Source organism: Spermophilus citellus (genome assembly GCF_964194105.1).
Source record: "Spermophilus citellus genome assembly, contig: SCAFFOLD_122, whole genome shotgun sequence".
NCBI lineage: Eukaryota > Metazoa > Chordata > Mammalia > Rodentia > Sciuridae > Spermophilus > Spermophilus citellus.
The window spans coordinates 346382-626247 of record NW_027673113.1 but is presented as its reverse complement, the minus strand read 5'-3'; the positions used below and the strand labels follow the sequence as shown (position 1 = coordinate 626247).

General features: G+C 46.7%; 5 protein-coding genes and 1 long non-coding RNA gene across 6 annotated transcripts; 1 reads left to right on the top strand and 5 right to left on the bottom strand.

Annotated features, from left to right (window-relative positions):
* Positions 1-21203: 21203 nt before the first annotated feature.
* Positions 21204-24123, bottom strand: LOC308640101 (xaa-Arg dipeptidase). The gene has a single exon (XM_081312136.1). It carries the CDS (start codon positions 23915-23917, stop codon positions 22712-22714), a length of 1206 nt encoding a protein of 401 aa, XP_081168262.1. The 5' UTR covers positions 23918-24123; the 3' UTR covers positions 21204-22711.
* Positions 24124-28954: 4831 nt separating this feature from the next.
* On the top strand, positions 28955-38369 carry LOC308640098. The gene is made up of 3 exons (XR_014020171.1): positions 28955-29021; positions 29440-29566; positions 37858-38369. It is a non-coding gene; the product is annotated as an uncharacterized lncRNA (long non-coding RNA).
* Positions 38370-76120: 37751 nt separating this feature from the next.
* LOC308640092 (A-kinase anchor protein 9-like) lies at positions 76121-81404 on the bottom strand (the record flags this gene model as incomplete). Its single annotated transcript, XM_081312130.1, has 5 exons — positions 81368-81404; positions 81115-81236; positions 80107-80298; positions 79697-79885; positions 76121-76252 (listed from the first exon to the last, which is right to left on the bottom strand). Exons 3-5 carry the CDS (start codon positions 80266-80268, stop codon positions 76121-76123), a joined length of 483 nt encoding a protein of 160 aa, XP_081168256.1. The 5' UTR covers positions 80269-80298; positions 81115-81236; positions 81368-81404.
* Positions 81405-85413: 4009 nt separating this feature from the next.
* Positions 85414-92756, bottom strand: LOC308640091 (A-kinase anchor protein 9-like; the record flags this gene model as incomplete). Its single annotated transcript, XM_081312129.1, has 5 exons — positions 85414-85440; positions 85490-85747; positions 86144-86323; positions 86656-86808; positions 92586-92756. The coding sequence occupies 5 exons, from the start codon at positions 92754-92756 to the stop codon at positions 85414-85416; spliced, it is 789 nt and encodes a 262-aa protein (XP_081168255.1).
* Positions 92757-108283: 15527 nt separating this feature from the next.
* Positions 108284-121058, bottom strand: LOC308640090 (A-kinase anchor protein 9-like; the record flags this gene model as incomplete). Its single annotated transcript, XM_081312128.1, has 8 exons — positions 120974-121058; positions 120408-120452; positions 117975-118052; positions 114167-114412; positions 113597-113641; positions 109718-109891; positions 108610-108765; positions 108284-108301 (listed from the first exon to the last, which is right to left on the bottom strand). The coding sequence occupies exons 1-8, from the start codon at positions 121046-121048 to the stop codon at positions 108284-108286; spliced, it is 837 nt and encodes a 278-aa protein (XP_081168254.1). The 5' UTR covers positions 121049-121058.
* An 8-nt stretch (positions 121059-121066) lies between these two features.
* On the bottom strand, positions 121067-266354 carry LOC308640089 (uncharacterized protein; the record flags this gene model as incomplete). Its single annotated transcript, XM_081312127.1, has 21 exons — positions 121067-121219; positions 124783-124860; positions 127221-127265; positions 127791-128036; positions 131591-131668; positions 134027-134071; positions 134593-134838; positions 138394-138471; positions 140832-140876; positions 141402-141647; positions 145204-145281; positions 147640-147684; positions 148207-148452; positions 152012-152089; positions 154448-154492; positions 155020-155265; positions 158824-158901; positions 161259-161303; positions 161829-162074; positions 162761-162817; positions 266268-266354. 21 exons carry the CDS (start codon positions 266352-266354, stop codon positions 121067-121069), a joined length of 2511 nt encoding a protein of 836 aa, XP_081168253.1.
* Between the last annotated feature and the right edge of the window lie 13512 nt (positions 266355-279866).

Sequence of the window (279866 nt, the reverse complement as noted above, 5' to 3'; positions counted from 1 at the left end):
AGGTTTTGAGAATCCCATGACCAGAAATCCCTGGACAACCTTTAGATCTCCTGTTGCTCATCATGACTGAACCAGCCAGTGCTGTTTTTGACTGAGTGGAATTCAGGACCATGGTGAAGAACAGAGATGCCAGTGAGTAGGAGCCAACAGGGAACTGGGCCTGGAGCAATGGAGTGCAGGTGTGTGACCAACATGTGTGGTGGGCCCCTGTGGTTCTGTCATTGGCTTCCAAATGACATGTGACTGACAAGGTGCAGCCAGCAGACCCTAAAATATAAAGGCATGTTGTTGTGGGCAGAGGATCTGGTGTGATGCTCAGAATCAAGTTGCTATGCTCAAGTGGGAAAGTTATATGGGGTAGCAGCCCAGTTTGTGTTTTTTCCTTCAGACCCTGACTCACCCCACGTGACAGAGCTCCCTCCAGCACTGTGTCCCAGTTGACCTTTATGTATCTCAAAAGCAAAGACCAATTTTCCAGGGAAGCTGCAAGAAATGCCATTAAAACTGGAGGGTGAGCCAAAGGCTTCACAATCCACCCAGGGAGACACTCATACCCCAATGGCCACAGTTACCTACAAAGAGAGGATTCAGCTCTGCTGCCTCCTGTTCGTATTGGAAAATAGGTAACCATGTCCTCCTGTTCACATAGACTGAGACCAAGCTTTCATGGTCTCACTGCAAAGGAAGCTAAAGCACAAAGCTATATTTCTAGTGCACAAATGTCAGAGGCAGATAGTCAAGAAGTCATTAGGCCAGCAAAGTTGCATGTTTGTGGAATGTTTACCCTGTCCCCTACTTTTGGGATCTCTTCTGCCAACCCAAGTTTGTGAGCTCCTCAGAATTTCCAATTCCAGATATGTCTTCACAGATTTTTTTTCCTCTTCTCCTCTCATTGTGTCTTATTTGGGGTGATAGTAATGTCAAGGCATTGTGGTGGATGACAGTGGAAGATTTTTCTGTGGCACATGTTCACATATATATTAGACTCATTATCCGTTTTGCCATTTGAATAATTGAATCTCTGACACTATCCCATAACCTGCTAGACTCTTGACTACTTATCGTAACATCGATGAAAATAATCCTAAAGGAATAGAAGTAGAGGCATTTGATAGGAGGCTTGGTGTATACTTGGACTTGCCTTTTGCTTCATCACAGATACATATTATCAAACCAGTCACACATTTTTCTCCTTTTATTTCTCCATGAATTTTCAAAATTAACAAATATTTAACTTCCTGACTCCCTGTCTCTGTCACCTGGGTCACAATGTATATTTTTATATACACATAGATAATCCTACTGCCATCACAGGTATATTCTTGAGAGTACTCTGATTTTGGAAACTACAAATTTCATGAAGAGATCACTGCCCCCCAAGACACTGAGGTAACTGAAAATTCAAGCTGTGGTGAGCTTATACTTCAACAAGTTTATACATGAAACAATGTAGAGGAAAATGAATAATTTGGGTACATATCTGAAGGATATATATCCCCTTATGAATTTCGATTGGCATACGTACTATTACATTTTAATATATTAAATATATAGTATGGATTTCCAAATATGAAATATATGTGTCATATACTTATACTACCTTGATTCTTTCATGTCCATCTGTGTGGATTCATAATCAACTTTTCACAAGATATTTCTCAGAAATATTCATTTTCTTGACATACATATTCATTTCTGAATACTCAAAATGAACTTCAGTGAATATTGAGTACTAACCCTAATATTTCTACAGTAAGTGACCCAGTTTAACATCAATGAAAGTATATTCATATGGGACATGATGTGTATTTTGAAGTAAATTTTCATTCAAAATTGTTAAATTCCTATTTCTTCAGAAATGATACAACATAGGATGTATCATTTCATCCAATATTCACAAATTGATATGCATATGATTCACTTACATTCACTCCCTGTATCAGAACCCATGTATTTCTCCATGTTGCTTTACTTGCTTTTTCGTGAGATTTCTTTTATAACCCATTACTTTTGAATTCCATCATCATTTTCAAAGCAAAACTTAAACACAGTTTGTTATGAATAGTAAGCCTAAGTGGCCAAGAAACTCCTGCAGGTAGATGGGCTGGAGAACAGCGCCCTGCACAATGAGAAGTTAAGGAGGGCTGGACAGCCTGAGCCCAGCCAGAAGTCGCCTGGAATGGCCCTGTGGATGGGAAGGATTGGTCAGCTACCTTCTGCATACCTCTGTGTGCCTAGATCCTGGCCTGGAGTAAAGCACACCTGGTGTTCTCTGGGTGCCTCCGTCCATGAGGCCCTTGGTAGTGCATCCTAGCCTGTAGCTTACAACCCCTTTGGCTCCTGGACTCCTCCCTCTGCTATGATTAGTCTTCCATCTCCACCTCTGTGCTGCTACCACACTCACATAGGTTACTGTAGATTTTGTTCTCCAGTCACCCCCATGCCATCCCAGCTGCCTGTCCCCCTTGCGGGCTCACCTAGCTCAGCCTCCAGACCCTGCTGATGGTGCTGCCTATGCTTTGGACCGCTGCTCCTGACTGTGACTACATACACACTCTTTCTCACTTCTCCATCTCCCTCCTCTGGCCCTGCAAACTGAACTCGGAAGGTGACATTAACCCTTTGGCTCTTCCATTGGACAGCAAATTCCAAGAGCTGAGACCCCATCTGTCCTTTCCTCCAGCTCAGGAGCCTTTGTGGAGCACTCACTTCATCAACATCAGTGGAGGGTGCAGAGGTCCAGACTCTACCCAGGCCAATGTGATACACTCTGGGCTCACCTTTTCCCTTCCAAAGGAGAGTATGGAGGTGACCCACACATGCCCGATCTCCTGGTAGGAGAGGAAGTAGAAGGAAGGTAAAAGCTCAGTCCTGGCCATAGTCTGCTGCCAGGGTGGCCCCGTGTGCCATAGACCACTCTTCTACTTACCAGTGCTGTGTTCCCAGATGAGCTGCTGCCCATCTCAAATCCTGTTTTAAGGTCAGGCCTTAGACACACTCAAGGCTGTCTCAGCAGATGGCTTTGCTTGGGTACAGTATCCATCCAAGATAGAGCCCTTCCCTTTTCTGGCTTTTAACTAGGTTTTTAAGAGAAAGAGGCTCACATCAGCACTTCACCAAGGAGAGAAGTTCTTTTAAAGTTTTCTACCCATTTTCTAGATTCAGCTTCTGTGGACTGAAGGAGATGCTTTCCTTCTCTCAGGAGGCTCCAGCACTATCTTGGGAATGGTGACTGGCCTGGACCTTCACCCTACTCTGCGAGGTCAGAGGCAGCATGCACTCACACACATGCACTTCAGACCCTCTGCTGTCAGCACTTGCCCACTGTGCCTGGGGACAGGCACTGGGAAGGAGCCTAAGGGACAGGAGTTCAAGAGTTTCCTGCTTACACTCAGGACCTCATCAGAGCCTTTAGCCCCTGTGGCTGGCCTGGACCCAAGGGCATGTGTCCCATATTTCTCTGACCTACATTTCGTGCTATAGGCCCTGAAGAGACACAGCCTTAGCACCAAGCTTCTTTACATCTCAGTGGGCCACAAGATGAGCCTGGAGACATCCGTGCACTTAACCTGATGCTGCTGCAGGTGCCAGATTCCAGAACCCTTGTACCAGGTGGGGTCCAGCACTTTCTCCTAAACTTCTCACCATTTGTCAGCTCAGTTGGGGTCACAGAGCAGTGGTTTGAGGACAAAAAGGCCCTGGGCTGAGGATAAGCCCATGAGCCCCTTGCTGAGGAACCTGGTGTGTACATATTGGTCCCTAGAGACAGGAGGGTAGACAGGAGGATGCAGAGTTCTCAGGAATTCTATACTGAGAATTCCCTGCCTGTACTTCAGAAGCCACTGTGCCCGACACTCAGCTTCTCCTTTACTTCAACCTCCTGCACCCAGGTACCAGGTTTTCTGGAGGATCATTTGATGTTATCTCTGATGGCAGGGTGTTCCACCAGTCCCCAATCAGGAGCTCAGAAGGAGCATTTCTTAGCTGAGGACACATGCAGGAACACTGGGGGAGAGCTCTGAGGAAGACTTATGGCATCAGGAACTCCAGGGTGTGGCTATACCAGGTACTCAGCACCTAAACTGGTGCTCAGAGGTCAGGGGATCAGCACTCTAATGAGCCAGTTGGCTCAGCTGAGAGGAACTCAGCCTGCAGCTGAGCACATGATGCCCACAGCTGTCTTTCACATTCAGTTATGATGAGGGCATGCCAGTCACATGCCAGTAAGTGTTCCACAGAAGCCATAAGGTGAAAATCTAAGGGAAGCCACGATCAAGAAGATGTCTGGCTCAGGAACAGCATTTGCAAAGGCCCTGGCTGGGGTAGGAGTTTGATTAGGCAGCTCAGCCAGATGACGGTGGGTGGGGGAGTGTATAAACAAAGAGGAGCCAGTTTGTATCTTAAGCTTTCAAATTGCAGACCTCACTGCAGGGATTCAGAAGCCAGTGTTCAGGGCTTTCAGATCTGTCTTTTGGGGCAGCAGCTCCCTGTGTACTACCAGGCCCTTGGGCCTTTGGCAGGAGTTGGGGATATTGTCTGTACCTGCCTTCCTCAGCACAGCCTTGGAGACTGCTGAGAGGTGGGGCAGAGGGACCAGAAGCCTCCCCTCTCTTTCCGCTAATTCTGATCTCCCAACTTCTGGGCCTGTTGCCTGTACTGAGTGGATGGAGGCAACCACCAAACACATTCTTTTGAAAGTGGGCTTCAGCCCTGCCTGGGCCTGATTGCAGGTGTGCAGAATGACCTCTAGGTGGCAACAGCAGCCTGCATACCACCATGGCTGTGTTCCTGGGGCAGCTTTGCAAAGAGGTGGTGGGTGAGTGGGCTTGTGGATGTCCACCAGCAAAAGCCTCACTCTCTCCCATCCAGGATGTTGCTGAAGTCTTGGGCTGAGCTGTCTAACCTGAGTGCATCCCCATCCCCAAGAGGCCTTTTCTCTTCCATTCTTTTGCAGTGGCCTAATAAGAAAAAATCCAGAAGATTCTCTCAGAGGCCCTCAGCCCCAGAACTCTGGATTTTGCTATCCCAGACCTGCTGGGCAGGTCTCTGTCCTCTTCTCAGCTTACCAATGAATGACCCCTGTTCTTGCAGCTGAGGTGTCAGCCACATGAAAAGTACTTTGTCCACCTAGAAATAGACAGGCTCATGTGCCTTGAGCTGAAGAAGAGCCCACCAATTCCTAAACTCACAAATCAGAGAAAAGCCCCTTGCATCCAGAAGCCCATGTCCCTGTACCTGCTGGGATGTGTATGGATCCTGCAGGCCTTGCATTTTCTTTCTGGGCCTATTGGCCTTTCAGCCCTCCTACATAATGTGAGAGATGGTCTTGGAGTTGAGTCTCCCTCCTACTGCTTGGTGGACACCTGGTCATAGATACTGCTGCATTGCCAGTGCCAGGTGCAAGTATTCCTGCCATGCTGGGCTGCTGCCTTCAGACATTCACTGCCCACCTCACCTACTTCCCCAGTGAAGCAGGAGCCATTTGAGGATTAGCTGCTGCTGTCCATGAGTCATGTGACCCCAAAGCTAAGCTAAACCCATCTGAGCTAGGATCATGGGGGCTTCTTGAGGCCAGGGTCCCAGTTGGGACTGTGCCCTGTTCCATATCCCTTCTCACCAGGGTCTTTCCCAGTCTCCACCTGTGACACACAAGCCCTCTTTCACTCTGATATCCTTGCTGAACATTCTATAAATGGCAGGAGTCACAGTTGGAATGACAGACTAGCTCTACTGGGAGTCCTCAAAAGAGAGTTGAGTGAAGTCTTCAGACTTCGCTCATGTGGGGAGCTGCTCATATAGAGAGGACCATAGGACCCTCTTCATCTGTTTCAGAGCCTCAACACTGAGGTTCTTGGAATCCCTGTCACCCACACACCAGTGGCTGTTGTTCCTAATATCTGGAAAGCTGGGCCTGAGGTGTGAAGGTATTGCAGACTGTTGGTCAGGAAAGGTGTGTCCAGAGTCTGGCTCAGAATCACCATCACATCTTACCAAGCTCTGTCTCCTTCAGGGTGACATCTGCTCTTGAGAACACATTTGCAGAACTCTGGGTCACTTCAGGCCATCTGCACAAGTGCAGAAGAGGTGAGCACTAGGGGAGGCTCAGGCTGCTCACAGGTGATTGCTTTCAGTGGCCAGCCTCTTTCTGCTGCAGTGTTGTGGCTATGAATTGGCCAGGAACACAGGAGAGGTCTCTAAAGGGGGAGGAGAGTGAGACAGACTCCTGGCTTTTTGGGAACTCTCTGGAAATAACTGACCCAAAACTTGTCTCCTTGCAGGGTTATCCCAGCTTCTCATGGTCCACTTTACATTCAAGGGACCCTGCCTTGGGTTTCACAGAAATGGCATGGCCTCTGGTAGCTCTTCACAACTAGCTATATCGCATGCAGCCTGGCCCTCTTTTCCTCATCTGTGAGGCAGCACAGTAGTTCTGATCCCAGGTGTCACAACACAGTCCTGTTGTGAGGACTGTAGATGGGCCAGCAAAGTCCTATGGCAGCCTCACCACGAGGCAGGTACTGGATTGGATAGTTGAAGAAATTCAGGCCCAGTATGTAAGTAAGCGGTAGCACAGGCTGCAGCAGCACAGGCTGCAGTGACAGCCTGGCTTGCAGGCCCTATTTCTGGCACTTCTTACTCCCTGAAAGAAACTGTGTGAACACCAGAGCTCTTCTGCTCATTCCATTCTATTGAATATAAACCTGCATCCACCTGCTCTGTCTTTTCTTTCAGAATTCATTTTTAACTTGTGCCCCACCAGCCATAGTGGGCCACAGTGGGGTTCCATGCTGGTGTGGTACTTAGGCCTGGACAGCACAAGTCATTCAAGAGCTGTGCATCCTCTGTGATTATTTCCCTTCTGTTCTCATTTCCTTGTGACTGTCCCTAAGCCTTATTAAGCTGAGAGACAGGCCACTGGGATTGCCCAGCTTCACAGTTGGAGCTGCCAATCTAAGTACAGGGTGGGCCTGTCAACCTCTGGGCAGACACATCCTCAGGCCTTCCAAGGACCACACAGTGTCTTCTGGGCTGGCTCTGGCATTTTATGGTAGCCCTTTCTCCATGTCATTACCAGGAACCAGAATGCACAGAGTCCTAAGTCATGACCCAAAAGAGGCCTGGGAGAGCCTGTAGACCACTAAGGACCACAGCAGAGGCCCCAGGACAGGCTTGGAGGCTCACAGGAAAAGCAGGGCCAAGCAGAGTGGAGAGAATTGAGTGCTGTGAGCACTTGGACTGCTGACTTCCCACTCTACCCTCAGGAAAGTAGCTATGAGGACCTCACCCACCAAACCACAGGTAGAGGCCCATCAGAACATGGAGGAGGATCCTGGACATGCCCATTGGAACACCTAGTATGGCCAGTGGCAGTCTATCCTATCCAGCACTGACTGGTGGATGTTGCCACAGTGCCCCAATAGGACAGACCTTCCCAGTGCCAGTTCCAGACCATAAAGTGTCTACAATTGCCCTCCTAGAGTATGTGAAGAGGATTTATGTTCATGTGCACAAGGGACCCAAAGCTGTGTGAATATCACAGCTCTCCTGCTCAGTCCATTCTTTGAATATAAACCTGCCTCCACCTGCTCTGTCTTTTCTTTGAAGGTTCATTTTTAACTGGTGCCGAACCAGCCATAGTGAGCCACAGAGGGAGTTCACATTGGTGTGGCCATGCTTCAGTACTCACAAGTCTGTCCTCAGCCTGGAATGAGGCCAAGGCATGGGCTGCCAGGGGTTCAGAGGATGCCAAACAGGAAGCCAAGTGAGACCCTGTGCCCACTGCCAGAGAGCTAGGGACACTCCTGCCACCCTCACCCAGAGGAACAGCCTCAAGCCCCATCTCCAATGTGGGAAGGCAACTTGTTCCCTGCCTAGCTGGCCACTTCCTCTCTTTGCCTGAGCTTGAAGTGGAAACTGAGAGGAAGGGCACAATGGATGGCCCACCTGTGACCTGCCTCATTCCCAGTCCTTCATGTACCAGTTTGCCCCCCAGACTCTAGGCTCCCAGAGTGGAGTTGGCAGAGAGTAGGTGGCTGCAGATCCTCTGGGACCCATTTCCCCAGTTCCAGATCAAGATGGAAGAAGGTAGTCAACAATGGAGAAGAGGAGGGAGGTGTGTCATCTTTAAAGAAATGGAGGACAGTGAAAAACCATGTCCCTGAAGTGCCCCAGTCTATTCCCAAGTCACATTAAGCCCAGACAAGAATTTCCAGGTAAATGCCATCCTGGGGGACACTGACTCTCACACAGGGTATATAAGGCAGACCAGAATTATCAGAATGAGCTGTTTTTTTATTTGTTTGTTTGTTTGTTTTTGCACACAACCTAGGACAGAAGCTTTTTTGGATGCTTGTCATGAAAGAATAAAAGCAGATGAAGGACTCTAATGATGTCACTGCTGTGGCCTGACAAGTAAACCCCTCTCCCTGGATGACTGGCCTGTGTTGGGGGCACCATGGAGATGAAAATTTCCTCTTGTTTTCCAGCTGCCATTGAACAAGTTATAAAAAAGAAAGATTTGCAGGAGGTATACCGGGGCAGGGGGAGGGGGCACTGCCTGTCCAACTTGCTACCCTGGGCTTTCTCCATGAACAGCTTTCAATACACCAATGTCACTGGGCATGGTGGCACACACCTGTGATCCCAGCAGCTCAAGAGGCTGAAGCAGGAGGATTGTGAGTTCAAAGCCAGCCTCAGCAACTTAGTGAGGCCCTATCTCTAAATAAAATATATAAAATATCTGGGGATGTGGTTCAGTGGTGAAAAACCCCTGTGTCCAATTCTTGGTACCAAAAAAAAGTACACCAATATCTTACATGCCATATGTGCATAATTCCTTGGGTCTCTCAGCAACCTGTCACATTACCCTAGTGCAGCTGGGCTGTGGACCAAACAAAAAGGCAGCAGGGAAAGAGACTCGGCTACATGCTGTGCATGATGGCTTCCTGCTGAGCCCAAGGGACAGCCCAACATATCCTGACTAGATATAGCCCAGATGCCAGGCCCCTCATGCAAGGAAGTGTGCATTGAGTGTTTAGGACCCCCTTGGGGTGGGTCTACAGTAGCCTCTGAGAAAGCTGACCACCAGCTCTCACTTAGAACCTGTTTTCCTCATAAGGTTTGGCAGACATTAGATGTGCAACTACAAATGAAGTCTCTTGAACATGCAGAAAATCCCCAGTAAGTGAAGTGGGGGTGAGCAGGAGTTTAGTCCCAGGCTGGGCCCAGGAAAAAGATGGTGGGCAGAGGGCTTGCACCTGTGCACTGAGCACCTGTTCATGGGTCAGCCTCTTAGCCAAGCCACCCAGTGGAATTCTGTCAAGGGTGCTAAGGAAACAGGACCATAGTGGAAGCACCCAGAACTGTCCTTCTAAAATGTCACTTCCCCAGGCAGACCTGAGCAAGGCTCTCCAGGAGACACATGACTGCCACAGGCTTGGGCAGGCATTGCACACACAGAGAGCCAGGAAAAAGGTGGAACTCTCACCCAAGTCCAGGGGTAGACACAACTTTGAGGACCCCTTCCCACTGAGGATTGGAGACATTTGCCTGTCCCTTAAGGAAAGAGGGCACCTAAGTTGACAGCAGAGGGCGCAGAGCCAGGTGGGGAGATATAGGGGCTCCATGGGACCTGAACAGAGAGCAACTAGTTGCAAAAGACACTAGCAGTGTCCAGATTCCTGCCTGTCTCCCCCCAGGTACTCATGGGAAAGCTGGCAGCTTCAGTCCAACCCCCTACCCCCAGACTCTGGGCTGCTTGAGGGGGTCAAGCTGGGGCCCCTTGGCCTCTTCCTCAACATCTCACTAGAGCCATGGGCCTCCTGGAGCTGACCCTTCAGGGCCTCAGAGCCAGCTCAGGCTGCAGGAGAGACAATCTACCTCTTAGATCCCTAGCACAGGTCCCCAGGGTGTTGCTCTCCTGCCTCCTCAGAAGAGGGTCTGAAGGGCTTTGCCTGGCGCTCTGTCCTGATGGGAACATCTGTGTGCAGGTTCTAATTCAGATTTTTGCTCTGTGTGCTGGGATAAGTTACTTCACCTCTGTGTGTCTCTTTCCCCATCAGTGGGATGCTAGGATCAGTGTCTCCAGAATAAGCTGTGTGTTTGGGGGGCCAGAGGGGGTGTCTGCACTTTTCCCTCCAGGCACAGTGTCCCAGCTGTAGACACACCTCTCTTTCCCAAGAAAGCTGTCTCTAATCCCTCATGAAGGTCTTGGGACACCACCAGGGGCCTGTGTGGGATGGAGGCTCACCGACCTGGCCCACCTACCCCAGCAGCAACCCAAGCAGCCCAGCAGTTCTGCACTCCCCTGACCAGGCACTTGGTGGAGTTTTGTCAATTACTAATGACAGCAGAGGTGGCTGCACTCACATGTTGGTGAGTGGCAGGTGGGTGGTGGGTGAGAAGTGTGGAAAAATGGCACAGCCTGGTCCTTGCCTCCCAGCCAGGGGACCAAGCCCCTCAGCTTCTGAAACCAGAGGTCAGTGTGGGCTGGTGGTGAGGTTCTGCTTGCCTAGCTGGCTCCCTGGCTTTCTTAGGCTCCTCCCCACCTTGCAGAGGGAAGCCTTGTTAGTGGCAGGCCAGGGGAGCAAGCTGAGGGCCAGAAAAGAACATAAAGACCAAGGGCACCTGCAGGAAGGGAAAGACAACATTGGGGGGCCTAGACCCAGGAAGAGACCTGGCTCTCTAGGCTACCACCCAGGCTGCAGGGATCTGGGCATGGAAGGCAGCTTGGGTGCTTTGGATTTTGTTTTTGGTGATTAAAATTTCATTTGTGTTTTGTTCTAAACAAAGTCATAAATGTGCACAGTTTGGATGATCAGATAGTTCTGTAGTGCTTGGGATGGAACCCATCTCCTCTTCTGTAGCTCCCTATATTCACCATCCTTCTTCTGGTATTTAGACTGGTTCCTTTAATATTTACTTCTCAATAGCAATGCTGCTTCTGCTTTTCCCTTTTCTTTTCAGATTTAGAAATTACCCATCAACATCCCACTGTGAAGAGCCAAAATTTGTTCTCTCACAGAAGCCAAATGCACACACATGTGTGCACACACACAGCACAGTCTTCTTGATTCCTCCCCTCCTCATGAATCAAAATTCAGTGTGTAGGGAATGTTTCCTTGCATACATTGCTCACTGCTGAGTAATGTGTAGTAATTAATCTCTGTACAACTTCTTGGGTTTTTTTTTACTTAATAATTGCCTCATTTGGGGGGGGGATATTCTCTGTTTTCTTTACTTATTTATCCCCAAACCCTGCCATGGATTATGAATCTTCTCGTATTGAAAATATCAGGCCATCTATGCACTAATATTTTTCCTGGAGCTTCCAAGTTGTCCCAATGATCTGCCCTCCAGGAACTTCTGCCCCTGTCCTGCTGCATGGCACAGGGTGGATCTGTACGACCAACAGAGGATGGCAGAAGCCATGGCTCTCTCCCTGGTGCCAGGTTTAGGTTACAAAGCACACTGTATCTCTTGTCTTGGTAGTGGTCATATTCTCTCTCTCTCTCTCTCTCTCTCTCTCTCTCTCTCTCTCTCTCTCTTCCTATCTCTCCATCTTTTTCTCTCCTTGTCTCTCTCCTCTTTATCTCTCTCCCATTCTCTCTCTGTCTCCATTTCTCCCTCTCTCTTTCTCTCTCTCTCCACCTTTCCTCTTCCTCTCTGCTTTGCTCTCCCTCTCTTCTTTTACTTTCTTCCTTTCTTTCTCTCCCTCTTTCTCTCTCTTTCTCCCTGTCTTTAGCTACCTCTCCCTTTTTCTGTCTCTCCTCTCTTCCTCTCTGACTTCTTCTTTCCCTCTTGTCATTTGCTTTGAGGGAGATCACCTGCCCCATCATGAGCCACTCTGTGAATGGGTTCACTTGGCTAGGATTGTAAGCATCTTGCCATTAGCCATGCTAGGGTACAGTTTTGGAAATGGTATTTCAGCCCCCCTCAAGACTTGGGAGGACAGTGCCCTGGCCATCCTCTTAGCTGCAAGAATCCCCATGACACACAGAGAAAGAGTCTTCCACCATTCTGCTTCCAAATTTCTGTCCCCCCAAAACTGTTTGTTAGTAAACCTTTGTTCTGGGATAACTCATTACACAGCAAAAGATTAGTAACACAGAGCCATTTGTCTTTAAGCACTCACATGTCTTTGTCACATTCACACTTGCTGCACCAGCAGAAACTTCCTTCTGCGCCATCCTGGTAAGTTCTCCCATCAGCTTCTGGGTGGATTCCCTCCTTCCTACATCCCACACAGCCCTATATTTTGGACAGCTCTCTGGTTTTATCCTGAGTGGCAAGAGTACCAGCCCACCCTTCCCTGCCTCAACCAGCATCCCAGCCCTGATCTTCCAGAAGAAAGGCCTGAAAGTGGAGCTGTTTTTGTTGATTTCATGAGTTCCTAAAGCACATGGACACATTACTTCAGATGTCTGTCAACAGCCTTGATATGAACAGCATGGTTGCATGTTGAAAACCCAGCTGCCTAGAGGGCCTGTTGGCTCCTCCTCTGGGCACACAGTTTTAGGTGGTTTGAGCCCACATGAGCTACCCAGATTTCTGTTACTGTGGTAAAATAAGTGAGACAATTACCTTAAAAAGAGGGCATTCATGTTTTCCAGAGGTTTTAGTTCATGGTCACTTGGTCCTGTGGCATGGTGTTCATGGTCACCACAGGTCCATGATGGGCCTGTGGCAAGGCAGCACATCATGGAAGGAATGAAGCTGCTCACCTCATGGCATCCAGGAAGAAAACAGGAAGAGACCAGGGGCCCACTCTTCCCTAAAGAGCACACTCCTATCAACCTAGGACTCCTATTAGGCCCACTCTCTACAGGTTCCACTACCTCTGGATAGAACCATGGGCTGGGGACCAAGCCTAACACATGGGCCTCTCAGTGACACTCAAAGTCCAAACAATGGCACCACTGGGCTGGGCTGTCTGCCTAGACTGCAAGATGCTGGTCAACCTCCTCCACCTTCACTGCTTTTCAGCTTCTGTTATCTTCCCCTGTCCATGGCTCCCAGCATGAGCAGCAGACCCCTGAGCACAGAGTGGAGCCATCCTCAAGCACACTTGGTCCAGGCCTATCTTTTGACCAGGTTGTCATCCTCCCTGGGGATTCCTCACAGTCTCTCATGGGGGTGAATCCTGGAGCAAGAATGTTCAGGTGTACAAGCCAAGTCATCCTGTGTATGATCAGAACTCTAAGTCACATGTGACAGAAACTACCTGAAGCAAAAGTGAGTCCTGTGTGTTGACTCCAGGGTGAGTCTCTCCAGGGCTTACTGGCCTCCTGGCTCTTCACCATCCCTGACCCATGGGGGTTCAGCAGAAACTCCAGATTTCCTCCTTCCTGCATCTAGTGACCTCATGCATGTGGATGCTGTAGCTGAATGGCTCCAGCTAAAGCCAAAGGTGGTGTGCCTTGACTGGCCCAGCCTGTCACAGGCCTTTCCCTGAGCATGTCACTGTGGCTTGGGGTGGCCAGAGCCAGGGTCAGAGCCAGCCTTCACCCACCCATGGAGATGGGGTTTCTCAGTGTAAAATCAAAGCTCTGTTGCAAGAGAAAAAACAACAGGTGGGGAAACTGAGGCTGGGGCTTTTTACAGAAGTATAGAAGCTCCAGGGACTCATGAAGCTTTATTCTGAAGGCCTAGTAAGGCACCGTCTCCTCCCACTAGCACCCTGTCCCATCTCCTGGTAATTCTCTTCCAATGCCAGCAGGGAAAAGTGTGTTTAGGGCCACATTATTAACTTGCCAATCTCATTTCTGGGACACAAATGCTAAAGGCTTAGACGATCCACTTGGCATATAATGAGATCTCCAGGACAAGTTACTTGGGAAAATGTCAGGCAGGATCCATCATGCTCATAGGGAGAGAGATCCAATCAACTAGAGCAACAATTGGATTCAGCCTCCAGCAGGGCCAAGAAGGAGGGCAGGGCCTCACTGTTCCCTTTACTGGAGCTAGGAATGCTGGGTATGCACTCTGGTGTCTGCTACCTCATTCATTTCTTTGTCACCTGCCCAAATGAGTCGTGGCTGAAAGAGGGGAATAACAGAGGACAGAGCAGTGCTGAGGAGGGACAGATGTTCAAGCAGGTGGGCAGAGATCAAGTGCCAGACTCAGCTCTTGCCTCTCTGGCCAGAAAAACTCATGTGTTCTGGGTGCCTGGGATGTGTCTCCCAGATGAGGACCAGGGACCACCCTCACATACCCTACCCATGGCTTTGCCCATGGTAGAGCCCCAGCACCCCCTCTAGTGCAGTAGATAACCCCACCCTGGTCTACTGAACAAGTGATTGAGAGCTACCAATTCCCAGCTCCCCAGCCTTATGTCTATTCGTGATACTGACATATGGTACCTCCACATGGATCCACTGGTCCAAGGATGCTGCTAATTGAGAGAGTGAATCATGTCCTCATTAGATCCCTGCTGAAGCAGAACAAATGTAAGATGCTAGGGAGCAGAGGGCAGCCTAAGGGTACTGTGTGTGTCTGCATGCAGCGTTGCAGGGGTAAGGGAGGAAGGAAGGGAGAACATGGGCAGGCTGCAGGCTTGGCAGTGGGTTCTGGGTCTCAGAAGACTCCTGGGCCTCAGTTGATGAAGTCCTAAGGAACTGGGTTGGCCATCCTGGCCCAGGAAGGCTGGTTGTAGCAAGAGCTCAGCTGACAGCAGGCCCCATCATCTCCCTTCATTTCACACCAAAGAAATGTTGAGCCAGTGACCATAGATGCACCAGAGGCTCAGCAGCCCAGCAAATAAGGCCCTAATATGTTCTAGTTCTTTCTCCAACAAAGACGTTCTATCTCATATTGAACCAAAGTCCTGAGAGCTCTAGACCAGAGTCTTCTGTATTTATTGGGGGTGGCCTGGAACCGTATCAGTGATTATGGTATTGCTACTCACCAGTGCTTTCCCCACCAGGCCCCCATTCCATTCTGTGGTCCCTCCCCAGTGCCCAGCTGAGGATTAACCACCAAAAAGCCCTACTCCTGGGACTGGAGAGGGCAAAGCTGAGACAAAAGTTAGGGTCTCAGGGTCCTAAGCAGCCTTTCCTCCCCACACAGGTCTGGAGCTTGCTGCCTGGAAAGAGGCTTCTTCACCAACTGTCCACGTGCATCCTAGATGACCAGTGGGTTTGAGATTCATGGCCACCACCTCCCAGGAGGTGTAGGATCATGGTCCCCTGACCTAGTATGACCATCTGCCCCTGCAGTGATAGGAAGTTAGAGGAGATGGAGATGGGATCCAGGACATGAAAGGCTAGGATGCTCAGGCTGTCTAGGGGAAGTGCTGGGGGTGGGGCTTGCCCTTGTCTCCAACTGAGCTTCTGAACCTCTGGGACACTAGAAAGCTCAGGATGCCCTTCCATTGGCCTGTGCTTGCTCTCTGTGAAGTGGCAGTCTCATGGGGTATGACTGAGGGTTTCACCTACTCCTTCTTGGCAGGGGTAGATCTGGGGCCTGGAACTAGCACCCCAACACTGTGGGCTTTTCCCAGGGAGTCAAGCAGGGGCAGAGTCTTATCCCTCAAGGGTGTAGCCTGCTAGAGAGGTGCCCTCATCAACTCCCTCCAGGCAGCTGGAGTGAAGGGCTACTGCCAAGACAGCTCTGACTCCAGGTCCACCAGCACCATTATTCTAGCCCTGTTGGGCCATCTGGGTGTTCTGACTTTTCCAGCCTCACCCTGGACAAGGTGCTTCTGTCCCAACAGAATGTTTGTGGGGTCTCTGCCCCTGGCCCTGGCCCTGGCTGACAGTGTTCACATCTGTTGCAGGTGCTGGGCCAACCACATGTCAGGCACTGCTGTGCAATGAGGCATCTGCTGCTACCATCTTGGGGCAGATGACTGCCAGTGAGCTAAGTGTGTAAAAGGGAAGGGATGCCATAGGAACCATTTCTTGCAGGGAGAATGGGGTGGAAGAGGCAGACACCTGCTATCTGGGGAAGCAGGGACCACATCTAAGGGAGAGTTCTGGGATCACATGGGCTCCAAGGTTGGGGTGGCCCAGAAGCCAGATCCTAGACACAGGTAGCTTGGGCCCAGCCTCAGAGAGGGTGCAGGACCCTGCAGGAAAGGATTGGCATGCCCTTGTCATGCCTGGTCTGGTGGTCTTAGGCATGTCCCTTCTCTCTCAGTTCTTCAGGGCCTGAAAGAAAGTGTTGGTGTCTTCAGGTGCTTTCATTTCCTGATCCCTGAGCTTGGAAAGATAGGGGCTTCATCAGCACACACATGCTTGCCGTCTGCAGGGTCCTCTGGCCAGGAAGTGACAGGACCCCAGCAACCCTACTAGACTCCCCTCAGGGTGTGCAGGAAGGGCCTCCACCCTGCATCCAGAGGCTGAGGCTCCTACAGAGCTTTAAGTGGTGGTCATTGAGGTCCCCATGCAGAGCAAGACCCTTTGTCAGCTTTCCTCAGCCTCCTAGGTTGCATCAAGAACCACATGGTAAAGGGTATGGCCAGGATGCTGGGCAGGAAGCTGACTGAAATATGAGATCCTGCCTGCTTTGTTTGCCTGCAAAGCCAGTCCACTGGACCCAGAAACCCTCAGTGATATTGGGCCCCAAGGAAAGAGAGGTGTGAAATTTCATCAAGGAAACAGCCCAGTCACCAAAGCCTTGTTTTGGTTGGGAAGGTCTGAGGCTGGAAATAAGGCCCCATGGGCACCCCCAGAGTCCCTGCTGTAGAGTAATGCCCACTCAGGCCATGAGGGCTTCTCCTTGGTGACAGAGAACATGGCAGGATAGCCTGTACTCAGTCCTAATGTGCTGGACTTGGAGTCCTGGGCTCTCAGCCTTCTGTAAACAGCACACCACAGTAAGACCAGCCCCTGATGCCTTAAACAGACAGGAAACTGGGGCTAAGAAAGCCTGAGTCACTTGCCCAGGTCACTCAGGGCTACTTATTCTCAAGCTGCACTATGAATCTAGGTTCTGATCAGCTTCCATGCAGCCCAAGGTACGTAGACCTGTAACACCAGATCAGAAGAGCCTACATTCTCTGGATGGTCTGCCAGCTGCATCCAGAAGTCCAAGGGAGCATGGCAGGTAGACCCATTTCCCCTCTTCCCACCTTTCAGTAACCTACACCCAGCCACTGACCATGTGCCAGAGGTCTCTGCCTGCCGTGACTCAGCCCAGCTGTTACTCAGCCTCCTGTTTGCTGGTTCCTGCCTTTTTTTAACTTTTCAAAGTATGACTTCACCACTGAGTCCTGGCAGGGTGACTTCTGCAGCACTGGCAGGTCCTCCTCTCAAGCCTCAGTCCATGCATGCCCAGGAGTGTCCTTGGCTTCCTCTCACCAAGTGGCTGAGAATTAGATGCTGGGATGAGGCATCCTTGGACTCTGGTCCTGGACAGACTGTCACCCCCAGGGCCAGCAGTCTGTTCATAGTCACCCTCCCTAGGTGCCTCCAAATCCAAGGACCCAATCAATGTCTGTGACATTGTAGATTGGAGACCAAAGGCCAGAAACCCTCCAAGGGAGGAGCACCCCAGAATCCCCTTCCAAAGAAAGAGGCAAGAAATGGGGTTTGTCCTGGGAAGTTTCAAGAGGTGGGTCAGTGCCATGAGAGGCTGGGGCGTCATGTGGATAAGGGCTGTCTCTGGGGGAAGGCAGCTTCCCTGAAACTCAGCATGGGCATTAAAGGCTGCTGTTTTGTTAGGCACTGAGCCTCCTGTCCTTAGGAACAAAGCATGGAAGGACAGCCCTGATGCAGATGGGATCCTTCTCAGGACTGAGCCCAGCATGGTACAATTGGTGGAGTGTTAAAACTGGAGGTTTGCCATGTTGAAGTTGAGGCCTGGGTTTAGTCTATGTGGACTTATTTAGGATTCGTGTCTCTCCTCATTCCGAAATGGACTTATTGTCCCCCTTGAGGGCAGTGCTCTGGTGCCAATGAGACAATGTGGGAGCCATCAAGTGTAGAACCCAGTTCTGATACCTGTATCTTGAAGGTTCTCCACCTCTGAGAAGATTTGCTGCCCACAGGGGCCTGCTGAAAAGCAGTTGCCCTACACTCCACAGGAGATCTGGGAGGAGAAAAAGAACTGCTTTGGTGACAGGTAGTGAAGGATTCACTATGTTTTAAATGCAAAATCACAATAAAATGCAAGCAATTCATAGGAAATAAAATTTTACATGACCAAAAAATGAGACATTTGTTTTACAAATATCTACTCCCAGTCTGTGGTTTGTTTCTTCATTATCTTTTCTCTTTTTCAGACCATAAGTTATTGATTCATTGATTGATTCATGCATTATTTATGATGAGATCTCATTTTGTTGCCAGGCTTTTCTTAAACTCCTGGACTCATGCATTCCTACTACTTGAGTCTCACGGGTTCTTAAAAGTTTTAAATTTTATCAAAGTCCCAATTTACCAGTATTTTCTTCCATGGATTACATGTTGATATTGAATTAAAAAGCTACTGTAAAATGCAAGGCTACCTAGATATTTTCTCATGTTATTTTATAAATGCCTTGGAGTTTCATTTTTAAATTTAGATTTACAAATTTAACTCATAGAAGTAAAGAGCAAAATGATTGGTATCAGATACTGAGCTCAAAACAGACACATCCACCAGTGGAATATCATAGAAGACACTGAGATAAATCCACACATGTAGAATCATCTAATCCTTGACAGGATGTCAAAAACATACATTGGAGAAAAGACAGCCATTTTTAACAAATGGTGTTGAGAAAATGGATAGCATATGCAGAAGAATAAAATGAGACCCTTGTTATATATTTAAAAATAACTAAAAGTAAGTTTAAAATGTTTCACCACAAAAATATAATAGATGAGCAATGAACTAGATAGATAATATTAATAAGCTTGACTTTTGAATCATTCTATATTTTGTGTGTGTGTATACATTCACTGCCATATTATCTCACACCCATGCATAAAATATGCCTCATGACAGTTGCCATCACTGCCTTGTATGAGCAGCAATCTTTATTTTTAATGATCATCACCATTACACAGAGGACCCAAGGTCAGAGCAGGTTCATGGGTTAATGTGGGTCAGGATTTGGAGTTGGCTGTCTTGCTCCATATGTTGGTTCCTACTCTAGACATTTCATCTTAAAACATGGGTCTGATTGTTCATGGCACAGTGGATAACTGAAGCCCACTACAACCATGGAAGAGGCCGTGTGGAAGAGTTTGGAAGAATGGCAGCACACAAGCAACTTTGATCAGATGATCTTCTACAAGACTGCAGAAGTGGGTCAGGTTTCAGGGCCAAGACCCAAGTGTTGGAGGAGCATGGTTTGCACAGCAGGGTTTGGTACAGTCTATCACACACCTATGTGTTGGCTTCAAGGCATCTAGCTCTCTAAATAGCGGTTCCCTCTAGCTGGTTGACAGGGCATTCTCTTTGCAACAATCCCAGCACTACAGCCTCTATACTCCAGATTCCAACTCTGCCTTGAGGTTCAGGGTCAGGATAGAGAGGAGTAACTGGCCCAGTAACAAGGTCTCCCTCTGCTTTCTTGGCTCTGCAGAAAGGAAAAGTTGCATTATCCTCATTCAGGCCACCTGCCTGGGAACTGGCACCTGTGTACAGAAATGAGTTGGTCATAACTCATGAAAATAGCCACTACTTCAACATGATATTCCAGAAGAGGGTGGCAGTGGGGAGTGCTTGGTCAGGGGAATCTAGCTCCTCAGATGCCCCAAGGACATGTATCTGGTCTTTACTGTATTTACTGTATTTACTCTATGTAATCTCTGCCATTCTAACAAGAAGAGAAAGAACCGGCCCTCATTGGAAGCAACCCAATGTTCTCAGATTAGCTTATTCTTTCACATGACCCCTCTTGTGCCTTCCTTCCAAAGCTCATGGTCCTAGCCTCAGTATCCTTGAATTGGGTCAGGACCCCTGGTGTTCCCTGATATAAATAACATCTCTAACCAGTTTAACATCTTATTAAGAAATACTAGAGTGTAGAAAAACTTTGCTAATATACAAAAGTTGATTAGATAAAGGTCCCCAACTGAGGTTCAAATCATCATCAGTTGATTTTTTGGCTAAACTAGACATTTGATGTCTAATTTCCTCTTAACTCTAAAATTAAATAACATATCAACATTCTAGGATAACTATAAGAATAAATACACAAACCATCACCAACATCTGCCTGGTACAATGCTCATGAACACATACTGTATTTTATCACAATATAATCATTGCAGATTATATATATATATATATATATATATATATATATATATATATATATATATACACACACACACACACATATATAAATTTTTTGGCAAAAACTGCTATGTTACCTCATGTAAAGCTTTAAAAATATTGTACTGGTATTACCTAAAAATCATTTATTACTGAACTGTATTTGGTGCAAGATTAGGATGTACAGATACTTCTGAATATATGTTAATGTGGTGGTGACACTTATATGGTGAGATATGGTACTTTGGCACTTAATGGTGAACCAGCTACTAATCACTACTTCTCTTTTTATATAAAGTCAGAATAGTGGTAATGCCCACCCTTTCAGATTGATTGTTGTTTAGTAATATTTATAAGTATTATTGTCATCTTTATTGTCATACTTCTCTATAGAATGGCTAAATGAATTGGAACAAGAATCAAATCTGTACTTACCTTATTCTCTTTGTAAAATGATAATGAAGCTTATTAACTCATATAATAATATATTTTAGGAGTTGTGAGCAGAAAAAAACTTTTAATAAAATAGGATGGAAGAATAAATATATCATCAGGGCAAGTACTATGAGAAATTTTAACTTTGTTGACATTTTTGCATTGTCTATATTGGGTATAATAATTTTTCTATTCATATATAACAAGCTGTTTTCCAAAATAACAAGTTAAAACACTAAAAATTATTAACTTACATTGGGTCATTCTGTCAGAAATTTGAGAATGAATAAAGTGGATGCTTTGCCTCAAAGTCTCTCACAAGATTACTGTCAAGATGTTAGCAAGGACTATACTCAACTCATGTTTAATAGGATGGAAGACCTGCTTGAGATGGCTCACTCAAATGGAGGAGGACTTCATTCCTTACCACATGACAACTGGTTTCTTTGACAGTAAATGATACAGAGAGCAAGATGGAACATTCATTATCTTTTACGAGTCAGCTTTGGATGGCACACTCCTATTCATTTTTTTTTAAGTCAAAGAGACACAGATTTTATTTTACTGTTATATTCAGCCAGGGCTGGCAACCTTTTTTGTAAAAGGCAAGACAGCAAAGATGTTAGGTTTTGCAGGTCATATTATTTAGTCTCTGTTTTGTTTTGTTTAGCAACCCTTTAAAAAATATAAACCCATTCTTGGCAGGCTTTAAAAGAAGGCAGCTATATGCCAAAATCAGGCACATAATCCACAGACCCTTATACAGAAGAAAGGCAGTTCTCAACTACTAACTCTCCCAAACACAACCACCTCTCTTGCAATTTTAAATAATTTCAGATACAGCAGGAATTAGGGGTTCAAAAGACTGTAAGTAGAAGATCTAACTTTTCAAAAAGTGAGTTGATAGCTCAGAGGGCCCAAGTGACTTGCTTATTATACCATAAAAGCCAAATGGACACTTTCTCTCCTTCCCTTTCCATTTCTGGAATGCTTGTTCAAAGCTGAGGACTTCCTTTAAAATAAAGTACATTGGAGCTTTACTGCATTCGCAGCTTAAAATATCTGTATAACCAAATATTTTTTTCACACATTCTTTTTAGCATGTTCAAGAAATTCACACTAAAATAAGAATCATGGAAAATCTGTAATAATTTTTTTTAAAAATATTGGGCTAGTAGGAAGCTTAAGGAGGCTCAGAATTCAGTGCAGCCAGGTGGGGCAAGCTGGCTTCTGAGTGGGAGCCTGAGCAGGCTGCTGGCTGGAGGGGCAGTGCAGGATTCTGAACATTCCAGAGGGCAGAGTAGGTGTCAGCCAATGCTCCTCCCCGAGTTCTCCTAGAACACACAGGGCTACCGTGCAAATGCCTTAAAGGAAGAGTCCGATCCTGACCATCCAACATTTACCCTCTTACTGTAACATTGAATTACCAATTACTTTAATGCCACTTCCCAGAGTTGATCATGTGTAAAAACCAGAACATTCTCATTTTTCTTCAAATGGTAAAACTAAAGTTATTCTTTGTATCTGAGTTTCTAGTTGTTACCCATAAGCATTTCTAATTAAAAGCTACTTTTATTATAAATGAAGAGATTTTTTGAAGCAAAAACAGAAATATTTGAAACAAACTTTACCTAAATTTAGACCATGAACTTTAAAACTACATTAAATAAGTTTACCACTCTGTACCACAAAACCATTTCATGGGTGTCAATTCTGTATATAAGGTTTGAAACCTCTTGGACCTTTTAAAATATATAATATATAAATCTGTAAATTATTATACAGATTTTATCAATATTATTTTGACACATCATGTACCATCCATCTTAAGCAGCAGTATCACCTACCAACCCCTGAAATACCACAATTCCATCAAGTACAGATTCACCCAAAAATTTCATTTTAGATATGAGTGAATATGTTTTCACCATACCCTGTTCTTACATATCAGGTAAGAAGAATTTGATTTCTTTAAGATTCAAAACAAGCATGTTCTCTTCATTAAAAAAGATTAAAGAAAAAAATCATCACTTCTTAATGATTCATAAACCACTCCTAAGTCTCCTTTTTATTCTACTGTATTTAAAAATTGTTCTTCCTGAAGTTTCAATTTAAAGTCCTCTCTGATTCTTTCCAGCAATTCTGGTTTAAAAATAACATCCAATGCAGTCATTGCTAGAGCCTTGGCTGTTCGCAAAGTGTAGAACTGAGCTTCTTGTGATCCTGCAGCTTTAGTGTACTCTTCAGTATGATTCAAGGCGTTGGATCCAATGTAAAAATATGGATGAATTCCAGGGACCACAAAAGAAACATTTCCCAAATCGGTAGATCCTGAAGTTTCATTCAGCATTGTATCTTCTGAAATGAACTCCATTCCCAGCTTTTCTCCATTCTCCATGTAAGCTTTCCATAGGCTCTTGTTGGGTAGAACATTGTAATAATCATGTGCTCCACCTTTAATTTCTACTGTGCACCCTGTAGCCAAAGCTGCAGATCTGAAGCAATCTTCTGCCTTTTTGGTCAAAACTTGAAGTTCTTTCAATGAGGGTGCACGGAAGTAATAAATTAATTCAGAGTAAGAGGGAATGATATTTGGTTTTACACCACCATTTTTTATTATACCATGAACTCTCCAGGTTGGTTTCATTTGCTGTCTTAACACAGACAAATTGTTGTAGGCAAGAACAGCAGCATCTAAGGCATTGACTCCTTCCCAGGGGTAAGCAGCAGCATGAGATGCTTTTCCATAGTATTTCACAGTCACATCATGTTCGGCCACATCGGGTAGATAAGCAGCATTCTCTTGGGATGGATGGGCCATGAAAACAACATCGAGGTTTTTAAAAGCTCCTGCTTCAATTAGATCAATTTTGCCACCACCATCTTCTTCTGCAGGGGTTCCCAGGACACTTATCTTCACCGACGGAGGAGGCCCAGGGAGGCTCTCTAGGGCCCCCCTCAATCCCAGAGCGGCCGCCGCCCCAACCTCGGCTCTGAGGTTGTGAACGCAGGTGTGGCCGATGCCGGGCAGCGCGTCGTACTCGCAGAGGAAGCCCAAGTGCAGCGCGCACCGCGTGGCGCTCCGTGTCTCCCATTCCGCGCGAAAGGCGGTCGGCAGCTGATAGTGCGGCTGCACCACCCAGGAGGCGGCCGGCTGCTCCTGCTCGAAGAAGCCCGTCAGCACACGGTGGGCACGGTGTTCCTCGTAGGCCAGCTCAGGCTCGCTCCAGATGGCTTGGCTCAGGGCCCCCAGCCGCTCAGCCGCCTCGTCCATACGCTCCTCCGCGCACAGTTTCAGCAGCTCCAGCTCTGAGAAGCCCCGACCGTCGGCCGCTCCCCTTCGGGTTTCATCGTGCCCAGGTCCCGAAACCCTTCAGGACTCGGCCCGGACGCTCAACTGCACCGAGCGCCCCGCCGCACTTGCTCCTCCTATTCATTTCTTACTGATTACACAAGCCATCACTATTTGTTTTTGAAAAAGACAATGGGAGGGCTGGAATGGGAGATGGTGACCAGGAGTGCCTTCTTGGAGGTTGACAATAAGGTAAGCTTACAAGATAAAATATTTTCCTTGCTATAGTCTTAGTCAAAATCACTTTGAAAAACAAAATGTAGTACTTTTATTCAAATCAGATGACTTAACTTGGATAAGTAAACTTTCCATGTTGAGTAAATAATCTTTAAGTCTAATTTTAATATGTGAAAAATAGGAATGAAAATACTTGCCTTTTTCTGAGTGGATAATAATACTGTCAACCAAGATTGGGAAGGTCTTGTCATAGAATAAATGTTTGTTCTCTTAAGCCCTATAGAACACTACTAGTGCAGTCAATGCTAAATAAAACTTTAAAGAAAGTCATCCTGGAGGACACGTGTTTGTTTCATAACTGCATTGAGTATTCAATACAAAACAAAATTTTTAATGTTAAGGAACAAAAACACATAAAAACATAACCGTTTTTCAATTTACTCCTCATCCTACTTCACTTCTCATATTTTTAGTATATCTCATAATATATTCCCCTCGAAATCTATTTACTGAATTTGCACTTAAGCTTTATATAAAATCTGATTAATATATTAGCATCCATATGTAAAAATGTTACTTACTTTTGCCTAGGCCAGCGGGAAAATTATATAATTATGTAACTTACTAAAACTCATTTATATTGTGACAAGAAAAAATACAGAAGTATAAAACTAGAGACAACAATAAAATATTTTATCGGGTAGATAATTATGCCTATTATTCCCATCAATGACTCTCCACCCAAGTTAGCATCTATTATGTGTAATTTAACTTAAAATATCTCACTGTAAACAGAATTAAAAGTTAACTTTAATTTGTATTCCAGGAAAAGGTATTTAACATTTAATATTCCTGAAGAAATTGGTCCACACTAAAGAAATAACAACAGCAAGCAGGAGCATCAACGGAAATATTATCACCAAATATTTTTTTTTCTTTGTCAAAACTTTGTGGCATTCAAGAAAATGTGATTGGAAAGAATGTATAATAAGGACTATGAACAGATTATTTCCTTTACTTAGAATGATCACTATAACTAACTTACTCATCTCATTCAAATCTTGGTTCAAAACTTATTTTCTCAACATGGAGGCTCTGAGCACGCTATCTCAAGTTCTTCTATTTCTTCCCATCAATCTTAGTCTTCCTAACATAGTTCTAATTTCTCTCTTTTTCATATTATTTGCTGTCTTTTATCACACTTTCAAGCTCAATATACTTATTGTCTGATTTTTTTCCTGCTCCTTTCACAAAGGCATACATTTTTGCCACTCTTTTTAATGCTTGCTTCCACTTCTAGGAGTACCTCTCAAAGAATAGTTAATAAATATTTTCTTGGATAAATAAATAAATACATACTTAAGTGCTGCATTACTCTCTGAACTATTACATAGTTTTATACCAAAATCCATGTGTGCTGGGTATCTGTGGTTTGTGGAATTTTTACCTTACACTTTAAAATTGTCTTTTTTTTTTTCTTCCTGGTGTTGGGGATAAAACCCAGGGCCTTGTGCATGTGAGGCAAGCAGTCTACCAACTGAGCTATATCCCCAGCCCTAAAATTGTCTTTTATTATCACTTTTTGATGAATTTTCCTGGCTTACAAATATGCCTGAGGTAGTAGACAGTGATTAAGCATACAAGTCTTCTATTAAATAAGATATATCAAACTTCAGTGTATTTTTTTAAAGGCAGAGAAGTCTGCTTATATTGCAGAATGTCACATCAGTAAGCCTCAGAAGGAGCCCAGTAGTCAAAATAATAATCAAACATTACAGATCATTTCCATACAAGGGTCATATGTTACAGTTTGAGAAATATTCTGAGCTGATGGAACAGTGGTTACGATGAGCCCTGACTCAGAGATGAACATTTTCACAAATCTTTAACTAGTCAAAGTATAATAAATTTGTTTGTTTTACATGGATAGAGTAAAATAATAAAGACAAGTAATTATTTCTGGTACATTTACTTATCCCTCATACAGATTTGGTGGTAAATAGCTATATAATAACTAACCAAATTATTTGTTAGATAGAAATTTTTCTTGGTTTTGACTGCTTTTTGTCAATAAGTGAACTTCACATTCTACTTCAAGAGTAAACTTTGTAATTACCCATAAATGTGAAATTTAGACATAGTAATTAAAACCTAGTCATTCATTTTCCAGACCTAAACATTATGTAAACATAATTCTATCACACTGCTTCAGCTATATTATCAATTCAGACTTTCATCTCAATATATGTAACTATTTACAAAGTTGTTATGTTCTTTTTTTTTCAGTCTAAATTCCCTTTTATTTGCACCAGTGATTATTGTGACCAAACTCCACTGGAAGTTGTCAATTAATCTTTCTGTTGCAAAAGACAATTTGTAATTTTTGATATACACAAAATCTATATATCTGTCCTAAAGTAATTTACCTACATAGAAAATTTGAACTACCAAGAAAGTTAAAGTAAAATAAAACAAAACATAAAATAAAAATAAAGCCATTGGGTTTGACACAATTCAACTATGGGCCAGATTGTTCTCTGTTATCATATCAAACTACATATTTTTAATCTCTTGACCATTAATACAATCAATCTTCTTAAGACATGAACACGATTGAATTAAAGAAACATAAAAGTAAGAAGTGAAGGAGTTATTCTTGCAAAATATATTAAAAATAAGTATGAATTTACCTTCTTCTGGTTATAAACATGAAGATGTTTTTTGACAAAGAAAAAGGAATAACTGAAGTAATTCTCTCTAAAACTAAAGCCAGGGAAAAAAAATTGGCTTCAACTTAGATGTTACAAATATATTTGAACTTACAAATTTATATCAATCATGTTCCATTTCTAGGAAAGCTTAAGGGGTAAATTTGAAAGCTGAGTGGTGCTTTCTTGGAATTTTGGTTCCTGCATTTCTTATAATACTTTGTAAGTATTTAAATTACTTTTCTTCACATATCCAGGAAGATTTTTGTTTTCCAAATCTTACCATCACACTGGTTCTTATAAACAATGTTTTGTTCCCAGAGTATAGACTTACTTATCCTATATTCAGACTCAGTCATACATACTTTCCACAACATCAGGGTTTTCTCTAACCCTGAGATAATTTAATAAATATATTCTTAAGTTTTGGAAGATTGATAAGAAATAATTAACATGAAGTGGCCATTTTCCACAGACAAAAGGTACCTCAAAAATTACATAAGTTGATATAAAGAATAATATTCAAATTGACATCTTCATATTTAGGCAGCCATATAGACATATTTGCTTTTATTTGAAATTTATTTAAATTTATATAAAATTCTAAGAAATGCTTGTAAGAAAATATTTCACTGATAATAAAAGAATGCTTTGATGATATTAGATTAATTTATGCCTAAATAAAGATGCTACAAGTTAATCATAGAATGTTACAAAGGCATATATTCATAAACAGAATTTGTTATTTTTCTATAGAGATACAAGTTAAACTTCAATGTACCTACAATGTTCTGTGGATGTTTTTGTTTTTGTTTATTTTAACATAAGTGTATACAACAGGCAATTTCATTTATACCCTTGAGGATCTCAAAGATTATTTTCAAACTCCTCATTTCTCATTCTATGGCACGATTCACCAGCTCAAAAAAGCACATTATAGTACACATTGTAATGCTTGTGATACAAATTATTTGACATCTTGGTCATATCGCTGTAGCAATGTGGATATGCTTTGTTTTAGCACATATCCTGGATGTATGGTTCCATCAAACTAACAAATGGCAGTAATATAAGAACATGTGTTGTAAATGGGGCAGTTGAGCAAATCATTTGACAATAATTTTGCTGGAAATTGCAGTAAACGGAACAAGAAGTTCACACATGCTCTTTCTTGTAAACATTTACAATGAGGTGAATAAGGATCATTTAATTTTTATGTCTGCCATTTCATCATTTGAGGAATTGTACACTAACTTTTAGCAGCAAATGATTATGGTGCAGAAGGTAATTTTTCTAAGTTAAAATGATAGCTTATTTTGGGGGGGTTGAAAATTAGATTACAGCCACTAATCTGAGGTATGTATAACAAATCAAACTTTATGTGATTTTTGTGAAAGAGCTAAATGTGCTAGAAACTGTGTAGCTTTGTTTAATATACTACGAAACAACTTTGATTACTGAGTTAAAATATGGTTCTGATAATTTTTTCCCAAACAGCAAAAACTTTAAATATGAAACACAGAAGTAAATATTAAAAAGTACATTTTTGTAACTAGTAAATTATTCACTATTTATATAAACTGTTGGGATACAAATTACAAAAGGTTGCTAACTATCAGATTTTAAAGCTTAATACGATTTTTATGTGTAGTAAGTTCTTTCCTCTTTTTGGAAACAGCAAAACTCAAAGTTAAATCCCTATGTGTATATGCTCAAAGATTAGAATGTAAGTCCTTACTAAAGTTGAAGACCAAAGTGAGTTCTCTTAAAGATTATGCTCAGTTAGAATCAGAGGTGGAAGAAGAGATCACCCAGAACAGAAGAGATGGTCCAAATCAATCAGATGGGAATTCTCATGGAAAATTTATGATGGGTATATTTGGCAAAAGTCTCAGGTTTAGGCATTAGTAATAATACACACCATTTTTGCAGAGTAAAAATCATAGGTAAATCAGGTTCCAAATCATAGTACTCAACTACAGTCAGTGGGAGTCAGTTTTTAGACATAACCCACGTATTTTTTTTAAGACAGAGAGAGAGAATTTTTTAATATTTCTTTTTTTCAGATTTCAGTGACATAACATCTTTATTTTATTTTTATGTGGTGCTGAGGATCGAACCCAGCACCCCGAGCATGCCAGGTGAGTGGGCTACCGCTTGAGCCACATTCCCAGCCCCAACCCCACTATTTCACTAAGAACAGAGAAAAATTTTGCCAGGGGTAAAGCACATCATTGATGGTGGAAAAATAAGTGAAATGCCTTTACCTTAGAGCTACTTCTCTGACAAGATTTGATAAACACAACCTAGGACTGGCCTATGAAGAAGATCATATCTTTGTTTACTAATATTGGTATATATAATCCAGTTTGGCTGTTGATATCTCTCTTCCAAGAGTTCTCTCTGAAGTTAGCGAACTAATGAAGTACCCATGGACTATTTTTCCAAATGACAATGGTTGTATGAAGTTTTAATTATTCTTTGAAACCTTTAATCCAGTTCTTGAAACTTGTACTAGCATATTTTAACTTCCACTGATATTTTCTGCTCTTTCTTCAGATTCAATTCTGGAATCTGATTCTCTAGAAGAGCTGTGACCTTCTGCAGGTAGTAGTGGCTTACTACTTGACTTGCATCATTGAATAGGTTACAGACTTGACCTATTCTGTCCTTGGGTTAGCATCAGGTAGGACCATTCTCTGAGTATTTTTGTTTGTTTGTTGTTTGGGGTACTAGGGATTGAAACCAGGGGTACATTACCACTGAGATACAGGCCCCAATTTTTTTTGAGATGAGGTGGTTTCATTAAATTGATTAGGGCCTCAATAAATTGCTGAGGGTGGCCTTCAACTTCTAATCCTCATGTTTTAGTCTCCCTGGACCTGGAGTTACAGGCAGACACCACCATGCCCAACCCTCCAAGTGTTTTAACAGTTTCATCTAGAGAACTTGTAATATTTCCTCTATAGTTTTGCTTTCAATTATTTTCATACTTTGTTCTCAAATTGAATTGAAAGTTTTATATTGTAAATTTTTGTCATGGCTCATTAGTATTTGCTTCTACCACTTCATACCCTCAATTTGAGAATTTTTGATGTGTTTCTCCAAAACCTGTCCTTACTCTTTGATTCCGTACATACAGTCAAGAATTATACAACAGAGTCCCTTCTTTTATTTTTTTTAATTGTTATGCATGCTTTCAAGAAAAAAAAAATAACAAATGTAGGATGGTAGAAAATTGAAGAACATTTAGCCTTTTTGGTGCTAAATGTATTTTTGATAAAAGTAATTTATTTAGATATATTATGAAGATTTGATTTCACATGATCTCAAACAGCATATTTCTACCAATATATTTATTTCCCTTTCAGATATTTTCATTCTAAAATTGTTACTCAATTCACATGAATTTTATAATTCATAAAATTATTACTCAATTCCCTCTACTGAGTACTAGTTTTAGGAATCAATATTAGCAAATAAAGTACTTCCTTCCAAGGAAATTCCACACTGACTTTTGAGACTTTACAGAAGCATGAAAATACTGCATTTTTCCAGTTCCCTGGTGGATTCCAACTCTGTATCCACAGGTGGATTTCTAGTCCTCATAGCCCCATATGAAATTAGATCCCCAATTGTGAATAAAGTAGAAATATGATCAGGATGAAAATCAGTGTGTGGAGATACTTGACACCCCAGAAATCCCAGAATAGAAGCACAGAAACCAGTATGGCAATAGTCTGGCCTGAAGTCTGAGCCCTAATTTTCTTAAACTCATTGATTAGTGATCAAAGAGGAACAACTAAAGAAATAATAGATAAATCAATATGGAGTGTTGGTGTTGCAATAATCCAAAAGAAATCTGGAAATGAAAGTAACAGACAAATTTTAAAAATGTAGGGGAACAAGCAGAAAACAAAGAATAATGTGGGGGACCTAAAGTTAGATGCATTAGTAATTACTTTAAGTGAAAATTGTCCAAACACAGTGGCATGATAGCAGACACTGTCAAATTAGATAAAAAGAAAGAACAAACAATAATATGGTATAGAAAAACTCACTTCATATATAATGCAACAAGTAGACTATAAGAAAGGGGAAAATGGGCTATTAATACAATAATCAAAAAGTAGGAGTGTTATTAATAACAGACAAATTAGATTCTAGAACAAAGAAAATGACTAGGAATAAAAATATCTACTACATAATAATGAAAGGATCAGTTTACCAAGAAGACATAGCCATCTGAAGTGAATATATGCATATACATATAGCCACAGAATGCATTAAAACATTGACAGAAATAAATGCAGCAATATTATCATCCATAATTTTAGTTTAATATTTACCCATTCCTGTCTTGGAGATAGAACATTAGCAAGACAAGAAGTACTCAAACTACCATCACCTATTTGGACCTGACATCTATATAAGACTATACATGCTAAGGCAGAAAATTCCCTTCAAGTGTACAGGGAATATTCACCAAAGTAGACAATATCCTATATTGGAAAATAATCTGTGACTAATTTATAATAATTAAAATCATAGAATGTTCTCTAACCTTTATGGAAATAAATAACAAAATATCTATAGTTATTTGACAATTTAACACCACACTTCTATCAATACATGGACAATAAATGAAATCTCAAGAACTGAGAATATAACTCAGTGATAAAGTGCTCTTCAGTACAAAAAAAAAGTCTGCAGGTAAACTAAAAATATTTTGAACTGCACAGAAACTGGCAAGGTGGCATTTTTTTTTGTCAATTAAAAATTAAATTAAAAAATCCACAGAATAAACATATGCACACCTTTAAAAATATGCAATAATTAAGTACAGTCAATTGCACAAATTCCCAATGTGTCAATTTATACAAAGTATCAAATGAAATATGAAATAAAAAATATTATTGTGAAAAAACATTGTTCAGTGTTAAAAATATACCAAGGGTCCATACTTGTATAACCAGAGATAGAAAAATAAAACAGAGATAGAAGATAAATTGTGCACTAATATGGTGAGTCTCTGGTTTTGATCATATAAAACATTTTTTCATAATTTTTTTTGGTTTGGTGAGGAGTCAAGGTTTCAATATAGAACTAAACATTGTGGACAAGAAGACTCACGGAGTTGTATAACTAAACTGCTACATCTCCTTCTATGCTTTTGCCCCAGGCAGAACTTGTCTTCTCTAAATATGTGCTGAATGTGTTTATTACTAACTGGTTTTACAAATTGCAGAGTTACTAACATACCAATGTTTTTCCTTTTAATAGATTACTAAATCTTTTGTCTTCCTTGACCATTCTGAAGCCTTGATAGATTAACAAAATAAAATGTGAAAGAGATGTGATTGTTTAAGATAAAGTGTGAATATCAAGAGAGATTTCTTCCACAGTCGTTTCAGGCTCTGTTCTTAGGGACCTAAGATACTTCTTCTCCCTTGCCCTTAGAAACAGTCTATAGATGTGTTGTTGAAACTAAATTCCCTTCTATCTGGATAGTTACTAAATCACTTTGTGAGTTTACAGAATCACAACATGCCAAATTTGTAGGATAAAACTTGAATGCTAAGTTTAAGGAAAAATATCACTTTATCATGGCAGTAAACATAGACTTCATTTCCCAAATGTAGGAATAAACATAACATAGACATATATCTCAACAATTTTAGTTTTGAATATCCAAATGAATGATGATTATTAAAAACCTATTAATAATTCATAAATTTGAAGTATTTGTTGTCATTATACTATCACCATGCAACATCATATTTCTCATAGTCAGAAGAAAAATTCTGAGAAACATAAAAGTGTGGTCTTCTAGGGAGTTTAGAAAAAAAACACCTAAATATAGAACAACTTCTCTTGGCAGTGGCTTTAGTGTGTGTGAATCAGGGTATAAGACAGCTGCCAGTGTAGTGGTTTATCTGCTGCTGGATTTAGCTGGTGAATTATAATTGTAGTGAGCACACTTTTTCTAAGCATGCAGACCCAATTTTGACTTTACATTAAAATATTCTTTTAAATTTAGTACCAGCATTATTTTCATTATAGATTTTATAGTCAGGTGGTAAAAATATAACCTGCTTTGGAGTTTTATCCATGCTGTTTCCCATAGACTCATAGTATAGAGCTAAGGTATTCGGTTCTATGATTAAAGTTCAAAATTTCCACTGGTTGAAGAATGTTCTCATCTTTCCAAATAACAGTCTATGCTCATTGTAGGACACAAATTGAGGACACAAGTCCATTAATGCTCAGAAATTTTAAGCAAAATAACATGAGAATGACCATATTTATAGAATCCAGAATTGTGAATAATTTTTAATAAATTAATAAAAAAACATGTTATAGTTCTCAACAGTCCAGTTTTTTAAAAAAGTATTTCTGATTTTGGGAAACCCTGACAAAGGTTTAGAAATATAAATTAAATTGCTTGAGCGTCTCTACATGAACAATAGCTCACCACAATATAGCAGTATCTTGTTGTAATGATGAAGCATTTCAGTGACAGGCTGTTCTGTTAAAGTCACCTATAGGTAATGTTAAAAACCTACTAGTTACTAATTCATACATTTTAACTGTTTATTGAATGTGTTAGTTCATTAAATAATCAGATATTGTTTTACATTACTTCAATAGATTCTAATTATTTTATGGGATTAATAGTAACATTCCTAATAATTCTTTGGCGGATTCATTTTTTTAGGAAAACATTTGCTGAACAAGGCATAATTCTTGGCCCCAGGTATACAACATGGAACAAGGTAGACAATAGATTCCCTTCCCTTTCTTACCATATATGGTTAAAGAGAGAAGGAAATACTGGATCATGTAATTAGGAGATTTTCCTGAAATCAGCTAACTGTTTAGGAATGAAAAAGACTACATGAAGGAAAAATAATGTCATATAGATCCAAAAAGTGCTGGACCCATGGGTAGGGCCAGAAGAGGAAAAGTATGTTCTGGGAAACACGATAAGCTAAGTTTTCATAAAAAATTTCACTGACGATCCACCCATACCAGCCTGCCAGGGACCCAGGCTCACAGAAGGCCGAGGGCCATCCCTTCACCCACAGGCACCCTCAAGAGCACAGCCTCTGGCACAGGACTGCCCCTTCAGTGCAGCAGTCTACAGAGGGAGGTCAAGCTCAGCAGCTCAAGTCCACTCACACAAACCCGTCCAGGACTAAGGCTCACAGTAGGCCCAGGTCCATCCCCTCCACCAGCAGGGTAGACACGGAGCCCAGCCTCCAGCACAGGACCACCTCTTCCCACCAGCAAACTACAGCCAGAGCCCAGGCCTGGCCCAGATCTGCCCACACGGACTTGTGCAGGACCCAGGACCAGGGTAGGTCCAAGTTTACACCTCCTCCCCTACCTGGGAGCCTAAGCCTAACCCACTTCCATCTTGGGACACTGCAGTCATCGCCATAGCCTTCCTTACCCAGTAGCCCCTAACTTTTTGACAACAGACAGGGCCTAGAAGCAGCTGCATCTCAGAGCAGGCATCCCAAAGAGATTGTGAGGCCCACCCTTTCAGCCCCATAAGACATTGCTTCCATCTTAGGGCCCCTCTACTATCATCTCGAGTTACCTTGGCGATTGCTGCCACCAACTTTAGATGCAGTAGCATACATTGAGGGACTCCAGCAGGGTGTTTAAGCCCAACATCAGAGTGAGGTACAGGTACTACAAAAATATAGAGCGAAACTGTAATATCTTAAATCCATGCTGCAAGAAAGGAAGACACATCGACAACATGAAAAAACAAAGGAAGGAAACTGCCCCAAACAAACCAGGACACTACAATAACAGAACCAATAGACAGCAAGGTTGATGAAATGTCAGAGAAGGAGTGCAGAAGGTTCATAATTAAAGTGATCTAAAGGAGCAAATACAGGCAAAAATTGATCACTGCAACAAAGAGATAAGGCAGCTAATACAGGTAGCAAAAGATTACTTCAAGAAAGAGAGAGAGACTCGGGGGGAAAAAAGTCAGAAATTCTTGAAATGAAGGATAAAATAACTTTTCCCTGGACAAGTCTACACCACCACCCCCCAAAAAAGAAAAGGTTAATTGAAGAAGAATATTCTAGTTGAGTATGTCTTCCAGCAATTTCTGGAGCATGGGCTGTGAGAGAGGTGCTGAATAACTAGAAGTAGTGTATTAATGTGTATCAATACTATATGAGAGAGAGAAAGGGCAAGCATGTTGAGCCTTTAGGTATTTACTAATTTATCACCAGTGAACATAATTCTAACTTAAGGGTGAAAAGCGTCATGCTGGGAAGCATCAATTATGGAAGATACAATAGAAAACAACAAAGTAAAAGAAAAGAAATTAGATCTCTTAGGCATCAATTTGCATTAGGTGAATCAGAGCTTCTATAGATTTTGAGCTGGGAACTTTGAAAAATAAAAGACTTGGAAAAGAAGGAAAAAAAGACTGTTTTGTAAAAGACCATATAGGGTAGTTGTTGAGCTTTTTGATTAACTTATTATTATCTTCTTTCCTTAATAATTTAAACAAAGAACTAATGAGAACTAATAAAAAGACATATCAAAATAACACTTGAAATATGACAATGTTGTTCATGTAATTTATAATATAAAGTAACCACAGAGCATTGGAATGTATTTTGCATCTTGGTGTAGAATAGGAAATCAGAATATTACACTTTGCTTAAAGTTTTCCCATACTTTATTTATACAGTTTCTCTGATTCTTTTTCTTCTTTCTGATTAAGGAATAAAAGGCTAAATATTAAATATTTCTGTTCCTTTTTAAATATTTTAAACCAAATTTATCACTGATTTATTTAATGTGAAGTTTTTGCCAAAGATAGTATGAACAACTTTGTCTTTACTCTGCCATTTTTGGGTTGACTAGAAGAAACTGTTGAAATCAAAATGATTGGGATATATTTTTATTGTAGGAAACAAGACTGCTTAAATTTTCTTAACATATTCATTGCTTTTTTAAAAAAAACCCTCTGGAAACAACATTCAAAACATAGTGATCTCAAAGTAATTCACTTTTCAATCATTTTCTTCTCATGCCCAAGTCTTTTAGTCATATTTGTTATTTTCAGTATTATAACAGATTGGCACTCTTGAATAATTTCAAGAGTACAGCATATGTACAATGGCCTCGCCCATACATTTTCTTGAATCTCAGCTCTATAGTCTGAGTCATTTTTCATTCTGGATGACAAAATACAGAGAAACAGAAAGTAATTATGAAGTGTTGGTATGATTTGATAGTAAGGAGTCAAAGAATCCAAGCACAAAAAGAGCTCTTTGACTCTTCATAGGCCAGCTTCCTACCACTGTTCAGGCCAATTCCTAAACAACTACAGGAGACATAGTGTGGAGCTATAACAAGAGGTGCATGTTCTCACAACTTTTGGGAATGTGAAGTCATATTACATATTCTAAATTCTTTTAGAATTCTATCACTGAAGATTACTCCAATCTTGTGGCAGCATCCTTGCATAACATTAAATATATTTTGACAGCTAAACTTTATCTGTTAACTATTTGAACCCTTATTGCTTGACATATAATAAGTATATAATAATTATTTTATTTATGGTAACAGGATGCCTCCGTGTAAATAACAACTGATGATCTCAGATATGTGAGGACTATGAAGGAGTAACCCCTGCTTCTTTCTGTGGCTTAAAGATTAAATTAAATAGTTATCCAAGTAACAGATTTTTCTTTGAATTAAAAAGGAACAATAGATCCTCATTGCATTAATTGCTTCATGAATTACTTCAGATTCTTGTTTTGTTTTCACTCTAATGACTATGTTTAAAGGATAAGAAACAAACTAAGAAAAACAAGGATGCTAGGAAACACAGGCTGGGGCTGCCTGCCTTTGGCCACTGATCATTTAAAATGACACCTTTTGTGACTTTTTCTCCTGCATCATTTGGTTGCTGAGCTACATTACAAAGGAAAGAGTCCAACAATGAGTTAGTGAAACAATAGGGCATGAAAATGGTAAAAGTTATGCAGTTTAGTCTTACCTTTTGGGGGACAGATTAGGACATAAAATACTAAAACCTAATTCCTGTGACAGCGCTTGTATAAATAAAAGAAAATATTGCATCATAAATCCAGACCACTGCCACTGACTAGAGCAGAAAGGATGGTTGACAATTTAAGTTGGTTTAGTTACAAGGTTAAGAATGTAATCTTGTGACAAACAGTTTTATAATCAGGATTAAGCTTCAGTGCCCTTCAAATAAGGAGATTTGTGATAGAAAATTATACAGGCACTTTCTCAAGTAACCTTAATGTCTACAGTATTTATTTCTTTTAACAATTTGGCTGGAGAGGGGTTTAAAAGAATCTCTGAGATACAATGGATACATTTGAAAACTTACAATTTCTCATTTGCCAGAGGCTAGCATTTAAAAATATAAAGACAAAAATAATTTTTCCTGATTAAGTTTATATTTTTAGTCTTGGAACTTAACATTTTGAGAAATTATGTATCAATTTCTGCAGACTTAAGTGGGTTTATCCTAATAGTTAAGTCAGGATCGCCTAAATTAATTTGCTGCCATGTATTTTTATATATCACCATTTTTTTAACCTCACAACTGAAGAGATTCCAAGTCAAAATATATCTTGTTCTCATATAGATTATCAACATAGACTCTAATTAGTTCTCTTGTCTTATATGTTTTCATTTTTTCCTAGAATCAGAGAGTTAGGCAAAACAAACTATATTTAAAAAATAAACCAGTAACCCCAAAATACTAATGAAGGACATAGTTAGATTGTTGGATTCATTTTGTTTTCATTTTAATGAACATGTTTAAAGGATAAAAAACCAACTATGGAAACGAAGATGTTGATTGCTAGATATTGCCAGTTGATGTGTTTGAAATTCCTTAACTAGTTTAGTAACGTAACACCAATAAGATTATATTATATGTATTTTCTTTTTCAGACTGTGTTTTTCAAAAATGATCACACCAATATTCTGCTTCCATTTCAAATGAAATATCAAAAGAATTCAGATTTCCAGGTATCCTCAATTTCAAAAAAATGTCTCTGACAATTTACTTCAGTCACATGTTCTATGGCCACCTGGTTGGACTTCTATCATCTAAAACAGACCCATTTATGAACTACTTTGTGCAAATATCCACAACAGTTTTATTTTTCCTGTTTTGTACTCATTTCCCACTCCTTTGTCTCTTTTTTAAAAATTTTAAAGTAACAGTTTTCTACCCACTTTCCTTTGTGTCAGTCTTCCATTTTTATTTACTTCATGACCTTTGAATTCTATGACCTATCAACTCAATGACTCTCTTATAAATATTCTCAGTTGTCTAGCTCCATTATCTTTCCAGTCTAGAAAACCTCCAACACCATTTCAACTTAACTGCCAACATTCTCCAAGCCTCTATTTAATTGTTGAGTGATGCACAAATATCCCACTTTTAAGTAACAACATACTCAAATATTGTGACTTTATTTGGCCCCTCAATAATGCCAAATAATCTCTTTTGTTATGATTATTATTCTTAATCTGCTGTCTCCTGGCCCATGGACAATCTCTTAAAATTTTTTCAGTTGTGAAGTCTGTCTTATCAGTTTAACTTTATTATCAGGCAATGACTTGACTTTGTAGCTTTAGAGAGGAAAAATAAAAGTTAATTTATAAGAGAAGTCTCAAATTCCTGCCAAAGAGCCTTCAAATTTACCTGAATCCCCAAATATCTGCATTACTATATATACTGTTACAATGGGAGACAAGGCCCTTTCCTTTTTTCTAAAGCTTCTCCTTCAAACTTGTTCTGATTTATCCACATTTATCTCATCATTGCTAATTCTTCATTCCCCTTTACATAATACTCTTCTTATTTCTTTTAACTATCTTCAATTCACATTATGACATCTTCAAATCTCCCTGATTTCTATCATTCTCAGTCCCTATTTTTTCTCTTTTGCTTCACAGCTAAAAGTCTTCAAAAAACATTCATTTCTACATACTCATATTTGTCTAATAAACTACAATTGGCTTTCCTATGGTCACTAAGAACCCTAAAGATGTTTGCATCCTAACTCTTAGTCTTCACAATCATAAAAAATATTACCTAAATGACAATATGGAAATTTCTTATGTAATTTTAGTAACAGATCTTGAAATGGAGGTATTATCCTATGTTATACAGGAGGCTTAATGAAATCACAAGGCTGAGTCAGAGGAAGAAAAAGGAAGAGATCAGAGTGGTGTGGTCATGAGCCTCTAGAAGCTAAAAAAAAGGAAGAATTCTGGTTGCTTCCAGAAGGAGCACAGCAGTGCCCACATGTTAGGTTTAGCTCCATAAAGCCTTTTTCAGACATCTATAATGTAAGATTGAAAAATAATATTTTTTCATGGTTTAAGCCACTAAACCTGTGGTAATGTATAATAACAGCAATAGGAAACTAATACTACTTCCTGGCTGGTAAAGGCAATAGTTGAAAACTTTTAATTTCACCATATTTCACACTCCTTCCTTCCTGAAACACCATCTCCCATTACCTTTTAGTCCATTGTGTTAAGAATTTTTCTGTTTTGTTTAGGATGAGCTTTTTTAGTTTCCTTTGATTACTCTTCTTCCTCTTCCTGTTTCAGACATTTCAGATTCTTTGGCTGTATCTTTTCAATTTTAGACCACTTGTTTTGTCTCTAAAGAAGATGTCATCATAATCAATTTCCATTACTTTATTTACCATTCTTTAATTTCAAGATGCATACCTTAAAATTGTACTTTTATTTATTCCCAGATTTACATAAAAAATTCAAAGTTGAAGTGAAATATATTTCATGTAATGGAATACAAAATGTTTCTTGATATGTTTTAGATATATATTCTAATATTTAAGGAACAACTATTTGTTGAATTTTGGTAAACTATAAAAGAAGCATATCCATAATAATTTTAAAACATTATGAAAATTATTCTGTATTTTCCAACTACACAGCTCCATGGGGTTAGATTCTTATTAGACATTCTTTATTTTTTAAGAGAGAGAGAGAATTTTAATATTTATTTTTTAGTTTTCGGTGGACACAACATCTTTGTTTGGGTGGTGCTGAGGATTGAACCAGGCCACACACATGCCAGGCAAATGCGCTACTGCTTGAGCCACATCCCCACAGCCTTAGACATTCTTATTACACATTCCTCATGTACCTTTTAGGTTACGGCTATTCTTACTACTTAAAGTTACCAAAATATGCCAAGGTTTCCCCTGCCTTTGAGCTTTTTTATCCAGTTCATCCTTCTTCAACTCCCCTTCTTCGCTGTCTAGATTAAACTATTCAGTATTGAGTGAAGCAGCACATCCATCTGAAATGTTATCCAACCCTTTAATTTCATGTCGGCCTGAATTGATGCCTTTTTAAGAAATCCATTAAAATCTTCTAAATTTCTCTTTTATCACTGAATATTCCTTTTTTTTTTAGAGAGAGAGAGAGAGAGAATTTCAATATTTATTTTTCGGTTTTTCGGTGGACACACATCTTTGTATGTGGTGCTGAGGATCGAACCTGGGCCCCACGCATGCCAGGTGAGCGCGCTACCGCTTGAGCCATATCCCTAGCCCCTCCTTTTTTTTTTTAATCTTAGGTCATATGTGATTCTAGCAGTAGAGTCTTGATTTTGAGAACAGAGGCTGAGTCTTCTTCATCTTTGTGGCTCATATTTTTTTAAACACATTCCTTCTGGCACACAATAGGTACCTAATTAATATTTATTTAACACATGATATTAAGAATTTTAAAAATAAATTTTATAAAGTAAAAACTACAAGTATTGACTGATTATAAAAATTGATTTATTGTTACTCAGTTAAAATTGATTCATATTTTATATACTACATTGTAATCAAGTATCTCACAATTTATTTTGCATAATGAAATATAGACTTTAATATAATGATTAAAAGAATATGTCATTTGCTAAGTACATGTAATTATATTAGATGAATTAATTGCTCTGTATTTGATTCAATAGTTCTGAAGTGCTTGTTGACCTTTCAAATAAAATTTGTGGTATCAATTACAGTTTTATAAGAAATCATATTTTTTCTTACATATTTATTTAATTAGCTACTTTATTCATTTAAAATGTTTTTATAAAATTAAAGACACACATCTAACTAGATTGTACAAAGGTCTTTCAATAGCAGTTCACTGTGAAGTAGAAGCTAAAAGAAACTATAAATTTATAATAAAAAAATAAATTATAAATATGTAAAATATACCATATAAAATCAAGTTCTTCCATAATTCCATATCTACAGTTCTCGTGATCTTGCTGTCATTGGAAGTGAATCGAATTAAAGTTATCTATCATAAGAATTTTTACAAACTGATAAAATATATCAAATGACTTGCAAAGAAAAGAATATTTTCATAATACTTTAAAATAAATAAAACTTATTTTCAGCTTTAACTACTTGAGAAAAAATCATAATTATCTGTGACTACCTGGGGAATTCAGTCACTTCAGTCTTATACTTTCATTATATTTAAGATTTCTATAGATCAAAAATACTTCTAAGGTTTTGGGGATATGTTTAACCACTCATTTCATATATAAAAATGGGAACTCTGATTATTTGCAAGAACTACTTGTCTTCAAACATAATCTTTCCCATGTCATGTCCTAATCTAGGATCCCATCTAACCATAAGCTTTTTTAAAATTAATAAAGTAATTAATTTGTTTATTCATTGTGGTACTGGGGATGGAACCCAGGGTCTTGTGGCATGCTAGACAAGTGCTCTATCCCTGAACAATATCTCCAGTCCTAGCCATGTTCTGTATGAAAAAAAAATTGTTTTGGAAAATTAATCTATTTTTTTTCTTGCACATATTATATAAGTGTTAGACCCTTGGAACTACTTCGGTCCCTCTTCACCCACATTAGACCAAATGGCATCCCAATTATCCTAGTTTCTTCCAAGGGAAGAATGTGAAAACTAAATAAAGAGGGCAAAAATAAAAGAGTATATTCTCCAGTCCTTTATATTTCCATAGTGAGGACCTTTACATTTCCAAAGTGAGGGAGCATATAAGGATTTAGAAGAAAGGCAATACTCTTAGAAGCAGGAAAGACATGCTGGAAGATGAACCATGTTTCTCATCCCTGAGGCTCGAAACCAGAAGATTCTCTGAGGTGCAGAGAAGTTGAGGGAGAATTATGCAATTGGAAATCCACATGATGACTTAAATTTTCTCACCTGAATTCCAGAGGAATGGCCAAATCAATTAAAGAAAGTTCCACACCAATTAAAAAAAATTAGAGAAAAGGGAAGCAAGACCCATATATTATGCTGCTGACAGCCAGGGAAAGCAAAAAGATGTAAGAGGACTTGGTCTTAAAAAGAACTGCCCAACTTATGTCCAATATAAAACCAGGATGACTCATGTGCTCCTAGGGTTAACAAGCAAGTAGGAAGCCACCCACAGATCTAAAAAGTAATGTAGATGGGAACTAGTTATCAATCTATGTGGACAAATGCTTGAGGCCTAGATTAGACAATGTGCATCAAGATGACACTGTGGACATATGTCTCTGCAGATCCTTCAGCAACTCTTAGTCCCTTATGGTATGATATTTGGAAGTTCCTTTCTTGAATCTTAGTCATACATAAGTGGCAACAAGTCAAAAAAGACTGAGTTTATTTGCTTTACTCTGATAAAATACAGCTGTTTCAAAAATGTAAAATACTTAATACAAGAAAAAAAACTGAATGAAATGATAATATATAGAAAGTTACTTTCTAAATGCATCAACCACTGGATGGAATTCTTACACATTACTTGGCAAGATGTTGTTCTTGACATTTTGGTATTATGCCATGTTCTGTTTCTTCTTTCTCCCTGTCCTCATATAGACTGCAGCCTGACTATCTTACTCCATGCTATAATTTCCTCCCTTTTAACTTTACTCTCCCTGTCTACAATGCTCTGTAACCAATTAATTGGCCATGTTCTTAATATTTTATATGGAGCACCAATGCAGAGAAATAAAACCTATGAATAAGTCAATGAAAAGATGTAAGAAAGTGAACTAAGTACATTCTTTTTCATTCATATATTTAAGTGGTTATGTCTAGAAGTACAAACATATAAATATCTTTAATTCATACATATCGAGCACATATCACAGGTACAGATTTTGGAGTTGAATATATTATGAAATCATAATCTAAAAGTGCACCTTTTATACATGACTTCCTCACCCAGACTTGCAAAACCTAGCACCATCTGACCTGTGCCTCCCTTTTAGACCTAAGTGTATAGGAGTCAGTATTTTCTAAGTTCCAGGTATGTTGACCTTTATTTTTCTATCATTTCAGACATGCAAGTTAGGTATGGGCTCTGCGCAAATATTCTTCACGCCTCCCTGTGTTCTTCAAATAGATGCTTTCACACTGTCATTCAAATGTGAGTTATTGCACCATTTATTAGTCATCTCACTATGACTTATGAACCTCATAGTGATTCTCTGAATGGCATTTATAATATTTCCCCATTTGACACCTAATCTTTTTGTTTTTATCAATTGGCTTTCATAGCATTTAAGCACATAAAATTTACTTTTATGGTTATTACTAGAATACTAATTTTTGTCTGTTTTGTTCAATGTTTTATTCCCCTAAAAAGATATACTCAATTAATGTTTCTTAAATGTTCATAAATAATATTGTTTTTGGTTATTATTAAACAGTTAGTTTATTAGAAACATCCTAACATTAGAACTTAAAATCTGTAGGAAGAGCTATACCTTCCACCATTCATTTCTGGCCTAGAGGATTTCATTTGACTTCCTCATCATTTAGACCCAGAGTTTATTTTACACACAGCAAACATAAAAAATACTTAATGATAATTTTTAAATAATATCATATGACAATTTGATTGCAGTAAACAGCCTTTTTTTTAAAAAAATTCAGAATTGATGCTTTCCTTACCATACTCCAAAACAAAAATATATCATAAATAGCCTGGATATATATGAGACATATAAGGTTATTTTTCTAGGTGCTTTTAAAATGCATATATAAATAACTATCAAAGATAAAATAAATGATCACATTCAGAGTTGGAAAGACATGTGGAAATGGGTACTTATGTGTATCATTAAGAAAATATAACATCACAATTTTATTGAAGGAAAATTTAAATTGTGTATTGAATTAACAATGGCATTTTCCATGGCATGGTGGATATTTCAGATACCAAAATAATTTTACATCTTTTGATAGTAGAGACAGTTTCAATCAATGGCTCCACAAAAAAAATTGATAAGTGCTTGAGAACATAAATGTGTTTAGCTTGATTTAAACATCATGTAATGAACATACATATCAAACATCACATTGTACTACATTAATGTATATAACATTTAGGTTTTTGTGTATCAGTTAAAAATAAAATTGGCTCTTAGAACTGTAAACTCACATCTCCCACTGGATATTCACTTATTTAAATTCATGAGGCAATGAAGAATTAGAAGTGATACAATTGTTCAGATTTGAATGGTAGTATGGAGACATCTATTTGAAAATTACAGAGAGACAATAAACAACATTTGTACAAAGTCTATAACTAACTAACTTGTACATCTGAAGTGATAGAAAAATGAAGTCCAAAGTACTTGGAACACAGAAAACACTCTTGTGTATAAAAACAATTCTCAGCATTGAAAATATTATCACATGAATTGCCCTTCCTTGAAACCTGTAAAATGCTTTCTGATGTTTAAAAATATTTCCTAATTTCCTACTTTTTTTATCCACAAAATTAAACAGCAAACAACACACTTGATATCATATGTTTAGGGGTAGTAAGTAGTCTTAAGTATTTCAATAGAATATATTTCTTAATAAAACTCAGCTCTGGTAATGTAATCATATTGAATTAGCTAAATAAAAACTAAAATAGGATCTATGGATTTTAATTATATATTTCAAAACAACTTAGATTCTAGAATAAGGCTTGGCACTTAGATTATGAGACTCGGTTATCTATATAATTTAACCACATGGAAAGACTAATTTACTGATGGACCCTACTTAATTATTATATAAGAGTAAATAATCACTCAATCACAATCACACTAAACTCTGTTTTTTTTTTTTTTTAGGAAGGAATGGCAATAATCAACCTTTGCTTATAGTCTTGTGGCATTTTAAAAATTGACTTAAGTCACACATCACCTATTCTTTGAAGTAATATTGACAAAAAAGTAAACCTACTTCATATGGGCTATTAGTTTTCTTTTTGTAGTGCTTTAAGAAGTACATTTTTATAATGCATCATTAAAAATTATTCCTGTTGTGGCTTTAATCTATAGGTTGAGCCAGGAAATAGAAACTGAAACATGCTTCATGTTGAGAGAAGATGCTGTGCTCCCTAGGAAGAGTCAAGTAAACCCCATTCTGAAGGCAACAGCCATAAAGATTTAATCATACAGAATTAAGACTGATCTCTCTCTTGCCTCAAGGCAATCCGTCATCTATTTCTTTACATTCTAAACTCTCAAAGTCTTCTAAAACTGAGAAACTATCCAATTGAAGTAATTGTCATTATACTCCTTGTGCATCTTTGATCCTAGTAATCATTATATTATAGCTACAATAAATAATTTGAGGAAAATTGTGTTATTAAAGAGATCAAACTTAGGTAAGCATTATCTTATGGGAGAATATGAGCAGTATATTTGGTTTTTCTAAATCTACTTCTAAAAGTAGATAAAGATTTCAGCTTTCATTCTTTCTTTCTGCCATGTGAACTTTATGTGTATCATACATGTATCAGCTAGACAAGTAGATAAGTACATAGGTGGATAGGTAGATGATAGATGGATAGATCCAGTTAAATGTTACTACACTTAGTTAACGCTATTTTAACTCATGGTGTCTAAGCTCCAGTGAGAAAACAGCCCCTGCCAACCACACTTCTCCTCTAGGTTTTCTAAATGATATGTTTTCTAGGTAAAGGAAGGAGCAGGAGGCAGGAGCACAGATCAGGATTATGTCTCACATACAAGAAATGCTAATTTCTGTGGCTTTTCCAGGTCTCATTATGCCCTTAGGAGACTGCAAATATTGACATAAGTTATTGTCTTCACCTTCAGGTACTAGATGGAGTTCATTTCATAACAAAAGATCCTTTCTCAGAAAGGTCTTCCTGAAGTGGACTGTTCATTTCATCTCACAGTCTCTCTTTCCCTGAATATGTACAAAACAGCCTCAGAGGAGAGTGAGTTCATGAAATCACTTCAAATAGGACTTAAAACAGTGAAGGCCTCTGGATATCTAGGTTCTTTGGCTGAGTTTGACTTAGTTTCAATTGCCACTGCTGGATTTGCTCCTCTAGTTTATTTGTTTGTTTGTTTTTGTTTTTCTCCCAGGCACACTGGAGCCCATACATAGGTGTGTTAGCTATAACCTGATGCTTAAAGTGTGTGTCCCAATGTAATATATACTAACATGGAAAAGTTGTATTATTTTTAAAAGTATCTAATATCCATGTTAGTTGTACTACAAATATTATTTTGTTCTAAGAAGACTTTATTGATTAATTATTCTACATTCAAAACCTCTTTTGTTGTGAATTTTAAGAGTGTCTTTCAAATTTGGAGGGATTATGTGTGAGAAACCAACTCTTTAAAGTTGTAATCTAGTATTGTGATTATTTTTATTGTCACTTTGTTCAGTTTTCACTCTTGATCTTAAACATCTAAATGTCTTCTGTTTTCATTGATTATCATAAGTGAAATCTTGTCAGATTGGCACCATCTATCTTCAGAGAAAATACATCCAAATCTTTTCTCTGTGCTCTCATAACCAGAATAGCTTCCCCGATCATAGGAAACCTTCATTGGTGTCAAGATGAGTTTCCAGAGGTGTGCTGTTTCTCTAGACCACAGTTCCCAATAGAGACAAAAATTCAGACTTCTTAATATTTCAAGAAAACTAACACTTACAGAGAGCTGTTTGCCAGTGTATTAAAAGAACAGAGAGTGTTAGCATATATAATGCCCACAATGTAACTATTCCTTCTAAAGTACACACAGGTGGACCAAATTCACAGTTTATGACTGAGCCTGGATTACATCCAGGCAGTCTTATCCTATAGAACCTTTGCCCACTCTACTATTCTGCATGGACTATTATGTACTTCCAATAGTAATACTTAATACACAGATGTATATAAAATGGATTTTATTTTTTAATCAGGTTTTAGGGAAATATAATAGCTTTAAAAGTGTAAACAAGGATTTTCAGCATAAAATTAGAGATTAGGATAAAACAAGAGATTAGGATACTCAAATTTTCCAGATAGGAAAACTACCTTTTTAAAGTTTTATTTTTAATTGACATATAACAATGGCACGTGTTTATGAGGTACAGTGTGATAATCTGGTACATGCAAATGATATATAATGATCAAATCAGGGTAATTAGAATTACAGCTCTTCAAATATTTATTATTTTATTGTGTTTGAAGCCTATTAACTGCATTTTTCTAGTGCCTCATAAAACACATGATAGACTATTATGAACTATAATTGCCCTACTGTGCTATAGTATACCAGGACTTACTTCTCTTATCAAATTGTATCTGGGTACCTATTATCCAACTTCCCTATCATTACCTATCACCTGTCTCCTTCTTACAATTCTTAGTCTCTAATAATAACTGTTTACTCCCTTCTTCTTGCTAAATAATATATTATTATGTCTGTGTGTGTGTATTTATATATATATATATATGTGTGTGTGTGTGTGTGTGTACATTTGCAATTATGTAGTTGAGTATGTATAGTCATATATGTATATGTTATATACACATATACATGCATATAAATACATATACCACATATATATATAACATATTCTTTATATGTATTTAACATTTATTTATATATATATAACACTTTTTTATTGATTCATATACTGATGAACACCTCAATTGATTCCAGATTTTAACCCCTATGAATAGTGATGCAATGAATACGGAAGTGCATGTAACTCTTTGATATGCTGATTTCTAAAAAACTTTCTTAATCTTTACACTGTAGAGTACTTTTTACCCAAACCTGTCAAGGGACATCATAATCAACATGGTCATTTTATGCATCATTTTAGTCAGCAAGCATTCAGGCAACTTAAGTTCATCCATGTTAATATTCTTTACCAAAAGTTTCTAACATGAAAACTATGTTTTTAATAAAGGTCAAGACAATTTTAATAAAGACCAAGACAATTACTTGTGTTAGAAAATACGTAGGTTTGCAGAAGCGGCTCCTCTACCCTGTGCCACCGTGGCCTGGAATTCCAGCCTTGAGCCACCCTGTGCTGGGTTCCTTGTTCACCAAAGCGTGGCTCCACAGCCCAACATTAGGAAACACAGAGGCTTGAGGCTGCCATCACCACAAAACTGGGATATCAACACTTGTATCAAGAAACAACAATAAGGACCTGGTAAGACGTCACCAAGGTCCTTCTGGCCTGACTGCAACAGAGGTTTTCCTACTAGGGGTTCCTAACTGTTTTCTTGTTTCTGAGGTAACAGGGAGTCTTGCATGGGGTTGCCTATCTCCTCCTACTAAAACCAACTTCCTATGATTACCTTCTCACTAGTCATATAATCTAATATGACCATATTCTCACCTCCTACCTCATAAACATCTGAGCCAACCCCCCAGACTACCTTCCACCATCAGAAACTGTAAACCATCACACAAACCTTTTGACTATATAGTTGAAGATAACCAAACTAATCATTTCTGTATATAGTGACAAAACTGTAAATGTAAACATAGAAGCTAATTGCCATATGGCTGCATTTTGGGTGCATTGTGCGCTATAATATTGATCTGTCCCTTAAAAGTGAGGTATTGGTAACCTGTAGGTACACCATAAGACAATAGGGCAGAAGCTGTAATACTTCAAGTCTACACTGCAAGATAGGAAGACACATAGACATCATGAAAAACCAAGGGAGGAAAGTACCCCAAACAAACCAAGACACTACAATAGAATCCATAGATAGTGAAGCACGTGAAATGTCAAAGAAGGAGTTCAGAATATAATAACTAAAATGATTTGGGAATTAAAGAACAACCTAAGTGAGTAGATACTGGCAAAAATTAATGACTCCAACAAAGAGATAAGAGAACAAATTTAGGTGACCATCAATCACCCCAACAAAAAGATAAAAGAGCAAAGAAAGTTTGTAAGATATTACTTCAAGAAAGAGATAGAGACACTGAAAACAAACAAACAAACAGAAATCCTGGAAATCAAAGAAACAATAAGCTAATTAACAAACTCAATAGATAGCATCAACAACAGACTAGACCACTTGGAAGACAGAACTCAGACAATGAAGACAAAATATACAATCTTGAATATAAAGTTGACCTCATAGGGAAGGTGGTAAGAAACCATGAACAGAACATCCAAGAATTATAGGATATCATCAAAAGACCAAATTAAAATTTATTGGGATACAGGAAGGTTCAGAGATTCAAACAAAAAGATGCACAATCTCTTCAATGAAATAATATCAGAAAATTTCCCAAACATGAAAAATGAATTGAAAAAGCAAATACAAGATTTTTCAAATGTACAAAATTACAACAGATCAACATCAAGACACATTATAATAAAAATGCCTAGCATACAGAATAAGGATAGAATTGTAAAGGCCATAAGAGAGAAAAATCAAAATACCTATACGGGAAGACCAATGTCGATCTTGTCAGATTTTTCAATCCAGGCTCTCAAATCTTGGAGACCCTGGAACAACATTTACTAAGCTCTAAAAGATAATGGATGCCAACCAAGAATCTCATATCCAACAAAATTAAGCTTCAAATTTAAAGATGAAATAAAACCTTCCATGATGAACAGAAGCTAAAAGAATTTACAGCAAGAAAGCATGCACTATAGAACATTCTTGGCAAAATAGTCCATGAGGAGGAAATGAAAACTAACAATGAAAATCTGTATAGGGAAGAACTACAGTAAAAGAAAAGCCAACCAAAGGAGAAACCAAAACAAACTAAACACCAAAAATAAACAAAAATGACTGGTAATACAAATCATATTTCACTTTTAGCCCTAAATGTTAATGGCCTAAAGTCACCGGTCAAAAGACATAGGCTGGTAGATTGGATTTAAAAAAAGATCCAACAATATGCTGCTTTCAAGAGACTCATCTCATAGAAAAAAACACCCACAGACTGAAGATAAAAGTTTGGGATAAAATATACCATTCACATGACCTACATAAGTAAAGAGAGGGTTTCCATTCTCAGATCAAATAAAGTAGACATCAAGCCAAAGTTAATCAAAAGGGATAAAGATGGACATTTCATACTGCTTAATGGAACCATATATCAATAAGACATAACAGTTATAAATATATATGCCCCAAACAATGGAGCATCTATGTTCATCAATCAGACTCTTCTTATTTCAAGAGTCAAACAGATCCCAACACAATAATTCTGGGTGAGTTTAACACATCTCTTTCACCACTAGATAGATCCACCAAACAAAAGCTAAAAAAAGAAACTATAGAACTCAATAATATAGTCAATAACTTAGACTTAATTGACATATATAGAGTATATTATCCATCAACGAGGGAATACACTTTCTTCTCAGAAGCACATGGATCTTTCTTTAAAATAGACCATATGATATGCCACAGAGCAAATCTTTGTAAATATGGAAAAGTAGAGATACTACCCTGCATTCTATCAGACCACAATGAAATGAAAGTAAATATCAATGCTAAAATAAAAAATAAAAGCTACTCCAACACCTGGAGACTAAATAATATACTATTGAATGAACAATAGGTTGCAAAAGATATCAAGAAGGAGATTAAAACCTTCTTAGGTGTAAATGAGAACACTGATATAACATATTGAAATCTCTGGGCAACTAGGAAGGCAGTGCTGAGAGGAAAGTTCATTGCATGGAGTTAATTCCTTAAAAGAATTAACAAATCAACAAATCAATGACCTAAAATTACATCTAAAAGCCATAGAAAAAGAAGAACAAACAACACCAAAAGCATTAGAAGACAGGAAATAATTAATATCAGAGCTGAAATCAATGAATTTGAAACAAAAGAAACAATTGAAAAAATTCACAAAACAGAAAGTTGGTTTTCTGAAAAAATAAAAATTGACAAACCCTTAGTCATGCTAATGAAGGGAAGGAGAGACAAAACTCAAATTACTAACACCTGTGATTAAAAAGGAAATATCACAACAGACACTATAGAAATACAGAAGATAATTAGAAATTATTTTAAAAACTAGTCTTCAATAAAATAAAAATATTGAAGGCATTGACAAATTTCTAGAGGCATATGATATGCCTAAATGAAATCAGGATGATGTACACAATTTAAACAGACAAATTTCAATCAAGGAAATAGAGGACACCATCAGAAGCCTACTAACCATGAAAAGCCCAGGATTGGATGAATACAAAGCTGAGTTATACAAGACTGTTAAAGAAGAACTAACATTAATATTTCTCAAACTATTTTATGAAATAGAAAAACAGGGAACACTTCCAAACACATTCTATGAGGCCAATATCACCCTGAATCCAAAACCAGACAAAGACACATCAAAGAAAGAAAACTTCAGACAAATATCTCTAATGAATATAGATGCAAAATTTCTCAATAACATTCTGGCAAATCAAATACAAAGATAGTGCATAATGATCAAGTAGGGTTCATCCCAGGAATGAAAGGTTGGTTCAACAATACAAAATCAAAAATCAATAAATGTAATTAATCACATCAATACACTCAAAGATAAAAAATTCTATGATCATCTTAATAGAAGCCAAGCCTTTGATAAAATACAGAATCTCTTAGTGTTCAAAATGCTAGAAAAACTAGGGATAACAGGAACATACCTCAACATTTTAAGAGCTATCTATGCTAAGCCCCAGGCCAGAATCATTCTAAATGGAGAAAAATAAAAAGCATTCCCTTTAAAAACTGGACCAAGACAGGGATGCCCTCTGTCACAACTTCTATTTAACATAGCCAGAGCAATAAGACAGATGAAAGAAATTTAAGAAATACAGATAGGAAAAGAAAAATTCAAATTATCATTATTTGCAGATGATTTGATTCTATACCTAGAAGACCCAAAACATTCCACCAGAAATCTCTTAGAACTAGTAAATGAATTCAGCAAATTAGCAGGATATAATATCAACATCCATAAATCAAAGGCATTTCTGTATATAAGTGACAAATCCACTGAATGTAAAACTAGGATAACCACCCCATTTATAATAGCATCAAAAAATCACATGGGAATAAATTAAATGAAAGACCTCTACAATGAAAAGTACAACACATTAAAGAAAGAAATTAAAGAAGACCTTAGAATATGAAAAGATCTACCTTGTTCTTGGATAGGAAGAATTAATATTATCAAAATAACCATAGTACCAAAAACAGTTTACAGATTCAATGCAATACCCAATCAATGTCTTGAAAAATTATGTTCTTTTTGTGTAATATGAAATGAATTGCATTCTGCCATCATGTATAACAAGTTAGAATAAATAAATTAATTAATTTAAAAAAAGAAAATATGTAGCTTTGAAGCACACATACCCTGTGACTCAATAGTACATTAATTATGCTATTTCAATGAAATTATTCTTTTTGACTTGAGGAAGCATTTTGGAAAATAAATGGGAAATTCAAAGATACATCTACCTCAGGGCTTCTCAATGTTGATACAAGACTTTTGGTGCTGAACAATTCATTGTTGCAGAGTGCTGTCCTGTCTGCTCATTGTAAAATATTTGGCAGAATTCTTGTCCTCCATTCTCCAGATGCCAGTAGGATTTTTCTCTAAATACAGTGATTGCCAAATATTTCCTGGGGCACAAAATTAAACCAGGTAAAGAACCTCTAATCTAAATATTTACATCACTGCAAACATTCAAGTAAACATTAACTAAAATTGTCCTGTGATCTAATGAAAAATAAAAGATTCAGGGAGAAAATTCCCTTACAAATATTAGCCCTGAAGGGATGGTTAATAATAGGTGGGCATTATATGTGGTAAAATATTAATAAAATATATATATAAACATGCAAAATATTTAAAACATAAAAGCAATAAAAGGATACCCTTTATTTGTCTGTATTGGTGGAATTTTCTGTCAAACACATCAATGGCTTTATTTTTTTCCCCCACATAACTCAGATTTCAATTTTGCTTTGATTTTCAAATCAAGATTATATTCAGTATTTAGGCCACATACTTATAGGTAAAAATGTACCTATTTTCAAATGAACTATTAATTTAATATCAGAAAGATAAATTGTCCTATGAATATTTACACCTAATTGCATGGATTTAAATGTAAACTACCACACATAAGATGACCTTCCATCTGAAATAAGTGACTTGATAAAGATTCACTGAAAATTTGGCCATGAATATTTCAATATCCTTTTTATCTACTAATTTTCTCTCCCTTGTGTTTGATATAAATGGTACATTAGCAGCTCCCTAGTCTCTTGGACTCTCTGGTGAAAGACATTTCATTTATCTTGGTTCTTTTTATAATTCAGTTGCCCTTGACAAGAGCTTGTCCTGACCCCCACTTCAAACAATTAAGTCAATTTTTCCAAGTCATTTCATGTACTTCCTTCACTATTTACCATCCTAGCCACGTAATCTTGTCCTTTATAAGGTTGGTATTTCAAATAATGAATATACTAAATTATATCTCAGTATTTTAAGCAGATTTAACAAAACATTTTTGGAATTTGCCAAAATGAAATTCCCTCTATTAACTGCTACAAGTCATCAATAACTATGTTGTTAATTCTTTAGTGATATTATTGTCTGCCCAAAGTTTGACAATAGATCCTTACTAAATAATTTCTAAGAAGACCAGTGGATAATGGCACAGCATTTATGTTTACATACATAAACAGTGGGCACATTCTTGTCATTTATCAACTATTCAACAGATTTTTGTCAACTTGTCTTTCTTCTACTACATCATTAACTGCTTAATGCATTCAGTGATCAATAACATTCCCAGAATAACCCATATAGTATATACTACAATGCTTAATGTAGTATGTGAAAAAATCAGCAACCGATAGACACTACTTGATTGAAACAGAGTTTGAAAGCAAATAGAAGCATTTAAGAAATGACACATTTGCTTGGCATGGTAGTACACACCTGTAATCCCAGTGAGTTTGGAGGCTGAGACAGGAGGATTGCAAATTCAAAGCCAGTCTCAGCAATTTAGTAAGGCCCTAAGCAACTTAATGAGACCCTTTCTCAAAGGAAAACAAGTAAAAAGGCTGGGCATGTAGTTCAGTGGTAAACTGCCTTTGGCTTAAATCCCCAGTATTTGCCCTTCCTGCCAAAAAAAAAAAAAAAAAACAAGCAATGCATTTATACATACACAGATTTTTAAAGCTATACTAGTTTATCAATCCTAGAACAAATGCTTCTATATGAAAACATGAGGTCAGGTTTCCAGAGCTCACTGCTATCTATCTAAGTAATTCTCAGCATTTAAATTATTGCCACTTACACTGAACTATTTCTTGAAATCTGTAAAATGCTTTCTGCTGCTCGAAAATATGATCATAATTCTGTTTTGAATTATTGTTATATATAATTGATGAATTATTTCCAAATTTGGGTCCTCTGACATAAGATAGCATATATTTTGTTTCAATTTTGATGGAATGGTGCCTACAGATAAAGTGATCAAACTTATAGGTAATATTTTATATAGGTTATAGGGACTACTTTGTTAATTATATTTATTTTTCAACAGCAAACATATTTCTATGATGGTGCGTTTCATCATTCATCCAGGAAATCATCTAAAAACTTTAAATTATTTAATTAGTCTATTGGGTAATAAGCTGATCCTTGTTGATGAAAAAGTATGAAGGGCAACCAATATTTAAAGCTCTGGCAGACATTTATCAGCCTAAGTGTGTGAAGTGCCTCTGTATGCATATTATTATTAGAGTTGATAAGGAAATTAGGATAATTAAAAAGGAAAATGATACACTTTTAATGTAGGCTTCTGTAGAGCACAGGCAGCAGCAAAAACTAAATTCTTTGCAATGCTGCTGCCACATTAAATGAAAAGGTTGACATGTGCAGAGCATAAGTAAAAGTCAATTCATGCCTTGAGTACTCATTTCATCAGACTTTAGCAACAAGAAGCATAAAATTAAGCTGAATTACTTCATGTTAGAGAGAAAAGAGACAAAAGCATTTCTATCACTTTTTATATTTGAAGTTGATGAGTCTTAAAGCGAGGTTAAACACACAATGTCACATTGCATCCAGCAGCCCCTGAGATAGATTCCAATGCTTGCAACTCTTGGTCAACTGATCTCTTACACGACAACATGAAAATCCTGATTAATAATGCTGACCTTCTTTATATGAACCCTAGGATGTAAGACAAAGAGTTCAAATTTTAATATATAAATCATCACTGCTTTCTAAAAAAACTTTATTTTAAACAAATCTCTTATTTTTTCCATTATAAAGAGTTTATACTGGAATCACAGTGACATTTGGTTTTATAGCCTACTTGATGTAATATTATGGGAGCTGCAAAAAATTTCTCTAATATAAGAGGAAATTATTTCCCATTTGCTAATAAACTCAATTAGAAAAGTTTTTCTTAGTGTGATTTAGGTGTGTGATATACTGGTTACCCTTTCATGCTTTGAAAGAGAATATATTTTCCACTTTATAAGTCATTTTGCCATGATATCAATATGAAGTATTATGTTCAGAATATGGGAACGGGAGTCAGGCAGATACAGGTACACTCTTGGTAGTACTTGTATTTAATGTAACACTTTGAGGAAATTTCTTAATCCTTTTCAGCTTCAATTTCTTCATTATAATGTGAATCATTAGTAATTTTTCCTGACTTGTTATAACAATTAAATGTTTCTGAGAATATTAATTCAATTAATGGTAATGATCAATGGTAAATTATACTGCCATTATCATCATTAATGTAATTTCTAATTATTTTGGGGGAAATTATTTTTAAACACAAGGTAGAGGAATATAATCTTTAAAATCTGATAAAAGCTTTTGATTTTATTGTTTCTACCTCAAATACACGTTTTTTTAATCAACTTTAAGTAATATTTAGATACTTATCAAGACATTTAGTATTTGAAACTGGGTCTTGGACATTAGGCTAGGAGTCTCAGTCCAAGAGTAAGTTCTGACTGGGATTAGAATAAGAAAAACATGGAAACTTCATATAGATATTGCTAGAAGATAGAGAATGGAGTTGAAAAGTTGCCTGTAACTCTGAGGATGGGGCATACATTCATGTGTGTATGAATGAACCTGAATTTAAGATCAGATAGGTGTGGGTTCTAATGTGAATTATGTAGCAGAATGCTAACATGAACATACATTAGATGCGATTTAGTAGTCACATTCCTGGCAGCCAACCCAGAATAACCAAATCCTGTTCCTAACCCATCACTTCTTCTCATGCAGCCTCTGGGGAGGGGGTGTGCAGATGGAAACAGAGAAAGTCTGGCCTGTTTTATTATCCAAGACTTTGCCTCAAAAGCCAGCAGTGCAATCCAGTGGGCCAGATTGGATTGGATTCCTCATGCTCCTTTATTTGTGCATGCCTGCTGCCTAGTCTTATCTTCCTAACACACAGGAAGTGGTGAGTGTTTGTCTAAATATGCTGGGGCTGGCTCTCTTTTATGATGGAGACTCAGGACTTCTTAAGTCAGGAAAAGCAACTGGACAGCATTACTTTTGTATATGGGATAGTTTTTGATTTTCATTTTTGTTGAAGTTATTAAAATTTTTACTTGCTTTGAGGAGAGAAAATTTGAGATAGATTGATTTTTGGATTTGTGTGAAAGAGGGAAGAAGTGGGATAAATATTAAATTTTGCAACATTTTTATTGTCTGTAGAATGGGCTGTACTCATTAGTTACATGAGTATTATTGCTAAAAGAATATATATAATGCATGCTGATCTTTGTAATCTTGTTTATATTCTCAATTTAAGAAGCCTAAAAATATCACTATCTTCAAATTTTACAATGTATCTTGTCCTCAGAAGGACTGTACTTTGCTTTGTATTCTGGCTCATTTCTTTGAAGAAGCAGAAAATTTGGAGGAAGAGGAGAAAGGAGGTTTGAATTCCTATTAATAGGTAAGTCTGTCAACTACTTAGTAGCTGGTTGAGATTAAGAAAACATTTTAAATTCATGCATGAAATACTGAACACACTACCTCATACAAGACGAAATGTATTACAGCATAACTTTACTAAAGGTTAATTACAAATATTGAAAAATCAATTACAAGTTTTATGCACGATATTCAGCATGTAACTAGATCTAGCATTTGATACGAACTAACATAAACTACATCTTATTTTACTTTACATTTCACTCTTATGTTGATTGACTTTTTCTACATTTTTCTCCCTCTCTCCTCTTTCTCCTCCTCCTCCTCCTCCCTCTCCTCCTCCTTCTCCCTCTCCTCCTCCTCCTCCCTCTCCTCCTCCTTCTCCCTCTCCTCCTCCTCCTCCCTCTCCTCCTCCTCCTCCTCCTCCTCCTCCTCCTCCTCCTCCTCCTCCTCCTCCTCTCTCTCCTCCTCCTACTGTGGTGCTGGGGCTTAAATACATGGCCTATAACATGCTAGGCAAATGTACCACCACTGATATAAACTACCAGGCATACATTTTTATTTATATATTTATTAATCTATTTATTTTCATTGTGGGTGATACGGATTCAACCCAGGGCTTTTCACATGCTAAGCATGTACTCTACTACTAACTTATACCACCAGACCTTTTTTACATGTTTTAAGTATGTGAACCAATTGAGAAATGGTGATGCATATATAACACTGCATACATTTCCAAATATATATATATATATATATATATATATATATATATATATACACACACACACAAATACACACACACACATATATATATATATGTATGTATAAAGTCATGCTAAAAGTTCATAAAGAAGAACCCTATTTGGCAAGTGCCTCAAATTACTGACCAGAGGTTCCATTGCACAGTCCTTTAGCGACATTATTTGTGATGGTCTTTTTCTACATGAGAGTTGAACTGAATGTGTCAATTCATTTGAGTCAAATTTTTCAGATAGTAGGAATTATAAAACTTCACAGTGCCATTCATGCTTAACAGGCAAAAATATTATGTTTAGATAGTCTCAGCTGTTCTGGAGAGCCATTTTCCCCATTAAGTAAGGTTAATGTATAATACAATTTCATTCCCAGAAGTTAATTATTGAAAATCTGTCCATGAAACTATTATAAAAATGCTTAGACATGGGTCATATAAAGGTGCTCAAAGGCCAGAGCATGTTGTATTATTGATCTTGATTATAATGTCATCAAGGAGGTCATCTCAGATATTAGAAAAGAACATCATTTTTTAAAGAAAGTGTTAACCACATCAGATGTCTTTTTTCTTAAATTCTCTGCACCAAAAAAAGAGTTCATTTCTGCTTGTATAACACAAGATCTTAACAATAATGGCCTACATAAGATATGTTTTTCTCTACGTAGAAGTCTATTAGCCATTCATATAAACATATCAGTTCCACAATTTCACCAGAAGTTCTACCTGCAGTTTGTCAGTCTGTTATCCTCAGGATTACTAGAAATAAGTGGAAGGAGAAAGTTAAGTGCAAAAGGATGTACAGCTGTGGTCCTGGGCACTGTCTCTTTAGCTTCCACACAAGCCCTGACCAACAATTTACTGTAACATCGTGTGTGGTGAGTTTTGCCAATCAATCACAACTAAGTAATGTGTAATCTTGGAAACGGTCTGGCAGTGGTGATGCATGCCTAGAAACCCAGTGGCTCAGGAGGCTGAGGCAGGAGGATTGTGAGTTTAATGCCAGCCTCAGCAACAATGACATGCTAAGCAACTCAGTGAGACCCTGTCTCTAAATAAAAAATACAAAAATAGGGCTGGGGATGTGGCTCAGAGGCCGGGTGCCCTTGAGTTTAATCCCTGGTACCCCTCCCCCAAAAATATTACTGAAGTATTATATATTCTTATGGGTTCACTTGTGCTCCCTAAAATTTACACATTGAAGCCCTGACTCCCAGGACCTTAGAAGAAGACTTTATTTGGAAAAATAATCCTTAGAGTAGTAATTTAATTAAAGTGAAGTAATTGGTGGGAGTTCTAAATTCAGTGACCCCAGGCACACATGGAGAAGCGACCACCTGCGAGGGAGAAAAAATGGCCATCTACAAGCCAGGAAGAGAAGTATGGGGAGAAATCAGTTCTAGCAATACTTTGATCTCAAACTTCTAACCTCCAGATGAGAAAACACATATTTGTCGTTACTTTATTATGGGTCTAATCAAAGTAATATATGTACTAAAATAAAAATCCACATCTAATTATTGAAAAAGTTAAAAAATTACAGTATTCCTATCATCCTGTGCCCAGTACAAAATTCAGTAACTGTGCTATATATGTTCCCATCGGGCTCCATTGCCAAAAAATGGACAGGGGCACCCAATGCTCCAGGGCCCAAAACCACAAATATATCAGTAATTTCACCAGGAGATAGAATAGCACAGTTACTAATAATACCCAGCCTACATGATAAATTTTCCAGTCGTACTGTAGAAAGAGGTTCCAAGGGATTAGGCTCCACAGGTGTAGATTGGGCTATGCTGTCTTTAAATTCAGATTCTCACCCCATGCTAAAACTAAATATTCAAGGACATGAATTTAATGGGCTACTGGATACAGGTGCAGACCTTAGCATCATCTCTCATCAAGGATGGCCAAAACATTGGCCATTACAACAAGCCACTCAAACGCTTTGAGGCCTAGGAGTGGTGACTAATCCCCATAGAAGTGCAATGGTATTAGATTGGAAGGATCCTCAAGGATGTGAAGGAAATATACAGCCATATGTATTGGATCATCTTCCCATAAATTTATGGGGACGAGATGTCCTAGATCAATTAGGTTTGACATTAACAAATAACATCAACCAAAATGCACCCACTATTATGACTAGACAAGGTTTTAGGAAAGGAAAAAGATTAGAAAAACAAGAACAAGGTATAGCAGCACCAATACAAATAGATCAAGTAATGGACAGACATGGGTTGGATTTTCAGAAAGGGCCACTGAGACAATCAAAATTACTTGGAAATCAGAAAGACCAGTATGGGTTCCTCAGTGGCCCCTGTCTAAAGAAAAGATACAAGCAGCACATGACCTGGTCAAACAACAATTAGCGGAAGGACATATACAACCTTCTGTATCTCCCCATAATACTCCCATTTTTGTCATCAAAAAGAAATCTGGTAAATGGAGATTATTGCAAGATTTAAGAGCCATTAATAATGAGATGGTTATTATGGGACCTGCTCAATCGGGGATTCCTCAATTGTCTGCTTTGCCAAAAACCTGATATGTTTTAGTTATAGATATTAAAGATTGTTTTTTTCAATTCCAATTCATCCTGAGGATAGTCCACGTTTTGCATTTACTATCCCTGCACTGAATCATGAAGGTCCTGATCAGAGATATGAATGGAAAATACTCCCTCAAGGGATGGCTAACAGCCCAACTATGTGTCAAATTTATGTTAACAAAGTAATCCAGCCACTTAGAAATCAAAATCCTGAACTACAAATATTTCACTATGTGGATGATGTATCATTAGCACACAAAGATAAAAACACATTGCTAGAATGTTATGCCACACTTACAAACATATTAAAAAATTATAATCTAGAGATAGCAATAGATAAAGTACAATTAAATTTTCCAATTAATTATTTAGGAGTTCTATTATCCTCAACCATGGTCCATCCACCAAAACTTCAAATACGAGTAGATCAACTCAAATCACTTAATGACTTTCAAAAGTTATTAGGATTCATAAATTGGATAAGGCCTTATCTAGGTATACCAACAGGAGAGTTGGGACCTTTATTTGATATCCTAAAAGGTCCATTAGATCCAAATTCACCCCGAATGTTAACGCCTGAAGCAAGAAAGGCATTAAAAATCATTGAAACATATATGGAAAATATGCATTTGGATAGAATTGATATAAGTTTGCCTTTATTATTTATTGTACTACCAACAAAAAGTATTCCTACAGGAGTATTTTGGCAAGAAGGTCCATTATTATGGATACATTTATCTTATTCTCCTAACACTATTCTTACTAGGTATCCTGAGGCTGTAGGACAATTAATACTCAAAGGAATAAAAGCAGCAAAGGGAGTGTTTGGAATTTCTCCCAATAAAATTATTACTCCATATACTATGAATCAAATTGATGAGTTAGCTAATGAGTTAAATACTTGGGCAATAATCATGTGCAAATCTAATGTTTCATTTGATAACCACTTACCATCTAATCCTTTATTGTCTTTTTGGTCATTGCATCCTATATTTTTTCCAAAAATGACAAGAAAAACACCTATCATGAATGCTCCAAATATATTCACTGATGGATCAAATAATGGTACAGCAGCAATAGTTACACCTGATCAAACTTTTACACTTTTAGTACCCAAACAATCAGCTCAAAAGGTAGAGCTTAATGCAGTATTACAAGCTTTTGTGATGTTTAAAGATTCTGTATGTAATTTATTTTCCAATAGTCAGTATATAGTTAATGCTATAGTATCCCTTCAAGATGCTGGTAAGATTTCCCCTTCCTCTACTGTTTTCTCTTTGTTTTCCGCTATACAAAGTCTAATCTGGGACAGAAAAGATCCATTCTTTATAGGACATATCAGGGCACATACAGGATTGCCTGGAGCCCTTAGTTTGGGCAATGATTTAGCAGATAAAACTACACATGACATACATATTTTCTCTACACTAGAAGAAGCTACAAATTTTCATAAAATGTTCCATGTCAATGCTAATACTTTACAAAAGTGTTTTAAAATAACTAAAGAACAAGCTAGACAAATAAAACAGTGTCAAAATTGTGTGACCTTTTTACCACAAGTTAATCTTGGAGTCAATCCTAGAGGACTGATACCTAACCATATTTGGCAGATGGATGTCACACATTTTCCAGAATTTGGAAAATTAAAATATTTGCATGTTACAGTTGATACATCTTCCGGATTTTTGATGGGCTCCCTTCATGCAGGAGAAAAAACTAAAGATATTATAGCTCATTACTTACAAAATTTTGCCACTGTGGGCGTTCCAAAACAGTTAAAAACAGATAATGCCCCTGGTTATACTTCTACCTCTTTTAAACAATTTTGGTCATCATTTGGCATTACTCATAACAGGAATCCCATACAATCCACAGGGACAAGGCATAGTTGAAAGAACTCATCAAACTATTAAAATGTACTTATTAAAGCAAAGAGAGGGAATTGGGAAGGGGTATATATTCCCCAAAGATAAACTTAAAATAACCCTTTTTACTCTAAACTTTTTAAATTTGGATTCATCAGGGCTTAGAGCTGTGGAAAGGCATATGTGTCCAAAAAATGTACATAAGCCCAAGGTACTTTGGAAGGATATTCTAATAGGACAATGGAAAGGTCCTGACCCAGTAATTGTCTGGAGTTGGGGGTCTGTTTGTGTGTTTCCACAGGGAGAACAGCAGCCGATTTGGATTCCAGAGAGACTAACCAAAGCGATTTCTACAGACCAAAAAGAAGATGATTTGGCTCAAATCCTTAACAGCTGATATCCAAAACTCCAGTTTGGCTATCCTTACATCTGCGACAGAACCAGGATGCTTTTTTTCAATATCTCTTTTATTATTACCCTTTCCCACATCATGAAGTTCTATTTTGTTTTTTGAGCTCATACAGACCTAGGTTAATGTTTTGCTGAAAAGTTCTATTTTTTGACTATAGAGTTTTTTAAACATTGCAATGGAGATTTCAACTGTAAAAAGTTATAAGGCCTTTACTATTATGTGTTGTATGTATTATATTATGTGTGCACACTTGTGTTTTATGTTGTATGTTTGCATGTACAAATATCCATATATCATATATGATGAGCGCTCATGAAAAAAATGGATCCAAATAATTTTTTTTATTCACGTGATTTAAATGGTTTAATTTAAATTGGGTAAACAGCTGTTGAAGATTGTTTTAAAATGTGAACAAAAAAGGTTAACAGATGTGTTTGTTTACTTTCACCTTTCCTTTTCATTATATTTAATAATTCAGTTGAAGATATTGTAAATTGTTAAGAAAATTGTTCTCTTTTAGTGCCTTCTGGAATGTTACATAATTTTTTCTTTAGCCATTATTGCCAGAATTCCTATCTTCATCCCAGTGCCAGTGAAGACAAAGATAAAACCAATCTACAGCTTTTTCAATAGCCATCACTGAACTGCTTGCAGAACTTCCCTGGACTATGTATCACTTGTATGCATTGTGAACTCACCTGTATGCATTGTGAACTATCTGTTGGTGCAGCGACTTGTGGTAGTGTTGGGGTATTTTTGCTGATGGTGTCATCAGTGGTACAATTTTTCCAAAAGGAAAATTAGCTTGGTGTATCTTCCTCCCTTCTGCTTGTCATGGTCATTCAGCTAAAATTTGGGGGCCAACAGAGGTGAGGCAAAGAACCTCACCACCACCACCCCCCCCCCCGCTGGTACAAAGACCTATCCACAGGTGTGGCTGTATGCTGAACTAATAGTCAATAACGGGTAAGATCCAATTGCAATGGTACCAACCTAAGACAGGAGGCTGACGCCTTGAGGTCAGCTCATCCGATTACGGGTAAAGACCATTTGTACTATTGGACAACCTAAGGCAGGCACGGTCCCTAAGCCACATGCTTGCTGTTTAAACAGAGAGGGGGAGATGTTGAGAGCCACAGCTAAGGGGCCCAGCAAACTTCCAGCTGCCAGCAAACTTCCAGCTGCCAGCTAATGATTGGCTCACAGCGGCCCCAGCAACTTCTAGCTGATTGGCTCCTCTGCGGTGATGTTCATTGGGCTGTTTCCCCGCCCTTTCAGACTACGGAGCTGCTCATTGGGGGACTTTTTTGGCTCCGCCCACACGACCCAGCCAATCGGCCTCAAGAGCAGGAGGAGTGTGGGAGGGAGAGGCTTGTGGGAAGCCAGTGGTGGCAGTTGGGCTCTGAGGGTTTTTCCTGAGGAGCTGTGTGGTGTGGTGTGTGGTTCTAAAAATAAAGTTCATTTCTTTTGACAAGTGGCTCCTGAATTGTGCCCAGCCAGACTGCGGCAAGAGTTCTTCTATTCCTCCCATGCTCCCTCTCCCTATCCCACTATGAATCAGCCTCCTTATAATAAAGAAAACATTCGACATTTGGTTTTTGGGGATTAGCTAACTTCAATTAACATTATCTTCTCTAACTCTATCCATTTACCTGCAAATGCCATGATTTTATTCTCTTATTGCTGAGTAATATTCCATTGTGATATATGCCACACTTTTTTTTTATCCATTCATCTATTGAAGGGCATCTAGGTTGGTTCCACAGTTTAGCTATTGTGAATTGTGCTGCTATAAATATTAATGTGGCTGTGCCTCTGTAGTATGCTGTTTTTAAGGCCTTTGGGTATAGACCAAAGGAGAGGGATAGCTAGGTCAAATGTTGGTTTCATTCCCAATTTCCCAAGAAATCTCCATACTGCTTTCCATTTTGGCTGCACCAATTTGCAGTCCCACTAGCAATATATGAGTGTGCCTTTTCCCCACATCCTTGCCAACACTTATTGTTATTTGTCTTAATAATACCTGCCATTCTGACTGTAGTGAGATGAAATCTTAGAGTAGTTTTGATTTGCATTTCTCTAATTGCTAGTGATGATGAACATTTTTTCATGTATTTGTTGATTGATTGTACATCATCTTCTGAGAAGTGAATCTTCAGGTCCTTGGCCCACTTATCAATTGGGTTATTATTATTATTATTATTATTTTGGTATTTAGTTTTTTTGAATTCTTTATATACCCTAGAGATTAGTGCTCTATCTGATGTGTGAGGGGTAAAGATTTGCTCCCAAGATGTAGGCTCTCTATTCACCTCACAGACTGTTTCTTTTGCTGAGAAGAAACTTTTGTTTGAGTCCATCCCATTTATTGATTCTTGGTTTTAATTCTTGCACCACAGGAGTCTTATTAAGGAAGTTGGGGCCTAATCCCACATGATGGAGATTAGGGCCTACTTTTCTTTTCTATTAGACACAGGGTTATGGTTGCATTCCTAAGTCTTTGATACATTTTGAGTTGAGTTTTGTGCATGGTGAGAGATAGGATTTTAATTTCATTTTGTTGCATATGGATTTCCAGCACCATTTGTTGAAGAGGCTATCTTTTCTCTAATGCATCTTCTTAGCACTTTTGTGTAGCATAAGATAATTGTAGTTTTGTGGGTGAGTCTCTGTGTCCTCTATTCTTTACCATTGGTCTACCAGTCTGTTTTAGTGCCAATACTATGCTGTTTTTGTTACTATTGCTCTGTAGTATAGTTTAAGGTCTGGTATAGTGATGCCACCTGCTTCATTCTTCCTGCTAAGGATTGCTTTAGCTATTCTGGGTCTCTTAGTTTTCCAGGTGAATTTCATGATTGCTTTTTCTATTTCTATGGGGAATGTCTTTGGAATTTTGATCAGAATTGCATTAAATCTGTATAGTGCTTTTGGAAGTATGGTCATTTTGATAATATTAATTCTGCCTATCCAAGAGCAAGATAGATCTTTCAATTTTCTAAGGTCTTCTTTGATTTCTTTCTTTAGGGTTTTGTAATTTTCATTATATTTATTTCATTATAAAATACTTGGAAATCACCTCTTAAGTTGATTTCCAAGTATTTTATTTTGAGGCTATTGAAAATGGGGTAGTTTTCCTCGTTTCCCTTTCTGAGGATTTTCACTGATATACAGAAATGCTTTTGATTTATGGATGTTGATTTTATATCCTGCTACTTTGCTGAATTCATTTATTAGTTCTAGAAGTTTTCTGGTAGAACTTTTAGAGTCTCCCAGGTATAGAATCATATCATCAGCAAATAGTGCAAATTTGAGTTCTTTTTTTCCTATGTGTATTCCTGTAATTTCTTTCATCTAATTGCTCTGGCCAGTGTTTCAAGAACTATGTTAAATAGAAGTGGTGAAAAAGGGCATCCCTTTCTTGTCCCAGTTTTTAGAGGGAATGCCTTCAATTTTTCTCCATTCAAAATGATGTTGGCCTGAAGCTTAGCATAGATAACCTTTATGATGTTGAGATATGTTCCTGTTATCCCTAGTTTTTCTAGTGTTTTAAACATAAAGGGGTGCTGTATTTTGTCAAATGCTTTTTCTGCATCTATTGAGATGGTCATATGTTTCTTATCTTTAAGTGTATTGATGAGATGAATTACATTTATTTATTTCTGTATGTTGAACCAACCTCGTATCCCTGGGTGAATCCCACTTGAGTATGACGCAGGATCTTTTTGATAGGTTTTTGTATTAGAATTGCCAGAATTTTATTGAGAATTTTTGCATTTATGTTCATTAGAGATATTAGTCTGTAGTTTTCTTTCTTTGATGTGTCTTTGCCTGGTTTTGGAATCAGAGTGATATTGGCCTCATAGAATGAGTTTGGAAGTGCTGCTTCTTTTTCTATTTCTTGAAATAAATTGAAGAGTATTGGTATTAGTTCTTCTTTAAAGGTCTTGTAGAACTCGGTTTTGAATCCATCCGGTTCTGGGCTTTTCTTCGTTGGTAGACTTTTGATGGTGTCTGCTATTTCGTCACTTGAAGTTGATCTGTTTAAATTGTGTATATCATCCTGATTCAATTTGGGCAAATTTTATCACTCTAGAAATTTGTAGATGCCTCCGATGTTTTCTATTGTATGGGAGTACAACTTTTCAAAATAATTTCTAATTATCCTCTGTATGTTTGTAGTGTCTGTTGTGATATTTCCTTTTTCATCATGTATGTTAGTGATTTGAGTTTTCTCTCTCTTGGTTAGCATGTTGTTTTGTTCAATTGTTTTTTGTTTCAGTTTCATTGATTTCATCTCTGCTTTTAATTATTTCCTGTCTTCTGCTGCTTTTGGTGTTGATTTGTTCTTTTTCTAGGGCTTTGAGATGTAGTGTTAAGTAATTTATCTGTTGACTTTTTCTTCTTTTAATGAACTCCATGCAATGAACTTTCCCATTAGAACTGGTTTCTTAGTGTCGCAGAGATTTTGATATGTTGTATTTGTGTTCTCATTAACCTCTAAAATTTGTTTAATGCCCTCCTTGATGTCTTCTGTAACCCATTGTTCATTCAGTAGCATATTATTTAGTCTCCAAGTGTTGGAGTGGATTTCATTTCTTATTTTATCATTGATTTCTAATTTCATTCCATTATGATCTGATATAATGCAGAGTAGTATCTCTATTTTTTATATTTGCTAAGAGTTGCTTTATGGCATAGTATATGGTCTATTTTAGAGAAGGAATCCATCTGCTGCTGAGAAGAAAGTATATTCTCTCATTGAAGGTTGGAATATTCTATATATGTGAGTTAAGTCTAAATTATTGATTGTATTATTGAGTTCTGTAGTTTCTTTGTTCAGCTTTTGTTTTTTTTTCTATCTAGTGATGAAAGAGGTATGTTAAAGTCACCCAAAATTATCATTGTGGTCTATTTGACTCTTGAACTTGAGAAGAGTTTGTTTGATGAATGTAGAGTCTTCATTGTTTGAGGCATATATATTTATAATTGTTAAGTCTTGTTGGTGTATGGTTTTAACAGTATGTAGTGTCCTTCTTTATTCCTTTTGATTGACTTTAGCTTGAAGTCTACTTTATTTGATATAAGGATGGAAACCCCTTCTTGTTTCTGCAGTCCATGTGAGTGGTATGATTTTCCCAACCCTTCACCTTTTTTCTGAGACAAGGCTCTTGGACACAAGAGTATATTGTTGGGTCTTTTTTTTTTTAATCCAGTCTGCCAGTCTATGTCTTTTGATTGTTGAGTTTAGGCCAGTAACATTCAGGGTTATTACTGAGACATGATTTGTATTCTCAGCCATTTTTGTTTATTTTTAGTATTTAATGTGACTTGTGGTTTCTCCTCTGATTAGATTTTCCTTTACTGTAATCCCTCCCTCTGCTAATTTTCATCATTGTTTTTAATTTCCTGTTCTTGGAATATTTTGCTGAGGATGTTCTGTAGTGCAGGTTTTCTAGTTGTAAATTCTTTTAACTTTTGTGTATCAGGGAAGGTTTTTATTTTATCATCAAATCTAAAGCTTAGGTTTGCCTGGATATAAGATTCTTGGTTGGCATCCATTTTCTTTCAGAGCTTGGTGTATGTTGTACAATCTCCTGGCTTTGAGGTCTGGGTTGAAAAATCTGCTGATATGGGTTGGTCTCCCCCTATATGTGATCTGATTCCCCTCTCTTGCAGCTTTTAAGATTCTATCCTTATTCTGTATGCTAGGCATTTTTATTATAGTATGCCTTGGTGTAGAACTGTTGTAATTTTGTACATTTGGTGTCCTGTAACCTCTTGTATTTGGTTTTCCAATTTGTTTTTCATGATTGGGAAATTTTCTGATATTATCTCATTGTAGAGATTGTGCATTCCTTTGGCTTGAAACTCTGTCCCTTCCTTTATTCCAATGACTCTTAGATTTGATCTTTTGATGCTGTCCCATAATTCTTAGATATTCTATTCATGGTTTCTTTCTTCACTGTGTGATCAATTTTATTTTCTAGATTGTATACTTTGTCTTCATTATCTGATGTTTCTTCCAAGTGATCTAGTCTGTTGGTTATGCTTTCTATTGAGTTTTTTGATTTATTGTATCCTTCATTTGAAGGATTTCTGTTCCCCCCCCCCAGAGTGTCTCTCTCTCGGAGTAATATTTTGCTACTTGTATTTGCTCTTATTGTTGGAAGGATCAATTTTTGCTTGTATTTGCTCATTTAGGTCATTCTTTAATTCAAAGATTATTTAATTTATTTATTTATTTTTTGAGAGAGAGAGAGAGAGAGAGAGAGAGAGAGAGAGAGAGAGAGAATATCTTAATATTTATTTTTTAGTTTTCGGCAGACACAACATCTTTGTTTGTATGTGGTGCTGAGGATCAAACCTGGGCCGCACGCATGCCAGGTGAGCGTGCTACTGCTTGAGCCACATCCCCAACCCAAGATTATTTTAATTATGAATCTCTGAACTGCTTCTCTGACATTTCATCAACTTCATTGATATTATGGGTTCTGATATTATAGCATCCTGGTTTGTTTGGGGGCACTTTCTTCCCTTGTTTTTTTATGTTGTCTATATGTGTCTGCCTTTCTTGCAGTGTGGATCTGAGATGTTACAGTTTCTTTTCTATATTTTTGTCATACCTGTGCAGAATGTCTTCACCTCACCTTGATGTTGGGCTTCCAGACCCTTCTGGTGTCCTCAATAAATGCTACTACATCCTGGATCTGGGTCCTGCTTAAGTTGAAATGGGTGGGTCTGGGCCGCTGGGCTTGACCTCCTGTGGTAGTCTGCTGGTTGGAAGGGTAAGTCCTGCACCAAAGGCTAGACTCTGGTGGTGTCTGCCCTGCTTGTGGAGGAGTAAATCAGGACCACTGAGAGCAGGGATTCTGGGTAGGTTGGTGTGGGTGGATCTGGGCAGCTGGGATTATAGGTGGCTTATAGTACACTTTAATGTTTTAATATGTACTATATCACAACTTGAAAAGTTTAGTAATTATTTGTGTATAATTGGTTTTCTTTGGAATCATATGTATGTATGTGTGTATATATATATATATATATATATATATATATATATATATATATAGTCTTTAAAAGCATTCTGAAAATCAGGATTGATAGCTTTGGCAGACGGCTAAAGAGATCCATGTCAGTGCTCCTGTCAGTGGTCAGGAGCTGGGATTAACTATGTAATAAGCATGAGTTGGTGGGTCAGGGTAGAGCTCAGTGGTAGAGCACTTTGCCTACCATGTGCGAGGCACTGGGTTTGATTCTTAGCACCTCATATAAATATGTAAAATAAAGGTCCATTGACAACTTAAAAAAGAAAAAAGTTAAGAACCCTAGGCAAAGCTGCTCTGTTAGTGAAGTTTGATTTCAGTTTTGCTTTATGGTGTTATGGCTTGAAACTAGCGCCTTGTGTATGCTAGGGGAGCACTGCAGATTTAGTTTTTAAACTACAGACTATTGAGAACTGCTGTTGCTAAGTACTTGTCCATCTGCTCTTTTTTAAATTTTTTAAAATTTATTCTGATTTGTTATACATGATGGCAGAATGCAATTCATTTTATATTACGCATGTAGAACACATTTTTTCAAGACACTGGTTATACACAAAGTATTTTCATACCATTCATGTCTTATACATATACTTAGGGTAATGATGTCTAACTCATTCCACCATCATTCCTATCCCTCTTGCTCCCTCCTCTCTTTTTCCCTCCCTCCCCTTATGTCCATCTGCTTTTGTCATGTGTCTACAACAAAATAGTCCTGAATGGCAATCATTTTAGCTTCTGGTTCTTACCCACAACTCTCCTCCACTTCCACTAGCTGTTTTAGGATACTTTTGCTATGTTTAGAAATCCTCATACTGAAGCCCAGCTGCTAATATTGAAACTTCCAAGAATGTACAACTCGTTACTATGCTTATTTGTGTTGATCTAAATCATAGGACATCAAAATCCTCCAGACATCAGCAACAAATACAATTCCTGTTTTAGTGAGTTGCCATGTTATTGGAACACTCTAGATAAAGAAACAACATCTGTGACAGCTTCCCACTCTGAATTGTGTTGGACAGCAGGAATTCTGTTTCATTCTGCTGAAATCTAATTAATAAATTTAGATTATTTGAGCTAAATGATTTTTGTGTCATAGTGGGCCACAGATTGTAAAGACATACCGTTAGATACATGTAACACCAAATGTAATTGAATAAATATGGCTTTTAAGAAATATTATCCTTAGATATAAGTTGATAGAAAGGCAGAGGGAAAACCTTCATAGAAAACCCTAATATACAATTATATGAGGACAACTTTCTGTTTGAATCCTAAGGTCTTGCGTATTTAAGATAAGTAATTTATGAGGATATGCACCAGGAACTATATGGCTCAGTTAAAAATGAAGAAGTTTCAAATACAGTGTGGTGAAAATGGTGAAGTCATTTTTATTTTCAGTGCTTTGACAAAATACCCCATAAAATTCAAAACTTCTACCATTATACAAAAACATCACCAGTAGCAAATATATTAGGCCGAAACATGTAATTTCAGTAGCCTTAAATGAAAAGTGCAGGACACCGCAAGCTACACATTCAGCAGTATCATATCGGCAAAAGTTTAATCTTTTCACCCATTTGATAAATACACAAGGTTTATAATTTAATCATTTAAATTAACATTCTGCAAATATACATGTAATTTAGTGATTATTGTGCATGAATACATACACAATGCTTGTATGTACAAATTCCAGTTTGTTTTCATGTGCAAGAGATCTGATACAATCATAAGCTGTGTTTGTTTTGGTCCCATTAAATATTCACAATATAAAAGCACAAAAGAATCTTCGATTTACAAAAGAGAATTTGTTTAAAATCACTTCAACTTTTGATGTTTTTAAAGTATTATCTTCTCATACCACTATGAAATGTAGTAGTTGAACCTGTAAGAGAAAAACAAGACATTTTGCATGATTTTAAATTAGATTGTTCTATATAAATTAGCTGATATAGATAACAAAAAGATTACTCTTAACTCTCCATCAGAAAAAATGCCCTTTGTTCCTTAAACGTCTTATTTATAGTTCAACTGATTTTTAAAGAGATTTTGACTATACTTATAAGTCATCAAGAGTGGTTCTAAAGCAAGGAATCAAGACTCATGCTAATATAAAGTGTTCTAAAGGTTGAAGTTCTATATATTTTTAGTATATCCTAAAAAATATTTTGGTCTTCAGATTCTGGGTCTTGTGAAATTTGGACGCTTAAAACAAAACAAACCTTTAACCAACAAACAGACTTCAACTATAATAATGAGAGTTTCCTAGTACTACAATTTACTTGTGTTAAACACATGAATTTTTTGAATGAATGAATGAAGAGATAACTACTAACTCAATCTGATATTAGTCCACAGTTTGTGGGACTAGTAGGAAAAGAGAATCATTAATAAAAGTTAAAAAAAACCTGTAAAAGTAGGCTGAATACAATTCAAACTAAAATGATTCAAAATCTCTGGATCAGAAGTGAACTAAAGGAAGACAGGGTAAAGAAGTTTTCTCATAATGAATAGAAAATCCACTTCTGTTATCAAGTATGACACTTCAGGTATGTTTTTGAGGAAAGAAAAGTAAAAGATCATTGTTAGGATTTTTTTTTTTGGATCACTCTTAAAAGCACCAGGCAGTAGTAGGGATAATGGTTGTACTAAGTGATCAATCCTCTTCCTCACCAGTATCTGTATGCCTCACCACTTTCTACCATGCATTACCTCAGAGCACCTTCCCACATTAGTCTTCAATCATGAAAGATATTGTGTCCACCTAAAACTAAAATATATAAAAAAATAAAAAAAACAATTTATTTATTTATTAATTTTAGTTGTAGATGGACACAATACTTTTATTTATTTATTTTTATGTGGTACTGGGGATTTAACCCAGTGCCTCACACAGTTAGCCACAACCCCAGCCCTCCAAGAACTTTTGAAAATCGCACATAGTACTTGTAGGAGTCATTCATGTATCTATGACTATAATGGTTGCTTCTTTTGTTCAGCCTCTCTTTGCAGACAGTCCTTAGGAACTTTACTTTTATAATTGTTCCAGAAATGGAAGTCCAAACTCCAGTTGAGATCTTGTTTGTTTCAATAAAAACGAACCAAAACCTCCATAATACACATTTGTTACAATGAAAACAAACTCAAGAATTTAAATCTCGGCCAGGTGTGTGGTGAAAGCCTGTAATCCTAGTGGCGCAGGAGGATCATGAGTTCAAAGCCAGCCTCAGGAATGGTGAGGTGATAAGCAACTCAGTGAGACTCTGTCTTTACATAAAATATAAAAGAGGGCTCAGTGGTTGAGTTCAATCCCCGAACTAAAATCTTATACATGTTAAATAAGAACAGGTTACAAAATATGCATCAGGATCCTGTTTTTATGACAAAAAATATACTTATGTACATATGGACATTGAAAAGGTCTGTAGACATATTTACTTGGGTGTTAAATAGTCATTATTTTAGGATTTATGTGACTCAAGATGTGATTTTTACTCTCTTGTTTTTCTATCCCACCATAAATATGTAACACTACATATTTAATAAGAAAAGTTTTTACTTAATATTCTAGCAAAGTTCATCAATAGACATTACAATTAGTAAGAATGATATCACAAGAAGGACATAACATTGACTTTAGATGATAATCATGTTAATTTAGCTTTTAAAACTATTTCTTAGGGGTAGAGGTTAATAATTTACACATATAAACATGAATCTACAGAGATAAGACTTCAATAGCATTCTATATAAACAATATTAATTACCTTTAAAACTTTTCAATTAAGCCTTTGTCTACAGGGATATGTTTAATTTAACTTATTATACCTGTTTTCTCTGAAGAATTTTAACATGATTCAGCTTTTCAATGACAAATTTTGAGCTTGTGTTGTGATTTTAAAGTCTGCGAAAGCACAGGTGTTTCTATCATCACTACATGAAACAGTTACTAAAGATGCATGTGTCCTCAATAGATACGATAAGAATTTAATAACGATTTCCATTTATAGTTAAATTAAATAGACTTTTATCAGAAAGTGGGGAAAAGATCCAAGCAAGCGTATCACAAAAACAATAATCCAAATAGTTGATAATCATATGAAAAAGCACTAAGCCACTTGAATAATTAAAATCAATTAAAACTACAATTATGTACTGCACACCAAACAGATTGGAAAGTTGGCAAAGTTGTATATAACATAACTCTCACATACTGCTAGTGCATGCACAAATTGACAAAACTACTTTTTAAAAAAATATTTATTTTTTAGTTGTAGTTGGGCACAATATCTTTATTTTATTTATTTTTATGTGGTGCTGAGGATCAAACCCAGGGCCTCCAATGTGCTAGGTGAGCACTCTACCTGTGAGCCACAACCGCAGCCCCTAACAAAACTACTCTTTAAAATAGTTTGGTGTTCTCTAATAAATTTAAAGATATGAATCCTATGACCCAGCAATTTCACTCCTAGAAAGACATAAGCACAACTGCATTAGAAACACTTTGCAACAGTGTCCACAACAGCATTGACTCTAATAGCTAAAAAGCAGAAACAATCCAAATCTAATCAACCACAGAATGAAATATTGTGTAAGTTGTAGAATATCCAAACAAGAGAATTCTATATGGTAACAAAAATGAACTATAGATAAATGCAGTAAGTTGGGATAATTCAGGAAGGTGACAGAAGCAAGACATAAAATATACAGATAAAGTTCAAAAATAGAAAAACTAACATATATGATTTTGGAATATATAAATTAGTAATAAAACTAAAGAAAAATCAGGATAACCTCTAAGTTACTAAAGAGGGGGCGGCTTTAGGACGTGGGCAATGTTCTACTTCTTAACACAAGCAATGTCTCCTCCACAGACATTCATATAATAATGTTATACTGGGGCTGGAGTTGTGGCTCAGCAGTAGAGTGCTCGCCTAGCATGTGCGAGGCCCTGGGTTCAATCCTCAGCACCACATAAAAATAAATAAATTTAAAAAAAGGTATTAAGTCCAACTACAACTAAAAAATAAATATTAAAAAAATTTTAAAAAATAATGTCATACTGAAGAGTTGAATTGTTCACTTTTCTGTATGTTGTTATAGTTAAATTTTTAAAAAGAGGGATTAAAAAAGAAATGGCTACTTTCATTATGGATTTCCTTTTCCTTTAGGTAGTTATCCTCTAGTATGTAAAACACCTTTCTTAATGTACAGCTTTAAGAGAGTTCAACATCTCTAGCAATTAGAGAAATGCAAATCAAAACTACTCTAAGATTTCATCTTACTCCTGTCAGAATGGCAATCAATCATCAAGAATACAGGCAACAACAAATGTTGGCGAGGATGTGGTGGAAAAGGCATACACTCATACATTGCTGGAGGGACTGCAAATTGGTGCAACCACTATGGAAAGCAGTATGGAGATTCCTCAGAAAACTGGGAATGGAACCACCCTTTGACCCAGCTACCCCATTCCTTGGTTTATATACCCAAAGGACTTAAAATCAGCACATTATAGTGGTGCAGCTGTATCAATGTTTATAGCAGCTCAATTCACAATAGCTTATCTATGGAACCAACCTAGGTGTCAATCAACAGATGAATGGATAAAGAAAATGTGGTATATATACTCAATGGAATATTACTCAGAGCTTTAAAGAAGAGCGAAATTATGGCATTTGCCAGAAAATGGTTGGAGTAGGAGAATATCATGGTAAGCAAAATAAGCCAATCCCATAAAACTAAAGGCCAAATGTTTTCTCTAATTTGTGAATGCTAATTCACAATAAGGTGGGGGTTAGTAGGAAAGAATAGGGTTACCTTAGATTAGGTAGAGGGAAGTGATGGGAGAAGAGGGGAGGAAATTTGGGGATAGGAAAGATAGTAGAATGAAACAGATATTATTACTGTATGTATATATGTGACTACATGACCAATATGATTCTTCAACATGTATACTCAGAAAAATGAGAAATTATATCCCATCTATGCATGATATATCAAAGTGCATAAATGAATTCTACTGTCATGTATAACTAATTAAAACAAACAAACAAACAAAAAGAGACCATGAAATTAATTTGTTTAACTTGGTCAAGGTAAGGCTACTGTATTTAAAATTAGATACAGTTGTTCAAAACCAATTTGACAGTCCTCTAGCCACTACAGTAATCAATATAATTAATGTTATGAAAATGAGAAATCAATACCACTAAAAGGAAATGTTTTAACTGAGTAATAATAATGTAAAGTGAAATATTTTCACCCATTTGTGTAATTATATGAGTCTGTTTTGTAACATACCTAGGTTTGGTTTATCATTTTTCTTGTTCTCTTTTCAAGGTCATTTTCTTGTCATTAATTTGAGCATGTAGTACTTCAATTTCAGATAATAAGCTTCTTCTGTCTATTTTTTGGAGATATTCCATAGCTGCTTGATATTCAATACCCTTTTTGTAACAAAGGAAAAGAAAAAATCAAGTGAAGAGAGTTGTAAAGATAATAAAATTAACAACCAGAAGTCTGAAGAATAAATGAACCACACATGCTAAAGTTTTTTTCTTTTAAAAATTTCATTATTTTTCTTGTCTAAAATGTGGGAAGATTTCTTGCAGATAGATGCTTCTTTACCTCTAAATACTGTAGTGTATTTCCTAAAAATAAGAGCATTCTTTTACATAACTGCAGTATAATGATCAAAAGAGTAATTAACTTATCATAATATTATCTGGTATAGAGAGTTTATTCAAATTTTGCCAAAAGTTCTTTAAGAAAAAAAAAGTGATTCATTCCTTTGTCTTTTGTGATCTTAAATTTTTTAAAGAGTACAGACAGGTTATTTTGTTACATGTCCATTAATTTAAAAAAAAAACTTTTTTGGACTAATGTAAGTCAAAGTACTTGAGGGGTTCAGCCAGCTTTCCCCAATAATAGCTTATATAATCAGAGCACATTATCAAAACTAAGAAACTGACATGGATAAAATTCTATTTAAACTATAGGTTTTAATAAAATTTCATTTGTTTACATGTACTCATTTTTTCTCTTGGCATACAGTACTATGAAATTTCATCACTTGAACAGGTTCATATATATGTACCACAATAAGGGTACAAATTATTTCAATCACCACGGAGACTACTCTGTAGTCCTACCCTCTCTCCCTAATCCTAACCTCTGGCAACTACTGATATGTTCTCTATCACTATAATTTTGTCATTTTTAGAAGTTACATAACACACAGGAAGTTTAGGGTATTGATTGTTCCTTTTTTAATTGGTGAATAGTATTTCATTGTATGAATATATCACAGTTTCTCCATCCATTCACTTACTGGAAAACATCTGGGTTGTTTCAAGTATTTGATTATTACAAAGAAAATTACTGTGAACATTCATAAATAGGTTCATAAATAGACACAAGTTTTCATTTCTGTTGATTAAATATCTACAAGTGTGACTGCTAGGCTGTGTAACAGATGTACGTTTACCTTTACAAGACACTGCCAGATTTAGTTTCCAGAGTAGCAGTCCTACTTTACACTGCTTACCAGCAATGTATGTGACATGCAGTTTCTCTCCCTCTTTACCAGCACTTGGTGGAGTCACTATTTTTTATTGTGCCCAGTCTAATAGATGCATGGTGGCCTCAGTTGGTTGTGGTCTCATATTTCCCCAAGTGGATTCTGATTATGCATTTCATAGAAGTACAACAAATTAATTCCTTCGTATTAGGAAGTACTCGATGTCTTTCTTTCCTCATTACTGGTAATATTGATTCTGATCATTTGGGTGGGGTTTGCAAGGTTTCTCCAGTGTAAAGTTACTGTTTTTCCTTTTGTAGTTAAAAATGCTCTTTTAGGAATTTTACTTTTCTTATCAACTTTTTCACATTAGTTTTAGCATCCACTGTTGATTATTGCTGAATCGATCGTTACTATATTGTTGAATAAAGTATGATCTTATAATTCCTTTGTTCCTTCTACATTTAATAGCTGGCATTCAACTGTGATAATATATATCCATCTATATGAGCTCATGAATTCTTATTTTACTCTTAACTTTAAAATCTGTTACTTTCATTTTGTTTGATCTTTTAATTTTCTAACTTTGGCCAGTGAGGGAACCTTCAACAGGCTTCTGTGACCTTCTGTCATATTCCCTTATTTCTTTGAATAATTCTTTACATGCTGGCAAAATGAGGGATTCCAGGTTTACCTTATTGTCTTCCTACTCTATTCTTGGAATCACCAAATTCAAAAGGATTCCTAATTCTTTTTAATGGATAATATATTTAAAAAAAACAAGTCCTGGGTACTAAGTATTGTGAGAAGATTTAAAAAATTTTTGTTTTAGTTGTAGATGGACACAAAACCTTTAACTTTTTTTTAAAGAGAGAGTGAGAGAGGGGGGAGAGAGAGAGAGAGAGAAAGAATTTTTAATATTTATTTTTTAGTTCTTGGCGGACACAACATCTTTGTTTGTATGTGGTGCTGAGGATCGAACCCGGGCCGCACACATGCCAGGCGAGCGCGCTACCGCTTGAGCCACATCCCCAGCCCAAAAACCTTTAATTAATTAATTTATTTATATGTGGTGCTAAGGATCTAATCCATCAATGTACACTGAGTTGCAACCCCAGCCCTGTGAGAAGATTTTTAACTACTGATTTGATTCTGTTGTAGGTCTTTTCAGGTATTTTATTTCTTCCTGCATGAATTTTGATAAGTGATTTTTTAAAAATTTCACCTCAATTTTTTTATTTTTATAAATAAAATAATTTATAATATTTTGTTATTTTATTTGTTGCATGTTTAATTATGATCTCATCTTCATTTATAACATTTAAAAATCATAATGAATTCTCCAGAAAAGATTTTCTTATTAGCATTTTCAAGGAACCAATTTTTAATGTTTTATCCTCTATATTGTACTGGTTATACTTTATTATAGTTAATCCTCATTATTAATGGATCCTGTGTTTTCAGATTTGTCTACTTGATAAAAAGTTTTTGTAACCCTCAAATCAATACTTGTATTGCTTTGTCAGACATAGTTAGAGTAGTAAAAAATTTAAATTTCCTCATGCACATGTTCCTGGCTGAGTTAAACAAGGGCATACTCTACCTTTGTATTTTAGCTCTCATATTGTACACAAATGTCCTGTTTAGTAACTTGTTTTTCCATATTGTGCTTTTTATTTGTGATTTCATGGTTTTAAATGGCCCACAAGTGAAGGGCTTGGTGTTCCTAAGTGCAAGAAATCTGTGACGTGCTTTAAGGAGAAAATTGTGTTAGATAATCTTCTGTATGATTGCTCTTTGCCGTGTTAAACATTAATGAACAATATACAACACAGAAAGTATTTTTTTTTCTTTTTTTAATGGCACTGAGTACTGAGCCCAGGGCCAAGAGTATGCTAGGCAAGCATTCTACCACTGAGATACATCTCTTCTCCCCTCCCCATATAAGATTTCTTTAAACACAGCCACACAGAAAATAAGATCATGTATTGACTGGTTGATGAAAATATTGTGATTGAGGCTTGCAGTAATCTATTCCTGTATTTCCCACAGGAGCAATGACTCCTTGTAGGTTTATAAAATATAACTACTACAAATAATGAGAAGTGACTGTATCTTATTCCTTCTCTTTTCTTTAGGTTTTACTGCTCTTTTTAACTTTCCACGTTTGAGGACTATCTCATTAATTTTAAGTTTTTCTTACTTTCTAATATAAGACAAAAGGTAATGTTCTTCTCCTTAATACTCCTAGTGGCCCCTGTTAAAAATGCTAATCTTCATACTTAAATTAAGACTCTAAAACAAATCAGCAACTGATTTTCTTATTACTATTAAAAATAGTATTCTTTAAAATAAAATTTTGTTTTGATACCTGTTCTTGTATTCGCTGTTCCAAACACTTTAATAATCCAACTGCATCTTTAGTACCTAGAGCTGTCAGTTCAGTCTGAAATGCAGCTAGCAAAACATTGCACTCCTTTAAGAAAACATGTTGGAGAGCAAGTAGAAATTCCCCTCGCCAGTCCGGGAGGCTCTCATGAGATTGAGAATTATCATAAACCTAGCAGAGTACAAATAACAAAAGTTAGGTTTCAAATAAGCATGTTTTTAAAACATTCCACTAACCAAAATAGGTATTTAAAAGAACGTATGTATTTTCAGACTCAAAAATACATACAATAATTTATGTGAAAATTCATATAAAAAAGAATTTAATTTACAAAGTTCATTATTGTCATTAAAAATAACAATGCTACATAGAATATAATATTCTTTGGGTACCTCAGATTCCCTTTGCACTTGTATTTTGGTAATTAAATCCTTAAGAGATGAGATGATCTTAAGGTAAGCTCTTCTCTCTTCTAGCCAAAATTCTGAAACCTGTTGAATAGAATGATCTTCTCCATCACCACATGGTGACTCAGTAAGAGAAAGCACCTGCATGCCCTCATTATGAACAGCTCTCAGTAATCCCTAGAAACCAAAATCCAAAAGCCAAAGTTATGACAACTCCTCCAAATACTGAAAAAATGAGAGCTACAAAGAAAAATAAATATTAAGCAATATAGCATTATGAAGCAAAATAGATTTAGAAAAGCAACTGCAGAAAAGAAACTCCAGGCACCTTTACTAAATGCCTTCTTCCTGTGGAGAGCTAAGTCAATTGCAATAGATGGTCTATGATTTCCATAGCTTTCCTTCAGTTTAGCTAATGTACTCTTCCCAGATTTAATGATTAGCCACTGATCTGACCAAAAGAAATACTGTGAGAAAAACTTCCATTCCTTGAGACTGCTTTTATAATTTTGGCAAACAAAAACACCAATAATAAAAATTATTTTTTAAATCTTCATAACATAATTATTTAATATATTATATTTTATTATCTGTGGAATATGGGAATAAAATGAAATAGATTCTCATGGATTTTTTTTTCTTTTAAGTCATTTATTTTAGCCTGTTTTCATTTGAAGCATGAGGTGAGTGCTACTCTTTGCTTCTATTTGATGGGTAGACTGTACTAGACTTTGTTTGAGCAACCAGGGATGCTACTTCCAACATCCTTTTTCCTCAATATCTAGTTAACAGAGAATTGACAAAAAGATCTGGTCACTCACTAATCCTGGAAGAAAGGAGGGTGTGGAGGGCAGCATATTTTCTCCCTCTCTCTCTCCCTTCCTTCAATCTTTCTTGCTATACAAGTTTTTTCAGAGATCCAGTATATAACTTTAAATAAACTACAATGTTCAACATAGAAATTATACAGGCTAAGTTTATTAAAATATATACCTTTATTTTCTTTGGAAATGATTCTGTTAAATTTTCACCTTCTTCTCCTCGTCCTTCTGATGCTGTGTCAAATCCCTGATTTTGTGTAAGATAAACTCCCTGACTCCAGTCTGATCCAGAATCTAAAATAAAGAAAACAATCATTTGTTGTTAAACAAACAAACAAACAAAAATTAAAAAAATACCCTCTCCAAACAAAAATAACACGTTTTAATCAAATACTATAAACATTCCAGAATTTTATATAACTTACCACTGGAATATATTTCTCTAGTTTGGTAAGCATTAGAATATGTTAATTCAGGTATCAAGGATCCCTAATTAGAAAAAAAGAAACAACATACATAAATATTTTTGTTTTAATAAAAACAGAACCCAAGGAACTATTTTGCTGTTATAATGCTGTAAAAAGAAAAAAAAGGAAAGAAAAAGAAAAAAACTCAATCTAAGCATACTTGAAATGAAACTATCTATGATTTATAACAAGTCTATAATTTTTTCCTTATGGATTTTACCATAGTAAGAAGAGATAGTTATTATTTAAGGAACCATAACAAGTTGCAAATTTACATAAGAACTCTATTATCTAATACAATGGGGAAATTTAAATTCTAATAGTATAAAGAAGAGATATTTCCCAAATTTCTTTTAAAATTTTTGCTTAAAAACAGATTGTTGACAACAGTGGAAACTCCCCCCACATGACAACAACAAAATAAATACCTCTTTAGGTCTCAGACACTGTATCACTGCCTTCAATGTACCACACTCCTCTGTCAGTAACTCAACAGCAACATAATGTTCCCTCTTTAAAGTTTCAGTTTCTGAAATATGTCTGGATTCCATATCCAAAATTTCAGAGGCATGAAGTTCTTGTATGTTTTCAATTCTTTTAGTAAATTGCCTAATTATTTCAGAGACTTTTTCTGAGGAACAGCTAGTCTGTATATCAATTTGAATTCCTGCATTTTTAACAAGAATTTGTGGAGTCTGGTTGCTCATGTTGACCTTGAGTATTTGGTCCGTTTGGGATGCAGTGTTTTTACCTACTTCAATAGGAAGTGGCTCTAAGCAGATGTTTCTGTTTGTTGGTACTTCAGACTTATGCTCTTTTATTAAGAAGTGGGATAATTTCTTTTTTTCCTCATCAAGTTGATTCTTAACTTGGCTTAAATCTCTCTGAAGAGATGCCATATTTGTCTCTTTTACCTGAAACACAGATAAATTAAGTTGAAAATCTTGCACATCAAATGAAGAACTTACAGTGGAGAGGGAAAGAGTATAATTTCATTTATATGTTCACTTGCCTCAGAATAATAGGAAAAACACTTTGGAAACTGTAATACATATATACTTTCGCATGTATGTATGGTCACAGGTTACTACAAAATTGAAATAATTTTATTAGCCTTTACTTTTGTTTCTCAAGGGATTTAAGTTCTCTTTAACAGCAGTTTTTCGCTTCCTTTACTAAAAGACTAGAGATTAAAAGCATTCTTCTAATATAAAGATTCCTAGCAAAACAAGCAAGGAGATGGTGAATAGATTTATAACAATGGAATTTTTCAAAAAGACTTGTAAATTTAGTTTAAGTTATGGCTCTGGACTTGTTTCTATAGGACATTTTGAAAGGGAATTAAGATGGGTAGAAATGAATGAATTAGGAGTTATGTTACTTGTCTTACCAAAAGCTCTTTTTGAAGTTTTTCTGTCCTTTCTTTGAAAGTGGCAAGTTCTTCTTTGGTAGCCACCAACTCGATTCTAAGAGCCTCAAGTTCTTCAAAAAACCCACTTTCTCCACTGGCATTTATTAACTCAGTAGTTGTCTGGATAACAGTAGAAAACATAAGAAATACACCATTTAAAAAAAAAAAGCTAAGTTCAAAGCATTTACACATTCTAATGAAGCTTTTCCAATACTGACTGCCTAGGGGTTTTAGTGATAAATGCTCTTTCAACAAATAGTGAAACATTTTAAGAACTATCGTTTTGTATTCTTAAGGAAATAAGAAAGATTTTCTGGGAATGAAAGACAAATCATGCCATTAATATATATATATATATATAACATTTATAAATTATTGATAAAAGTATTCTTTGTGCCACTCAAAAGTTTCATATTTATATTACTTTCCTCAAAAGATATGAGCTCAAAGATAATTATTATAAGTTATACCTAAAAAGTTATATTAATATTTTAATAATTATTTTAATAATTATTTTAATAATTATTACCTAATATGCAATTCCAATGAGCTAGGAAGAAGAAGTATAGTGAATGAAATTATTATCCTTTGCCAATATAAATTAAGTAGACATAAAATCCCAATGTATCAATTAATCTTCTGGGGCAGGTAAGACTGAACTTCTGGTACTTGAAATTGTAAGTTTATTAAGTGAGGGAACTTGAAGGAAAAAAGTCTTTGTCATGTCTGTCATACACTAAGAAATAACTGCAATTTCTGATCTTGTAAGTAGACTTAGGTCAGTTACAAATTTTTCCTAAGAAGAATAAAATCTATTATGAGGCATAAAATTTGCCAAGCTAATAACTTGTTACTCATATTAATTCAATATGAATATATTTTGATATTTTTATAATTGTATCTCACCTACGTAACTTTCACAGATTTTATGCCAAAATTGTTTTTGCAAAATTGTGGTATGACCATTTTATGAAGCTCTCCCCCAACCAAAAAAAAAAAATTGTGCTGGTATTAATTAAAAATCATCTATTAATAAACTGTCTTCGGTGCAAGATTAGAATGTATAGAATACTCATGAATATACATTATTGTGGTGGTGATGATTATGGGGTGCACTATGGTACTTAAAAGAGATGATGACATAACATACTTAGTAGAGGTACATTAAGGGGGAAAATATCCACAGAAATTCTAGAGGACATTTGCTAAATTTAATGTTTCCATATTTATTTGAACTATTCTAATTAATGACAACCCTGATTGAATAAAGATGTTTGAAGATCACAAAATATAATTTGGGCCCATTATTCTAGTGATAATAAAATGACCCTATATTGTTAAATTTAATCTGGTCTCTATACCTTGAGTTTCTGTGTAAGAAATGTTACTTGTCTGCAATGTAACTTGGTAGGAAATCAAATGAACAGAGTATAATCAACTACTAAGTCTCAGCCAATGATAGTAGGCAACTATGTTTCAGCCAATCATAGGCAATCAACCAATCAAATCACATCCAAACAAGGTCTAGCCATGACCAATCAAGCAATTTCTGAATTTTATTTGTGAGTTCTGCCTCTAAATACCACCCACTGTTGCACAGTGAAACTGTTTGAATCTCTTCTGGTTCTGAGTGTTGCACAATGCATGTAGCACTTTTTGCTCAAACAAATTCTTTAGTTTGTCTAAAGTTCTTTAAGAACAGTATGATTTTTTTAAATAAAATCCCATTATGTATAAATTGGTAGGTGTCAGCAGAACTGTTTGACTTAGTAAATTACCAATCAGCTTAATAAGCAAAGGAAAAAAAAAGAGTTTCTTAGGGTATTTTATGTGAAAAACTCAAATATAAAACTAACCTTGAGAACAAAATCTCCGTGAGGGCTTCTTTTCCTTTCTTTTCCTTCAAGTTTTTTCTTACTGTCCTCCAGTAACTTCTGCAGTTCTATCTGCTTCTTTTCTTTTTCCAAAGCATTTTTCTCTGCAGTTTCTACTTGTTCTTTTTTTGAAATCAAAGTAGTATGCATTTCAATCACTTGTCTTTCTAAGTCTGATATTCTCAAGGTTAATGCAGACATATCTGACTCCATCTTGTTTTCTGTTATTTGATTTAAATTCTGCATATTTTCCTTTTCAAATTCTGATGAAGCTACTCCTTTATCTTGATAGAATTTCACATATTCCTGAACTGCCTCAAGTTGGACTTGACTTACAAGAGCAGCAGCTACTTTCTCCTCAAGTACTTTCTGTAGGTTTACGATCTTCTTCTGAAGCATTTCTGTTTCAGATTGGCCTTGTTCTTTTATGTCTTCTATTTGTTTATAACACTGGATAAGTTCTAAGTCCTTTGCGCTAACAGAGCTCTCAAGCTGTAGCAGTTTCGTTTCCAAATTTCTGGAAACTTTGGTGCTTTCTTCAAAAGATCTGAGATACATCTTGTTCTCAGGGGGTTTAAGAACATCTTCAATATGGATTACTTCCAGTTCGGGTTGGTCTTTGCTGATATCATCTATAGTCATGCTAACACTTTCATCTGGTATACTTTGGATTTTTTCCTTAGGGTCATGTTCTCTCTTCAAGTTGACTAATTCTTGTGTTAGCGGATCCATTTTAAAATTGGTTTCTTTAAGTACATTTTTTGTGAAGGCCATTTCTTCATTAGTGATTTCTACTTGCTGTTCCAAAGCCAGCTTTTCAGCTATAACCTTTTCTAACTGATGTTTCAAGCTGTCCTCTTGTTCTGAGGGGGTACTGGTATCCACCAACATATTCTGTTCAATATATGACAATTCCTCCTGAAGTTTTTCAATCACTTCATTGAGCTTGTCTGTTTCTTCTTCTCTATTTTTCTTCAAACGTTCTTGATCACTCTTCAGACATTCTATTTGGGCTTCAAGATCCCTTATCAGTTCATTTTTTTCTTCAAAATCCTATTAGTTAATGAAAAAGGGAAACACAGAAAAGTATGTATTCATATTTTAAAATTTTGTTTTATTTTAGGGTAAAAACTTAAAGATGATCAGGCACAAAAGCTGTATGCTTGTCAGACACATTATGTTACAATAATAGACCAACAATATAGACCAACACCTCCCTTATCACATCAAACAAAGACCTTATTTAGAACATCATTCTGGAAGTTCTATTAAACATAAGTGGCTTATGCTTTTAGTATTTGATTCTCTATTAGGAAAATGTCAACATTAGTACATTTTATTGGAAAGGATAAAATACTGAATTAAGTCTATAACAGATGGCATCCAAAGCTAATTACTCTATTTAACTATATTAGATTTCAAATAATAACCAATTTTAAATGAGTATACCTTGTTATCTGTTGTAAGTCTAATTTGTTGATGAAAGTCTCTAATTTGCTCATTTAATCGATCAATTTCTACCTCTTTTTCCTGTATTATTTGAGCAAATTTCCCAAATAGCATATGCTGGTCATGAGTAGAGATAGCCTCAGGATCCTTCATGGCAAATCTCAATTTCTCCATTTCATCCTAGTGACAAAAATAACCATCATAGTTGGATGTATTAATGACATGGCATTTTTCACAACATTGTTTCAATTAAGTCTTATAAAAAATACATTTCCTACAATGTACAAGTAAAAAAAAATTAGACACAATGTAGATCAATAATTCTTGAAATATTTTCATAAAAGATCTCAAAAATTTAATTATGAACAGAAAATAAGTTCCATGCAAATCTATTTGCTTGCTAGTGTTCTTTGAGTATTATTTAGATCTGGACTTAGTAAATGTTTATTATAACTACATAGGAGCAAAACTTATTATCTCTTTATAGAAAAAAAATTTTCTAAAATAGTTACCTTGAATAATTTATTTTCTTGTTCAAGTTCCTGTAGACGGGTAGTGGATTCCTTTTTCTGTATTTCCAATTGCATATGTAGTTGCTGAACTTCTTCATTTTTATTTTCAAGCTCATCTCTAAATTGCTCTAGTTGTTCTTCTAAGTTTGTTATCTTTAATATCAAAATTATGAAAAGTAAAGAAAAAAAAAACTTTACACAGATGTTTGTCAAGATAGAATTAAGAATGTTGGGGCTGGGGCTGTAGCTCAGTGGTAGAGCGCCTGCTGTGCACATGTGAGGCACTGGGTTCGATCCTCAGTACCACATAAAAATAAAGATATTGTGTCCAACTACAACTAAAAAAATTTTAAAAAAAAGAATGTTGTATTTGCTTTACAAAGTACATATGCTTAATTCATAAGAATAAAGGAAAGTGGTTTTCTAAGCCAGCCATACCTGTATGGTTCCTAGACATGCTCACACTGCACATTCTTTTTTTTGTTTTTTGGTTTGTTTATTTTGTTTTTGTTTTGGCACTGGGGACTGAACCCAAGGGAGCTTTATCATGGAACCACATCCCCAGCCCTTTTTTTCATTTTATAGTTTTTAGATAGAGTCATGCTAAGTAAGTTGCTTAGGGTTTTGCTAAGTTGCTGAGGCTGGCCTCAAACTTGCAATCTTCCTGCCTCAGACTTCTGAGTTGTGGGATTATAGGTGTGTGCCACCGTGCCTGTCACACTGCACATTCTTAAACCATCTTGCCCAATTAGAAGACACCTTAAAGAAGGACACCAGGAAACATTTTCTACCATAAGCAGAAAGAGTCACAGAAAGGAGCAGTCCACATGCTAACTCTTATGTTAAATTCAGTTAAAATTAAGTTAGTTGCTATTGAAAAGCTTAGAAAAATTGTAGAATTAATTCAGTTATTCTAGTATCAAATAAAACTAACTTAATATAGTCCCACAAATATCTAATTATAATCCATTGAATGCCCTGGCTGCTTTGTGGTTTGATTAAGCAGATGGAAGCAGAGATACACAATAAGGTCAAGAGATCTTTAGGTCTGAATTGCAGAGTAAGTTAACAAAATAATTTTAGTAGAAAATCAGAGAGCTCTTACTTATAGGAAAACAGAAATTTAATTTTTGAAGATAGATTATTAGTAATAAAAGTAAAACAATCCTCTTTGATGGTTATACAAAAAAAATGAACCTGATGACGAATATTAAGAGCTAATTATTGCTCTATTTAAAAAAAATGGGTTTGAGGACATTAGCAGTCACTTTAGCTCACTGCTTCACAGCTACTTAATATTTAATAAATGAATTTATAAACATATATTTACTTGATGATCAAAAATGTTGCATTAACAGCAACCTAAGATGCAGAAGCAGTGTTTAGTAGTAACTGGCCCAGAGCCAACTTTAAATCATTTAGTGCCTTAAAGTTGAAAAGGGGCATATATTGCTTATATACTGATACATCACATAATTAGAATCATTCTAGCACAGGCAAGGCAAGGCCTTAAAAATCAGCCTAAAAAAAGAAATCAGCAAGGAAAAAAAATCAGCCTAATATTTCTTAAACAGAAATGGTATCAATACTAAATAATGGCTATTATTTATAGAGAATTACTGCTAGGCATAGGTACAAAGTACTTTATATATTGTTATTTTTTAAAAAGCCTGTAACAACCTTAGGAGCTCTATTCTATGATTAACTCCATTTCAGAACTGAGGAAGGGAGTTACAGCAAGGAGTAACTTGTCCTGAGGTCACATGTCTACTATGTGGTGAAACCACCTTTTGAACCTGGGGAGTTCCAGTCCTAAACTATAATTTATCCTGTTTCTAATAACTAATGTCTAAGACCTCTACTTAAATTTTTTTTGTAACACTGATATTGAACTCTGTAGACACTAAAATACATTTAGTGGTTGTACATATATAATTTCCAGGTTAGTTTATTGAAAATTGTGATGACTGTATCTTCTTCAAAGTTATCTGACAGTATGTACACCTATTCTCTTCTATAACAAATTTTAATGACAAGGTATTATAAAATCAACATACACATAGTTATTTAAGTAAAATTGCTGCCCCACCTCACATGACCTTTTTTTTTCCTTGTAATATCACTTAATAGTCAAATTCTTAGCTCTATGTCTTAAAAGCCCTGCTACTCAAAGTGTAGTCTCTGGAGCAGCAGAATAGGCATCATGTGAGAGCACGTTTGATGCACAGAATCTTGTGCTGCACTCAAGATCTGCATTTTGGAAGCTGAGGTTGTGGCTCAGTGGTAGAGCGCTTGCCTAGCATGCGTGAGGCACAGGGTTTGATCTTCAGCTATCAGCACCACATTTTAAAAAAAAAAGGTATTTAGTTTCTCTACAACTAAAAATTAAAAAAAAAAAAAGATTAAAAAAAAGACCTGCACTTTAACAAGATCCCCAGCTGATTCATATGCAGAGAAGGACTGGTTTAAAGTACTAACATTTTTTTATTTTAAGTAGCTGAACTTTAGACATCACATCAGACTTTAGTTTCTCCAAATGACACTATGGAACATTCTTGTTATTCAAGCAGACTCTAGTTTCAGGCTGTCTTATAACAACACCCAAACCAGAACATTAGAAAGGTTTAAACTTGTTTTACTTATCTACCAATTGATATCTAGACTATTTGGATGACACTGATTTGTACCTATTTGAGTCTTATTTTATTTTTTAAGTGTTTTTTTCTCTTAAAAAAAAAAGTATAGGGGCTGGGGTTGTGGCTCAGTGGTAGAGCATTTGCCTGGCATGTGTGAGCCACTGTGTTCGATTCTCAGCACCACATATAATCAAAAAATAAAATAAAGGTCCATCAACAACTTAAAAAAATGTTAAAAAACTTATATATGTTCCACTAATTAGATAGCATATTCCTTGAAGTCTGGTGTTGATTTCACAACTGAACAAAAGTGCTCTACATTCAGAAACAGCTTAATAATAAATGTTGAATGACAGTCTTTAACATTTTTCACTAACAAGCAAAATATATTCAGTGTTCTGGCATCATAGCATCATAGGGTTCCAGAATCAGTTCTTTCTGTCTGTACTAAGTACTAACCTCTCTTAAGGATCAGGTCACACACTGGCAAATTAGGAGATTTTAGAACAGAATCTATTCCCAGGGAGAGTGTTAAGGGTTAATGGGACAAGGCATCTAATATACTTTCTAGCCCTCAGCCCTCAGCAAAGTTAACTATTATTTACTATTGCTATCTGTAAACTAGAGCTCATTAGTTCTACAGAGAGCTAAAACTTACTGATCCTTTTCCCAAAATAACTATTTTCTCCACAATATTTCCTTCTCCTATAAGAAGCTGTTTTCTTCTTTTTATTCATCCCACATTTCTAAATAGTCTAATGAACTTTCAAAAAATGTTTTATACAAATCTAGGTTTTAGGAGTATTTGAACGTCTCAACTATAATGATACATAAAGATATCTTTATGTTTATACTCAATAGGATATCTGAAAACATTTGCCTAGTTTTCAGGATAGAATGCTTAAGTTATTTTCATTAAAAGACATATGCTTTAATTCTACATTCATACCTCTCATTATTCAGTTATAGGTAAGGGAGTGAGTTCTGATATAATACTCATTATAGTTATTTAAAGCAAGTAAATGAAGGTCAGCTGTTATTTTAATTTGTATATATTCACTCAACATCTTTGGCTCTGGGTCTCTATCTGCAAAAACTGAAAGTCAGTTAACAGATGCTCTCTATGGTTTCTTATAGTTCTGTACTACTAGTACTATGATCCTGAGTAAAAGGTAGATGTTTATTAGAAACTTAATTCAGGAAATTAAGGTGTTAGTAGATATATATTACATTCAAATGATAATAAAAATAATAGGGCATGGTGGCACATGAATGTAGTTACAGCTACTCAGGAAGCTGATGTGAGAGGATTGCTTGAACCCTGTAATTTGGAGTTTATAGTCAGCCTGGCACTATACTTAATGGCTTCCATCTCAAAATACAAAAACAAAAACAAAAAAACCTATGTGTGTGTGTGTGTGTGTGTGTGTGTGTGTGTGTGTGTATGTATAGAATTAGGGCTAAGGAAATAACTCAGTGATGGAATGCTTGTGTGAGGCCCTTTGAGCCCCAGAACACACACACAAATGAAGAGAAACAACTAGTAAGCTACATCAAGTATCCTTAATCAACTACCACTACTTTTAGATCCAGTTGTGAAGGTTCATTTTTTGGGGGAGGAGATTATTCAGTATTTAAGATAAATCATTAAGTATTAATTCCTTTCAAATATACAGAAATAGTTACACACACAAAAAGTGTGCTCACTGCTTCCATGAAAACTCCAAACTTAATAAACAAGAACTTCTCAGATGTTACATAAAAATGGGAAAACGATCCTTCTCATGGATCATTTCAACTATAGTAATTTCTATGGATTCCTTTTTTCTTCTTTGAACTACAAATTCACTGAACCGTCATTTTAGCTGATGTCTAAATTAGTTTTGTAAACAGATTTCCAAGTACTTATTACCAAATACTTCTATGATATTTAAGCAAAATAAGTAATTATTAAAATAAATTTAAATGTTCTGAGAAAAATTCTATGGAAAGAGACAAAAACATAATTAAAAACATTTTAAACATTTAAAATTATTTATTACTATACAATGTTGAGTATTATATGTTTTAGGAAAACTACTAGTAGACAAAGAAAGTTAAAATTACTATAGCTCTAAAGGTAAATTTTCTTTTCTTGTTCTCACAGGGGTATTATTATGTTGCCTAGGCTGACCTTAACCTCCTTGGCTCAAGTGATTCATTCTCCTGCCTCAGAGTCCTGAGAAGCAGGGACTACAGGCATGCACCACCATGCCTAATTGGATCCTTCTCTTTAAGAAGGAGGGAGAAGGGCAACACAGGATAACTTTATAGTTACTTTCTTGTTATTATTATTTTGTGGTGCTGCAGATTCAAACCCACATTGAGCTAAATTCCCATTCCTAGTTCATTATTAATCTTTTAAGCACAAGCTTCATATGTTGTAAAACAATACTATCAATTCTCAGGGAAAAGTTTAAAAAGAAAAAGGAAAGCAAGCAAACCCAAATTCACAGTAGAGAGGAGCAAAAACTCAATGCCCATAGCACGAACAGGAGAAAATAGATGCTGCCTTTTGTCCTAACTACTACATTTCTCCACTGTCCTCTTCATTCAGCCCGTACCTGCTAAATTATCCTTTCTCCCTCTCTAAATTTCTTCTTGCTTCAAAGTGCTCACACTAGGTATCCTCTCAACCTGGAATAAACTTCCTTCATAAGCTTATCAGTTCACATGTTTATTGTCTTGAAGATCAATTTAGGCACTGAATTGAGAAAGTCTATACTTTGGTTTTAGACCACAAACTTCATTTTGTTCAAATGATATTTTCAAGGTAAGTGATTTTAAAATAACTCAAAACATATTTTGTCATTTAAAAATAAAGTGGTAGAGCGCTTGCCTAGTATGTGTGAGGCACTGGGTTCAATCCTCAGAACCATGTAAGTAAATAAAACAAAAGATATTTGCCCATCTACATCTAACACACACACACACACACACACACACACACACACACACACACGAAAGAAAAAAAAAGTCCTTACCTCTTTCTCTTTTCTGTCAGGTATAATTTACAATGAGAACTTAACATGTACTATGTCCATAAGACAACCAAGAATACTATGATCTGACTTATTTTATACTTCACACCAATATTGTTTCACTTAATCAAATACCTTATAATTAATAAAACACATTAAAGTCAAGACTGGACTTCATACTTTCATTCTCTATTAATCAGCATTATTGCTACTGTTTTAAACTGAAGATATTTTTATAAGTTTTTCTTTTTTATATTCAAAGAAGCATACTTACAGATTCGCCAACTATAAATGTTTTGTCTTTGGAAAACATTTCTTCTGAAATAGTTAGTTGGTGGACCTCTGATTCTACTATATCATCAAGATGATCACTGTTTGGTAACAGAACTTCTCCATCTTCTCCTAACTCTTTACTAAGTGGCTTAAATTCCTCTTTAAATTTCATGTCCAATGCATCAGAGGTCTGAAGATCAATTTGATCCTGAGATAATTTCATTTCATTAAAATAATGTTTTTCATTTTGCTGACAGAAAGTATGTGCTTGTTTTGATGACATAGTATTTTCTTTTCCCTTTGATAGTCTAGATAGTTCAGTTTGGTGAGCAAATGCAACGCTCATTGACACAATGACCTAAAGAAATCAATCAATCAAACAAAAAGGATTAGATTTATAAATACCAGCTGGATTTAAAAAGTGGGTCATTATTCAAAATTATATGAATTAGAAAAAAGCCTGGCCTCATAGTTTTAAAAACAAAAATAAATCCTCTGATAAAGTGATACAGAGATAGGCTATTTTTCAATAAATTTAACATCAAAGTGTTTTACTGCCTGACTTTTAAAATAAAACAAGCAAAATTTTTCTAACTATAACATCAATAAATGCTCAGTACAAAAATAAAAAGAATAAAAGTCTTTATATTTCCCCTTACAAAAAAATTCACTTGGCCATGAGTGATAATGTTCCGTGACAATCCTCCATCAGTATCTGTAGTTATTATCTAACATTGCAATAATTTATCAGGGTAATACAACCACTTTTTCTCTTCATAACTTTTCCCTCATTTTTAGAATGCCAAACTCCTTCACAAGGTAACTATTTACAATGTAACACATATATAAAAACTTGTGGCATTCTGAAAAATTGTAATTACTATTCTATATCAAGAAAAAAATGTTCTTCTCAATGAAAAGCACCGCAAAACATTCTATGAAGCAGCAATTATAGTTGATGCTGTTATACAACTGTTTGGTGGACTATATATGAAACTTACAAATAAAAAGAAAGTACATACCATCAATAAAATCTATGCTTTTTTTTTTGACAGTTCAAAGATCAAGAAAATCTATAAACCAAGAAAATCTTCCAGATAAACTATAAACTTACCTTAGCTATTTCTTCTTCTAATCTTTCTTGGTATTGTTTTTCCAACAATTTAACCATATTTGTTTGTTTCATTCCACATTCATTAGAAAACTAAATTAAAGGGTGAAATATGACAATTTACACTGATTTTATACCATTAATTTTAAGGATGTACTCATTATTCCAAAAATATCACTATTTTTGGACACTTTCAAATAAAAATAAATTTCAGTTATCTTTAACTAAAAATATTAATCTAATAATCCTACGAAATAATTACACTTATTATAAACTTAAAGATGCAAAGAGAGAAATATATTTACATATCTGTAATTATTAGCATAAATTCTAGGGTGGGTTAAGGATACTTAAATATAATTAATAAGACATATATATATATATATATATATATATATATATATATATATATATATATAAATGTATATTTATTTTAAGTAAAATGTTAACAAGTGGCTATGTTTGATAATGAAATTATGAGCAAATTTTCTTCTTGGTATTTATTAAAAGAACACAATTTTCCACATACAAATTATTTTTATCAATTAAAAAAATAAATCTTCTTTTAGAAATGTAGATATACTGTCAACATGAAAGTATTTGTTTATTTACAAATTATTTGAATTTCATCCAACAGACATTTAATAAGGGATGAGTGTGGCTCATATCTCTTCTTAATATCCAGAATGAGAAAGGGCAATAGGCAGTGATTTTAATTTTTACTAGAATTTAGAATTATTGAGTGAAGATGAAGATGCAGTTGGGGGTTTGAAAAAAGTTTTGAATAATACAATGTTGAGGAGAGGCAGAGAGTGGTTCAGTGGCAAGCACAGTAAAAAAAAAAGGGCTTTTCTATCATTACTTCTGTTGGAAGATGGCCTGATCCATTATTCCAGCCCTAGCACCTTGGATTTTAGGGAATCCTATACACCATTCTGAAGATACCCTCTGCTTCCATAAGAGGAAGAAAAGACTATGTTGGCCATGGTACTGAAGCTGATTTATTACACAGTTCATAAAGAAATGTTACAAAGAAAAAATTTAAACTGTAACAAGGAAGGAAAATTCTCAAATTTAACTTTCTCTGTGTTTTTCCTATGCTATGAAAATATTTCTATAGACATTCTGAATCTTTTACATAAGGTATTATCCTTATGCTTTATGCTTAATCTTAGCCAAATATTTACTACATAATTACAAAACTGAGACATAAAACTGATAGTAAGAAAAAAAGTATCAGTGTACATAACTGTTTAAAAATGAAGATTAAAAATAACATACCTCTATTGCATGATCAATATTCTTTTTTAGACAACTTCCAGGATGTACTACTGATTTCTGTACATCAGATTCTTTAATTACCACTGAATCAACAGAGAAGCTAAATATAAATGAAAAAGTATACAAAAAATAGTGTTATGTGTTTTATCCAAAGTTTCTACCATGCATAATGTGTACTGAGGCAGTGGGGAGACAAAAATGATAGTTCCCCCAGGGTTACAAGTATTGTAACTTAAAACATTTTTGACTAAGTTTTCCATTTAAAAGTAACAATGAATATTATGTCATTTAATGAATTTCAGTATAAATGTATGATAAAAATTTATTATGTAAAAAAACATTTTTAATAAGTCTTTTAAAAATAACATCTTAGATATGCTTATATAGCAACAGTGTACATAATATAATATACTATATACACTGATACTACACACTACTTATATACCTAAGATATATGATACATATTATTCATATTACATGGATATCTAAATTACACAGACACAAAACATATAATAATATAGAATAGATTATATTGGATTAAATATATTAAAAGAGCCAGGTACAGTGGTGCGTGCTTGCAACTCCAGAAATTTGGGAGGTTGAGGCAGGAGGATCAAAAATTCAGGACGAGCCTTAGCAATTTAGTGAGACTCTCTTTCAAAATAAAAAAAAAGGTTGGAAATGCAGGAAGATGGCTGAATAAAGTATTTGCTTCCCTGACAGATCTGTGGAGTGAACCAAGAAAAGCAGAAAGGCCACTTTTCAACAAGATGGGTGGGTGAATAGTCCAGAACTAGGAAGGACTTAACTGGAATTTAATACTGGATACTCAAAACAGATCATGGACTCAAGAGATCTTGTATAATAAATCTGTAAAATAGCTGGAAGTACAAACCAGAATAATCCCTATGTGAATGTAGTAAAGCAATAAAGGAACTAAAGGAACCCCCATTCCTAGGAAAACGGAAGTGTTTTGCGGTATGGAGAGCTTAAGAGCTCAGAGATACTGCTCAAAAAACAAAAAACAAACAAACAAACAAACAAACAAAAAACCTCAGTAAGCTGTGCTGCACAGCATCTGTGTACAGGAGGGAAGCCACCAGCTTTCTTGGTGTCATGCATGGAGGACAGCAGAAAGAACCATTGCGAAGCAGTGGCTGGGGGGCCTGCAGCTAGGTGAGTCAATTATTGGCAGACCAAAGTCTGGCCCCCAAAATGTGCAAGGCAAACCTATGCTGTGTGATACAGAGTGTTCCAAAGTGAGAAAATCAAGCATGGAGGGATATTTACACAGGAGAATACTGATCAAGGAAACCCACCTGGCTTTCCCCTCCCCATCTAATCAGCTGCTTGCAGTACTGGATGGAAGAGAAGTGCCTGACTGTGAATTTGAAAGGACAGGCAAAGGAGAGATCAAGTTTGGAGACCAAATGACGACCAGGGTTCATGGGGTCTGCAGGCAAAGTAGTGGGCTAAGAAAAGATTCCTACATCACATGTGTAGAACCTAAAGGAGGTTCCCAAGGTGCGGTCTTCCAATGTGAACAGACAATTGCTGAGCCTTGGAGGTGTGATGACTTAAAATCTTCAGACCAATAGGCACGCAGTGAAGAGATTGGAACGTACCTAAGCCTACACCTTAGCTCTAGTAGTTCCGCTTCCAGGACTAACCCTCTCACCCTAGCAACCCTAACTACCCTGAGGGTAGAGCTAGCATCAAACTCCAGACAACATACCTAACTGCTCAGAAGAGAAGCTGAGAAACTTTTGAACTGCCATGGAAAAAAGTGTTCAATTTTTCATCCAGATTCCTTTTTTTTCTTCTCTCACATGTCTACCATTTTTAAAACCAAGTATTTTTCATGGATCAGTTTACTGAGGACTGGGATATCTGAATACTACATTACAGTTTTGTTGTTTATTATTTTCTTTTAAAATTTTTTTTACTATATTTATTTATTTATTTTTCCCTCTCATTTATCTGTCTCCTTGAATTCTCTTTCTCACTTTTCTCTTGCTAACACCCAACCTCTATTAAGTCCTCCCTTCATTCTTCCTATAATTTTTTTTTAAAGAGAGAGAGAGAGAGGAGAGAGAGTGAGAGAGAGAGAGAGAATTTTTTTAATATTTATTTTTTAGTTCTCGGCGGACACAACATCTTTGTTGGTATGTGGTGCTGAGGATCGAACCCGGGCCGCACGCATGCCAGGCGAGCGCGCTACCGCTTGAGCCACATCCCCAGCCCATTCCTATAATTTTTTAACTTCTATCTTTTCTGATCCTTCCTCATAAACATCACACCCTACATGACTTTTGTTCTCTCTTTGTCCACCAATGGAAACTGTAAACTTTTTTGCAAACTTACTGTTTATGTTGCAGACAATAATTGAACACATCATTTCAGTTTAATGGAACAAAACTGTGGATGCCTTAATAGGAGCTATTTGGTTTAAGGCTGTATATTGTTTGTATTGGGTGCAGTTATTATTTGTCTCTTCCTTAAAGGCAAGGTACTAGAAATCTTCAGGGACACTATGAATCTACAGGGTAGAAACTGTACTGCCTGAAATCCACACTGCTAGAAGGGCAGACATAAGAACAACATGAGAAAACAATGGAACAAAGTGGCCCAAACAAACCAAGATGATCCAATAATTAAACCCATAGACAACACAGTAAAAGAAATGTAGAAAAGGAGTTTAGAAAGTACATATTAGACTGACCTGGTACATAAAGAACGATATAGGGAATAAAATCAGAGATAAATTTGAGGAGGTAAAAGATCATTGCAGAGGCAGAGATTCTCAGAAAATGACAACAACAACAACAACAACCCCAGAAATCTTCAAAATGAAAAATCAATAAACCAATTAAAAATTCAATGGAAAGTATTATCAATAGACTACACCATTTGGAAGATAGAACCTCGGGCAATGAAGACAAAATATATAATTTTGAAAATACAGTTGACTACACAGGGAAGACGGTAAGAAACCATGAACAGACCTTCCAAGAATGATGAAATAACAAGAAAAGACCAAATTAAGATTTATCGGGATAGGTGAAGGCATAGAGATACAAACCAAAGGAATGCCCAATTTTTCAATGAAATAATATGAATAAATTTCCAAAATCTGAAGAATGAAATGGAAAATCAAATACAAGAGGACCTCAAATGTACAGATCACAACAGACCCACATCAAGACACATCATAAAGAAAAAGGTCAATTATAGAAAATAAGGATTGAATTTTAATGGCTATGAGAGAAAAAATATCAGATTATATATAGAGGGAAACTAATTAGGATCTCAGGTGATTTTTCAACCCAGACCCTCAAAGCCAGGAGGTCCTAGAATAATATATACCTAGTTCTGCAAGAAGATGGATGCCAACTAAGAATTCTATATCTAACAAAATAAAACTTCAGATTTAAAGATGAAATAAAAACCTTCCATAATAAACAAAAGTTAAAAGAATTCACAACTAGAAAATCTGTGCTATAAAACATTATCAACAAAGTATTCCATGAAGATGGAAAAAAAAGTCAAAATCAGCAAAGGAAGGAGCCATACAAAAGGAATAATCAATCAAAGGAGAAATTAATTCAAAGTAAAAAGTAGAAATAAACTAAAATGACTGGGAACACAAATCATATCTCAAAAATAACCTTGAATGTTAATGGTCTAAACTAATAAACCCAAAAGACATAGATTGGCAGAATGGATTAAAAAAACAAAACCCCAAAATCTGTTGTCTCCCAGAGACTCACCTCATAAGCAAAGACATCCACAGAGTGAAAATGAAAGGATGGGAAAAAACGTATCACTCACATGGATTGAGTAAACAAGCAGGGGTTTCTATCCCCATGTCAGATAAAGTGTACTTCAAGCCAAAAGTTAATCAGAAGGGACAAAGAAGACATTTCATACTGCTTAAGGGAATTATACATCAACAAGACATAATACATTAAATATTTATGCCCCAAACAATGGAGCATCTACATATATCAAACAAACCCTGCCTCAATTTCAAGAATTAAATAGACCATAATACAATAATACTGAGTGACTTTAACAAACCTTTCTCACTACTGGATAGATAGTCAAACAAAAACTAAACAAAAAAACTATAGAACTTAATAATATAATCAATAATTTATACTTAATAGACATATAAAGAGTATTACATCCATCAACGAATACATGTTCTTCTCAGCAGCACACAGACCCTTCTCTAAAATAGATGATATATCTTATGCCACAAAGCAACAATTATGAAATAAAAAAAAGAGATAATACCCTGCATTCTATCAGATCATAATGGAATGAAATTAGAAATCATTGATACAATAAAAAATAAAAACTACTCCAACACCTAGAGACTAAATAATACGCTATTGACTAACCAATGGATAGAAGAAGAAATCAGGGATGAAATTTTTAAAATACTTACCAGAGATAAATGAGAACTGATACAACTTATCAAAATCTCTGGGACACTATTTAAGCTAAATTCATTAAAAGAATGGAAACTCAATGAGCAAATGACCTAACATAAGATCTCAAAGCCCTAGAAAAGAAAAACAAATCAACACCAAAAGCAGTAGAAGACAGGAAATAATTAAAATCAGAGCTGAAATAAATGAAATTGAAATAAATGGAACAATTAAAAAATTAACAAAACAAAAAGTTGGCTCTTTGAAAAAATAAATAAAATTGATAAACTCAATTGTGCTAATGAAGACAGAAAACTCAAATCACTAAAATTCATAGTCACCAAAAATATTACAACAGATACTGTTGAAATACAGTAGAGAATCAGAAGCTATTTTGAAAATTTATACTCCAATAAAAATGAAAATTTTAAAGACATCAACAAATTTCTAGAGACAAATGAGCTACCCAAATGGAATTAGGAGGACATACACAATTTAAACAGATCAATATCAAGCAATAAAATAGAAGAAACCATCAAAAGCCAACCATTTAAGTAATGCCCAGGACGAAACAGATTCTTAACCAGTTCTACAAGACCTTTGATGAATTAACACCAATAAGCCTCAAACTATTTCATGAAACAGAAAAGGAGGGAACTCTTCCAAACTCATTCTATGAAGCTAGTATCACCTGATATCAAAATCAGACAAAAACACATTAAGGAAAGATAACTTCAGACCAATATCCCTAATGAACATAGATGCAAAAATTCTGTATACAATTCTGGCAACTCGCATATAAAAACATTAAAAATATAGTTGTTATGGTTTGGTTGTGAGGTATCCCCCAAAAGTTCACATAAGACAATGCAAGAAGATTCAGAGGAGAAATGACTAACCCAATCAGTGAATTAATCCCCTGATAGGAATTAAATGAAGTGGTAGGGTATGGCTGGAGGAGATGGGAATTGAGGGGATGGCTATGGAGTATACATTTTTTATCTGGAGAGTGGAGTCGTCTCTGTCTCTGTTTCCTGATCACTATGTGAGCTCCTTCCCTCTGCCACACTCTTCTTCCAGATGTTCTGCCTTACCTCAAAGCCCAAGGGATGGAGCTGGCTTTCTATGGACTAAGGTGTCTAAACACCATGAGCCCTCAAATAACACCATGAGCCCTTTTCCTCTCCTAAAATTGTTCTGGTCAGATCCTTTAGTAACAGAAATAAAAAAGCTGACTAAAACAATAGTGCACCATATTCAAGTGGGATTCAAGGTTGGTTCAACATACAGAAATAAATAAATGTAATTCACCACATTAATAGACTTCAAGAAGAATCATATGATCATTTCAATAGGAGCACAAAAAGCATTTGACAAAATAAAGCACCCTTTCATGTTTAAAACACTAGAAAAACTAGGGATAATAGAAACATATCTCAACACTGTAAAAGCTACACATGCTAAACCCAAGACCAAAATCATTCTAAATGGAGAAAAACTGAAGGCATTCCATCTAAGAACTGTAGTAAGACAAGAAAACCCTCTTTTTACCACTTTTATTCAATATAATCCTGGAAACTAGCCAGGGCAAGTAGACAGAAGAAAGAAATTAAAGGGATACGAATAGAAAAAGAACTCAAATTATTACTATTTGCCGACAATATGATTCTATATTTAGAAGACCTAAAAAATCCACCAGAAAACTTCTAGAATTAATGAATGAAATTCAGCAAAGCAGCAGGACATAAAATTAACAACCATACATCAAATGCATGATACATCAAATCAGTGATAAAGCCACTGAAAAAGAAATTAGGAAAACTACCCCATTCACACTATAGTCAAAAAATAAAACAGAATATTTGGAATCAATCTAACAAAAGAGGTGAAAGACCTCTACAGTGAAAACCACAGAACACTAAAGAAAAAAATTGAAGACCTTAGAAGATGAAAATATCTCCCATGTTCTTGGATAGGCAGAATTAACATTGTCAAAATGGCCATACTACCAAAAGCAAATTATATAGATTTAATGAAATTCCTATTAAAATTCCAATGACATTCTTTGTAGAACTAGAAAAAGCAATCATGAAATTCATTTGGAAAAAAGAGACCCAGAATAGCCAAAGCAATCCTTAGCAAGAAAAGTGAAGCAAGAGGCATCATGATACCAGAACTTAAATTATACTACAGAGCCATAACAACAATAACAACAACAACAACAAAAATGGGATGACACTGGCACCAAAACTGACACATAAACCAATGATACAGAATAGAAGACACAGAGACAAACCCATATAAATACAGTTATCTCATACTAGACAAAGGTGCCAAAAATACTCACTGGAGAAAAGATAGCCTAAAAAATGGTGCTGGGAAAACTGAAAATCCACATGAAGCAAAATGAAATTAAACCTCTATCTCTAATCTTGCACAAAACTCAATTCAAAGTGGATCAAGGATTTAGGCACTAGAACAGAGACCATGCACTTAACAGAAGAAAAAGTAGGTCCAAACTCTACCATCTCAGCTTAGGAACTGACTTCCTTAACAAGACTTCTAGAGCACAGGAACTATAAGCAAGAATCAATAAAAAGATTCAAACTAAAATGGTTCTTCACATCAAACAATCAAGAACATGAAGAGAGAGCCTACAGAATGGGAGAAAACCTTTACCACATACACCCCAGAGCATTAATCTCCAGGATATATAAAAAACTCAAGAAACTTAACACCAGGGGCTAGGGTTGTGGTTCAGTGGTACAGCGCTTGCCTGGCATGTGCGAGGGACCTAGGGTTTGATTCTCAGCACCACATATAAATAAATTTAAAAAATAAAGGTTCGACAACTAAAAAAAAAAATTAAAAAACAATAAAAACACCAGAAAAACAAACCAATCAATAAATGGGCTAAGGAACTGAACAGACACTTCACAGAAGACATACAATCGATCAACAAATATGTGAAAATACGTTCAACATCTCTAGCAATTAGAGAAATGCAAATCAAAACTACGAGATTCCATCTCACTCCAGTTAGAATGGCAACTATCAAGAATATGAGCAACAGGCCTAGGGACATAGCTCAGTTGGTAGAGTGCTTGCCTCAAATGCACAAGGCCCTAGTTCAATACTCAGCACCACAAAAAAAAAAAAGAAAGAAAAAATATGCAACAATAAATGTTGGCAAGCATGTGGGGGTAAAGATACACTCATACATTGCTGGTGGGACTGCAAATTGGTGCAACTACTATAGAAAGCAGCATGGAGATTCCTAAGAAAACTTGGGATGGAACCACCATTTGACCCAGTTATCCCACTCCTAGGTTTATACTCAAAGGACTTTAAATCAGCATAATACAGTGATGCAGCCACATCATGTTTATAGCAGCTAAATTAACAATAGCTAAACTAGGGAACCAACCCAGGTGTCCTTCAACAGATGAATGGATAAAGAAAGTGTGATATATATCTCCCCAATGGAGTATTACTCAGCCTTAAAGAAGAATGAAATTATGGCATTTGGTGGCAAATGGATGGACCTGGAGAATATCATGCTAAGCTAAATAAGCCAATCCCAAAGAACCAAAGGCTGAATATTTTGTCTGATATGTGGATATTAATTCACAATGGGGTGGGGGGGATAGGGAAGAATAAACATACTTTGGATTAGACAACAGGCAATGAGGGGAGGGGAAGGGTTATGAGGGAAGAAAGGATAGTAGAATGAATCAGATATTATTACCCTAGGTGCATATATGATTACATCACATATTCTACATCATGTACAACCAAAGAATGAGAAGTTATACTTCATTTATGTCTGATGTCAAAATGCATCCTACTGTCTTAGATAACTAGTTAGAAGAAAAACAATTGCTAGAACTAAAAAAAAATAATTAGTTATTGAAACTACATATATAGAAATAATAGTTCATTAAATTTGATTTCTCTAACATTACCCAACTGGTATGTGGTAGATCTGAACATGAGTTATTTTAAATAAAAACAGTAGTTCTGAAAAAAAAGAAGAGGGGTGAGGATGTGGCTTGGTGATTAAGAGCCCCTGAATTCAATCCCTGATACTATATATATATATATATATATATATATATATATATATATATATATATATACACACACACACACACACACAAACACACACACGTGTGTGTGCGCGCGCACATGTATGTATATAAAGATATATCTAAGATATATTACTGAGTTTAAAAAAAGTTTGTAAATTCTCACTTGCATTAAAAACCTGTTTTAACATATATGTCTATATAAATAGGAAAATGTCTGAAAGAATACATATCAAAAGTAACAGTGATTGTTTATATTGGAAATGAAGTGTGGCAACAGTAAAGAGAAGATTCTTAACTTACAGTTAGTTTAATTTTAACTTACAATTAGTTTAATTTTAATTTTATCTACCCACATATCTTTTGGTATGTATGTCTGAATTCTGTATTGTTATATAAGCATTCAATACTTTGTAAAAATGTTTTCTTAAAATGTCTAATCTTATACAATAAGGTAAGATTAGTATTTAGGAATCATGTGGATTTAGAATATATCAGTGACTTAAATAGACAAAGATAAGCTTAAATTCCTAGGCTGGGGTTGTGGCTCAGTGGTAAAGTACTTGCCTAGCGTGTATGAGGCACTGGGTTCAATTCTTAGCACTGCATGTAAATAAATAAATAAAATGACAACTAATAAAAATATTTTTTAAAAAGGCTTAAATTCCTTAATTGAAGACAAACAAAATGAAACAATACTTCCTCTAAATTTATATACATTTGGATATATAAAGTGCATACATACATTATTTATATATACACATACATGCACACACACAGTGATTATAATGTATGTGTACATATAAAACAAATAATTTTTAAAAAAAATGAAGTAGAAAAGTAAGACACAGACTCTTTGGGGACAATTTCAATTAATGTAAGAACATGACATCTAAGTAAAGATCCAAAAGGAGATGAGGGTGTGGGCATACAAATACCTGGAGAATAATCATTCTAGGTAGAAGAAAAAGACAATGAATCCCTAAAGCAGAAGCGTACTGATATGTGATATATTTGAGGATCACAGTGGGGTTGTATGAGGTTTTTTTTTAATCTTTTAAAATTGTTTTTAGTTGTCAATGGACCTTTACTTTGTTTATTTATATGTGGTGCTGAGAATCAAACCCAGGGCCTCACACAAGCCAGGCAAGGGCTTTACCGCTGAGCTCCAACCCCAACCCCATGGGATTATATGGTTTGAGAATAGTAAGTGATAAGAAAGACAGTAGGAAATGAAAGTCAAAGATGTCATGGTCCTCAGGACCTAGTGAGACTGTAAAGAGCAGAAGAGGATTAGAGTAACATGATGTAACTGAAATTATAAAAGCAAAGGTTCTGGCACTTGTGTTGACTATATAGAGAACAGACTGTAAACAGAAGTTGAGTAATCCAGGTGAAACACACAACAATGGCAGGGACCAGTGGAGCAGTAAGGAGTGGCACAGTTTTGATGTACGTTGAAGGTTAAAAAAAAAACCAAGATTTTTTCATAGAATGGCAGAGAGTTATGACAGAAAGGAGTCATGATGGATGAAGATGGCTACAGAAGGAGCAAATTTTAGAAGATCCTGATCCAAGAAAACATAAATAGTGGTAATTCAAGATCATTTCTTCTCTCCTCATAGATCAGGGTTCTATTTGGGACATGATGAATTTGAGCAATTAGACAATCAAATGGAGTATGTTCAAGTCATAGTGGAATGATCATACTTAGACTATTTAAGTATTCACCACATCAACATATCAAAGCCTAGGCATAGAATAAACAAGTAAATGTCTACTACCTGACTTATTTTAATTCAGAAAATAGATTAATAATAACATCTTTATAAGAGTGTAAGTAAAATTCCTATAACAAAATGTCTTTGGTTTATACCAACATTTATTTCACACATTTCAATGTTACAGAATTATCTCCTGCTCTTATTTCTCAAAAATGTTACATCCTATCTCTTTGTTAAAGTTATATTTTATTCTTAAAATAACCATTCCAGATGATACTATCATTGTTACTAAGCTACAAATACCGCTGAATGAAGTTTTAAGTAAATAGATACCTTGGGTCCACCATAGCCTCACTAATGGCTTGAAGCTTCTCCTGTAGAGAATAAATTTCTGCCCTATGATTTTCTTCAGTTTCTTTCAATTGTTGGTGCAAAAAGCATATGAAGTTTTCTAATTCTTGAATTTGTTCTTCAAGTTGTTTAATTTTTTTGGTATCTTACAGAGAAGATAACAGGAAGAGAAGACAATACACATTTCAATACAAACTTCTCAGTGAAATAACAATCATTTTATTTCAATGTATAAAAATATTTATTCTTTGAAAAATGTTTTGAGTGAAACTCAGGTTTTAATTTGACTCATTCTGACTGATGAAAACAAGAAAACAGTGTGATTCAATATCATTTCTCCTATCCTTATGGTATAGTATCTCTAAATTCAACAATTTTATATCATTAAAACAATTCAGAAACATGAAACAAAAGAGGTGTTGAAAAGGGACCAGAGGAGAGTAGTTCATACCTTTCACTTTCCTCTTTTATTTTTATTTCTAAAAAATGCTGATAGTTAATCACTAAACTAACTTTTTTGCCAATTAAATGAACCATTAGTTAACATGAAATTTGGGAAATAGTGGACAGACTACCTCAAGAAGATATCAATTTAAAAAAATACAAACTTAAAATATTACTATATTCAAAGAACCCCTGAAGTGAAAAAGCATGGTATTATCTGATATGCTTGAAATTCTATTCTGTTCACCAAAGCAATTCCAATAATAAAACTCATTCCTAAAAGCAAAAGTAAAGGCCTAGAGATACCTTGAACACAAGAAGTCTAGTTAACTGGCCAAATATTCATGAAAGAAAAACATTAACTGTGACTAATTGTTTATGGTTCATTGTATGGTCCCTTAACATTGTTGCTTTCCATTATGCCATCTTGGTCTTTTAACTCACTCTCTAGTTTCCCAGGATAACTCATTCTTGTCCTTGACCTCTTGTCCTTGACATTCATGCTGATTATAAATCTTTGCCTCATACTTAAAATTTTTCTCCCAGGTTTCAGACTTCTATTTTCAACTAACTCCTATATATTTTTCAAAGTCAGTAAGTATTCTATTCTTAACTCAATATATTTAAAACTGAATTTATTATTTTTTTCACATATTGGTTCCTTTTTATGACTAGAACCATACTCTAGTTTCTTAAGCTAGAAACTTGGGTATCATCCTTAATTTCTGCTAACATTAACGACAAACTAAAACCTAACTCTAAGTGTTGAACTTAACTTTCTATCATACTCAATTCAATCTGGCTGGTCTTCCCATCAATAATTTCATCCTTTCCAACTGATCCTAATGGTATCACCTTAAAATAAAAATCTTATTGTTACTCCCACTATTTAAAATCCTGCTGTAGGTCTTATCACCAATAGCATAAAACATAAACATGTTTCATCAGGGTACATAAAACCTTTCCTGATCAAGCTCCTTCCAATCTCTCCAGTTTTTTCTAGCTAACACGACCTGAATTCCCAGTTCTCCCAAATGGATGCAATCTTAGATAGAGCTCAATGCTTAAGACTCCATAGCCTTCCCCAAATTTCCAACCTAATTACTCTTGTCCATACCCTCATCCTAGTCATCTCCCCAGGAAAGACAAGACTCTTTTTTCTCCCTCCATTCATTATATTTCAGAAATTTTCAGTTTATTTTATATATGCTTTCCCAATAGATTATGATTTCCTATGGGAAAATGACTCAGTAATTTTAGTTTTCTCTAGCACTTGAATGAATATCCAATGATTATATGAACAAATAAGACTAGGGCTTAGATACACAAGTCACCTTCCCCTGTGAGTTCTAAGGACAGAATTATGAAATGGTGGACTCTAAGTGATGCTTCATGGTAATTATAAGTCAGAAACTATTTACCTGTTTCTTGTGTTTTTACATTCTGTAGTTCTAACTGGTATATTTTCTGAAGTTCGTTGATCTTTTCCTCTTGAGTAGAAATAAGCTCCTCTTTAAGACTGCAAAGAGCTTTATCTTTTTCATTTTCCATATATTCATGAACCTGATCCACATGAGCTGAATAAACCACTGAAAGGCATATGCGCTGAGCTTCCATCTGTAGCCTTAAATCATTCTGAAAGTGAATATATATTAGAAAAATTTAAAATAATTTACTATAAAATAATTTACTTTTTGCATATACTAAAACAAGAGGAGAAATAAATTATAGTTTAAAACTTCATAAGAGAACCAATGACATTTTTTTCTTCATTCTTCATTCAGTTATACTGAGCTACTTCTTTTTTCAAGGAGAGTAGTATCATTACCTCAATTTTATAGCAAATTTTGATATTTGGTATAGCTTATAATTTGTCCATATTGGAGAGTCTTTATTCTGACTGTCTGGGACTGCTCCCTACAGGAACAAGTTGTCTCTGCAGGAAACAGCCTAGAGCCTCAACATTTTAGGATATTTAAAGGCGAAAACCACATCCAGATTGACTTGGCAACCAGCAAGCAAGCAAGCAAGAAGTAGTACAGAAGCTGAATAAAGCCATTAACGAAACAATGCAATGTCTTAATCAAATTTTCATCTCATTCATTTCTCCTGGGATTTTTTCATAATCATAATCAAAAGAGAAATGGATCAAAGTGACTCTAGTTGAATACAAATTAAAGAATGGCTACTAACATCTAATCAATTATTCCCCAATTAGATTATAGTTCCAACTAAAGATTAATGGAATATATCCAGTTGTCAGTCTAGTTATAATTGAGAACCTAATTAACATAAAACCATACCAGGGTTGGAAAAAGTAGGGTGTAACTGCAGGTTAATTTCTGCAAAAATACACCTGATAAGACTTTTTAGAATTTTTAAATAGAGACAGGGAAAAGTACAAAGAAAATAACAGCAAGAAACTACCCAAGAAGTATAAATTAAATTCTTGATTAACATAACACTTATTCACTAGTTTTTCCAGTACGAATAAACAAATGGCTTTATAACAGATTTGTTCTAGAAAGTGAAAAAATTTAAAAATTCATTATAAAAATCGAGTAAGTCTTGTTCTACTTGTAATACTTACTTGTTGGAATTGAATCTGCAATTTTTGACTTTGCTCCGTCAACGCTAAAAATTCTCTCACTGTTTCATCCCTTTCCCTTCTTGCCTGTTGTATATTGGCGGTGAGCTGTGTGATAATAGCATCTCTTTGTTTAAATGCTGCTTCAAATTCTTGTAACTAAAGGAAATCAGAGAAAAGTATTACATTCTAGGCTTATATTTTACATAAAACTGATTATCACTATTACAAGCAACTTTTTAAAAAATATGAGATTCAAAGCACATTAGTGGAATTCTTACAATTTATATGCTATCTCCCACATTTGAAAGCTATGAGCTTTAAGAAATTTGTTTTACTTCCAAATCAATCTCAAAGAAATTAATGTGCACATGCAAAAAATTTTCACTTGTTCTGGCTTTTCTATATATCTAATTCTAGAAGCAAATGCCTTTATATTGGGGAGCTCCCCCAATCTGTTACCAGGCAACACCACAAACTTGTTTTTGGAGAGGATGAAACTGAAATCTATTCTGTCATCCTCATTAATGTCCCATTTTCATCTTGAGTTCATAACTGATTACTTAATACAAGAGATGTCACTCTAACTGCAGAGAATATTTACAGGGACTTGCTGATATTCTTAATGGATTTAAGTCATCATTTTTTTTAAAAAAATGTGATTTATACCACAATTTTCTTTAAGGCTCATTAGAAAAACATCTATCCTGAAATCACTAAAGTTATTTTAATCTATCTTATTAAGTTAAATAAACAAAGTAACATACATGTTACCCCTATTAGTTGAATTCTAGTTGTAAAATGGGATTCTTAATACTATGCGCAAGAACCCCATTTTTCTCATGAATGAGATAATCTTAAGTTAACACCTGTAATTCTCATTAAATACATAAACTATCATTAAAATTTCCTGGAGGGCTGGGAATGTGGCTCAAGTGGTAGTGCCTCGCCTAGCATGCGTGAGGCACTGGGTTCGATTCTCAGCACCACATAAATGTAAAATAAAGATATTGTGTCTACCTAAAAAAAAACTAAAAAATAAATATTTTTAAAAAAATTTCCTTTTTTGTTTTTGTGAGTAGCAAACAAAGGCCACAGAAGGTAAATGTACCTGATGCAATCCTTCAGTCCCATAGGTGGCCCTCATTTCTTCCAGTTCTCTGTTCAGTTCTTCGGGCTCATGTTCAGGTTTCCCAACTAATTCGTTTTCTATCAACTCTAGGCGAGTCTCACTATAGTGTGTGCCTTGTTCAGAATAAGAATCAACGACACCAAATTCTTCTTCCTAAATCAAACCAATATTTTTAATGATTCAGTACTAGCAACATTCCTGAGATAGGAATTCGAATATTGAATTCCATAGCAAAATCCACTTTAAAACATCACTCTTCACTTTGAAGTTCACTTCTATAGCAATCTGGTTTGCTATTAATGTGATATTACCTTAAAAGCACCTAAACAGCATATCTGCAAATTTTGTTCCAATTCAATGTTATAATGAAAATGAGGTAACTTTGTTTTGTTAAGCAGTAAAGAAGATCTAGTAACTTTTAGAAATCACATACAGAAATAATTACATACAGGAGAAAGCTTGGTTAGTAAGTCAACTGGTTTTAAATAATAAAAAACATTAGTATCATGAGTAGTTTTATATACTGGACCATTAATAAATTGGTAGGCTTTTCTGTTTCACCACATTACAGCAATCATTTACCTGTATAAAAAAATTTCCTGATATATTATGATAGACCAAATTTTATTTACCTAACAATAATATTTCTACTAACTGTATCTTTTACATCTAGGGAAAATGCCTTAATAGCAAAACAAATATGGTGATTATATTTAACTGAAGTATCTAAGAGGCATATCAAATGTCAATCATTCCTCAAACATCTAAGTTCTTACAATGCAAAAGACACTTTCATTTAAGTAACTGAAGTTCTAAGTGCAGTTCCTATTTAGTCTTCAGAAAGATAACTAAAAGCTTCAAGTTACTAGATCTTCTTTTACAAAATGCTTCCTTAAAATTAGCTAAATATATTTTTAAAATTAAGCCCTATTTATTTTCAAATAAAACCATTTACTGGTATAAATTTAATTAAAGGCTAGTAAGCAAACCAAGGGAAATAAAGAGGTAAAGAACACTCCCCTAAGAACTTTCCTCTGGGGATAGTACTACTGCTAGTCACGCCATCCAGACAGATGAGGGGGTTTTCTTTAACATATCACCACTTGTCTGTAGCACAGATATGTTGTAGTAAGAGAAAGGAGGATGATAGAGTACAAAAACCACCTTCATTCCTGCACACATTCCTGCCCATATCTTAAGCCTTCACAATTCTATGTTAATAGAACCCACGAGAATGAAATTGTTAACACTGAAATATGTAGGACAGACTTGTCAGAATGTCTAGAGTTAGGATTAAGACTATATGAGCCATGACACTTTAAAAAGTACAAATCCTAGTACTGAAGATGTAGCCCAGTAGTAGAGCATCTGCCTAGTATGTGCAAGGCCCAATACCCACAACAGCCAAATAAAAGGGGGAGAGGGTCCTAACTAAGAGACTTTTTAAAAATCAGTTTGATTGCTCTACTTTTATTCTAAGAATAATCTCTGAGAAATTAAGCTAAAGGGAAGGCAAAAAACCAACTTTTGTTAACACATTATTGCAATTGGTGAAAAACCACAAGAATGTAGGAATACTAATTCTAGATATAAAGTCACTTGTGATAATTTTCAAATTATAATACTTCTAAATTTCAATTAGTTTTTCATGACTCAGAAATGACACATTCTGATTTTAGTACACACTAAAATTTCTATTTTGAAGTAACAGTGTAATAAAATGAATATTTGTAAATATCCATCAAAGATCATGTCAAATATCATGTTATCAGTATTACATAAATTATTTATCCAGTATAATAATTATATCTAATACCTCTATAGCAAATATTCAGTTAGTTCTCCTCTAATTCAGTTTAAACATATTTATAATGCCCCACAATGAGTTGGTTAGGATCTATCTCCAAGTACTTTCTGGTCATCATGTTGCCCACTGTAGAGTTGTCTTGAAGTGCCTGGACTGTTATGATCTGCTCTGAGTTCGCTGTTCAGCCCTGAGTACTAGTCACAATGCAGCAGGTTGAAGACAGCCTACTGGAGGATTGTCACAACCTTCATAACTAAGATTCTCAACTTCTTATCTAAGATTTCTTTCATAAGTTTGCAGAAGAGTTCTCAAACTTCACCTCACTCCCCTCCATTTCATTCTTCTCATCCTCATCTTTAGTTAGTTGCAGGCCTTCCCACCAAATCCCCCAAGCTACAGCATGCAATACTCACCAATACACAACCTGAAAGCCCTGTTTCTCCACTCCACAAAAGCAGAGTTGCTATCTGATCTTTGCTCTCTTCAGTGATGAGACCTGAGTCTCCTTCAGGCAACAGACATTTTTGACAGAAAAGTGATCTCACCTCCAGACTGGGAGGTATGATAGTCAAGCAGCTCAGAAAGGCATCAGTAGTTATTGGGAGTCCTCAGAGCTTCCAGGTTTTAGAGAGTTTTAGAGAATGCCTCTGACATTTTTTTTTTCCTGTAGTTTTCTTTATTTTGTGCCAGCTCAGAAAAAAGCTCAAGGCAAATTTTAACAATGTCTTTGTGAATGACTTTCAAGATTTTGCTCTGCTGGAGCATTTTCTTGGGAGATGTTCAAAGGCAGGTCCTCAGAGTCAACCACACCATGGATAAAGTTGAGATAATTCTGGTTTGCAAGTACAAGGCTAGCCTGAGCAACTTAGCAAGTCAGTTTCAGATAAAAACAGCTGGGAATGTAGCTCAGTGGTAGAGCATCCCTGGGTTTAATCCCCAGTAACAAACATACACCCACACCCAAACAACAAAAATAAAAACTGTAATATGTTAATTTAAGAACATAGTTTATCGAGCTGGGATTGTGGCTCAGTGGTAGAGCGCTCGCCTAGCATGGGCAGGACCTGGGTTTGATTCTCAGCACCACATTAAAAAAAAAATAAATAAAATAAAGGCATCGTGTTGTGTCCATCTACAAAAAAGGTTCATATTCATTCTCTCTCTCTCTCTTAAAAAAAAGAACCTAGTTTTTCTATTAGAAGCCTACAATAAATTCAGACTTATGAAATATACTAAGTTGCTTAAACATTCAGAGTAAATAATAATTTTCCATGTACTCTAAATTTGGGAGCAAAGAAATGACAATCATATCTAAAAAGAATAAGATAACAAAGTGATACTTATTGCAAACATGTAAAGAAGGCAGGTATTTCTTAAGAGACCAATGCCTATTTTACAGTTTATCACCTAAAATAAAAATCATCATTGTCAGGCATGGTGATGCACACCGTGCATCAGGAGGATCACAAGTTCAAAGATAGCCTGGGCAACTTAGTGAGAATCTATCTTAAAATAAAACTGAAAAGGGGCTGGGAATGTAGCTTGGTGACAAAGTGCTTTCCTAGCATGTACAAGGCCCCGAGTTCAATGCCCAGTAACACACACGTACACACATGCACACATACACAACACTACAGCAACATTAATTCCAATAAACACATTTTATTAAACTAGTATTCAAACATTTGTAAAAAGCATTACTATAAAATCATACTAAATTATAAAATTTTTACTGTGCTAAATGGCTATCTTAAAATGGTCATGGGTCCTAGAAATGCAGACTCACTTTCCTAAAAACCAAAATAGGGCTGCTATATAATTAAGGATTAAGCAATTCAAACAGTTAAGACTTTAGCTAACCACTGGAAAAAGATACAGCAGTAAAATATAATTTTCACTTTTTCAATCCATTTATATTATATTATGTTAAGTTATATTAAATATATACAGAAGCATATAAATTTATAAGAAATAAAGTACCAACAATCAATAATTTCAAAAAAATATCAATTTTATCTATGACATTTTTAATTGGGATATGTTAGTCTTACCTCCGAAGTGTAATCATCTGCTGTGGTTGAAATCTCACTTTCCAGCTAAAACAAAAGTAAAACATGATTACAATTATGACATTTTTCCCCTGCTAAATATCATACTTTACAAAAAAAAAAAAAAATCCTGCTTTACTAAGACATTGCTGTTAGTAACAATGATAGAAAATTCACAAAAATACTATTAAAAAACTAGTAAAAATTATCCAAATCTTTAAAAATTTCATTTCATTATGAATTACAATGACTTATAATAATGCATATAAAATTTATCACAAGGCATTGTTATAAATACAAAAGTACCAAGAACTTTTACATATATAGTAGATGTCATCTGTAAGCCAAAAGCATCAAAGACACCATTCCTCTAATTTATGTAACTCTTTTAAATAAAACTAAATCCTTAACATGCCATCAGAAAAATTCAAGTTCTTTAAAAGAATTATCAGTTCTTGATGCTAAAAAGTCAATGACTTTGTCAAGCTTCCCTCAGGTGGATGCTAATGACTTTTCACTGCCACTACTTTCTAGTTAGGGGTAGAATGTTTTAAAATCTGGATGAATACTTACATCACCAGAAAAGACTTGTTCATGTTTAAGCGTTTCTTCATTGTTTAGAGTTCTCATTATTGTGGATTCAGGCATCACGGCCGATCCAACACCCTGAGAACTATTTATGAACATCTCCTCACTCTTTGATTGATCAATATTCAAGCCATGAACATCATTTTTATTGCTTGAGGTTTTCTTCTTTTTTGGCTTCTTATGAGGGTTTTGTCCATCCAATCGAGCTCTTCTTTCTCGAAACTCGGCAAGCTACAGGAAAAAGTATCATTAACATCAATGATAATTTTTCTTTGGGATCACTTTCTTTAAAAGATCAAACTATCACCAAATTAAAATGATGATAATAATATAGATGACTTCACAGTTTCAGAATAACTATTGGATTGAATATTCGGGTTGTAAAGTTTGTAACACTAGGTACTTGTGAATGAACTTATTAAATATTGAGGGGTAAGAAATGAACATGTCAAGTCTAAAGAAGAGGAAATTAGAAATTAAAAAGATAATGTTCTAGGCCTATATTACTCATTATATGAGTTATATTATTTTTTCAGAAAAATTAACCAGAAGGTAAACCCCATGAGGGCAAGGACTTTTTTTCCTCCCTACTTCTATATATTAAAAGCCTAGAGCAATATTAAATAAATGTATTTGGAATTTTTTATCTATTTTTTTAAAAGAGAGAGAGAGAGAGAGAGAGAGAGAGAGAGAGAGAGAGAGAGAATATTTTAATATTTATTGTTTAGTTATCGGCAGACACAACATCTTTGTTTGTATGTGGTGTTGAGGATCGAACCCGGGCCGCACGCATGCCAGGCAAGCACGCTACGGCTTGAGCGCACCCGGCTGCCGCAAACTCGTTCCCCAGGCCTCCTCCCACCCTTTCCCGGCCACCGCCTCCCACCTCTGGCCCGGCGGTCCCCTGCTCTCCTACCTTCTTTCTACCAGCTTCTATCATTCTCCTTCTTTCTTCGTCCTCCATGGCTTCTGCCTAAAGAAGAGGAAATTAGCTGAGTTAGGGGAATAACTATTCTATAACTAGAACAGGGGAATAGAGGGACTCTCATTCACAGTATAATCTCTGGATTTAAGATTATATGAAAATACACACAAAAACAAGGAGCTCCAAACACACTTGTTCTGTTCTACTACTTTATACAAAAGATATCGTCTATAATTATCTTTTATACAAAAAAGATAATTAGCCTATTAGCTATACAAATGCTCACTGCAGCCATATTTATAGTGGGAAAAACTTACAAGTAACTTAAAATGTTAAACAGCAGTGTTTTATCATTTGTCTGTCATCATCAGAATTTGTACCAAACCCTAGTCATCGGTAACGTTATCATTTACTTAATATATTTTAAACAGTGTATTTTCTTTAAATTGAAAGTTAATATCACTTGTTATTTCTTTTAAGAGATAAATTGAAAATAAAAGAAATGATAAATCTATTATTGAAATTTTAGTTAGAGGTTGCTGAAGGCTATGAAAAAAATGGACAAAATAAAAGACTGTTAAAGACAGACAAGCATCAAACAGATTTTCGTTATCATAAGCAGAAAGAAAACTGAAAACGGTAAAAACTTTCTTACAATACTATCCAAAGTTTTTTAAGACCTAAAATATTTTCTTACCACCTAAAATCAGAAGTACACATTATATACCAGGTAACACTAGACTAATTATGGTGAACTTATATTAAAAATACCAATGCAAGCAATTGCTATTAAAGACTTTGTGATATAATAGCAGGTATAAAGTAGTATTGTAGCATATCTATTTCTTTTCATGAAAGGAAAATTATACTTCATTTTTAAAAAGATAAGGCAAGTCTCAGGCTCATAGCTTTCAATGATTATATCCAGTATGAATTTAAATATCATTATATTCATAGGCATAGATAAATTCTGGAAAACTACAACCTTAACAACTTTTGTTTACATTTGGAGTTCAGATTACAGGTATTTTTCCTATTGCTCACTTACATTTTATTTATTTATTCTTATGAATTTTTTTTGATGGACACAATACCTTTATTTTATTTATTTTTATGTAGTACTGAGGATCAAACCCACAGCCTTGTACGTGCTAGGCAAAGGATCTATTGCTGAGCTATTACTGTATTTTTTTAAATAGAGTTAAGTTTTCTGATTTTTATATAAAGCAACTACTGACAAAGACTTCTTAAATTTAATTTGAGCTCCTGAATCACTCTTAAGAGGAGAAAAAAGAAGACCACATGTAAGTTCCTTTCTGCCTTAAAAAGAGGAAATATATGCTTAGAATTACCATAACTATTAACCAGACCAATTACAAAGACAGCAAATAAATTTCTTATTATCTAAAGTATTAAAGCAATCTTGCTAATGTTACTATCAAAATATGTGGCAAATATATTATTTATAAATAACATTTTATACTTAAATTATCTGCTGTAGATGAAGAAAAGCATATAAACATGTCCTATTCCCTTAATGAAGATATTTAATTCATAAGTCAAAATAGCTCATGATTATACTTACAAAGTATAAAAATATTTCACATTTAACATTTTTCCCAGTTATTTAGTAACTACCCAGTGTGTTGAGGAACAGGTGCAAGACCAGTTGCCTCTATTTGCACATTATTAAGCTGCTGGAATGTACTTGAACTACTTGAAGCATAGCAGATCATTCTTAAAAATAAACTAACTAGAATATTGGCAAATACTTTATCTATAAATAGAATCAAAAATCCAGGAGCATTATTTTAAAACATCCCTTAGAGAGAATGCAATGCCAAAAAATAAATACTAATAATGAGATTTCTAATATACTCAATTTCAGAAACTTCTTGAAATATCATGTTTCTGCGTTAGAATATATTTAGTCAGCAAAATTTATCAAGGCAAAGATGAAGATTTTGCTTAAAATTCCAAGTGTCAGATTATATCAATAATTTATATCTAATATGTATTCAAATGTCAAATATATAACAAAGGAAAAAATTATTAACTTTGCATTATAGAAAGAATGACTTAGGTCTGGGGATGTGGCTCAGTGGTAGAGTGCTTGCCTAGCATGCACACAGGGCCCAGGTTAAACCGTCAGCACAAAATGAAAGATAAATAAATAAAGAATGGAAAGTTTGATTTAAACAACAACAACAACAACAACAAAAACCCTCCAAAATAAGAATATCTGTTACTAAATGCAAAAAGTAGCACACAGATATGGAATAAAAAGTAGAAGTAGTTCCATTATAGTATTTAGAATGAATCACTACTACAGACATAATTAAAAAGATAATGTTCTAGGCCTATATTACTCATTATATGAGTTATATTATTTTTTCAGAAAAATTAACCAGAAGGTAAACCCCATGAGGGCAAGGACTTTTTTCCTCCCTACTTCTATATATTAAAAGCCTAGAGCAATATTAAATAAATGTATGTTGAATTTTTTATCTATTTTTTTAAAAGAGAGAGAGACAGAGAGAGAGAGAGAGAGAGAGAGAGAATATTTTAATATTTATTTTTTAGTTATCGGCAGACACAACATCTTTGTTTGTATGTGGTGTTGAGGATCGAACCCGGGCCGCACGCATGCCAGGCAAGCACGCTACGGCTTGAGCCACATCCCCAGCCCCTATGTTGAATTTTTTAAAAGGAAAAGGGACAGGAGGGAGGGGAGGAAACCCAGACCCTGCAGCACCTCCCTCCGAGCGCAGCGCACCCGGCTGCCGCAAACTCGTTCCCCAGGCCTCCTCCCACCCTTTCCAGGCCACCGCCTCCCACCTCTGGCCCGGCGGTCCCCTGCTCTCCTACCTTCTTTCTACCAGCTTCTATCTTTCTCCTTCTTTCTTCGTCCTCTATGGCTTCTGCGGGGTAGGCAGGTAAATAAAGCTAAAGGGAAGGCAAAAAAACAACTTCTGTTAACACATTATTGCAATTGGTGAAAAACCACAAGAATGTAGGAATACTAATTCTAGATATAAAGTCACTTGTGATAATTTTCAAATTATAATACTTCTAAATTTCAATTAGTTTTTCATGACTCAGAAATGACACATTCTGATTTTAGTACACACTAAAATTTCTATTTTGAAGTAACAGTGTAATAAAATGAATATTTGTAAATATCCATCAAAGATCATGTCAAATATCATGTTATCAGTATTACATAAATTATTTATCCAGTATAATAATTATATCTAATACCTCTATAGCAAATATTCAGTTAGTTCTCCTCTAATTCAGTTTAAACATATTTATAATGCCCCACAATGAGTTGGTTAGGATCTATCTCCAAGTACTTTCTGGTCATCATGTTGCCCACTGTAGAGTTGTCTTGAAGTGCCTGGACTGTTATGATCTGCTCTGAGTTCGCTGTTCAGCCCTGAGTACTAGTCACAATGCAGCAGGTTGAAGACAGCCTACTGGAGGATTGTCACAACCTTCATAACTAAGATTCTCAACTTCTTATCTAAGATTTCTTTCATAAGTTTGCAGAAGAGTTCTCAAACTTCACCTCACTCCCCTCCATTTCATTCTTCTCATCCTCATCTTTAGTTAGTTGCAGGCCTTCCCACCAAATCCCCCAAGCTACAGCATGCAATACTCACCAATACACAACCTGAAAGCCCTGTTTCTCCACTCCACAAAAGCAGAGTTGCTATCTGATCTTTGCTCTCTTCAGTGATGAGACCTGAGTCTCCTTCAGGCAACAGACATTTTTGACAGAAAAGTGATCTCACCTCCAGACTGGGAGGTATGATAGTCAAGCAGCTCAGAAAGGCATCAGTAGTTATTGGGAGTCCTCAGAGCTTCCAGGTTTTAGAGAGTTTTAGAGAATGCCTCTGACATTTTTTTTCCTGTAGTTTTCTTTATTTTGTGCCAGCTCAGAAAAAAGCTCAAGGCAAATTTTAACAATGTCTTTGTGAATGACTTTCAAGATTTTGCTGTGCTGGAGCATTTTCTTGGGAGATGTTCAAAGGAAGGTCCTCAGAGTCAACCACACCATGGATAAAGTTGAGATAATTCTGGTTTGCAAGTTCAAGGCTAGCCTGAGCAACTTAGCAAGTCAGTTTCAGATAAAAACAGCTGGGAATGTAGCTCAGTGGTAGAGCATCCCTGGGTTTAATCCCCAGTAACAAACATACACCCACACCCAAACAACAAAAATAAAAACTGTAATATGTTAATTTAAGAACATAGTTTTTCGAGCTGGGATTGTGGCTCAGTGGTAGAGCGCTCGCCTAGCATGGGCAGGACCTGGGTTTGATTCTCAGCACCACATTAAAAAAAATAAAATAAAATAAAGGCATCGTGTTGTGTCCATCTACAAAAAAGGTTCATATTCATTCTCTCTCTCTCTCTTAAAAAAAAGAACCTAGTTTTTCTATTAGAAGCCTACAATAAATTCAGACTTATGAAATATACTAAGTTGCTTAAACATTCAGAGTAAATAATAATTTTCCATGTACTCTAAATTTGGGAGCAAAGAAATGACAATCATATCTAAAAAGAATAAGATAACAAAGTGATACTTATTGCAAACATGTAAAGAAGGCAGGTATTTCTTAAGAGACCAATGCCTATTTTACAGTTTATCACCTAAAATAAAAATCATCATTGTCAGGCATGGTGATGCACACCGTGCATCAGGAGGATCACAAGTTCAAAGATAGCCTGGGCAACTTAGTGAGAATCTATCTTAAAATAAAACTGAAAGGGGGCTGGGAATGTAGCTTGGTGACAAAGTGCTTTCCTAGCATGTACAAGGCCCCGAGTTCAATGCCCAGTAACACACACGTACACACATGCACACATACACAACACTACAGCAACATTAATTCCAATAAACACATTTTATTAAACTAGTATTCAAACATTTGTAAAAAGCATTACTATAAAAATCATACTAAATTATAAAATTTTTACTGTGCTAAATGGCTATCTTAAAATGGTCATGGGTCCTAGAAATGCAGACTCACTTTCCTAAAAACCAAAATAGGGCTGCTATATAATTAAGGATTAAGCAATTCAAACAGTTAAGACTTTAGCTAACCACTGGAAAAAGATACAGCAGTAAAATATAATTTTCAGTTTTTCAATCCATTTATATTATATTATGTTAAGTTATATTAAATATATACAGAAGCATATAAATTTATAAGAAATAAAGTACCAACAATCAATAATTTCAAAAAAATATCAATTTTATCTATGACATTTTTAATTGGGATATGTTAGTCTTACCTCCGAAGTGTAATCATCTGCTGTGGTTGAAATCTCACTTTCCAGCTAAAACAAAAGTAAAACATGATTACAATTATGACATTTTTCCCCTGCTAAATATCATACTTTACAAAAAAAAAAATCCTGCTTTACTAAGACATTGCTGTTAGTAACAATGATAGAAAATTCACAAAAATACTATTAAAAAACTAGTAAAAATTATCCAAATCTTTAAAAATTTCATTTCATTATGAATTACAATGACTTATAATAATGCATATAAAATTTATCACAAGGCATTGTTATAAATACAAAAGTACCAAGAACTTTTACATATATAGTAGATGTCATCTGTAAGCCAAAAGCATCAAAGACACCATTCCTCTAATTTATGTAACTCTTTTAAATAAAACTAAATCCTTAACATGCCATCAGAAAAATTCAAGTTCTTTAAAAGAATTATCAGTTCTTGATGCTAAAAAGTCAATGACTTTGTCAAGCTTCCCTCAGGTGGATGCTAATGACTTTTCACTGCCACTACTTTCTAGTTAGGGGTAGAATGTTTTAAAATCTGGATGAATACTTACATCACCAGAAAAGACTTGTTCATGTTTAAGCGTTTCTTCATTGTTTAGAGTTCTCATTATTGTGGATTCAGGCATCACGGCCGATCCAACACCCTAAGAACTATTTATGAACATCTCCTCACTCTTTGATTGATCAGTATTCAAGCCATGAACATCATTTTTATTGCTTGAGGTTTTCTTCTTTTTTGGCTTCTTATGAGGGTTTTGTCCATCCAATCGAGCTCTTCTTTCTCGAAACTCGGCAAGCTACAGGAAAAAGTATCATTAACATCAATGATAATTTTTCTTTGGGATCACTTTCTTTAAAAGATCAAACTATCACCAAATTAAAATGATGATAATAATATAGATGACTTCACAGTTTCAGAATAACTATTGGATTGAATATTCGGGTTGTAAAGTTTGTAACACTAGGTACTTGTGAATGAACTTATTAAATATTGAGGGGTAAGAAATGAACATGTCAAGTCTAAAGAAGAGGAAATTAGAAATTAAAAAGATAATGTTCTAGGCCTATATTACTCATTATATGAGTTATATTATTTTTTCAGAAAAATTAACCAGAAGGTAAACCCCATGAGGGCAAGGACTTTTTTTCCTCCCTACTTCTATATATTAAAAGCCTAGAGCAATATTAAATAAATGTATTTGGAATTTTTTATCTATTTTTTTAAAAGAGAGAGAGAGAGAGAGAGAGAGAGAGAGAGAGAGAGAGAGAGAGAGAATATTTTAATATTTATTTTTTAGTTATCGGCAGACACAACATCTTTGTTTGTATGTGGTGTTGAGGATCGAACCCGGGCCGCACGCATGCCAGGCAAGCACGCTACGGCTTGAGCGCACCCGGCTGCCGCAAACTCGTTCCCCAGGCCTCCTCCCACCCTTTCCCGGCCACCGCCTCCCACCTCTGGCCCGGCGGTCCCCTGCTCTCCTACCTTCTTTCTACCAGCTTCTATCATTCTCCTTCTTTCTTCGTCCTCCATGGCTTCTGCCTAAAGAAGAGGAAATTAGCTGAGTTAGGGGAATAACTATTCTATAACTAGAACAGGGGAATAGAGGGACTCTCATTCACAGTATAATCTCTGGATTTAAGATTATATGAAAATACACACAAAAACAAGGAGCTCCAAACACACTTGTTCTGTTCTACTACTTTATACAAAAGATATCGTCTATAATTATCTTTTATACAAAAAAGATAATTAGCCTATTAGCTATACAAATGCTCACTGCAGCCATATTTATAGTGGGAAAAACTTACAAGTAACTTAAAATGTTAAACAGCAGTGTTTTATCATTTGTCTGTCATCATCAGAATTTGTACCAAACCCTAGTCATCGGTAACGTTATCATTTACTTAATATATTTTAAACAGTGTATTTTCTTTAAATTGAAAGTTAATATCACTTGTTATTTCTTTTAAGAGATAAATTGAAAATAAAAGAAATGATAAATCTATTATTGAAATTTTAGTTAGAGGTTGCTGAAGGCTATGAAAAAAATGGACAAAATAAAAGACTGTTAAAGACAGACAAGCATCAAACAGATTTTCGTTATCATAAGCAGAAAGAAAACTGAAAACGGTAAAAACTTTCTTACAATACTATCCAAAGTTTTTTAAGACCTAAAATATTTTCTTACCACCTAAAATCAGAAGTACACATTATATACCAGGTAACACTAGACTAATTATGGTGAACTTATATTAAAAATACCAATGCAAGCAATTGCTATTAAAGACTTTGTGATATAATAGCAGGTATAAAGTAGTATTGTAGCATATCTATTTCTTTTCATGAAAGGAAAATTATACTTCATTTTTAAAAAGATAAGGCAAGTCTCAGGCTCATAGCTTTCAATGATTATATCCAGTATGAATTTAAATATCATTATATTCATAGGCATAGATAAATTCTGGAAAACTACAACCTTAACAACTTTTGTTTACATTTGGAGTTCAGATTACAGGTATTTTTCCTATTGCTCACTTACATTTTATTTATTTATTCTTATGAATTTTTTTGATGGACACAATACCTTTATTTTATTTATTTTTATGTAGTACTGAGGATCAAACCCACAGCCTTGTACGTGCTAGGCAAAGGATCTATTGCTGAGCTATTACTGTATTTTTTTAAATAGAGTTAAGTTTTCTGATTTTTATATAAAGCAACTACTGACAAAGACTTCTTAAATTTAATTTGAGCTCCTGAATCACTCTTAAGAGGAGAAAAAAGAAGACCACATGTAAGTTCCTTTCTGCCTTAAAAAGAGGAAATATATGCTTAGAATTACCATAACTATTAACCAGACCAATTACAAAGACAGCAAATAAATTTCTTATTATCTAAAGTATTAAAGCAATCTTGCTAATGTTACTATCAAAATATGTGGCAAATATATTATTTATAAATAACATTTTATACTTAAATTATCTGCTGTAGATGAAGAAAAGCATATAAACATGTCCTATTCCCTTAATGAAGATATTTAATTCATAAGTCAAAATAGCTCATGATTATACTTACAAAGTATAAAAATATTTCACATTTAACATTTTTCCCAGTTATTTAGTAAGTACCCAGTGTGTTGAGGAACAGGTGCAAGACCAGTTGCCTCTATTTGCACAGTATTAAGCTGCTGGAATGTACTTGAACTACTTGAAGCATAGCAGATCATTCTTAAAAATAAACTAACTAGAATATTGGCAAATACTTTATCTATAAATAGAATCAAATATCCAGGAGCATTATTTTAAAACATCCCTTAGAGAGAATGCAATGCCAAAAAATAAATACTAATAATGAGATTTCTAATATACTCAATTTCAGAAACTTCTTGAAATATCATGTTTCTGCGTTAGAATATATTTAGTCAGCAAAATTTATCAAGGCAAAGATGAAGATTTTGCTTAAAATTCCAAGTGTCAGATTATATCAATAATTTATATCTAATATGTATTCAAATGTCAAATATATAACAAAGGAAAAAATTATTAACTTTGCATTATAGAAAGAATGACTTAGGTCTGGGGATGTGGCTCAGTGGTAGAGTGCTTGCCTAGCATGCACACAGGGCCCAGGTTAAACCGTCAGCACAAAATGAAAGATAAATAAATAAAGAATGAAAAGTTTGATTTAAACAACAACAACAACAACAACAAAAACCCTCCAAAATAAGAATATCTGTTACTAAATACAAAAAGTAGCACACAGATATGGAATAAAAAGTAGAAGTAGTTCCATTATAGTATTTAGAATGAATCACTACTACAGACATAATTAAAAAGATAATGTTCTAGGCCTATATTACTCATTATATGAGTTATATTATTTTTTCAGAAAAATTAACCAGAAGGTAAACCCCATGAGGGCAAGGACTTTTTTCCTCCCTACTTCTATATATTAAAAGCCTAGAGCAATATTAAATAAATGTATGTTGAATTTTTTATCTATTTTTTTAAAAGAGAGAGAGACAGAGAGAGAGAGAGAGAGAGAGAGAATATTTTAATATTTATTTTTTAGTTATCGGCAGACACAACATCTTTGTTTGTATGTGGTGTTGAGGATCGAACCCGGGCCGCACGCATGCCAGGCAAGCACGCTACGGCTTGAGCCACATCCCCAGCCCCTATGTTGAATTTTTTAAAAGGAAAAGGGACAGGAGGGAGGGGAGGAAACCCAGACCCTGCAGCACCTCCCTCCGAGCGCAGCGCACCCGGCTGCCGCAAACTCGTTCCCCAGGCCTCCTCCCACCCTTTCCAGGCCACCGCCTCCCACCTCTGGCCCGGCGGTCCTCTGCTCTCCTACCTTCTTTCTACCAGCTTCTATCTTTCTCCTTCTTTCTTCGTCCTCTATGGCTTCTGCGGGGTAGGCAGGTAAATAAAGCTAAAGGGAAGGCAAAAAACCAACTTCTGTTAACACATTATTGCAATTGGTGAAAAAACACAAGAATGTAGGAATACTAATTCTAGATATAAAGTCACTTGTGATAATTTTCAAATTATAATACTTCTAAATTTCAATTAGTTTTTCATGACTCAGAAATGACACATTCTGATTTTAGTACACACTAAAATTTCTATTTTGAAGTAACAGTGTAATAAAATGAATATTTGTAAATATCCATCAAAGATCATGTCAAATATCATGTTATCAGTATTACATAAATTATTTATCCAGTATAATAATTATATCTAATACCTCTATAGCAAATATTCAGTTAGTTCTCCTCTAATTCAGTTTAAACATATTTATAATGCCCCACAATGAGTTGGTTAGGATCTATCTCCAAGTACTTTCTGGTCATCATGTTGCCCACTGTAGAGTTGTCTTGAAGTGCCTGGACTGTTATGATCTGCTCTGAGTTCGCTGTTCAGCCCTGAGTACTAGTCACAATGCAGCAGGTTGAAGACAGCCTACTGGAGGATTGTCACAACCTTCATAACTAAGATTCTCAACTTCTTATCTAAGATTTCTTTCATAAGTTTGCAGAAGAGTTCTCAAACTTCACCTCACTCCCCTCCATTTCATTCTTCTCATCCTCATCTTTAGTTAGTTGCAGGCCTTCCCACCAAATCCCCCAAGCTACAGCATGCAATACTCACCAATACACAACCTGAAAGCCCTGTTTCTCCACTCCACAAAAGCAGAGTTGCTATCTGATCTTTGCTCTCTTCAGTGATGAGACCTGAGTCTCCTTCAGGCAACAGACATTTTTGACAGAAAAGTGATCTCACCTCCAGACTGGGAGGTATGATAGTCAAGCAGCTCAGAAAGGCATCAGTAGTTATTGGGAGTCCTCAGAGCTTCCAGGTTTTAGAGAGTTTTAGAGAATGCCTCTGACATTTTTTTTTTCCTGTAGTTTTCTTTATTTTGTGCCAGCTCAGAAAAAAGCTCAAGGCAAATTTTAACAATGTCTTTGTGAATGACTTTCAAGATTTTGCTGTGCTGGAGCATTTTCTTGGGAGATGTTCAAAGGCAGGTCCTCAGAGTCAACCACACCATGGATAAAGTTGAGATAATTCTGGTTTGCAAGTACAAGGCTAGCCTGAGCAACTTAGCAAGTCAGTTTCAGATAAAAACAGCTGGGAATGTAGCTCAGTGGTAGAGCATCCCTGGGTTTAATCCCCAGTAACAAACATACACCCACACCCAAACAACAAAAATAAAAACTGTAATATGTTAATTTAAGAACATAGTTTATCGAGCTGGGATTGTGGCTCAGTGGTAGAGCGCTCGCCTAGCATGGGCAGGACCTGGGTTTGATTCTCAGCACCACATTAAAAAAAAAAATAAAATAAAATAAAGGCATCGTGTTGTGTCCATCTACAAAAAAGGTTCATATTCATTCTCTCTCTCTCTCTTAAAAAAAAGAACCTAGTTTTTCTATTAGAAGCCTACAATAAATTCAGACTTATGAAATATACTAAGTTGCTTAAACATTCAGAGTAAATAATAATTTTCCATGTACTCTAAATTTGGGAGCAAAGAAATGACAATCATATCTAAAAAGAATAAGATAACAAAGTGATACTTATTGCAAACATGTAAAGAAGGCAGGTATTTCTTAAGAGACCAATGCCTATTTTACAGTTTATCACCTAAAATAAAAATCATCATTGTCAGGCATGGTGATGCACACCGTGCATCAGGAGGATCACAAGTTCAAAGATAGCCTGGGCAACTTAGTGAGAATCTATCTTAAAATAAAACTGAAAAGGGGCTGGGAATGTAGCTTGGTGACAAAGTGCTTTCCTAGCATGTACAAGGCCCCGAGTTCAATGCCCAGTAACACACACGTACACACATGCACACATACACAACACTACAGCAACATTAATTCCAATAAACACATTTTATTAAACTAGTATTCAAACATTTGTAAAAAGCATTACTATAAAAATCATACTAAATTATAAAATTTTTACTGTGCTAAATGGCTATCTTAAAATGGTCATGGGTCCTAGAAATGCAGACTCACTTTCCTAAAAACCAAAATAGGGCTGCTATATAATTAAGGATTAAGCAATTCAAACAGTTAAGACTTTAGCTAACCACTGGAAAAAGATACAGCAGTAAAATATAATTTTCACTTTTTCAATCCATTTATATTATATTATGTTAAGTTATATTAAATATATACAGAAGCATATAAATTTATAAGAAATAAAGTACCAACAATCAATAATTTCAAAAAAATATCAATTTTATCTATGACATTTTTAATTGGGATATGTTAGTCTTACCTCCGAAGTGTAATCATCTGCTGTGGTTGAAATCTCACTTTCCAGCTAAAACAAAAGTAAAACATGATTACAATTATGACATTTTTCCCCTGCTAAATATCATACTTTACAAAAAAAAAAAAAAATCCTGCTTTACTAAGACATTGCTGTTAGTAACAATGATAGAAAATTCACAAAAATACTATTAAAAAACTAGTAAAAATTATCCAAATCTTTAAAAATTTCATTTCATTATGAATTACAATGACTTATAATAATGCATATAAAATTTATCACAAGGCATTGTTATAAATACAAAAGTACCAAGAACTTTTACATATATAGTAGATGTCATCTGTAAGCCAAAAGCATCAAAGACACCATTCCTCTAATTTATGTAACTCTTTTAAATAAAACTAAATCCTTAACATGCCATCAGAAAAATTCAAGTTCTTTAAAAGAATTATCAGTTCTTGATGCTAAAAAGTCAATGACTTTGTCAAGCTTCCCTCAGGTGGATGCTAATGACTTTTCACTGCCACTACTTTCTAGTTAGGGGTAGAATGTTTTAAAATCTGGATGAATACTTACATCACCAGAAAAGACTTGTTCATGTTTAAGCGTTTCTTCATTGTTTAGAGTTCTCATTATTGTGGATTCAGGCATCACGGCCGATCCAACACCCTGAGAACTATTTATGAACATCTCCTCACTCTTTGATTGATCAATATTCAAGCCATGAACATCATTTTTATTGCTTGAGGTTTTCTTCTTTTTTGGCTTCTTATGAGGGTTTTGTCCATCCAATCGAGCTCTTCTTTCTCGAAACTCGGCAAGCTACAGGAAAAAGTATCATTAACATCAATGATAATTTTTCTTTGGGATCACTTTCTTTAAAAGATCAAACTATCACCAAATTAAAATGATGATAATAATATAGATGACTTCACAGTTTCAGAATAACTATTGGATTGAATATTCGGGTTGTAAAGTTTGTAACACTAGGTACTTGTGAATGAACTTATTAAATATTGAGGGGTAAGAAATGAACATGTCAAGTCTAAAGAAGAGGAAATTAGAAATTAAAAAGATAATGTTCTAGGCCTATATTACTCATTATATGAGTTATATTATTTTTTCAGAAAAATTAACCAGAAGGTAAACCCCATGAGGGCAAGGACTTTTTTTCCTTTCTACTTCTATATATTAAAAGCCTAGAGCAATATTAAATAAATGTATTCGGAATTTTTTATCTATTTTTTTAAAAGAGAGAGAGAGAGAGAGAGAGAGAGAGAGAGAGAGAATATTTTAATATTTATTTTTTAGTTATCGGCAGACACAACATCTTTGTTTGTATGTGGTGTTGAGGATCGAACCCGGGCCGCACGCATGCCAGGCAAGCACGCTACGGCTTGAGCGCACCCGGCTGCCGCAAACTCGTTCCCCAGGCCTCCTCCCACCCTTTCCCGGCCACCGCCTCCCACCTCTGGCCCGGCGGTCCCCTGCTCTCCTACCTTCTTTCTACCAGCTTCTATCATTCTCCTTCTTTCTTCGTCCTCCATGGCTTCTGCCTAAAGAAGAGGAAATTAGCTGAGTTAGGGGAATAACTATTCTATAACTAGAACAGGGGAATAGAGGGACTCTCATTCACAGTATAATCTCTGGATTTAAGATTATATGAAAATACACACAAAAACAAGGAGCTCCAAACACACTTGTTCTGTTCTACTACTTTATACAAAAGATATCGTCTATAATTATCTTTTATACAAAAAAGATAATTAGCCTATTAGCTATACAAATGCTCACTGCAGCCATATTTATAGTGGGAAAAACTTACAAGTAACTTAAAATGTTAAACAGCAGTGTTTTATCATTTGTCTGTCATCATCAGAATTTGTACCAAACCCTAGTCATCGGTAACGTTATCATTTACTTAATATATTTTAAACAGTGTATTTTCTTTAAATTGAAAGTTAATATCACTTGTTATTTCTTTTAAGAGATAAATTGAAAATAAAAGAAATGATAAATCTATTATTGAAATTTTAGTTAGAGGTTGCTGAAGGCTATGAAAAAAATGGACAAAATAAAAGACTGTTAAAGACAGACAAGCATCAAACAGATTTTCGTTATCATAAGCAGAAAGAAAACTGAAAACGGTAAAAACTTTCTTACAATACTATCCAAAGTTTTTTAAGACCTAAAATATTTTCTTACCACCTAAAATCAGAAGTACACATTATATACCAGGTAACACTAGACTAATTATGGTGAACTTATATTAAAAATACCAATGCAAGCAATTGCTATTAAAGACTTTGTGATATAATAGCAGGTATAAAGTAGTATTGTAGCATATCTATTTCTTTTCATGAAAGGAAAATTATACTTCATTTTTAAAAAGATAAGGCAAGTCTCAGGCTCATAGCTTTCAATGATTATATCCAGTATGAATTTAAATATCATTATATTCATAGGCATAGATAAATTCTGGAAAACTACAACCTTAACAACTTTTGTTTACATTTGGAGTTCAGATTACAGGTATTTTTCCTATTGCTCACTTACATTTTATTTATTTATTCTTATGAATTTTTTTTGATGGACACAATACCTTTATTTTATTTATTTTTATGTAGTACTGAGGATCAAACCCACAGCCTTGTACGTGCTAGGCAAAGGATCTATTGCTGAGCTATTACTGTATTTTTTTAAATAGAGTTAAGTTTTCTGATTTTTATATAAAGCAACTACTGACAAAGACTTCTTAAATTTAATTTGAGCTCCTGAATCACTCTTAAGAGGAGAAAAAAGAAGACCACATGTAAGTTCCTTTCTGCCTTAAAAAGAGGAAATATATGCTTAGAATTACCATAACTATTAACCAGACCAATTACAAAGACAGCAAATAAATTTCTTATTATCTAAAGTATTAAAGCAATCTTGCTAATGTTACTATCAAAATATGTGGCAAATATATTATTTATAAATAACATTTTATACTTAAATTATCTGCTGTAGATGAAGAAAAGCATATAAACATGTCCTATTCCCTTAATGAAGATATTTAATTCATAAGTCAAAATAGCTCATGATTATACTTACAAAGTATAAAAATATTTCACATTTAACATTTTTCCCAGTTATTTAGTAACTACCCAGTGTGTTGAGGAACAGGTGCAAGACCAGTTGCCTCTATTTGCACATTATTAAGCTGCTGGAATGTACTTGAACTACTTGAAGCATAGCAGATCATTCTTAAAAATAAACTAACTAGAATATTGGCAAATACTTTATCTATAAATAGAATCAAAAATCCAGGAGCATTATTTTAAAACATCCCTTAGAGAGAATGCAATGCCAAAAAATAAATACTAATAATGAGATTTCTAATATACTCAATTTCAGAAACTTCTTGAAATATCATGTTTCTGCGTTAGAATATATTTAGTCAGCAAAATTTATCAAGGCAAAGATGAAGATTTTGCTTAAAATTCCAAGTGTCAGATTATATCAATAATTTATATCTAATATGTATTCAAATGTCAAATATATAACAAAGGAAAAAATTATTAACTTTGCATTATAGAAAGAATGACTTAGGTCTGGGGATGTGGCTCAGTGGTAGAGTGCTTGCCTAGCATGCACACAGGGCCCAGGTTAAACCGTCAGCACAAAATGAAAGATAAATAAATAAAGAATGGAAAGTTTGATTTAAACAACAACAACAACAACAACAAAAACCCTCCAAAATAAGAATATCTGTTACTAAATGCAAAAAGTAGCACACAGATATGGAATAAAAAGTAGAAGTAGTTCCATTATAGTATTTAGAATGAATCACTACTACAGACATAATTAAAAAGATAATGTTCTAGGCCTATATTACTCATTATATGAGTTATATTATTTTTTCAGAAAAATTAACCAGAAGGTAAACCCCATGAGGGCAAGGACTTTTTTCCTCCCTACTTCTATATATTAAAAGCCTAGAGCAATATTAAATAAATGTATGTTGAATTTTTTATCTATTTTTTTAAAAGAGAGAGAGACAGAGAGAGAGAGAGAGAGAGAGAGAGAATATTTTAATATTTATTTTTTAGTTATCGGCAGACACAACATCTTTGTTTGTATGTGGTGTTGAGGATCGAACCCGGGCCGCACGCATGCCAGGCAAGCACGCTACGGCTTGAGCCACATCCCCAGCCCCTATGTTGAATTTTTTAAAAGGAAAAGGGACAGGAGGGAGGGGAGGAAACCCAGACCCTGCAGCACCTCCCTCCGAGCGCAGCGCACCCGGCTGCCGCAAACTCGTTCCCCAGGCCTCCTCCCAACCTTTCCAAGCCACCGCCTCCCACCTCTGGCCCGGCGGTCCCCTGCTCTCCTACCTTCTTTCTACCAGCTTCTATCTTTCTCCTTCTTTCTTCGTCCTCTATGGCTTCTGCGGGGTAGGCAGGTAAATAAAGCTAAAGGGAAGGCAAAAAAACAACTTCTGTTAACACATTATTGCAATTGGTGAAAAACCACAAGAATGTAGGAATACTAATTCTAGATATAAAGTCACTTGTGATAATTTTCAAATTATAATACTTCTAAATTTCAATTAGTTTTTCATGACTCAGAAATGACACATTCTGATTTTAGTACACACTAAAATTTCTATTTTGAAGTAACAGTGTAATAAAATGAATATTTGTAAATATCCATCAAAGATCATGTCAAATATCATGTTATCAGTATTACATAAATTATTTATCCAGTATAATAATTATATCTAATACCTCTATAGCAAATATTCAGTTAGTTCTCCTCTAATTCAGTTTAAACATATTTATAATGCCCCACAATGAGTTGGTTAGGATCTATCTCCAAGTACTTTCTGGTCATCATGTTGCCCACTGTAGAGTTGTCTTGAAGTGCCTGGACTGTTATGATCTGCTCTGAGTTCGCTGTTCAGCCCTGAGTACTAGTCACAATGCAGCAGGTTGAAGACAGCCTACTGGAGGATTGTCACAACCTTCATAACTAAGATTCTCAACTTCTTATCTAAGATTTCTTTCATAAGTTTGCAGAAGAGTTCTCAAACTTCACCTCACTCCCCTCCATTTCATTCTTCTCATCCTCATCTTTAGTTAGTTGCAGGCCTTCCCACCAAATCCCCCAAGCTACAGCATGCAATACTCACCAATACACAACCTGAAAGCCCTGTTTCTCCACTCCACAAAAGCAGAGTTGCTATCTGATCTTTGCTCTCTTCAGTGATGAGACCTGAGTCTCCTTCAGGCAACAGACATTTTTGACAGAAAAGTGATCTCACCTCCAGACTGGGAGGTATGATAGTCAAGCAGCTCAGAAAGGCATCAGTAGTTATTGGGAGTCCTCAGAGCTTCCAGGTTTTAGAGAGTTTTAGAGAATGCCTCTGACATTTTTTTTTTCCTGTAGTTTTCTTTATTTTGTGCCAGCTCAGAAAAAAGCTCAAGGCAAATTTTAACAATGTCTTTGTGAATGACTTTCAAGATTTTGCTCTGCTGGAGCATTTTCTTGGGAGATGTTCAAAGGCAGGTCCTCAGAGTCAACCACACCATGGATAAAGTTGAGATAATTCTGGTTTGCAAGTACAAGGCTAGCCTGAGCAACTTAGCAAGTCAGTTTCAGATAAAAACAGCTGGGAATGTAGCTCAGTGGTAGAGCATCCCTGGGTTTAATCCCCAGTAACAAACATACACCCACACCCAAACAACAAAAATAAAAACTGTAATATGTTAATTTAAGAACATAGTTTATCGAGCTGGGATTGTGGCTCAGTGGTAGAGCGCTCGCCTAGCATGGGCAGGACCTGGGTTTGATTCTCAGCACCACATTAAAAAAAAAATAAATAAAATAAAGGCATCGTGTTGTGTCCATCTACAAAAAAGGTTCATATTCATTCTCTCTCTCTCTCTTAAAAAAAAGAACCTAGTTTTTCTATTAGAAGCCTACAATAAATTCAGACTTATGAAATATACTAAGTTGCTTAAACATTCAGAGTAAATAATAATTTTCCATGTACTCTAAATTTGGGAGCAAAGAAATGACAATCATATCTAAAAAGAATAAGATAACAAAGTGATACTTATTGCAAACATGTAAAGAAGGCAGGTATTTCTTAAGAGACCAATGCCTATTTTACAGTTTATCACCTAAAATAAAAATCATCATTGTCAGGCATGGTGATGCACACCGTGCATCAGGAGGATCACAAGTTCAAAGATAGCCTGGGCAACTTAGTGAGAATCTATCTTAAAATAAAACTGAAAAGGGGCTGGGAATGTAGCTTGGTGACAAAGTGCTTTCCTAGCATGTACAAGGCCCCGAGTTCAATGCCCAGTAACACACACGTACACACATGCACACATACACAACACTACAGCAACATTAATTCCAATAAACACATTTTATTAAACTAGTATTCAAACATTTGTAAAAAGCATTACTATAAAAATCATACTAAATTATAAAATTTTTACTGTGCTAAATGGCTATCTTAAAATGGTCATGGGTCCTAGAAATGCAGACTCACTTTCCTAAAAACCAAAATAGGGCTGCTATATAATTAAGGATTAAGCAATTCAAACAGTTAAGACTTTAGCTAACCACTGGAAAAAGATACAGCAGTAAAATATAATTTTCACTTTTTCAATCCATTTATATTATATTATGTTAAGTTATATTAAATATATACAGAAGCATATAAATTTATAAGAAATAAAGTACCAACAATCAATAATTTCAAAAAAATATCAATTTTATCTATGACATTTTTAATTGGGATATGTTAGTCTTACCTCCGAAGTGTAATCATCTGCTGTGGTTGAAATCTCACTTTCCAGCTAAAACAAAAGTAAAACATGATTACAATTATGACATTTTTCCCCTGCTAAATATCATACTTTACAAAAAAAAAAATCCTGCTTTACTAAGACATTGCTGTTAGTAACAATGATAGAAAATTCACAAAAATACTATTAAAAAACTAGTAAAAATTATCCAAATCTTTAAAAATTTCATTTCATTATGAATTACAATGACTTATAATAATGCATATAAAATTTATCACAAGGCATTGTTATAAATACAAAAGTACCAAGAACTTTTACATATATAGTAGATGTCATCTGTAAGCCAAAAGCATCAAAGACACCATTCCTCTAATTTATGTAACTCTTTTAAATAAAACTAAATCCTTAACATGCCATCAGAAAAATTCAAGTTCTTTAAAAGAATTATCAGTTCTTGATGCTAAAAAGTCAATGACTTTGTCAAGCTTCCCTCAGGTGGATGCTAATGACTTTTCACTGCCACTACTTTCTAGTTAGGGGTAGAATGTTTTAAAATCTGGATGAATACTTACATCACCAGAAAAGACTTGTTCATGTTTAAGCGTTTCTTCATTGTTTAGAGTTCTCATTATTGTGGATTCAGGCATCACGGCCGATCCAACACCCTGAGAACTATTTATGAACATCTCCTCACTCTTTGATTGATCAATATTCAAGCCATGAACATCATTTTTATTGCTTGAGGTTTTCTTCTTTTTTGGCTTCTTATGAGGGTTTTGTCCATCCAATCGAGCTCTTCTTTCTCGAAACTCGGCAAGCTACAGGAAAAAGTATCATTAACATCAATGATAATTTTTCTTTGGGATCACTTTCTTTAAAAGATCAAACTATCACCAAATTAAAATGATGATAATAATATAGATGACTTCACAGTTTCAGAATAACTATTGGATTGAATATTCGGGTTGTAAAGTTTGTAACACTAGGTACTTGTGAATGAACTTATTAAATATTGAGGGGTAAGAAATGAACATGTCAAGTCTAAAGAAGAGGAAATTAGAAATTAAAAAGATAATGTTCTAGGCCTATATTACTCATTATATGAGTTATATTATTTTTTCAGAAAAATTAACCAGAAGGTAAACCCCATGAGGGCAAGGACTTTTTTTCCTTTCTACTTCTATATATTAAAAGCCTAGAGCAATATTAAATAAATGTATTCGGAATTTTTTATCTATTTTTTTAAAAGAGAGAGAGAGAGAGAGAGAGAGAGAGAGAGAGAGAGAGAATATTTTAATATTTATTTTTTAGTTATCGGCAGACACAACATCTTTGTTTGTATGTGGTGTTGAGGATCGAACCCGGGCCGCACGCATGCCAGGCAAGCACGCTACGGCTTGAGCGCACCCGGCTGCCGCAAACTCGTTCCCCAGGCCTCCTCCCACCCTTTCCCGGCCACCGCCTCCCACCTCTGGCCCGGCGGTCCCCTGCTCTCCTACCTTCTTTCTACCAGCTTCTATCATTCTCCTTCTTTCTTCGTCCTCCATGGCTTCTGCCTAAAGAAGAGGAAATTAGCTGAGTTAGGGGAATAACTATTCTATAACTAGAACAGGGGAATAGAGGGACTCTCATTCACAGTATAATCTCTGGATTTAAGATTATATGAAAATACACACAAAAACAAGGAGCTCCAAACACACTTGTTCTGTTCTACTACTTTATACAAAAGATATCGTCTATAATTATCTTTTATACAAAAAAGATAATTAGCCTATTAGCTATACAAATGCTCACTGCAGCCATATTTATAGTGGGAAAAACTTACAAGTAACTTAAAATGTTAAACAGCAGTGTTTTATCATTTGTCTGTCATCATCAGAATTTGTACCAAACCCTAGTCATCGGTAACGTTATCATTTACTTAATATATTTTAAACAGTGTATTTTCTTTAAATTGAAAGTTAATATCACTTGTTATTTCTTTTAAGAGATAAATTGAAAATAAAAGAAATGATAAATCTATTATTGAAATTTTAGTTAGAGGTTGCTGAAGGCTATGAAAAAAATGGACAAAATAAAAGACTGTTAAAGACAGACAAGCATCAAACAGATTTTCGTTATCATAAGCAGAAAGAAAACTGAAAACGGTAAAAACTTTCTTACAATACTATCCAAAGTTTTTTAAGACCTAAAATATTTTCTTACCACCTAAAATCAGAAGTACACATTATATACCAGGTAACACTAGACTAATTATGGTGAACTTATATTAAAAATACCAATGCAAGCAATTGCTATTAAAGACTTTGTGATATAATAGCAGGTATAAAGTAGTATTGTAGCATATCTATTTCTTTTCATGAAAGGAAAATTATACTTCATTTTTAAAAAGATAAGGCAAGTCTCAGGCTCATAGCTTTCAATGATTATATCCAGTATGAATTTAAATATCATTATATTCATAGGCATAGATAAATTCTGGAAAACTACAACCTTAACAACTTTTGTTTACATTTGGAGTTCAGATTACAGGTATTTTTCCTATTGCTCACTTACATTTTATTTATTTATTCTTATGAATTTTTTTGATGGACACAATACCTTTATTTTATTTATTTTTATGTAGTACTGAGGATCAAACCCACAGCCTTGTACGTGCTAGGCAAAGGATCTATTGCTGAGCTATTACTGTATTTTTTTAAATAGAGTTAAGTTTTCTGATTTTTATATAAAGCAACTACTGACAAAGACTTCTTAAATTTAATTTGAGCTCCTGAATCACTCTTAAGAGGAGAAAAAAGAAGACCACATGTAAGTTCCTTTCTGCCTTAAAAAGAGGAAATATATGCTTAGAATTACCATAACTATTAACCAGACCAATTACAAAGACAGCAAATAAATTTCTTATTATCTAAAGTATTAAAGCAATCTTGCTAATGTTACTATCAAAATATGTGGCAAATATATTATTTATAAATAACATTTTATACTTAAATTATCTGCTGTAGATGAAGAAAAGCATATAAACATGTCCTATTCCCTTAATGAAGATATTTAATTCATAAGTCAAAATAGCTCATGATTATACTTACAAAGTATAAAAATATTTCACATTTAACATTTTTCCCAGTTATTTAGTAAGTACCCAGTGTGTTGAGGAACAGGTGCAAGACCAGTTGCCTCTATTTGCACAGTATTAAGCTGCTGGAATGTACTTGAACTACTTGAAGCATAGCAGATCATTCTTAAAAATAAACTAACTAGAATATTGGCAAATACTTTATCTATAAATAGAATCAAATATCCAGGAGCATTATTTTAAAACATCCCTTAGAGAGAATGCAATGCCAAAAAATAAATACTAATAATGAGATTTCTAATATACTCAATTTCAGAAACTTCTTGAAATATCATGTTTCTGCGTTAGAATATATTTAGTCAGCAAAATTTATCAAGGCAAAGATGAAGATTTTGCTTAAAATTCCAAGTGTCAGATTATATCAATAATTTATATCTAATATGTATTCAAATGTCAAATATATAACAAAGGAAAAAATTATTAACTTTGCATTATAGAAAGAATGACTTAGGTCTGGGGATGTGGCTCAGTGGTAGAGTGCTTGCCTAGCATGCACACAGGGCCCAGATTAAACCGTCAGCACAAAATGAAAGATAAATAAATAAAGAATGAAAAGTTTGATTTAAACAACAACAACAACAACAACAAAAACCCTCCAAAATAAGAATATCTGTTACTAAATGCAAAAAGTAGCACACAGATATGGAATAAAAAGTAGAAGTAGTTCCATTATAGTATTTAGAATGAATCACTACTACAGACATAATTAAAAAGATAATGTTCTAGGCCTATATTACTCATTATATGAGTTATATTATTTTTTCAGAAAAATTAACCAGAAGGTAAACCCCATGAGGGCAAGGACTTTTTTCCTCCCTACTTCTATATATTAAAAGCCTAGAGCAATATTAAATAAATGTATGTTGAATTTTTTATCTATTTTTTTAAAAGAGAGAGAGACAGAGAGAGAGAGAGAGAGAGAGAGAATATTTTAATATTTATTTTTTAGTTATCGGCAGACACAACATCTTTGTTTGTATGTGGTGTTGAGGATCGAACCCGGGCCGCACGCATGCCAGGCAAGCACGCTACGGCTTGAGCCACATCCCCAGCCCCTATGTTGAATTTTTTAAAAGGAAAAGGGACAGGAGGGAGGGGAGGAAACCCAGACCCTGCAGCACCTCCCTCCGAGCGCAGCGCACCCGGCTGCCGCAAACTCGTTCCCCAGGCCTCCTCCCACCCTTTCCAGGCCACCGCCTCCCACCTCTGGCCCGGCGGTCCTCTGCTCTCCTACCTTCTTTCTACCAGCTTCTATCTTTCTCCTTCTTTCTTCGTCCTCTATGGCTTCTGCGGGGTAGGCAGGTAAATAAAGCTAAAGGGAAGGCAAAAAACCAACTTCTGTTAACACATTATTGCAATTGGTGAAAAAACACAAGAATGTAGGAATACTAATTCTAGATATAAAGTCACTTGTGATAATTTTCAAATTATAATACTTCTAAATTTCAATTAGTTTTTCATGACTCAGAAATGACACATTCTGATTTTAGTACACACTAAAATTTCTATTTTGAAGTAACAGTGTAATAAAATGAATATTTGTAAATATCCATCAAAGATCATGTCAAATATCATGTTATCAGTATTACATAAATTATTTATCCAGTATAATAATTATATCTAATACCTCTATAGCAAATATTCAGTTAGTTCTCCTCTAATTCAGTTTAAACATATTTATAATGCCCCACAATGAGTTGGTTAGGATCTATCTCCAAGTACTTTCTGGTCATCATGTTGCCCACTGTAGAGTTGTCTTGAAGTGCCTGGACTGTTATGATCTGCTCTGAGTTCGCTGTTCAGCCCTGAGTACTAGTCACAATGCAGCAGGTTGAAGACAGCCTACTGGAGGATTGTCACAACCTTCATAACTAAGATTCTCAACTTCTTATCTAAGATTTCTTTCATAAGTTTGCAGAAGAGTTCTCAAACTTCACCTCACTCCCCTCCATTTCATTCTTCTCATCCTCATCTTTAGTTAGTTGCAGGCCTTCCCACCAAATCCCCCAAGCTACAGCATGCAATACTCACCAATACACAACCTGAAAGCCCTGTTTCTCCACTCCACAAAAGCAGAGTTGCTATCTGATCTTTGCTCTCTTCAGTGATGAGACCTGAGTCTCCTTCAGGCAACAGACATTTTTGACAGAAAAGTGATCTCACCTCCAGACTGGGAGGTATGATAGTCAAGCAGCTCAGAAAGGCATCAGTAGTTATTGGGAGTCCTCAGAGCTTCCAGGTTTTAGAGAGTTTTAGAGAATGCCTCTGACATTTTTTTTTTCCTGTAGTTTTCTTTATTTTGTGCCAGCTCAGAAAAAAGCTCAAGGCAAATTTTAACAATGTCTTTGTGAATGACTTTCAAGATTTTGCTGTGCTGGAGCATTTTCTTGGGAGATGTTCAAAGGCAGGTCCTCAGAGTCAACCACACCATGGATAAAGTTGAGATAATTCTGGTTTGCAAGTACAAGGCTAGCCTGAGCAACTTAGCAAGTCAGTTTCAGATAAAAACAGCTGGGAATGTAGCTCAGTGGTAGAGCATCCCTGGGTTTAATCCCCAGTAACAAACATACACCCACACCCAAACAACAAAAATAAAAACTGTAATATGTTAATTTAAGAACATAGTTTATCGAGCTGGGATTGTGGCTCAGTGGTAGAGCGCTCGCCTAGCATGGGCAGGACCTGGGTTTGATTCTCAGCACCACATTAAAAAAAAAAATAAAATAAAATAAAGGCATCGTGTTGTGTCCATCTACAAAAAAGGTTCATATTCATTCTCTCTCTCTCTCTTAAAAAAAAGAACCTAGTTTTTCTATTAGAAGCCTACAATAAATTCAGACTTATGAAATATACTAAGTTGCTTAAACATTCAGAGTAAATAATAATTTTCCATGTACTCTAAATTTGGGAGCAAAGAAATGACAATCATATCTAAAAAGAATAAGATAACAAAGTGATACTTATTGCAAACATGTAAAGAAGGCAGGTATTTCTTAAGAGACCAATGCCTATTTTACAGTTTATCACCTAAAATAAAAATCATCATTGTCAGGCATGGTGATGCACACCGTGCATCAGGAGGATCACAAGTTCAAAGATAGCCTGGGCAACTTAGTGAGAATCTATCTTAAAATAAAACTGAAAAGGGGCTGGGAATGTAGCTTGGTGACAAAGTGCTTTCCTAGCATGTACAAGGCCCCGAGTTCAATGCCCAGTAACACACACGTACACACATGCACACATACACAACACTACAGCAACATTAATTCCAATAAACACATTTTATTAAACTAGTATTCAAACATTTGTAAAAAGCATTACTATAAAAATCATACTAAATTATAAAATTTTTACTGTGCTAAATGGCTATCTTAAAATGGTCATGGGTCCTAGAAATGCAGACTCACTTTCCTAAAAACCAAAATAGGGCTGCTATATAATTAAGGATTAAGCAATTCAAACAGTTAAGACTTTAGCTAACCACTGGAAAAAGATACAGCAGTAAAATATAATTTTCACTTTTTCAATCCATTTATATTATATTATGTTAAGTTATATTAAATATATACAGAAGCATATAAATTTATAAGAAATAAAGTACCAACAATCAATAATTTCAAAAAAATATCAATTTTATCTATGACATTTTTAATTGGGATATGTTAGTCTTACCTCCGAAGTGTAATCATCTGCTGTGGTTGAAATCTCACTTTCCAGCTAAAACAAAAGTAAAACATGATTACAATTATGACATTTTTCCCCTGCTAAATATCATACTTTACAAAAAAAAAAAAAAATCCTGCTTTACTAAGACATTGCTGTTAGTAACAATGATAGAAAATTCACAAAAATACTATTAAAAAACTAGTAAAAATTATCCAAATCTTTAAAAATTTCATTTCATTATGAATTACAATGACTTATAATAATGCATATAAAATTTATCACAAGGCATTGTTATAAATACAAAAGTACCAAGAACTTTTACATATATAGTAGATGTCATCTGTAAGCCAAAAGCATCAAAGACACCATTCCTCTAATTTATGTAACTCTTTTAAATAAAACTAAATCCTTAACATGCCATCAGAAAAATTCAAGTTCTTTAAAAGAATTATCAGTTCTTGATGCTAAAAAGTCAATGACTTTGTCAAGCTTCCCTCAGGTGGATGCTAATGACTTTTCACTGCCACTACTTTCTAGTTAGGGGTAGAATGTTTTAAAATCTGGATGAATACTTACATCACCAGAAAAGACTTGTTCATGTTTAAGCGTTTCTTCATTGTTTAGAGTTCTCATTATTGTGGATTCAGGCATCACGGCCGATCCAACACCCTGAGAACTATTTATGAACATCTCCTCACTCTTTGATTGATCAATATTCAAGCCATGAACATCATTTTTATTGCTTGAGGTTTTCTTCTTTTTTGGCTTCTTATGAGGGTTTTGTCCATCCAATCGAGCTCTTCTTTCTCGAAACTCGGCAAGCTACAGGAAAAAGTATCATTAACATCAATGATAATTTTTCTTTGGGATCACTTTCTTTAAAAGATCAAACTATCACCAAATTAAAATGATGATAATAATATAGATGACTTCACAGTTTCAGAATAACTATTGGATTGAATATTCGGGTTGTAAAGTTTGTAACACTAGGTACTTGTGAATGAACTTATTAAATATTGAGGGGTAAGAAATGAACATGTCAAGTCTAAAGAAGAGGAAATTAGAAATTAAAAAGATAATGTTCTAGGCCTATATTACTCATTATATGAGTTATATTATTTTTTCAGAAAAATTAACCAGAAGGTAAACCCCATGAGGGCAAGGACTTTTTTTCCTTTCTACTTCTATATATTAAAAGCCTAGAGCAATATTAAATAAATGTATTCGGAATTTTTTATCTATTTTTTTAAAAGAGAGAGAGAGAGAGAGAGAGAGAGAGAGAGAGAGAGAATATTTTAATATTTATTTTTTAGTTATCGGCAGACACAACATCTTTGTTTGTATGTGGTGTTGAGGATCGAACCCGGGCCGCACGCATGCCAGGCAAGCACGCTACGGCTTGAGCGCACCCGGCTGCCGCAAACTCGTTCCCCAGGCCTCCTCCCACCCTTTCCCGGCCACCGCCTCCCACCTCTGGCCCGGCGGTCCCCTGCTCTCCTACCTTCTTTCTACCAGCTTCTATCATTCTCCTTCTTTCTTCGTCCTCCATGGCTTCTGCCTAAAGAAGAGGAAATTAGCTGAGTTAGGGGAATAACTATTCTATAACTAGAACAGGGGAATAGAGGGACTCTCATTCACAGTATAATCTCTGGATTTAAGATTATATGAAAATACACACAAAAACAAGGAGCTCCAAACACACTTGTTCTGTTCTACTACTTTATACAAAAGATATCGTCTATAATTATCTTTTATACAAAAAAGATAATTAGCCTATTAGCTATACAAATGCTCACTGCAGCCATATTTATAGTGGGAAAAACTTACAAGTAACTTAAAATGTTAAACAGCAGTGTTTTATCATTTGTCTGTCATCATCAGAATTTGTACCAAACCCTAGTCATCGGTAACGTTATCATTTACTTAATATATTTTAAACAGTGTATTTTCTTTAAATTGAAAGTTAATATCACTTGTTATTTCTTTTAAGAGATAAATTGAAAATAAAAGAAATGATAAATCTATTATTGAAATTTTAGTTAGAGGTTGCTGAAGGCTATGAAAAAAATGGACAAAATAAAAGACTGTTAAAGACAGACAAGCATCAAACAGATTTTCGTTATCATAAGCAGAAAGAAAACTGAAAACGGTAAAAACTTTCTTACAATACTATCCAAAGTTTTTTAAGACCTAAAATATTTTCTTACCACCTAAAATCAGAAGTACACATTATATACCAGGTAACACTAGACTAATTATGGTGAACTTATATTAAAAATACCAATGCAAGCAATTGCTATTAAAGACTTTGTGATATAATAGCAGGTATAAAGTAGTATTGTAGCATATCTATTTCTTTTCATGAAAGGAAAATTATACTTCATTTTTAAAAAGATAAGGCAAGTCTCAGGCTCATAGCTTTCAATGATTATATCCAGTATGAATTTAAATATCATTATATTCATAGGCATAGATAAATTCTGGAAAACTACAACCTTAACAACTTTTGTTTACATTTGGAGTTCAGATTACAGGTATTTTTCCTATTGCTCACTTACATTTTATTTATTTATTCTTATGAATTTTTTTTGATGGACACAATACCTTTATTTTATTTATTTTTATGTAGTACTGAGGATCAAACCCACAGCCTTGTACGTGCTAGGCAAAGGATCTATTGCTGAGCTATTACTGTATTTTTTTAAATAGAGTTAAGTTTTCTGATTTTTATATAAAGCAACTACTGACAAAGACTTCTTAAATTTAATTTGAGCTCCTGAATCACTCTTAAGAGGAGAAAAAAGAAGACCACATGTAAGTTCCTTTCTGCCTTAAAAAGAGGAAATATATGCTTAGAATTACCATAACTATTAACCAGACCAATTACAAAGACAGCAAATAAATTTCTTATTATCTAAAGTATTAAAGCAATCTTGCTAATGTTACTATCAAAATATGTGGCAAATATATTATTTATAAATAACATTTTATACTTAAATTATCTGCTGTAGATGAAGAAAAGCATATAAACATGTCCTATTCCCTTAATGAAGATATTTAATTCATAAGTCAAAATAGCTCATGATTATACTTACAAAGTATAAAAATATTTCACATTTAACATTTTTCCCAGTTATTTAGTAACTACCCAGTGTGTTGAGGAACAGGTGCAAGACCAGTTGCCTCTATTTGCACATTATTAAGCTGCTGGAATGTACTTGAACTACTTGAAGCATAGCAGATCATTCTTAAAAATAAACTAACTAGAATATTGGCAAATACTTTATCTATAAATAGAATCAAAAATCCAGGAGCATTATTTTAAAACATCCCTTAGAGAGAATGCAATGCCAAAAAATAAATACTAATAATGAGATTTCTAATATACTCAATTTCAGAAACTTCTTGAAATATCATGTTTCTGCGTTAGAATATATTTAGTCAGCAAAATTTATCAAGGCAAAGATGAAGATTTTGCTTAAAATTCCAAGTGTCAGATTATATCAATAATTTATATCTAATATGTATTCAAATGTCAAATATATAACAAAGGAAAAAATTATTAACTTTGCATTATAGAAAGAATGACTTAGGTCTGGGGATGTGGCTCAGTGGTAGAGTGCTTGCCTAGCATGCACACAGGGCCCAGGTTAAACCGTCAGCACAAAATGAAAGATAAATAAATAAAGAATGGAAAGTTTGATTTAAACAACAACAACAACAACAACAAAAACCCTCCAAAATAAGAATATCTGTTACTAAATGCAAAAAGTAGCACACAGATATGGAATAAAAAGTAGAAGTAGTTCCATTATAGTATTTAGAATGAATCACTACTACAGACATAATTAAAAAGATAATGTTCTAGGCCTATATTACTCATTATATGAGTTATATTATTTTTTCAGAAAAATTAACCAGAAGGTAAACCCCATGAGGGCAAGGACTTTTTTCCTCCCTACTTCTATATATTAAAAGCCTAGAGCAATATTAAATAAATGTATGTTGAATTTTTTATCTATTTTTTTAAAAGAGAGAGAGACAGAGAGAGAGAGAGAGAGAGAGAGAGAATATTTTAATATTTATTTTTTAGTTATCGGCAGACACAACATCTTTGTTTGTATGTGGTGTTGAGGATCGAACCCGGGCCGCACGCATGCCAGGCAAGCACGCTACGGCTTGAGCCACATCCCCAGCCCCTATGTTGAATTTTTTAAAAGGAAAAGGGACAGGAGGGAGGGGAGGAAACCCAGACCCTGCAGCACCTCCCTCCGAGCGCAGCGCACCCGGCTGCCGCAAACTCGTTCCCCAGGCCTCCTCCCAACCTTTCCAAGCCACCGCCTCCCACCTCTGGCCCGGCGGTCCCCTGCTCTCCTACCTTCTTTCTACCAGCTTCTATCTTTCTCCTTCTTTCTTCGTCCTCTATGGCTTCTGCGGGGTAGGCAGGTAAATAAAGCTAAAGGGAAGGCAAAAAAACAACTTCTGTTAACACATTATTGCAATTGGTGAAAAACCACAAGAATGTAGGAATACTAATTCTAGATATAAAGTCACTTGTGATAATTTTCAAATTATAATACTTCTAAATTTCAATTAGTTTTTCATGACTCAGAAATGACACATTCTGATTTTAGTACACACTAAAATTTCTATTTTGAAGTAACAGTGTAATAAAATGAATATTTGTAAATATCCATCAAAGATCATGTCAAATATCATGTTATCAGTATTACATAAATTATTTATCCAGTATAATAATTATATCTAATACCTCTATAGCAAATATTCAGTTAGTTCTCCTCTAATTCAGTTTAAACATATTTATAATGCCCCACAATGAGTTGGTTAGGATCTATCTCCAAGTACTTTCTGGTCATCATGTTGCCCACTGTAGAGTTGTCTTGAAGTGCCTGGACTGTTATGATCTGCTCTGAGTTCGCTGTTCAGCCCTGAGTACTAGTCACAATGCAGCAGGTTGAAGACAGCCTACTGGAGGATTGTCACAACCTTCATAACTAAGATTCTCAACTTCTTATCTAAGATTTCTTTCATAAGTTTGCAGAAGAGTTCTCAAACTTCACCTCACTCCCCTCCATTTCATTCTTCTCATCCTCATCTTTAGTTAGTTGCAGGCCTTCCCACCAAATCCCCCAAGCTACAGCATGCAATACTCACCAATACACAACCTGAAAGCCCTGTTTCTCCACTCCACAAAAGCAGAGTTGCTATCTGATCTTTGCTCTCTTCAGTGATGAGACCTGAGTCTCCTTCAGGCAACAGACATTTTTGACAGAAAAGTGATCTCACCTCCAGACTGGGAGGTATGATAGTCAAGCAGCTCAGAAAGGCATCAGTAGTTATTGGGAGTCCTCAGAGCTTCCAGGTTTTAGAGAGTTTTAGAGAATGCCTCTGACATTTTTTTTTTCCTGTAGTTTTCTTTATTTTGTGCCAGCTCAGAAAAAAGCTCAAGGCAAATTTTAACAATGTCTTTGTGAATGACTTTCAAGATTTTGCTGTGCTGGAGCATTTTCTTGGGAGATGTTCAAAGGCAGGTCCTCAGAGTCAACCACACCATGGATAAAGTTGAGATAATTCTGGTTTGCAAGTACAAGGCTAGCCTGAGCAACTTAGCAAGTCAGTTTCAGATAAAAACAGCTGGGAATGTAGCTCAGTGGTAGAGCATCCCTGGGTTTAATCCCCAGTAACAAACATACACCCACACCCAAACAACAAAAATAAAAACTGTAATATGTTAATTTAAGAACATAGTTTATCGAGCTGGGATTGTGGCTCAGTGGTAGAGCGCTCGCCTAGCATGGGCAGGACCTGGGTTTGATTCTCAGCACCACATTAAAAAAAAAATAAATAAAATAAAGGCATCGTGTTGTGTCCATCTACAAAAAAGGTTCATATTCATTCTCTCTCTCTCTCTTAAAAAAAAGAACCTAGTTTTTCTATTAGAAGCCTACAATAAATTCAGACTTATGAAATATACTAAGTTGCTTAAACATTCAGAGTAAATAATAATTTTCCATGTACTCTAAATTTGGGAGCAAAGAAATGACAATCATATCTAAAAAGAATAAGATAACAAAGTGATACTTATTGCAAACATGTAAAGAAGGCAGGTATTTCTTAAGAGACCAATGCCTATTTTACAGTTTATCACCTAAAATAAAAATCATCATTGTCAGGCATGGTGATGCACACCGTGCATCAGGAGGATCACAAGTTCAAAGATAGCCTGGGCAACTTAGTGAGAATCTATCTTAAAATAAAACTGAAAAGGGGCTGGGAATGTAGCTTGGTGACAAAGTGCTTTCCTAGCATGTACAAGGCCCCGAGTTCAATGCCCAGTAACACACACGTACACACATGCACACATACACAACACTACAGCAACATTAATTCCAATAAACACATTTTATTAAACTAGTATTCAAACATTTGTAAAAAGCATTACTATAAAAATCATACTAAATTATAAAATTTTTACTGTGCTAAATGGCTATCTTAAAATGGTCATGGGTCCTAGAAATGCAGACTCACTTTCCTAAAAACCAAAATAGGGCTGCTATATAATTAAGGATTAAGCAATTCAAACAGTTAAGACTTTAGCTAACCACTGGAAAAAGATACAGCAGTAAAATATAATTTTCACTTTTTCAATCCATTTATATTATATTATGTTAAGTTATATTAAATATATACAGAAGCATATAAATTTATAAGAAATAAAGTACCAACAATCAATAATTTCAAAAAAATATCAATTTTATCTATGACATTTTTAATTGGGATATGTTAGTCTTACCTCCGAAGTGTAATCATCTGCTGTGGTTGAAATCTCACTTTCCAGCTAAAACAAAAGTAAAACATGATTACAATTATGACATTTTTCCCCTGCTAAATATCATACTTTACAAAAAAAAAAAATCCTGCTTTACTAAGACATTGCTGTTAGTAACAATGATAGAAAATTCACAAAAATACTATTAAAAAACTAGTAAAAATTATCCAAATCTTTAAAAATTTCATTTCATTATGAATTACAATGACTTATAATAATGCATATAAAATTTATCACAAGGCATTGTTATAAATACAAAAGTACCAAGAACTTTTACATATATAGTAGATGTCATCTGTAAGCCAAAAGCATCAAAGACACCATTCCTCTAATTTATGTAACTCTTTTAAATAAAACTAAATCCTTAACATGCCATCAGAAAAATTCAAGTTCTTTAAAAGAATTATCAGTTCTTGATGCTAAAAAGTCAATGACTTTGTCAAGCTTCCCTCAGGTGGATGCTAATGACTTTTCACTGCCACTACTTTCTAGTTAGGGGTAGAATGTTTTAAAATCTGGATGAATACTTACATCACCAGAAAAGACTTGTTCATGTTTAAGCGTTTCTTCATTGTTTAGAGTTCTCATTATTGTGGATTCAGGCATCACGGCCGATCCAACACCCTGAGAACTATTTATGAACATCTCCTCACTCTTTGATTGATCAATATTCAAGCCATGAACATCATTTTTATTGCTTGAGGTTTTCTTCTTTTTTGGCTTCTTATGAGGGTTTTGTCCATCCAATCGAGCTCTTCTTTCTCGAAACTCGGCAAGCTACAGGAAAAAGTATCATTAACATCAATGATAATTTTTCTTTGGGATCACTTTCTTTAAAAGATCAAACTATCACCAAATTAAAATGATGATAATAATATAGATGACTTCACAGTTTCAGAATAACTATTGGATTGAATATTCGGGTTGTAAAGTTTGTAACACTAGGTACTTGTGAATGAACTTATTAAATATTGAGGGGTAAGAAATGAACATGTCAAGTCTAAAGAAGAGGAAATTAGAAATTAAAAAGATAATGTTCTAGGCCTATATTACTCATTATATGAGTTATATTATTTTTTCAGAAAAATTAACCAGAAGGTAAACCCCATGAGGGCAAGGACTTTTTTTCCTCCCTACTTCTATATATTAAAAGCCTAGAGCAATATTAAATAAATGTATTTGGAATTTTTTATCTATTTTTTTAAAAGAGAGAGAGAGAGAGAGAGAGAGAGAGAGAGAGAGAGAGAGATATTTTAATATTTATTGTTTAGTTATCGGCAGACACAACATCTTTGTTTGTATGTGGTGTTGAGGATCGAACCCGGGCCGCACGCATGCCAGGCAAGCACGCTACGGCTTGAGCGCACCCGGCTGCCGCAAACTCGTTCCCCAGGCCTCCTCCCACCCTTTCCCGGCCACCGCCTCCCACCTCTGGCCCGGCGGTCCCCTGCTCTCCTACCTTCTTTCTACCAGCTTCTATCATTCTCCTTCTTTCTTCGTCCTCCATGGCTTCTGCCTAAAGAAGAGGAAATTAGCTGAGTTAGGGGAATAACTATTCTATAACTAGAACAGGGGAATAGAGGGACTCTCATTCACAGTATAATCTCTGGATTTAAGATTATATGAAAATACACACAAAAACAAGGAGCTCCAAACACACTTGTTCTGTTCTACTACTTTATACAAAAGATATCGTCTATAATTATCTTTTATACAAAAAAGATAATTAGCCTATTAGCTATACAAATGCTCACTGCAGCCATATTTATAGTGGGAAAAACTTACAAGTAACTTAAAATGTTAAACAGCAGTGTTTTATCATTTGTCTGTCATCATCAGAATTTGTACCAAACCCTAGTCATCGGTAACGTTATCATTTACTTAATATATTTTAAACAGTGTATTTTCTTTAAATTGAAAGTTAATATCACTTGTTATTTCTTTTAAGAGATAAATTGAAAATAAAAGAAATGATAAATCTATTATTGAAATTTTAGTTAGAGGTTGCTGAAGGCTATGAAAAAAATGGACAAAATAAAAGACTGTTAAAGACAGACAAGCATCAAACAGATTTTCGTTATCATAAGCAGAAAGAAAACTGAAAACGGTAAAAACTTTCTTACAATACTATCCAAAGTTTTTTAAGACCTAAAATATTTTCTTACCACCTAAAATCAGAAGTACACATTATATACCAGGTAACACTAGACTAATTATGGTGAACTTATATTAAAAATACCAATGCAAGCAATTGCTATTAAAGACTTTGTGATATAATAGCAGGTATAAAGTAGTATTGTAGCATATCTATTTCTTTTCATGAAAGGAAAATTATACTTCATTTTTAAAAAGATAAGGCAAGTCTCAGGCTCATAGCTTTCAATGATTATATCCAGTATGAATTTAAATATCATTATATTCATAGGCATAGATAAATTCTGGAAAACTACAACCTTAACAACTTTTGTTTACATTTGGAGTTCAGATTACAGGTATTTTTCCTATTGCTCACTTACATTTTATTTATTTATTCTTATGAATTTTTTTTGATGGACACAATACCTTTATTTTATTTATTTTTATGTAGTACTGAGGATCAAACCCACAGCCTTGTACGTGCTAGGCAAAGGATCTATTGCTGAGCTATTACTGTATTTTTTTAAATAGAGTTAAGTTTTCTGATTTTTATATAAAGCAACTACTGACAAAGACTTCTTAAATTTAATTTGAGCTCCTGAATCACTCTTAAGAGGAGAAAAAAGAAGACCACATGTAAGTTCCTTTCTGCCTTAAAAAGAGGAAATATATGCTTAGAATTACCATAACTATTAACCAGACCAATTACAAAGACAGCAAATAAATTTCTTATTATCTAAAGTATTAAAGCAATCTTGCTAATGTTACTATCAAAATATGTGGCAAATATATTATTTATAAATAACATTTTATACTTAAATTATCTGCTGTAGATGAAGAAAAGCATATAAACATGTCCTATTCCCTTAATGAAGATATTTAATTCATAAGTCAAAATAGCTCATGATTATACTTACAAAGTATAAAAATATTTCACATTTAACATTTTTCCCAGTTATTTAGTAACTACCCAGTGTGTTGAGGAACAGGTGCAAGACCAGTTGCCTCTATTTGCACATTATTAAGCTGCTGGAATGTACTTGAACTACTTGAAGCATAGCAGATCATTCTTAAAAATAAACTAACTAGAATATTGGCAAATACTTTATCTATAAATAGAATCAAAAATCCAGGAGCATTATTTTAAAACATCCCTTAGAGAGAATGCAATGCCAAAAAATAAATACTAATAATGAGATTTCTAATATACTCAATTTCAGAAACTTCTTGAAATATCATGTTTCTGCGTTAGAATATATTTAGTCAGCAAAATTTATCAAGGCAAAGATGAAGATTTTGCTTAAAATTCCAAGTGTCAGATTATATCAATAATTTATATCTAATATGTATTCAAATGTCAAATATATAACAAAGGAAAAAATTATTAACTTTGCATTATAGAAAGAATGACTTAGGTCTGGGGATGTGGCTCAGTGGTAGAGTGCTTGCCTAGCATGCACACAGGGCCCAGGTTAAACCGTCAGCACAAAATGAAAGATAAATAAATAAAGAATGGAAAGTTTGATTTAAACAACAACAACAACAACAACAAAAACCCTCCAAAATAAGAATATCTGTTACTAAATGCAAAAAGTAGCACACAGATATGGAATAAAAAGTAGAAGTAGTTCCATTATAGTATTTAGAATGAATCACTACTACAGACATAATTAAAAAGATAATGTTCTAGGCCTATATTACTCATTATATGAGTTATATTATTTTTTCAGAAAAATTAACCAGAAGGTAAACCCCATGAGGGCAAGGACTTTTTTCCTCCCTACTTCTATATATTAAAAGCCTAGAGCAATATTAAATAAATGTATGTTGAATTTTTTATCTATTTTTTTAAAAGAGAGAGAGACAGAGAGAGAGAGAGAGAGAGAGAGAGAATATTTTAATATTTATTTTTTAGTTATCGGCAGACACAACATCTTTGTTTGTATGTGGTGTTGAGGATCGAACCCGGGCCGCACGCATGCCAGGCAAGCACGCTACGGCTTGAGCCACATCCCCAGCCCCTATGTTGAATTTTTTAAAAGGAAAAGGGACAGGAGGGAGGGGAGGAAACCCAGACCCTGCAGCACCTCCCTCCGAGCGCAGCGCACCCGGCTGCCGCAAACTCGTTCCCCAGGCCTCCTCCCAACCTTTCCAGGCCACCGCCTCCCACCTCTGGCCCGGCGGTCCCCTGCTCTCCTACCTTCTTTCTACCAGCTTCTATCTTTCTCCTTCTTTCTTCGTCCTCTATGGCTTCTGCGGGGTAGGCAGGTAAATAAAGCTAAAGGGAAGGCAAAAAAACAACTTCTGTTAACACATTATTGCAATTGGTGAAAAACCACAAGAATGTAGGAATACTAATTCTAGATATAAAGTCACTTGTGATAATTTTCAAATTATAATACTTCTAAATTTCAATTAGTTTTTCATGACTCAGAAATGACACATTCTGATTTTAGTACACACTAAAATTTCTATTTTGAAGTAACAGTGTAATAAAATGAATATTTGTAAATATCCATCAAAGATCATGTCAAATATCATGTTATCAGTATTACATAAATTATTTATCCAGTATAATAATTATATCTAATACCTCTATAGCAAATATTCAGTTAGTTCTCCTCTAATTCAGTTTAAACATATTTATAATGCCCCACAATGAGTTGGTTAGGATCTATCTCCAAGTACTTTCTGGTCATCATGTTGCCCACTGTAGAGTTGTCTTGAAGTGCCTGGACTGTTATGATCTGCTCTGAGTTCGCTGTTCAGCCCTGAGTACTAGTCACAATGCAGCAGGTTGAAGACAGCCTACTGGAGGATTGTCACAACCTTCATAACTAAGATTCTCAACTTCTTATCTAAGATTTCTTTCATAAGTTTGCAGAAGAGTTCTCAAACTTCACCTCACTCCCCTCCATTTCATTCTTCTCATCCTCATCTTTAGTTAGTTGCAGGCCTTCCCACCAAATCCCCCAAGCTACAGCATGCAATACTCACCAATACACAACCTGAAAGCCCTGTTTCTCCACTCCACAAAAGCAGAGTTGCTATCTGATCTTTGCTCTCTTCAGTGATGAGACCTGAGTCTCCTTCAGGCAACAGACATTTTTGACAGAAAAGTGATCTCACCTCCAGACTGGGAGGTATGATAGTCAAGCAGCTCAGAAAGGCATCAGTAGTTATTGGGAGTCCTCAGAGCTTCCAGGTTTTAGAGAGTTTTAGAGAATGCCTCTGACATTTTTTTTTTCCTGTAGTTTTCTTTATTTTGTGCCAGCTCAGAAAAAAGCTCAAGGCAAATTTTAACAATGTCTTTGTGAATGACTTTCAAGATTTTGCTGTGCTGGAGCATTTTCTTGGGAGATGTTCAAAGGCAGGTCCTCAGAGTCAACCACACCATGGATAAAGTTGAGATAATTCTGGTTTGCAAGTACAAGGCTAGCCTGAGCAACTTAGCAAGTCAGTTTCAGATAAAAACAGCTGGGAATGTAGCTCAGTGGTAGAGCATCCCTGGGTTTAATCCCCAGTAACAAACATACACCCACACCCAAACAACAAAAATAAAAACTGTAATATGTTAATTTAAGAACATAGTTTATCGAGCTGGGATTGTGGCTCAGTGGTAGAGCGCTCGCCTAGCATGGGCAGGACCTGGGTTTGATTCTCAGCACCACATTAAAAAAAAAATAAATAAAATAAAGGCATCGTGTTGTGTCCATCTACAAAAAAGGTTCATATTCATTCTCTCTCTCTCTCTTAAAAAAAAGAACCTAGTTTTTCTATTAGAAGCCTACAATAAATTCAGACTTATGAAATATACTAAGTTGCTTAAACATTCAGAGTAAATAATAATTTTCCATGTACTCTAAATTTGGGAGCAAAGAAATGACAATCATATCTAAAAAGAATAAGATAACAAAGTGATACTTATTGCAAACATGTAAAGAAGGCAGGTATTTCTTAAGAGACCAATGCCTATTTTACAGTTTATCACCTAAAATAAAAATCATCATTGTCAGGCATGGTGATGCACACCGTGCATCAGGAGGATCACAAGTTCAAAGATAGCCTGGGCAACTTAGTGAGAATCTATCTTAAAATAAAACTGAAAAGGGGCTGGGAATGTAGCTTGGTGACAAAGTGCTTTCCTAGCATGTACAAGGCCCCGAGTTCAATGCCCAGTAACACACACGTACACACATGCACACATACACAACACTACAGCAACATTAATTCCAATAAACACATTTTATTAAACTAGTATTCAAACATTTGTAAAAAGCATTACTATAAAAATCATACTAAATTATAAAATTTTTACTGTGCTAAATGGCTATCTTAAAATGGTCATGGGTCCTAGAAATGCAGACTCACTTTCCTAAAAACCAAAATAGGGCTGCTATATAATTAAGGATTAAGCAATTCAAACAGTTAAGACTTTAGCTAACCACTGGAAAAAGATACAGCAGTAAAATATAATTTTCACTTTTTCAATCCATTTATATTATATTATGTTAAGTTATATTAAATATATACAGAAGCATATAAATTTATAAGAAATAAAGTACCAACAATCAATAATTTCAAAAAAATATCAATTTTATCTATGACATTTTTAATTGGGATATGTTAGTCTTACCTCCGAAGTGTAATCATCTGCTGTGGTTGAAATCTCACTTTCCAGCTAAAACAAAAGTAAAACATGATTACAATTATGACATTTTTCCCCTGCTAAATATCATACTTTACAAAAAAAAAAAAAAAAATCCTGCTTTACTAAGACATTGCTGTTAGTAACAATGATAGAAAATTCACAAAAATACTATTAAAAAACTAGTAAAAATTATCCAAATCTTTAAAAATTTCATTTCATTATGAATTACAATGACTTATAATAATGCATATAAAATTTATCACAAGGCATTGTTATAAATACAAAAGTACCAAGAACTTTTACATATATAGTAGATGTCATCTGTAAGCCAAAAGCATCAAAGACACCATTCCTCTAATTTATGTAACTCTTTTAAATAAAACTAAATCCTTAACATGCCATCAGAAAAATTCAAGTTCTTTAAAAGAATTATCAGTTCTTGATGCTAAAAAGTCAATGACTTTGTCAAGCTTCCCTCAGGTGGATGCTAATGACTTTTCACTGCCACTACTTTCTAGTTAGGGGTAGAATGTTTTAAAATCTGGATGAATACTTACATCACCAGAAAAGACTTGTTCATGTTTAAGCGTTTCTTCATTGTTTAGAGTTCTCATTATTGTGGATTCAGGCATCACGGCCGATCCAACACCCTGAGAACTATTTATGAACATCTCCTCACTCTTTGATTGATCAATATTCAAGCCATGAACATCATTTTTATTGCTTGAGGTTTTCTTCTTTTTTGGCTTCTTATGAGAGTTTTGTCCATCCAATCGAGCTCTTCTTTCTCGAAACTCGGCAAGCTACAGGAAAAAGTATCATTAACATCAATGATAATTTTTCTTTGGGATCACTTTCTTTAAAAGATCAAACTATCACCAAATTAAAATGATGATAATAATATAGATGACTTCACAGTTTCAGAATAACTATTGGATTGAATATTCGGGTTGTAAAGTTTGTAACACTAGGTACTTGTGAATGAACTTATTAAATATTGAGGGGTAAGAAATGAACATGTCAAGTCTAAAGAAGAGGAAATTAGAAATTAAAAAGATAATGTTCTAGGCCTATATTACTCATTATATGAGTTATATTATTTTTTCAGAAAAATTAACCAGAAGGTAAACCCCATGAGGGCAAGGACTTTTTTTCCTCCCTACTTCTATATATTAAAAGCCTAGAGCAATATTAAATAAATGTATTTGGAATTTTTTATCTATTTTTTTAAAAGAGAGAGAGAGAGAGAGAGAGAGAGAGAGAGAGAGAATATTTTAATATTTATTGTTTAGTTATCGGCAGACACAACATCTTTGTTTGTATGTGGTGTTGAGGATCGAACCCGGGCCGCACGCATGCCAGGCAAGCACGCTACGGCTTGAGCGCACCCGGCTGCCGCAAACTCGTTCCCCAGGCCTCCTCCCACCCTTTCCCGGCCACCGCCTCCCACCTCTGGCCCGGCGGTCCCCTGCTCTCCTACCTTCTTTCTACCAGCTTCTATCATTCTCCTTCTTTCTTCGTCCTCCATGGCTTCTGCCTAAAGAAGAGGAAATTAGCTGAGTTAGGGGAATAACTATTCTATAACTAGAACAGGGGGATAGAGGGACTCTCATTCACAGTATAATCTCTGGATTTAAGATTATATGAAAATACACACAAAAACAAGGAGCTCCAAACACACTTGTTCTGTTCTACTACTTTATACAAAAGATATCGTCTATAATTATCTTTTATACAAAAAAGATAATTAGCCTATTAGCTATACAAATGCTCACTGCAGCCATATTTATAGTGGGAAAAACTTACAAGTAACTTAAAATTTTAAACAGCAGTGTTTTATCATTTGTCTGTCATCATCAGAATTTGTACCAAACCCTAGTCATCGGTAACGTTATCATTTACTTAATATATTTTAAACAGTGTATTTTCTTTAAATTGAAAGTTAATATCACTTGTTATTTCTTTTAAGAGATAAATTGAAAATAAAAGAAATGATAAATCTATTATTGAAATTTTAGTTAGAGGTTGCTGAAGGCTATGAAAAAAATGGACAAAATAAAAGACTGTTAAAGACAGACAAGCATCAAACAGATTTTCGTTATCATAAGCAGAAAGAAAACTGAAAACGGTAAAAACTTTCTTACAATACTATCCAAAGTTTTTTAAGACCTAAAATATTTTCTTACCACCTAAAATCAGAAGTACACATTATATACCAGGTAACACTAGACTAATTATGGTGAACTTATATTAAAAATACCAATGCAAGCAATTGCTATTAAAGACTTTGTGATATAATAGCAGGTATAAAGTAGTATTGTAGCATATCTATTTCTTTTCATGAAAGGAAAATTATACTTCATTTTTAAAAAGATAAGGCAAGTCTCAGGCTCATAGCTTTCAATGATTATATCCAGTATGAATTTAAATATCATTATATTCATAGGCATAGATAAATTCTGGAAAACTACAACCTTAACAACTTTTGTTTACATTTGGAGTTCAGATTACAGGTATTTTTCCTATTGCTCACTTACATTTTATTTATTTATTCTTATGAATTTTTTTTGATGGACACAATACCTTTATTTTATTTATTTTTATGTAGTACTGAGGATCAAACCCACAGCCTTGTACGTGCTAGGCAAAGGATCTATTGCTGAGCTATTACTGTATTTTTTTAAATAGAGTTAAGTTTTCTGATTTTTATATAAAGCAACTACTGACAAAGACTTCTTAAATTTAATTTGAGCTCCTGAATCACTCTTAAGAGGAGAAAAAAGAAGACCACATGTAAGTTCCTTTCTGCCTTAAAAAGAGGAAATATATGCTTAGAATTACCATAACTATTAACCAGACCAATTACAAAGACAGCAAACAAATTTCTTATTATTTAAAGTATTAAAGCAATCTTGCTAATGTTACTATCAAAATATGTGGCAAATATATTATTTATAAATAACATTTTATACTTAAATTATCTGCTGTAGATGAAGAAAAGCATATAAACATGTCCTATTCCCTTAATGAAGATATTTAATTCATAAGTCAAAATAGCTCATGATTATACTTACAAAGTATAAAAATATTTCACATTTAACATTTTTCCCAGTTATTTAGTAAGTACCCAGTGCGTTGAGGAACAGGTGCAAGACCAGTTGCCTCTATTTGCACAGTATTAAGCTGCTGGAATGTACTTGAACTACTTGAAGCATAGCAGATCATTCTTAAAAATAAACTAACTAGAATATTGGCAAATACTTTATCTATAAATAGAATCAAATATCCAGGAGCATTATTTTAAAACATCCCTTAGAGAGAATGCAATGCCAAAAAATAAATACTAATAATGAGATTTCTAATATACTCAATTTCAGAAACTTCTTGAAATATCATGTTTCTGCGTTAGAATATATTTAGTCAGCAAAATTTATCAAGGCAAAGATGAAGATTTTGCTTAAAATTCCAAGTGTCAGATTATATCAATAATTTATATCTAATATTTATTCAAATGTCAAATATATAACAAAGGAAAAAATTATTAACTTTGCATTATAGAAAGAATGACTTAGGTCTGGGGATGTGGCTCAGTGGTAGAGTGCTTGCCTAGCATGCACACAGGGCCCAGGTTAAACCGTCAGCACAAAATGAAAGATAAATAAATAAAGAATGAAAAGTTTGATTTAAACAACAACAACAACAACAACAAAAACCCTCCAAAATAAGAATATCTGTTACTAAATGCAAAAAGTAGCACACAGATATGGAATAAAAAGTAGAAGTAGTTCCATTATAGTATTTAGAATGAATCACTACTACAGACATAATTAAAAAGATAATGTTCTAGGCCTATATTACTCATTATATGAGTTATATTATTTTTTCAGAAAAATTAACCAGAAGGTAAACCCCATGAGGGCAAGGACTTTTTTCCTCCCTACTTCTATATATTAAAAGCCTAGAGCAATATTAAATAAATGTATGTTGAATTTTTTATCTATTTTTTTAAAAGAGAGAGAGAGAGAGAGAGAGAGAGAGAGAGAGAGAGAGAGAATATTTTAATATTTATTTTTTAGTTATCGGCAGACACAACATCTTTGTTTGTATGTGGTGTTGAGGATCGAACCCGGGCCGCACGCATGCCAGGCAAGCACGCTACGGCTTGAGCCACATCCCCAGCCCCTATGTTGAATTTTTTAAAAGGAAAAGGGACAGGAGGGAGGGGAGGAAACCCAGACCCTGCAGCACCTCCCTCCGAGCGCAGCGCACCCGGCTGCCGCAAACTCGTTCCCCAGGCCTCCTCCCACCCTTTCCAGGCCACCGCTTCCCACCTCTGGCCCGGCGGTCCTCTGCTCTCCTACCTTCTTTCTACCAGCTTCTATCTTTCTCCTTCTTTCTTCGTCCTCTATGGCTTCTGCGGGGTAGGCAGGTAAATAAAGCTAAAGGGAAGGCAAAAAAACAACTTCTGTTAACACATTATTGCAATTGGTGAAAAACCACAAGAATGTAGGAATACTAATTCTAGATATAAAGTCACTTGTGATAATTTTCAAATTATAATACTTCTAAATTTCAATTAGTTTTTCATGACTCAGAAATGACACATTCTGATTTTAGTACACACTAAAATTTCTATTTTGAAGTAACAGTGTAATAAAATGAATATTTGTAAATATCCATCAAAGATCATGTCAAATATCATGTTATCAGTATTACATAAATTATTTATCCAGTATAATAATTATATCTAATACCTCTATAGCAAATATTCAGTTAGTTCTCCTCTAATTCAGTTTAAACATATTTATAATGCCCCACAATGAGTTGGTTAGGATCTATCTCCAAGTACTTTCTGGTCATCATGTTGCCCACTGTAGAGTTGTCTTGAAGTGCCTGGACTGTTATGATCTGCTCTGAGTTCGCTGTTCAGCCCTGAGTACTAGTCACAATGCAGCAGGTTGAAGACAGCCTACTGGAGGATTGTCACAACCTTCATAACTAAGATTCTCAACTTCTTATCTAAGATTTCTTTCATAAGTTTGCAGAAGAGTTCTCAAACTTCACCTCACTCCCCTCCATTTCATTCTTCTCATCCTCATCTTTAGTTAGTTGCAGGCCTTCCCACCAAATCCCCCAAGCTACAGCATGCAATACTCACCAATACACAACCTGAAAGCCCTGTTTCTCCACTCCACAAAAGCAGAGTTGCTATCTGATCTTTGCTCTCTTCAGTGATGAGACCTGAGTCTCCTTCAGGCAACAGACATTTTTGACAGAAAAGTGATCTCACCTCCAGACTGGGAGGTATGATAGTCAAGCAGCTCAGAAAGGCATCAGTAGTTATTGGGAGTCCTCAGAGCTTCCAGGTTTTAGAGAGTTTTAGAGAATGCCTCTGACATTTTTTTTTCCTGTAGTTTTCTTTATTTTGTGCCAGCTCAGAAAAAAGCTCAAGGCAAATTTTAACAATGTCTTTGTGAATGACTTTCAAGATTTTGCTGTGCTGGAGCATTTTCTTGGGAGATGTTCAAAGGCAGGTCCTCAGAGTCAACCACACCATGGATAAAGTTGAGATAATTCTGGTTTGCAAGTACAAGGCTAGCCTGAGCAACTTAGCAAGTCAGTTTCAGATAAAAACAGCTGGGAATGTAGCTCAGTGGTAGAGCATCCCTGGGTTTAATCCCCAGTAACAAACATACACCCACACCCAAACAACAAAAATAAAAACTGTAATATGTTAATTTAAGAACATAGTTTATCGAGCTGGGATTGTGGCTCAGTGGTAGAGCGCTCGCCTAGCATGGGCAGGACCTGGGTTTGATTCTCAGCACCACATTAAAAAAAAATAAAATAAAATAAAGGCATCGTGTTGTGTCCATCTACAAAAAAGGTTCATATTCATTCTCTCTCTCTCTCTTAAAAAAAAGAACCTAGTTTTTCTATTAGAAGCCTACAATAAATTCAGACTTATGAAATATACTAAGTTGCTTAAACATTCAGAGTAAATAATAATTTTCCATGTACTCTAAATTTGGGAGCAAAGAAATGACAATCATATCTAAAAAGAATAAGATAACAAAGTGATACTTATTGCAAACATGTAAAGAAGGCAGGTATTTCTTAAGAGACCAATGCCTATTTTACAGTTTATCACCTAAAATAAAAATCATCATTGTCAGGCATGGTGATGCACACCGTGCATCAGGAGGATCACAAGTTCAAAGATAGCCTGGGCAACTTAGTGAGAATCTATCTTAAAATAAAACTGAAAAGGGGCTGGGAATGTAGCTTGGTGACAAAGTGCTTTCCTAGCATGTACAAGGCCCCGAGTTCAATGCCCAGTAACACACACGTACACACATGCACACATACACAACACTACAGCAACATTAATTCCAATAAACACATTTTATTAAACTAGTATTCAAACATTTGTAAAAAGCATTACTATAAAAATCATACTAAATTATAAAATTTTTACTGTGCTAAATGGCTATCTTAAAATGGTCATGGGTCCTAGAAATGCAGACTCACTTTCCTAAAAACCAAAATAGGGCTGCTATATAATTAAGGATTAAGCAATTCAAACAGTTAAGACTTTAGCTAACCACTGGAAAAAGATACAGCAGTAAAATATAATTTTCACTTTTTCAATCCATTTATATTATATTATGTTAAGTTATATTAAATATATACAGAAGCATATAAATTTATAAGAAATAAAGTACCAACAATCAATAATTTCAAAAAAATATCAATTTTATCTATGACATTTTTAATTGGGATATGTTAGTCTTACCTCCGAAGTGTAATCATCTGCTGTGGTTGAAATCTCACTTTCCAGCTAAAACAAAAGTAAAACATGATTACAATTATGACATTTTTCCCCTGCTAAATATCATACTTTACAAAAAAAAAAAAAAATCCTGCTTTACTAAGACATTGCTGTTAGTAACAATGATAGAAAATTCACAAAAATACTATTAAAAAACTAGTAAAAATTATCCAAATCTTTAAAAATTTCATTTCATTATGAATTACAATGACTTATAATAATGCATATAAAATTTATCACAAGGCATTGTTATAAATACAAAAGTACCAAGAACTTTTACATATATAGTAGATGTCATCTGTAAGCCAAAAGCATCAAAGACACCATTCCTCTAATTTATGTAACTCTTTTAAATAAAACTAAATCCTTAACATGCCATCAGAAAAATTCAAGTTCTTTAAAAGAATTATCAGTTCTTGATGCTAAAAAGTCAATGACTTTGTCAAGCTTCCCTCAGGTGGATGCTAATGACTTTTCACTGCCACTACTTTCTAGTTAGGGGTAGAATGTTTTAAAATCTGGATGAATACTTACATCACCAGAAAAGACTTGTTCATGTTTAAGCGTTTCTTCATTGTTTAGAGTTCTCATTATTGTGGATTCAGGCATCACGGCCGATCCAACACCCTGAGAACTATTTATGAACATCTCCTCACTCTTTGATTGATCAATATTCAAGCCATGAACATCATTTTTATTGCTTGAGGTTTTCTTCTTTTTTGGCTTCTTATGAGGGTTTTGTCCATCCAATCGAGCTCTTCTTTCTCGAAACTCGGCAAGCTACAGGAAAAAGTATCATTAACATCAATGATAATTTTTCTTTGGGATCACTTTCTTTAAAAGATCAAACTATCACCAAATTAAAATGATGATAATAATATAGATGACTTCACAGTTTCAGAATAACTATTGGATTGAATATTCGGGTTGTAAAGTTTGTAACACTAGGTACTTGTGAATGAACTTATTAAATATTGAGGGGTAAGAAATGAACATGTCAAGTCTAAAGAAGAGGAAATTAGAAATTAAAAAGATAATGTTCTAGGCCTATATTACTCATTATATGAGTTATATTATTTTTTTCAGAAAAATTAACCAGAAGGTAAACCCCATGAGGGCAAGGACTTTTTTTCCTCCCAACTTCTATATATTAAAAGCCTAGAGCAATATTAAATAAATGTATTTGGAATTTTTTATCTATTTTTTTAAAAGAGAGAGAGAGAGAGAGAGAGAGAGAGAGAGAGAGAGAGAGAGAATATTTTAATATTTATTTTTTAGTTATCGGCAGACACAACATCTTTGTTTGTATGTGGTGTTGAGGATCGAACCCGGGCCGCACGCATGCCAGGCAAGCACGCTACGGCTTGAGCGCACCCGGCTGCCGCAAACTCGTTCCCCAGGCCTCCTCCCACCCTTTCCCGGCCACCGCCTCCCACCTCTGGCCCGGCGGTCCCCTGCTCTCCTACCTTCTTTCTACCAGCTTCTATCATTCTCCTTCTTTCTTCGTCCTCCATGGCTTCTGCCTAAAGAAGAGGAAATTAGCTGAGTTAGGGGAATAACTATTCTATAACCAGAACAGGGGGATAGAGGGACTCTCATTCACAGTATAATCTCTGGATTTAAGATTATATGAAAATACACACAAAAACAAGGAGCTCCAAACACACTTGTTCTGTTCTACTACTTTATACAAAAGATATTGTCTATAATTATCTTTTATACAAAAAAGATAATTAGCCTATTAGCTATACAAATGCTCACTGCAGCCATATTTATAGTGGGAAAAACTTACAAGTAACTTAAAATTTTAAACAGCAGTGTTTTATCATTTGTCTGTCATCATCAGAATTTGTACCAAACCCTAGTCATCGATAACGTTATCATTTACTTAATATATTTTAAACAGTGTATTTTCTTTAAATTGAAAGTTAATATCACTTGTTATTTCTTTTAAGAGATAAATTGAAAATAAAAGAAATGATAAATCTATTATTGAAATTTTAGTTAGAGGTTGCTGAAGGCTATGAAAAAAATGGACAAAATAAAAGACTGTTAAAGACAGACAAGCATCAAACAGATTTTCGTTATCATAAGCAGAAAGAAAACTGAAAACGGTAAAAACTTTCTTACAATACTATCCAAAGTTTTTTAAGACCTAAAATATTTTCTTACCACCTAAAATCAGAAGTACACATTATATACCAGGTAACACTAGACTAATTATGGTGAACTTATATTAAAAATACCAATGCAAGCAATTGCTATTAAAGACTTTGTGATATAATAGCAGGTATAAAGTAGTATTGTAGCATATCTATTTCTTTTCATGAAAGGAAAATTATACTTCATTTTTAAAAAGATAAGGCAAGTCTCAGGCTCATAGCTTTCAATGATTATATCCAGTATGAATTTAAATATCATTATATTCATAGGCATAGATAAATTCTGGAAAACTACAACCTTAACAACTTTTGTTTACATTTGGAGTTCAGATTACAGGTATTTTTCCTATTGCTCACTTACATTTTATTTATTTATTCTTATGAATTTTTTTGATGGACACAATACCTTTATTTTATTTATTTTTATGTAGTACTGAGGATCAAACCCACAGCCTTGTACGTGCTAGGCAAAGGATCTATTGCTGAGCTATTACTGTATTTTTTTTAAATAGAGTTAAGTTTTCTGATTTTTATATAAAGCAACTACTGACAAAGACTTCTTAAATTTAATTTGAGCTCCTGAATCACTCTTAAGAGGAGAAAAAAGAAGACCACATGTAAGTTCCTTTCTGCCTTAAAAAGAGGAAATATATGCTTAGAATTACCATAACTATTAACCAGACCAATTACAAAGACAGCAAATAAATTTCTTATTATCTAAAGTATTAAAGCAATCTTGCTAATGTTACTATCAAAATATGTGGCAAATATATTATTTATAAATAACATTTTATACTTAAATTATCTGCTGTAGATGAAGAAAAGCATATAAACATGTCCTATTCCCTTAATGAAGATATTTAATTCATAAGTCAAAATAGCAAGCACGCTATGGCTTGAGCCACATCCCCAGCCCCTATGTTGAATTTTTTAAAAGGATAATTTATCTTTTATTGAAAAGTCACCACACTAAGCAAGATCATATAAAAGGCATATCTAATTCTACTTTATTAAAATGTTCCATGGTTTCAAAATTAAAATGAACAATTTTCAAATTACTTGAATCACTCTTAAAAGGTGAAAGATAAAAGAATGAGACTAAGTAAATTTCTTTGTTCCTTAAAAAGAGGAAATATATGATTGGAATTACTGTAACTATTAAATAGACCAAATACAAAAATGGCTAATAAATGAATAAGAACATAAAAAGAATCCTTCTCACTATAACCTCCCTCCCTCCACCAAGAAAACCAAAACAGAACAAAAAGTTTCTCATAAAAATAATATCCACAATTGCTTTCTGGCAAGACTACTGTTTTATAAAAATGTGAAAGGAATAAGATCGTATCACATATTCAATTATTTATAGCTATTTAGTTTTATTTTAAATTTGAAAAATGGCAAGCTAGCAGATAAGCATAAAAATCTGAATCAATTAGATAACCATCTGATACTGAAATGATGCACTTTAAATTACTGAGAAAACATTTATTCTAAAACATGCTGAAAATTCAGACTACAGCCATCTGTGTTTGTCATTTGGAAGCCAATTATAAAAGTGTTAACATGTGTAGTCACAGAAATAGTTGCAAGATTTACTGGAAAGATATTATGTTCACATATTTATCTTTCAAAAGTAGACCAGATCACAAGTAAATGTCTTATCTTGACCAGAACATGAATAGACAACTGAATATAAATATATTGAGTTCCTTAAACTCAATATTTATAATTTTATAAATGATCATTCTCAATAAAACAATACATTTTCAAAATGTTATATATAAAAACATTCCAAGTTTTTATAATGTTCCTTCAAAAATAAATGACTAATTGAAGTCTGTTTTGTGTATTTTTGTGTGTCCATTGACTATTTACTACATGCCAGGCACTGTGCTGGACATCAATGAAACACATGGTCTCAAAAGTAGAACTTCACAATACAATGCCAAACTATTATTAAATGGAGTTAGAAATAAGGGTTAAAGCACAATTTCTTAAGCCTGACAGTCATTCATATATACATATATGGACAGCGAGAAGAGAGAGAAGAGGTGTATTGTGTTATAGGAAACTGTATTTTCCTGATTTTCTTTAAAAAGGCCTTCTGAAAGAGATGTGTTGTAGTTTTATGCCTGGAAAGCATAAAAATTGGATTTATGTCAGGTTGTAAGTATATAGTTCAGTTATTTAACAAATACTTATTGACTGCCTATCATGAGCTATGACAGGGCATGCGGTGATAAATAACACATATGAACTCTCATGAATTGTAATCCAGTAAGAAAGATAATATTAAACAAATAAAGAAATATGTACATTCAAGTTATCAAAAGTGCTTTGAAGAGAAAGTATATGCATTAAAGACAGCATACAATGGAAATTCAATTTGTGGGACTGTGGGGAGAGGTCAGAAAACATCTTACTGAGACAAAAATGTAGAAGCTGATATATAAAAATCAATTTGTTAGGGGCTGGGGTTGTGGTTCAGCGGTAAAGCGCTCGCCTAGCACATGCGAGGCCCTCAGCACCACATAAAAGTAAATAAACAAAATAAATGTATTGTGTAGAAATAAAAAATATTTTAAAAATCAATGTTACCTGATCAATATCATAATCAATGGCAAAACAAAACAGAACTAGAGTATCTGACTCCAAATCCAACCTTTCATTATACTAATTTGCTTTCTATGTATTTTTAGGTCCTTTTTCATAGTATTTCACAATCCTAGAACATTAATTTTAAAGATGTGAACAAATGAAATCGCCAAACTGACAAGTGTTTTTTGACGAGAGGAAAAACAAACGTGAAAATGCACATACCTCAAAGAGAATGTTACAAAAATATGTAATCTGGTAATCTGTATAGTATTTAAAAATAACTATAAAAAGTGATTTTTATGTTTTTCCTGTAGAAAATGGAAGAAATCCCAAATAATTCTAATTATGGTGACTATTTGTTCTTTTCAGGGTTGTCATTAAGCCTTTCAATATTCCTTCATGGATGATAAACAAGAAGCTATATAAACTGTCACAGAAAAACTTTGGTGGCCTAACCATGGAAACAAAAAGATTATAACCCAGACCCTGCAGCACCTCCCTCCGAGCGCAGCGCACCGGGCTGCCGCAAACTCGTTCCCCAGGCCTCCTCCCACCCTTTCCCGGCCACCGCCTCCCACCTCTGGCCCGGCGGTCCCCTGCTCTCCTACCTTCTTTCTACCAGCTTCTATCTTTCTCCTTCTTTCTTCGTCCTCCATGGCTTCTCCGGGGTAGGCAGGGAAAGAACAGGGAGGGGGTCGGGGGTAGAAAGGAAAAACCGGTTCAGACCGAGGTGGGTCGGCTAGCTCCGCGATCCAGGCCGCAGAGCCCAGCCGGGAGCTGCCTCCCCGCCGGAACAAAACCAGTCAGTCGCTGCAATCACTGGCGAGTCGTCCTCGTCCACACCAGTACAGCAGCAGTCAACGCCATCTCCGTCTCCATGTAAACACAGAGTGAGGCGGGAGTCAAGACACGTCACAGTGTGCAGGCGCCTCAAACGCCTCGTTGCCTGGCAGGTGCGCCCGCGGCCCCTCCCCACCCACCTCGCGGGGCCGAACATTCTAACCCAGTCCTTAGCGCGGGGGAGGGGGGGCTCCAGCCTCCCAGGCGACCCCCACCGTGCAGGGGATTCAGTGCTTCCAGAACACAGCTGCCCCGGCCCGCCCCGCCACTCCGACCCGACCTGCCTCGACCCGGCCCGGCCCGCCCCGCCACGCCAAGCCGAGCCGACCCGCCCAGACCCGGGCCGGCCTGCCCGCCGGCCCCGCCACAACGACCCCACCCGCCCTGACCCGGGCCGGCGCCGCCCGCCCCGCCCCGCCCCGACCCGCCCCGACCCGATCCGATCCAGGCCGGCCCCGCCCGCCCCGCCACGCCGAACAGACCCGCCCCAGGCCCGCCCCGCCCGCCCCGCCCGCCCCGCCACGCCAACCCGACCCGGCCCGGCCCGCCCCGCCACAGCGACCCGACCCGCCCCGACCCGGGCCGGCGCCGCCCGCCCCGCCCCGCCCCGACCCCATCCGATCTGGGCCGGCCGCCGGCCCCGCCATGCCGACCCGACCCGCCCCGCCCCGCCCCGCCCACCAGACCAGGGCCGGCCCGCCCCGCCACGTCGACCCGACCCGACCCTGGCCGGCCCGCCCCGCCACGCCGACCCGACCCAACCCGGGCCAGCCCGCCCCGCCACGCTGACCCTACCCGACCCGACCTGTCCAGTACCCTCCTCTGCCGTCCCTCCCGTCCACCCCATCCCCTGCATTCCCTCCCAGGCCCTGTCCTTTCCCTTGAGTCCCTGAGTCCGGCCGGACCTCTCGCCATCACTCGTGGTCTCCCGTTGCAGGGCCTGGCTCCTTGCTTGAGCCCAGGCCGCTCTTCGGGAGGACCCTGTCCCTGTCCCACCCTCTCAGGCCCCTTGCTTGGGCCCCCTCCTGTGCCTGCCCTCTGGTCCCCTGGTGCTCTGTGTGTCCTTGCCCTGCCGAGAAACACCCCCTCCCCTGCTTGCCCCTCGCCTGGGCTCCTGGATCGGGTCCTGGCTCTCCCCGCACCCCAGCTTGGGACCCAATGTCTCCCCCTCACGGTGCCCTCCTTTGGCCCTTGTTGGCCCTCCACAGTTTGTCTCCCGGTCCCTTGGTGAGCAACTAGTCCCCTGGGGCAGCGGAGTGGCCTTGTCTGGCCTGTGCGCCCTGCAGGCTCCCAATGGGAAACACAGTCCTGCCCCTCCCCGGGCCCCCTTGCTGCCCGCACCCTGACACCTGGCAGTGGACATTGGGCCTGGCCTTGCGCCGCCGCTCTCCCCCGCGACGTGCCCTCCCTACCCCCGCCCCCACCCTCTGGCCTTGCATGCTGCCCCCTACCCCCGCGGAGCCCTCCCCAAGCCTGACCCTTCGCGCTCCAGGCCCCTGAGCCCCTGACCGCGTTCCTCATGTCGCCTGGCGCGGCTTGGCGTCGCCTCTGCACTGGGGGCCCCTTGCTTGGGCCCCCTACCGCGCTGCCCTCGGTGTCCCCCGCGCCTCCCTCCATACCCCTCATCCTGCGCCGCTCCCATCCTTCCCTTCCCTGCATTCCCCTCGCACGCGCGGTCCTGGGGTCGGTGCACTCGGTCGGTGTGTGCGTCCTCCTGCATAGGGTCCCTCCCCTGCCTGGGCCCCTTGCTTGGGTCCTGGCACTCACCCCTCTCCGCCCCTACCGCGACCCCCCGCGCCGAGAGCCCTCCCATCGCCCTCCTCCAGGCCCCCGTCCCTTGCCAGGCCCTCTTTGCCAGGTCCCTGTCCCAGGAAGCTGGGTGTTGGAGTAGGGGGTTGAGCTCCCAGTCCACCCCTCACCCAGGGCAGAGGTCACTCCCCCCTCCGCAGGGGAGGCTTCACCAACCTGGGTGTCAGGGTGGGGGGTGGAGCTCCCGCCTCCACTCTGCACCTAGGGGAGAGGGCACTCTGCAGTCTGTTAGAGGTAGAGGACATTCCCCCCTCTGGGGTGGATGCGCCACGATCCTGGGTGTGGGTGGGGGAGCTCCCACTCGGCACCCAGGGGAGAGGGCTCTCCGGACTCCAAGGGAAGGCCCCTCTAACTTGGGTGTTGGAGGGGCGCTCCCCCCCCAAACCCAGGGAAGAGGGCACTCCCCCTCCAGGGGCTAGTCCCCTCTAACCTGAGTGTCTGGGGGAGTTCCCCAGTGCACTGGGGGCACAGGGGAACTCCCCTCTCCAGGAGGGAGGAGCCTATAACCTGGGTGTCTGGGGGAGCTCCCTTGTGCACCCACCACAGAGGTGCACTCCCCACTCTAACCCTAACCTTAACCCTCCTGGGGGAGGCCTCTGGAAGATGGGTGTTGGAGTAGGGGGTTGAGCTCCCCCTCCACCACTCACCCAGGGCAGAGGGCACTACAAACTCCACAGGGGTGGCTAAACCAACTTGGGTGGATGGGTGGGGGGTGGAGCTCCTGCCCTCACTCCACACCTAGGGGAGAGGGCACTCCACCCAGGGGGGGAGGCCTCTCAGACCTGGGTGTTAGTGGTGGTGGGAGCTCCACCACAGCACCCAGGAGAGAGGGCATTCCATCCTGGGGTGGAGGCCCCTCTAACCTTGGTTTGGGGGTGGGAGCTCCCCTCCACACCTGGGGAAGAGGGCTCTCCCGAATCAAAGGGGGAGGCCCCACTAACCTGGGTGTGTGGGGGGGAGCTCCCCCCTCTGCACACAAGGGAGAGGGCAATACCGCCTAGGGGGGTGAGGCCTCTCCATCCTGGGTGTTGAGGTGGGGGGAGGAGCTCCCGCCCCTAACCCCTCACCTAGGGGAGAGGGCACTCCCCAGTCTGGTAGAGGTAGAGGACATTCCCCCCTCTGGGGTGGATGCCCTACTAACCTGGGTGTGGGTGGGGGAGCTCCCCCTCCGCACCCAGGGGAGAGGGCTCTCCCAACTCCAGGGAAAGGCCCCTCTAACTTGGGTGTTGGAGGGGAGCTCCCCCCCTCAGCACCCAGGGGAGAGGGCACTCCCCCCTCCAGGGGCTAGTCCCCTCTAACCTGGGTGTCCAGGGGAGTTCCCCAGTGCACTGGGGGCACAGGGGACTCCCCTCTCCAGGGCGGAGGAGCATCTAACCTGGGTGTCTGGGGGAGCTCCCTTGTGCACCCACCACAGAGGTGCACTCCCCACTCTAAACCTAACCTTAAACCTCCTGGGGGAGGCCTCCTGAAGCTGGGTGTTGGAGTAGAGGGTTGAGCTCCCCTCCACGCTCACCCAGGGCAGAGGGCACTCCAACCTCCACAGGGGTGGCTTCACCAACTTGGGTGAAGGGGTGGGGGTTGGAGCTCCTGCCCTCACTCCACACCTAGGGGAGAGGGCACTCCACCCTATGGGGGGAGGCCTCTCAGACCTGGGTGTGAGTGGTGGTGGGAGCTCCACCACAGCACCCAGGAGAGAGTGCATTCCCTCCTGGGGTGGAGGCCCCTCTAACCTTGGTTTCGGGGTGGGAGCTCCCCTCCACACCTGGGGAAGAAGGCTCTCCCGAATCAAAGGGGGAGGCCCCAATAACCTGGGTGTGTGGGGGGGAGCTCCCCCCTCTGCACACAAGGGAGAGGGCAATACCCCCTAGGGGGGTGAGGCCTCTCCATCCTGGGTGTTGAGGTGGGGGGAGGAGCTCCCGCCCCTAACCCCTCACCTAGGGGAGAGGGCACTCCCCAGTATGGTAGAGTTAGAGGACATTCCCCCCTCTGGGGTGGATGCCCTACTAACCTGGGTGTGGGTGGGGGACCTCCCCCTCCGCACCCAGGGGAGAGGGCTCTCCCAACTCCAGGGAAAGGCCCCTATAACTTGGGTGTTGGAAGGGAGCACCCCCACTCAGCACCCAGGGGAGAGGGCACTCCCCCCTCCAGGGGCTTGTCCGCTCTAACCTGGGTGTTGTGGGCAGTTCCCCAGTGCACCCAGGGCACAGGGGAACTCCCCTTCCAGGCGGGAGGAGCCTCTAACCTGGGTGTCCAGGGGAGCTCCCTTGTGCACCCACAACAGAGGGGCACTCCCCACACTAGTCCTGACCATAACCCTCCTGGGGGAGGCCTCTGGAAGCTGGGTGTTGGAGTAGGGTGTTGAGCTCTCCCTCCACCCCTCACCCAGGGCAGAGGGCACTCCCCCATTCCCAGGGGAGGCTTCACCAACCTGGGTGTCAGGATGGGGGGTGGAGCTCCCAGCCCCACTCGGCACCTAGGGGAGAGTGCACTCCACCCTAGGGGGGGTGGCCGCTCCGACCAGGGTGTGAGGGGGGGTGGGAGCTCCACCTCAGCACCCAATAGAGAGGGCATTCCCTCCTGGGGTGGAGGCCCCTCTAACCTCGGTTTCGGGGGGGTATTGGGGTGGAGGGGGGAGCTCCCGCCCATAACCCCTCACCTAGGGGAGAGGACAATCCGCAGTCTGGTAGAAGTAGAGGACTTTCCCCCTTCTGGTTGGATGCCCCACTAACCTGGGTGTGGGTGGGGGAGCTCCCCATCCGCACCCAGGGGAGAGGGCTCTCTTGACACCAGGGGAAGGCCCCTCTAACTTGGGTGTTGGAGGGGAGCTCCCCCCCTTCCACACCCAGGGGAGAGGGCACACCCCCTCCAGGTGCTAGTCCCCTCTAAGCTGTTTGTCCGGGGGAGTTCCCCAGTGCACCCAGGGCACAGGGGAACTCCCCTCTCCAGGGGGGAGGAGCCTCTAACCTGGGTGGCTGGGGGAGCTCCCTTGTGCACCCACCACAGAGGGGCACTCCCCACTCTATTCCTGACCTTAACCCTCCTGGGGGAGGACTCTGGAAGCTGGGTGTTGGAGTAGGGGGTTGAGCTCCCCCTCCACCCCTCTCCCAGGGCAGAGGTCACTCCCCCCTCCGCAGGGGAAGCTTCACCATCCTGGGTGTCAGGGTGGGGGGTGGAGCTCCCAGCCCCACTCGGCACCTAGGGGAGAGTGCACTCCACCCTAGGGGGGGTGGCCGCTCCGACCAGGGTGTGAGGGGGGGTGGGAGCTCCACCTCAGCACCCAATAGAGAGGGCATTCCCTCCTGGTGTGGAGGCCCCTCTAACCTCGGTTTCGGGGGGGAGCTCCCCTCCACACCTGGGGAAGAGGGCTCCCCCGACTCAAGGGGGGAGGCCCCACTAACCTGGGTGTGTGGGGTGAGCTCACCCCTCTGCACACAAGGAGGAGGGCAATACCCCCTGGGGGGGTGAGGCCTCTCCATGCTGGGTGTTGGGGTGGGGGGAGGAGCTCCTGCCCCTAACCCCTCACCTTGGGGAGAGGGCACTCCTCAGTCTGGTAGAGGTAGAGGACATTCCCCCCTCTGGGGTGGATGCCCCACTAACCTGGGTGTGGGTGGGGGAGCTCCCCCTCCGCACCCAGGGGAGAGGGCTCTCCGGACTCCAGGGGAAGGCCCCTCTAACTTGGGTGTTGGAGGGGAGCTCCCCCCCCTTCCACACCGAGGGGAGAGGGCACACCCCACTCCAGGTGCTAGTCCCCTCTAACCTGGGTGTTGTGGGCAGTTCCCCAGTGCACCCAGGGCACAGGGGAACTCCCCTCTCCAGGCGGGAGGAGCCTCTAACCTGGGTGTCCAGGGGAGCTCCCTTGTGCACCCACAACAGAGGGGCACTCCCCACACTAGTCCTGACCTTAACCCTCCTGGGGGAGGACTCTGGAAGCTGGGTGTTGGAGTAGGGGTTTGAGCTCCCACTCCACCCCTCTCCCAGGGCAGAGGGCACTCCCCCCTTCCCAGGGGAGGCTTCACCATCCTGGGTGTCAGGTTGGGGCGTGGAGCTCCCAGCCCCACTCGGGACCTAGGGGAGAGTGCACTCCACCCTAGGGGGGGTGGCCGCTCCGACCAGGGTGTGAGGGGGGGTGGGAGCACCACCTCAGCACCCAATAGAGAGGGCATTCCCTCCTGGGGTGGAGGCCCCTCTAACCTCGGTTTCGGGGGGGAGCTCCCTCCACACCTGGGGAAGAGGGCTCCCCTGACTCAAGGGGGGAGGCCCCACTAACCTGGGTGTGTGGGGGGAGCTCACCCCTCTGCACACAAGGGAGAGGGCAATACCCCCTGGGGGGGTGAGGCCTCTCCATCCTGCGTGTTGGGGTGGGGGGAGGAGCTCCCGCCCCTAACCCCTCACCTAGGGGAGAGGGCACTCCGCAGTCTGGTAGAGGTAGAGGACATTCCCCCCTCTGGGGTGGATGCCCCACTAACCTGGGTGTGGGTGGGGGAGCTCCCCCTCGGCACCCAGGGGAGAGGGCTCTCCTGACTCCAGGGGAAGGCCCCTCTAACTTGGGTGTTGGAGGGGAGCTCCCCCCCTCCACACCCAGGGGAGAGGGCACTCCCCCCTCCAGGGGCTAGTCCCCTAACCTAGGTGTCTGGGGGAGTTCCCCAGTTCACCCAGGGCACAGGGGAACTCCTGTCTCCAAGGAGGCAGAGTCTCTAACCTGGGTGTCCAGGGGAGCTGCCTTGTGCACCTACCGCAGAGGGGCACTCCCCACTCTAACCCTAACCTTAACCCTCCTGGGGGAGGCCTCTGGAAGCTGGGTGTTGGAGTAGGCGGTTGAGCTCCTGCTCCACCCCTCACCCAGGGCAGAGGGCACTCCCCCCTCCGCAGGGGAAGCTTCACCAACCTGGCTGTCAGGGTGGGGGGTGGAGCTCCCGCCCCCACTGGGCACCTAGGGGAGAGTGCACTGCACCCTAGGGGGGGTGGCCCCTCCGACCTGTTTGTGAGGGGGGGTGGGAGCTCCACCTCAGCACCCAGTAGAGAGTGCATTCCCTCCTGGGGTAGAGGCCCCTCTAACCTCGGTTTGGGGGGGGAGCTCCCCTGCACACCTGGGGAAGAGGGCTCTCCCGACTCAAAGGGGGAGGCCCCTCTAACCTGGGTGTGTGAGGGGGAGCTCCTGCCTCCGTACCCAGGGGAGAGGGCACTACCCCCTGGGGGATGAGGCCTCTCCATGCTGGGTGTTGGGGTGGGGGGAGGAGCTCCCGCCCCTAACCCCTCACCTAGGGGAGAGGGCACTCCCCAGTCTGGTAGAGGTAGAGGACATTCCCCCCTCTGGGGTGGATGCCCCACTAACCTGGGTGTGGGTGGGGGAGCTCCCCCTCCGCACCCAGGGGAGAGGGCTCTCCTGACTCCAGGGGAAGGCCCCTCTAACTTGGGTGTTGGAGGGGAGCTCCCCCCCCTTCCACACCCAGGGGAGAGGGCACACCCCCCTCCAGGTGCTAGTCCCCTCTAACCTGGGTGTTGTGGGCAGTTCCCCAGTGCACCCAGGGCACAGGGGAACTCCCCTCTCCAGGCGGGAAGAGCCTCTAACCTGGGTGTCCAGGGGAGCTCCCTTGTGCACCCACAACAGAGGGGCACTCCCCACACTAGTCCTGACCATAACCCTCATGGGGGAGGCCTCTGGAAGCTGGGTGTAGGAGTAGGGGGTTGAGCTCTCCCTCCATCCCTCACCCAGGGCAGAGGGCACTCCCCCGTTCCCAGGGGAGGCTTCACCAACCTGGGTGTCAGGGTGGGGGGTAGAGCTCCCAGCCCCACTGGGCACCTAGGGGAGAGTGCACTCCACCCTAGGGGGGGTGGCCGCTCCGACCAGGGTGTGAGGGGGGGTGGGAGCTCCACCTCAGCACCCAATAGAGAGGGCATTCCCTCCTGGGGTGGAGGCCCCTCTAACCTCGGTTTCGGGGGGGAGCTCCCCTCCACACCTGGGGAAGAGGGCTCCCCCGACTCAAGGGGGGAGGCCCCACTAACCTGGGTGTGTGGGGGGAGCTCACCCCTCTGCACACAAGGGAGAGGGCAATACCCCCTGGGGGGGGTGAGGCCTCTCCATCCTGCGTGTTGGGGTGGGGGGAGGAGCTCCCGCCCCTAACCCCTCACCTAGGGGAGAGGGCACTCCCCAGTCTGGTAGAGGTAGAGGACATTCCCCCCTCTGGGGTGGATGCCCCACTAACCTGGGTGTGGGTGGGGGAGCTCCCCCTCCGCACCCAGGGGAGAGGGCTCTCCTGACTCCAGGGGAAGGCCCCTCTAACTTGGGTGTTGGAGGGGAGCTCCCCCCCTCCACACCCAGGGGAGAGGGCACTCCCCCCTTCAGGGGCTAGTCCCCTCTAACCTAGGTGTCTGGGGGAGTTCCCCAGTTCACCCAGGGCACAGGGGAACTCCTGTCTCCAAGGAGGCAGAGTCTCTAACCTGGGTGTCCAGGGGAGCTGCCTTGTGCACCTACCGCAGAGGGGCACTCCCCACTCTAACCCTAACCTTAACCCTCCTGGGGGAGGCCTCTGGAAGCTGGGTGTTGGAGTAGGCGGTTGAGCTCCCCCTCCACCCCTCACCCAGGGCAGAGGGCACTCCCCCCTCCGCAGGGGAAGCTTCACCAACCTGGCTGTCAGGGTGGGGGGTGGAGCTCCCGCCCCCACTGGGCACCTAGGGGACAGTGCACTGCACCCTAGGGGGGTGGCCCCTCTGACCTGTTTGTGAGGGGGGGTGGGAGCTCCACCTCAGCACCCAGTAGAGAGTGCATTGCCTCCTGGGGTGGAGGCCCCTCTAACCTCGGTTTGGGGGGGGGAACTCCCCTGCACACCTGGGGAAGAGGGCTCTCCCGACTCAAAGGGGGAGGCCCCTCTAACCTGGGTGTGTGAGGGGGAGCTCCTGCCTCCGTACCCAGGGGAGAGGGCACTACCCCCTGGGGGGGTGAGGCCTCTCCATGCTGGGTGTTGGGGTGGGGGGAGGAGCTCCCGCCCCTAACCCCTCACCTAGGGGAGAGGGCACTCCCCAGTATGGTAGAGGTAGAGGACATTCCCCCCTCTGGGGTGGATGCCCCATGAATCTGGGTGTGGGTGGGGGAGCGCCCCCTCCGCACCCAGGGGAGAGGGCTCTCTGGACTCCAGGGGAAGGCCCCTCTAACTTGGGTGTTGGAGGGGAGCTCCCCCCCCTTCCACACCCAGGGGAGAGGGCACACCCCCCTCCAGGTGCTAGTCCCCTCTAAGCTGTTTGTCTGGGGGAGTTCCCCAGTGCACCCAGGGCACAGGGGAACTCCCCTCTCCAGGGGGGAGGAGCCTCTAACCTGGGTGGCTGGGGGAGCTCCCTTGTGCACCCACCACAGAGGGGCACTCCCCACTCTATTCCTGACTTTAACCCTCCTGGGGGAGGACTCTGGAAGCTGGGTGTTGGAGTAGGGGGTTGAGCTCCCCCTCCACCCCTCTACCAGGGCAGAGGTCACTCCCCCCTCCGCAGGGGAAGCTTCACCATCCTGGGTGTCAGGGTGGGGGGTGGAGCTCCCAGCCCCACTCGGCACCTAGGGGAGAGTGCACTCCACCCTAGGGGGGGTGGCCGCTCCGACCAGGGTGTGAGGGAGGGTGGGAGCTCCACCTCAGCACCCAATAGAGAGGGCATTCCCTCCTGGGGTGGAGGCCCCTCTAACCTCGGTTTCGGGGGGGAGCTCCCCTCCACACCTGGGGAAGAGGGCTCCCCCGACTCAAGGGGGGAGGCCCCACTAACCTGGGTGTGTGGGGGGAGCTCACCCCTCTGCACACAAGGGAGAGGGCAATACCCCCTGGGGGGGTGAGGCCTCTCCATCCTGCGTGTTGGGGTGGGGGGAGGAGCTCCCGCCCCTAACCCCTCACCTAGGGGAGAGGGCACTCCCCAGTCTGGTAGAGGTAGAGGACATTCCCCCCACTGGGGTGGATGCCCCACTAACCTGGGTGTGGGTGGGGGAGCTCCCCCTCGGCACCCAGGGGAGAGGGCTCTCCTGACTCCAGGGGAAGGCCCCTCTAACTTGGGTGTTGGAGGGGAGCTCCCCCCCTCCACACCCAGGGGAGAGGGCACTCCGCCCTCCAGGGGCTAGTCCCCTCTAACCTAGGTGTCTGGGGGAGTTCCCCAGTTCACCCAGGGCACAGGGGAACTCCTGTCTCCAAGGAGGCAGAGTCTCTAACCTGGGTGTCCAGAGGAGCTGCCTTGTGCACCTACCGCAGAGGGGCACTCCCCACTCTAACCCTAACCTTAACCCTCCTGGGGGAGGCCTCTGGAAGCTGGGTGTTGGAGTAGGCGGTTGAGCTCCCCCTCCACCCCTCACCCAGGGCAGAGGGCACTCCCCCCTCCGCAGGGGAAGCTTCACCAACCTGGCTGTCAGGGTGGGGGGTGAAGCTCCCGCCCCCACTGGGCACCTAGGGGAGAGTGCACTGCACCCTAGGGGGGGTGGCCCCTCCGACCTGTTTGTGAGGGGGGGTTGGAGCTCCACCTCAGCACCCAGTAGAGAGTGCATTCCCTCCTGGGGTGGAGGCCCCTCTAACCTCGGTTTGGGGGGGGAGCTCCCCTGCACACCTGGGGAAGAGGGCTCTCCCGACTCAAAGGGGGAGGCCCCTCTAACCTGGGTGTGTGAGGGGGAGCTCCTGCCTCCGTACCCAGGGGAGAGGGCACTACCCCCTGGGGGGGTGAGGCCTCTCCATGCTGGGTGTTGGGGTGGGGGGAGGAGCTCCCGCCCCTAACCCCTCACCTAGGGGAAAGGGCACTCCCCAGTCTGGTAGAGGTAGAGGACATTCCCCCCTCTGGGGTGGATGCCCCACTAACCTGGGTGTGGGTGGGGGAGCTCCCCCTCCGCACCCAGGGGAGAGGGCTCTCCGGACTCCAGGGGAAGGCCCCTCTAACTTGGGTGTTGGAGGGGAGCTCCCCCCCTTCCACAACCAGGGGAGAGGGCACACCCCCCTCCAGGTGCTAGTCCCCTCTAACCTGGGTGTTGTGGGCAGTTCCCCAGTGCACCCAGGGCACAGGGGAACTCCCCTCTCCAGGCGGGAGGAGCCTCTAACCTGGGTGTCCAGGGGAGCTCCCTTGTGCACCCACAACAGAGGGGCACTCCCCACACTAGTCCTGACCATAACCCTCCTGGGGGAGGCCTCTGGAAGCTGGGTGTTGGAGTAGGGGGTTGAGCTCTCCCTCCACCCCTCACCCAGGGCAGAGGGCACTCCCCCGTTCCCAGGGGAGGCTTCACCAACCTGGGTGTCAGGGTGGGGGGTGGAGCTCCCAGCCCCACTGGGCACCTAGGGGAGAGTGCACTCCATCCTAGGGGGGGTGGCCGCTCCGACCAGGGTGTGAGGGGGGGGTGGGAGCTCCACCTCAGCACCCAATAGAGAGGGCATTCCCTCCTGGGGTGGAGGCCCCTCTAACCTCGGTTTCGGGGGGGTATTGGGGTTGAGGGGGGAGCTCCTGCCCATAACCCCTCACCTAGGGGAGAGGACAATCCCCAGTCTGGTAGAAGTAGAGGACTTTCCCCCTTCTGGGTGGATGCCCCAGTAACCTGGGTGTGGGTGGGGGAGCTCCCCATCCGCACCCAGGGGAGAGGGCTCTCCTGACACCAGGGGAAGGCCCCTCTAACTTGGGTGTTGGAGGGGAGCTCCCCCCCTTCCACACCCAGGGGAGAGGGCACACCCCCCTCCAGGTGCTAGTCCCCTCTAAGCTGTTTGTCTGGGGGAGTTCCCCAGTGCACCCAGGGCACAGGGGAACTCCCCTCTCCAGGGGGGAGGAGCCTCTAACCTGGGTGGCTGGGGGAGCTCCCTTGTGCACCCACCACAGAGGGGCACTCCCCACTCTATTCCTGACCTTAACCCTCCTGGGGGAGGACTCTGGAAGCTGGGTGTTGGAGTAGGGGGTTGAGCTCCCCCTCCACCCCTCTCCCAGGGCAGAGGTCACTCCCCCCTCCGCAGGGGAAGCTTCACCATCCTGGGTGTCAGGGTGGGGGGTGGAGCTCCCAGCCCCACTCGGCACCTAGGGGAGAGTGCACTCCACCCTAGGGGGGGTGGCCGCTCCGACCAGGGTGTGAGGGGGGGTGGGAGCTCCACCTCAGCACCCAATAGAGAGGGCATTCCCTCCTGGGGTGGAGGCCCCTCTAACCTCGGTTTCGGGGGGGAGCTCCCCTCCACACCTGGGGAAGAGGGCTCCCCCGACTCAAGGGGGGAGGCCCCACTAACCTGGGTGTGTGGGGGGAGCTCACCCCTCTGCACACAAGGGAGAGGGCAATACCCCCTGGGGTGGTGAGGCCTCTCCATCCTGCGTGTAGGGGTGGGGGGAGGAGCTCACGCCCCTAACCCCTCACCTAGGGGAGAGGGCACTCCCCAGTCTGGTAGAGGTAGAGGACATTCCCCCCTCTGGGGTGGATGCCCCACTAACCTGGGTGTGGGTGGGGGAGCTCCCCCTCGGCACCCAGGGGAGAGGGCTCTCCTGACTCCAGGGGAAGGCCCCTCTAACTTGGGTGTTGGAGGGGAGCTCCCCCCCTCCACACCCAGGGGAGAGGGCACTCCCCCCTCCAGGGGCTAGGCCCCTCTAACCTAGGTGTCTGAGGGAGTTCCCCAGTTCACCCAGGGCACAGGGGAACTCCTGTCTCCAAGGAGGCAGAGTCTCTAACCTGGATGTCCAGGGGAGCTGCCTTGTGCACCTACCGCAGAGGGGCACTCCCCACTCTAACCCTAACCTTAACCCTCCTGGGGGAGGCCTCTGGAAGCTGGGTGTTGGAGTAGGCGGTTGAGCTCCCCCTCCACCCCTCACCCAGGGCAGAGGGCACTCCCCCCTCCGCAGGGGAAGCTTCACCAACCTGGCTGTCAGGGTGGGGGGTGGAGCTCCCGCCCCCACTGGGCACCTAGGGGAGAGTGCACTGCACCCTAGGGGGGGTGGCCCCTCCGACCTGTTTGTGAGGGGGGGTGGGAGCTCCACCTCAGCACCCAGTAGAGAGTGCATTCCCTCCTGGGGTGGAGGCCCCTCTAACCTCGGTTTGGGGGGGGGAGCTCCCCTGCACACCTGGGGAAGAGGGCTCTCCCGACTCAAAGGGGGAGGCCCCTCTAACCTGGGTGTGTGAGGGGGAGCTCCTGCCTCCGTACCCAGGGGAGAGGGCACTACCCCCTGGGGGGGTGAGGCCTCTCCATGCTGGGTGTTGGGGTGGGGGGAGGAGCTCCCGCCCCTAACCCCTCACCTAGGGGAGAGGACACTCCCCAGTCTGGTAGAGGTAGAGGACATTCCCCCCTCTGGGGTGGATGCCCCACTAACCTGGGTGTGGGTGGGGGAGCTCCCCCTCCGCACCCAGGGGAGAGGGCTCTCCGGACTCCAGGGGAAGGCCCCTCTAACTTGGGTGTTGGAGGGGAGCTCCCCCCCCTTCCACACCCAGGGGAGAGGGCACACCCCCCTCCAGGTGCTAGTCCCCTCTAACCTGGGTGTTGTGGGCAGTTCCCCCGTGCACCCAGGGCACAGGGGAACTCCCCTGTCCAGGCGGGAGGAGCCTCTAACCTGGGTGTCCAGGGGAGCTCCCTTGTGCACCCACAACAGAGGGGCACTCCCCTCACTAGTCCTGACCATAACCCTCATGGGGGAGGCCTCTGGAAGCTGGGTGTTGGAGTAGGGGGTTGAGCTCTCCCTCCACCCCTCACCCAGGGCAGAGGGCACTCCCCCGTTCCCAGGGGAGGCTTCACCAACCTGGGTGTCAGGGTGGGGGGTGCAGCTCCCAGCCCCACTGGGCACCTAGGGGAGAGTGCACTCCACCCTAGGGGGGGTGGCCGCTCCGACCAGGGTGTGAGGGGGGGTGGGAGCTCCACCTCAGCACCCAATAGAGAGGGCATTCCCTCCTGGGGTGGAGGCCCCTCTAACCTCGGTTTCGGGGGGGTATTGGGGTGAAGGGAGGAGCTCCCGCCCATAACCCCTCACCTCGGGGAGAGGACAATCCCCAGTCTGGTAGAAGTAGAGGACACCAGGGGAAGGCCCCTCTAACTTGTGTGTTGGAGGGGATCTCCCCCCCTTCCACACCCAGGGGAGAGGGCACACCCCCCTCCAGGTGCTAGTCCCCTCTAAGCTGTTTGTCTGGGGGAGTTCCCCAGTGCACCCAGGGCACAGGGAAACTCCCCTCTCCAGGGGGGAGGAGCCTCTAACCTGGGTGGCTGGGGGAGCTCCCTTGTGCACCCACCACAGAGGGGCACTCCCCACTCTATTCCTGACCTTAACCCTCCTGGGGGAGGACTCTGGAAGCTGGGTGTTGGAGTAGGGGGTTGAGCTCCCCCTCCACCCCTCTCCCAGGGCAGAGGTCACTCCCCCCTCCGCAGGGGAAGCTTCACCATCCTGGGTGTCAGGGTGGGGGGTGGAGCTCCCAGCCCCACTCGGCACCTAGGGGAGAGTGCACTCCACCCTAGGGGGGGTGGCCGCTCTGACCAGGGTGTGTGGGGGGGTGGGAGCTCCACCTCAGCACGCAATAGAGAGGGCATTCCCTCCTGGGGTGGAGGCCCCTCTAACCTCGGTTTCGGGGGGGAGCTCCCCTCCTCACCTGGGGAAGAGGGCTCCCCCGACTCAATGGGGGAGGCCCCACTAACCTGGGTGTGCGCGGGGAGCTCACACCTCTGCACACAAGGGAGAGGGCAATACCCCCTGGGGGGGTGAGGCCTCTCCATCCTGCTTGTTGGTGTGGGGGGAGGAGCTCCCGCCCCTAACCCCTCACCTAGGGGAGAGGGCACTCCCCAGTCTGGTAGAGGTAGAGGACATTCCCCCCTCTGGGGTGGATGCCCCACTAACCTGGGTGTGGGTGGGGGAGCTCCCCCTCGGCACCCAGTGGAGAGGGCTCTCCTGACTCCAGGGGAAGGCCCCTCTAACTTGGGTGTTGGAGGGGAGCTCCCCCCCTCCACACCCAGGGGAGAGGGCACTCCCCCCTCCAGGGGCTAGTCCCCTCTAACCTAGGTGTCTGGGGGAGTTCCCCAGTTCACCCAGGGCACAGGGGAATTCCTGTCTCCAAGGAGGCAGAGTCTCTAACCTGGGTGTCCAGGGGAGCTGCCTTGTGCACCTACCCCAGAGGGGCACTCCCCACTCTAACCCTAACCTTAACCCTCCTGGGGGAGGCCTCTGGAAGCTGGGTGTTGGAGTAGGCGGTTGAGCTCCCCCTCCACCCCTCACCCAGGGCAGAGGGCACTCCCCTGTTCCCAGGGGAGGCTTCACCAACCTGGGTGTCAGGGTGGAGGGTGGAGCTCCCAGCCCCACTCGGCACCTAGGGGAGAGTGCACTCCACCTTAGGGGGGGTGGCCGCTCCGACCAGGGTGTGAGGGGGGTGGGAGCTCCACCTCAGCACCCAATAGAGAGGGCATTCCCTCCTGGGGTGGAGGCCCCTCTAACCTCGGTTTCGGGGGGGAGCTCCCCTCCACACCTGGGGAAGAGGGCTCCCCCGACTCAAGGGGGGAGGCCCCACTAACCTGGGTGTGTGGGGGGAGCTCACCCCTCTGCACACAAGGGAGAGGGCAATACCCCCTGTGGGGGTGAGGCCTCTCCATCCTGCGTGTTGGGGTGGGGGGAGGAGCTCCCGCCCCTAACCCCTCACCTAGGGGAGAGGGCACTCCCCAGTCTGGTTGAGGTAGAGGACATTCCCCCCTCTTGGGTGGATGCCCCACTAACCTGGGTGTGGGTGGGGGAGCTCCCCCTCGGCACCCAGGGGAACTCCTGTCTCCAAGGAGGCAGAGTCTCTAACCTGGGTGTCCAGGGGAGCTGCCTTGTGCACCTACCGCAGAGGGGCACTCCCCACTCTAACCCTAACCTTAACCCTCCTGGGGGAGGCCTCTGGAAGCTGGGTGTTGGAGTAGGCGGTTGAGCTCCCCCTCCACCCCTCACCCAGGGCAGAGGGCACTACCCCCTCGGCAGGGGAAGCTTCACCAACCTGGCTGTCAGGGTGGGGGGTGGAGCTCCCGCCCCCACTGGGCACCTAGGGGAGAGTGCACTGCACCCTAGGGGGGGTGGCCCCTCCGACCTGTTTGTGAGGGGGGGTGGGAGCTCCACCTCAGCACCCAGTAGAGAGTGCATTCCCTCCTGGGGTGGAGGCCCCTCTAACCTCGGTTTGGGGGGGGGAGCTCCCCTGCACAACTGGGGAAGAGGGCTCTCCCGACTCAAAGGGGGAGGCCCCTCTAACCTGGGTGTGTGAGGGGGAGCTCCTGCCTCCGTACCCAGGGGAGAGGGCACTACCCCCTGGGGGGGTGAGGCCTCTCCATCCTGCTTGTTGGGGTGGGGGGAGGAGCTCCCGCCCCTAACCCCTCACCTAGGGGAGAGGGCACTCCCCAGTCTGGTAGAGGTAGAGGACATTCCCCCCTCTGGGGTGGATGCCCCACTAACCTGGGTGTGGGTGGGGGAGCTCCCCCTCCGCACCCAGGGGAGAGGGCTCTCCGGACTCCAGGGGAAGGCCCCTCTAACTTGGGTGTTGGAGGGGAGCTCCCCCCCCTTCCACACCCAGGGGAGAGGGCACACCCCCCTCCAGGTGCTAGTCCCCTCTAACCTGGGTGTTGTGGGCAGTTCCCCAGTGCACCCAGGGCACAGGGGAACTCCCCTCTCCAGGCGGGAGGAGCCTCTAACCTGGGTGTCCAGGGGAGCTCCCTTGTGCACCCACAACAGAGGGGCACTCCCCACACTAGTCCTGACCATAACCCTCATGGGGGAGGCCTCTGGAAGCTGGGTGTTGGAGTAGGGGGTTGAGCTCTCCCTCCATCCCTCACCCAGGGCAGAGGGCACTCCCCCGTTCCAAGGGCAGGCTTCACCAACCTGGGTGTCAGGGTGGGGGGTGGAGCTCCCAGCCCCACTGGGCACCTAGGGGAGAGTGCACTCCACCCTAGGGGGGGTGGCCGCTCCGACCAGGGTGTGAGGGGGGGTGGGAGCTCCACCTCAGCACCCAATAGAGAGGGCATTCCCTCCTGGGGTGGAGGCCCCTCTAACCTCGGTTTCGGGGGGGAGCTCCCCTCCACACCTGGGGAAGAGGGCTCCCCCGACTCAAGGGGGGAGGCCCCACTAACCTGGGTGTGTGGGGGGAGCTCACCCCTCTGCACACAAGGGAGAGGGCAATACCCCCTGGGGGGGTGAGGCCTCTCCATCCTGCGTGTTGGGGTGGGGGGAGGAGCTCCCGCCCCTAACCCCTCACCTAGGGGAGAGGGCACTCCCCAGTCTGGTTGAGGTAGAGGACATTCCCCCCTCTTGGGTGTATGCCCCACTAACCTGGGTGTGGGTGGGGGAGCTCCCCCTCGGCACCCAGGGGAACTCCTGTCTCCAAGGAGGCAGAGTCTCTAACCTTGGTGTCCAGGGGAGCTGCCTTGTGCACCTACCTCAGAGGGGCACTCCCCACTCTAACCCTAACCTTAACCCTCCTGGGGGAGGCCTCTGGAAGCTGGGTGTTGGAGTAGGCGGTTGAGCTCCCCCTCCACCCCTCACCCAGGGCAGAGGGCACTCCCCCCTCCGCAGGGGAAGCTTCACCAACCTGGCTGTCAGGGTGGGGGGTGGAGCTCCCGCCCCCACTGGGCACCTAGGGGAGAGTGCACTGCACCCTAGGGGGGGTGGCCCCTCCGACCTGTTTGTGAGGGGGGGTGGGAGCTCCACCTCAGCACCCAGTAGAGAGTGCATTCCCTCCTGGGGTGGAGGCCCCTCTAACCTCGGTTTGGGGGGGGGAGCTCCCCTGCACACCTGGGGAAGAGGGCTCTCCCGACTCAAAGGGGGAGGCCCCTCTAACCTGGGTGTGTGAGGGGGAGCTCCTGCCTCCGTACCCAGGGGAGAGGGCACTACCCCCTGGGGGGGTGAGGCCTCTCCATCCTGCGTGTTGGGGTGGGGGGAGGAGCTCCCGCCCCTAACCCCTCACCTAGGGGAGAGGGCACTCCCCAGTCTGGTAGAGGTAGAGGACATTCCCCCCTCTGGGGTGGATGCCCCACTAACCTGGGTGTGGGTGGGGGAGCTCCCCCTCCGCACCCAGGGGAGAGGGCTCTCCGGACTCCAGGGGAAGGCCCCTCTAACTTGGGTGTTGGAGGGGAGCTCCCCCCCCTTCCACACCCAGGGGAGAGGGCACACCCCCCTCCAGGTGCTAGTCCCCTCTAACCTGGGTGTTGTGGGCAGTTCCCCAGTGCACCCAGGGCACAGGGGAACTCCCCTCTCCAGGCGGGAGGAGCCTCTAACCTGGGTGTCCAGGGGAGCTCCCTTGTGCACCCACAACAGAGGGGCACTCCCCACACTAGTCCTGACCATAACCCTCCTGGGGGAGGCCTCTGGAAGCTGGGTGTTGGAGTAGGGGGTTGAGCTCCCCTTCCACCCCTCTCCCAGGGCAGAGGTCACTCCACCCTCCGCAGGGGAAGCTTCACCATCCTGGGTGTCAGGGTGGGGGGTGGAGCTCCCAGCCCCACTCGGCACCTAGGGGAGAGTGCACTCCACCCTAGGGGGGGTGGCCGCTCCGACCAGGGTGTGAGGGGGGGTGGGAGCTCCACCTCAGCACGCAATAGAGAGGGCATTCCCTCCTGGGGTGGAGGCCCCTCTAACCTGGGTTTCGGGGGGGAGCTCCCCTCCACACCTGGGGAAGAGGGCTCCCCCGACTCAAGGGGGGAGGCCCCACTAACCTGGGTGTGTGGGGGGAGCTCACCCCTCTGCACACAAGGGAGAGGGCAATACCCCCTGGGGTGGTGAGGCCTCTCCATCATGCGTGTTGGGGTGGGGGGAGGAGCTCCCGCCCCTAACACCTCACCTAGGGGAGAGGGCACTCCCCAGTCTGGTAGAGTTAGAGGACATTCCCCCCTCTGGGGTGGATGCCCCACTAACCTGGGTGTGGGTGGGGGAGCTCCCCCTCCGCACCCAGGGGAGAGGGCTCTCCGGACTCCAGGGGAAGGCCCCTCTAATTTGGGTGTTGGAGGGGAGCTCCCCCCCCTTCCACACCCAGGGGAGAGGGCACACCGCCCTCCAGGTGCTAGTCCCCTCTAACCTGGGTGTTGTGGGCAGTTCCCCAGTGCACCCAGGGCACAGGGGAACTCCCCTCTCCAGGCGGGAGGAGCCTCTAACCTGGGTGTCCAGGGGAGCTCCCTTGTGCACCCACAACAGAGGGGCACTCCCCACACTAGTCCTGACCATAACCCTCCTGGGGGAGGCCTCTGGAAGCTGGGTGTTGGAGTAGGGGGTTGAGCTCTCCCTCCACCCCTCACCCAGGGCAGAGGGCACTCCCCCGTTCCCAGGGGAGGCTTCACCATCCTGGGTGTCAGGGTGGGGGGTGGAGCTCCCAGCCCCACTGGGCACCTAGGGGAGAGTGCACTCCACCCTAGGGGGGGTGGCCGCTCCGACCAGGGTGTGAGGGGTGGTGGGAGCTCCACCTCAGCACCCAATAGAGAGGGCATTCCCTCCTGGGGTGGAGGCCCCTCTAACCTCGGTTTCGGGGGGGAGCTCCCCTCCACACCTAGGGAAGAGGGCTCCCCCGACTCAAGGGGGGAGGCCCCACTAACCTGGGTGTGTGGGGGGAGCTCACCCCTCTGCACACAAGGGAGAGGGCAATACCCCCTGGGGGGGTGAGGCCTCTCCATCCTGCCTGTTGGGGTGGGGGGAGGAGCTCCCGCCCCTAACCCGTCACCTAGGGGAGAGGGCACTCCCCAGTCTGGTAGAGGTAGAGGACATTCCCCCCTATGGGGTGGATGCCCCACTAACCTGGGTGTGGGTGGGGGAGCTCCCCCTCGGCACCCAGGGGAGAGGGCTCTCCTGACTCCAGGGGAAGGCCCCTCTAACTTGGGTGTTGGAGGGGAGCTCCCCCCCTCCACACCCAGGGGAGAGGGCACTCCCCCCTCCAAGGGCTAGTCCCCTCTAACCTAGGTGTCTGGGGGAGTTCCCCAGTTCACCCAGGGCACAGGGGAACTCCTGTCTCCAAGGAGGCAGAGTCTCTAACCTGGGTGTCCAGGGGAGCTGCCTTGTGCACCTACCGCAGAGGGGCACTCCCCACTCTAACCCTAACCTTAACCCTCCTGGGGGAGGCCTCTGGAAGCTGGGTGTTGGAGTAGGCGGTTGAGCTCCCCCTGCACCCCTCACCCAGGGCAGAGGGCACTCCCCCCTCCGCAGGGGAAGCTTCACCAACCTGGCTGTCAGGGTGGTGGGTGGAGCTCCCGCCCCCACTGGGCACCTAGGGGAGAGTGCACTGCACCCTAGGGGGGGTGGCCCCTCCGACCTGTTTGTGAGGGGGGGTGGGAGCTCCACCTCAGCACCCAGTAGAGAGTGCATTCCCTCCTGGGGTGGAGGCCCCTCTAACCTCGGTTTGGGGGGGGAGAGCTCCCCTGCACACCTGGGGAAGAGGGCTCTCCCGACTCAAAGGGGGAGGCCCCTCTAACCTGGGTGTGTGAGGGGGAGCTCCTGCCTCCGTACCCAGGGGAGAGGGCACTACCCCCTTGGGGGGTGAGGCCACTCCATGCTGGGTGTTGGGGTGGGGGGAGGAGCTCCCGCCCCTAACCCCTCACCTAGGGGAGAGGGCACTCCCCAGTCTGGTAGAGGTAGAGGACATTCCCCCCTCTGGGGTGGATGCCCCACTAACCTGGGTGTGGGTGGGGGAGCTCCCCCTCCGCACCCAGGGGAGAGGGCTCTCCGGACACCAGGGGAAGGCCCCTCTAACTTGGGTGATGGAGGGGAGCTCCTCCCCCTTCCACACCCAGGGGAGAGGGCACACCCCCCTCCAGGTGCTAGTCCCCTCTAACCTGGGTGTTGTGGGCAGTTCCCCAGTGCACCCAGGGCACAGGGGAACTCCCCTCTCCAGGCGGGAGGAGCCTCTAACCTGGGTGTCCAGGGGAGCTCCCTTGTGCACCCACAACAGAGGGGCACCCCCACACTAGTCCTGACCATAACCCTCCTGGGGGAGGCCTCTGGAAGCTGGGTGTTGGAGTAGGGGGTTGAGCTCTCCCTCCACCCCTCACCCAGGGCAGAGGGCACTCCCCCGTTCCCAGGGGAGGCTTCAACAACCTGGGTGTCAGGGTGGGGGGTGGAGCTCCCAGCCCCACTGGGCACCTAGGGGAGAGTGCACTCCACCCTAGGGGGGGTGGCCGCTCCGACCAGGGTGTGAGGGGGGGTGGGAGCTCCACCTCAGCACCCAATAGAGAGGGCATTCCCTCCTGGGGTGGAGGCCCCTCTAACCTCGGTTTCGGGGGGGTATTGGGGTGGAGGGAGGAGCTCCCGCCCATAACCCCTCACCTAGGGGAGAGGACAATCCCCAGTCTGGTAGAAGTAGAGGACTTTCCCCCTTCTGGGTGGATGCCCCACTAACCTGGGTGTGGGTGGGGGAGCTCCCCATCCGCACCCAGGGGAGAGGGCTCTCCTGACACCAGGGGAAGGCCCCTCTAACTTGGGTGTTGGAGGGGAGCTCCCCCCCTTCCACACCCAGGGGAGAGGGCACACCCCCCTCCAGGTGCTAGTCCCCTCTAAGCTGTTTGTCTGGGGGAGTTCCCCAGTGCACCCAGGGCACAGGGGAACTCCCCTCTCCAGGGGGGAGGAGCCTCTAACCTGGGTGGCTGGGGGAGCTCCCTTGTGCACCCACCACAGAGGGGCACTCCCCACTCTATTCCTGACCTTAACCCTCCTGGGGGAGGACTCTGGAAGCTGGGTGTTGGAGTAGGGGGTTGAGCTCCCCCTCCACCCCTCTCCCAGGGCAGAGGTCACTCCCCCCTCCGCAGGGGAAGCTTCACCATCCTGGGTGTCAGGGTGGGGGGTGGAGCTCCCAGCCCCACTCGGCACCTAGGGGAGAGTGCACTCCACCCTAGGGGGGGTGGCCCCTCCGACCAGGGTGTGAGGGGGGGTGGGAGCTCCACCTCAGCACGCAATAGAGAGGGCATTCCCTCCTGGGGTGGAGGCCCCTCTAACCTCGGTTTCGGGGGGGAGCTCCCCTCCACACCTGGGGAAGAGGGCTCCCCCGACTCAAGGGGGGAGGCCCCACTAACCTGGGTGTGCGGGGGGAGCTCACCCCTCTGCACACAAGGGAGAGGGCAATACCCCCTGGGGGAGTGAGGCCTCTCCATCCTGCGTGTTGGGGTGGGAGGAGGAGCTCCCGCCCCTAACCCCTCACCTAGGGGAGAGGGCACTCCCCAGTCTGGTAGAGGTAGAGGACATTCCCCCCTCTGGTGTGGATGCCCCACTAACCTGGGTGTGGGTGGGGGAGCTCCCCCTCGGCACCCAGGGGAGAGGGCTCTCCTGACTCCAGGGGAAGGCCCCTCTAACTTGGGTGTTGGAGGGGAGCTCCCCCCCTCCACACCCAGGGGAGAGGGCACTCCCCCCTCCAGGGGCTAGTCCCCTCTAACCTAGGTGTCTGGGGGAGTTCCCCAGTTCACCCAGGGCACAGGGGAACTCCTGTCTCCAAGGAGGCAGAGTCTCTAACCTGGGTGTCCAGGGGAGCTGCCTTGTGCACCTACCGCAGAGGGGCACTCCCCACTCTAACCCTAACCTTAACCCTCCTGGGGGAGGCCTCTGGAAGCTGGGTGTTGGAGTAGGCGGTTGAGCTCCCCCTCCACCCCTCACCCAGGGCAGAGGGCACTCCCCCCTCCGCAGGGGAAGCTTCACCAACCTGGCTGTCAGGGTGGGGGGAGGAGCTCCCGCCCCCACTGGGCACCTAGGGGAGAGTGCACTGCACCCTAGGGGGGGAGGCCCCTCCGACCTGTTTGTGAGGGGGGGTGGGAGCTCCACCTCAGCACCCAGTAGAGAGTGCATTCCCTCCTGGGGTGGAGGCCCCTCTAACCTCGGTTTGGGGGGGGAGCTCCCCTGCACACCTGGGGAAGAGGGCTCTCCCGACTCAAAGGGGGAGGCCCCTCTAACCTGGGTGTGTGAGGGGGAGCTCCTGCCTCCGTACCCAGGGGAGAGGGCACTACCCCCTGGGGGGGTGAGGCCTCTCCATGCTGGGTGTTGGGGTGGGGGGAGGAGCTCCCGCCCCTAACCCCTCACCTAGGGGAGAGGGCACTCCCCAGTCTGGTAGAGGTAGAGGACATTCCCCCCTCTGGGGTGGATGCCCCACTAACCTGGGTGTGGGTGGGGGAGCTCCCCCTCCGCACCCAGGGGAGAGGGCTCTCCGGACTCCAGGGGAAGGCCCCTCTAACTTGGGTGTTGGAGGGGAGCTCCCCCCCTTCCACACCCAGGGGAGAGGGCACACCCCCCTCCAGGTGCTAGTCCCCTCTAACCTGGGTGTTGTGGGCAGTTCCCCAGTGCACCCAGGGCACAGGGGAACTCCCCTCTCCAGGCGGGAGGAGCCTCTAACCTGGGTGTCCAGGGGAGCTCCCTTGTGCACCCACAACAGAGGGGCACTCCCCACACTAGTCCTGACCATAACCCTACTGGGGGAGGCCTCTGGAAGCTGGGTGTTGGAGTAGGGGGTTGAGCTCTCCCTCCACCCCTCACCCAGGGCAGAGGGCACTCCCCCGTTCCCAGGGGAGGCTTCACCAACCTGGGTGTCAGGGTGGGGGGTGGAGCTCCCAGCCCCACTGGGCACCTAGGGGAGAGTGCACTCCACCCTAGGGGGGGTGGCCGCTCCGACCAGGGTGTGAGAGGGGGTGGGAGCTCCACCTCAGCACCCAATAGAGAGGGCATTCCCTCCTGGGGTGGAGGCCCCTCTAACCTCGGTTTCGGGGGGGTATTGGGGTGGAGGGAGGAGCTCCCCCCCTAACCCCTCACCTAGGGGAGAGGACAATCCCCAGTTTGGTAGAAGTAGAGGACTTTCCCCCTTCTGGGTGGATCACCCACTAACCTGGGTGTGGGTGGGGGAGCTCCCCATCCGCACCCAGGGGAGAGGGCTCTCCTGACACCAGGGGAAGGCCCCTCTAACTTGGGTATTGGAGGGGAGCTCCCCCCCTTCCACACCCAGGGGAGAGGGCACACCCCCCTCCAGGTGCTAGTCCCCTCTAAGCTGTTTGTCTGGGGGAGTTCCCCAGTGCACCCAGGGCACAGGGGAACTCCCCTCTCCAGGGGGGAGGAGCCTCTAACCTGGGTGGCTGGGGGAGCTCCCTTGTGCACCCACTACAGAGGGGCACTCCCCACTCTATTCCTGACCTTAACCCTCCTGGGGGAGGACTCTGGAAGCTGGGTGTTGGAGTAGGGGGTTGAGCTCCCCCTCCACCCCTCTCCCAGGGCAGAGGTCACTCCCCCCTCCGCAGGGGAAGCTTCACCATCCTGGGTGTCAGGGTGGGGGGTGGAGCTCCCAGCCCCACTCGGCACCTAGGGGAGAGTGCACTCCACCCTAGGGGGGGTGGCCGCTCCGACCAGGGTGTGAGGGGGGGTGGGAGCTCCACCTCAGCACCCAATAGAGAGGGCATTCCCTCCTGGGGTGGAGGCCCCTCTAACCTCGGTTTCGGGGGGGAGCTCCCCTCCACACCTGGGGAAGAGGGCTCCCCCGAATCAAGGGGGGAGGCCCCACTAACCTGGGTGTGTGGGGGGAGCTCACCCCTCTGCACACAAGGGAGAGGGCAATACCCCCTGGGGGGGTGAGGCCTCTCCATCCTGCATGTTGGGGTGGGGGGAGGAGCTCCCGCCCCTAACCCCTCACCTAGGGGAGAGGGCACTCCCCAGTCTGGTAGAGGTAGAGGACATTCCCCCCTCTGGGGTGGATGCCCCACTAACCTGGGTGTGGGTGGGGGAGCTCCCCCTTGGCACCCAGGGGAACTCCTGACTCCAAGGAGGCAGAGTCTCTAATCTGGGTGTCCAGGGGAGCTGCCTTGTGCACCTACCGCAGAGGGGCACTCCCCACTCTAACCCTAACCTTAACCCTCCTGGGGGAGGCCTCTGGAAGCTGGGTGTTGGAGTAGGCGGTTGAGCTCCCCCTGCACCCCTCACCCAGGGCAGAGGGCACTCCCCCCTCCGCAGGGGAAGCTTCACCAACCTGGCTGTCAGGGTGGGGGGTGGAGCTCCCGCCCCCACTGGGCACCTAGGGGAGAGTGCACTGCACCCTAGGGGGGGTGGCCCCTCCGACCTGTTTGTGAGGGGGGGTGGGAACTCCACCTCAGCACCCAGTAGAGAGTGCATTCCCTCCTGGGGTGGAGGCCCCTCTAACCTCGGTTTGGGGGGGGGAGCTCCCCTGCACACCTGGGGAAGAGGGCTCTCCCGACTCAAAGGGGGAGGCCCCTCTAACCTGGGTGTGTGAGGGGGAGCTCCTGCTTCCGTACCCAGGGGAGAGGGCACTACCCCCTGGGGGGGTGAGGCCTCTCCATGCTGGGTGTTGGGGTGGGGGGAGGAGCTCCCGCCCCTAACCCCTCACCTAGGGGAGAGGGCACTCCCCAGTCTGGTAGAGGTAGAGGACATTCCCCCCTCTGGGGTGGATGCCCCACTAACCTGGGTGTGGGTGGGGGAGCTCCCCCTCCGCACCCAGGGGAGAGGGCTCTCCGGACTCCAGGGGAAGGCCCCTCTAACTTGGGTGTTGGAGGGGAGCTCCCCCCCCTTCCACACCCTGGGGAGTGGGCACACCCCCCTCCAGGTGCTAGTCCCCTCTAACCTGGGTGTTGTGGGCAGTTCCCCAGTGCACCCAGGGCACAGGGGAACTCCCCTCTCCAGGCGGGAGGAGCCTCTAACCTGGGTGTCCAGGGGAGCTCCCTTGTGCACCCACAACAGAGGGGCACTCCCCACACTAGTCCTGACCATAACCCTCCTGGGGGAGGCCTCTGGAAGCTGGGTGTTGGAGTAGGGGGTTGAGCTCTCCCTCCACCCCTCACCCAGGGCAGAGGGCACTCCCCCGTTCCCAGGGGAGGCTTCACCAACCTGGGTGTCAGGGTGGGGGGTGGAGCTCCCAGCCCCACTGGGCACCTAGGGGAGAGTGCACTCCACCCTAGGGGGGGTGGCCGCTCCAACCAGGGTGTGAGGGGGGGTGGGAGCTCCACCTCAGCACCCAATAGAGAGGGCATTCCCTCCCGGGGTGGAGGCCCCTCTAACCTCGGTTTCGGGGGGGTATTGGGGTGGAGGGAGGAGCTCCCGCCCATAACCCCTCACCTAGGGGAGAGGACAATCCCCAGTCTGGTAGAAGTAGAGGACTTTCCCCCTTCTGGGTGGATGCCCCACTAACCTGGGTGTGGGTGGGGGAGCTCCCCATCCGCACCCAGGGGAGAGGGCTCTCCTGATACCAGGGGAAGGCCCCTCTAACTTGGTGTTGGAGGGGAGCTCCCTCCCTTCCACACCCAGGGGAGAGTGCACACCCCCTTCCAGGTGCTAGTCCCCTCTAAGCTGTTTGTCTGGGGGAGTTCCCCAGTGCACCCAGGGCACAGGGGAACTCCCCTCTCCAGGGGGGAGGAGCCTCTAACCTGGGTGGCTGGGGGAGCTCCCTTGTGCACCCACCACAGAGGGGCACTCCCCACTCTATTCCTGACCTTAACCCTCCTGGGGGAGGACTCTGGAAGCTGGGTGTTGGAGTAGGGGGTTGAGCTCCCCCTCCACCCCTCTCCCAGGGCAGAGGTCACTCCCCCCTCCGCAGGGGAAGCTTCACCATCCTGGGTGTCAGGGTGGGGGGTGGAGCTCCCAGCCCCACTCGGCACCTAGGGGAGAGTGCACTCCACCCTAGGGGGGGTGGCCGCTCCGACCAGGGTGTGAGGGGGGGTGGGAGCTCCACCTCAGCACCCAATAGAGAGGGCATTCCCTCCTGGGGTGGAGGCCCCTCTAACCTCGGTTTCGGGGGGGAGCTCCCCTCCACACCTGGGGAAGAGGGCTCCCCCGAATCAAGGGGGGAGGCCCCACTAACCTGGGTGTGTGGGGGGAGCTCACCCCTCTGCACACAAGGGAGAGGGCAATACCCCCTGGGGGGGTGAGGCCTCTCCATCCTGCATGTTGGGGTGGGGGGAGGAGCTCCCGCCCCTAACCCCTCACCTAGGGGAGAGGGCACTCCCCAGTATGGTAGAGGTAGAGGACATTCCCCCCTCTGGGGTGGATGCCCCACTAACCTGGGTGTGGGTGGGGGAGCTCCCCCTTGGCACCCAGGGGAACTCCTGACTCCAAGGAGGCAGAGTCTCTAATCTGGGTGTCCAGGGGAGCTGCCTTGTGCACCTACCGCAGAGGGGCACTCCCCACTCTAACCCTAACCTTAACCCTCCTGGGGGAGGCCTCTGGAAGCTGGGTGTTGGAGTAGGCGGTTGAGCTCCCCCTGCACCCCTCACCCAGGGCAGAGGGCACTCCCCCCTCCGCAGGGGAAGCTTCACCAACCTGGCTGTCAGGGTGGGGGGTGGAGATCCCGCCCCCACTGGGCACCTAGGGGAGAGTGCACTGCACCCTAGGGGGGGTGGCCCCTCCGAGCTGTTTGTGAGGGGGGGTGGGAGCTCCACCTCAGCACCCAGTAGAGAGTGCATTCCCTCCTGGGGTGGAGGCCCCTCTAACCTCGGTTTGGGGGGGGGAGCTCCCCTGCACACCTGGGGAAGAGGGCTCTCCCGACTCAAAGGGGGAGGCCCCTCTAACCTGAGTGTGTGAGGGGGAGTTCCTGCTTCCGTACCCAGGGGAGAGGGAACTACCCCCTGGGGGGGTGAGGCCTCTCCATGCTGGGTGTTGGGGTGGGGGGAGGAGCTCCCGCCCCTAACCCCTCACCTAGGGGAGAGGGCACTCCCCAGTCTGGTAGAGGTAGAGGACATTCCCCCCTCTGGGGTGGATGCCCCACTAACCTGGGTGTGGGTGGGGGAGCTCCCCCTTGGCACCCAGGGTAACTCCTGTCTCCAAGGAGGCAGAGTCTCTAACCTGGGTGTCCAGGGGAGCTGCCTTGTGCACCTACCGCAGAGGGGCACTCCCCACTCTAACCCTAACCTTAACCCTCCTGGGGGAGGCCTCTGGAAGCTGGGTGTTGGAGTAGGCGGTTGAGCTCCCCCTCCACCCCTCTCCCAGGGCAGAGGTCACTCCCCCCTCCGCAGGGGAAGCTTCACCATCCTGGGTGTCAGGGTGGGGGGTGGAGCTCCCAGCCCCACTGGGCACCTAGGGGAGAGTGCACTCCACCCTAGGGGGGGTGGCCGCTCCGACCAGGGTGTGAGGGGGGGTGGGAGCTCCACCTCAGCACCCAATAGAGAGGGCATTCCCTCCTGGGGTGGAGGCCCCTCTAACCTCGGTTTCGGGGGGGTATTGGGGTGGAGGGAGGAGCTCCCGCCCATAACCCCTCACCTAGGGGAGAGGACAATCCCCAGTCTGGTAGAAGTAGAGGACTTTCCCCCTTCTGGGTGGATGCCCCTCTAACCTGGGTGTGGGTGGGGGAGCTCCCCATCTGCACCCAGGGGAGAGGGCTCTCCTGACTCCAGGGGAAGGCCCCTCTAACTTGGGTGTTGGAGGGGAGCTCCCCCCTCCACACCCAGGGGAGAGGGCACTCCCCCCTCCAGGGGCTAGTCCCCTCTAACCTAGGTGTCTGTTGGAGTTCCCCAGTTCACCCAGGGCACAGGGGAACTCCTGTCTCCAAGGAGGCAGAGTCTCTAACCTGGGTGTCCAGGGGAGCTGCCTTGTGCACCTACCGCAGAGGGGCACTCCCCACTCTAACCCTAACCTTAACCCTCCTGGGGGAGGCCTCTGGAAGCTGGGTGTTGGAGTAGGCGTTTGAGCTCCCCCTCCACCCCTCAACCAGGGCAGAGGGCACTCCCCCCTCCGCAGGGGAAGCTTCACCAACCTGGCTGTCAGGGTGGGGGGTGGAGCTCCCGCCCCCACTGGGCACCTAGGGGAGAGTGCACTGCACCCTAGGGGGGGTGGCCCCTCCGACCTGTTTGTGAGGGGGGGTGGGAGCTCCACCTCAGCACCCAGTAGAGAGTGCATTCCCTCCTGGGGTGGAGGCCCCTCTAACCTCGGTTTGGGGGGGGGAGCTCCCCTGCACACCTGGGGAAGAGGGCTCTCCCGACTCAAAGGGGGAGGCCCCTCTAACCTGGGTTTGTGAGGGGGAGCTCCTGCCTCCGTACCCAGGGGAGAGGGCACTACCCCCTGGGGGGGTGAGGCCTCTCCATGCTGGGTGTTGGGGTGGGGGGAGGAGCTCCCGCCCCTAACCCCTCACCTAGGGGAGAGGGCACTCCCCAGTCTGGTAGAGGTAGAGGACATTCCCCCCTCTGGGGTGGATGCCCCACTAACCTGGGTGTGGGTGGGGGAGCTCCCCCTCCGCACCCAGGGGAGAGGGCTCTCCGGACTCCAGGGGAAGGCCCCTCTAACTTGGGTGTTGGAGGGGAGCTCCCCCCCCTTCCACACCCAGGGGAGAGGGCACACCCCCCTCCAGGTGCTAGTCCCCTCTAACCTGGGTGTTGTGGGCAGTTTCCCAGTGCACCCAGGGCACAGGGGAACTCCCCTCTCCAGGCGGGAGGAGCCTCTAACCTGGGTGTCCAGGGGAGCTCCCTTGTGCACCCACAACAGAGGGGCACTCCCCACACTAGTCCTGACCATAACCCTCCTGGGGGAGGCCTCTGGAAGCTGGGTGTTGGAGTAGGGGGGTGAGCTCTCCCTCCACCCCTCACCCAGGGCAGAGGGCACTCCCCCGTTCCCAGGGGAGGCTTCACCAACCTGGGTGTCAGGGTGGGGGGTGGAGCTCCCAGCCCCACTGGGCACCTAGGGGAGAGTGCACTCCACCCTAGGGGGGGTGGCCGCTCCGACCAGGGTGTGAGGGGGGGTGGGAGCTCCACCTCAGCACCCAATAGAGAGGGCATTCCCTCCTGGGGTGGAGGCCCCTCTAACCTCGGTTTCGGGGGGGAGCTCCCCTCCACACCTGGGGAAGAGGGCTCCCCCGACTCAAGGGTGGAGGCCCCACTAACCTGGGTGTGTGGGGGGAGCTCACCCCTCTGCACACAAGGGAGAGGGCAATACCCCCTGTGGGGGTGAGGCCTCTCCATCCTGCGTGTTGGGGTGGGGGGAGGAGCTCCCGCCCCTAACCCCTCACCTAGGGGAGAGGGCACTCCCCAGTCTGGTAGAGGTAGAGGACATTCCCCCCTCTGGGGTGGATGCCCCACTAACCTGGGTGTGGGTGGGGGAGCTCCCCCTCGGCACCCAGGGGAGAGGGCGCTCCTGACTCCAGGGGAAGGCCCCTCTAACTTGGGTGTTGGAGGGGAGCTCCCCCCCTCCACACCCAGGGGAGAGGGCACTCCCCCCTCCAGGGGCTAGTCCCCTCTAACCTAGGTGTCTGGGGAGTTCCCCAGTTCACCCAGGGCACAGGGGAACTCCTGTCTCCAAGGAGGCAGAGTCTCTAACCTGGGTGTCCAGGGGAGCTGCCTTGTGCACCTACCGCAGAGGGGCACTCCCCACTCTAACCCTAACCTTAACCCTCCTGGGGGAGGCCTCTGGAAGCTGGGTGTTGGAGTAGGCGGTTGAGCTCCCCCTCCACCCCTCACCCAGGGCAGAGGGCACTCCCCCCTCCGCAGGGGAAGCTTCACCAACCTGGCTGTCAGGGTGGGGTGTGGAGCTCCCGCCCCCACTCGGCACCTAGGGGAGAGTGCACTGCACCCTAGGGGGGGGGGCCCCTCCGACCTGTTTGTGAGGGGGGGTGGGAGCTCCACCTCAGCACCCAGTAGAGAGTGCATTCCCTCCTGGGGTGGAGGCCCCTCTAACCTCGGTTTGGTGGGAGGAGCTCCCCTGCACACCTGGGGAAGAGGGCTCTCCCGACTCAAAGGGGGAGGCCCCTCTAACCTGGGTGTGTGAGGGGGAATTCCTGCCTCCGTACCCAGGGGAGAGGGCACTACCCCCTGGGGGGGTGAGGCCTCTCCATGCTGGGTGTTGGGGTGGGGGGAGGAGCTCCCGCCCCTAACCCCTCACCTAGGGGAGAGGGCACCCCCCAGTCTGGTAGAGGTAGAGGACATTCCCCCCTCTGGGGTGGATGCCCCACTAACCTGGGTGTGGGTGGGGGAGCTCCCCCTCCGCACCCAGGGGAGAGGGCTCTCCGGACTCCAGGGGAAGGCCCCTCTAACTTGGGTGTTGGAGGGGAGCTCCCCCCCTTCCACACCCAGGGGAGAGGGCACACCCCCCTCCAAGTGCTAGTCCCCTCTAAGCTGTTTGTCTGGGGGAGTTCCCCAGTGCACCCAGGGCACAGGGGAACTCCCCTCTCCAGGGGGGAGGAGCCTCTAACCTGGGTGTCTGGGGGAGCTCCCTTGTGCACCCACCACAGAGGGCCACTCCCCACTCTATTCCTGACCTTAACCCTCCTGGGGGAGGACTCTGGAAGCTGGGTGTTGGAGTAGGGGGTTGAGCTCCCCCTCCACCCCTCTCCCAGGGCAGAGGTCACTCCCCCCTCCGCAGGGGAAGCTTCACCATCCTGGGTGTCAGGGTGGGGGGTGGAGCTCCCAGCCCCACTCGGCACCTAGGGGAGAGTGCACTCCACCCTAGGGGGGGTGGCCGCTCCGACCAGGGTGTGAGGGGGGGTGGGAGCTCCACCTCAGCACCCAATAGAGAGGGCATTCCCTCCTGGGGTGGAGGCCCCTCTAACCTCGGTTTCGGGGGGAGCTCCCCTCCACACCTGGGGAAGAGGGCTCCCCCGACTCAAGGGGGGAGGCCCCACTAACCTGGGTGTGTGGGGGGAGCTCACCCCTCTGCACACAAGGGAGAGGGCAATACCCCCTGGGGGGGTGAGGCCTCTCCATCCTGCGTGTTGGGGTGGGGGGAGTAGCTCCCGCCCCTAACCCCTCACCTAGGGGAGAGGGCACTCCCCAGTCTGGTAGAGGTAGAGGACATTCCCCCCTATGGGGTGGATGCCCCACTAACCTGGGTGTGGGTGGGGGAGCTCCCCCTCGGCACCCAGGGGAGAGGGCTCTCCTGACTCCAGGGGAAGGCCCCTCTAACTTGGGTGTTGGAGGGGAGCTCCCCCCCTCCACACCCAGGGGAGAGGGCACTCCCCCCTCCAGGGGCTAGTCCCCTCTAACCTAGGTGTCTGGGGGAGTTCCCCAGTTCACCCAGGGCACAGGGGAACTCCTGTCTCCAAGGAGGCAGAGTCTCTAACCTGGGTGTCCAGGGGAGCTGCCTTGTGCACCTACCGCAGAGGGGCACTCCCCACTCTAACCCTAACCTTAACCCTCCTGGGGGAGGCCTCTGGAAGCTGGGTGTTGGAGTAGGCGGTTGAGCTCCACCTCCACCCCTCACCCAGGGCACAGGGCACTCCCCCCTCCGCAGGGGAAGCTTCACCAACCTGGCTGTCAGGGTGGGGGGTGGAGCTCCCGCCCCCACTGGGCACCTAGGGGAGAGTGCACTGCACCCTAGGGGGGGTGGCCCCTCCGACCTGTTTGTGAGGGGGGGTGGGAGCTCCACCTCAGCACCCAGTAGAGAGTGCATCCCTCCTGGGGTGGAGGCCCCTATAACCTCGGTTTGGGGGGGGAGCTCCCCTGCACACCTGGGGAAGAGGGCTCTCCCGACTCAAAGGGGGAGGCCCCTCTAACCTGGGTGTGTGAGGGGGAGCTCCTGCCTCCGTACCCAGGGGAGAGGGCACTACCCCCTGGGGGGGTGAGGCCTCTCCATGCTGGGTGTTGGGGTGGGGGGAGGAGCTCCCACCCCTAACCCCTCACCTAGGGGAGAGGGCACTCCCCAGTCTGGTAGAGGTAGAGGACATTCCCCCCTCTGGGGTGGATGCCCCACTAACCTGGGTGTGGGTGGGGGAGCTCCCCCTCCGCACCCAGGGGAGAGGGCTCTCCGGACTCCAGGGGAAGGCCCCTCTAACTTGGGTGTTGGAGGGGAGCTCCCCCCCCTTCCACACCCAGGGGAGAGGGCACACCCCCCTCCAGGTGCTAGTCCCCTCTAACCTGGGTGTTGTGGGCAGTTCCCCAGTGCACCCAGGGCACAGGGGAACTCCCCTCTCCAGGCAGGAGGAGCCTCTAACCTGGGTGTCCAGGGGAGCTCCCTTGTGCACCCACAACAGAGGGGCACTCCCCACACTAGTCCTGACCATAACCCTCCTGGGGGAGGCCTCTGGAAGCTGGGTGTTGGAGTAGGGGGTTGAGCTCTCCCTCCACCCCTCACCCAGGGCAGAGGGCACTCCCCCGTTCCCAGGGGAGGCTTCACCAACCTGGGTGTCAGGGTGGGGGGTGGAGCTCCCAGCCCCACTGGGCACCTAGGGGAGAGTGCACTCCACCCTAGGGGGGGTGGCCGCTCCGACCAGGGTGTGAGGGGGGGTGGGAGCTCCACCTCAGCACCCAATAGAGAGGGCATTCCCTCCTGGGGTGGAGGCCCCTCTAACCTCGGTTTCGGGGGGGTATTGGGGTGGAGGGAGGAGCTCCCGCCCATAACCCCTCACCTAGGGGAGAGGACAATCCCCAGTCTGGTAGAAGTAGAGGAATTTCCCCCTTCTGGGTGGATGCCCCACTAACCTGGGTGTGGGTGGGGGAGCTCCCCATCCGCACCCAGGGGAGAGGGCTCTCCTGACACCAGGGGAAGGCCCCTCTAACTTGGGTATTGGAGGGGAGCTCCCCCCCTTCCACACCCAGGGGAGAGGGCACACCCCCCTCCAGGTGCTAGTCCCCTCTAAGCTGTTTGTCTGGGGGAGTTCCCCAGTGCACCCAGGGCACAGGGGAACTCCCCTCTCCAGGGGGGAGGAGCCTCTAACCTGGGTGGCGGGGGAGCTCCCTTGTGCACCCACCACAGAGGGGCACTCCCCACTCTATTCCTGACCTTAACCCTCCTGGGGGAGGACTCTGGAAGCTGGGTGTTGGAGTAGGGGGTTGAGCTCCCCCTCCACCCCTCTCCCAGGGCAGAGGTCACTCCCCCCTCCGCAGGGGAAGCTTCACCATCCTGGGTGTCAGGGTGGGGGGTGGAGCTCCCAGCCCCACTGGGCACCTAGGAGAGAGTGCACTCCACCCTAGGGGGGGTGGCCGCTCCGACCAGGGTGTGAGGGGGGGTGGGAGCTCCACCTCAGCACGCAATAGAGAGGGCATTCCCTCCTGGGGTGGAGGCCCCTCTAACCTCGGTTTCGGGGGGAGCTCCCCTCCACACCTGGGGAAGAGGGCTCCCCCGACTCAAGGGGGGAGGCCCCACTAACCTGGGTGTGTGGGGGGAGCTCACCCCTCTGCACACAAGGGAGAGGGCAATACCCCCTGGGGGGGTGAGGCCTCTCCATCCTGCATGTTGGGGTGGGGGGAGGAGCTCCCGCCCCTAACCCCTCACCTAGGGGAGAGGGCACACCCCAGTCTGGTAGAGGTAGAGGACATTCCCCCCTCTGGGGTGGATGCCCCACTAACCTGGGTGTGGGTGGGGGAGCTCCCCCTCGGCACCCAGGGGAGAGGGCTCTCCTGACTCCAGGGGAAGGCCCCTCTAACTTGGGTGTTGGAGGGGAGCTCCCCCCCTCCACACCCAGGGGAGAGGGCACTCCCCCCTCCAGGGGCTAGTCCCCTCTAACCTAGGTGTCTGGGGGAGTTCCCCAGTTCACCCAGGGCACAGGGGAACTCCTGTCTCCAAGGAGGCAGAGTCTCTAACCTGGGTGTCCAGGGGAGCTGCCTTGTGCACCTACCGCAGAGGGGCCCTCCCCACTCTAACCCTAACCTTAACCCTCCTGGGGGAGGACTCTGGAAGCTGGGTGTTGGAGTAGGCGGTTGAGCTCCCCCTCCACCCCTCACCCAGGGCAGAGGGCACTCCCCCCTCCGCAGGGGAAGCTTCACCAACCTGGCTGTCAGGGTGGGGGGTGGAGCTCCCGCCCCCACTGGGCACCTAGGGGAGAGTGCACTGCACCCTAAGGGGGGTGGCCCCTCCGACCTGTTTGTGAGGGGGGGTGGGAGCTCCACCTCAGCACCCAGTAGAGAGTGCATTCCCTCCTGGGGTGGAGGCCCATCTAACCTCGGTTTGGGGGGGGGAGCTCCCCTGCACACCTGGGGAAGAGGGCTCTCCCGACTCAAAGGGGGAGGCCCCTCTAACCTGGGTGTGTGAGGGGGAGCTCCTGCCTCCGTACCCAGGGGAGAGGGCACTACCCCCTGGGGGGGTGAGGCCTCTCCATGCTGGGTGTTGGGGTGGGGGGAGGAGCTCCCGCCCCTAACCCCTCACCTAGGGGAGAGGGCACTCCCCAGTCTGGTAGAGGTAGAGGACATTCCCCCCTCTGGGGTGGATGCCCCACTAACCTGGGTGTGGGTGGGGGAGCTCCCCCTCCGCACCCAGGGGAGAGGGCTCTCCGGACTCCAGGGGAAGGCCCCTCTAACTTGGGTGTTGGAGGGGAGCTCCCCCCCCTTCCACACCCAGGGGAGAGGGCACACCCCCCTCCAGGTGCTAGTCCCCTCTAACCTGGGTGTTGTGGGCAGTTCCCCAGTGCACCCAGGGCACAGGGGAACTCCCCTCTCCAGGCGGGAGGAGCCTCTAACCTGGGTGTCCAGGGGAGCTCCCTTGTGCACCCACAACAGAGGGGCACTCCCCACACTAGTCCTGACCATAACCCTCCTGGGGGAGGCCTCTAGAAGCTGGGTGTTGGAGTAGGGGGTTGAGCTCTCCCTCCACCCCTCACCCAGGGCAGATGGCACTCCCCCGTTCCCAGGGGAGGCTTCACCAACCTGGGTGTCAGGGTGGGGGGTGGAGCTCCCAGCCCCACTGGGCACCTAGGGGAGAGTGCACTCCACCCTAGGGGGGGTGGCCGCTCCGACCAGGGTGTGAGGGGGGGTGGGAGCTCCACCTCAGCACCCAATAGAGAGGGCATTCCCTCCTGGGGTGGAGGCCCCTCTAACCTCGGTTTCGGGGGGGTATTGGGGTGGAGGGAGGAGCTCCCGCCCATAACCCCTCACCTAGGGGAGAGGACAATCCCCAGTCTGGTAGAAGTAGAGGACTTTCCCCCTTCTGGGTGGATGCCCCACTAACCTGGGTGTGGGTGGGGGAGCTCCCCATCCGCACCCAGGGGAGAGGGCTCTCCTGACACCAGGGGAAGGCCCCTCTAACTTGGGTATTGGAGGGGAGCTCCCCCCCTTCCACACCCAGGGGAGAGGGCACACCCCCCTGCAGGTGCTAGTCCCCTCTAAGCTGTTTGTCTGGGGGAGTTCCCCAGTGCACCCAGGGCACAGGGGAACTCCCCTCTCCAGGGGGGAGGAGCCTCTAACCTGGGTGGCTGGGGGAGCTCCCTTGTGCACCCACCACAGAGGGGCACTCCCCACTCTATTCCTGACCTTAACCCTCCTGGGGGAGGACTCTGGAAGCTGGGTGTTGGAGTAGGGGGTTGAGCTCCCCCTCCACCCCTCTCCCAGGGCAGAGGTCACTCCCCCCTCCGCAGGGGAAGCTTCACCATCCTGGGTGTCAGGGTGGGGGGTGGAGCTCCCAGCCCCACTCGGCACCTAGGGGAGAGTGCACTCCACCCTAGGGGGGGTGGCCGCTCCGACCAGGGTGTGAGGGGGGGTGGGAGCTCCACCTCAGCACCCAATAGAGAGGGCATTCCCTCCTGGGGTGGAGGCCCCTCTAACCTCGGTTTCGGGGGGGAGCTGCCCTCCAAACCTGGGGAAGAGGGCTCCCCCGACTCAAGGGGGGAGGCCCCACTAACCTGTGTGTGTGGGGGGAGCTCACCCCTCTGCACACAAGGGAGAGGGCAATACCCCCTGGGGGGTTGAGTCCTCTCCATCCTGCGTGTTGGGGTGGGGGGAGGAGCTCCCGCCCCTAACCCCTCACCTAGGGGAGAGGGCACTCCCCAGTCTGGTAGAGGTAGAGGACATTCCCCCCTCTGGGGTGGATGCCTCACTAACCTGGGTGTGGGTGGGGGAGCTCCCCCTCGGCACCCAGGGGAGAGGGCTCTCCTGACTCCAGGGGAAGGCCCCTCTAACTTGGGTGTTGGAGGGGAGCTCCCCCCCTCCACACCCAGGGGAGAGGGCACTCCCCCCTCCGGGGGCTAGTCCCCTCTTACCTAGGTGTCTGGGGGAGTTCCCCAGTTCACCCAGGGCACAGGGGAACTCCTGTCTCCAAGGAGGCAGAGTCTCTAACCTGGGTGTCCAGGGGAGCTGCCTTGTGCACCTACCGCAGAGGGGCACTCCCCACTCTAACCCTAACCTTAACCCTCCTGGGGGAGGCCTCTGGAAGCTGGGTGTTGGAGTAGGCGGTTGAGCTCCCCCTCCACCCCTCACCCAGGGCAGAGGGCACTCCCCCCTCCGCAGGGGAAGCTTCACCAACCTGGCTGTGAGGGTGGGGGGTGGAGCTCCCGCCCCCACTGGGCACCTAGGGGAGAGTGCACTGCACCCTAGGGGGGGTGGCCGCTCCGACCAGGGTGTGAGGGGGGGTGGGAGCTCCACCTCAGCACCCAATAGAGAGGGCATTCCCTCCTGGGGTGGAGGCCCCTCTAACCTCGGTTTCGGGGGGGAGCTGCCCTCCAAACCTGGGGAAGAGGGCTCCCCCGACTCAAGGGGGGAGGCCCCACTAACCTGTGTGTGTGGGGGGAGCTCACCCCTCTGCACACAAGGGAGAGGGCAATACCCCCTGGGGGGGTGAGTCCTCTCCATCCTGCGTGTTGGGGTGGGGGGAGGAGCTCCCGCCCCTAACCCCTCACCTAGGGGAGAGGGCACTCCCCAGTCTGGTAGAGGTAGAGGACATTCCCCCCTCTGGGGTGGATGCCCCACTAACCTGGGTGTGGGTGGGGGAGCTCCCCCTCCGCACCCAGGGGAGAGGGCTCTCCGGACTCCAGGGGAAGGCCCCTCTAACTTGGGTGTTGGAGGGGAGCTCCCCCCCTTCCACACCCAGGGGAGAGGGCACACCCCCCTCCAGGTGCTAGTCCCCTCTAACCTGGGTGTTGTGGGCAGTTCCCCAGTGCACCCAGGGCACAGGGGAACTCCCCTCTCCAGGCGGGAGGAGCCTCTAACCTGGGTGTCCAGGGGAGCTCCCTTGTGCACCCACAACAGAGGGGCACTCCCCACACTAGTCCTGACCATAACCCTACTGGGGGAGGCCTCTGGAAGCTGGGTGTTGGAGTAGGGGTTTGAGCTCTCCCTCCACCCCTCACCCAGGGCAGAGGGCACTCCCCCGTTCCCAGGGGAGGCTTCACCAACCTGGGTGTCAGGGTGGGGGGTGGAGCTCCCAGCCCCACTGGGCACCTAGGGGAGAGTGCACTCCACCCTAGGGGGGGTGGCCGCTCCGACCAGGGTGTGAGAGGGGGTGGGAGCTCCACCTCAGCACCCAATAGAGAGGGCATTCCCTCCTGGGGTGGAGGCCCCTCTAACCTCGGTTTCGGGGGGGTATTGGGGTGGAGGGAGGAGCTCCCGCCCATAACCCCTCACCTAGGGGAGAGGACAATCCCCAGTTTGGTAGAAGTAGAGGACTTTCCCCCTTCTGGGTGGATCACCCACTAACCTGGGTGTGGGTGGGGGAGCTCCCCATCCGCACCCAGGGGAGAGGGCTCTCCTGACACCAGGGGAAGGCCCCTCTAACTTGGGTATTGGAGGGGAGCTCCCCCCCTTCCACACCCAGGGGAGAGGGCACACCCCCCTCCAGGTGCTAGTCCCCTCTAAGCTGTTTGTCTGGGGGAGTTCCCCAGTGCACCCAGGGCACAGGGGAACTCCCCTCTCCAGGGGGGAGGAGCCTCTAACCTGGGTGGCTGGGGGAGCTCCCTTGTGCACCCACCACAGAGGGGCACTCCCCACTCTATTCCTGACCTTAACCCTCCTGGGGGAGGACTCTGGAAGCTGGGTGTTGGAGTAGGGGGTTGAGCTCCCCCTCCACCCCTCTCCCAGGGCAGAGGTCACTCCCCCCTCCGCAGGGGAAGCTTCACCATCCTGGGTGTCAGGGTGGGGGGTGGAGCTCCCAGCCCCACTCGGCACCTAGGGGAGAGTGCACTCCACCCTAGGGGGGGTGGCCGCTCCGACCAGGGTGTGAGGGGGGGTGGGAGCTCCACCTCAGCACCCAATAGAGAGGGCATTCCCTCCTGGGGTGGAGGCCCCTCTAACCTCGGTTTCGGGGGGGAGCTCCCCTCCACACCTGGGGAAGAGGGCTCCCCCGAATCAAGGGGGGAGGCCCCACTAACCTGGGTGTGTGGGGGGAGCTCACCCCTCTGCACACAAGGGAGAGGGCAATACCCCCTGGGGGGGTGAGGCCTCTCCATCCTGCATGTTGGGGTGGGGGGAGGAGCTCCCGCCCCTAACCCCTCACCTAGGGGAGAGGGCACTCCCCAGTCTGGTAGAGGTAGAGGACATTCCCCCCTCTGGGGTGGATGCCCCACTAACCTGGGTGTGGGTGGGGGAGCTCCCCCTTGGCACCCAGGGGAACTCCTGACTCCAAGGAGGCAGAGTCTCTAATCTGGGTGTCCAGGGGAGCTGCCTTGTGCACCTACCGCAGAGGGGCACTCCCCACTCTAACCCTAACCTTAACCCTCCTGGGGGAGGCCTCTGGAAGCTGGGTGTTGGAGTAGGCGGTTGAGCTCCCCCTGCACCCCTCACCCAGGGCAGAGGGCACTCCCCCCTCCGCAGGGGAAGCTTCACCAACCTGGCTGTCAGGGTGGGGGGTGGAGCTCCCGCCCCCACTGGGCACCTAGGGGAGAGTGCACTGCACCCTAGGGGGGGTGGCCCCTCCGACCTGTTTGTGAGGGGGGGTGGGAGCTCCACCTCAGCACCCAGTAGAGAGTGCATTCCCTCCTGGGGTGGAGGCCCCTCTAACCTCGGTTTGGGGGGGGGAGCTCCCCTGCACACCTGGGGAAGAGGGCTCTCCCGACTCAAAGGGGGAGGCCCCTCTAACCTGGGTGTGTGAGGGGGAGCTCCTGCTTCCGTACCCAGGGGAGAGGGCACTACCCCCTGGGGGGTGAGGCCTCTCCATGCTGGGTGTTGGGGTGGGGGGAGGAGCTCCCGCCCCTAACCCCTCACCTAGGGGAGAGGGCACTCCCCAGTCTGGTAGAGGTAGAGGACATTCCCCCCTCTGGGGTGGATGCCCCACTAACCTGGGTGTGGGTGGGGGAGCTCCCCCTCCGCACCCAGGGGAGAGGGCTCTCCGGACTCCAGGGGAAGGCCCCTCTAACTTGGGTGTTGGAGGGGAGCTCCCCCCCCTTCCACACCCTGGGGAGTGGGCACACCCCCCTCCAGGTGCTAGTCCCCTCTAACCTGGGTGTTGTGGGCAGTTCCCCAGTGCACCCAGGGCACAGGGGAACTCCCCTCTCCAGGCGGGAGGAGCCTCTAACCTGGGTGTCCAGGGGAGCTCCCTTGTGCACCCACAACAGAGGGGCACTCCCCACACTAGTCCTGACCATAACCCTCCTGGGGGAGGCCTCTGGAAGCTGGGTGTTGGAGTAGGGGGTTGAGCTCTCCCTCCACCCCTCACCCAGGGCAGAGGGCACTCCCCCGTTCCCAGGGGAGGCTTCACCAACCTGGGTGTCAGGGTGGGGGGTGGAGCTCCCAGCCCCACTGGGCACCTAGGGGAGAGTGCACTCCACCCTAGGGGGGGTGGCCGCTCCAACCAGGGTGTGAGGGGGGGTGGGAGCTCCACCTCAGCACCCAATAGAGAGGGCATTCCCTCCCGGGGTGGAGGCCCCTCTAACCTCGGTTTCGGGGGGGTATTGGGGTGGAGGGAGGAGCTCCCGCCCATAACCCCTCACCTAGGGGAGAGGACAATCCCCAGTCTGGTAGAAGTAGAGGACTTTCCCCCTTCTGGGTGGATGCCCCACTAACCTGGGTTTGGGTGGGGGAGCTCCCCATCCGCACCCAGGGGAGAGGGCTCTCCTGATACCAGGGGAAGGCCCCTCTAACTTGGTGTTGGAGGGGAGCTCCCTCCCTTCCACACCCAGGGGAGAGTGCACACCCCCTTCCAGGTGCTAGTCCCCTCTAAGCTGTTTGTCTGGGGGAGTTCCCCAGTGCACCCAGGGCACAGGGGAACTCCCCTCTCCAGGGGGGAGGAGCCTCTAACCTGGGTGGCTGGGGGAGCTCCCTTGTGCACCCACCACAGAGGGGCACTCCCCACTCTATTCCTGACCTTAACCCTCCTGGGGGAGGACTCTGGAAGCTGGGTGTTGGAGTAGGGGGTTGAGCTCCCCCTCCACCCCTCTCCCAGGGCAGAGGTCACTCCCCCTTCCGCAGGGGAAGCTTCACCATCCTGGGTGTCAGGGTGGGGGGTGGAGCTCCCAGCCCCACTCGGCACCTAGGGGAGAGTGCACTCCACCCTAGGGGGGGTGGCCGCTCCGACCAGGGTGTGAGGGGGGGTGGGAGCTCCACCTCAGCACGCAATAGAGAGGGCATTCCCTCCTGGGGTGGAGGCCCCTCTAACCTCGGTTTCGGGGGGGAGCTCCCCTCCACACCTGGGGAAGAGGGCTCCCCCGACTCAAGGGGGGAGGCCCCACTAACCTGGGTGTGTGGTGGGAGCTCACCCCTCTGCACACAAGGGAGAGGGCAATACCCCCTGGGGGGGTGAGGCCTCTCCATCCTGCGTGTTGGGGTGGGGGGAGGAGCTCCCGCCCCTAACCCCTCACCTAGGGGAGAGGGCACTCCCCAGTCTGGTAGAGGTAGAGGACATTCCCCCCTCTGGGGTGGATGCCCCACTAACCTGGGTGTGGGTGGGGGAGCTCCCCCTTGGCACCCAGGGTAACTCCTGTCTCCAAGGAGGCAGAGTCTCTAACCTGGGTGTCCAGGGGAGCTGCCTTGTGCACCTACCGCAGAGGGGCACTCCCCACTCTAACCCTAACCTTAACCCTCCTGGGGGAGGCCTCTGGAAGCTGGGTGTTGGAGTAGGCGGTTGAGCTCCCCCTCCACCCCTCTCCCAGGGCAGAGGTCACTCCCCCCTCCGCAGGGGAAGCTTCACCATCCTGGGTGTCAGGGTGGGGGGTGGAGCTCCCAGCCCCACTGGGCACCTAGGGGAGAGTGCACTCCACCCTAGGGGGGGTGGCCGCTCCGACCAGGGTGTGAGGGGGGGTGGGAGCTCCACCTCAGCACCCAATAGAGAGGGCATTCCCTCCTGGGGTGGAGGCCCCTCTAACCTCGGTTTCGGGGGGTATTGGGGTGGAGGGAGGAGCTCCCGCCCATAACCCCTCACCTAGGGGAGGGGACAATCCCCAGTCTGGTAGAAGTAGAGGACTTTCCCCCTTCTGGGTGGATGCCCCTCTAACCTGGGTGTGGGTGGGGGAGCTCCCCATCCGCACCCAGGGGAGAGGGCTCTCCTGACTCCAGGGGAAGGCCCCTCTAACTTGGGTGTTGGAGGGGAGCTCCCCCCTCCACACCCAGGGGAGAGGGCACTCCGCCCTCCAGGGGCTAGTCCCCTCTAACCTAGGTGTCTGGGGGAGTTCCCCAGTTCACCCAGGGCACAGGGGAACTCCTGTCTCCAAGGAGGCAGAGTCTCTAACCTGGGTGTCCAGGGGAGCTGCCTTGTGCACCTACCGCAGAGGGGCACTCCCCACTCTAACCCTAACCTTAACCCTCCTGGGGGAGGCCTCTGGAAGCTGGGTGTTGGAGTAGGCGTTTGAGCTCCCCCTCCACCCCTCAACCAGGGCAGAGGGCACTCCCCCCTCCGCAGGGGAAGCTTCACCAACCTGGCTGTCAGGGTGGGGGGTGGAGCTCCCGCCCCCACTGGGCACCTAGGGGAGAGTGCACTGCACCCTAGGGGGGGTGGCCCCTCCGACCTGTTTGTGAGGGGGGGTGGGAGCTCCACCTCAGCACCCAGTAGAGAGTGCATTCCCTCCTGGGGTGGAGGCCCCTCTAACCTCGGTTTGGGGGGGGGAGCTCCCCTGCACACCTGGGGAAGAGGGCTCTCCCGACTCAAAGGGGGAGGCCCCTCTAACCTGGGTTTGTGAGGGGGAGCTCCTGCCTCCGTACCCAGGGGAGAGGGCACTACCCCCTGGGGGGGTGAGGCCTCTCCATGCTGGGTGTTGGGGTGGAGGGAGGAGCTCCCGCCCCTAACCCCTCACCTAGGGGAGAGGGCACTCCCCAGTCTGGTAGAGGTAGAGGACATTCCCCCCTCTGGGGTGGATGCCCCACTAACCTGGGTGTGGGTGGGGGAGCTCCCCCTCCGCACCCAGGGGAGAGGGCTCTCCGGACTCCAGGGGAAGGCCCCTCTAACTTGGGTGTTGGAGGGGAGCTCCCCCCCCTTCCACACCCAGGGGAGAGGGCACACCCCCCTCCAGGTGCTAGTCCCCTCTAACCTGGGTGTTGTGGGCAGTTCCCCAGTGCACCCAGGGCACAGGGGAACTCCCCTCTCCAGGCGGGAGGAGCCTCTAACCTGGGTGTCCGGGGGAGCTCCCTTGTGCACCCACAACAGAGGGGCACTCCCCACACTAGTCCTGACCATAACCCTCCTGGGGGAGGCCTCTGGAAGCTGGGTGTTGGAGTAGGGGGGTGAGCTCTCCCTCCACCCATCACCCAGGGCAGAGGGCACTCCCCCGTTCCCAGGGGAGGCTTCACCAACCTGGGTGTCAGGGTGGGGGGTGGAGCTCCCAGCCCCACTGGGCACCTAGGGGAGAGTGCACTCCACCCTAGGGGGGGTGGCCGCTCCGACCAGGGTGTGAGGGGGGGTGGGAGCTCCACCTCAGCACCCAATAGAGAGGGCATTCCCTCCTGGGGTGGAGGCCCCTCTAACCTCGGTTTCGGGGGGGTATTGGGGTGGAGGGAGGAGCTCCCGCCCATAACCCCTCACCTAGGGGAGAGGACAATCCCCAGTCTGGTAGAAGTAGAGGACTTTCCCCCTTCTGGGTGGATGCCCCTCTAACCTGGGTGTGGGTGGGGGAGCTCCCCATCCGCACCCAGGGGAGAGGGCTCTCCTGACTCCAGGGGAAGGCCCCTCTAACTTGGGTGTTGGAGGGGAGCTCCCCCCTCCACACCCAGGGGAGAGGGCACTCCCCCCTCCAGGGGCTAGTCCCCTCTAACCTAGGTGTCTGGGGGAGTTCCCCAGTTCACCCAGGGCACAGGGGAACTCCTGTCTCCAAGGAGGCAGAGTCTCTAACCTGGGTGTCCAGGGGAGCTGCCTTGTGCACCTACCGCAGAGGGGCACTCCCCACTCTAACCCTAACCTTAACCCTCCTGGGGGAGGCCTCTGGAAGCTGGGTGTTGGAGTAGGCATTTGAGCTCCCCCTCCACCCCTCAACCAGGGCAGAGGGCACTCCCCCCTCCGCAGGGGAAGCTTCACCAACCTGGCTGTCAGGGTGGGGGGTGGAGCTCCCGCCCCCACTGGGCACCTAGGGGAGAGTGCACTGCACCCTAGGGGGGGTGGCCCCTCCGACCTGTTTGTGAGGGGGGGTGGGAGCTCCACCTCAGCACCCAGTAGAGAGTGCATTCCCTCCTGGGGTGGAGGCCCCTCTAACCTCGGTTTGGGGGGGGGAGCTCCCCTGCACACCTGGGGAAGAGGGCTCTCCCGACTCAAAGGGGGAGGCCCCTCTAACCTGGGTTTGTGAGGGGGAGCTCCTGCCTCCGTACCCAGGGGAGAGGGCACTACCCCCTGGGGGGGTGAGGCCTCTCCATGCTGGGTGTTGGGGTGGGGGGAGGAGCTCCCGCCCCTAACCCCTCACCTAGGGGAGAGGGCACTCCCCAGTCTGGTAGAGGTAGAGGACATTCCCCCCTCTGGGGTGGATGCCCCACTAACCTGGGTGTGGGTGGGGGAGCTCCCCCTCCGCACCCAGGGGAGAGGGCTCTCCGGACTCCAGGGGAAGGCCCCTCTAACTTGGGTGTTGGAGGGGAGCTCCCCCCCCTTCCACACCCAGGGGAGAGGGCACACCCCCCTCCAGGTGCTAGTCCCCTCTAACCTGGGTGTTGTGGGCAGTTTCCCAGTGCACCCAGGGCACAGGGGAACTCCCCTCTCCAGGCGGGAGGAGCCTCTAACCTGGGTGTCCAGGGGAGCTCCCTTGTGCACCCACAACAGAGGGGCACTCCCCACACTAGTCCTGACCATAACCCTCCTGGGGGAGGCCTCTGGAAGCTGGGTGTTGGAGTAGGGGGGTGAGCTCTCCCTCCACCCCTCACCCAGGGCAGAGGGCACTCCCCCGTTCCCAGGGGAGGCTTCACCAACCTGGGTGTCAGGGTGGGGGGTGGAGCTCCCAGCCCCACTGGGCACCTAGGGGAGAGTGCACTCCACCCTAGGGGGGGTGGCCGCTCCGACCAGGGTGTGAGGGGGGGTGGGAGCTCCACCTCAGCACCCAATAGAGAGGGCATTCCCTCCTGGGGTGGAGGCCCCTCTAACCTCGGTTTCGGGGGGGAGCTCCCCTCCACACCTGGGGAAGAGGGCTCCCCCGACTCAAGGGGGGAGGCCCCACTAACCTGGGTGTGTGGGGGGAGCTCACCCCTCTGCACACAAGGGAGAGGGCAATACCCCCTGTGGGGGTGAGGCCTCTCCATCCTGCGTGTTGGGGTGGGGGGAGGAGCTCCCGCCCCTAACCCCTCACCTAGGGGAGAGGGCACTCCCCAGTCTGGTAGAGGTAGAGGACATTCCCCCCTCTGGGGTGGATGCCCCACTAACCTGGGTGTGGGTGGGGGAGCTCCCCCTCGGCACCCAGGGGAGAGGGCGCTCCTGACTCCAGGGGAAGGCCCCTCTAACTTGGGTGTTGGAGGGGAGCTCCCCCCCTCCACACCCAGGGGAGAGGGCACTCCCCCCTCCAGGGGCTAGTCCCCTCTAACCTAGGTGTCTGGGGAGTTCCCCAGTTCACCCAGGGCACAGGGGAACTCCTGTCTCCAAGGAGGCAGAGTCTCTAACCTGGGTGTCCAGGGGAGCTGCCTTGTGCACCTACCGCAGAGGGGCACTCCCCACTCTAACCCTAACCTTAACCCTCCTGGGGGAGGCCTCTGGAAGCTGGGTGTTGGAGTAGGCGGTTGAGCTCCCCCTCCACCCCTCACCCAGGGCAGAGGGCACTCCCCCCTCCGCAGGGGAAGCTTCACCAACCTGGCTGTCAGGGTGGGGTGTGGAGCTCCCGCCCCCACTGGGCACCTAGGGGAGAGTGCACTGCACCCTAGGGGGGGTGGCCCCTCCGACCTGTTTGTGAGGGGGGGTGGGAGCTCCACCTCAGCACCCAGTAGAGAGTGCATTCCCTCCTGGGGTGGAGGCCCCTCTAACCTCGGTTTGGGGGGGGGAGTTCCCCTGCACACCTGGGGAAGAGGGCTCTCCCGACTCAAAGGGGGAGGCCCCTCTAACCTGGGTGTGTGAGGGGGAATTCCTGCCTCCGTACCCAGGGGAGAGGGCACTACCCCCTGGGGGGGTGAGGCCTCTCCATGCTGGGTGTTGGGGTGGGGGGAGGAGCTCCCGCCCCTAACCCCTCACCTAGGGGAGAGGGCACCCCCCAGTCTGGTAGAGGTAGAGGACATTCCCCCCTCTGGGGTGGATGCCCCACTAACCTGGGTGTGGGTGGGGGAGCTCCCCCTCCGCACCCAGGGGAGAGGGCTCTCCTGACTCCAGGGGAAGGCCCCTCTAACTTGGGTGTTGGAGGGGAGCTCCCCCCCTTCCACACCCAGGGGAGAGGGCACACCCCCCTCCAAGTGCTAGTCCCCTCTAAGCTGTTTGTCTGGGGGAGTTCCCCAGTGCACCCAGGGCACAGGGGAACTCCCCTCTCCAGGGGGGAGGAGCCTCTAACCTGGGTGGCTGGGGGAGCTCCCTTGTGCACCCACCACAGAGGGCCACTCCCCACTCTATTCCTGACCTTAACCCTCCTGGGGGAGGACTCTGGAAGCTGGGTGTTGGAGTAGGGGGTTGAGCTCCCCCTCCACCCCTCTCCCAGGGCAGAGGTCACTCCCCCCTCCGCAGGGGAAGCTTCACCATCCTGGGTGTCAGGGTGGGGGGTGGAGCTCCCAGCCCCACTCGGCACCTAGGGGAGAGTGCACTCCACCCTAGGGGGGGTGGCCGCTCCGACCAGGGTGTGAGGGGGGGTGGGAGCTCCACCTCAGCACCCAATAGAGAGGGCATTCCCTCCTGGGGTGGAGGCCCCTCTAACCTCGGTTTCGGGGGGAGCTCCCCTCCACACCTGGGGAAGAGGGCTCCCCCGACTCAAGGGGGGAGGCCCCACTAACCTGGGTGTGTGGGGGGAGCTCACCCCTCTGCACACAAGGGAGAGGGCAATACCCCCTGGGGGGGTGAGGCCTCTCCATCCTGCGTGTTGGGGTGGGGGGAGTAGCTCCCGCCCCTAACCCCTCACCTAGGGGAGAGGGCACTCCCCAGTCTGGTAGAGGTAGAGGACATTCCCCCCTATGGGGTGGATGCCCCACTAACCTGGGTGTGGGTGGGGGAGCTCCCCCTCGGCACCCAGGGGAGAGGGCTCTCCTGACTCCAGGGGAAGGCCCCTCTAACTTGGGTGTTGGAGGGGAGCTCCCCCCCTCCACACCCAGGGGAGAGGGCACTCCCCCCTCCAGGGGCTAGTCCCCTCTAACCTAGGTGTCTGGGGGAGTTCCCCAGTTCACCCAGGGCACAGGGGAACTCCTGTCTCCAAGGAGGCAGAGTCTCTAACCTGGGTGTCCAGGGGAGCTGCCTTGTGCACCTACCGCAGAGGGGCACTCCCCACTCTAACCCTAACCTTAACCCTCCTGGGGGAGGCCTCTGGAAGCTGGGTGTTGGAGTAGGCGGTTGAGCTCCCCTTCCACCCCTCACCCAGGGCAGAGGGCACTCCCCCCTCCGCAGGGGAAGCTTCACCAACCTGGCTGTCAGGGTGGGGGGTGGAGCTCCCGCCCCCACTGGGCACCTAGGGGAGAGTGCACTGCACCCTAGGGGGGGTGGCCCCTCCGACCTGTTTGTGAGGGGGGGTGGGAGCTCCACCTCAGCACCCAGTAGAGAGTGCATTCCCTCCTGGGGTGGAGGCCCCTCTAACCTCGGTTTGGGGGGGGGAGCTCCCCTGCACACCTGGGGAAGAGGGCTCTCCCGACTCAAAGGGGGAGGCCCCTCTAACCTGGGTGTGTGAGGGGGAGCTCCTGCCTCCGTACCCAGGGGAGAGGGCACTACCCCCTGGGGGGGTGAGGCCTCTCCATGCTGGGTGTTGGGGTGGGGGGAGGAGCTCCCGCCCCTAACCCCTCACCTAGGGGAGAGGGCACTCCCCAGTCTGGTAGAGGTAGAGGACATTCCCCCCTCTGGGGTGGATGCCCCACTAACCTGGGTGTGGGTGGGGGAGCTCCCCCTCCGCACCCAGGGGAGAGGGCTCTCCGGACTCCAGGGGAAGGCCCCTCTAACTTGGGTGTTGGAGGGGAGCTCCCCCCCCCTTCCACACCCAGGGGAGAGGGCACACCCCCCTCCAGGTGCTAGTCCCCTCTAACCTGGGTGTTGTGGGCAGTTCCCCAGTGCACCCAGGGCACAGGGGAACTCCCCTCTCCAGGCGGGAGGAGCCTCTAACCTGGGTGTCCAGGGGAGCTCCCTTGTGCACCCACAACAGAGGGGCACTCCCCACACTAGTCCTGACCATAACCCTACTGGGGGAGGCCTCTGGAAGCTGGGTGTTGGAGTAGGGGTTTGAGCTCTCCCTCCACCCCTCACCCAGGGCAGAGGGCACTCCCCCGTTCCCAGGGGAGGCTTCACCAACCTGGGTGTCAGGGTGGGGGGTGGAGCTCCCAGCCCCACTGGGCACCTAGGGGAGAGTGCACTCCACCCTAGGGGGGGTGGCCGCTCCGACCAGGGTGTGAGGGGGGGTGGGAGCTCCACCTCAGCACCCAATAGAGAGGGCATTCCCTCCTGGGGTGGAGGCCCCTCTAACCTCGGTTTCGGGGGGGTATTGGGGTGGAGGGAGGAGCTCCCGCCCATAACACCTCACCTAGGGGAGAGGACAATCCCCAGTCTGGTAGAAGTAGAGGACTTTCCCCCTTCTGGGTGGATGCCCCACTAACCTGGGTGTGGGTGGGGGAGCTCCCCATCCGCACCCAGGGGAGAGGGCTCTCCTGACACCAGGGGAAGGCCCCTCTAACTTGGGTATTGGAGGGGAGCTCCCCCGCTTCCACACCCAGGGGAGAGGGCACACCCCCCTCCAGGTGCTAGTCCCCTCTAAGCTGTTTGTCTGGGGGAGTTCCCCAGTGCACCCAGGGCACAGGGGAACTCCCCTCTCCAGGGGGGAGGAGCCTCTAACCTGGGTGGCTGGGGGTGCTCCCTTGTGCACCCACCACAGAGGGGCACTCCCCACTCTATTCCTGACCTTAACCCTCCTGGGGGAGGACTCTGGAAGCTGGGTGTTGGAGTAGGGGGTTGAGCTCCCCCTCCACCCCTCTCCCAGGGCAGAGGTCACTCCCCCCTCCGCAGGGGAAGCTTCACCATCCTGGGTGTCAGGGTGGGGGGTGGAGCTCCCAGCCCCACTCGGCACCTAGGGGAGAGTGCACTCCACCCTAGGGGGGGTGGCCGCTCCGACCAGGGTGTGAGGGGGGGTGGGAGCTCCACCTCAGCACCCAATAGAGAGGGCATTCCCTCCTGGGGTGGAGGCCACTCTAACCTCGGTTTCGGGGGGGAGCTCCCCTCCACACCTGGGGAAGAGGGCTCCCCCGACTCAAGGGGGGAGGCCCCACTAACCTGGGTGTGTGGGGGGAGCTCACCCCTCTGCACACAAGGGAGAGGGCAATACCCCCTGTGGGGGTGAGGCCTCTCCATCCTGCGTGTTGGGGTGGGGGGAGGAGCTCCCGCCCCTAACCCCTCACCTAGGGGAGAGGGCACACCCCAGTCTGGTAGAGGTAGAGGACATTCCCCCCTCTGGGGTGGATGCCCCACTAACCTGGGTGTGGGTGGGGGAGCTCCCCCTCGGCACCCAGGGGAGAGGGCCCTCCTGACTCCAGGGGACGGCCCCTCTAACTTGGGTGTTGGAGGGGAGCTCCCCCCCTCCACACCCAGGGGAGAGGGCACTCCCCCCTCCAGGGGCTAGTCCCCTCTAACCTAGGTGTCTGGGGGAGTTCCCCAGTTCACCCAGGGCACAGGGGAACTCCTGTCTCCAAGGAGGCAGAGTCTCTAACCTGGGTGTCCAGGGGAGCTGCCTTGTGCACCTACCGCAGAGGGGCCCTCCCCACTCTAACCCTAACCTTAACCCTCCTGGGGGAGGCCTCTGGAAGCTGGGTGTTGGAGTAGGCGGTTGAGCTCCCCCTCCACCCCTCACCCAGGGCAGAGGGCACTCCCCCCTCCGCAGGGGAAGCTTCACCAACCTGGCTGTCAGGGTGGGGGGTGGAGCTCCCGCCCCCACTGGGCACCTAGGGGAGAGTGCACTGCACCCTAGGGGGGGTGGCCCCTCCGACCTGTTTGTGAGGGGGGGTGGGAGCTCCACCTCAGCACCCAGTAGAGAGTGCATTCCCTCCTGGGGTGGAGGCCCATCTAACCTCGGTTTGGGGGGGGGAGCTCCCCTGCACACCTGGGGAAGAGGGCTCTCCCGACTCAAAGGGGGAGGCCCCTCTAACCTGGGTGTGTGAGGGGGAGCTCCTGCCTCCGTACCCAGGGGAGAGGGCACTACCCCCTGGGGGGGTGAGGCCTCTCCATGCTGGGTGTTGGGGTGGGGGGAGGAGCTCCCGCCCCTAACCCCTCACCTAGGGGAGAGGGCACTCCCCAGTCTGGTAGAGGTAGAGGACATTCCCCCCTCTGGGGTGGATGCCCCACTAACCTGGGTGTGGGTGGGGGAGCTCCCCCTTGGCACCCAGGGGAACTCCTGACTCCAAGGAGGCAGAGTCTCTAATCTGGGTGTCCAGGGGAGCTGCCTTGTGCACCTACCGCAGAGGGGCACTCCCCACTCTAACCCTAACCTTAACCCTCCTGGGGGAGGCCTCTGGAAGCTGGGTGTAGGAGTAGGCGGTTGAGCTCCCCCTCCACCCGTCTCCCAGGGCAGAGGGCACTCCCCCCTCCGCAGGGGAAGCTTCACCAACCTGGCTGTCAGGGTGGGGGGTGGAGCTCCCGCCCCCACTGGGCACCTAGGGGAGAGTGCACTGCACCCTAGGGGGGGTGGCCCCTCCGACCTGTTTGTGAGGGGGGGTGGGAGCTCCACCTCAGCACCCAGTAGAGAGTGCATTCCCTCCTGGGGTGGAGGCCCCTCTAACCTCGGTTTGGGGGGGGGAGCTCCCCTGCACACCTGGGGAAGAGGGCTCTCCCGACTCAAAGGGGGAGGCCCCTCTAACCTGGGTGTGTGAGGGGGAGCTCCTGCCTCCGTACCCAGGGGAGAGGGCACTACCCCCTGGGGGGGTGAGGCCTCTCCATGCTGGGTGTTGGGGTGGGGGGAGGAGCTCCCGCCCCTAACCCCTCACCTAGGGGAGAGGGCACTCCCCAGTCTGGTAGAGGTAGAGGACATTCCCCCCTCTGGGGTGGATGCCCCACTAACCTGGGTGTGGGTGGGGGAGCTCCCCCTCCGCACCCAGGGGAGAGGGCTCTCCGGACTCCAGGGGAAGGCCCCTCTAACTTGGGTGTTGGAGGGGAGCTCCCCCCCCCTTCCACACCCAGGGGAGAGGGCACACCCCCCTCCAGGTGCTAGTCCCCTCTAACCTGGGTGTTGTGGGCAGTTCCCCAGTGCACCCAGGGCACAGGGGAACTCCCCTCTCCAGGCGGGAGGAGCCTCTAACCTGGGTGTCCAGGGGAGCTCCCTTGTGCACCCACAACAGAGGGGCACTCCCCACACTAGTCCTGACCATAACCCTCCTGGGGGAGGCCTCTGGAAGCTGGGTGTTGGAGTAGGGGGTTGAGCTCTCCCTCCACCCCTCACCCAGGGCAGAGGGCACTCCCCCGTTCCCAGGGGAGGCTTCACCAACCTGGGTGTCAGGGTGGGGGGTGGAGCTCCCAGCCCCACTGGGCACCTAGGGGAGAGTGCACTCCACCCTAGGGGGGGTGGCCGCTCCGACCAGGGTGTGAGGGGGGGTGGGAGCTCCACCTCAGCACCCAATAGAGAGGGCATTCCCTCCTGGGGTGGAGGCCCCTCTAACCTCGGTTTCGGGGGGGTATAGGGGTAGAGGGAAGGAGCTCCCGCCCATAACCCCTCACCTAGGGGAGAGGACAATCCCCAGTCTGGTAGAAGTAGAGGACTTTCCCCCTTCTGGGTGGATGCCCCACTAACCTGGGTGTGGGTGGGGGAGCTCCCCATCCGCACCCAGGGGAGAGGGCTCTCCTGACACCAGGGGAAGGCCCCTCTAACTTGGGTATTGGAGGGGAGCTCCCCCGCTTCCACACCCAGTGGAGAGGGCACACCCCCCTCCAGGTGCTAGTCCCCTCTAAGCTGTTTGTCTGGGGGAGTTCCCCAGTGCACCCAGGGCACAGGGAAACTCCCCTCTCCAGGGGGGAGGAGCCTCTAACCTGGGTGGCTGGGGGAGCTCCCTTGTGCACCCACCACAGAGGGGCACTCCCCACTCTATTCCTGACCTTAACCCACCTGGGGAGGTCTCTGGAAGCTGGGTGTTGGAGTAGGGGGTTGAGCTCCCCCTCCACCCCTCTCCCAGGGCAGAGGTCACTCCCCCCTCCACAGGGGAAGCTTCACCATCCTGGGTGTCAGGGTGGGGGGTGGAGCTCCCAGCCCCACTCGGCACCTAGGGGAGAGTGCACTCTCCAGGGGAGAGGGCACACCCCCCTCCAGGTGCTAGTCCACATCCAGGGGAGAGGGCACACCCCCCTCCAGGTGCTAGTCCCCTCTAAGCTGTTTGTCTGGGGGAGTTCCCCAGTGCACCCAGGGCACAGGGAAACTCCCCTCTCCAGGGGGGAGGAGCCTCTAACCTGGGTGGCTGGGGGAGCTCCCTTGTGCACCCACCACAGAGGGGCACTCCCCACTCTATTCCTGACCTTAACCCTCCTGGGGGAGGACTCTGGAAGCTGGGTGTTGGAGTAGGGGGTTGAGCTCCCCCTCCACCCCTCTCCCAGGGCAGAGGTCACTCCCCCCTCCGCAGGGGAAGCTTCACCATCCTGGGTGTCAGGGTGGGGGGTGGAGCTCCCAGCCCCACTCGGCACCTAGGGGAGAGTGCACTCCACCCTAGGGGGGGTGGCTGCTCCGACCAGGGTGTGAGGGGGGGTGGGAGCTCTACCTCAGCACCCAATAGAGAGGGCATTCCCTCCTGTGGTGGAGGCCCCTCTAACCTCGGTTTTGGGGGGGAGCTCCCCTCCACACCTGGGGAAGAGGGCTCCCCCGACTCAAGGGGGGAGGCCCCACTAACCTGGGTGTGTGGGGGGAGCTCACCCCTCTGCACACATGGGAGAGGGCAATACACCCTGGGGGGGTGAGGCCTCTCCATCCTGCGTGTTGGGGTGGGGGGAGGAGCTCCCGCCCCTAACCCCTCACCTAGGGGAGAGGGTACTCCCCAGTCTGGTAGAGGTAGAGGACATTCCCCCCTCTGGGGTGGATGCCCCACTAACCTGGGTGTGGGTGGGGGAGCTCCCCCTCGGCACCCAGGGGAGAGGGCTCTCCTGACTCCAGGGGAAGGCCCCTCTAACTTGGGTGTTGGAGGGGAGCTCCCCCCCTCCACACCCAGGGGAGAGGGCACTCCCCCCTCCAGGGGCTAGTCCCCTCTAACCTAGGTGTCTGGGGGAGTTCCCCAGTTCACCCAGGGCACAGGGGAACTCCTGTCTCCAAGGAGGCAGAGTCTCTAACCTGGGTGTCCAGGGGAGCTGCCTTGTGCACCTACCGCAGAGGGGCACTCCCCACTCTAACCCTAACCTTAACCCTCCTGGGGGAGGCCTCTGGAAGCTGGGTGTTGGAGTAGGCGGTTGAGCTCCCCCTCCACCCCTCACCCAGGGCAGAGGGCACTCCCCCCTCCGCAGGGGAAGCTTCACCAACCTGGCTGTCAGGGTGGGGGGTGGAGCTCCCGCCCCCACTGGGCACCTAGGGGAGAGTGCACTGCACCCTAGGGGGGGTGGCCCCTCCGACCTCTTTGTGAGGGGGGGTGGGAGCTCCACCTCAGCACCCAGTAGAGAGTGCATTCCCTCCTGGGGTGGAGGCCCCTCTAACCTCGGTTTGGGGGGGGGATCTCCCCTGCACACCTGGGGAAGAGGGCTCTCCCGACTCAAAGGGGGAGGCCCCTCTAACCTGGGTGTGTGAGGGGGAGCTCCTGCCTCCGTACCCAGGGGAGAGGGCACTACCCCCTGGGGGGGTGAGGCCTCTCCATGCTGGGTGTTGGGGTGGGGGGAGGAGCTCCCGCCCCTAACCCCTCACCTAGGGGAGAGGGCACTCCCCAGTCTGGTAGAGGTAGAGGACATTCCCCCCTCTGGGGTGGATGCCCCACTAACCTGGGTGTGGGTGGGGGAGCTCCCCCTCCGCACCCAGGGGAGAGGGCTCTCCGGACTCCAGGGGAAGGCCCCTCTAACTTGGGTGTTGGAGGGGAGCTCCCCCCCCTTCCACACCCAGGGGAGAGGGCACACCCCCCTCCAGGTGCTAGTCCCCTCTAACCTGGGTGTTGTGGGCAGTTCCCCAGTGCACCCAGGGCACAGGGGAACTCCCCTCTCCAGGCGGGAGGAGCCTCTAACCTGGGTGTCCAGGGGAGCTCCCTTGTGCACCCACAACAGAGGGGCACTCCCCACACTAGTCCTGACCATAACCCTCCTGGGGGAGGCCTCTGGAAGCTGGGTGTTGGAGTAGGGGGTTGAGCTCTCCCTCCACCCCTCACCCAGGGCAGAGGGCACTCCCCCGTTCCCAGGGGAGGCTTCACCAACCTGGGTGTCAGGGTGGGGGGTGGAGCTCCCAGCCCCACTGGGCACCTAGGGGAGAGTGCACTCCACCCTAGGGGGGGTGGCCGCTCCGACCAGGGTGTGAGGGGGGGTGGGAGCTCCACCTCAGCACCCAATAGAGAGGGCATTCCCTCCTGGGGTGGAGGCCCCTCTAACCTCGGTTTCGGGGGGGTATTGGGGTGGAGGGAGGAGCTCCCGCCCATAACCCCTCACCTAGGGGAGAGGACAATCCCCAGTCTGGTAGAAGTAGAGGACTTTCCCCCTTCTGGGTGGATGCCCCACTAACCTGGGTGTGGGTGGGGGAGCTCCCCATCCGCACCCAGGGGAGAGGGCTCTCCTGACACCAGGGGAAGGCCCCTCTAACTTGGGTATTGGAGGGGAGCTCCCCCCCTTCCACACCCAGGGGAGAGGGCACACCCCCCTCCAGGTGCTAGTCCCCTCTAAGCTGTTTGTCTGGGGGAGTTCCCCAGTGCACCCAGGGCACAGGGGAACTCCCCTCTCCAGGGGGGAGGAGCCTCTAACCTGGGTGGCGGGGGAGCTCCCTTGTGCACCCACCACAGAGGGGCACTCCCCACTCTATTCCTGACCTTAACCCTCCTGGGGGAGGACTCTGGAAGCTGGGTGTTGGAGTAGGGGGTTGAGCTCCCCCTCCACCCCTCTCCCAGGGCAGAGGTCACTCCCCCCTCCGCAGGGGAAGCTTCACCATCCTGGGTGTCAGGGTGGGGGGTGGAGCTCCCAGCCCCACTCGGCACCTAGGGGAGAGTGCACTCCACCCTAGGGGGGGTGGCCGCTCCGACCAGGGTGTGAGGGGGGGTGGGAGCTCCACCTCAGCACCCAATAGAGAGGGCATTCCCTCCTGGGGTGGAGGCCCCTCTAACCTCGGTTTCGGGGGGGAGCTGCCCTCCAAACCTGGGGAAGAGGGCTCCCCCGACTCAAGGGGGGAGGCCCCACTAACCTGTGTGTGTGGGGGGAGCTCACCCCTCTGCACACAAGGGAGAGGGCAATACCCCCTGGGGGGGTGAGGCCTCTCCATCCTGCGTGTTGGGGTGGGGGGAGGAGCTCCCGCCCCTAACCCCTCACCTAGGGGAGAGGGCACTCCCCAGTCTGGTAGAGGTAGAGGACATTCCCCCCTCTGGGGTGGATGCCTCACTAACCTGGGTGTGGGTGGGGGAGCTCCCCCTCGGCACCCAGGGGAGAGGGCTCTCCTGACTCCAGGGGAAGGCCCCTCTAACTTGGGTGTTGGAGGGGAGCTCCCCCCCTCCACACCCAGGGGAGAGGGCACTCCCCCCTCCGGGGGCTAGTCCCCTCTAACCTAGGTGTCTGGGGGAGTTCCCCAGTTCACCCAGGGCACAGGGGAACTCCTGTCTCCAAGGAGGCAGAGTCTCTAACCTGGGTGTCCAGGGGAGCTGCCTTGTGCACCTACCGCAGAGGGGCACTCCCCACTCTAACCCTAACCTTAACCCTCCTGGGGGAGGCCTCTGGAAGCTGGGTGTTGGAGTAGGCGGTTGAGCTCCCCCTCCACCCCTCACCCAGGGCAGAGGGCACTCCCCCCTCCGCAGGGGAAGCTTCACCAACCTGGCTGTCAGGGTGGGGGGTGGAGCTCCCGCCCCCACTGGGCACCTAGGGGAGAGTGCACTGCACCCTAGGGGGGGTGGCCCCTCCGACCTCTTTGTGAGGGGGGGTGGGAGCTCCACCTCAGCACCCAGTAGAGAGTGCATTCCCTCCTGGGGTGGAGGCCCCTCTAACCTCGGTTTGGGGGGGGGATCTCCCCTGCACACCTGGGGAAGAGGGCTCTCCCGACTCAAAGGGGGAGGCCCCTCTAACCTGGGTGTGTGAGGGGGAGCTCCTGCCTCCGTACCCAGGGGAGAGGGCACTACCCCCTGGGGGGGTGAGGCCTCTCCATGCTGGGTGTTGGGGTGGGGGGAGGAGCTCCCGCCCCTAACCCCTCACCTAGGGGAGAGGGCACTCCCCAGTCTGGTAGAGGTAGAGGACATTCCCCCCTCTGGGGTGGATGCCCCACTAACCTGGGTGTGGGTGGGGGAGCTCCCCCTCCGCACCCAGGGGAGAGGGCTCTCCGGACTCCAGGGGAAGGCCCCTCTAACTTGGGTGTTGGAGGGGAGCTCCCCCCCCTTCCACACCCAGGGGAGAGGGCACACCCTTCTCCAGGTGCTAGTCCCCTCTAACCTGGGTGTTGTGGGCAGTTCCCCAGTGCACCCAGGGCACAGGGGAACTCCCCTCTCCAGGCGGGAGGAGCCTCTAACCTGGGTGTCCAGGGGAGCTCCCTTGTGCACCCACAACAGAGGGGCACTCCCCACACTAGTCCTGACCATAACCCTCCTGGGGGAGGCCTCTGGAAGCTGGGTGTTGGAGTAGGGGGTTGAGCTCTCCCTCCACCCCTCACCCAGGGCAGAGGGCACTCCCCCGTTCCCAGGGGAGGCTTCACCAACCTGGGTGTCAGGGTGGGGGGTGGAGCTCCCAGCCCCACTGGGCACCTAGGGGAGAGTGCACTCCACCCTAGGGGGGGTGGCCGCTCCGACCAGGGTGTGAGGGGGGGTGGGAGCTCCACCTCAGCACCCAATAGAGAGGGCATTCCCTCCTGGGGTGGAGGCCCCTCTAACCTCGGTTTCGGGGGGGTATTGGGGTGGAGGGAGGAGCTCCCGCCCATAACCCCTCACCTAGGGGAGAGGACAATCCCCAGTCTGGTAGAAGTAGAGGACTTTCCCCCTTCTGGGTGGATGCCCCACTAACCTGGGTGTGGGTGGGGGAGCTCCCCATCCGCACCCAGGGGAGAGGGCTCTCCTGACACCAGGGGAAGGCCCCTCTAACTTGGGTATTGGAGGGGTTCTCCCCCCCTTCCACACCCAGGGGAGAGGGCACACCCCCCTCCAGGTGCTAGTCCCCTCTAAGCTGTTTGTCTGGGGGAGTTCCCCAGTGCACCCAGGGCACAGGGGAACTCCACTCTCCAGGGGGGAGGAGCCTCTAACCTGGGTGGCTGGGGGAGCTCCCTTGTGCACCCACCACAGAGGGGCACTCCCCACTCTATTCCTGACCTTAACCCTCCTGGGGGAGGACTCTGGAAGCTGGGTGTTGGAGTAGGGGGTTGAGCTCCCCCTCCACCCCTCTCCCAGGGCAGAGGTCACTCCCCCCTCCGCAGGGGAAGCTTCACCATCCTGGGTGTCAGGGTGGGGGGTGGAGCTCCCAGCCCCACTCGGCACCTAGGGGAGAGTGCACTCCACCCTAGGGGGGGTGGCCGCTCCGACCAGGGTGTGAGGGGGGGTGGGAGCTCCACCTCAGCACCCAATAGAGAGGGCATTCCCTCCTGGGGTGGAGGCCCCTCTAACCTCGGTTTCGGGGGGGAGCTCCCCTCCACACCTGGGGAAGAGGGCTCCCCCGACTCAAGGGGGGAGGCCCCACTAACCTGGGTGTGTGGGGGGAGCTCACCCCTCTGCACACATGGGAGAGGGCAATACCCCCTGGGGGGGTGAGGCCTCTCCATCCTGCGTGTTGGGGTGGGGGGAGGAGCTCCTGCCCCTAACCCCTCACCTAGGGGAGAGGGCACTCCCCAGTCTGGTAGAGGTAGAGGACATTCCCCCCTCTGGGGTTGATGCCCCACTAACCTGGGTGTGGGTGGGGGAGCTCCCCCTCGGCACCCAGGGGAGAGGGCTCTCCTGACTCCAGGGGAAGGCCCCTCTAACTTGGGTGTTGGAGGGGAGCTCCCCCCCTCCACACCCAGGGGAGAGGGCACTCCCCCCTCCAGGGGCTAGTCCCCTCTAACCTAGGTGTCTGGGGGAGTTCCCCAGTTCACCCAGGGCACAGGGGAACTCCTGTCTCCAAGGAAGCAGAGTCTCTAACCTGGGTGTCCACAGGAGCTGCCTTGTGCACCTACCGCAGAGGGGCACTCCCCACTCTAACCCTAACCTTAACCCTCCTGGGGGAGGCCTCTGGAAGCTGGGTGTTGGAGTAGGCGGTTGAGCTCCCCCTCCACCCCTCACCCAGGGCAGAGGGCACTCCCCCCTCCGCAGGGGAAGCTTCACCAACCTGGCTGTCAGGGTGGGGGGTGGAGCTCCCGCCCCCACTGGGCACCTAGGGGAGAGTGCACTGCACCCTAGGGGGGGTGGCCCCTCCGACCTGTTTGTGAGGGGGGGTGGGAGCTCCACCTCAGCACCCAGTAGAGAGTGCATTCCCTCCTGGGGTGGAGGCCCCTCTAACCTCGGTTTGGGGGGGGGGAGCTCCCCTGCACACCTGGGGAAGAGGGCTCTCCCGACTCAAAGGGGGAGGCCCCTCTAACCTGGGTGTGTGAGGGGGAGCTCCTGCCTCCGTACCCAGGGGAGAGGGCACTACCCCCTGGGGGGGTGAGGCCTCTCCATGCTGGGTGTTGGGGTGGGGGGAGGAGCTCCCGCCCCTAACCCCTCACCTAGGGGAGAGGGCACTCCCCAGTCTGGTAGAGGTAGAGGACATTCCCCCCTCTGGGGTGGATGCCCCACTAACCTGGGTGTGGGTGGGGGAGCTCCCCCTCCGCACCCAGGGGAGAGGGCTCTCCGGACTCCAGGGGAAGGCCCCTCTAACTTGGGTGTTGGAGGGGAGCTCCCCCCCCTTCCACACCCAGGGGAGAGGGCACACCCCCCTCCAGGTGCTAGTCCCCTCTAACCTGGGTGTTGTGGGCAGTTCCCCAGTGCACCCAGAGCACAGTGGAACTCCCCTCTCCAGGCGGGAGGAGCCTCTAACCTGGGTGTACAGGGGAGCTCCCTTGTGCACCCACAACAGAGGGGCACTCCCCACACTAGTCCTGACCATAACCCTCCTGGGGGAGGCCTCTGGAAGCTGGGTGTTGGAGTAGGGGGTTGAGCTCTCCCTCCACCCCTCACCCAGGGCAGAGGGCACTCCCCCGTTCCCAGGGGAGGCTTCACCAACCTGGGTGTCAGGGTGGGGGGTGGAGCTCCCAGCCCCACTGGGCACCTAGGGGAGAGTGCACTCCACCCTAGGGGGGGTGGCCGCTCCGACCAGGGTGTGAGGGGGGGTGGGAGCTCCACCTCAGCACCCAATAGAGAGGGCATTCCCTCCTGGGGTGGAGGCCCCTCTAACCTCGGTTTCGGGGGGGTATTGGGGTGGAGGGAGGAGCTCCCGCCCATAACCCCTCACCTAGGGGAGAGGACAATCCCCAGTCTGGTAGAAGTAGAGGACTTTCCCCCTTCTGGGTGGATGCCCCACTAACCTGGGTGTGGGTGGGGGAGCTCCCCATCCGCACCCAGGGGAGAGGGCTCTCCTGACACCAGGAGAAGGCCCCTCTAACTTGGGTGTTGAAGGGGAGCTCCCTCCCTTCCACACCCAGGGGAGAGGGCACACCCCCCTCCAGGTGCTAGTCCCCTCTAAGCTGTTTGTCTGGGGGAGTTCCCCAGTGCACCCAGGGCACAGGGGAACTCCCCTCTCCAGGGGGGAGGAGCCTCTAACCTGGGTGGCTGGGGGAGCTCCCTTGTGCACCCACCACAGAGGGGCACTCCCCACTCTATTCCTGACCTTAACCCTCCTGGGGGAGGACTCTGGAAGCTGGGTGTTGGAGTAGGGGGTTGAGCTCCCCCTCCACCCCTCTCCCAGGGCAGAGGTCCCTCCCCCCTCCGCAGGGGAAGCTTCACCATCCTGGGTGTCAGGGTGGGGGGTGGAGCTCCCAGCCCCACTCGGCACCTAGGGGAGAGTGCACTCCACCCTAGGGGGGGTGGCCGCTCCGACCAGGGTGTGAGGGGGGGTGGGAGCTCCACCTCAGCACCCAATAGAGAGGGCATTCCCTCCTGGGGTGGAGGCCCCTCTAACCTCGGTTTCGGGGGGGAGCTCCCCTCCACACCTGGGGAAGAGGGCTCCCCCGACTCAAGGGGGGAGGCCCCACTAACCTGGGTGTGTGGGGGGAGCTCACCCCTCTGCACACAAGGGAGAGGGCAATACCCCCTGGGGGGGTGAGGCCTCTCCATCCTGCGTGTTGGGGTGGGGGGAGGAGCTCCCGCCCCTAACCCCTCACCTAGGGGAGAGGGCACTCCCCAGTCTGGTAGAGGTAGAGGACATTCCCCCCTCTGGGGTGGATGCCCCACTAACCTGGGTGTGGGTGGGGGAGCTCCCCCTCGGCACCCAGGGGAGAGGGCTCTCCTGACTCCAGGGGAAGGCCCCTCTAACTTGGGTGTTGGAGGGGAGCTCCCCCCCTCCACACCCAGGGGAGAGGGCACTCCCCCCTCCAGGGGCTAGTCCCCTCTAACCTAGGTGTCTGGGGGAGTTCCCCAGTTCACCCAGGGCACAGGGGAACTCCTGTCTCCAAGGAGGCAGAGTCTCTAACCTGGGTGTCCAGGGGAGCTGCCTTGTGCACCTACCGCAGAGGGGCACTCCCCACTCTAACCCTAACCTTAACCCTCCTGGGGGAGGCCTCTGGAAGCTGGGTGTTGGAGTAGGCAGTTGAGCTCCCCCTCCACCCCTCACCCAGGGCAGAGGGCACTCCCCCCTCCGCAGGGGAAGCTTCACCAACCTGGCTGTCAGGGTGGGGGGTGGAGCTCCCGCCCCCACTGGGCACCTAGGGGAGAGTGCACTGCACCCTAGGGGGGGTGGCCCCTCCGACCTCTTTGTGAGGGGGGGTGGGAGCTCCACCTCAGCACCCAGTAGAGAGTGCATTCCCTCCTGGGGTGGAGGCCCCTCTAACCTCGGTTTGGGGGGGGGATCTCCCCTGCACACCTGGGGAAGAGGGCTCTCCCGACTCAAAGGGGGAGGCCCCTCTAACCTGGGTGTGTGAGGGGGAGCTCCTGCCTCCGTACCCAGGGGAGAGGGCACTACCCCCTGGGGGGGTGAGGCCTCTCCATGCTGGGTGTTGGGGTGGGGGGAGGAGCTCCCGCCCCTAACCCCTCACCTAGGGGAGAGGGCACTCCCCAGTCTGGTAGAGGTAGAGGACATTCCCCCCTCTGGGGTGGATGCCCCACTAACCTGGGTGTGGGTGGGGGAGCTCCCCCTCCGCACCCAGGGGAGAGGGCTCTCCGGACTCCAGGGGAAGGCCCCTCTAACTTGGGTGTTGGAGGGGAGCTCCCCCCCCTTCCACACCCAGGGGAGAGGGCACACCCCCCTCCAGGTGCTAGTCCCCTCTAACCTGGGTGTTGTGGGCAGTTCCCCAGTGCACCCAGGGCACAGGGGAACTCCCCTCTCCAGGCGGGAGGAGCCTCTAACCTGGGTGTCCAGGGGAGCTCCCTTGTGCACCCACAACAGAGGGGCACTCCCCACACTAGTCCTGACCATAACCCTCCTGGGGGAGGCCTCTGGAAGCTGGGTGTTGGAGTAGGGGGTTGAGCTCTCCCTCCACCCCTCACCCAGGGCAGAGGGCACTCCCCCGTTCCCAGGGGAGGCTTCACCAACCTGGGTGTCAGGGTGGGGGGTGGAGCTCCCAGCCCCACTGGGCACCTAGGGGAGAGTGCACTCCACCCTAGGGGGGGTGGCCGCTCCGACCAGGGTGTGAGGGGGGGTGGGAGCTCCACCTCAGCACCCAATAGAGAGGGCATTCCCTCCTGGGGTGGAGGCCCCTCTAATCTCGGTTTCGGGGGGGTATTGGGGTGGAGGGAGGAGCTCCCGCCCATAACCCCTCACCTAGGGGAGAGGACAATCCCCAGTCTGGTAGAAGTAGAGGACTTTCCCCCTTCTGGGTGGATGCCCCACTAACCTGGGTGTGGGTGGGGGAGCTCCCCATCCGAACCCAGGGGAGAGGGCTCTCCTGACACCAGGGGAAGGCCCCTCTAACTTGGGTATTGGAGGGGTTCTCATCCCCTTCCACACCCAGGGGAGAGGGCACACCCCCCTCCAGGTGCTAGTCCCCTCTAAGCTGTTTGTCTGGGGGAGTTCCCCAGTGCACCCAGGGCACAGGGGAACTCCACTCTCCAGGGGGGAGGAGCCTCTAACCTGGGTGGCTGGGGGAGCTCCCTTGTGCACCCACCACAGAGGGGCACTCCCCACTCTATTCCTGACCTTAACCCTCCTGGGGGAGGACTCTGGAAGCTGGGTGTTGGAGTAGGGGGTTGAGCTCCCCCTCCACCCCTCTCCCAGGGCAGAGGTCACTCCCTCCTCCGCAGGGGAAGCTTCACCATCCTGGGTGTCAGGGTGGGGGTTGGAGCTCCCAGCCCCACTCGGCACCTAGGGGAGAGTGCACTCCACCCTAGGGGGGGTGGCTGCTCCGACCAGGGTGTGAGGGGGGGTGGGAGCTCTACCTCAGCACCCAATAGAGAGGGCATTCCCTCCTGGGGTGGAGGCCCCTCTAACCTCGGTTTCGGGGGGGAGCTCCCCTCCACACCTGGGGAAGAGGGCTCCCCCGACTCAAGGGGGGAGGCCCCACTAACCTGGGTGTGTGGGGGGAGCTCACCCCTCTGCACACATGGGAGAGGGCAATACACCCTGGGGGGGTGAGGCCTCTCCATCCTGCGTGTTGGGGTGGGGGGAGGAGCTCCCGCCCCTAACCCCTCACCTAGGGGAGAGGGCACTCCCCAGTCTGGTAGAGGTAGAGGACATTCCCCCCTCTGGGGTGGATGCCTCACTAACCTGGGTGTGGGTGGGGGAGCTCCCCCTCGGCACCCAGGGGAGAGGGCTCTCCTGACTCCAGGGGAAGGCCCCTCTAACTTGGGTGTTGGAGGGGAGCTCCCCCCCTCCACACCCAGGGGAGAGGGCACTCCCCCCTCCAGGGGCTAGTCCCCTCTAACCTAGGTGTCTGGGGGAGTTCCCCAGTTCACCCAGGGCACAGGGGAACTCCTGTCTCCAAGGAGGCAGAGTCTCTAACCTGGGTGTCCAGGGGAGCTGCCTTGTGCACCTACCGCAGAGGGGCACTCCCCACTCTAACCCTAACCTTAACCCTCCTGGGGGAGGCCTCTGGAAGCTGGGTGTTGGAGTAGGCAGTTGAGCTCCCCCTCCACCCCTCACCCAGGGCAGAGGGCACTCCCCCCTCCGCAGGGGAAGCTTCACCAACCTGGCTGTCAGGGTGGGGGGTGGAGCTCCCGCCCCCACTGGGCACCTAGGGGAGAGTGCACTGCACCCTAGGGGGGGTGGCCCCTCCGACCTCTTTGTGAGGGGGGGTGGGAGCTCCACCTCAGCACCCAGTAGAGAGTGCATTCCCTCCTGGGGTGGAGGCCCCTCTAACCTCGGTTTGGGGGGGGGATCTCCCCTGCACACCTGGGGAAGAGGGCTCTCCCGACTCAAAGGGGGAGGCCCCTCTAACCTGGGTGTGTGAGGGGGAGCTCCTGCCTCCGTACCCAGGGGAGAGGGCACTACCCCCTGGGGGGGTGAGGCCTCTCCATGCTGGGTGTTGGGGTGGGGGGAGGAGCTCCCGCCCCTAACCCCTCACCTAGGGGAGAGGGCACTCCCCAGTCTGGTAGAGGTAGAGGACATTCCCCCCTCTGGGGTGGATGCCCCACTAACCTGGGTGTGGGTGGGGGAGCTCCCCCTCCGCACCCAGGGGAGAGGGCTCTCCGGACTCCAGGGGAAGGCCCCTCTAACTTGGGTGTTGGAGGGGAGCTCCCCCCCCTTCCACACCCAGGGGAGAGGGCACACCCCCCTCCAGGTGCTAGTCCCCTCTAACCTGGGTGTTGTGGGCAGTTCCCCAGTGCACCCAGGGCACAGGGGAACTCCCCTCTCCAGGCGGGAGGAGCCTCTAACCTGGGTGTCCAGGGGAGCTCCCTTGTGCACCCACAACAGAGGGGCACTCCCCACACTAGTCCTGACCATAACCCTCCTGGGGGAGGCCTCTGGAAGCTGGGTGTTGGAGTAGGGGGTTGAGCTCTCCCTCCACCCCTCACCCAGGGCAGAGGGCACTCCCCCGTTCCCAGGGGAGGCTTCACCAACCTGGGTGTCAGGGTGGGGGGTGGAGCTCCCAGCCCCACTGGGCACCTAGGGGAGAGTGCACTCCACCCTAGGGGGGGTGGCCGCTCCGACCAGGGTGTGAGGGGGGGTGGGAGCTCCACCTCAGCACCCAATAGAGAGGGCATTCCCTCCTGGGGTGGAGGCCCCTCTAATCTCGGTTTCGGGGGGGTATTGGGGTGGAGGGAGGAGCTCCCGCCCATAACCCCTCACCTAGGGGAGAGGACAATCCCCAGTCTGGTAGAAGTAGAGGACTTTCCCCCTTCTGGGTGGATGCCCCACTAACCTGGGTGTGGGTGGGGGAGCTCCCCATCCGAACCCAGGGGAGAGGGCTCTCCTGACACCAGGGGAAGGCCCCTCTAACTTGGGTATTGGAGGGGTTCTCATCCCCTTCCACACCCAGGGGAGAGGGCACACCCCCCTCCAGGTGCTAGTCCCCTCTAAGCTGTTTGTCTGGGGGAGTTCCCCAGTGCACCCAGGGCACAGGGGAACTCCACTCTCCAGGGGGGAGGAGCCTCTAACCTGGGTGGCTGGGGGAGCTCCCTTGTGCACCCACCACAGAGGGGCACTCCCCACTCTATTCCTGACCTTAACCCTCCTGGGGGAGGACTCTGGAAGCTGGGTGTTGGAGTAGGGGGTTGAGCTCCCCCTCCACCCCTCTCCCAGGGCAGAGGTCACTCCCTCCTCCGCAGGGGAAGCTTCACCATCCTGGGTGTCAGGGTGGGGGTTGGAGCTCCCAGCCCCACTCGGCACCTAGGGGAGAGTGCACTCCACCCTAGGGGGGGTGGCTGCTCCGACCAGGGTGTGAGGGGGGGTGGGAGCTCTACCTCAGCACCCAATAGAGAGGGCATTCCCTCCTGGGGTGGAGGCCCCTCTAACCTCGGTTTCGGGGGGGAGCTCCCCTCCACACCTGGGGAAGAGGGCTCCCCCGACTCAAGGGGGGAGGCCCCACTAACCTGGGTGTGTGGGGGGAGCTCACCCCTCTGCACACATGGGAGAGGGCAATACACCCTGGGGGGGTGAGGCCTCTCCATCCTGCGTGTTGGGGTGGGGGGAGGAGCTCCCGCCCCTAACCCCTCACCTAGGGGAGAGGGCACTCCCCAGTCTGGTAGAGGTAGAGGACATTCCCCCCTCTGGGGTGGATGCCTCACTAACCTGGGTGTGGGTGGGGGAGCTCCCCCTCGGCACCCAGGGGAGAGGGCTCTCCTGACTCCAGGGGAAGGCCCCTCTAACTTGGGTGTTGGAGGGGAGCTCCCCCCCTCCACACCCAGGGGAGAGGGCACTCCCCCCTCCGGGGGCTAGTCCCCTCTAACCTAGGTGTCTGGGGGAGTTCCCCAGTTCACCCAGGGCACAGGGGAACTCCTGTCTCCAAGGAGGCAGAGTCTCTAACCTGGGTGTCCAGGGGAGCTGCCTTGTGCACCTACCGCAGAGGGGCACTCCCCACTCTAACCCTAACCTTAACCCTCCTGGGGGAGGCCTCTGGAAGCTGGGTGTTGGAGTAGGCGGTTGAGCTCCCCCTCCACCCCTCACCCAGGGCAGAGGGCACTCCCCCCTCCGCAGGGGAAGCTTCACCAACCTGGCTGTCAGGGTGGGGGGTGGAGCTCCCGCCCCCACTGGGCACCTAGGGGAGAGTGCACTGCACCCTAGGGGGGGTGGCCCCTCCGACCTGTTTGTGAGGGGGGGTGGGAGCTCCACCTCAGCACCCAGTAGAGAGTGCATTCCCTCCTGGGGTGGAGGCCCCTCTAACCTCGGTTTGGGGGGGGAGCTCCCCTGCACACCTGGGGAAGAGGGCTCTCCCGACTCAAAGGGGGAGGCCCCTCTAACCTGGGTGTGTGAGGGGGAGCTCCTGCCTCCGTACCCAGGGGAGAGGGCACTACCCCCTGGGGGGGTGAGGCCTCTCCATGCTGGGTGTTGGGGTGGGGGGAGGAGCTCCCACCCCTAACCCCTCACCTAGGGGAGAGGGCACTCCCCAGTCTGGTAGAGGTAGAGGACATTCCCCCTCTGGGGTGGATGCCCCACTAACCTGGGTGTGGGTGGGGGAGCTCCCCCTCCGCACCCAGGGGAGAGGGCTCTCCGGACTCCAGGGGAAGGCCCCTCTAACTTGGGTGTTGGCGGGGAGCTCCCCCCCCTTCCACACCCAGGGGAGAGGGCACACCCCCCTCCAAGTGCTAGTCCCCTCTAACCTGGGTGTTGTGGGCAGTTCCCCAGTGCACCCAGGGCACAGGGGAACTCCCCTCTCCAGGCGGGAGGAGCCTCTAACCTGGGTTTCCAGGGGAGCTCCCTTGTGCACCCACAACAGAGGGGCACTCCCCACACTAGTCCTGACCATAACCCTCCTGGGGGAGGCCTCTGGAAGCTGGGTGTTGGAGTAGGGGGTTGAGCTCTCCCTCCACCCCTCACCCAGGGCAGAGGGCACTCCCCCGTTCCCAGGGGAGGCTTCACCAACCTGGGTGTCAGGGTGGGGGGTGGAGCTCCCAGCCCCACTGGGCACCTAGGGGAGAGTGCACTCCACCCTAGGGGGGGTGGCCGCTCCGACCAGGGTGTGAGGGGGGGTGGGAGCTCCACCTCAGCACCCAATAGAGAGGGCATTCCCTCCTGGGGTGGAGGCCCCTCTAAACTCGGTTTCGGGGGGGTATTGGGGTGGAGGGAGGAGCTCCCGCCCCTAACCCCTCACCTAGGGGAGAGGACAATCCCCAGTCTGGTAGAAGTAGAGGACTTTCCCCCTTCTGGGTGGATGCCCCACTAACCTGGGTGTGGGTGGGGGAGCTCCCCATCCGCACCCAGGGGAGAGGGCTCTCCTGACACCAGGGGAAGGCCCCTCTAACTTGGGTATTGGAGGGGAGCTCCCCCCCTTCCACACCCAGGGGAGAGGGCACACCCCCCTCCAGGTGCTAGTCCCCTCTAAGCTGTTTGTCTGGGGGAGTTCCCCAGTGCACCCAGGGCACAGGGGAACTCCCCTCTCCAGGGGGGAGGAGCCTCTAACCTGGGTGGCTGGGGGAGCTCCCTTGTGCACCCACCACAGAGGGGCACTCCCCACTCTATTCCTGACCTTAACCCTCCTGGGGGAGGACTCTGGAAGCTGGGTGTTGGAGTAGGGGGTTGAGCTCCCCCTCCAACCCTCTCCCAGGGCAGAGGTCACTCCCCCCTCCGCAGGGGAAGCTTCACCAGCCTGGGTGTCAGGGTGGGGGGTGAAGCTCCCAGCCCCACTCGGCACCTAGGGGAGAGTGCACTCCACCCTAGGGGGGGTGGCCGCTCCGACCAGGGTGTGAGGGGGGGTGGGAGCTCCACCTCAGCACCCAATAGAGAGGGCATTCCCTCCTGGGGTGGAGGCCCCTCTAACCTCGGTTTCGGGGGGGAGCTGCCCTCCAAACCTGGGGAAGAGGGCTCCCCCGACTCAAGGGGGGAGGCCCCACTAACCTGTGTGTGTGGGGGGAGCTCACCCCTCTGCACACAAGGGAGAGGGCAATACCCCCTGGGGGGGTGAGGCCTCTCCATCCTGCGTGTTGGGGTGGGGGGAGGAGCTCCCGCCCCTAACCCCTCACCTAGGGGAGAGGGCACTCCCCAGTCTGGTAGAGGTAGAGGACATTCCCCCCTCTGGGGTGGATGCCTCACTAACCTGGGTGTGGGTGGGGGAGCTCCCCCTCGGCACCCAGGGGAGAGGGCTCTCCTGACTCCAGGGGAAGGCCCCTCTAACTTGGGTGTTGGAGGGGAGCTCCCCCCCTCCACACCCAGGGAGAGGGCACTCCCCCCTCCGGGGGCTAGTCCCCTCTAACCTAGGTGTCTGGGGGAGTTCCCCAGTTCACCCAGGGCACAGGGGAACTCCTGTCTCCAAGGAGGCAGAGTCTCTAACCTGGGTGTCCAGGGGAGCTGCCTTGTGCACCTACCGCAGAGGGGCACTCCCCACTCTAACCCTAACCTTAACCCTCCTGGGGGAGGCCTCTGGAAGCTGGGTGTTGGAGTAGGCGGTTGAGCTCCCCCTCCACCCCTCACCCAGGGCAGAGGGCACTCCCCCCTCCGCAGGGGAAGCTTCACCAACCTGGCTGTCAGGGTGGGGGGTGGAGCTCCCGCCCCCACTGGGCACCTAGGGGAGAGTGCACTGCACCCTAGGGGGGGTGGCCCCTCCGACCTCTTTGTGAGGGGGGGTGGGAGCTCCACCTCAGCACCCAGTAGAGAGTGCATTCCCTCCTGGGGTGGAGGCCCCTCTAACCTCGGTTTGGGGGGGGGATCTCCCCTGCACACCTGGGGAAGAGGGCTCTCCCGACTCAAAGGGGGAGGCCCCTCTAACCTGGGTGTGTGAGGGGGAGCTCCTGCCTCCGTACCCAGGGGAGAGGGCACTACCCCCTGGGGGGGTGAGGCCTCTCCATGCTGGGTGTTGGGGTGGGGGGAGGAGCTCCCGCCCCTAACCCCTCACCTAGGGGAGAGGGCACTCCCCAGTCTGGTAGAGGTAGAGGACATTCCCCCCTCTGGGGTGGATGCCCCACTAACCTGGGTGTGGGTGGGGGAGCTCCCCCTCCGCACCCAGGGGAGAGGGCTCTCCGGACTCCAGGGGAAGGCCCCTCTAACTTGGGTGTTGGAGGGGAGCTCCCCCCCCTTCCACACCCAGGGGAGAGGGCACACCCCCCTCCAGGTGCTAGTCCCCTCTAACCTGGGTGTTGTGGGCAGTTCCCCAGTGCACCCAGGGCACAGGGGAACTCCCCTCTCCAGGCGGGAGGAGCCTCTAACCTGGGTGTCCAGGGGAGCTCCCTTGTGCACCCACAACAGAGGGGCACTCCCCACACTAGTCCTGACCATAACCCTCCTGGGGGAGGCCTCTGGAAGCTGGGTGTTGGAGTAGGGGGTTGAGCTCTCCCTCCACCCCTCACCCAGGGCAGAGGGCACTCCCCCGTTCCCAGGGGAGGCTTCACCAACCTGGGTGTCAGGGTGGGGGGTGGAGCTCCCAGCCCCACTGGGCACCTAGGGGAGAGTGCACTCCACCCTAGGGGGGGTGGCCGCTCCGACCAGGGTGTGAGGGGGGGTGGGAGCTCCACCTCAGCACCCAATAGAGAGGGCATTCCCTCCTGGGGTGGAGGCCCCTCTAACCTCGGTTTCGGGGGGGTATTGGGGTGGAGGGAGGAGCTCCCGCCCATAACCCCTCACCTAGGGGAGAGGACAATCCCCAGTCTGGTAGAAGTAGAGGACTTTCCCCCTTCTGGGTGGATGCCCCACTAACCTGGGTGTGGGTGGGGGAGCTCCCCATCCGCACCCAGGGGAGAGGGCTCTCCTGACACCAGGGGAAGGCCCCTCTAACTTGGGTATTGGAGGGGTTCTCCCCCCCTTCCACACCCAGGGGAGAGGGCACACCCCCCTCCAGGTGCTAGTCCCCTCTAAGCTGTTTGTCTGGGGGAGTTCCCCAGTGCACCCAGGGCACAGGGGAACTCCACTCTCCAGGGGGGAGGAGCCTCTAACCTGGGTGGCTGGGGGAGCTCCCTTGTGCACCCACCACAGAGGGGCACTCCCCACTCTATTCCTGACCTTAACCCTCCTGGGGGAGGACTCTGGAAGCTGGGTGTTGGAGTAGGGGGTTGAGCTCCCCCTCCACCCCTCTCCCAGGGCAGAGGTCACTCCCCCCTCCGCAGGGGAAGCTTCACCATCCTGGGTGTCAGGGTGGGGGGTGGAGCTCCCAGCCCCACTCGGCACCTAGGGGAGAGTGCACTCCACCCTAGGGGGGGTGGCCGCTCCGACCAGGGTGTGAGGGGGGGTGGGAGCTCCACCTCAGCACCCAATAGAGAGGGCATTCCCTCCTGGGGTGGAGGCCCCTCTAACCTCGGTTTCGGGGGGGAGCTCCCCTCCACACCTGGGGAAGAGGGCTCCCCCGACTCAAGGGGGGAGGCCCCACTAACCTGGGTGTGTGGGGGGAGCTCACCCCTCTGCACACATGGGAGAGGGCAATACCCCCTGGGGGGGTGAGGCCTCTCCATCCTGCGTGTTGGGGTGGGGGGAGGAGCTCCCGCCCCTAACCCCTCACCTAGGGGAGAGGGCACTCCCCAGTCTGGTAGAGGTAGAGGACATTCCCCCCTCTGGGGTTGATGCCCCACTAACCTGGGTGTGGGTGGGGGAGCTCCCCCTCGGCACCCAGGGGAGAGGGCTCTCCTGACTCCAGGGGAAGGCCCCTCTAACTTGGGTGTTGGAGGGGAGCTCCCCCCCTCCACACCCAGGGGAGAGGGCACTCCCCCCTCCGGGGGCTAGTCCCCTCTAACCTAGGTGTCTGGGGGAGTTCCCCAGTTCACCCAGGGCACAGGGGAACTCCTGTCTCCAAGGAGGCAGAGTCTCTAACCTGGGTGTCCAGGGGAGCTGCCTTGTGCACCTACCGCAGAGGGGCACTCCCCACTCTAACCCTAACCTTAACCCTCCTGGGGGAGGCCTCTGGAAGCTGGGTGTTGGAGTAGGCGGTTGAGCTCCCCCTCCACCCCTCACCCAGGGCAGAGGGCACTCCCCCCTCCGCAGGGGAAGCTTCACCAACCTGGCTGTCAGGGTGGGGGGTGGAGCTCCCGCCCCCACTGGGCACCTAGGGGAGAGTGCACTGCACCCTAGGGGGGGTGGCCCCTCCGACCTCTTTGTGAGGGGGGGTGGGAGCTCCACCTCAGCACCCAGTAGAGAGTGCATTCCCTCCTGGGGTGGAGGCCCCTCTAACCTCGGTTTGGGGGGGGGATCTCCCCTGCACACCTGGGGAAGAGGGCTCTCCCGACTCAAAGGGGGAGGCCCCTCTAACCTGGGTGTGTGAGGGGGAGCTCCTGCCTCCGTACCCAGGGGAGAGGGCACTACCCCCTGGGGGGGTGAGGCCTCTCCATGCTGGGTGTTGGGGTGGGGGGAGGAGCTCCCGCCCCTAACCCCTCACCTAGGGGAGAGGGCACTCCCCAGTCTGGTAGAGGTAGAGGACATTCCCCCCTCTGGGGTGGATGCCCCACTAACCTGGGTGTGGGTGGGGGAGCTCCCCCTCCGCACCCAGGGGAGAGGGCTCTCCGGACTCCAGGGGAAGGCCCCTCTAACTTGGGTGTTGGAGGGGAGCTCCCCCCCCTTCCACACCCAGGGGAGAGGGCACACCCCCCTCCAGGTGCTAGTCCCCTCTAACCTGGGTGTTGTGGGCAGTTCCCCAGTGCACCCAGGGCACAGGGGAACTCCCCTCTCCAGGCGGGAGGAGCCTCTAACCTGGGTGTCCAGGGGAGCTCCCTTGTGCACCCACAACAGAGGGGCACTCCCCACACTAGTCCTGACCATAACCCTCCTGGGGGAGGCCTCTGGAAGCTGGGTGTTGGAGTAGGGGGTTGAGCTCTCCCTCCACCCCTCACCCAGGGCAGAGGGCACTCCCCCGTTCCCAGGGGAGGCTTCACCAACCTGGGTGTCAGGGTGGGGGGTGGAGCTCCCAGCCCCACTGGGCACCTAGGGGAGAGTGCACTCCACCCTAGGGGGGGTGGCCGCTCCGACCAGGGTGTGAGGGGGGGTGGGAGCTCCACCTCAGCACCCAATAGAGAGGGCATTCCCTCCTGGGGTGGAGGCCCCTCTAATCTCGGTTTCGGGGGGGTATTGGGGTGGAGGGAGGAGCTCCCGCCCATAACCCCTCACCTAGGGGAGAGGACAATCCCCAGTCTGGTAGAAGTAGAGGACTTTCCCCCTTCTGGGTGGATGCCCCACTAACCTGGGTGTGGGTGGGGGAGCTCCCCATCCGAACCCAGGGGAGAGGGCTCTCCTGACACCAGGGGAAGGCCCCTCTAACTTGGGTATTGGAGGGGTTCTCCCCCCCTTCCACACCCAGGGGAGAGGGCACACCCCCCTCCAGGTGCTAGTCCCCTCTAAGCTGTTTGTCTGGGGGAGTTCCCCAGTGCACCCAGGGCACAGGGGAACTCCACTCTCCAGGGGGGAGGAGCCTCTAACCTGGGTGGCTGGGGGAGCTCCCTTGTGCACCCACCACAGAGGGGCACTCCCCACTCTATTCCTGACCTTAACCCTCCTGGGGGAGGACTCTGGAAGCTGGGTGTTGGAGTAGGGGGTTGAGCTCCCCCTCCACCCCTCTCCCAGGGCAGAGGTCACTCCCTCCTCCGCAGGGGAAGCTTCACCATCCTGGGTGTCAGGGTGGGGGTTGGAGCTCCCAGCCCCACTCGGCACCTAGGGGAGAGTGCACTCCACCCTAGGGGGGGTGGCTGCTCCGACCAGGGTGTGAGGGGGGGTGGGAGCTCTACCTCAGCACCCAATAGAGAGGGCATTCCCTCCTGGGGTGGAGGCCCCTCTAACCTCGGTTTCGGGGGGGAGCTCCCCTCCACACCTGGGGAAGAGGGCTCCCCCGACTCAAGGGGGGAGGCCCCACTAACCTGGGTGTGTGGGGGGAGCTCATCCCTCTGCACACATGGGAGAGGGCAATACACCCTGGGGGGGTGAGGCCTCTCCATCCTGCGTGTTGGGGTGGGGGGAGGAGCTCCCGCCCCTAACCCCTCACCTAGGGGAGAGGGTACTCCCCAGTCTGGTAGAGGTAGAGGACATTCCCCCCTCTGGGGTGGATGCCCCACTAACCTGGGTGTGGGTGGGGGAGCTCCCCCTTGGCACCCAGGGGAGAGGGCTCTCCTGACTCCAGGGGAAGGCCCCTCTAACTTGGGTGTTGGAGGGGAGCTCCCCCCCTCCACACCCAGGGGAGAGGGCACTCCCCCCTCCAGGGGCTAGTCCCCTCTAACCTAGGTGTCTGGGGGAGTTCCCCAGTTCACCCAGGGCACAGGGGAACTCCTGTCTCCAAGGAGGCAGAGTCTCTAACCTGGGTGTCCAGGGGAGCTGCCTTGTGCACCTACCGCAGAGGGGCACTCCCCACTCTAACCCTAACCTTAACCCTCCTGGGGGAGGCCTCTGGAAGCTGGGTGTTGGAGTAGGCGGTTGAGCTCCCCCTCCACCCCTCACCCAGGGCAGAGGGCACTCCCCCCTCCGCAGGGGAAGCTTCACCAACCTGGCTGTCAGGGTGGGGGGTGGAGCTCCCGCCCCCACTGGGCACCTAGGGGAGAGTGCACTGCACCCTAGGGGGGGTGGCCCCTCCGACCTCTTTGTGAGGGGGGGTGGGAGCTCCACCTCAGCACCCAGTAGAGAGTGCATTCCCTCCTGGGGTGGAGGCCCCTCTAACCTCGGTTTGGGGGGGGGATCTCCCCTGCACACCTGGGGAAGAGGGCTCTCCCGACTCAAAGGGGGAGGCCCCTCTAACCTGGGTGTGTGAGGGGGAGCTCCTGCCTCCGTACCCAGGGGAGAGGGCACTACCCCCTGGGGGGGTGAGGCCTCTCCATGCTGGGTGTTGGGGTGGGGGGAGGAGCTCCCGCCCCTAACCCCTCACCTAGGGGAGAGGGCACTCCCCAGTCTGGTAGAGGTAGAGGACATTCCCCCCTCTGGGGTGGATGCCCCACTAACCTGGGTGTGGGTGGGGGAGCTCCCCCTCCGCACCCAGGGGAGAGGGCTCTCCGGACTCCAGGGGAAGGCCCCTCTAACTTGGGTGTTGGAGGGGAGCTCCCCCCCCTTCCACACCCAGGGGAGAGGGCACACCCCCCTCCAGGTGCTAGTCCCCTCTAACCTGGGTGTTGTGGGCAGTTCCCCAGTGCACCCAGGGCACAGGGGAACTCCCCTCTCCAGGCGGGAGGAGCCTCTAACCTGGGTGTCCAGGGGAGCTCCCTTGTGCACCCACAACAGAGGGGCACTCCCCACACTAGTCCTGACCATAACCCTCCTGGGGGAGGCCTCTGGAAGCTGGGTGTTGGAGTAGGGGGTTGAGCTCTCCCTCCACCCCTCACCCAGGGCAGAGGGCACTCCCCCGTTCCCAGGGGAGGCTTCACCAACCTGGGTGTCAGGGTGGGGGGTGGAGCTCCCAGCCCCACTGGGCACCTAGGGGAGAGTGCACTCCACCCTAGGGGGGGTGGCCGCTCCGACCAGGGTGTGAGGGGGGGTGGGAGCTCCACCTCAGCACCCAATAGAGAGGGCATTCCCTCCTGGGGTGGAGGCCCCTCTAACCTCGGTTTCGGGGGGGTATTGGGGTGGAGGGAGGAGCTCCCGCCCATAACCCCTCACCTAGGGGAGAGGACAATCCCCAGTCTGGTAGAAGTAGAGGACTTTCCCCCTTCTGGGTGGATGCCCCACTAACCTGGGTGTGGGTGGGGGAGCTCCCCATCCGCACCCAGGGGAGAGGGCTCTCCTGACACCAGGGGAAGGCCCCTCTAACTTGGGTATTGGAGGGGAGCTCCCCCCCTTCCACACCCAGGGGAGAGGGCACACCCCCCTCCAGGTGCTAGTCCCCTCTAAGCTGTTTGTCTGGGGGAGTTCCCCAGTGCACCCAGGGCACAGGGGAACTCCCCTCTCCAGGGGGGAGGAGCCTCTAACCTGGGTGGCTGGGGGAGCTCCCTTGTGCACCCACCACAGAGGGGCACTCCCCACACTATTCCTGACCTTAACCCTCCTGGGGGAGGACTCTGGAAGCTGGGTGTTGGAGTAGGGGGTTGAGCTCCCCCTCCACCCCTCTCCCAGGGCAGAGGTCACTCCCCCCTCCGCAGGGGAAGCTTCACCATCCTGGGTGTCAGGGTGGGGGGTGGAGCTCCCAGCCCCACTCGGCACCTAGGGGAGAGTGCACTCCACCCTAGGGGGGGTGGCCGCTCCGACCAGGGTGTGAGGGGGGGTGGGAGCTCCACCTCAGCACCCAATAGAGAGGGCATTCCCTCCTGGGGTGGAGGCCCCTCTAACCTCGGTTTCGGGGGGGAGCTGCCCTCCAAACCTGGGGAAGAGGGCTCCCCCGACTCAAGGGGGGAGGCCCCACTAACCTGTGTGTGTGGGGGGAGCTCACCCCTCTGCACACAAGGGAGAGGGCAATACCCCCTGGGGGGGTGAGGCCTCTCCATCCTGCGTGTTGGGGTGGGGGGAGGAGCTCCCGCCCCTAACCCCTCACCTAGGGGAGAGGGCACTCCCCAGTCTGGTAGAGGTAGAGGACATTCCCCCCTCTGGGGTGGATGCCTCACTAACCTGGGTGTGGGTGGGGGAGCTCCCCCTCGGCACCCAGGGGAGAGGGCTCTCCTGACTCCAGGGGAAGGCCCCTCTAACTTGGGTGTTGGAGGGGAGCTCCCCCCCTCCACACCCAGGGGAGAGGGCACTCCCCCCTCCGGGGGCTAGTCCCCTCTAACCTAGGTGTCTGGGGGAGTTCCCCAGTTCACCCAGGGCACAGGGGAACTCCTGTCTCCAAGGAGGCAGAGTCTCTAACCTGGGTGTCCAGGGGAGCTGCCTTGTGCACCTACCGCAGAGGGGCACTCCCCACTCTAACCCTAACCTTAACCCTCCTGGGGGAGGCCTCTGGAAGCTGGGTGTTGGAGTAGGCGGTTGAGCTCCCCCTCCACCCCTCACCCAGGGCAGAGGGCACTCCCCCCTCTGCAGGGGAAGCTTCACCAACCTGGCTGTCAGGGTGGGGGGTGGAGCTCCCGCCCCCACTGGGCACCTAGGGGAGAGTGCACTGCACCCTAGGGGGGGTGGCCCCTCCGACCTCTTTGTGAGGGGGGGTGGGAGCTCCACCTCAGCACCCAGTAGAGAGTGCATTCCCTCCTGGGGTGGAGGCCCCTCTAACCTCGGTTTGGGGGGGGGATCTCCCCTGCACACCTGGGGAAGAGGGCTCTACCGACTCAAAGGGGGAGGCCCCTCTAACCTGGGTGTGTGAGGGGGAGCTCCTGCCTCCGTACCCAGGGGAGAGGGCACTACCCCCTGGGGGGGTGAGGCCTCTCCATGCTGGGTGTTGGGGTGGGGGGAGGAGCTCCCGCCCCTAACCCCTCACCTAGGGGAGAGGGCACTCCCCAGTCTGGTAGAGGTAGAGGACATTCCCCCCTCTGGGGTGGATGCCCCACTAACCTGGGTGTGGGTGGGGGAGCTCCCCCTCCGCACCCAGCGGAGAGGGCTCTCCGGACTCCAGGGGAAGGCCCCTCTAACTTGGGTGTTGGAGGGGAGCTCCCCCCCCTTCCACACCCAGGGGAGAGGGCACACCCCCCTCCAGGTGCTAGTCCCCTCTAACCTGGGTGTTGTGGGCAGTTCCCCAGTGCACCCAGGGCACAGGGGAACTCCCCTCTCCAGGCGGGAGGAGCCTCTAACCTGGGTGTCCAGGGGAGCTCCCTTGTGCACCCACAACAGAGGGGCACTCCCCACACTAGTCCTGACCATAACCCTCCTGGGGGAGGCCTCTGGAAGCTGGGTGTTGGAGTAGGGGGTTGAGCTCTCCCTCCACCCCTCACCCAGGGCAGAGGGCACTCCCCCGTTCCCAGGGGAGGCTTCACCAACCTGGGTGTCAGGGTGGGGGGTGGAGCTCCCAGCCCCACTGGGCACCTAGGGGAGAGTGCACTCCACCCTAGGGGGGGTGGCCGCTCCGACCAGGGTGTGAGGGGGGGTGGGAGCTCCACCTCAGCACCCAATAGAGAGGGCATTCCCTCCTGGGGTGGAGGCCCCTCTAACCTCGGTTTCGGGGGGGTATTGGGGTGGAGGGAGGAGCTCCCGCCCATAACCCCTCACCTAGGGGAGAGGACAATCCCCAGTCTGGTAGAAGTAGAGGACTTTCCCCCTTCTGGGTGGATGCCCCACTAACCTGGGTGTGGGTGGGGGAGCTCCCCATCCGCACCCAGGGGAGAGGGCTCTCCTGACACCAGGGGAAGGCCCCTCTAACTTGGGTATTGGAGGGGTTCTCCCCCCCTTCCACACCCAGGGGAGAGGGCACACCCCCCTCCAGGTGCTAGTCCCCTCTAAGCTGTTTGTCTGGGGGAGTTCCCCAGTGCACCCAGGGCACAGGGGAACTCCACTCTCCAGGGGGGAGGAGCCTCTAACCTGGGTGGCTGGGGGAGCTCCCTTGTGCACCCACCACAGAGGGGCACTCCCCACTCTATTCCTGACCTTAACCCTCCTGGGGGAGGACTCTGGAAGCTGGGTGTTGGAGTAGGGGGTTGAGCTCCCCCTCCACCCCTCTCCCAGGGCAGAGGTCACTCCCCCCTCCGCAGGGGAAGCTTCACCATCCTGGGTGTCAGGGTGGGGGGTGGAGCTCCCAGCCCCACTCGGCACCTAGGGGAGAGTGCACTCCACCCTAGGGGGGGTGGCCGCTCCGACCAGGGTGTGAGGGGGGGTGGGAGCTCCACCTCAGCACCCAATAGAGAGGGCATTCCCTCCTGGGGTGGAGGCCCCTCTAACCTCGGTTTCGGGGGGGAGCTCCCCTCCACACCTGGGGAAGAGGGCTCCCCCGACTCAAGGGGGGAGGCCCCACTAACCTGGGTGTGTGGGGGGAGCTCACCCCTCTGCACACATGGGAGAGGGCAATACCCCCTGGGGGGGTGAGGCCTCTCCATCCTGCGTGTTGGGGTGGGGGGAGGAGCTCCCGCCCCTAACCCCTCACCTAGGGGAGAGGGCACTCCCCAGTCTGGTAGAGGTAGAGGACATTCCCCCCTCTGGGGTTGATGCCCCACTAACCTGGGTGTGGGTGGGGGAGCTCCCCCTCGGCACCCAGGGGAGAGGGCTCTCCTGACTCCAGGGGAAGGCCCCTCTAACTTGGGTGTTGGAGGGGAGCTCCCCCCCTCCACACCCAGGGGAGAGGGCACTCCCCCCTCCAGGGGCTAGTCCCCTCTAACCTAGGTGTCTGGGGGAGTTCCCCAGTTCACCCAGGGCACAGGGGAACTCCTGTCTCCAAGGAAGCAGAGTCTCTAACCTGGGTGTCCACGGGAGCTGCCTTGTGCACCTACCGCAGAGGGGCACTCCCCACTCTAACCCTAACCTTAACCCTCCTGGGGGAGGCCTCTGGAAGCTGGGTGTTGGAGTAGGCGGTTGAGCTCCCCCTCCACCCCTCACCCAGGGCAGAGGGCACTCCCCCCTCCGCAGGGGAAGCTTCACCAACCTGGCTGTCAGGGTGGGGGGTGGAGCTCCCGCCCCCACTGGGCACCTAGGGGAGAGTGCACTGCACCCTAGGGGGGGTGGCCCCTCCGACCTCTTTGTGAGGGGGGGTGGGAGCTCCACCTCAGCACCCAGTAGAGAGTGCATTCCCTCCTGGGGTGGAGGCCCCTCTAACCTCGGTTTGGGGGGGGGGAGCTCCCCTGCACACCTGGGGAAGAGGGCTCTCCCGACTCAAAGGGGGAGGCCCCTCTAACCTGGGTGTGTGAGGGGGAGCTCCTGCCTCCGTACCCAGGGGAGAGGGCACTACCCCCTGGGGGGGTGAGGCCTCTCCATGCTGGGTGTTGGGGTGGGGGGAGGAGCTCCCGCCCCTAACCCCTCACCTAGGGGAGAGGGCACTCCCCAGTCTGGTAGAGGTAGAGGACATTCCCCCCTCTGGGGTGGATGCCCCACTAACCTGGGTGTGGGTGGGGGAGCTCCCCCTCCGCACCCAGGGGAGAGGGCTCTCCGGACTCCAGGGGAAGGCCCCTCTAACTTGGGTGTTGGAGGGGAGCTCCCCCCCCTTCCACATCCAGGGGAGAGGGCACACCCCCCTCCAGGTGCTAGTCCCCTCTAACCTGGGTGTTGTGGGCAGTTCCCCAGTGCACCCAGGGCACAGTGGAACTCCCCTCTCCAGGCGGGAGGAGCCTCTAACCTGGGTGTACAGGGGAGCTCCCTTGTGCACCCACAACAGAGGGGCACTCCCCACACTAGTCCTGACCATAACCCTCCTGGGGGAGGCCTCTGGAAGCTGGGTGTTGGAGTAGGGGGTTGAGCTCTCCCTCCACCCCTCACCCAGGGCAGAGGGCACTCCCCCGTTCCCAGGGGAGGCTTCACCAACCTGGGTGTCAGGGTGGGGGGTGGAGCTCCCAGCCCCACTGGGCACCTAGGGGAGAGTGCACTCCACCCTAGGGGGGGTGGCCGCTCCGACCAGGGTGTGAGGGGGGGTGGGAGCTCCACCTCAGCACCCAATAGAGAGGGCATTCCCTCCTGGGGTGGAGGCCCCTCTAACCTCGGTTTCGGGGGGGTATTGGGGTGGAGGGAGGAGCTCCCGCCCATAACCCCTCACCTAGGGGAGAGGACAATCCCCAGTCTGGTAGAAGTAGAGGACTTTCCCCCTTCTGGGTGGATGCCCCACTAACCTGGGTGTGGGTGGGGGAGCTCCCCATCCGCACCCAGGGGAGAGGGCTCTCCTGACACCAGGAGAAGGCCCCTCTAACTTGGGTGTTGAAGGGGAGCTCCCTCCCTTCCACACCCAGGGGAGAGGGCACACCCCCCTCCAGGTGCTAGTCCCCTCTAAGCTGTTTGTCTGGGGGAGTTCCCCAGTGCACCCAGGGCACAGGGGAACTCCCCTCTCCAGGGGGGAGGAGCCTCTAACCTGGGTGGCTGGGGGAGCTCCCTTGTGCACCCACCACAGAGGGGCACTCCCCACTCTATTCCTGACCTTAACCCTCCTGGGGGAGGACTCTGGAAGCTGGGTGTTGGAGTAGGGGGTTGAGCTCCCCCTCCACCCATCTCCCAGGGCAGAGGTCCCTCCCCCCTCCGCAGGGGAAGCTTCACCATCCTGGGTGTCAGGGTGGGGGGTGGAGCTCCCAGCCCCACTCGGCACCTAGGGGAGAGTGCACTCCACCCTAGGGGGGGTGGCCGCTCCGACCAGGGTGTGAGGGGGGGTGGGAGCTCCACCTCAGCACCCAATAGAGAGGGCATTCCCTCCTGGGGTGGAGGCCCCTCTAACCTCGGTTTCGGGGGGGAGCTCCCCTCCACACCTGGGGAAGAGGGCTCCCCCGACTCAAGGGGGGAGGCCCCACTAACCTGGGTGTGTGGGGGGAGCTCACCCCTCTGCACACAAGGGAGAGGGCAATACCCCCTGGGGGGGTGAGGCCTCTCCATCCTGCGTGTTGGGGTGGGGGGAGGAGCTCCCGCCCCTAACCCCTCACCTAGGGGAGAGGGCACTCCCCAGTCTGGTAGAGGTAGAGGACATTCCCCCCTCTGGGGTGGATGCCCCACTAACCTGGGTGTGGGTGGGGGAGCTCCCCCTCGGCACCCAGGGGAGAGGGCTCTCCTGACTCCAGGGGAAGGCCCCTCTAACTTGGGTGTTGGAGGGGAGCTCCCCCCCTCCACACCCAGGGGAGAGGGCACTCCCCCCTCCAGGGGCTAGTCCCCTCTAACCTAGGTGTCTGGGGGAGTTCCCCAGTTCACCCAGGGCACAGGGGAACTCCTGTCTCCAAGGAGGCAGAGTCTCTAACCTGGTTGTCCAGGGGAGCTGCCTTGTGCACCTACCGCAGAGGGGCACTCCCCACTCTAACCCTAACCTTAACCCTCCTGGGGGAGGCCTCTGTAAGCTGGGTGTTGGAGTAGGCGGTTGAGCTCCCCCTCCACCCCTCACCCAGGGCAGAGGGCACTCCTCCCTCCGCAGGGGAAGCTTCACCAACCTGGCTGTCAGGGTGGGGGGTGGAGCTCCTGCCCCCACTGGGCACCTAGGGGAGAGTGCACTGCACCCTAGGGGGGGTGGCCCCTCCGACCTGTTTGTGAGGGGGGGTGGGAGCTCCACCTCAGCACCCAGTAGAGAGTGCATTCCCTCCTGGGGTGGAGGCCCCTCTAACCTCGGTTTGGGGGGGGGAGCTCCGCTGCACACCTGGGGAAGAGGGCTCTCCCGACTCAAAGGGGGAGGCCCCTCTAACCTGGGTGTGTGAGGGGGAGCTCCTGCCTCCGTACCCAGGGGAGAGGGCACTACCCCCTGGGGGGGTGAGGCCTCTCCATGCTGGGTGTTGGGGTGGGGGGAGGAGCTCCCGCCCCTAACCCCTCACCTAGGGGAGAGGGCACTCCCCAGTCTGGTAGAGGTAGAGGACATTCCCCCCTCTGGGGTGGATGCCCCACTAACCTGGGTGTGGGTGGGGGAGCTCCCCCTCCGCACCCAGGGGAGAGGGCTCTCCGGACTCCAGGGGAAGGCCCCTCTAACTTGGGTGTTGGAGGGGAGCTCCCCCCCCTTCCACACCCAGGGGAGAGGGCACACCCCCCTCCAGGTGCTAGTCCCCTCTAACCTGGGTGTTGTGGGCAGTTCCCCAGTGCACCCAGGGCACAGGGGAACTCCCCTCTCCAGGCGGGAGGAGCCTCTAACCTGGGTGTCCAGGGGAGCTCCCTTGTGCACCCACAACAGAGGGGCACTCCCCACACTAGTCCTGACCATAACCCTCCTGGGGGAGGCCTCTGGAAGCTGGGTGTTGGAGTAGGGGGTTGAGCTCTCCCTCCACCCCTCACCCAGGGCAGAGGGCACTCCCCCGTTCCCAGGGGAGGCTTCACCAACCTGGGTGTCAGGGTGGGGGGTGGAGCTCCCAGCCCCACTGGGCACCTAGGGGAGAGTGCACTCCACCCTAGGGGGGGTGGCCGCTCCGACCAGGGTGTGAGGGGGGGTGGGAGCTCCACCTCAGCACCCAATAGAGAGGGCATTCCCTCCTGGGGTGGAGGCCCCTCTAACCTCGGTTTCGGGGGGGTATTGGGGTGGAGGGAGGAGCTCCCGCCCATAACCCCTCACCTAGGGGAGAGGACAATCCCCAGTCTGGTAGAAGTAGAGGACTTTCCCCCTTCTGGGTGGATGCCCCACTAACCTGGGTGTGGGTGGGGGAGCTCCCCATCCGCACCCAGGGGAGAGGGCTCTCCTGACACCAGGGGAAGGCCCCTCTAACTTGGGTATTGGAGGGGTTCTCCCCCCCTTCCACACCCAGGGGAGAGGGCACACCCCCCTCCAGGTGCTAGTCCCCTCTAAGCTGTTTGTCTGGGGGAGTTCCCCAGTGCACCCAGGGCACAGGGGAACTCCACTCTCCAGGGGGGAGGAGCCTCTAACCTGGGTGGCTGGGGGAGCTCCCTTGTGCACCCACCACAGAGGGGCACTCCCCACTCTATTCCTGACCTTAACCCTCCTGGGGGAGGACTCTGGAAGCTGGGTGTTGGAGTAGGGGGTTGAGCTCCCCCTCCACCCCTCTCCCAGGGCAGAGGTCACTCCCCCCTCCGCAGGGGAAGCTTCACCATCCTGGGTGTCAGGGTGGGGGGTGGAGCTCCCAGCCCCACTGGGCACCTAGGGGAGAGTGCACTCCACCCTAGGGGGGGTGGCCGCTCCGACCAGGGTGTGAGGGGGGGTGGGAGCTCCACCTCAGCACCCAATAGAGAGGGCATTCCCTCCTGGGGTGGAGGCCCCTCTAACCTCGGTTTCGGGGGGGAGCTCCCCTCCACACCTGGGGAAGAGGGCTCCCCCGACTCAAGGGGGGAGGCCCCACTAACCTGGGTGTGTGGGGGGAGCTCACCCCTCTGCACACATGGGAGAGGGCAATACCCCCTGGGGGGGTGAGGCCTCTCCATCCTGCGTGTTGGGGTGGGGGGAGGAGCTCCCGCCCCTAACCCCTCACCTAGGGGAGAGGGCACTCCCCAGTCTGGTAGAGGTAGAGGACATTCCCCCCTCTGGGGTTGATGCCCCACTAACCTGGGTGTGGGTGGGGGAGCTCCCCCTCGGCACCCAGGGGAGAGGGCTCTCCTGACTCCAGGGGAAGGCCCCTCTAACTTGGGTGTTGGAGGGGAGCTCCCCCCCTCCACACCCAGGGGAGAGGGCACTCCCCCCTCCGGGGGCTAGTCCCCTCTAACCTAGGTGTCTGGGGGAGTTCCCCAGTTCACCCAGGGCACAGGGGAACTCCTGTCTCCAAGGAGGCAGAGTCTCTAACCTGGGTGTCCAGGGGAGCTGCCTTGTGCACCTACCGCAGAGGGGCACTCCCCACTCTAACCCTAACCTTAACCCTCCTGGGGGAGGCCTCTGGAAGCTGGGTGTTGGAGTAGGCGGTTGAGCTCCCCCTCCACCCCTCACCCAGGGCAGAGGGCACTCCTCCCTCCGCAGGGGAAGCTTCACCAACCTGGCTGTCAGGGTGGGGGGTGGAGCTCCTGCCCCCACTGGGCACCTAGGGGAGAGTGCACTGCACCCTAGGGGGGGTGGCCCCTCCGACCTGTTTGTGAGGGGGGGTGGGAGCTCCACCTCAGCACCCAGTAGAGAGTGCATTCCCTCCTGGGGTGGAGGCCCCTCTAACCTCGGTTTGGGGGGGGGAGCTCCGCTGCACACCTGGGGAAGAGGGCTCTCCCGACTCAAAGGGGGAGGCCCCTCTAACCTGGGTGTGTGAGGGGGAGCTCCTGCCTCCGTACCCAGGGGAGAGGGCACTACCCCCTGGGGGGGTGAGGCCTCTCCATGCTGGGTGTTGGGGTGGGGGGAGGAGCTCCCGCCCCTAACCCCTCACCTAGGGGAGAGGGCACTCCCCAGTCTGGTAGAGGTAGAGGACATTCCCCCCTCTGGGGTGGATGCCCCACTAACCTGGGTGTGGGTGGGGGAGCTCCCCCTCCGCACCCAGGGGAGAGGGCTCTCCGGACTCCAGGGGAAGGCCCCTCTAACTTGGGTGTTGGAGGGGAGCTCCCCCCCCTTCCACACCCAGGGGAGAGGGCACACCCCCCTCCAGGTGCTAGTCCCCTCTAACCTGGGTGTTGTGGGCAGTTCCCCAGTGCACCCAGGGCACAGGGGAACTCCCCTCTCCAGGCGGGAGGAGCCTCTAACCTGGGTGTCCAGGGGAGCTCCCTTGTGCACCCACAACAGAGGGGCACTCCCCACACTAGTCCTGACCATAACCCTCCTGGGGGAGGCCTCTGGAAGCTGGGTGTTGGAGTAGGGGGTTGAGCTCTCCCTCCACCCCTCACCCAGGGCAGAGGGCACTCCCCCGTTCCCAGGGGAGGCTTCACCAACCTGGGTGTCAGGGTGGGGGGTGGAGCTCCCAGCCCCACTGGGCACCTAGGGGAGAGTGCACTCCACCCTAGGGGGGGTGGCCGCTCCGACCAGGGTGTGAGGGGGGGTGGGAGCTCCACCTCAGCACCCAATAGAGAGGGCATTCCCTCCTGGGGTGGAGGCCCCTCTAACCTCGGTTTCGGGGGGGTATTGGGGTGGAGGGAGGAGCTCCCGCCCATAACCCCTCACCTAGGGGAGAGGACAATCCCCAGTCTGGTAGAAGTAGAGGACTTTCCCCCTTCTGGGTGGATGCCCCACTAACCTGGGTGTGGGTGGGGGAGCTCCCCATCCGCACCCAGGGGAGAGGGCTCTCCTGACACCAGGAGAAGGCCCCTCTAACTTGGGTGTTGAAGGGGAGCTCCCTCCCTTCCACACCCAGGGGAGAGGGCACACCCCCCTCCAGGTGCTAGTCCCCTCTAAGCTGTTTGTCTGGGGGAGTTCCCCAGTGCACCCAGGGCACAGGGGAACTCCCCTCTCCAGGGGGGAGGAGCCTCTAACCTGGGTGGCTGGGGGAGCTCCCTTGTGCACCCACCACAGAGGGGCACTCCCCACTCTATTCCTGACCTTAACCCTCCTGGGGGAGGACTCTGGAAGCTGGGTGTTGGAGTAGGGGGTTGAGCTCCCCCTCCACCCCTCTCCCAGGGCAGAGGTCCCTCCCCCCTCCGCAGGGGAAGCTTCACCATCCTGGGTGTCAGGGTGGGGGGTGGAGCTCCCAGCCCCACTCGGCACCTAGGGGAGAGTGCACTCCACCCTAGGGGGGGTGGCCGCTCCGACCAGGGTGTGAGGGGGGGTGGGAGCTCCACCTCAGCACCCAATAGAGAGGGCATTCCCTCCTGGGGTGGAGGCCCCTCTAACCTCGGTTTCGGGGGGGAGCTCCCCTCCACACCTGGGGAAGAGGGCTCCCCCGACTCAAGGGGGGAGGCCCCACTAACCTGGGTGTGTGGGGGGAGCTCACCCCTCTGCACACAAGGGAGAGGGCAATACCCCCTGGGGGGGTGAGGCCTCTCCATCCTGCGTGTTGGGGTGGGGGGAGGAGCTCCCGCCCCTAACCCCTCACCTAGGGGAGAGGGCACTCCCCAGTCTGGTAGAGGTAGAGGACATTCCCCCCTCTGGGGTGGATGCCCCACTAACCTGGGTGTGGGTGGGGGAGCTCCCCCTCGGCACCCAGGGGAGAGGGCTCTCCTGACTCCAGGGGAAGGCCCCTCTAACTTGGGTGTTGGAGGGGAGCTCCCCCCCTCCACACCCAGGGGAGAGGGCACTCCCCCCTCCAGGGGCTAGTCCCCTCTAACCTAGGTGTCTGGGGGAGTTCCCCAGTTCACCCAGGGCACAGGGGAACTCCTGTCTCCAAGGAGGCAGAGTCTCTAACCTGGGTGTCCAGGGGAGCTGCCTTGTGCACCTACCGCAGAGGGGCACTCCCCACTCTAACCCTAACCTTAACCCTCCTGGGGGAGGCCTCTGGAAGCTGGGTGTTGGAGTAGGCGGTTGAGCTCCCCCTCCACCCCTCACCCAGGGCAGAGGGCACTCCCCCCTCCGCAGGGGAAGCTTCACCAACCTGGCTGTCAGGGTGGGGGGTGGAGCTCCTGCCCCCACTGGGCACCTAGGGGAGAGTGCACTGCACCCTAGGGGGGGTGGCCCCTCCGACCTGTTTGTGAGGGGGGGTGGGAGCTCCACCTCAGCACCCAGTAGAGAGTGCATTCCCTCCTGGGGTGGAGGCCACTCTAACCTCGGTTTGGGGGGGGGAGCTCCCCTGCACACCTGGGGAAGAGGGCTCTCCAGACTCAAAGGGGGAGGCCCCTCTAACCTGGGTGTGTGAGGGGGAGCTCCTGCCTCCATACCCAGGGGAGAGGGCACTACCCCCTGGGGGGGTGAGGCCTCTCCATGCTGGGTGTTGGGGTGGGGGGAGGAGCTCCCGCCCCTAACCCCTCACCTAGGGGAGAGGGCACTCCCCAGTCTGGTAGAGGTAGAGGACATTCCCCCCTCTGGGGTGGATGCCCCACTAACCTGGGTGTGGGTGGGGGAGCTCCCCCTCCGCACCCAGGGGAGAGGGCTCTCCGGACTCCAGGGCAAGGCCCCTCTAACTTGGGTGTTGGAGGGGAGCTCCCCCCCCTTCCACACCCAGGGGAGAGGGCACACCACCCTCCAGGTGCTAGTCCCCTCTAACCTGGGTGTTGTGGGCAGTTCCCCAGTGCACCCAGGGCACAGGGGAACTCCCCTCTCCAGGCGGGAGGAGCCTCTAACCTGGGTGTCCAGGGGAGCTCCCTTGTGCACCCACAACAGAGGGGCACTCCCCACACTAGTCCTGACCATAACCCTCCTGGGGGAGGCCTCTGGAAGCTGGGTGTTGGAGTAGGGGGTTGAGCTCTCCCTCCACCCCTCACCCAGGGCAGAGGGCACTCCCCCGTTCCCAGGGGAGGCTTCACCAACCTGGGTGTCAGGGTGGGGGGTGGAGCTCCCAGCCCCACTGGGCACCTAGGGGAGAGTGCACTCCACCCTAGGGGGGGTGGCTGCTCCGACCAGGGTGTGAGGGGGGGTGGGAGGTCCACCTCAGCACCCAATAGAGAGGGCATTCCCTCCTGGGGTGGAGGCCCCTCTAACCTCGGTTTCGGGGGGGTATTGGGGTGGAGGGAGGAGCTCCCGCCCATAACCCCTCACCTAGGGGAGAGGACAATCCCCAGTCTGGTAGAAGTAGAGGACTTTCCCCCTTCTGGGTGGATGCCCCACTAACCTGGGTGTGGGTGGGGGAGCTCCCCATCCGCACCCAGGGGAGAGGGCTCTCCTGACACCAGGGGAAGGCCCCTCTAACTTGGGTATTGGAGGGGAGCTCCCCCCCTTCCACACCCAGGGGAGAGGGCACACCCCCCTCCAGGTGCTAGTCCCCTCTAAGCTGTTTGTCTGGGGGAGTTCCCCAGTGCACCCAGGGCACAGGGGAACTCCCCTCTCCAGGGGGGAGGAGCCTCTAACCTGGGTGGCTGGGGGAGCTCCCTTGTGCACCCACCACAGAGGGGCACTCCCCACTCTATTCCTGACCTTAACCCTCCTGGGGGAGGACTCTGGAAGCTGGGTGTTGGAGTAGGGGGTTGAGCTCCCCCTCCACCCCTCTCCCAGGGCAGAGGTCACTCCCCCCTCCGCAGCGGAAGCTTCACCATCCTGGGTGTCAGGGTGGGGGGTGGAGCTCCCAGCCCCACTCGGCACCTAGGGGAGAGTGCACTCCACCCTAGGGGGGGTGGCCGCTCCGACCAGGGTGTGAGGGGGGGTGTTAGCTCCACCTCAGCACCCAATAGAGAGGGCATTCCCTCCTGGGGTGGAGGCCCCTCTAACCTCGGTTTCGGGGGGGAGCTCCCCTCCACACCTGGGGAAGAGGGCTCCCCCGACTCAAGGGGGGAGGCCTCACTAACCTGGGTGTGTGGGGGGAGCTCACCCCTCTGCACACAAGGGAGAGGGCAATACCCCCTGGGGGGGTGAGGCCTCTCCATCCTGCGTGTTGGGGTGGGGGGAGGAGCTCCCGCCCCTAACCCCTCACCTAGGGGAGAGGGCACTCCCCAGTCTGGTAGAGGTAGAGGACATTCCCCCCTCTGGGGTGGATGCCCCACTAACCTGGGTGTGGGTGGGGGAGCTCCCCCTCGGCACCCAGGGGAGAGGGCTCTCCTGACTCCAGGGGAAGGCCCCTCTAACTTGGGTGTTGGAGGGGAGCTCCCCCCCTCCACACCCAGGGGAGAGGGCACTCCCCCCTCCAGGGGCTAGTCCCCTCTAACCTAGGTGTCTGGGGGAGTTCCCCAGTTCACCCAGGGCACAGGGGAACTCCTGTCTCCAAGGAGGCAGAGTCTCTAACCTGGGTGTCCAGGGGAGCTGCCTTGTGCACCTACCGCAGAGGGGCACTCCCCACTCTAACCCTAACCTTAACCCTCCTGGGGGAGGCCTCTGGAAGCTGGGTGTTGGAGTAGGCGGTTGAGCTCCCCCTCCACCCCTCACCCAGGGCAGAGGGCACTCCCCCCTCCGCAGGGGAAGCTTCACCAACCTGGCTGTCAGGGTGGGGGGTGGAGCTCCCGCCCCCACTGGGCACCTAGGGGAGAGTGCACTGCACCCTAGGGGGGGTGGCCCCTCCGACCTGTTTGTGAGGGGGGGTGGGAGCTCCACCTCAGCACCCAGTAGAGAGTGCATTCCCTCCTGGGGTGGAGGCCACTCTAACCTCGGTTTGGGGGGGGGAGCTCCCCTGCACACCTGGGGAAGAGGGCTCTCCCGACTCAAAGGGGGAGGCCCCTCTAACCTGGGTGTGTGAGGGGGAGCTCCTGCCTCCGTACCCAGGGGAGAGGGCACTACCCCCTGGGGGGGTGAGGCCTCTCCATGCTGGGTGTTGGGGTGGGTGGAGGAGCTCCCGCCCCTAACCCCTCACCTAGGGGAGAGGGCACTCCCCAGTCTTGTAGAGGTAGAGGACATTCCCCCCTCTGGGGTGGATGCCCCACTAACCTGGGTGTGGGTGGGGGAGCTCCCCCTCTGCACCCAGGGGAGAGGGCTCTCCGGACTCCAGGGGAAGGCCCCTCTAACTTGGGTGTTGGAGGGGAGCTCCCCCCCCTTCCACACCCAGGGGAGAGGGCACACCCCCCTCCAGGTGCTAGTCCCCTCTAACCTGGGTGTTGTGGGCAGTTCCCCAGTGCACCCAGGGCACAGGGGAACTCCCCTCTCCAGGCGGGAGGAGCCTCTAACCTGGGTGTCCAGGGGAGCTCCCTTGTGCACCCACAACAGAGGGGCACTCCCCACACTAGTCCTGACCATAATCCTCCTGGGGGAGGCCTCTGGAAGCTGGGTGTTGGAGTAGGGGGTTGAGCTCTCCCTCCACCCCTCACCCAGGGCAGAGGGCACTCCCCCGTTCCCAGGGGAGGCTTCACCAACCTGGGTGTCAGGGTGGGGGGTGGAGCTCCCAGCCCCACAGGGCACCTAGGGGAGAGTGCACTCCACCCTAGGGGGGGTGGCCGCTCCGACCAGGGTGTGAGGGGGGGTGGGAGCTCCACCTCAGCACCCAATAGAGAGGGCATTCCCTCCTGGGGTGGAGGCCCCTCTAACCTCGGTTTCGGGGGGGTATTGGGGTGGAGGGAGGAGCTCCCGCCCATAACCCCTCACCTAGGGGAGAGGACAATCCCCAGTCTGGTAGAAGTAGAGGACTTTCCCCCTTCTGGGTGGATGCCCCACTAACCTGGGTGTGGGTGGGGGAGCTCCCCATCCGCACCCAGGGGAGAGGGCTCTCCTGACACCAGGGGAAGGCCCCTCTAACTTGGGTATTGGAGGGGAGCTCCCCCCCTTCCACATCCAGGGGAGAGGGCACACCCCCCTCCAGGTGCTAGTCCCCTCTAAGCTGTTTGTCTGGGGGAGTTCCCCAGTGCACCCAGGGCACAGGGAAACTCCCCTCTCCAGGGGGGAGGAGCCTCTAACCTGGGTGGCTGGGGGAGCTCCCTTGTGCACCCACCACAGAGGGGCACTCCCCACTCTATTCCTGACCTTAACCCACCTGGGGAGGTCTCTGGAAGCTGGGTGTTGGAGTAGGGGGTTGAGCTCCCCCTCCACCCCTCTCCCAGGGCAGAGGTCACTCCCCCCTCCACAGGGGAAGCTTCACCATCCTGGGTGTCAGGGTGGGGGGTGGAGCTCCCAGCCCCACTCGGCACCTAGGGGAGAGTGCACTCTCCAGGGGAGAGGGCACACCCCCCTCCAGGTGCTAGTCCACATCCAGGGGAGAGGGCACACCCCCCTCCAGGTGCTAGTCCCCTCTAAGCTGTTTGTCTGGGGGAGTTCCCCAGTGCACCCAGGGCACAGGGAAACTCCCCTCTCCAGGGGGGAGGAGCCTCTAACCTGGGTGGCTGGGGGAGCTCCCTTGTGCACCCACCACAGAGGGGCACTCCCCACTCTATTCCTGACCTTAACCCACCTGGGGAGGACTCTGGAAGCTGGGTGTTGGAGTAGGGGGTTGAGCTCCCCCTCCACCCCTCTCCCAGGGCAGAGGTCCCTCCCCCCTCCGCAGGGGAAGCTTCACCATCCTGGGTGTCAGGGTGGGGGGTGGAGCTCCCAGCCCCACTCGGCACCTAGGGGAGAGTGCACTCCACCCTAGGGGGGGTGGCCGCTCCGACCAGGGTGTGAGGGGGGGTGGGAGCTCCACCTCAGCACCCAATAGAGAGGGCATTCCCTCCTGGGGTGGAGGCCCCTCTAACCTCGGTTTCGGGGGGGAGCTCCCCTCCACACCTGGGGAAGAGGGCTCCCCCGACTCAAGGGGGGAGGCCCCACTAACCTGGGTGTGTGGGGGGAGCTCACCCCTCTGCACACAAGGGAGAGGGCAATACCCCCTGGGGGGGTGAGGCCTCTCCATCCTGCGTGTTGGGGTGGGGGGAGGAGCTCCCGCCCCTAACCCCTCACCTAGGGGAGAGGGCACTCCCCAGTCTGGTAGAGGTAGAGGACATTCCCCCCTCTGGGGTGGATGCCCCACTAACCTGGGTGTGGGTGGGGGAGCTCCCCCTCGGCACCCAGGGGAGAGGGCTCTCCTGACTCCAGGGGAAGGCCCCTCTAACTTGGGTGTTGGAGGGGAGCTCCCCCCCTCCACACCCAGGGGAGAGGGCACTCCCCCCTCCAGGGGCTAGTCCCCTCTAACCTAGGTGTCTGGGGGAGTTCCCCAGTTCACCCAGGGCACAGGGGAACTCCTGTCTCCAAGGAGGCAGAGTCTCTAACCTGGGTGTCCAGGGGAGCTGCCTTGTGCACCTACCGCAGAGGGGCACTCCCCCCTCTAACCCTAACCTTAACCCTCCTGGGGGAGGCCTCTGGAAGCTGGGTGTTGGAGTAGGCGGTTGAGCTCCCCCTCCACCCCTCACCCAGGGCAGAGGGCACTCCCCCCTCCGCAGGGGAAGCTTCACCAACCTGGCTGTCAGGGTGGGGGGTGGAGCTCCCGCCCCCACTGGGCACCTAGGGGAGAGTGCACTGCACCCTAGGGGGGGTGGCCCCTCCGACCTGTTTGTGAGGGGGGGTGGGAGCTCCACCTCAGCACCCAGTAGAGAGTGCATTCCCTCCTGGGGTGGAGGCCCCTCTAACCTCGGTTTGGGGGGGGGAGCTCCCCTGCACACCTGGGGAAGAGGGCTCTCCAGACTCAAAGGGGGAGGCCCCTCTAATCTGGGTGTGTGAGGGGGAGCTCCTGCCTCCGTACCCAGGGGAGAGGGCACTACCTCCTGGGGGAGGCCTCTGGAAGCTGGGTGTTGGAGTAGGGGGTTGAGCTCTCCCTCCACCCCTCACCCAGGGCAGAGGGCACTCCCCCGTTCCCAGGGGAGGCTTCACCAACCTGGGTGTCAGGGTGGGGGGTGGAGCTCCCAGCCCCACTGGGCACCTAGGGGAGAGTGCACTCCACCCTAGGGGGGGTGGCCGCTCCGACCAGGGTGTGAGGGGGGGTGGGAGCTCCACCTCAGCACCCAATAGAGAGGGCATTCCCTCCTGGGGTGGAGGCCCCTCTAACCTCGGTTTTGGGGGGGTATTGGGGTGGAGGGAGGAGCTCCCGCCCATAACCCCTCACCTAGGGGAGAGGACAATCCCCAATCTGGTAGAAGTAGAGGACTTTCCCCCTTCTGGGTGGATGCCCCACTAACCTGGGTGTGGGTGGGGGAGCTCCCCATCCGCACCCAGGGGAGAGGGCTCTCCTGACACCAGGAGAAGGCCCCTCTAACTTGGGTGTTGAAGGGGAGCTCCCTCCCTTCCACACCCAGGGGAGAGGGCACACCCCCCTCCAGGTGCTAGTCCCCTCTAAGCTGTTTGTCTGGGGGAGTTCCCCAGTGCACCCAGGGCACAGGGGAACTCCCCTCTCCAGGGGGGAGGAGCCTCTAACCTGGGTGGCTGGGGGAGCTCCCTTGTGCACCCACCACATAGGGGCACTCCCCACTCTATTCCTGACCTTAACCCTCCTGGGGGAGGACTCTGGAAGCTGGGTGTTGGAGTAGGGGGTTGAGCTCCCCCTCCACCCCTCTCCCAGGGCAGAGGTCCCTCCCCCCTCCGCAGGGGAAGCTTCACCATCCTGGGTGTCAGGGTGGGGGGTGGAGCTCCCAGCCCCACTCGGCACCTAGGGGAGAGTGCACTCCACCCTAGGGGGGGTGGCCGCTCCGACCAGGGTGTGAGGGGGGGTGGGAGCTCCACCTCAGCACCCAATAGAGAGGGCATTCCCTCCTGGGGTGGAGGCCCCTCTAACCTCGGTTTCGGGGGGGAGCTCCCCTCCACACCTGGGGAAGAGGGCTCCCCTGACTCAAGGGGGGAGGCCCCACTAACCTGGGTGTGTGGGGGGAGCTCACCCCTCTGCACACAAGGGAGAGGGCAATACCCCCTGTGGGGGTGAGGCCTCTCCATCCTGCGTGTTGGGGTGGGGGGAGGAGCTCACGCCCCTAACCCCTCACCTAGGGGAGAGGGCACTCCCCAGTCTGGTAGAGGTAGAGGACATTCCCCCCTCTGGGGTGGATGCCCCACTAACCTGGGTGTGGGTGGGGGAGCTCCCCCTCGGCACCCAGGGGAGAGGGCTCTCCTGACTCCAGGGGAAGGCCCCTCTAACTTGGGTGTTGGAGGGGAGCTCCCCCCCTCCACACCCAGGGGAGAGGGCACTCCCCCCTCCAGGGGCTAGTCCCCTCTAACCTAGGTGTCTGGGGGAGTTCCCCAGTTCACCCAGGACACAGGGGAACTCCTGTCTCCAAGGAGGCAGAGTCTCTAACCTGGGTGTCCAGGGGAGCTGCCTTGTGCACCTACCGCAGAGGGGCACTCCCCACTCTAACCCTAACCTTAACCCTCCTTGGGGAGGACTCTGGAAGCTGGGTGTTGGAGTAGGCGGTTGAGCTCCCCCTCCACCCCTCACCCAGGGCAGAGGGCACTCCCCCCTCCGCAGGGGAAGCTTCACCAACCTGGCTGTCAGGGTGGGGGGTGGAGCTCCTGCCCCCACTGGGCACCTAGGGGAGAGTGCACTGCACCCTAGGGGGGGTGGCCCCTCCGACCTGTTTGTGAGGGGGGGTGGGAGCTCCACCTCAGCACCCAGTAGAGAGTGCATTCCCTCCTGGGGTGGAGGCCCCTCTAACCTCGGTTTGGGGGGGGGAGCTCCCCTGCACACCTGGGGAAGAGGGCTCTCCCGACTCAAAGGGGGAGGCCCCTCTAACCTGGGTGTGTGAGGGGGAGCTCCTGCCTCCGTACCCAGGGGAGAGGGCACTACCCCCTGGGGGGGTGAGGCCTCTCCATGCTGGGTGTTGGGGTGGGGGGAGGAGCTCCCGCCCCTAACCCCTCACCTAGGGGAGAGGGCACTCCCCAGTCTGGTAGAGGTAGAGGACATTCCCCCCTCTGGGGTGGATGCCCCACTAACCTGGGTGTGGGTGGGGGAGCTCCCCCTCCGCACCCAGGGGAGAGGGCTCTCCGGACTCCAGGGGAAGGCCCCTCTAACTTGGGTGTTGGAGGGGAGCTCCCCCCTCTTCCACACCCAGGGGAGAGGGCACACCCCCCTCCAGGTGCTAGTCCCCTCTAACCTGGGTGTTGTGGGCAGTTCCCCAGTGCACCCAGGGCACAGGGGAACTCCCCTCTCCAGGCGGGAGGAGCCTCTAACCTGGGTGTCCAGGGGAGCTCCCTTGTGCACCCACAACAGAGGGGCACTCCCCACACTAGTCCTGACCATAACCCTCCTGGGGGAGGCCTCTGGAAGCTGGGTGTTGGAGTAGGGGGTTGAGCTCTCCCTCCACCCCTCACCCAGGGCAGAGGGCACTCCCCCGTTCCCAGGGGAGGCTTCACCAACCTGGGTGTCAGGGTGGGGGGTGGAGCTCCCAGCCCCACTGGGCACCTAGGGGAGAGTGCACTCCACCCTAGGGGGGGTGGCCGCTCCGACCAGGGTGTGAGGGGGGGTGGGAGCTCCACCTCAGCACCCAATAGAGAGGGCATTCCCTCCTGGGGTGGAGGCCCCTCTAACCTCGGTTTCGGGGGGGTATTGGGGTGGAGGGAGGAGCTCCCGCCCATAACCCCTCACCTAGGGGAGAGGACAATCCCCAGTCTGGTAGAAGTAGAGGACTTTCCCCCTTCTGGGTGGATGCCCCACTAACCTGGGTGTGGGTGGGGGAGCTCCCCATCCGCACCCAGGGGAGAGGGCTTTCCTGACACCAGGGGAAGGCCCCTCTAACTTGGGTGTTGGATGGGAGCTCCCCCCCTTCCACACCCAGGGGAGAGGGCACACCCCCCTCCAGGTGCTAGTCCCCTCTAAGCTGTTTGTCTGGGGGAGTTCCCCAGTGCACCCAGGGCACAGGGGAACTCCCCTCTCCAGGGGGGAGGAGCCTCTAACCTGGGTGGCTGGGGGAGCTCCCTTGTGCACCCACCACAGAGGGGCACTCCCCACTCTATTCCTGACCTTAACCCTCCTGGGGGAGGACTCTGGAAGCTGGGTGTTGGAGTAGGGGTTTGAGCTCCCCCTCCACCCCTCTTTCAGGGCAGAGGTCACTCCCCCCTCCGCAGGGGAAGCTTCACCATCCTGGGTGTCAGGGTGGGGGGTGGAGCTCCCAGCCCCACTTGGCACCTAGGGGAGAGTGCACTCCACCCTAGGGGGGGTGGCCGCTCCGACCAGGGTGTGAGGGGGGGTGGGAGCTCCACCTCAGCACCCAATAGAGAGGGCATTCCCTCCTGGGGTGGAGGCCCCTCTAACCTCGGTTTCGGGGGGGGAGCTCCCCTCCACACCTGGGGAAGAGGGCTCCCCCGACTCAAGGGGGGAGGCCCCACTAACCTGGGTGTGTGGGGGGAGCTCACCCCTCTGCACACAAGGGAGAGGGCAATACCCCCTGGGGGGGTGAGGCCTCTCCATCCTGCGTGTTGGGGTGGGGGGAGGAGCTCCCGCCCCTAACCCCTCACCTAGGGGAGAGGGCACTCCCCAGTCTGGTAGAGGTAGAGGACATTCCCCCCTCTGGGGTGGATGCCCCACTAACCTGGGTGTGGGTGGGGGAGCTCCCCCTCGGCACCCAGGGGAGAGGGCTCTCCTGACTCCAGGGGAAGGCCCCTCTAACTTGGGTGTTGGAGGGGAGCTCCCCCCCTCCACACCCTAGGGAGAGGGCACTCCCCCCTCCAGGGGCTAGTCCCCTCTAACCTAGGCAAAATTAATCTGGTGATGGTATGTGGTGTGGGATATATTAGGAGAGAGGGGATGGGGACTGAGAGGCATCACTTGGTGGCTGCAGTGATTCAGGAATGCATAATGACCCACGCCTGGCCAATTATCTTCTCCACTATGGTGATTGGTTCAGAGAAGAGCATGTGACTCAAGTGAGCCAATCAGAATGAATCCTGCGAATTTTGCAGCTGACAGTCCTGTGGTCCCTTACAAAAAAAAAAAAAAAAACAAAACCCACTTATCTGTCTAAAAATAAAGCTAGAATAGGGGCAAATAGTGGTGGTGGCAGTGAACAGAGTCATTGTGGGTCCTAATGATATCCTCTGAGTCCCTGGATCCAGCCATGCCTGAAATTGCCATGAACTTTTCTCTTACGTGACCTAAGAAGGTTTTCTGCCCCAGATAATATGTATTCATGTTAAGCTTGGTTGGCAGTGGGATTCTGTTGCTGGCTATCTGAAAGAGTCCTGCCCAATACACCAGCAGGGGCATCTAGGTCAAAGGGCAGCATTCTTCAGCCCATAAACCAAATTTGCCTTATTTATGCGTTTTTGTTTTGTTTGGTGTCAGGGATAGAACTCAGGCCCTTGCACAGACTCAACAACTGCTTTACCACTAAGCCATGGCCCCCAGCCCTGGTCTACTACCTCTTTGTTTTAAATAAAGTTTTACTGGAACACAGGCATGCTTACATATTATCTTTGATTCTTTTTGAGTTAGAGTTGAGCAGTTGTGACAGAAACAACGTGGCCCTCAGAACCTAAATATTTACTATGTGGACTTTCACAAACAAGATCTTCCAGATTCATCTTCTAGATTAATCTTTTCTTACCTTTTAGAGGTACAAACTGGGGCTCAGAGAAGGCCTTGCCTACTAAAGTTGGGGCACAGCTACCCAGGGTTTTCTGATTCAAGGTCTGGAAGCCTTTTTGCTGTCTCTCCTTGTCCCTGAGCTTTCCAAAGGTGCTTGATTCACTTGGCAACTGTCTTGCTCCGTTAGGCCTAGACAAAATTCTTTTCTGAAGCTTTCCCTGTGATGCTCCTGGTAGATGCAGGAGCCAGCCGGGGAAATTGAAATCCATAAATAACTGAGCCTTACACCCCAGCCAGCCCAGCCCAGCCCAACCCCTGTCGCCTAGGGATCTGCTAACTGGAGCTTGAGCCAGGGCTGATATGGAGAAGAGTGTCCTGCTTGGGACCTTCTCCAAATCCCATGGATGCCTTCCAGCCCTGGAATCCAGGACTGGAGGAAGTTCCAGTTGCAAATTGCTTTCTCCATCCTCTTTATGTGATTGGGCAAGAGCTTGGGGACTCCTCCATCTAATGGAGCCAAGAGAGGACTGGGGCATAGGAGCTGGGGGATGGGCAGCCATTAGAGGGCTTTCTAGAGGAGAGAGGCTAGAAAATTCAGAGGGCACATTAAAAAAAATGTCCATAAACCCCTTTGCCACCTTAGTGGTCCTTCACCTCTCCTAGTTCTCTTCACTCCAGCTACATAGGTGTATGCCCTGAATATAAAAAACCCCCTCCTCTACCTCAGGGCCTTTGCACTTGCTGCAACCCTTCTCTGAGTTTTGCCTGGCTGTTTCCTCCTGATTATTTAAGTCTCTATATCCTGGTCATTGTCCTTGTGTCACAGCCCTACCTGAGCCTCCCTTTTTTCCTTCTTATATCACTTACCTCTAAAGAGTTCAGGGTGGTCAGGAGCTGCCAGGGGAGACAGGAAGAGTCCTTGGAGGGGAACAGTGTATACAAAGAATCCGTCGTGGCAGGCGTGGGGAACTTGAAGCAAGAGGACGGCGGGGCTCGGAACCTAAGGGCACAGGTGGTGAGACCTTGTGTAGCATGTTCGAGGCTGAACCAGGTGGGAGGGCCCATATCAAGAATCTATTAGAATCAGAATTCAAATCCCAGGGAGGGTCCTGGCCCAGGGGATGCTCTGGCCCTGGGGGAAGGATGGGGTGGTTGACACAGAAGAAGATAGGGTGACCTGACCTCTCTGCTCTGTTTCTCCCAACGTCCACCCCCAGCACTTCTGTCCTGCCACAGCCCAGGCTGGGTGTCACCAGGCTGTGTGTTGAGAAGGCTTCCTGGAGGCTGTGTGAGCTGCCTGGGCCCATTTAGAAGGTGTGAAGAGACAGAGGCCATGGCCCAGCCTCACTTTGGCTGTAAGTGCCCTGTGCATGACTGGGCACCACTCTGTTCCTTAGTTTCTTCATCTGTCAATGGGGAGAACTGTCTTTTGGGGTTTGCAATGCTCCACTGAGACTCTCACATCAAATGCTGACCACAAGAGCCTGTCACAGGTCCAATACCCAAGGACAGGGCCACCCTTTCAGTGACTAATAGGGCTGGCTCCTTCTGGCTGGAGGGCCCGACCAGGAGGAGAGAAATTTTTGCTGAAAGCTTTGGGGGGAGTCCAGAGAATTCTGGAAACCCCCCAGTCCCCTCCTGGTGAAATTTCAAGGCTGGACCTGTCCCGAACCCCAGCCTCTGACTCCTATCCCTAGGTGTCATCCTGAGACCAGGAGAGGGACCTCTATCTGCAGAGCTGGTAGCCACAGACCAAATCTGGGCCACAGTCACCGAGTGCAAGCCAGGTGGAGACAGCCACTACGTGGGAGGTGACAGATGGCTGCAAATGAGGGGTGAAGGAACCCGCTAAATGATCAGCTGGGAAATTGAGCATCTCGCCTCCCATCTGTGACAGCCTTTTCCCTGTGGAAGGGAGCTCATGCGCGGGTGGGAGTGTGGGGGCCTGTCTGTGTACATACAAGAAGCGGCACCAGGGCTGGGACCAGGGTGAGTGCGCATGCGCACAGTCACACACTCGCCCCCCCCCTCCACCACCACATGCACGTTCACATCTGTCCATTCATCCCCAGGCTCTTGCACACCCCTCTTGCACGATTTCATGCATTCAGAAATGCCAGCCTGGCTTGTGTCCACACCCAGGGGACAGGCGCTCCAACAGGAAGATGGACACCCCTGCACTTTCTCCCACAAACCATCGCGAGGGAGCACCTTCCCCATGTCTGAGCAAATGTGCATTTGCATTGGCTTCTTGTGTGCATGGGATGCTAGCAGTTCGGGCTGGGTTCTGGCTCACAGATCAGTCCTATACCTCCTCAGGAAGGAAGGTGACACTTCCCTTACTGTTGGAGCCAGGCTTGGCCACATGTCAGTGTTGGCAATGAAATTGCTGCTTGTCACTGCTGGGCAGGAGCGTGAAGAGGCGGTCCGGGCCCCTTCAAGTTCTCTTCCCCCTCTGCATGGTGAGCAGCAGCATCCTCCCGTGCAATCTGGGTCCCAGGGTGCAGTCTTCAGGAGGCAGAGCCACAGGCGACCTGCAAATTTCCCGTTGACCTGGGACAGTGCTGATTGTGTCCAAGAGCTGAGCCCATCACCTTGAGCACATCTATTCATGAGATCCCCCACAGGAGCCCTTGGGGGACACATCTGCATCAAGGTGCCCTTTGCAGACCTCTGTGGGACTCACAGCCTGACCCCCTTTATAGACCGGAGCCCACAGCAGGAGGGGCAAAAGGGGTCTTGGGATGGACTGGGGTTGGGATCCTGAGGAGTGAGTTGCCCCATCTTTGGGGGACTCTGGGCAGGTGTCTCCTGGGTACAGCTCTCAGAGCTATTCTTCCAGATATCCATGGGACCGTGGTGTTGATGTCAGAAAGACCTAAATTCAAGTCCCAATTCATTTATTTCCTGGCAGTGGGACTTTTGAGTATAGGACTTAACTTGACCCTGCCTTAGTTTCCCCATCTGCAAAATGGATATTTTGTGGCTCAGTGGTAGAGTGCTCACCTATGCACGAGGCACTGGGTTCCATCCTCAGCACCACATAAATGTAAGATAAAGATATTGTGTCCACCTAAAACTTAAAAAATAAATATTTAAAAAATGGATCTAATAACCATTACGTTATTTTGAGGATGAAATGAGAAGATGCTCAGAGCATCCCCAGGCAGGTTGGGATCAGACTCTGCCTCTTTCCTAGAAGGCCCATTTCTGATGCTTCTTCCTCTAGGAAGCCTGCCTTGATCTCCTCTTCCTCTGGACTCACAGAGAACTTGAGTCCTGATTCAAACACCTTCCTAGGTTCCATCGTGGATTAGAGCCCCCTCATTCATGAGTCTATCGAGTCCCTTTGTACCAGGCGCTGGGCCGAGGGCTGGGTGCAAAGTTGGATATGATGAAATTGCTGCCAGAATTGAGCCCTGCTGACTGGGGATCAGGCTGAAGCTTGTGGCTTCGCTCCTTCCCCCTCCTGTCCTTCCTTCTGCTCCATGCTCACCTCTCACGGGCCTACAGGGTGCCTTTGCAAAGGGAACCGAGGGAGAAGTTCCTGCAGGAGCCCTCAGGAGGCCACCATGTCTTTAGAGTGGCTTTAATTAGCATCTGGGAGCTGATCGGGGTTGGCTTATTAACGAGCCATTGATTCAGAGCCAGTTTTTCCAGTGTGCTGGGGTTTTGTCTTTTTTTTTTTTTTTGATGAATTAATCACTTCTGACAGTTCCAAACAGCGACTCTGTGCTCACCCAGAGGAAGATGGAGATGGCCACGGGCTGGGCCACCAGGGCCCAGGCCAGCCATGCTGCCCGCAGCACAGGCTGCCCCATCAGCATGTCCGGCAGCCCAGCCTGGCCTCCTGGCCTCCTGATTAGGGTCTGGCCAGTGTCTCCTTCCCATGCACTTTCCCTGGCGCCCTAATCCACTCTGATCACACGCTGGTCCATCCAGCCTCCCCTGCTGGAATGGAATGGGAGCCTCTTCCTCTATTTCTGTCCCTTCTCTTGTTTGTTTATTTTGCTTTCTTCTACTCTGTTGTGCATCTCCAGCTTTCTGTTCAACTTCTCAGTATTTTTTGATACTCGGTTTTATTTCATTTGTTGGCTTTTTTAGCTCTGTTTTATTATTTTCTAAGGAGCTGGGCTAACAATACACATCTATAACTCAGCAGAGTCGACTTAAAGTTAACAACATATCCCTTTGTACCTCCTCTACACATCTGTCCCTTCCCATTTCTGATTATTATTTTGACATTCTCTTCTTTGAAGCTGACTTCAGGACCAAATCATATCACTAACTGAAAAATGGACCAAATACTCCAGTTAGAAGGCAGAATATGATCAGTCTGGATTTCAAAGTAAGACTCAACTATAAGCAGTGTAAAATCTCTATATCAGGAAAGAGCACCTGGACCGCAAGGAGTACCAGAAAGACAGACTAGGGGATATTCGAGGAAGGTCAGCAAATCTTGGGCACTGGGATTAGAGCAGGATAGAGTGAGTCTTGCACTTTCTGCCTCCCTAGCTCAGCCTCATAGGTGTTCTGGAACATTCCTCAGAATCCCAGCCACCAAAGAGCATGGGTGGGGCTGTGGCTTGGGCACACGGCCTGTGTCAATGCCCTGCCATGACTCGGGGCGGGACAGTGACCCAGTGGGTGGCGAGCCTGCTTCTGCAGGACCCTCCCCTGTTCTCAGTAGTCCTTTCCCCCTGTTGGACTACACCCACTGCTTAGACTGCATGAGACCAAAACCTGCTTTCCTCTGGGAAGTTTTGGTTTTACCCTCAAAAAAATAGCCTGGCGCGCCTTCAGGCTGGGGAGATCTAAAGATAGTGGACTTATATCCCTTTGAGTTTTCTGTTCTCCCAGTTCAACATCCCAGTTCCGTTACCAGCTCTTCATCCTGCTCCTGATCTCTAATGTACCCTGTTCGCCAAGCCCCTCTTCAATTATTATACCCGGGCACGAGGCTCAGGCACGGAGTGAGACATTCACCTCCTCTTCTCCTGACACTGTGCTTCAAGAAATGCAACCAAGGGTGATAAGAACATGGTTGGCGACTGACACCATGATTCTAAGGGAGAGCCTCTGGACTAGCAGTCAGGACCCGTGGGTTCCAGTTCTCCCTGAAGTATCTTTATTTGGAGTCTGATCTCACCCACGACCAGGCCAGCTGTTTGGGTAACTGGGTCTCTTGGGATTTGTGTCCCATCAAATCACTCTCAGATGAGTGTATTTCCCTGCCCCTCCGACTCTGGCCTTGGCCATGTGACTTGCTGTGGACAACGAGACGTGAGCCAATGTGACACAAACAGAGGCTTGAGTTGTGCTGGCCTAATTGGACTTGTCCTTTATCATTTCTGTGATTTTCTATGAGAAGAATTCCTCAGGGGAGCTGCCATCTCTTCAGCCTGGACCCCAGAATGCACACACATGGCACGCACTTGAGCTTGGCCTGCAGTCAGACTCATCCAACCCTCAGCCCGGAGAATTTCCCTGGCTGACCGGCAGCCTGGAGAGCAGTAAGGGAAAATGTTTGTTATGGTCAAACTTCCCTGATGTCTGGGGCTGTTTGTTACACAGCATTAATGTGGCAGTGGATGACTGATACAGGTTTGTTGTTTTTTTTTTTTTTTTTTTTTTAAATCGCTCTGTGAATGCCGGCTGGGCTGGTAGCCCTGCCACATTATCTGCAAACCTCATTTGCATCTGCTATACAGGAAACTCAGTCCAGGCCTGGATGAGGGCCAAGCTCTTCTTAAGGCAGAGACAAATCTGCTTCTCCTGCCTGGGTCTTGGAGTCTGAGGTAAAATGGGCCTGCTTTATTGAACAGAGTGACATGAGATGTGTTGGGAATGCAATGGATGCATTGCCTCCATGTGGGTCACATTTTGAACTTCTCCTGAATTATTCTTATTTATTTTGGGTACCAGAGATTGAACTCAGGATGTGGCCCTCAACCCCAGAGCCACATCCCCAGCCCTATTTTGTATTTTATATAGAGACAGGGTTTCCCTGAGTTGCTTAGCACCTTGCTTTTGCTGAAGCTGGGTTTGAACTCACCATCCTCCTGCCTCAGCCTCCTAAGCTGCTGGGATTACAGGTGTTCACCCCCACATGCCCGGCTCCTATATCGTTTTTAAAGGAGCTGCAGCCAGCGTGTCAGGCCCTACACTAGGTTTCACTCAGACCTGGAGGACCAGAAAAGGAGAATCATCTACTGCAAGTCTCACAGTCACTTGTGAAGTTTGGGATGCGTCTCAGATGCTATTTCCAGGAGCTGAACAAAAATGATGTGCCCCAAGCAGTAAGACTTCCAGAGCCCGGGTTTTGGACAGTTATCTCTGGGCATCCATACAGAGGGTGAAAAAGAAAATGTCCCCAGTTACAAAATCCCCATCTTCCTGCAGAGGTCTCTTGGGTGCCTTCCTCCAACCACAGAGTGACAGGCAGCCAGAGAGGGAAGCTCTCAAGGGTCCTAGGGTCCCTTCCATCCCTGTGACCTGCTTGCCAGCGCCCAGGGCATCCATGCAATCAGGCAGTTGTAGCCTAGTGCTGTGTGCTCTGAGGGGACGCTCGCCCCTGTCCACGTGGGTCCATTCCCATCCCTCTAATTCCTTCCCTGCGCCAGCTCGAGCACTGCTTAGGTGAAAGCCTTACATAACCAGCGCTTTGAAGTCAGCAGGAGCTCAGCTGGGCTGGTAAGACCTCCAGAAGCTATTATGCTGTCAGGAGAGAGGGTATTAATTTACTCCGTCTGAGATGGGAAAGACCCGCTTGCAGAACGATTTTGAAACAGGACTAAAATGAGCCTTCTGATTTTTGCAATGTCACCTAGGGTATTTGCTTTCTTCTGCTGATAAGAGACAGAAAGGAAAAGAAAAAAAAATCCCTAGCTGTTGGATGGGAATGCAGAGGGATTGGGGGGTAGCTGGTATTGGTCACTCGTGTGCACATTTGGAAGAAGCAACTGCCCAGGGACCCAGACTGGTGACAAGACAGCCTCATCCAGATTCAGTTCTAATAGCCTGGAAGGAATTGGCCATCCGTGGTAGTGAGGAATAGGGGTACCAGGGCCAGGAAAGCCATATTCTATCACTAGCTATGGGAACACAAGCAAGTGACTTAAATTCCATGGGCCCCTGTCTCCTTGTGGGTACAAGTGACAAATGGGTGTCTTATAGCATGAAAGCCAGCACGAGACCAGGCCCACAGGATACAGGGAGAATGAGGAAACTTGCTGGTGTCCTCTTGCTCCTGATGGCCTGGCTAGAGGGGATAGTCAGTGACCACGGGATTCCCAGTGTCCAGAGAATGAATTTGGGACCCTCGACCACAGAGCCACATCCCCAGCCCTATTTTGTATTTTATATAGAGTCAGGGTCTCACTGAGTTGCTTAGGGCCTTGCTTTTGCTGAGGCTGGCTTTGAACTCACCATCCTTCTGCCTCAGCCTCCCAAGCCGCTGGGATTATAGGGTCCCGGGCTGAGTGCCAGCACCTCTCTGAGACAACCCAAGGGGGTCATTGTCAGCCTGGGCTGGGAGCCTGCTTGTGCTGCTGTCCCTAGCTGAGGGCCTGTCCCTTGCTGCCCGTGGTTCCCACTCCATACTGTGGTTGACAAACTGCCTGATCTCTCAACCCCGAGACCCATCTCCTCTGTGACAGCCTGGAGCACAGCGAGGGTCTTACAGAAACCTGGCCCAACCGCCCACCTCTCTGGCATCCCTCCTTCCAGCCATACTCAACTGCTCCTCAGCCCAAGGGCCCCAGAAACGATGGCACTTGTGGCCTAGTGTGCCGTTAGCATGTTGGATCTGTCTACTTAAAAAAAAAATTCCTCTGTGCCTCAGTTTCCCCAAATGACAAACTCAGCAGACTGGGTCACTACTGTCGGTCTCCTGTGCTGCCCATTCCACTGCCTCATGCCCTGCGGACACACAGATGTCACGGCAGACCCTGCAGACTTAACAAACGGGTTCATGAAGTGAGCACAAAGGTGGCTTCCAGAGAGCCCTGGGAGGGACAGCAGAGAGGGCCCGGTCAGAGCCCAGACTCCACCACCTCCACCTGGGGACCACCTCCGGGAGCCCCGATTTCCCTTTCTCAGAGACGGGGAGAATGGGGGAGGGGATGGACCATCCACAAAAGGTCTTTCAAGTGGCGATTCCACGGGAGCCAGGTCGCGGTCAGGTTCTGTGGTCATCAGTTCCCGGCCCAGGGGAACACGCCCCTCCCACATGCCCTCACCTACACTGAACGGGGATTCGTTTTTGGGGTTACTGCTCCTGATCTAGTTGAGAAAAACAATCTTGTTTTTATAAGAGTCTGTTGCTTATTTTTCTTTTCTGATTTATTTACTCTGCTGTGCTGGGGATGGAACCCAGGGCCTCATGTAGGCTGGACATGCACTCCACCACCACGCTGCACACCCAGCCCTAATAGGACTTCTCTCTCTCCCTCCCTCTCTCTCTCTCTTTCATTGTATGGGGGACTGAACCCAGGGGTGCTCTATCACTGAGCTACGTCATCCAGCCCTTGTTAATTTTTATTTTGATGCAGGGTCTTGCTAAATTGCCCATTATCCTGCCCTGTGCACTCTCCTGCCTCAGTAGCTAGGATCACAGGCATGTGCCCCTCCCCTGTGCCTCGCTATAGTTTATTTTTCTTTTGTATTTTAGTGTTTTTCATATTGACACATTCATCACCTTAACATAGCATGGATCTAACCCCACATATTATATATTACTACGCCCTTTAGTTTTGAGGATGATTTTCATATTTTATTTAGAGATAAAAAATACAGGGGCTGTGGTTGGTGGTAGAGTGCTTGCCTAGCATGCATGAGGCACTGGGTTCGATTCTCAACATTGCATATAAATAAAAAGAATAAAATAAATGTCCATCAACATCTAAATAAAATACAACATGTAGATATTTGTACTAACTTGTGTTTTTTTTTTTTAAATTAAAGTCAATAGGTACTCACAGTAATAGAAAAAAAAAAGAAAAATGTCTTAATGGTATAGGAGGGGGGAACATCTTCCGCCCTCTGACTTCCCAGGCCCAGTCTCTAGGCTATTTTGAACAGTTTTTAAAAATTTCTTTGTAGAAAATTTTAAAGTTTAGAAGTCTAACATTTAACAATCTAAATTTTTTAAAAAATATTTATTTTTTAGTTGTAGTTGGGCACAATATCTTTATTTTATTTATTTACTTTTATGTGGTGCTGAGGATCGAACCCAGGGCCTTGCATGTGCTAGGCAAGTGCTCTACCACTGAGCCACAACCCCAGCCCCAACAATCTAGATTTCTGCTGGGTGTGGTGATGCACACCTATAATCCCAGCAACTCAGGAGGCTGAGTCAGGAGGATTGTAAGTTCAAGGCCAGCCTCAGCAACTTAGTGAGAACCTGTCTCAAAATAAAAAATACAATCCCCAGTACCAAAAGAGAAAAAAAAAATGTAGATTTTTACATGAGCCAATGTCACTCTCTTCCTTTGTGCTTTCTTTTTTTCTCATGATTTTTACATGTTTTCCCATTCTGAAATTAAGTATTTTATTATTCCTTATTTGAGGATAGTTCCCTTTCAAAATTTAACTCTTTAGTCAATTGTATTATGTGACTATATGGGATGAGGTTTGAGGATCTAACTTATTTCCCCCAAATATTCATCTCAGAATCACTTGTGCCAACCCCTTTCCTTTCTCCACCAACATGTGACAGGGAACAGCTTTCCTGTCATTATACCACAGTCTTATCTCTGGTGATCTGGGGGGTCTTAGAAAGAGACCCTCTACCATCCACCTGTAAGTACTCCCCTAACCTGTGGAGGGCTCTGAGTCCAGAGGTGCAGAGACCTCAACCAACAGATAATCACGGTACAGATTTCACTTGCCCCCGTGCTGCTGGGAAACTCTGGGCACGTGCAGGTCTCAGCCCTGCTGTGGGGCTCCCCTTGTCACCTGGGTGTGGCCATCTATAGGAGGTCAGGGAGGGAGGCTGGTCAGGCCAAGGGGCAAGGCGGGGCAGCAGCCACTCCAGGTGGGACAGAAGAGAACCCTACAGTCAAGTAAGACAGGCAAGGAAGATGATTTCTGAATAGATGGTGGAAGGATAAGCCCTTGTATGCTGGAACACCTGGGTCACCTGTTGATGTTGCCACTAGTGAGCTGCGTGACCTTGGGCAAGTTCCTTGCCGGCTCTGGGCTAAATTTGTGTCTCCATGTGAGGTGACACCGACAGAGGCTAGAGAGAGATTCTGGGGGGCAGATTCACCTTGCCGCAGACTCTGATTGCTCTAGAAGCCCTACCTCCTCTGGTGGCCCCCTCTTTGACCCTTGGGCAGGAGGAGGTCAGCAAACAGCCTATATGTTCCCTCCTGGGCCCTGCAAGGCAGGCAGCTGAAGGGACTGGTGTGATGCTGCAGAAGGGTCCCCGGGAGCAGGGAGGAGGGCAGGCGGGGCCCGGGGGTGCTCACCTGTAGCAGTTGTTGTTGTAATTGTTATAGCTTCCCAGAGCAGTCAGGCAGCCCAGGCAGATGGCGTAGGAGAAGATGATCTGTGTCCCAGCATCGACCCACACCTGCAGGAAGGACAAAGAAGTGAGCTGAGAGGTGAGGTCAGGTGTGTGTGTGTGTGTGTGTGTGTGTGTGTGTGTGTGGTGGGGGGGGTGTCTTATTTTCTGATAACCCTCACCCACCATAAAATCGTCCACAAAGGGATCATCAAACTGCCTAATCTTCTCAGGACCACCTTTTAAAAAGTCCTAGTTTCGTGGACTTCCTGATGAAATACATACGACGCTCTAAGTGAATTCCAGAATCTTCCAGAGGTTATGGATAAAAGCTCACAGTGTGGAATGAATTTGGATGTTGAGGACTTTGGTTTCAGCTGTGTGCCCTTGGAAAAGTGACTTAAGCTCTCTGAGGCACAGTGTCCTTACCTGCAAAGTGGAGAAAAAACTTGTCTGTCATTCAAGCAAGGAGTACCACCCCTCTGTGGGGGTGCATGCTTGCTCCTAAGGTAAGTCATGTGTAAGCCAAACAAACGCTGTCATTTCCTCGTGGTTAAGAGGACCACAGGAACACAGTCAGGAGACTCTTCAAGGCTTGCATTTGGACAGCCTCCCTGAGCACAGAGGAGGCAGGGAAGCGGTCATCAGGGGCTCTCTTGGAGCTCGGCTCCCAGAATTTACCTAGGAAAATCTACAGCTAGAGCCCAAATGCAGCTGATGAGACTCATGTTTGGACATTATGTACCCTCTAGAGAATGGCATTTGGCACTTATTAGGCACTTATGATGTGCCAGGCATCTTGCTGAACCTTGACACATGACCACATGAATATTCACAGTATCAGTGTGCAGGAGGGACTATTAGCTCCCTTTTACAGCCTAAGAAGATTGAGGAACAGAGAAGGTAAGTAACGTGCCCAAGATCACACAGCTGGGAAGGGGTGGATGCAAATCCATGGAGGCCCATCTTTAGAGATGCATGCTTAACTGGTCTCAGAATTTCAGTTTTTTTTTTTCTTTAGCACTGCTGGGGATTGAACCCAGGGCCTCACACATGCTGGGTAGGCTTTCTACCACTGAGATACAGCTTGAATTTTGAGATTTGGAATCAGTCTCAGAAGTCCCCTGGTGTAACCTCTCTCCCAACACAGGACTCTGTTCTCAGTACTTCTGATAGAAGATTCTCTGATTGCCGTCAATGACAGGAAGGGCACCATCTCTAGACACAGATAATTTCTTCTTTAGAGAGTCAGACTGTTAGCTCATGTTTTAAAATAAGAAGGATTCCTTTCCAACTGCTGGGGCCACTGGACCACATCTTTCTCTTCTGCCTGGCAGTGCTTTAGAGGTCTGAAGAAATCGTGGCTCTCTACTGAACCCCCAACATAAAACATCATTAATCTGAATTAAATGCTACAGGTTTATAAACTAAAAGGGCAAAACTGGAAATGCAATGGGATTATGCCATATATGCTTTTAAGTTACTTAAATTTACCTACACACATATTTTTAAAAGTCTTATTTTAAAAAAAAATTAATAGTCATTCTATTCAGTGAGCATGCACCCCAGGTTCAGTACTCACTGGGAAGAAAATGTGAACGGCAAGATTTTTCTGACCACTCATAGGTAAATAAATCCCAACATTTAGGTGGTCAGTCAAGTGCATAAAGGGATTATAAGAGCCTTCAAGGAATAAACTGAAGAGCTACTAGGGAGCCATGAAAAAATGGAATTCCAAAGAATTACAAGAAATAACAGAAACCATCTACAGAACTGTACAGTTATGTACATCATATAATATGGGTGCCTTAAGGATTCTACAGGTGATTTCAAGAATACCTTTGACTCAGTCTCACACTGTCAGCTGACTTGTGACCTTGACTCTCAGCCTTGCCAACTGCAGAGAGCAGCACAGAACTGCATACACACAACAGAAAACCCTCTCACAGAAAGGGTAAGAACAGGGGATCCAAGCCTGCTCTGTAGTCACTCCTACCAGAGACTTTCAGAAGTGCATGTGGAATTTGTTGTTATGAGATGGTGACAGCCATCTTGGCTGCAGCATTCCAGCTGTAAGTCCAGTAAAGCTTCACTTTGTTAAAGGAATGGGTATCTAATTATATATTTCAATTTTTCAAATAAAGCAGACTTTGAGGGAGCCTAGGAAGTTACCCGTAAACGAGCTATGGTCCTACCAAAACAAGTCTCCGTAATTTCAACTAAGACCCTAGATTGGCAGTTTATCTGACCTGCAGAGCAAAACATCCCTTTTTGAATCTGGTAAGGGTTATGCATTGCCTTACTAGAAAAACACACATATGTACATACACCCCAAATTTTGCACTCCATGAGGCTTATTTGTTAAGAACTGACAGGCCCCAGCCTAGGATGAAAACCCTGCCTCAAAGGTCCAGAGCAGTCTCACCTGCCCAACAATGTGTGGATCATATACTGCCCTGAGTAAAGACAAATTTGGGCACATATACCTACCATGTGCTTTTAGTTATTCATAAACTATATATGTACTATTTACTAATATCAAACACTTTGAAAGTTACTAATACAAATACTAGGTCTAACGTTTTCTTCCCATGGTTCAGTGGCTGATCTTAAGAAACTTGGAAACCAACAGAACCTGCTATGTGGTCATTCGACCACCCTGGACTTGGCCTGCCCTATACTGTGACAGCAGTATGAGAGTGGAGAGGTGAGGTCATGGAAAGCCCACAGTAGGAATGGGTAGTGTGCTAGAAGAGGAGGGTGGGCTTTGACTAAGACCACCTCAATGGACTTGACCTGGCATCCGAGAGAATCAGGGCCCAGGCCTAACAGGGATGTCCAGGGAAAGGACAGCCTTTAGCAGTAGGTGTGGTTCCCAGGATCATTCAGGTTGACCTCACAAAGACACACCCAGGAGCCTGCTGCCATAGAGTACTGGGAATCCAGACAGAATACTAGCTCCTAGGGACTAGTCTAAAATAACTGCTGTTTCCACTGCAACTTTTCTTAAAAAAACTGAACTGATACTGACAAAGATTACTGTGGACAACACACATAGCTCTTTAATTCTGAAACTTGAAGCAAAAAAAAAAAAAAAAACTGAAGTAATCACTTAAGATACTGGCATTGAGGCTTCTATAACAGCAATAATTAAAATTATTTTCAAATTAAAAAGCGCCAATACTTAACACAATGCAGCCACACTCAGACAAAGCTTTGATTTATTAACACTTATCATATTAACATACAGTGCTCCAAAACCTGTATTTCTGGAGAAAGGCAAAAGGGTATTTGGACAGCAAATTTTAAAACACTACATGCCTAAATACACCCATTCAGAAGTTCCCTTTGTTAAAAGGTAAGTAAGAAGCTTAGTCAAGCCGCACCTGGGCAGAAGGTCACATCACCTGCATCATATTCTTTGCTGAGAATAAAATACTCTTCATAAAAAGTTGCATGACAACTCCCCACCCCCACCCCCAGGATTCAATCAAAAATGTTTTAGGTGTAATTCTTTGAATAACAATCTTTTTCTACTCATACTTTAAAAGAACTAATGTACAGAATAAAACCTCATTTTAAGAAAGAGATGGCTACTCCACCCACAAGGTGAGTCAGACAACTCCTGCTGTTCTTAGCCCAGCTGAGTGGACTTGGCCTTTAGCAAGCACACTCGTGTTCTGCAGGAGGTGGTAGGAGAGCACTCAGAAGCTTGGCACACAAAGGACAGCAAAGGGACTTTGTCAATGAATTACACACGTGGCCTGTTGTACAAATGGCTGACGCAAATATCCATGACTTAGATGTAAGGCTGCCCAAAAGCACACAGTCATCTCATTATAAAAAACAAACTCATACATTAAATTCTATTGAAATATTAGGATGAACATATTTTCTCTTTCTGGAAATGGTTAAATCACTATTCTGACTAGGTTTACAAATTCCCTTCTCTAAACCAAACTTTTAAAATAATTTTAGCTAAGATGGTATCAAAAACAAAACATGACTCAAGAATATGAAATAATAAAGTCTACATCACTTTAAACATCATGACTTCCAGGATAATGTACTTAGGCTCACTGTCAACTATTTTATTTGCTAGAAAAATCAAGGTATTCACAGACTAAGGAAGGTTCCAACGTGGGGCTGGAAAGGTAGATGACACTGCTAGATCAAAGATTTTAACTTGTGACACATTTTACTGTGAAAGTATATTTTTGTTAAATGACATCAACTGGAAATATAATTACTGGCTTCAGATGCCAGCCTAGATGGAGTAAAGGCAATTAGATTTTCCATCCTATTTAAATATGCCCTGGCAGCCATAACCAATATCCACACAGACTTCAATATCCACTGGACAAAATATACAAAATGATGGTTTCAAGATCCTGGACACCAGGCAATGAGGGACAGAGACTGCTGGGAGATGAGACGTAAGGTGGACCCCTATGTGGCACCATTCACAGCCTGAGGTAGGCTTCAGGCTGCAGTGTATAAAGAAGGAGTCAGGCTCAGCCACCTCCCCGAGATGAAGAGACATAGCTTAGAGCATGCAGATGGCTCTGTGTCCAGAGAGCTGCACACAGGAGCCCAGGACTGCAGGCATGTGAGGGAACTCCCAGCCTAGAAATGGCACAGTTGATAAGATAACCTTAACAGTCCTTTAATTTCAAAAGCTAGGAAAAAAACGATTGACTCTACAAGTAGAGATATGAAAGATATAAAATAGTCTGAAATTGACCTTCTTCAAAGGAAAATTACAATGGAAAATATGAAAAGTATAGTAGCAGATGGGATTAATGGCAGATTAGACAATGCAGAAAAAGAAATTAGCAAATTTAAAGATAAAGTAATAGAAACTCAAGAGCAAAAGAAGACAAAATAGTGAACACAGCATCAGAGAACTGTTTGTTATTTCACTTCTGATGACTGATGTGCCTGTGATCAGAGTCCCTGAAAGACAGGGAACAGAAGAAAAATTATTTGAAGAAATAATAAATGAAAATCTTCCAAATTTAATGAATACTGCACACCAACAGATCAAAAAGCACAATGAACTCAAAGAAAAGAAATCCAAGGAAAATTATACCAAAGCACATAGCAACCAATCTGTTTAAAAGAATAAAAAAATAAATAAATAAAGCTGCCAAAAGAACTCACGTAAAAAAGAGCAAAAATTCTGGTTGCAAAGTATTTGTTGTTAAAGATAATGCAAAGACAATGAAGTAATTGTTTTTAGTACTGAGAGAAAAAAGTAACATAAAATTTCATATTCAGCAAAAATACCTTGAAACACAAGGCAAAATAAAGAACTTTCACTTACAAACAGCTGAATATTCATTACCCAGAGACTTACACTGCAAAGAATGTTAAAGAAAGTATTTGAGGTAGAAGAAAAGCAACCTCAGAAGGAAATCTGACTCTACAGAAAGACCTGAAAAGCAGCAGAAATGATCACCATGTGGATAAATATATTTTAAAAAACTTCTTTAAACACTGTTAAACTTTTTTAAAAGGTCATTGTTTTAGGACGGGGTAGATGTAGTTCAGTGGTAGAGTGCTTGCCTAGCATGCATAAGGTCCTAGATTTGAACACCAGCACTAAAGGAAAAAACAAATCATCATTTAAATCAAAAGCAAAGACCACATATTGTGAGGTTTACAGCATGTGTAAAAGTAAAATGTCTGATGACAACAGCTCGAGAATGACATCAGAAGCATGGTATAGTGGAAGACTGCACCTTGCCCACCTATAAAAACACAACCAGACAGAGACCCACAAAGGAGACCAGCTCTGGAAGAGCCGGGCACAGCCATGGAGGAACAACCTCAGGGTGAGGCAAAGAGCCAAGCAAACAGAGAAGTGCAGGAAGAAGTTTCACTTTATTGCACCTTAGCACCAGAAGAACAGGACAAGCCAATGGCCTCCCCAGCTGCACTGTCACACACACAGATCACTGGCAGTCCAACACAGCTGTGCAGAAGCCACTGATCCCCATCAAGTGGTCACCAGAAGCCCCCAACAGATTCTGCCACTAAAGAAACTGACAGCTGGTGCAACCACGGCTTACATCCTGCAGCTTCTGGCACTGAGAGTCTCAAGATTTTTGCCTCTGTAGATGGAGCTGCCCTAAGCCATCACCACCATACTGAGTCCAGAACTGCTGCTCCAAAAACTGCTGCTCCAGGTGCTCTGGTCACAAGACCTAGAACAGCCGGTATACGAGCCTCACACGGCTCTCCTAGAGCCCAGTGTTTTGTTTGCTAGAGGCCAGCTTCAGCCCCAAACACTGGCCTTGAATGCTGTGTGTGCCCCCACTGACAACTGGCCCAGCCCCTGCCTACCCATGCATACTTGCTGCTGGACCCAGGGGCACCTGGAGGACATCAACAGCCCTGGCAGCCATAACCAATATCCACACAGACTTCACCACTGAAACCCCACAACTGCCTGAGCCACCACACCACTGACCCCATCCCCTAGAGCCAAAGCCCCTGCAAATCCCACACTTGACATATGCATGCCATTATGCCTGCGCCTCGTGCAACAGCACACTCCCACACATTGCCTAGGTAGTGACCCCGTGTCCCCCACAGCTGGGAGCTTTCCTTACTCAAGACCATCCATGAAGTCTAGAAGTTGATTATTGCCTCAACTGCCCAGATGTCAACACAAGGATACAAGAAAATGGGAAATCAGGAATACAATGAACTTCCAGTAAAAAAATAAATTTAAAAAAAAATCCACATCCACACATTGCCTACCTAACAAAGAATCCAAAACAGTACTCTAAAATAAATTCATGAGCTACCCAAGAACACACATAAA

Excerpts from the sequence above, each read along its gene's own strand:
- LOC308640101 (XM_081312136.1), bottom strand. The coding sequence starts at position 23,917 with ATGGACGAGGCGGCTGAGCGGCTGGGGGCCCTGAGCCAAGCCATCTGG.